Genomic DNA, 288,358 nt, shown 5'->3' on the forward strand with positions numbered 1-288,358 from the left:
CACATTTTTTTCCAATTGTTTACTCAGTATTATCAGTTTAGTGTTGTTTCTGTGCATGCTTAGGTAGAGTACCTTCAATACAAGAATCCCTTCTGTTATATGCTGTGAACAAAACATTGATTAATATTACTGAAAGGGAAGCCAGTCAAGTCCTGTATGTGATTGTAATAATAAACATTTCAATATGTTATATATATATATATATATATATATATATATATATATGTTTATATATATGTAATATATATGATAATAAACAAGTAGTCTTCTGAGTAATGACTGCCTGGCCTATGCTCTCTGTAATGCATTTGAAATGCTACATTCACATGTATCTCTGATGAAGTTCTGAGCTTGCGTAGAGCAAAGGAACATTTTCCTGAAGGTGTTTCGTAGCTCAGCGCTACGGTAGGCATAAATGGCTGGATCGACCACAGCATGACTCATCAGCAGCACCACGTGCAGCTGGAAGAGCGAGCGGTAGCACTCACAATATGGGTTTTCTGGACATATCATGATGATCAAAAGGTGGAGGGACAATGGAGCCCAGCAGACCACAAACACACCGAGCAGGATGGTGAGCGTGAGCGCCCCTTTCAGACCACTCTTCTTGTTGTGTCCAGCAGAGCCAGGCATGGCCGCGATCCTGCTGGCATGATATCGCGCCAGCAGGAACATATGCACATAGAGCAAGAGGATGAAGAGCAGTGCTGTGAAGAAGACCACGACAAAGAATATCTTGACTGCTGCGGCTTCAAAGAACCCAATCATGAGAGCCCCGCTGACACCGCATAGGGCCCAGATGGTGGCCAAGATGGCTGCCGTGCGCCGCATAGTCATGAGTGAATGGTAGCGCAGGGCATGGAAAATGGTGATGTAGCGATCTGCGGCAATTGCTAAGAAGCTGAAAATGGAGCCTACAAATGACATGCAGAGCAGAGTGTCCATTACATTGTCTATCCGGAGCTCAGATGTTCCCCTGGAGTTGAGATGTCCAGCGTCTCTAAAAACTAGCATGATGTTCTCCCAGGTCTTAGAGAGGCTGGAGATGGTGTTAAAAGCTGCCAGGCTGCAGATGAAACAATACATGGGCGAATGCAGGTTCTTGTTGTGAATTACCGCCACAACAACCAGAAGATTCTCACTCAGGCTCACAAAGCCAATGACCAGGAAGATCTGAATAGGAATCACAACTTCAGGACAGTCTGTGGCCTGACTTACATTGTTGCTCATTATAGGCAGGTCAGAGCTGAGTGAAGGAGACTCCATGGAGGCTGAGCTGGGTTGTGATGAGTATGGTTCACAGGATCAGGTCCCCAGCACCCTGAAAAAATAAGGATCTGTTGTCACAGTTTTGTAGACTAGAATGTTTTACAGAATCAAAACGTAACCCCTTAATATTCACAGGTCCAGAGTTCCCTTCATCACTCATGTAACTTAATAATAACTCATAAATTATGGATGTGAACATCCATGATGTGTAAGGGTTGATCTTCTTTTGATGATGAGAACTGAGATCCCAATTTGAGTCTTCTGATGTGCACAGCAATAAAACTGCAGCAATTCCAAAATACATTAGGGAAGTCTTTGAGGTAGGTCCACTCCGAAAGGTTCTACTTGGCACACCTACATGGACAAGCTGAAAAGATGAAAATTTTTCTCGTAAGAGCTTTTTGGAGAGCAATGACCTTAGTCTGGCCATCAATATTGTTTCTTTGGGTGAGGCACTTAACCACAAATAGTTCCCCTCCATCAACCACAACACGGTAGCCTTGAGCAAGAACAGGGACTGACACAGCACAAGCAAATGAAGGTAAGTAATTATATTAATTAGCAAGCATGACATTTGAAGACGAAGCAGATGTTCTCACTGATTTTAGCTTTTAGCTAATTTTAAAGCTCATACAGGTGGAATAAGGTTTGTGGATGCATTGAAAAACATTCTTTACCGGAACATAATTAAATTATGGAAATGATTTCCACACAATTAAGTGGCTGTCTTTCAAAAGAATTTGGTTACAACACACTCTTACAGCCAACAATGACGAGGCTAGGCAATTAAAGAAGAAACAGAACTGAAGCCCACGTCCAAAGGAAGCTAGCCTAGAAGGAACAAAAACACTAAATCTATCTAAAGTAAAATGAGATTTCCTATTTTAAGCTCAACAGACTTTGTTTGGGTATGAAATTCCTTGAGACACAATTCATTCTCTTTTATTGAACCTGATTAATTTGGCTTAATACTTGGAATAATTATGTTCTTTCAAAGCTAATACTTTCAGTATATTTTAAAGATGGGTCAATTCAATTATCAACTTGTTTTCCTATCTAATTTGTTTTTTTAACACATACAAGAACCAGTCCTGTGTGTAATGAGATAAACAAAACTAAACATAAAATAAATCTACAGGAAGTGACATGAGTTTTGATGAGTGTATGTTAATGAGGACTTTGGGTATAAATAAGCCACAGATTTGCCATCGAATAGGTGCTCTAGAAATAGTGTGGATGTAGGAGGAATATTCGTTATCATTCACAATCATTCAAAGGCAAGCAAAGACACATAGAACATCATAGAGTACAGCCTACAAATGGAATTTCTGCCAGCATGATGAACCAGAGATCTGTAATTTATTATCTAGTGTTGGCAGGAGCCAATGCTCGCCCAAGGAACTGCCAAGGCTAGAGCGTTACGAGTAGAGGACCTCTTGTGGCTAGAAAAGAAAGGATCAAAGGAGGCGTAAGATGAAAGAAGGACCGTTTGTCAGAGAGCATGTCATTAGTTACAGTGCTGTAATGCTGTGTTTGCAGAGCCACTCGTGCTGGCTGTGGGCTGCTGGGTGCAAGTGGATGTCTAATGGGCCTTGTGGAGAACTCCATGGGTATTTGAGAGAAATGCCTTTATGAACTTAACACATCTTTGCCATGCACTGAGCATGGCAGTGTTTTCAATTCACAAAGCAACAAGAGCCTCAGCATCAAAAAGAAATGGTAACAAGATCAAACGAACACACAACTACAAATAAACAGCATTATTACCATTTCAAATCAAGTGATCAAGAAAATCATGAGGAGAAAAACAAAAAAAAAAACTTTCAGGTTGATTATAAGTGGGATGGTTGAGGTTTGGCACTGCTTTCACTCTCTGCTGTATATCTCAGGCATACCACACATGAGTATAGCTCAACTAGCAGTAAATAAAAGCTGAATCAATTAGCTAAAAAACAGACGCTTTCAACGTCAGGAAATGTTTCCAGGAATTGATGCATTCATGACTAAATTCATGCGCACTTGTGTTAACATGGGGTTGGTTGGCTGATGTTAATAAGCTGTGGTTTTAAAGAATAAACCAATAAATAAAAATAATCTGAACTTTCATTTAAACCGACCCACAAATAAAATGTTTTTTCTTTTTTTAGCCTATATTGAAACCTATTTAGTGAATTAAATATTGTTTCGATAAAATGAAATATAATAAAAAACAAAAGTCAGATCTTTTAAAAAAATATATATATTTCATACATAAATTGTTTGGGTTCAACATTATCTTACTTATCATCAGATAGCCTACAGATGAAAAGTAAGAACAGCTTGATATCAGTGTGAGGTAAAAATAAGATAAACAGATGTATAATATAGTACTGCATTTTTAATTGTGTTAATATGCTCTTTAGCATGTGAGCAGTGTATAATACAAAATAATATATGTTTGATCAACAGCCCTACATTTGGGCAGGCTGACTAACTCCACACACATCAGGACACGACTCTGTATTTATTTCTACCACTGCTTATCAATGGCTTTCAAATATAAAGCCATATATATCAAATTATAGCTGATTATTATTTTTACTTAGTACATTTAGTATATTTTCAATATTTCACTTTAAAACATTTCTACAATGTATTTACACAGGGAGAGAATCTTTTTCTCCCCACCTTGACTGACTGTAACAATCAGAGGTCTCGATGGTTGGTGAAATGGGCAATTATTTTTACTTTTGCAAAAGATTTTCATTTGTTTTATGTTATTAATTAAATTAATGGGAAAAAAAACTCACTCAATACTTTAAGCTCATAAATACTGGACCTAATATTCATTTACTGATCTTAAGATTCTTAGTCCAGTAACCATTACAAAATTAGCATAGCATATAGTAAAGAGTACATACAAACTAGTAAAGTACATAGTACATACAGTATGAGAGGGAGAATAATAGAAACAGAAGTCTGAATCCACTCTGTTTAAGAGTTTTAGGGGTTAATGTCTTTTTTCGTGTGTCAGTTTATCTTAGTCCAGCTGTGTCGTGCATTTGATTACGCCAATGGTACATAAATTGATTGGTTCAGACTAGGAGACGGAATAATTAAAGACTGTCATGCAGCGAGGGATACCGAAGGAACCTTTACTGACATTTAAGCTTCCCTTTCTGCTCCAGTCCTCTAGTCTATATGAGATAGTTAATTATCGTTTTCCTGCTCAATATAACCTTTGTTAGTCCAGAATACCTAGAAGCTGTGAATATGGTTGCCAGAGTTTCACCGTTATGGCAAAAAATGATGCATGATCATTTCAGATAATTAAAGGTTACAGTATAAATCTTCTTACACATTCGAATGTGATGAAATCATCTCAGAGTACCTACTCAAACTTTCACACTGCAAAAGGTAGACTAAATATCACGAAACACTTACCCTTTTCGTCTCTGCAAATAAATTCTGTTAGCTGCAGTTCTTGTCTTTTGTGAGCAATGTCATCTGCAGTAGTGATGCTGTCTATTTACTTTTATCCTGAGGAGGGAGAATGGGAAGGACACAGTCTGTGTTTGTGTGCCCTTGAGTTAGCAAAGCTCTGTACATTCTTTATGCTTATGTTTCTTTACCCTTGGATGAGGTATAAATTAAGCCTTTTTACCCAGCCGACAGCAGTTAACAAGGCAAAGAAAGCTTTGAAATTCTTGGACTTGTTGGTTCTTGCCGTCATTGTTAAAGTAAGCGCTCAACAATCTGTATCTAGTTCAGTCTGTGACCATGTTCTTGCTCCTGTCTCATTTCTTGTGACTCTCAGGGAAAAATATCCACTGTAGTTTGTTCCAAGTCCTGAGGTCAGTGTACTAACACCCAACACAAAACTGTAGGCTTCTCTCTGCTCCTCTCTAAAGATAATAGACATGATTAGTTCCATGAACTTTGTAAACTTTATCACATCACACAGCTATAATCACAGGCGCTGAAATGCAATGATTAAACACCTATTAAGAGCTGCACTGTAGTGAAGTATGTGTCTAATAATTACAGCTCCAATAGACTAACTTGCAAAATGGTCATCAGAATCTAAAGTAATAAAAAATGATGCACATAAACTCTGACATCTATGACCACATTTTCAAATATGTCCCTGCATGTAACCTGGGCTTCCTCTCTCTATATGCTCAAATTACAGAACACACAAGCGAAAGTTGCAGTGCTTTTGAATATAACTATAATGCTTCTAGAGCAGTAGAGCAGAACCTGGGATAGCTTAATGATACTGAATATAAACTTTCACAATAGACAATGAATGGAGCACATAAGAAGGGTTCATCTTGTCAGTCAGTGTAGGGGAAAAGGACTGAGACAGATGTTTTACAGCTGTTGAACAGATTTGTAATAACATGAATTACAGCAGACGACTGCTTTGTAGTTTGTTACATGACACATGAATGAACACACATGCATACATATGTGTGTGCATATTCTTTGTTAGCCCTTTTTCACCCAGAACTTCAATGGTCAGGACCCCCACAGGACCACCTCAGAGCAGGTATTTTGGGTGGTGGATCATTCTCAGCACTGTTGGCTGGATATTTTTGTTGGTGAACTATTCTCAGTCCAGCAGTGACACTGATGTGAACTCCGTATATATATATATATATATATATATATATATATATATATATATATATATATATATATATATATATACAGACAGAGATCTATCTATCTATCGATTTAAAATCACTGTAATTATACACTTTACCATTATTACATCACTCTATCAATAAATAATGTCCCATAGTGCATTTAAACCCATGAACTACCCTGTGTGACTCAAACATCATATGATGAAAAGGGCCAGTGTGAGTTACAGCACTTCTGCAGTGTAAGCTTTTCTAAAAATTGTATGCTTTGCACAGGGTTCTGGCATACATTTCTAGCTCAAAGCAATGCTTTTGTTTGCTTTGTTCGTGCTTTTGCAGGGTGAGTTTATCTTCGTTTAGACTGCATTTGGCTGCCGTTTGAAGCTGCTGTGATATTCACATGTAGACTCTCTCCATCAGATTGTACTGAAAAGGACATAATTGTGAAACTGTGGCTGTGAGGATGCAGACACAACCAATGAGAACATGAAGTAGGTTCGTTTTGAGGGTTTGACCAAACGGTCATATTTACAACAATACTACATTTATATTGTTTTTTCAGAGGATTATGTACATCTACCTTGTACCTAATAAGACAATTTGTAGGTTTAAAGTTACTGACTGTAGCCCCCAACCCCCTTTCAAAAACAGAAAGAGACCACCATAAGACCATTGTTGACCAGATATTATTAGGCTGGTGGTTCATTCTCATCACAGCAGTGGCACCAACATGGTAGTGACATGTTAAAGTATAAGTGTATCAGGCACAACAGCAAATGTAATATGAATGATATAACATTCAATTTTTAAACATCTCTCATACTGAACAACCTGTAACACGGACTGTAGCACCACTGACAAACGGGCACTAAATCTGAGCTTTTCTAGAATATAGTCTACTGTCACTTTAGCTTCAAAATCACATTGTATGTTGAAAATTACAAACAGTGTTCATGTTGTTATTTTATTTCAATTTTTAAATCACTCAGTGTTTCATGACTAACACCACTAACACAACCTTTTTGTTAGACATGAAGCTGTTAGTATTTTAGCCAAAATATTCAGAGTTAATTTATCTTTTTTTCTTTATCACTATCAAAAAATCTTAGGACCAGTGAAAAAAATTATTAGCAAAATAAAGTTATGTTTATATATTGAAAATCATTTTAACATGGGACAATAATTGTAATGCATTTGTACAATTTAACCTAAAAAATAAGCATCAAAATGTTTGTTTCACATAACAATAATATTCTGCATCTGTGAAAATTGTATGCAGAATATGTTTACAAATCATTACAATACAAAAAAGTTGGTCAAAACTAAGTTGGTCAGTGAGGCAGGTGTACCTGATACAATGGGCATTGAGTGTATCCTGCACTGTGTAGGAACCAAGAAGGTGTACATAATAATTTTTATTTTACTTTGTTTTGATGATAGAATTCATTCCAGTGCTATTTAGTCCCATTACATAAGCCCCACTCAGAAGTAGCCTCATTTGCAACAGATGGCAAAAAGCCACAAGACTGCAGACATAACTGTGAAAGAGACGTGCCTGGACTCTTTAACTGAACGAGTTTAATTGGACTTTAAAAACTGTGTGGACTGCATGAAGCAAAACTTTGTGACCACACTGCCCCCTGCTGGCCGATCATAGACATGAGCGCGTCATAGACACGACTTAATGCGATAAGCAACTGCAGGAAGAATATGTGACGGTTTTATATGACACACTTAGCAAGCTATTCAAAACATTATTGTTTAGCACCTTTTAAAGAAAACCAACAGAAAGAATTTAACATATTTATCAAGCAGTTTGTGACCTGAAGAGTTTAAATCTTTCTTTAAGAGCTGTATGAGAATTTGGCTGCAGTTTTCATAATCATACACCCCCCTTCACCTCCCTCCTCCTCTACTCTCTACGCTCCTCTCTCTCTGCCTGTTATTCATTTACTGAAGTAGTCCTTGACAGAACACGTGAATTTTTAGAGATTAAAATACGCCCTGTTACTCACTCGTGACTCATGCGTGTTGTTTGTACAGTCGCTTTCCTGCCCATTGTTCACAGGTGAATTGGAGGCACTTCACACACACATATGATCACTGTTCATCAGTCACTGCTAACTCTGTACTCTTAATTTTGCTCCACTAATGTGGAATGTATTGTAGTGCAGTGCAGGATCGGAAAGCTCGTGTTTAATGATGTTATTTTGAGAGGCGGGTTTCATAACCTGTCACTGTAAATGAAACATTGTATTTTTATCTGCGTTTGGCTCGTGTTCGCCGTCATTATTATAAACTTTATTTTCTAGGGAACAGGTGGTAGGATGTTTAAACAGAGCTGCTCTGTTGTTCCCAGGTGTTCACCAGACAACCCAACACGACAGGTTTGACAAAGTGGCTTTGGATGGCAGGAAGGAGTAGCCACAGGTGCTGGAGCACAGCTTTCATTGTTTATCTCCTGCTGATATGAATTATACTAACAAAGCAGTGACTGGAGACTGGAGAGTTTTACACATTTTACATTCAGCGGTTCTCACATTTTAAATTCACTGAGCTTGCAGGCTTCTGCCTCTTAGATAGATAGTCACTGTTGTCATGGGTTATGGGTTTTTCTGCATTGCTGAATATTAGCTCATTAGTCTTTACTAAACAGAAGGCCAGGTAACGTTAGTCACCATGGTGGAGTGATACTGCAGTAAAATATTTAAATAAATAAATAAACAAACAAATAAATAAAAATAAAAAATAAACTAACAAAAAGTATATTTTGGTGTAGTGATACTACAGTAAAATATGTAAATAAATAAATAAATAAACTAACAAAAGGTATATTTTGGTGTAGTGATACTGCAGTAAAATATATAAATAAATAAATGAAAATAAAAAAGGGAACAAAAATAGTTTTGGGTGTAGTGATACTACAGCAAAATATGTAAACAAATAAAAATAATAAATAAACTAACAAAAAGTATATTTTGGGTGTAGTGATACTACAGTAAAATATGTAAATAAGTAAAAATAAATAAACTAACAAAAAATATGTGTTGGTGAAGTGATACTACAGTAAAATGTGTACATAAGTAAATAATAAACTAATGGTATGTATTGGGTTTACATACAAAATACTTAATTTATTTTAAGATGTCAGTTTTGTAAGCTCGCTGTATCACTTAAATAAAAAAAAATGCATTACTGGACCTTTAAGAATGATGTATGTAAATGAGCACGGTTCTGATTGTTGAGCACCGTTGTGGCTGTATTTTTACTTCATTAAAAAAAACAGTCCTGGCTGAAAATCTCTTCACACCTTCAGTATGAATGGGCGGAGCTAAACTGCTGTAAGCTGAATAGGTAAATACTTGTCACTGCACTAGAGATGGGTGAGATGATAATTTTTTTCGATGAGATACCAAGTACTACAAAATGCTAATCTCCTAATATGAATACTGATAGTGACTCTTTTAAAAGGTGGAATTCTTTGTGATTTTACCAGTAAAAAAAAATGTAGACATAAAAAATGTCTTTGCATTAGTATTAAATAAACTCTTGATAGTATGAGGGAAGATTGATTGAGGGAGGGGAGAGAACTCTGAGAACTTGGGCTGGAGCTCCCCTTGAAACTGTAGTAGGACTATCACAGGAGTGAGGAACAGGGAGGGCATGGGGTGGTTAATGGTGGGAACTGCAAGAACCTTGTCAGGGGAAACAGAAGGTAAGGATGTGAATTATAGGGTGTTAGACTGGACGGAGGAAGGGTTTCAGGCTTGCTCCTCCTCCTCCTCCCAAACTTCAGTTATTCCATAACTCCGTTAAGATACCAATCTCTTTGAGTTATTTTCATAGTGAAAAAACAATGAGTTTGAGATTACATCATTACTTTGAGCTACGACATCCTAACATAATTAGGTTATGGAAACATATTCCAATGCTCTGCATCTGTAAGAGAGGATGATTAGCTCTCCATGTATTTGCTGTGTATGGTGTTCAGCCGGCCCAGCTCAGCACGCCAGCTCTTATAATTACCGCTAGGCGGAGCCCCCGAGTCTGCTGGCAGTCAGACAGGCAGTGGAGGGAGGCGTAAGGCATGCAGCAGTTTGGCTACTGCCACAGTGCTCCACGTTTAGAGACGCGAAACTCGTGAGTCACTTTGTTTTCTTTTATGAAGCTTTAGTGTTTCGTCCATCATTTATCTGTAGGCCTTCTCGGCTTTCCCCTGTGTCTGAGTGTAAAGGTTTTAAACCCTCCATTTTCGGTTCATGACTCAGCCGTTTGCTGTTGCCACAAGAATGTAATCTTGGCCTCTCAGTCACTTCCAGAGAAATCAGGCAGCGAAGCGAAACCCCCACATACATAATAAATTAGCTCCAGTCTGTCGTAGCACGGTTTTTCTCACCTGAGTCATTTTTCTAATCATATCTGAGGTGTTCGTGTTTAAGTCTGGGGTTATGTGCTGTATGTGATGCTCTGCTTCACGTGCTATAAGTGCTGGACTGTGAGGTCTTGTTGACTTATAAGGTAAGTAGATGGATTTAAAATGTAGTGGCAGTTTATTTTAATAGCCTTCATCTGTCCTTGTAATTCTTCACTGTAGAAGGAAAAAAAAAACAATATGGCTGATATTGCTTAACCAGAGAGCTGCTGCTGAGCACCTTTCAGACTGGCAGCTTTTACTGTCAGCACTTGTGTTATTACTTTGAAGTTGAGCACTATCTAACATCTAGATAACAGCTGGCAAACCTATTAATGTGATTTAGGAAAATGCCACTGCCCAGTCTTCTCACACATTCCTGGGAGAGCGCAGTGGTCAGGGAAGAGTTTCCACAAGGGAATCAGCTTTATTTTAGAGAAGAATGTGGTGGGTGCAGGGAGCCTGGAGGAAGAGCCACCCTGTGACTGCTGGAGAACAGAGACATTTGTGTGTGCTGCTGGTTGGCATGACTCTCAGAGGGACTGTATGTGATAATGCTTTTCCACTGAGTCAACCACGCTAGGAAGGAACTCCTCTTAGCCTTAGAGGGCCGGCTGGAGCCTACTGCCAACCCTGGGTCTCGGACTGTCACTGTCAATTGTGTTAGTAATCGAATAGTCTACCGATTATTTTGGCATTTCGTTGAGCTTTTAAAAGACCAGGCAATAAAAATGGACTCAAAAGTGGAACAACAGACCATGCACAGCCTTTCAGAGATTCCAGAATATATTTTTAGAAAAAAGACAAACAAAGAAGCCCTTGAAAAGAACATTTGGAGAATTTAATACGCATTGTCATCAAATAAACTGACAAATATGCATTGCCAGTTCATTGAAATGGTCTGTTTGAATGGATTATTTTTTAGATGGAGTTTAATGAAGTAATGAGAGGCCTATTTTTATTAAACATTGTGGAAGATCTGCTGTAGTTGAACCTTACACCAGCTTCCTCATTACAGACAGAGAACTCCTTCTTGATTAACTCGTTTGCTGGCATTTCCTAATACTCTATTTCATACGCAGTGATCTTCCAGTGCTCTGAGTAGTTGAGTGTTGCTCCTTGCTGCTAACACCCATCAAGTGTTTATAAAGGCTTGCACGCAAAAGGTGGAGGAGTGTAGAGGAGGAGAAGACTTTAGTTAAGAGCATGCTAGAGTTAAAAATATTGGTACACAACCCAAGTGCCCTCCCAGCCACCTGTCAGTCGCCTTCTTTCCACACACCTGATTGGACAGTTCATTTTTAGGAAGCCACCCCTCCGCAATAAATATTAGACCAGATTTATCTTGATCGCAAAAGTGGCCTGGCTGGACGTTTTTTCTTTGGACATGGTCTCTGTAGCTTCATGCATTTTAATGGATGTATGAGATGTTTTTAGACGTCCTTGGATTTCTGAATGTTTTATTTTCCTCGGTGGATGTGGATGGTAAGAGAGAAAATGGGACAAGGAGGCTTGTCTGAGAGGAATTGGAGATTATTTGTGCTGGCATAGAGCGAGTCTGAGCGGGCTTTTTTGCCCCCTGATTTCTGAATGTTCTGTTTTAATTCTGTGCTGATTGTGCACTGTCACCACGATTCCAGCTTGTGCTGTAAAAAACAAAATAAATAAACAACAAAAAAAACAACAGTACAACAGAATGAGAAATATCCTAGTCTCCCAAAGGACCAAAAAGAGAAAGAAAGAGAGGAAGAAGGAGAAGGAAAATGACAGAGAAAGAGAAGACAGCAAAGGCTCTGCTCTGCTCTGCTCTCTTCTGTGTGGCTCCGCCTTCTCATTCCCAGCCCCTCCCACTTTGCCTGTCTTACTTTTCCTGTTAGGGAAGGGTCGAAAGGCAGCGCGCCAGGACCAGAGACGGAGTGAGCAAGGCACACCAGACGCTCTGAAAGTGCACAGCTACAGAGAGAAGCAGCAGCTGCAACCACAGCAAGCTTTCCTGTGAACATACTCTGATCTGCGTAGGAGCTTTGCTCTGCAAGACGTCCCTCTACCAGGTAAAGTTATCTACACTGGCTTTATTACTACTAGTTGTTTTATTTTCCCAGTGAACTCTTGTTGAGGTAGAAGTTATGTTGAAACAGAGGGTACATGCTGCATTAATGGACTCTGCCCTTTCAGTTTTGCTTTCCTCGGCATTGCAGAGAGTAAAGTTAAGTTTTGCCAAGTGGTGGGGGTAGGAGGAGGGGTGTGTCCTAAGGACACCTCATTGTCAGGAATTGTCTTTTCAGCATGGTGTGAAGGAAAATGGGAAAACTGAAATATATGGCTATGTCTATGGCTGTTTATCTCTGTACAGCAGAATTTTGGATTCATAATAGTGTTTTGCTTTATAATAAAGTTGCATGTCTGAGTGTAATGCGTTTAAACTATGTCACAACATGACATCTGAATCAAATGAGATTTGAGTCAAATGAGGATGAACAAATGTGCTTTACACTGAAGGCCTCAAGTTTTACAAGTTGTTGGCGAGAAAATAAATATTTTGTCCTCTTGAAGAGAAAATATTTAAGGACTAGAGTTGTTTAATTATATTTGTTTTAACTGCAAACTTTTGCAGCTTACCCATCCTGTTTTTTTTTGTGTGTGTAGCAATACACCCCACCACAATTATGTAAATGATTTACGTGGGGTTGCAAGGGTGTGGCACTGAAAATAGGGATGGTGGGTGGATGGACAGATGGAGGAGGAGGGAGGCGGAGGAGAAGTTGGAGTATATGAAAGATTTAAAGTTTTGCCTTGAATTAATATAAAACACTATTTTTTGGCTTTCACATGATTGTGTATGTCAACATGGGATTTCTCCAAATCTGCACATCAGTTCAGAACTGTAAATCTTCTCTTCTCTTCTCTTCTCTTCTCGTCTCTTCTCCATTCGTCTTTTTCATCCCTTTCGATCCTTATTCTCTTTTCCATTCTTCTCCGTTCTTCTTCTCTTCTTTATTCCTCTCCGTTCTTCTTCTCTCCTCTATTCCTCTCCGTTCTTCTTCTCTCCTCTATTCCTCTTCGTTCTTTTTCTCTATTATGCTTCTCTTCTTCATTTCTTTTTTCTTCATTTCTCTCCATTTCTCTTCTCTTCTCTTCTCTTCTCTTCTCTTCTCTTCTCTTCTCATTCCTTTCTGTTGTTTCTCCTTCTCTTCATTCCACTCCTCTCCTCTTCATGCAGCTTCATAGCAACAGCCCTTATAACCCTGAAGACCAGTGATGGAGACTCCGGCTCAGAAGCGCAGCAGCCGTGGTGGGGCGACCGCCGTGCTCTCGCCCGCCCGCATCACCCGGCTGCAGGAGAAAGAGGACCTGAGCAATCTGAATGACCGCTTGGCTGTCTACATTGACAAGGTGCGATCTCTGGAGGCAGAAAACGCCGGGCTGAGACTGCGCATCACCGAGTCGGAGACGGAAATCAGCCGAGAGCTGGGCGGAATGAAGGCAGCTTACGAGACCGAGCTGGCCGATGCCCGCAAGACCCTGGACTCCGTGGCCAAAGAGAGAGCCCGGCTGCAGCTGGAGCTCAGCAAAGTGCGTGAGGACTACAAGGAGCTCAAGGCCAGGTATGAAGAGATAATACACTAACAGTCATAGAAAAATAAAGAATTGTGTTATTTGCCAAATTCACTTGCATGTACTTTGAATTAACTTTAGTAAGGCTTAGTAAAAAAATAATGCATAACAACAGTATATAAGCTAAATCCACAGGTTAGTAAGTTTATTGAACATTGAGTTGACTGTAGTTGTCTGTTTCACATTTTCTGTATTTCAGAGGATCCGGTTGTCTACAGGAATTAATATTCCACTGTTCTTATGAAGTTTGTGTGTGTTAGTGTGTTTCCTTCACATCTATTTTTTGTGTGTTAGTCACTGCATTACACCTTAAAGTGTAAGCAAATAACGCCGCTTCACATCTTCTGTTTCCTTAACATAAAACACTTTAAAATGAACTGCCAAAACACATGTAACTCTCCTGTATCCCGCAAGCAACAGTGAACAGGAATTCCTGAAGCAGGAATTCGCCACTCACACGCTGTGCCTCTGGTGCTCTAAATCTTATCCTTAAGCTACTTTTTCACTATGGCGTCAGTTACGGATTTCCCAACTCTTTACTCTTTATAACACCTTCAGAATAGATTGCTGTTTTTTATTGTGTGATTTGATAGGAATGCTGCCTGCTAGCTAGTGCTACACATGCAGCTAGAGCACCATGCACAATGGAGCCCATCCCTAAGGCATATTCCAGCTCATTACAACAGAAGTCTTGTAACCTCAGGGGTGCAAGGTATGCCATCTTACTACCTGCGGGGGCGTGTGATTCAGGAATGTAAGCAGAACTGTCTTACCACACCCCGTCATGGCTACATGAGCCTGTTTACTTTTCCTTCTTAAGTAAAGATGTGTTAAACAGTTACGCAAACTCAAACTTTCACCCGAGCAGAGGGTTTTATTAGGAGCTGTAGGAGTATATGATTATAGCAAAAATATAACAACTGGTACTTCAGGAGTCTTTTACAATACACGATTTGCACAGTGCCATGTCTAAAGAGTACTATAAGATAGGGGTAGGTGATAAATCACATCGCAGAACACTTTTCTGAGCATATCATGAAAGTCATCAGTTCTAAAAGAACACTGAACAACAGCATGTTTGATCACAAAGAAAACATAATTAGTCCTGTTTAATAGGATTTATGCAGTGCAGTATTTGAAACAATGAATAAAATTATAAATAATTGTATTTATAGGTTTTGATAGAATTTTTTTAACGTGGCTCTACTGGTTCTCTTCCAGCTTTTCAAATCTCAGCTAAATATCATGATGTATATTATGTATTATAAAAATCTTCAATATTATGTTTTAACTATACTGTCGTATGCAGAGGTTTGAACACTCCCGAACGGATTGCGTGTTTTTTTCATTCTAAGTGAAAATGTTCATATTTTGCATCTATTTGCTAAGTTTAACCGATTGGAAAAAAACATAAAATATGATAATCTATCAAAAACTATGAATACAGTGATTTATTAAACGTTTCACATGCTGCACTGCACTAAATCCAATGACAGCCCTAATTATGCTCTCTTTGTAATGTAACATGCTGTTGTTCGGTGTTCATTAAGCACTTTTGACATCCACCATATGCTCAGATAAGCATACTGCGATGTGATGTAATCTACCAAAATAATGTTAAATATTATTATGTTGGCCACCCCAGCAAGAAAGCACATTCTTTGCAAGAAAGCAACTGAAACATTATCCACTTTGACACAGAGAGACTTTATCCAAACCAAACCTCAAAATATTCGTTCTGTTTTGCCCAGAGGGAACATTTCAGGTGAATCGAGACCAAGTACTGGAACTGGAACATGTGGATTGTGTTTTACTTACGCTTTCCTCAGTTCTTGTGCCAGTCTGCGTAGGAATATGTAAGCTTGGGTACACTAGTTATGTAAATATGAAAAACGGTGACTGCTTACAAAACTGCCACTGAATGTCAACATAGTACATTCACAGCCATGCCAACACCTCCGGAAGATTAGAACATGCAGACAGACGGTTTTCAATGTACTCATTCACTGAGCGCGAAAATTATCAGTCACATTATTAGAGTTTGTCTCACTGTCATTGAAGTAGACTTTCGCTGTGTCAACGTTGGTGTGTAAACTGGGCGTGGGCCAGTCCTGTAAGGGTGTGGGCCGCGCGCAGCCTTTGAAGCTAAGCTCTCACGGGGCATGTATATCCATAAAGAATCATGGTTATCTGAACAACAAAGATAGCGCTGTGCTGAATTTCACTAAGCCGGAGAAGATTGTTGAGATTTGGGGGCAGAGGCTGCGCCCTCTGCTCCGGTGCTTATGCAGCGCTGTATTTTCCTCTGATAAAGTTAGTCTGTGTGCTGTGACGTGGACGCTGGAGGACACTGTCTCCATTTGTTGCCCGGAGTAACCGAGGCCTGTGTTCCGGAAAACGTCTCTCACTCATTTAGTCTGTGGTGCAGCTCGCGCTCCGTCCCCGTCACGTTCTCTCGCGCAGCCGCCGCTGTTTGGGTGTGTTTGGTTGCCGTGGTAACGGCGCAGCCTCGCCATGGGCGTGTGAGCAGTCGCTGACTGTAATGAGCTATGAGTCATGAGCTTTTAGTGGCTTTGAGGGAAGCAGACGCTCTCAGAACGAGCTCTCAGTACCCTAAACCCCCTCTGCCCTGCTCCGCCGGTGAAAAATGTCTCCTAAATCTGTACAGCGTCTTATTCTCTCTCTCTCTCTCTCTCTCTCTCTCTCTCTCTCTCTCTCTCTCAGTAGAGTGATATCTGATAGGAGTTTAAAGAGCTGCTTAAGAAGCACAGCGTTACCAGTTAGGCTGAAGATTTTAGAGTTTAAGAGAGAATAGGCCTGTCCACGCTCCGCCCACAAATGGTTTTTTTTTTCATAGCAACTGTTGCTAGGTTGGGCAAGCTTTACAGAAGGTTGACAAATATCCCATTCAGCTGTTCCAGCCATAAGCATATGAATTAGAGACGACTACTACTACTACTATTACTACTATTGCTACTACTACTAATATCAATAATAATATAAATAGTAGTAATAATAATCATTATTATTATTATTATTATTATTATTATTATTATTATTATTATAGTAGTAGTAGCAGTAGTAATAATAATCATTATTATTCTTATTATTATTGTTACTGTTACTGTCACATTGTACTTATTTATAATTGTCTATATATATTATAATTATTATTATAATGGCAATAATCATCATGATGATAATACTAATATGGGTATTGCCCTCATATATTGAACTATACATATAAAGTATATAAAATAAGGATTAATAATTATAATAGAAATAATCATAGCAATAATTATAATCACAAGAACAATCAAAATTCTAAATAGTAACATTGACTGTAATAATAATTACATATATTGTTATATATCTCTGGTTCTAGTGTTACTAGTTAATTAAGTTTTTTATCATAGCCTTCATTGCTAACTACTGTAGAATAATTACACTTAAGTGATCTGCCGACATTTTCACATCATACTTGCCATATAATCCTGAGATGTGTGGACATTGCCTCAAGTCGTAATCTGCCTTTAAGTCTACTTAGTGACACTGAGGGAGTCTAACCAATAGAAGTGGAAATATTTAGATCCAAATGGAAAAAGAGCCACACACTCCCTACAAAGTTAGATGTCTCAGTTGTGAATGCTTGCTGTAGCTGTAAAGACCGGCTGAGACAGTTAATATTGTTTTGCTCTTCAATGGGGATTGTGCTTGTGTGGTTACTATCCTAACAGTGTGATTTTTCACATGCATAAAAATATATTTTTAAATGAATAACACATTTTATTTTCACAAAACCTGAGTGTGCTACACTTTATCATTATGTTGAATCTGATTTTTGCCAGCTTGTTCAAACTCATACCAGTCTGTGAAAGAACGCATGTGTGTGTGGAGCAGGGATAGATCAGTTCCAGTGGGGAATACCCATTAGTCACCAGTGGTCCTCTTTAGTTCCCTGGTTTAAAATTACACTTGCTGTAACTGCAACTCTGGCCTGCACAGTCCTGGTGATGCAGCACTAATTGGCCAACATGCAGACATATGCCCTCAAAGGAGAAGAGCTGTGTTTGCCTGTGCGTGTGTGTGGTCACTGTTCTCGCCTTTGGGGGAAAAGCATTTGCCTGCTGTGATCATCAGCAGACAGAGCACCCTATGTAATGGTCGGGTGTGTGTGAGTGTGGCAGCTGCTGTTGGGGTATGTTGGACTACCAAATGCTGCTAGTACTGATGCTGTACAGGTCCTGCACAAACCACTGCAAACTAGTGTAATCCTCAGCCTAGACAAGTGAGGAGTGGACAGCGAATCTGATTTTATGAATTACCCCAACATTAGTGCTAACTGACCATTAATGAGGGTACTGTCCTGTTTACCACTAGAGAAATGGTTCTGTCTGAAAGTTGTCTGAGATAATTCTGTAAAATTCATTAACAGCAAAAAATTCAGTGAGTCATACAGTTCATGTTTTTGAATGAATTATAGTATAGATTTGAGAGAGCAGTCCTTATCGGTCTTATGAAACATGAACTAGAATGAGCTACCTGTCATTCAGATGTCCTTTTGACAGGTCCAGCTATAAGGTCTCTCTGTTATCTTATTGCTGAGGTAAGTATTTTTGACGTTTGCTTTTGCATTTTGCATTGCATCGTGATCATGCATTGCTGTGCAGGAGCCATTACCTTCTATGGGCCATATTCTTTCATATTCTATTGACGCTGTCAAATTTATTTATTTATTTTTTGGTGTGTTTACATCGTTTGAGCACAGAAGCTGCCCTTTACATTATGTGGAAATTATGATGAATGGACCAATAAAAATAAAATAAAAAAAAAAGGGCGTGGGGGAATCCTTTTGCATTAATTTGCATAAAAAAATAAGAATGTATTTGCCTTCTTCTGTAAGAGGTTTATTTTAGAAATGGACATGGTTTTTGTACTGCAATGCTTTATTTTTCCCTGAAGTCCGCTGATAGTATTTGTGTGTTTTTTAAGTACCAAAACAGTAATAAGTCATTGTTGTATAGCAGTTTACCAACCTCTCTTTATCCTTTGGAATTAAACAGGCTATGTTGCTATGCTTTAAAGGCTGCCATGTAAATGAGTTCTGTTCTGATTTCCCTATATTGAGCCTTAAATACCAGAAATCTCCATATAACTTCATCTTGAATGGGTGGGGCAAACTGCTGTAGGCTGAATAGGTGGATATATGTAAATGAATTCTGCAGTCAAGTTTTCATGTATGGACTGGAGAGTGAGTGCTCAAACTCTCTCTAGAGTTTATTTGTTATGCTTATCCTAGTGATAAGCAAAGAGTAAAAAGAGTAGAAAGAGTAGATGGTATATCCTGCTTAATGATCATAGTATTTAATGAATGTCCTGCAAGTTCTCAAATAAACCAAGCCTTGCGGCAGGGACAGTTCAAATGGCCACACCCTCTCCTTAGATGCACCCATTTCCTTGGGTGGGGGTGCATTTATTCACTGAGCCTTTTTGGCACTGAGGAAATATTGGCACACCGAATCCAGTGTAGTAGCTCAGGGTTAAACTGGTTCCATCCAGCTGCAGCCACTGCCACATGCTCTGTTTGCTGCTTGCGGAGCTGTTGTTTAGTGTCTACAATTCCTCAGGCTGTTAGACTCATGATTCCTTACTCTTTTCATGATCTAAGCCAAGACGTTAGTTTCTTTGGTTTAAGGCAGCGCTTTCCAGCCCTTCAGGTTTTAGCGTTCTAGTGTTTGTGTTTTTTTTCTGCTTACACATCTGCTTCACCTCAGGGCTTGTTAATTAGCTGATTAGTTGAATTAGGCATGTTAGGGTAGGGAAAACAGCAGAGTCCAGGAACAGGAGCACTGGTTGATAGGGAAGATCTTATAGTAAGCCAGTTTTGCAATGTTTTATTGTACCGTGGTCATTAGGGGTGGGCAATAGGGTGATATTTGTGATTATCATGATAAATTATGTCAGTGTTTTTCTGCGCATATTGTAGACGGTCTTTAATGACCCTAACCGATTGCACGTTTTGTTACAAAGACAGCATAATTATTCCTGTTTACTGGATATAGAGCAGCACATTGTGTAAAAACTGGATCATGATATTTTTGATTTTTCATATCACTCGCCTGTAATGGTTAGTGTATCAGTGTGTCAGACTGACCCCTCGAGCTTATGGGAGTAATACTCTTGGTCTGTAAGTCTTATGAGGCAGTGCTCTGGCAGTTCTAATATTGAGATGTATTTTTGGACATTGAAATGAAATAGAAGCTGCCTCAGAAGCTGTCCACAGCAGCAGGCATATCAGTGTGCACATACACCAAGAAGAATGCTTATCAAATGACGCTTTCCTGTTCCTGAACATTCATATTTGTTAAAGGCACTTGTTCTTCTGTTGATAGCCTACTGAAAATATATTGTAACAGTCAAATGAATCTTCATTTATTACGTTAAACAAAACATTTCCCAGTTTTAGTTTCAGTTCATATAATGCTTTATTCATAGGCACTTATGATAAAAGAAGAGGAAAGAATTCCTGAGGGTTTAGCTTTGATCATGACTGCAGTGGTAGTTCAGAACTCTCTGGCCAAAAATGGAATGAAAGAAAGCTATATCTTCACATCATAATAACTCCTACAACACTGAAACCAGTTAATCATCTGAATATTGTCGTCAATAAAAGCTGGGAGCTAGGTGGATATGATAATAGTGACTTATAGGAATGAATTTCAATAGAGCTGTCTCTATTTTCAGTGACTATTTCTTCCTTTGTTTCCTTCTTTCTTCGTTTCTTCCCTTCTTTTTTTCTCACTTGGTATGTGGTTGCACCCTTGGGCCAGTTCTCATTTCTCTGGTGCATCTTCATCATGACCTCACCTGAGCTCAACTGTCAGGACCCTCTTAGGTTATGCAGGATGAGACAGGCCTGGAGTAGCCAATCTGGTTTGCAAAAGCTGATTTTGTGGTTATGTTTGAAGTGATCTACTGAAATAATGTTGAAAACTCCATGTTGAGCTGGAGCTGTGTAGGTTCTGTAATGACTTTCCTAGTGTAACTGCAGTGCATTGTCTTGTCTATCGTCTGTCTGGATTTCAAGATCCATGACAGTTATTTTATATTACATGACTTTTATGGTACTGTGGGCAATGGACCAATGTACCACTTTCAATGTACCACTTTATTTGATTCACAAAAAGGCAACTTATTTTTCATTTTGGAATTGAAAATGCCAGTTTGGTTCATTTAAAGACCAAATATTGTTATTTAAATCACAACTTTGTCTAAAGACCTGCAAATGTGCTAATGTGTTCCATGTGTTCATTTAACCCACACAGTGTGAGCTACATGTTTAAAAATCTGTTAACAGCCAAGTGAACACGCATGAATCTGGAATCAACTATAAAAAGTGATGATCAGTGTGTCCCTATTATTCTTAGGGCTACACTGTATGTCCAAAAGTATCCAGACACTCCTTCAAAAAGCGAATTCAGCTAATTTAAATAGATAATAGATAATTCTATGGGAGGAAAAAAAAAGAATTAATGAAACTTTCTTGTACAGCCTTCTCAGCTGATCATGATTTACAACAGTGGCGTTAGTGTTTTGCAAAGACAGTAACAGTAAATAATGTTTGTAATGTCTTTAGTTTGATGGACTTCAGGCTTTGATGGTTCTTCAGGCTTCATCAGTGGTTCGGCTCGAGCTGGTGCCTCTTTGTTGAAGTTATTCTCATGCATAGTACTTCAATGGAAACCAGATGGGGGAAGGTTGTACAGCAAATGTTTTAGAGGCATACAAAGACATTTTTGTTGGTAGGAGTGGAGCTTGTAGCTGGATAATGAGAGATTTTTTACTGTCCATAGAGTTGCTCCGTTTTCCAGTGCTGTACTGGAAAGTTTGTGCTGGTGCGTGCGTGTGTGTGTGTGTGTGTGTGTGTGTGTGTGTGTGTGTGCATGTGCATGGGGAGTGGAATGGATCAGAGTTTCCTTGGCATTCATGGCTTTTTCAAACCTAAGCTGGCCAAGGAGCTATGAGTCAGTCAGTCAGTCACTCTGTGTAAATCAGAAAAAGATTTTGGGTAAGAGTATACACATGCGTGCGATGCGCGCGCACACACACACACACACACACACACACACACACACACACACACACACACACACTAGTTCATATTACACACATACACTAAAAGAGGTTCCCATTTGGTTGTGGTCGGTGGTTGAAATTAGAGGAAGCACAGAATGACTCATTTGGTCAGTTATATAACTTCCATTCACTTTCTTACTCTAAAGATAAAAGCTCTCAGTCTGTTTCCACTTTTTGAACGGCTCCTTGAAGGCTCCAGGTAATATTAAAAAAAATCTCTTTAGCTTTGTTGTGCACGAGATGCAGCATGTCTAGTTCACTTTGAGAGCAGCCTCCCTTTCGTAATCCTCACCATCAGACTGGTACCAACTTTTGAGACTGAGCTGATACCCTGTGGGAATGTCTGTTTTTCATTTTTTTATATTTAACACTGTGGAAAGTCTGTTCAGAGGTGTAGATTTCTGTAAGTACTTCTTGGAGCAGCGTTTGGAAACTTAAAGGGCACATATTATGGAAAACAAAATTTTACTCACATTTTTAAATGAGTAGTATGTACATATTTTCAACCAGTTTCAAAATGTACCATCAGTGGTACAACAGTGGAAAAAAAATTGCAAGAAAAATGTAGTATGTGGGCCCTTTTAAATCTCTGGCACATCTGTAGTGTACAGACAATTACCACAGGCAATAATCTTCATGTGTTACCAAGATTTCTGTACAAAACAGAAATCTTGATACCTCAAAGCACACTAATGAAAGAAGCAAATGGGCTGGTGCTAAAACATTTTCCTATTGGCTTCTATTGTAAGTGAGTATTGTAAGTTTGCCGTTCTTTTCTAAGCACATGGAAATACATCAGTTATCGTCTGTGTTAATCGATAGATAGAGATTAGGTTGTATAATTATATAGAAGTCCTGAAGCAAGATTTCAGTGTACGCTAGATATGCGCATTATTTGATTGAGCACAAGTTTGAGCTAGTGTTTGAACACAAGTGCGTATTTTGTGTGTCTGTACTCTCTCACGTGGCTGTGCCATGTGGCCCGTAGCGTGAGAGGAGGTTTGCGCTTCTCCAGTTTTTAGCCACACACAGTTTGGTGCTGCTCCAGCCTTTTAATGGAACAGGCACAAATACACACACACACACACACACACACAGCGTGCACACATACACACACAGCCGCCAGCCCTTTCTAAACTAGAGGCAGCTGTGTGGAGGCAAGAGCCCTGTGCAAAGATGAGAGGAGCTAGCTGCAGTGGAATCTGCTTGTGTTTATTCCTTGGAAAATCCAGTTGGAGAATGTTTATGGTGTGCGTAGAAAGCCCACGATCCATTATGAAAGGAAAGGTTGAGCTGCGTATATAGAAGACTAGCTGTAATTGGTGGAATGAAGGAGAGAGTGAGTCACCACGTCCTGAAGTGGGTTAGCATTTTCTACGGCAGTGCCACGCTGTCCAGCTTGTTCTGCTGTTAGATATATTTTTTGATATTAAAATACATTCTTGCCTTTTGTGTTAGTTTGTGTTGACTTGTAATATTGTTGCTTTTAACTGCGTTTTATTTTGAATAGTAGTATTTTGTCTTGGATAAGTGATCAGTTTACATGCTTTATAGCTCTTTGTCAAAGCAGTGGTGTTAAACTAAACTAGACTAGACAATCCAATCACATGAATTATGCAAAATTATGTTTGTGGTCAGTTTTGCTTAAGGGGGAATTTGGCTGGCATTTTTTATGTGATGAATCAGACCAAGAGGGAAGAAGATCTGCTGTGTTTCGTGCAATTTTGCATACAGTAGATACCCTTATCGTTGGACCACACCCTTAGACTGCATACATATCATGAGCCAACCACAGGAATCTGATGGATTATTATGGGATGGTTTAAAGCCATAATAACTGCTTTTGTTATAGTTGTATCCTTCAAGGGATGAAATCTTCATGCAGTAATGCATTGATGTGTTGCAACAAAACCATTTTTATACCATTTTTAAAAAAGGCAGTGTACATCGTGTGAATGTTTTGTGACGATAGAAATGGGCCAGTTTTTATCTTTTATATTTCACATCAGACCACTCGGTTTACATCTTAATGATTGAATTATGCAGAAATGAAAAGATTCTAGTGTTCAGAAGTTTCCAAAAGCATGTTCCTCCATGTCTTATTTTCCCAGTTGTGAACAAGACACAGAAATGCTGATGTTGGTCTGTGGCTAAATGTGTTTGTGTGCCTCAAAGCCTCTATGACTTATGGATTTAGGAAACGGTGAGCAATGCATTGGCCAATTACAGCCATTGTTTGTTTTTTGTTTTTTTTTTACTCTCTTGAGATAAGGTGTGTGCATGTTTGTGCCAGCCTGTGTTCCTCAGCATTGTTCCAAATCATTTGCTCTGAAAATTGCGCAGTTTAGAGGAAGAGCACCATGTCTCCTCTGCCCTCACTGTCAAACATTAAAGACTTCCTGAGAAACATCCCACCTACGTACTGATGCTTGTCTAAGTTCGGGCCGTTGATTATTGCTATTTCGTGGGCAGTTAGCCGAATAAGATAAAAAATCAGGCCTGTCCAAATGCAGTTAAGGGACATTCCTTTTAAATTTAATTGTCCAGCTTTCCTGGGAACTCCTGCATTGTGGTAGTCTTTGATTATGAAGACATGGTGCAAATGGCACATGTCCTAGCTGTTGGGCGCTGCATGACTCATCTTACTTGATACATTGTCTGTCTTTTCCACAATTTGGAAACCACTGCAGCATATTGTAAAGGTCACGTTTTTGGCAGCTCCTGAGTGCTATTTCCAGACTAGTGTTTAGATTGAAATCTCACTTATACAATACAGTCACTTTTCTTCAGCAAGTTCCCATACACCATATTCCATTCCAGTTCCATAGAGATTTCCCTCAGTAAGGATGATTGAGATGCACAGTGGATAAAAGGGAAATGTTTATGCCTTGTGCACTGAGAAAGAGTGCCCCCCCCCTTAATTGAGACTTTACTGTTTGTAGAGTGACTCACATGTGGACTCCACCTATCCGCTGGTTGAAGAGATGGTTAGTCCAAAAAATGCTGAAGTGGCTAACAGGGAAAAGTAGTGGATTGTGCTGTATATGGTGAAGTATAATCAGTATAAGAGATGAGAGGAAAAATTTTCGATGCAGATTATGTGTAATGTCTTTTTTCCACACAGTGCTATTTCATCACATAATCCTGCTCTCATAGCATGCAAGTCCAAACAAGTAAGGTTAAAATATGGATTTGTAGTGCTGGTTTAGTATTGTAGGCAGCTGTGTAAACATAGACTGTGAAGGTTCCCATGCCAGAAGGGCACCTGCTAGCTTGGCTTGTAAGCATTGTTTGTTAACTTTAACAAAGTTGTCTAGAATGCTATGAAAGTGTTGCTTGTGCAGACTAGCGTCTGTCCATTAATGCCTTTTACTTAGTGCTGACTTTGACAAGTGTAGAAGTGCAGCATTTGCCCTAAATACTAGGTGAGAGAAGTAATGTATGACCTGAATGTTGGGAATGTGGCCATAAACAGGACACAGGTGCTACATGTGTGTGGGTAGCCTGTGTGTGCCTGTAATTCCATTGATTTATGAAGGTGAAAAGGTTGGTCACTACATGACTTGTTTAAAGGTTCTTCCAGTCCACTGCTTGTTTTTCTTGTTCTTATAGATTGATTTGAATAGCTCTAAACCACCCAAAAGCATAATGAGTAGTTGAGTCTGCTGGTAGTGCTTTAGATTTCCAAACTCTTGCATGCACAGTTTCTTCTGTAATCCATAGGAACAGTGGTTGTTGGGGAAACCCCATTCCTCAGTCTTCTTAAAGATGCTGGAGTCAGTATTTCCATTTCCACCGTCGATGCTCAGCCTAGGCCCTGTTGTCATGGCCACCTAACAGAAAACTTTCTGGATTTTTTTTTTCTTTTTTGGGGGGGTTCATTTTCGTCACAGAGACGGACAAAGATAGCAATGAGTCACAGAGCTAGAGACTGAACACATTCCTGTCCACTCCTCTCACTTTTACTGTCCTTCTCATTCTCTGTCTCTCTTTACTTTCATTGTGCCCTGAAATGCCCCCTGATAAACGCACACATGTTGGTGTTTCTATATTTGTGAGTACTCTCATTGACCTTCTGTTACTCAGTAATACTACACCCAACACTAACCCTAAACCTCCCTAGCCAAAAGGCAACCCTTGGGCTCTTTTAGTTATCCATAGTTGCGTTTGTGGTTTAAACAAGATGTTTTTTTCTTGTGAGGACCAGTGAAATGTCCATGCTTCTACAAAACAGGCATATATTCCTATCACAATGAAGAGTTTTAAGTCCTCATAGTGTGTTGAAAACAAATTCACATGTGCGCACACACACACACACACACACACACACACACACACACACACACTCATGTTTTACCAGAAACTTTGAGACTCATAACTCTTTTATTGAACTTTTGTGTGCCAGTAACTAGGTACTCAGGCAGGCGAATTCTCTGCCTCTTGCTGTGTCTTGACTTAATCATACCGTATGTTAAACCAACATTTAGAATTTTCCGTCTTATTTATGGTTCTACTTTTTAGTCTGTCCTTAACTTTTTGTTCTGTAATTCAACTGTAAGAGCGGTTAGTTGTTCCACACACCAGCTCCCGATGGTCTTTCTGTTCGTCACTCTGCTTACATGTAATCCTGTTCCATATAAAGCCTTCTGTTGCTTCATTTCCAATGTTTGATAAACAATCTTCCATTTACATTTTTCAGAGAGGAAAGGTTCAGAGAGATCCAGGGAAGACAGTACATGTAAACTCAAACCACAACTTGGACCTCTTTTATATATATATATATATATATATATATATATATATATATATATATATATATATATAACTTTATTAATCCCAGAGGGAATGTCGTTTGTTATAGCAGCACAAAGTACAGTAAAGAGCAAAACATGAGCAAACGTATTGCTGTACACTATACAGATGCATAAATAGAATAATTAAAAAAATAATAAAATAATGATTTCTCTGTTTGCTGAATTTATTTATGGTCTGTGCAAAAGTTATTTTTATATATATATTTATGTGTGTAAATATGATTTTTTTCCAATATGTTAAACTCAACAAATAAATTGAAACTGCGTACTTCAGTTTGCAGAAAAAAAGGTTAAATATAAGTTTGTTTCTATTAGAGAATGTGTTTATTTTATCACTTAGAAAATTTTATCACTTAGAAAATTTGTAATAAAAAAGTGTTTAAACTTTTTGCATACGAATGTCTGTGTGCGCGCGTGTGTGCGTGTGTTTGTACACACTAACCTGCTGTAGGCTAAATATATGTAAAAGTAATATCACCAAAAACTAATATAAAATGGTCTGTTTTTGCAGCTTAGTTTCCATATCTGGACTGTGTGGATTTGGGAGTGAAAAGTTTTGAAACTTTAACAGTGTTTACATGCTACATTAAACTCCACCTTAAACACAAGAAAAATCAGTGTTCTGTGATTTGGGCCTTTTAAAGAATACTGTGCTTTGTGAACTCTCTGTGCCCACGTTGTGTTTGTGGCTCACAGAAATAAGCCCACATTGTCTCTTCACAGTAACTGCTGGTGTTCTGTGCAAAATGTTTTACTCGTTACTCTTCGGACCGTCACGTAAGTATCAGAGATTTCCAGTAGACGTTTATGCGGGTATTTCATCTTTCATTCAGCTTCTCTTATCTTCCATGCTGAGCCCACTGCATCTATAGTTCATACACTGCGAACATCAGATGCATTCGTGAATTAATTTGAACATTATTCTCTTTCATTCTGATACCAGCATCAACGTTTTTGCTTTCATCTTTGACGATTGATGGAAATATGCTACTGTTTAAATGTTTGGAAGCATCATTCAAACGGTTGGCATCACTGTTATCTTTAATATAAAAAACAGGCCAGCTGCTTGCGTGCCGTATTTTTTAAGTACGGCACGCTGTAACATTTTTAAATAAGCTATTTTTGTTCGGTCATATAGCTATAATAAAATATAGAGTTTTAAATGTAAACAAAAAATCTTAATGGTCATATTTAAGCAAGTAAGACAAATGCAATTAATTACTACAAAATATCCCTGCACAAAACAATGTGATTTAATAAATGAACTAATTTTAATTGTTTGACAGCCCTATTGCAGATGCATCTCTTGTCTAGCTTATAATGTTTAAGTCTATACTGTAAGTTGTTACTATCATATAAAATCACAACAAATATAAATTTGAAAAGTGATTTCAACCTTTTGCATGATGGTATATATGCGAATTGCATACCTCAGATCATTGTTATGGATCAAGAGAAGTAGTAATATCTTGATATTGCAAACAAAGAATTAATAGACCCTGCCTACTCCCAGTTTCAGACATGGGGTTTATTTTTCTTCTGTTCTTCGCCTGAGTGGTCCAATTTTCCATTTGCAGTTATTCAAAACATGTACACCAAATTCCAAGAAAAAGTGGAGGCAGGCAAGCTCTACACATCATTATATTGTGATGTATTTTATCTGTTCTAGTTCTCTACCAGTGATAATCTTTTCCAGCTTTGATGAGACACATCTAGAAACATTCATAGACACATATCTTGCTGAGGACCACTTCAGTGTGGAATGGCTGGACTGAAAATAATGCAGTGTTTCTGCTGTTGTTGGGAAGGTGTCAGGTTGCCATGACTAGAAAAGGAAGCCTCAGCTGTTTTCCAATCCCTCTTCCCTCTGCCACAGTCGGTCTGGAGAGTTATTAACGCAATTGATCTATTGCAAAATTCTGCCCTATCTCCCTTAGTTACTGTTGCTGTTTCCATCCAACTTTCAGCTCAGGCCTCATGGTAGCGTCTGTAGCCCTTGTACAGACTCAAACGCTCAGTTGCACAGGAACATTTAGAAGCACACACAGGAGCACCTCTGAAGACATGTTAGCATTTCAAAATAAATATGTTTACATTAATCAAACCAGGGAATCTTTTTAGGGACTGGTTCCTATATTGTCTAATAAGGAGTAAGTTTGTTCTAAGAAACTGGAGTTACTGGAATTAGTCACTGGAGTTAGTCAGTGCAGTGTTAGGTGCTGAGCTGGACTCGTCATCTTTTTTATTATTTATCTTTTAGACAGACTGTTTTTGATAAAAAATGTGAGCAGTACCCAGTACTGTTAGATTAGATTAGATTCAACTTTGTGATTGTGCAGAGTACAGGTACAGAGCCAATGAAATGCAGTTAGCATCTAACCAAAAGTATAAAATATATAGATATATATTTAGATTTAATATACAAGTTTAAATATACATTTATACAGAGTGAGTTAAGAGAGCAAATGTAGGTTGTATGTACTGTGAGAGCAGCATATGTAAAACGATAAGTACATACATGTAAATACATGTACAGTACAGTGACTGTCTGTGCAAATATGAATAGTGCAATAATAGCAGGACATAAAGTACAATCTGATTAAGCTCATTTATCAAGCTATGAGGAGCAGAGTTAAGAAAAGCTACTAGTTACCTGATTTTAACATAGCGTTGCAGATATTGTATGAAAATTAGTGTTATTGAATAGAGTAACCCAGATAAAGCTTTATCTCAGGGCCAAGATAAGTCTGCATGTTAATAGGTTTGGCACTGAACTGTGTGTGGGCTTCCACATAGCTATTTTGAAATGTTTTTAGCTTCGGAAATAAACATAGCACCACCCTGAGCTTCCTCAGTAACACCTTTTAACATCTCTAATTTGCTGCCACTGCCGTTCTCACTGCAAGTTTTTTGTGAGGAGTTTCATCTTCGCTTCATGGAGGAAGTAGCATTTAGAGATGGTTGTGATTTGAAGTGTGTCAATTGTTATCTTGTAAGCGGTTAATGAGGTCAAGCAAAGAACTAGTAAACTGTGTGAGAACTCTCAGAATTGGATGTGGCTTGTATACCTTGAGCTAATAATTGTAAATCTTGTACTTGACATCTTGGGTGGCAACAGAGTATGAGTTAACTAACCATGGTTTGCTATTGTGACTCTAAGCCTGGCTTATCTTCAGTTGCTGCCACTGGTCCCCACAGATGGTACTGGACTTTCCACTCACTGAATGAACTCGCTGAAAGCTCTGCGAGGCTTCTGTGCAGTGGTGTGTTCTCTGTGAATGTGATAGACCTGTTGCCAAGTTGGATGGAGCCATGATGAAGAAACAGTCTGTGTGTGGCCAAGTGTGTTGGAGGAGGGGTTTCTGGAAGTTATGACACTGGCCATCAATCACTCCACAGTAGTATGTGACTAATTTGCTGCTCTTTGAAATCTGATATTAACTGGATGAAAGAACCTTCAAACGCACAGTGAAATCTGTGCAGAGTTCTGAATGGAGGATGTTTGCATGTTCCTGTTAACACGATTCCTTTAAATTCTCCTGCAAACATTTGTGTTTTATTGTCAGAGGATGAAGAGGGAAAGAGATGAAACCAAGGGTTCTGGAAGCCGTCTCAGCTCAGCTGGTTATCATTAGAGACAGTGAGAACCGATCCTTTGGGGGCTGTGCTGTTTCAGAGCCCAGCATCTCCCTGGCTCTGCTTCTTCCTCTAATTCAATCCCACGCTGGTATTAAAGCACCCTCCTCCAGTCAGCCATTATTTAACTGATTTGTTTACTGAGCTGGGTTTATGTCTGTTCTGTTTTGCATTAGGATTTTGTATGGGTCTTTTTCCAATGTTAAAGGAACAGCCCTTCAATCGAACCCACATGTTCTATTTGAAACTGGGAAGTTTTGGAAAGGAGAATTAATGCCATATTTTATAGTTCTAGGGGGCCCATCTTACGGTAAGAGTTAATGGTCAGTGGCAGCCCATAAGGCCAACATCCGCTAGAGTGGATGTTTTTAAGGGCCCAATTATATAATGTTTATGGAACAGTGGTGCTGCTGTGACACAGTGTTAATTGCAAATATTGCGTTAGAAAATCAGATTTTAGGCTGACAGTGCAGTGTTAGGAAGGTTGCCAGATATTTTTACATGCTTTTTAAATTCTGTGATTTATGGGATTGCGCTAATGCCAAAAATGAGAATGAAAGAGTGAAAATTGAAGCACACTTAAATATACTGGACTGTGTTCTTTCACTTCTTTAACCATAGATTGGATAAATAGTAAAATGCAGAAGTTTTGAAACCCCCTGCCAAATTGCATGTTTTGTTGATTTTGAAGTGCAAATAAGTACACATCCTCTACAGGTCTTCAATATGACGTTTTAGCATATTTTAGTCCACCACTTCTATTTTATTTTATTTTAGCACATTGGAAAAAATAAAGCGTTTGTGTTTTCAGTATATTAAATTCAGCAAATAAAAAATAATTCAATCAGCAGAAGTTTGTTCTCTGGAGAGGAGGGTGCATGCTTATTTATATTTATAAAATCAGCAAAACATAACTTCACCGGGGCACCCAAACTTTTGCATACGGATATACATATATTGTTAGTCTCATCAACTCTTTTTTCAATTATTTTATTTTATTTTATTTATTTATTTATACAATATTTGGAATTGATGTCCTCCCTTTATGTTGTATAAACATTGAATGGACAAATTATCATTAACATTAAATGGTCCAAAATGACTATTTAATAAATTCTCACTATATTGACGTAGATTAAAGTTAATTTCTTTCCTCTATAAAGTTAGTAGTTTGAAAATGTGAGCTGTTGTAATGACCGCAGCAATATAGCAATGCACATGGATCTGCTAGTGCCGTGAATGTCTATTGTACTTGAAATGCTAAGCTCAGAGTCTAACCCTTTGTCTTCTCTTGTTCATGTGTCTCTGTAGGAACAATAAGAAAGAGGCTGATCTGGAGTCAGCTCTGGCCAGGCTGAAAGATTTAGAGGCTCTCCTGAACTCCAAGGATGCTTCTCTTTCCACAGCACTGGGGGAGAAGAGGTCTCTGGAGACTGAAGTTAGGGACCTGAAGGCCCAGTTGGCTAAGGTATGAATACCCACTTATTTGGTCCATGTGCTGTTTTATTTTTAAAGGCCCCAAAATCTGTTATTATTTCTGATCTTTATTGTAGCCTAATTGCTTCAGTTGTTTCTTCTTTTTATAGATGTCTTTTGATCTGTTTAATAGTTACAGTTGCTTTTGAGGGAAATGAGGGGACATTTTTAGTGTATTTTAGCAAATAACAGTTGCCCAAGTCTAGAGTAAAACTAATAAAATACGTTAGAGCCTAGTCTTTAATGTGAACATTTTTACTGTTTTCAGACTTGGCTTAGATTTCAGAGCTCATGTCAGTTTAAAGGTTTGTATTGAGGCTCCTAGTGTCTTTTTGTGTGTGTGTGTGTGTGTGTGTGTGCGCGCGCGCATGCGCAGCTGGAAGGCAGTCTGAGTGACGCTAAGAAGCAGCTTCAGGATGAGATGCTGAGGAGGGTGGATGCAGAGAACCGCATCCAGACTCTGAAGGAGGAGCTGGAGTTCCAGAAGAACATCTACTCTGAGGTCAGACATGCTGTGTTATCATTGCTCTGTGAGCGTTACGGTAACTGGTGCAGTGCGCCCCCCAAAGTATACTGACAGTCACTGCATATTTTTTCCCATTTTCAGTTTCCGTTTTGTCCCATTTTAAGAAATTCCTAAGAGAAAATAATTTATTTTGTTAAGAAAAAACAAGAGCACACAGTGTCACAAATTTCCCTTTGGTCATTTCTTTGACCTACATCTTCACTTTAGCCGAGTGAGTTGGTTCACATCTAAAAACAAAAAAACATGAAAGGTTTAACATCCACTCCTCCCTTCGAATACCTGAATAAATTAACAAATGTTTTAATTAGTCTGGATATACCTATATTGAAAGAATGTCCCTTACCCCACCTATAGTGCTCCCCCAGGTTTGTTTCATACCTGTGGGAAACACTGTGGTGTAAGTCATAATAACTCTTAAAAGACTGTTCCGTTCTAATTTCTAAGGGAGGGTGTATGTAGATAAGATTTCATGTTACTGTTATGCATGAAGCATAGTACAATAGATATATAGCTGTAGTGTAGTATAAAGCTGTGGTCTACAAAAATAATGATCGCATGTGAATTACGTGCGTAAGGCTTGGTTTTAGGTGCTTTTTTTTTGGGGGCTTCAAATGAATGCTTAAGATATTCACTAATTCACTATTCAACTTAATCTCTGTCTACTGCTAGTTGATTGTGTTTCCGTGTCGCCAGAAAAAACATGATCTCCAAACTCACACACACAGCTCTTTAGTGTGATATGAGTAATGAGGATTTTTTGTTCTCTTATCAAGAGAAGGGAAATTATTGTCCATGCTAATTAACTGTTAGGTAGATTAGGTTAATAAACTCTGGTGTACTCCTTTAAATAGACAATACTGGGGCGATATATATAGTTTTTTTAATGTTTTGCTGAACTGTAAAGCCAACTTTTTCTCGTTATCATTCATATAGAAATAAACCCAGGTTATATTAATCATGGGCTATAAAACAAACCATAGAAGGCCTGAAAAAGGCCTTTTAAGTGCACTGTAAAGGGAGAGATGCTATGCGAGTAAAAGTTTTATACAAGCCTGCTAAGAGCTCTGTGCCTTCCGTACAGGAGCTGCGGGAGTCCAAGCGCAGACACGAGTCGCGCATGGTGGAGATCGACAGCGGCCGGCAGCAGGAGTTTGAGAGCAAGCTGGCAGAGGCACTGACTGAGCTCCGTGGGCAGCATGAGGCGCAGCTTCGCATCTACAAGGAGGAGATCGAGAAGACCTACAATGCTAAGGTAACAGGAGTAAACCTACTGAGAATCTCTACTTTCTGAGATTCGGTTGGAGTTTCAATTATAACCCAGGCATACTATACTTGTTCTTCAGGTGATAAAAGGTTGTACTGATTAAATGTAGGTGCAGTCCGCACATTAGGAAGTGTACTTCATCACTCACGTGGTTGGTGTCTCCCTCTAGCTGGAGAACGCACGTCAGTCTGCGGATCGGAACAGTCAACTGGTGGGTGCGGCCCATGAGGAGCTGCAGCAGACACGCGTGAGACTGGAGGGCGTGTCCTCTCAGCTTTCTCAGCTCCAGAAACAGGTTAGTATTTAACTTGTTCTTTAATTGTTGTGGCTAGAGGCTGCATGCTGTCAAATTACAGCTGCATGAAAATTAATTATTAACAACTTTAACACTAGAAGCTGCTTTTTGGATTTACGCCATTATTTGTTCATCAGTAAGTGTTATTGTCACCTCCGGAGGTGATTTAAAGATGTATCCACACCCAAGTCCTGATTTGTACTCACCAAATGACTGTCCACTGTAATCAGTTTTACTGTGTTGTATTTTTATAAGAATAACTGCTGATTAGATGAGGGTTTTTGCCCTGTATCAGTTCTAACAAGTCACCTTTTGAACTCTGTATGAGCACCTTGTAGCTGTTACTTTGTTAAACAGCACTTAGTGGTAATAAAATTCATTAAATTCAGCCATTTCCCATTCCCCTCTTGCGCTTTATGCAGTATGGATGATATCTTGAACACTTACTAAATTACAGTAATGACAGAGAAACAGACTATTATTTGATGTCTGAATGCTTCCAGGAAGTTGCTGTGTGTATGACTGACTCAGTGGGAATGTACCCATACAATCAGTGTTTAGCTCAGTGGTCTTGGTGAAGAAAAGAACTTTCCCTCTCTGCAGGGACTTTTCTTCATTTTTTGTCCTATTTTAGTCAGTGTTTTCCCAGTGTGAGGCTGTTGTAGCTCAACAGCACCACCAACTGGAAAGCAAAAGCCCACACGCAGCTCCATTAATACCAACCAGTCATTCAGTGTTGTCGAACACCACATGCATAGAGTAAAACATAGTTTAGACGATGTTGTCACTGTTTCCTCATATGTTTGTAAACATCCCCAAATACATAAGAGCCATGACCTGTACCACATCAAATACTGGATTCTTGTATTCCCAGGGTCTGGTAGCTTATTTTCTTAGATTTACTATGACATCAAAATCATTATGTATGATCTATGTATTTCTTCAATGACTACATCTTGAAAATATTCACACCTATATTTCCGCTTTACCCAAATTTCTTTTGTGGATCAATTATGTACATCGGCCTATCTTTTTTTTTGTGCATGCTTTAGCTGGCTGCTCGGGAGGCTAAAGTGCGTGAGCTGGAGGAGGCTCTGTCCCGTGAAAGGGATATTATGCGCCGGCGCCTGGAAGAGAAGGACAGAGAGATGGCAGAAATGCGTCAGCGCATGCAAGAGCAGCTGGATGAGTACCAGGAGCTGCTGGACATCAAGCTGGCCCTGGACATGGAAATCAGTGCCTATAGGAAACTGCTGGAGGGAGAGGAAGAGAGGTGAGGTTAGAGGTGCAGATATGAGCTCACAAACTCAGCTTCATTTTATATGAAAAACTATTAATTTGGGCAGTATGTGTTGGAATATATTAGAATAAATACAAATAAGCATGCGTACAGTATTTTTTGGTCTGTGTGTTAGCTTAACCATTCCCAAAACTGGCAGCCCAGTGTGTGTAGTCACCATCCAACACCTGGGTGGACAAATCAATACTTATGTTAAATCCTAGATATTGTGGATAGTTTTACTGTGTTAATGTACATTTGTATTTATTCTAATGTAAAATAGTGATTTTCAAGGAAAAAATACTTTTTCAAAGTACAGTGCTTGTATGTTTAAAGGTCAGGTAATCTTCATGTAATTTCTGTCTCTGTCTCTCTCTCCAGGCTGCGTCTTTCCCCCAGTCCTCCTCCTACCAGGGTCATATCGGTCACTCGCTCCTCAGGCTCGGGCACACACGCTCAGACCCGCCTAGCTCAGAGCAGCAGCAGCCGCAACTCCTCTGGTAGTGCAAAGAAACGGCGCCTCAATGATACGGACAGCGATGCATCGAGTGTGGCAGGAGGGACAGTCACTCGCACCCGCATAACTCAGCAAGCCTCAGCCAGCGGCCGTGTCACTGTGGATGAGGTGGATCTGGAGGGCAAATACATCCGCCTCAGCAACAAAGCTGACCAGGTTAGAGGACAGAGATCAAGAATGATTTTGTCATCATCCCAACCATATAAAAGTATACAATAGAACAAAACAGTGTTGCTTCAGGGCGTCAAGACAGAGCCAGTGTTTACTTGACCATACATTGCAAGTGACCAAGTGAGCAGTTAACCAGTACAGTGCAGTACAATGCTAAATTACAATACAGAATTAAGCCCAACAATGAATACAGTACAGTAAATATACTGTATAAAGGGGTCTACTTGGTAACAAACCTGGCAGTGTACACACAGAATGCAAACTACTGTAAACTGTTTGAATCCTGTTATTTTAGTCTTTTTCTGATTTTTTATTTTTTTTTCACCTCCTCTCAGGACCAGTCTCTGGGTCACTGGCAGGTGAAGAGGCAGGTGGGCACCAGTACCCCCATTGTCTACAAGTTCCCACCCAAATTCACCCTTAAAGCTGGACAGTCAGTCACGGTGAGTGATTAGTAAACAAGTTTCTCTCTGGCTTTCTTTAGACTTTCATGAATATGAGATAACTGTTTAGGAGCAGTAGGAGCAGTTAAATTCTGTTTGATATAGATATAGCATTATATACTGACCATGATGTAGTAAACTATGCATTGGTAGATTCACTGAGGCAAGACATTTTCACCTGGTACATTATTTATTTTTTATCTTCTACATTATTTAGCTAAATGTGATTCCTTTAAAAATGAAGAACATAATATAAACTCAAGAACATAAAAGAAACAAACAAAAGCAAATGAAATGTTACAACAAAAGGCTTTAGACAGGAGGATTATTTTTAATATATGGAAATATTAAAAATATAAACGTTATAGCTGACATAGTTGAAAGCATCATAAATTCTTTTATTTATTTATTTATTTATTTTTTAGTGTTTTTCATTTCGAGTCATTTTCAGAACAAGTATTTGGGTAATTGTACTTGTTCTGAAGCCTGTAGAATTCTGTATTATAATATTATCTGGTACCCAGTCAGTATTTCTTGGCTTGTTTTTTTTTTATCACAACGCTGCACTACACCTTAATCATTTCACTCTCTTGTTCTCTCTGTGTGAAGATCTGGGCTGCTGGAGCTGGTGGGACTCATAACCCTCCTTCTGATCTAGTGTGGAAGACTCAGAACTCCTGGGGAACTGGAGATCTGTTCCAGACCACTCTGATTAGTGCCAATGGAGAGGTGGGTCTTCCTACCAATTCCTGCTGGCATTGCTGTTCAGGAAAATTAACCAGCTGTACCAAACCACAGCTTATTCTTGGACATATTCAGAAACAGCTTTAGCTCATTTATTTCTCTCTCTGCCTGTGTAGGAGATGGCAATGAGGAAAGTCACACGCACGCTATTCCAGGAAGAAGATGATGAAGAAATGGTCTGTAATCCTTCACGCTGACATTAACCCTAAAAACCTTTAAAGAGGAAACGGCTGGCTTTCAGCACATCCCTCCCTCGTTTTCTGCCTTCTCTCTGATCGGTTTCCCTCTGTCTCCCCCTGCAGGCAGCTCACAGTACGTGTGGGGACAGTGAGTATAACCTGCGCAGCCGCACGGTGATCTGTGGCTCATGTGGTCAGCCATCGGACAGGAACGCAGGCAGCTGTGTGTCTGCGAGCTCTGGAGTGTCCAGCGCTTCTCGCTCTTTCAGTAGCGGAGGAGGAGGACTGCCTGAGGGACTGGTCTCCCACTCCCACTTCATCATGGGTAGTGACAAACCCAGACAGGTACTGAATGAAACATATGTTTGAAAATATACACTATACAAAAGTGTCAGTTTTTTTTTACTTTATTTCGGTCTGCATACTTTTCTGTAGTTTCATACACTACCGTTCAGAAGTTCAGAATCATTGTTTAAAAGATAAGAACACCTGTTTTCAATAGTATAAAACATTTGGTTGTAGACATATGAATAATATAATTCTAATATTAAGTCTTGTTAGAGGTCTTAAAACATTAGTAGGTCAATAAGGAAGCTCTAAATTAAAATGAAGAAATTTTAGATGTGTCCAGAATGATGAAGGGAGCTGCCAAAGATTCTAAAACAGAGGTATCAAACACACAGCTCATGAGCCGGGACTTTTTATGGTTCTTATCTGGCTCGCCACATGAATTTAGAATCCACGTTCTCAATTAAGTTCATCTTGTGGACCATATTTGACCGTTTTCAAAATGCTGACTGACACAGTACTTAACCAGTCACTGCTTAGCAGCTGTCTCTAAGTGCTGCTTCTGTGGATGGAAAAACTTGATTTAGCAAAACTTGATTGCTACATATTTTTGTACTTGTATGCTTACATTTTTTGTGTTTTTGAGGTTTACTAAAAGACATATCCACGTCCAGTGTTACACCGACCAGCTTTGGTCTGACTGTCTTATCTGTTTTGTAGGTGAAATTTGATCAGTCAGTTTGTTCTTTCAGAATGTATCAGATAAATGAAAAGAAAATAAACCCAACTCTACTAAACTTCTTTTTTTTTTTCTTTGTCTGGCTCACTTGACATTGGTCATTACAGTTCATTGTGGTCCGTTACCTAAAATAAGTTTGACACCCCTGTTCTACAACATAACATCAGGAATAAATAATAAAATGAATATTGTATATGTGACTGTTATGTATGTATAAAATAACGAAAATGTTAAAAGGGCAAGTGATTGCGAACTTCTGAACATTAGTGAATATTTGAAAGCAAAAAAAAGACTCTTGTACTTGTCCTTGTTCTGTGGGTTCTTAATCGTCCTGTCATCTCTCTTTCTTTATAGGGAGGTCCTAAACCAGAGAACTGCTCCATCATGTAGATCCAGGAGCAGCCATGACGTCTGCCCAGAACAGAAAGCACTATTTGCACTGCGAAAACTGGGAGACACGTATATTTTTTTCTAACATCTAGCCATGGAGATTTTTTTTTATTTTCATACTTTATACTTAAATCAGTCTTATTTTGTATGTAATAATCTGCAGGATAGATTAATAGCTTTTGTATGGCTGAGGGCATGGAGGCGGCTTGGGTGCTATATAGGGTTTGTATATATACAGTAGTCTAGGTTAGTCTTGCATGTGGGCTTGGCAGCTGTTTTTCAATAGCCATGTTCAAGGAGAGGGGTTAGCAGAACACTTGAAACATATCCAAAGATGAGGATCCGCCTTAGGCTTTCCTATCGAATGCTGTCACAACTCAACACGCACATCATGGTTTCCCTGTCAGCAAGTTTACTCGAATAGGATCAGGAGTGTACTTGAACGTACTGTAAAGCCATGTTTTGCCACTTTTACCAAAAGTTTGTCATAATTCACTTTAGAGGACAAATTTCCAACACTAATAATGAACATAGAAATTCTGAAATCATGCAGTGCAGTTAATGCAGTCTTAAAGTAAGACTGTTTTGACTGCATCATTCTGTTTAAAAAGCCTTTGTAGTGCCTTTAAGAATGTACTGTTTTGCAGCTTTAAATGTCCTGTGTACTGTGTAAATGGTACCCCTAAGGTAGTGTTCTTATACTGAAGAAATAATGGGGAATGTTAAAAATGCAGGGGAAGAAAAAAGAGAAATGTATTAAGTAATTGCTTTTGGAAGTTTTCAGACCAGTGGGACGAAGTGTGGATTATGTGGGCTTTGGCCATAAGTCGTTTAAAAGTATTTTGGGTATCAATAGTTAGTAGTTGTTGAAAATATTTTGGAGTGATTAAATTTCTAGCTTACAAAGACCTATATCTATATATATATATATATATATATATATATATATATAAAATGTTGTTGCTATTAGTAACTGAAACTTCATTTTAATGAATGAAGATGTTTCTTTGTGAGAGGTGTTAGTTGGACCCCTATGGTAGATGATGGAGTTTATTGTATGCTCTTGCATGGACAGTTGGAAGTGCTGATATGTTAGTGTTCTCGCACCGCTTTCTTGCTATGACTTCATGGGTGTCCTCCACCTGTACCTGAGATTTATATATATATATATATATATATATATATATATATATATATATTTAATATAAAATAAAAAGGGGTGGACTGGACACTCCTAGCTTGGCTGAAGCTTTTTCCGCCATTTTATTATGCTGCAGTGCTAGTGGTAGATACGGATTTTGGTCAGGCAGAGCAATGCTATCTGTTTTCAGCTTTTACAAATGAATTTGAGAGCAACTGTGATTTTGTCTTTTGGGTAAAGGTGAATCGGCACCACAGATACCACTTTTGAAATGGAAACACATTTGATAGATTGTTGAGAATTGATCATCTAGCAGACATTCATATTGATACTTTTTGTTTTGTAAGATCCAAAGACATTTTTTTTTGTACATCTGGGTGAAGGGGGATTATGCTTGCATCTAGGAATATTTTTTTTTTTATCCCCTCAGGATCTTGAAAGTCTGTTGTTCATGTAATGGTAATAGTTTTTTTTTTTGCTTTTTTGTAGTTCAAGTTTGCATTGCCTTGCTTTATAAAGCACTTTTTTAAAAAAAAGAAAAAGAAATTACTAGTCTGTACTGAATATGGAATTTCATTACTGATGTAAAATGTGTACACATAACAGTGCCTTGAATTCGTTCAGTAAAACTGTTATTTTTGTAGTTCATTTCCTTTGGACTTCCCCTTTCCAAGTGTTTGAAAGCTTAACAGACCCTCAGAAGCAGTGCCATAGTTGCTGCAGTACTGACCTCCCTAAAGGGATAGAGTGTACTTTGTTGTTTGTGAGTCAAATTTTGTAGCTTTGTGATGTGCAAGCCTTCTGCCAAGAAATGGCCTGTTTTATTATTCTGTTAAAACACTGCATCAACAAGATCCACTTTGAGTTAATGTAATGTCTTTTTGCAGTTCTGATCCGTCTTCCATCTGTCAGAGCACACTGACAAAAATGACTACATCAAAATCTCATCCAAGCTTTATTTACAATATTTACAGTTCTTAAAAGATTACATTCGACTGACATTCAAAGCAGAGGTTGTATAATGTAAATGCATTGGAAAATGTAAAACCTGACAAAAAACATCCAAAGCAGATTACATAGCTGTGATGAAAATGTAATATTTACCTCTTGATAGTTCTTTTGTATTTAAAAATTTTAACATCTCCCAAATAATACCACATCATACCTCTGAAAATCAATATGCAAAGCAATTGAAACCTTGTTGTACAGAGACATGCTTTAAAGAACTGAGAAAATGGGTTCAGCTGTTCATAGTGTTTTGTATAGTCACTGTTCAGTTCAGCAGATGGCAGTGTTGTGCTTTTGCGGCTTTGTAAAAGTTCTCTATGGACGCCATTTGGGCTGTTCAAGGTCTAGCTTACTTTACCCAAATCTGGATCTTGGTCATTAGAAATCAGTCTTAGATCAGGAAACGTAACTTCCATCAACATTCAAAAGAGGTCCCCTTGCAAATGCTGTATAGTTAGGTAAGTTTATCTTCTATAACCACTTTACTATCCAAAAAGAGGATAACATTTAGTTCTCTGTTTTGTGAGAAAGCTACAGAGGTGATTATGGACGTGGTTGTGCTTCAGAGAAGTCTGTTCCATCCAGTCTTTACACTTGAGTGGGGTCAGTGGGGAAGTCTCCGTGGCGAAGGAGAGGGCGGCCTGCGTACTGGCGGCAGGTCATAATGTCCTGGGATGTGGCTGTTGACTGGCAGGTCGTAATGGTTCTGGGGCTCCTGTTCCAGAACGTTTCCAAGGGGACACTGTTCTGAAAAATGGAGATGGAACACTTTAGGTCCAAACCAAACAATAATTGGCACATTGCTTGCTCCTGTCTCATAAAACATTCCATAAAAAGCCATTATTCAACTCATTCAAATGTCTGTGAGAAGCAAAATGCATAATCCCTGGGGTGGATTTAAAACTAGGGCTGGGCAATACTAATAAAATCCAATATCACAGTCATTTCCAAATATATGAGGGTATCACTGTATCAGAAGATGTATATGTTTTCGTTAATAAATGTAATGACCTTGTGTGTCCTGTATGCAGCTTCTCTATCTAGAATATCTTACAATATATTTTAGCAGTTTGAGCAATTTCAGAAATTGGCCAACTGCCTTAATTAGGAGTTAAATGAGTGCACCTGTGGCTGTATTTAACAGTCTACTGTTAGACCAGTGCCTTCTTGCCCTTGATACCATGGAAAAATCCAAGCAACTCAGCTAAGACCTCAAAAAAATCAACTTCCAGGGCCAAACAAACGTTAGTCCGAAAGGTTAAACTGAACCCTAAGACAACTACAAAGGAACCAGGATAAACATCTAACCTTTTGGAGGAGTGTTCACTAGTCAGAAGAAACAAAAATTGAACTGTTTGGCCATAGTGATCAGTGTTATGTGTTCATGAAAAAGATTGAGGCTTTTAATTAAAAAAAAAAACACCATCCCAACTGTAAAGCATGGGGATGGCAGAATTATGTTGTGAGGATGTTTTGCTGGAAATGTACGGAGCCCTGCTGGTAAAATCCTGTATAAGTAAGCATAATGCATGGCCACGACTTAGTAAGGCATGGTAACAAGATCCTAATGCGTAGCCACGTCTTAATAAGGTGTGGGAATGAGACAATTAAGCTTTGACCACAGCTTAATGAGGCATGATCTCGTTCCTATGCCTTACTAAGTCATGGCCAAGCATTAGGATCTTGTTCCCATGCCTTCCTAAGTTGTAGCCACGACTTAATTATCTCGTTCCCACTCTTTACTAAGTCGCAGCCACGCATTATTTTTGCTCATATGGGACGTCACCAGCAGGGCTCTGCAGAAATGATCCTGAGCATTCCTCTAAAGCTGTGGTAAAATGGCTCAACTCAATTAATGCTGAAAGTAAGTAAAGTGAAAGATAAAATGATGTAGATGTAATCTTCTTTTTATTCGTTTTGAAATGATGTACAGATTCCTTATTTCCAGTGGTGAAGAAAGTTAAACCGAGCTGCAATGAACTAGTTCACTACAGGTATTGTAGTTACTCAGACAGATGTTGAGACACTCTCACCCCCTCCTTTTAGCTCCCGTCTCTGCTATTATTGCCTTTTTTTCCTCTCCCTCTGCACTCGGGTGACCTCTGTACTTTTCCAGCACTTCAGCCCGCACTACATTTATTCTCCAAGAGAAGACAACCCACTCTTCTATCAGCACTTAAACATGCATCCATCGGCACGGAGCGCTAGGAAGGATTAATGCACACTTACTGGTCTAAGCAGCTTCTGAAAAAATGAGCTGATGTAGCAAATGATAACTTCCTCTAAAAATCCACCCCTCACCTCCCAGGTACAGTTGGACAGTAAGCTAGGAGACTTGCCAGATTTAGTGTAGCTCTCAAGTCCATCACTACTGATAAGAAGCTATTATTCATGACTTTGGATTGTAGTTTTGTATATTTTTTTGGGGTCCACACACAATTATGGGCTCTGGTCTTAGCTCCTCTTACCCTCCTCTTAGGGAGATAAATGTGGTTCAGTATGGGTTACCTCTGGAGGAGATGCTGGTGGAGGGGACGGCTGGAGGGCTGATCTCTGTATAGGATCTCTCATGAGGAACAGCAGATTTCATCTCCATATAACTGCTCTCGGGAGGGCATGGAGGAAGACCAGGCAGATCTTTTATGGTGGCATATGGGTTCTCACTGTTCAGAGAACTGCTGCTCACAGCAACGCATGAGTCCTTTAACTCTGCAAAAAAATGAGAAAAGAAGGCATACTAAGAACTAACACACATTCAAATTAATTTGTAATCACAAGCAAAGAACATATGTACTGTAAATAGCGCTTACGTTTGTTGTAGTATTTCCCAAGACTGGCACTGTAGCTGTAACTACGGTCTATTCCAAACGCTCCTGCAATGCAGCAAGTGAGAAGAATTCAAACTACAAGCCAAAATCGCTAAAGGAAGAATGAGATATTAACATTAATTGCCTAATGAAAAACACAGTAATGAGACATGCCTTGGTCTTTAGGAGGCTCCTGGTGTTTCCAGTCAGCAGGTAAAGTAGCATTAGTCTCCACACCAAACAGGCCTCTTCTCTCTCGCTCCATGTTCTTCAGGCTACAGAATAGCTGCTTATTGGTGTTCTGGGACGATAAAAAATATTAGAACAATTAAATAATAACAAATAAAAAGTTCTACCTTTTAAATGAGGTAAACTTTAAGGTACAAAAGAGTCTTGAGTCCTGACGGTCAGTTTCTGGACATTTTTAAGCAGTGATTTCCACTGCTCAATCTGTACCAGGAAAAACCAGGCCTGGCCAGGAAAAATATTATGTCTAAGTGAAGTCACTATCATAACATCATTTACCTTGATGACCCGGTCCTGGTTGTTGGGGACATGGGGTAAAGGAGGTCTGTTCTGGGAGAGTGTGTGATAGCTAGGGTTTGAGTAGTAATGATGGTAGCTGTGTGGAACATCTAAAGCAAACAAAAACAAGCAAAAAACAAAGGAGAAAAAAACAAGCAGAACAGGAAAAATTAAATGACACTTTGTATCTCCCCAGATTTAGCAACAAACATCAACAAAAAAAATTTGAAAAAAGAATTCTATTATTAACTTTTGGTCAGACACATGAATTGACCTACAACACCACAATAAGAGAGACAAAAGAAAAGCTATTGTGCATCTGTTGCTGAGAATTGGCTGCCATTACACATTATGTTCTTATTACAATGTCACAAAACTCCTGTCACCTTTACAAAAGTCTGTATACATTCCAGTAAACTGTGATTTTGGGAGTGTATCCTTATGTAAAAGGGGTATTACCTTTCTAAATGCTTTTATGTTATCATCATGTTTATAAGGTAGTTACATATTAACATTTAAGCTGAGCTGTGTAAGATTTGGGGATTTGGAGACTCTTTGGTGGAAATGTGTAATTGCACCCAGTGTGTTAAAGAACATTCTGCAATGTGGGTTGTGCTTCAGACCCCTGTGAGTGGATCAGTCTCATGTTAAAGCGAGCGCATTAAGAGAGCATTCAAAGGGAACTCACTTACAAAAATGTAAGTGAGTAATCTAATACTGTCATCATATCTTCATCAGTACAATGTTGATTTTGTATTCGAGACCTAAACATCAAGTTGGATGTAAAGACATATGACGTGGTCTTAACTCCTGCAAAATCTCATCTGACTTATAAATTATTAATTCAAGTTTTAGAGGGTGACTTGATGCAGGACAGAAGTAGCATTACTGAGTCAAGAGAAAAAAAAAAAACAGTATAATATGGTGTGCATACAATATTACTTTGTTTTGACTCAGTAATGCTGCTTATTTCAATTTTAACAAAAAATAAATAATTACATAATGCTGCTTTAAGCTAAATGAAGCTGTAGTGACTCTTACCTGGCACAGCATACTCAGAGTTGACGGTGCGCGTGGAGGAGAAGGACACAGTGGGAGTGTTACTCTGTTTGTCTTTCTGTCTGCGGCGGTACAGTAACAGCAGGGCCAGCAGCAGCACCACCAGCATCACCAGCACCACAATACCCGCAATAGCCCCCCATGAGTCTCTCTCCACTGGTGACACAGGCATCATCACACTGACCACCCGCTCTGAATCAGGAAAAAACACACACCTTTTCAACAAACAGTGTCTTATACACAGTGTTACAATAACTGGGTGAAAACATTCAGTATAATTCATAATTGTGTAATTCAGTATAATTTTAGAAGGTATTTCCCTAAAATAAAAGAATAAATGAATAAGGAAGCAAGAAAATGAATAAATAAAAAGATTTGCTGAAGAAAGAATTGCACATGTGCACAGTGAGCAATTACTGATTTATCCATAGTCTAATTTAATAATGTAGGTCTAAGCTATATGTTAGTGGTGTTACACAATTTTACTAGCAAAAAGAACATCAGAAGCAGGATTTTGTTGCCCTCTAAAGGATGAAGATCACCCATAAGACATTAGTTTGTCCTTATGAACAGTGCTATCATTTAATGTACAACAATGTTAATTAAAACTTTTTAAAAATTATACACAGTAAAAAATGGCTCCTCAGATCAACTTAAAAAAATTACTTCATGTGGTAACAAGCTATTAAACTAATTAAATGTAATACTACTTTAACGTTTTTTTTTAATTCTTATAGCTGTAAGGACTTTGGGTTGTGTGAGCAGTGCTGAATACCTTGTGTACAGTCCACGCCTGGTCCAGGCTCACACGCACAGGCACCAGTGTGGGGGTCACACGAGTGGTTCGGAGGGCATGAACACGTTTGAGCACAGTTAGTTCCAAATGTCCCTGCTTTACACACTGCAAGAGAAGTGAAACAATTGTATCTTGTCAGCACTAGGAGTTCTAGACCAGCAGCTCATCAGCATAATCATTCTCATTATGATATACAGACGTAGTCAATTTGCTGGTACAAAAGTTATATGACACCCATATCTTCAGCAAAACATTTGTCACACTTTTGGATTTACAATCTACAAAACAGTACAATAATTTTTATCAATAATACATTTTTTTTTTTCAAAATCAAAATTAAAGAGAGGTTTTAATGAGCTAGTATTACTAGTGGTATATCTGACAAACATTTCAGAAAATATTCACTTTGGAGTATTATAATGACACAAATCTAAGAGCCAACATCATTTATCTTAAAAATATAAATATATAAAGTATCTTTCTAATCTGGAATCATTTTATTAAAATTACCAAACAATTGCAGATAATAATTGCACCACACCTTTTCAAATTTCAGGGTAAAGGTGCTTAATATCTGAAGGCTTCAACAGAAAAATATGTTCTAATATAATTTTAAAAACTGTCTCACTGCTGTAGAGCACAGTGACTTACACACTGAGCAGTCTGCTCCAGCCCAGCCAGGGAGACAGTGACATGAGCCATCCTGGTGATGGCACGTTGCATTGTTGGTACACCTACAAACACCACTGCACTGCTTTCCATAGTGGCCAACTGGACAGACTACAAATCACAAGAACTGTGGGGTTATTAAATACTCATAAATACGATTAATAAATACTGTTTTGACATGTCATTTGTCCTAAACAAAAATAAAAAATGCAACTGCCTTTATGATATTCTACAGGTTATGTCCTAAAATCATGGTTGTCTTTTCACTGCTTACTGAAGGTAGACAATAATAAAGCTAATACTCATTACTCTACAATTATCATAGATTGTGTGTGCATTGTATTGATATTCATACCTTGCTCGCAGATTGTTCCTGTATAGCCAGGCAGACACTGGCACTGGCCTGTGATATGGTGGCAGGAGGTGGAGTGGACACATGGAGGACACGTCTGGCTGCACTTGTCCCCATACACACCCTGACTACACACTGAGAGAAGAAACAGGAGGTCTTTACAGCATTAGCCTACGAACAGCTCACTCCCATTTACAATTAGAAACAATTCAAACCAGTTATTTTACTGTTAATGTCATATCTATAAAATAAAAGAACTATTAGGCATAATGTTATTATGTTCTGTCCTAGACAATCAGACAAAGCTTACAGTTTCTGTTTCATTCCTTACCTCTATATTTCAATAATACCTAAACCTCTGGCACTGCTTTACAAGTAATTCCTGAATAATACACTTTAGGATGTGGACATACAAATAAGTTTATGGGGCTAAAGTAAGTGGTTATTAGTGGTGAGGAAAGCATTGCTTTTGCATAATTGTATCATATAGTATTTATCTACTATATATACATTTATTTGTCTATTGTGCTTAAAGATCCCACTTCTAAATGGTTTAAGCTTCACTTATTATGTTATGACATGGACATGTATTAGTACACAATTGGCAGGCTAATATGTGCCACTCACTAACAATTGTATAATTAGCTGTATTAATGCCCAGTAAACACTTCGTTAATACTTTGTTATGCAAATTATTTAGCATGAAGTAATTACCTGAATTCACATCTTATTGTATTAGCAGCATTTAATTTCTACTTATATACTGTGCAAAAGTCTTAGGCTTTTTTGAAAAAAGTAGTTGATATCTTGTGAACTAGTTTGGTGAGCAAAGTTTTGTTCCAGATTTCTCCTGAATGCCGCAGCCATTGATTTATTAAACTCCATCAGCAGAACATTTGATTTAACATAGTGAAGTACTCATTAGCCAAACCAGGTGTTGGATGATGATCACAAATAATACTGGGCTTCTTCAAGGAGAGACTTGGAAATGGTTAAATAAAAAAACACACTGACATACATAAAATCACTACTTACTGTATTAATGTTACATGTATGAATATTACATGTGAATGTTACATAATGTTCTGAGGAAATTATAGTATTATATTCATGTTCTGAGGAAATAAATGCTTATTGTCCAGATAATTAACTTTTAAATCTAATTTTCGCAGGTGCCCAAAACTTTTCACAGTACTGTATATACGTATATGTGTATGTTTAGATGGGGCTTTTAGGCACAACCCCACTGTTTATCTGCAAAACTGATCTTGAATAAGTAATAATTTTGGTTTGAAATGCCAGTTTCTTCAGTTTTTCAAACTGTCCATTTCTTCAATTTACAGTGTACTAAAACAGGTCATAATAAATTAAGCTTACTGCACAATAGAACAAAGAAATATATGAACAAATGAGATATATAGGGAATAGACATGCATACATATGGCGCTGGTTTTAACTAGAATTGAAACCCAAGAGTGAACTGAGCCACAGTAAGTGAGTAGCGGTAGCAGCTCTCACCTTGCTGACACCGAGCTCCCCAGTAGCCAGGTTTGCACAGGCAGGTGCCGCTGTCTGGCAGACAGGAGGCGCTGTTGAGGCAGGAGCAGCTCTGGTTACACTGATGACCCCAAGAGCCCTGTGGACACTGCTCTGTACACCGTGGACCTGCACAAGAGAGCGGAACACGAAATATATACAACTTAAAGATGTGTGGCATCTGAGGGTGCAGCACAGTCCCTGCTTTCATATTTTTAACCCTACTGCAACTGTGAATATTAATATGTGTGCTTGCCGCTTAGTTTTATTTTTATATATAGCATTTAGTATGACTACACTTTGTATATCACATATACGCTGCTTAAAACATCAGCACTCCCAACCTAAAATCTCTGTCATCTCTGACACAATTAAAACAAGTATTTTGCTGAGTCTTGAACAGTTTTATTACATTTCATATTTTCATGTTTCATAGTAAGATTTGGTTGCACCCAATACAGCTCATTAAAGAACAAAGTGCAGCTAAACATAATGTTCCTATTACTATTCTCCACTCTCTAAACCTTTCTCCAAATCTGTTGTGCTCCACTCTAATGAAGTCGTACCTGTCCAGCCGGGCAGGCACAGGCACTGTCCCGTCACGCTGTGGCAGCCCTCGTCATGGAGACAGTCGCATTTGTGCTGGCAGCCTGGGCCGTAGGTGCCAACCTGTTTAACAAGAAGCAGCAGGATATGGAAAAACTCAGACTCAATAATACAGAGCAGTGAGCTGTCAGAAGAGAAATTACACAGCCCTCATCTAATAACTACCTTCATTTTAGCTGAATGATTGCCAGGCATAATGTGGACACAGTAGAAATAGAATTCTACTTAATGATAGCCTTCAATGAGGTTGAACTGTCACTTTGTGCTCTCATTCAATAAGTGCTATTTTCCATGAAAGAAGAGCAATTTGGAGGCCCAGTCAAGGACTGCTGAAACAGCACCATCGCATTACCAACAAAAGGAACATTATCAGGTTTTAGTAGATGCAGTTTCCTCGAGGCCTTGTTGTAGCGCCAAAGACCAAAAAATGGACAACTGCAGCACTAATTCATGTTCATTGTGGAGTTCAACTTTGAAGGCAAAAGCAATGCAACCGCACTGACAGAGAAATACTGTTATTTACATAAGAGTTTCATTCCAAAATGCTAGATATCCATTGCGGTATTCATCATAATATAGCACTGATATTTCTTGTATGTGTAAAGTCCATTCCCTACAATGTATATCATGAAAAACGCAAATTCTTGAAAGTGGTCTACAGTGTGTTTTGGAATGAACTCATTCATAATGGTAATACTGTAATTTATATATCTTCCATGTTGTAAGAAAATATCAGTCTGAAACAGGAAACTTATATAAGAAGGAAACACAGGTTTCAACCCATATGGTTTAGATTCAGGTTTGTTTTTCCTTTTTTACTGTACTCATTAAGTGAAGGTAATGTGCTCAGCCTGTGTGTGGTGGCATACTGAGTTACGTGAACTTTTGTTAGCATTTGCATGCTGTACACAGACAAAACAAAACAGATCTTGTCATGTGTGAGACACAAGCCATTACAGCACCACTCGCCAAAATTTAAAAAAGGAAAATGCTGTAATAATGAGATCATTGTTAGAGGGACCAAAGTTTAGTTCCTGTGTGCCTTAAATATGTACCCAAGCACACAGTGCAGCGATCAAGACAGGAAGGTGTATTAGCAAAGATAAATTTGATCTTCCATCTCGCTATGCAGATAACGCTCTGTCAGGTCAGAACACAACCTGACTCTCACTCTCCGTCTCTCAGATCGCTCTGATTGTGTTAGTATGTGTATTTAACTGTGGTTGACAAATTTTACCCATTTCATATAAACGAAAACACAATTTATGATTATGTATGAAGTAAATACTAGAGGAATATATCAAAGTATAGCAAAACTGGTTAAAATGGTGTTTTGTCCGATGATCTTAATCACTGAATTTATGTAGCTGTGAATATAATGTCAAGGCTGACAGCTATGGGGCAAAAACTTTATAAAAAGAGAATTCCACTGATTTTTTTTTATTTTTTTGCATAATTAAATCATTAAGATGTGAACAAAGCCATTCAAAGTGGTTTAATTGAAATGTTCCGTTGTAGAAAAACTTTCTGAGTCAGAAATGTTTGTAGTGGTGTTGATAGGAACCAGACGTCTGAAGCATTTAATGACTCTAAAAGCTCCCTCACAGACATTTATAAGATGAAATGGTAACTAATATGCTGCCTTGAGACACTGTTTGACACAGTTTTGATATATTTTAGGGTGTTGTGAGGCAAAATATCCCCCCAAAACTATTTTTTTTTTCAGATTTGACAATATCATTATTAACATTACATATAAAGACTCAGAGGATGTGTGTAGGTTTACTGGTCATTTTGGAAAGTAAGTGAAATGGCTAGTTTTGTGTGGCATTTCTATGAGCCCACCATCATAGCATGTTAAGGTGTTAAGGGTAGGTAGCGTTTTCTAATAGTTTAAAACAGTGGTTCTCAGTTCTGGACCTTAAGTATCACTGCCCTGCATGTTTATTAGTTCAGGTGAGAAACTAAAATGTACTGCTCCAGAATCAAGACTAGTCTTACGGATGACTATGACATCGATGTTATTTATCAGGTTGACATTAAACTGCAAATACTGCACCTAGCAAAGCCAAACAGAAGACAAAACTGCTGTTTGTTTACGGTAATGACTCCTGCACTGGGGCAGGGAAGTGGAGAAACCCAGTCACATCAGCGAGGCCTGGCTCTGGCTCCTGCAGCTGACACTAGTAGAGTTCTGCTTACTGTAATATGTAATACGACTAACCGGGCAGGGCTGGTCACAAAGTGCGCCTCTCCAGCCCGCTGTGCATGTACATGAGCCGTCCACTGGGTTACACTGCGCCCCATTAGCACACTGGCATGTGGCATTGCAGCCTGGACCCCACGTCCCTTCTGAACATGCAATGGAACAGTCCAGACCCCTCCATCCTGTAAACAGTCACAGACATGCGCAGACAATGAAATGGCTTCATTCAGACTAAATTTAGTCCTAATAAAGATAAAGAATCAGAAGAGAATCAGTGAGAAAATACCATTCACGTTACAATTTAGTCCTAGACTAGGCTTAATCCATGTCCACAAATAGTGTTTGTGTCACAAAATACCATTTTGAGCTAGTAAACGTAAAAATAGGAATATTCTTCACATTTCAGTCATATTTTATTGTTTCTCTGATTAAATAAACCAATAATAAATGCTTTTCAATGTGAATTCTGTTCTGAATGTGTGCACACGCTCACTCAGAAACACAGTGCATCCAACAATAAAAGGAAGTATTGCTTCTTTTACATAGTGATAGAAAACACAGTAGCATGCAAAGCTCTGAATGTGCCACCTATATGTCATGTGAAATGATATGGTAAAAAAGGCTCTAGCCTCCTTTCTTTTATCAGTACTGTTGTAAACGGCTAACTAGACAGATACACAGACAACAGAATTATGACCGTGGGGATTATAAAGAGATATGAAGAGGATGAAGAGAATAAATAAAAACAGGAGTCTTCTCAAGAGTTTTGGAACTGAACCAAAAGCAGAAGCAAAAGAATTCATCCATTCACTCCCTCCCTCCTGCAGGAGATTCACTCTCATGATCAAAGCTTACCCTCCTTACAGAAGCAGGTTCCATCGATAGGTGAGCAGGCCATGGCGTTTTTACAGGTACACACAGAGGAGCAATCCTTCCCATACCACCCCCTTTCACAGTGCTTCTCACAGTGGGTTCCCTGCACAAAGCAGCAGACAGTACAGAGTTATTTCAAAGACATTTAAAGCCAAAGCATTAATCCAGCCAGGTTAATTACACCATATACACAGGTGTTTCTAGCTAGACAACGAGCAAAATCTATATCACCAATCTTACCTTTAGAAGATAACAAAGAGCATATAAAATAACATACATACAAAAGAACGTAAATACTAAAAAACTGTAACACTTTAGCTTATTTTTAAATTACAAGAAATATTTAATTTTCACTGTTACTTTTTAATTAAATAAGAAAAAGAGTCTAAACAGTTTGTTAAAATGAAACTACATAAAGTGCAGTTATTACATATATTTTACAACTTTTTAGATTTATTTGCAAATTATATCATGTTAAATAAATAATTATTATTATATAAGTTACATATGATTATTAAATAGTACCGTTTGAATTATTAACCATTATTAACCAATTTATCTAGTGACATAAATAATCAATAATTATTTGGAATTATAGTATACTAATAATTATTATATTTTGCTAACAGTGAAATAGTTATTTGATACTTGTAACTCAAATGATGTAACTTGAAATATTAAGCATTTATTTAGTTGCATAAAAACAAGTCATACTGACTGTGAATAACTACTTAGTAATTGCCCATGTCTTGTTTTAAAACCATTAAGTATTTATTTACTATATTGCTACTTTGCCATGCAAATCTTTTCCTACTATAAAAATGTGACTTTATAACGATATTTATAAAGATATATGATATTACTTATTACACTTAAATAGAATACTTTTATAAAAGAATTAACTAATATAGTTAGAAAACTATTAGCTAATGATTACATTGCTCTTTTCTAGGGGCCTGTTATTATAAAGCATTTTTCATAACTTCACAAAAAAAGATACTGTAAATAAATCATTACAGTATATTATTTATCATTAAATAACATGCTGTTACGAACATGAAATATTGAATAAAACATCTACAAATACCTTTGGTATCTTTTATGATATTTAAATCCACATTCTGTAAGTTAATATTGCATATAAGATTATTAACATGACAAGTGATTCAACTTTTAAGCGGTAGCGTATATAAAAAAATAATCTTTGTCATCGACAGTAAGTTTTTACTAAATAATGACTGACAGCTGTCTGACAGCTCATACTGAGGTGGCTTAAATAAATGAAAGTTTTCAGTGCTGATGAGCGCTGACCCCACAACAAGGGGATACATTGTACATGCTTTGCCATTATTTCTATAGCAAGAGTTTTGGTAGTTGCTGTTTGAGTTTTATGTTACGTTTACGTCACGTCTTCTTCTGTGAGTTTATTGGATGGCTGCAAAGCAGAAATCTGATTACTGCCTGACTCATGTAAACTCTGAGTTTCCCATTATCTGATTACTCAAGAGCATGTAAACTTGTTGATCGGATTACTGAAAAAATCTGATTTTCTGTAGTTATCGTATTATTATGTGCATGTAAACGCACTCATTGACTGTACTTGAATTATGCTTTCTGAAATGAGGACGCTGTGTTTGAAGTTTGCTAATATATATTTATTGTGTAATATGTGTGTATGTTGTACGTCCACTCACTGTGTATCCTGGCGCGCAGTGACACACACCAGTGACCACGTCACACACCCCACCATTCACGCACAGGCAGGGCTCTAGGCAACCATTACCATAGTAACCATGAGCACAGGTTTCATTGCAGAAGAGCCCAGCCCACCCAGGCTGGCACGTACACTCCCCCTTCAGTGGGTGACAACTGAAACAACACACACACAACATGGATAATACTGAATATGTGTCTGTGTGTGTGTGTATTGAATTTCTGACAACAAAAAATGTTTGCGAAACAACTCTTGGAGAGTCCACCCGAGTCCTATTCCCAGCCAGAGAGGTGTCAGGATCCAGGACCAGAGGCAGTCTGACGTGATGTTTTGAGATATATAAAACTCCCCATGAGCCAAACAAGTTTATGAGTCAAAGAAATTTATAATGTGTTAAATCCAGGACTGCGCAAACTCAAAAAAGGCTATTTAAGAAAATTATGATTCGTAAAGCTATTTATCTGGGCATTTATTTGTTTGGCAAAACACTAAGATTAGGATGAATATAAATGAACAAATAAACAATACATTATGGTCTTATGGGTGTTAATGTCCCAGCTTAAGCATTTCCGAAGCTCTCCTCGAGGAAGCTCAGTATTTACAATTACCATCCAGTACCTGCTTTCATGTTTTCAAGTAGTGATTCTAAATCCATTAATCTATAAACTACAATAGAAGTAAAGTAGGAGTGAACAATAATGAAGCAATGTTTTGGAAACAAAAGGTCCTTTTAGCTTAAAGGAGCTGCAGGCTTATATGTGTATATTCAGAATTATGATTCCATTTTGAGTAAATGTGACACAGAAACACATGTGACCAAAGTATTTGATAGATTTAGGAAGTCATTTCACCACTACTTAAATTAAAACCACGCTTCACTGATTATGAATATATCTTTCATACTGTCATTGGGAGTTTAGCATGATAAGGATACATAAAGCTTTGGGAAATAAACTGGAACAGCAGTTCATTTTGTTTTTATAGCTCAAAGAAAATCTTCTTGAAAAGGGGCGTTTTCCCCGAGTGTATAAGTGTCAAATATTTTCTGGTCTTTGCATTGTTCAAAACCTGTGTTATTAATCATTACTGTGTTATTAATCGTTATTAAAGTACAACACAAAAGTATTAGTTAACAACTGTATGAAGTAATGAAGTAAGCAACATTTTTAAACTAAATAATATTTTTGGAGCAGTACGCCAAATAGGGCTCTCTGCCCCTTGTCTTGGGCTTTTTTTTTATGCCCCAAAGCAGGAGAGAAAAAAGGGGATGGTCTTCTTACCCAGGGGGCTTCTTCACTCAACCTAACACTTGTTAATGTAACAAGGTTTGTTTCAAGTAATTATTGACTATATCTATTGCTCCATTCGTTGTGAAGGATCTTGTTCCCTTTATCTATACATCTCTTCTGCTGGTTTAAGGGGACTAAACAAGGCCAGCAGTTGGAACAAAGTTTTTAAGAGCATTTTTACTTTCTAGACCTAAACTACCCACCTCTGGCACTCTTTCTGATTTGACAGTGACAGTATATTTATAGTATTAAATAAATTCACAGCTATAAAATATTTTATAATGATATTTATATAAATTGATAATTATACCTTCAGTGTTGAATATTAATTGTAATCACAGTTGATACTAAGGGTGCAGGAAAAAATCGTTTCTTAGATGCATCGCGATGCGGACGTACACGATTCTGAATCGATTCATTCAACATCAAAAATCGATTTTCTAAATATTTAATTTATAACGTAATGTTGACGGAACACAAAGGCCGGAACTTGGAAGTGGGAAAGTGCAGCGCCCGGACAGTCTGAGGAGGCACATAAAAAAAACACAACTGGAGGAGTGAGAAATCCGACCGACTCCCTCCGCATTAAAGCCAGGTTAGGTCAGGAGTCACAACACAAATGTTAAGAGGAGACGTTTTGTCCTTTCAACAAAAATCAAACCACCTTGGGAGCCACAACATTTATGGTCAGTATGTGTCAGTATGTGATAATGTCCTAGTATAGACTAAACAATATAAACGAAAATGCAGATTTACTCTACTCTGCTTTAAGCTTTAGCTATAGCCGCTTTTCTTCCGTCTCCGCCAGAAAAGTTTTCCTCAAAAGTTGAATAGTTTCTTGTAAAAAGTCTTTCAGCTTTCGGCTGTTTTACGAGGCTGAAGTCGCTTCTCATTTGCCAGCTTCTTGCTGAACTTTCCGGTTCCATCTTAAATTCTGACTGAGGCACCGAAGTTAAATGCGGCACCATTTAAGGTGGAACGGGAAAATTAGAAAGAGAAGCGACTTCATCTTCGCAACTTTTTAGTGTTTGACAGTCTCTCGTTGCAGATTTAACGTATCAGGAAACCAACTGCGCTGCTTATAAATATGAATAAGTCCATTCGTCTCCAAATGTTCGTCTGTCTTTCTCTTTTCCTTTTTCGTTCGCTACTAGCCAGGCGGAACCTCGTTGCTACGTGACCTGCAGTCTGCACGCCAATTCTCAGTCGTCGAGAAACAGGGCTTTCGCGCTATGTTGCACATGCCCCATCTCGAAGATATTTTACTGACACAGTGACCACCGCCCCCCCCCCCACACTCTCTACCACGAGACCAAAACCGAAGTTATAAAATCACTAATGAAAACGGGTAGGACGGCTACAATGTGCTGCGTGGTCATCCATCACCACTGGATCTTATTTCACCGTAATAGCGCATTTTATCGCAGATGAGTGGCAGCAGCGTCTCCAAACAAGAGCAGCGAATGAGAGCCTTCCAGTTCACTTGCCACATCACTTCCATTTGTTTTATTAATAAAAGATATTGGACATAAATGCATTTTGGGTCATTATAAATACTTAGCTTTAAAAGTACCAAGTCCTCAGACAGTAAGAAAATAGAAATCATGTATAGAAAAAAAGATGAATCGAGATACATCGATGATCGTTTTATAATCGCATCGCAGCCCTCTGAATCATAATCGAATCGAATCGTGAGGTGCCTAAAGATTCCCACCCCTAGTTGATACTGTGTGGTAATCCACACTAACGCCCACCTGTGTGTGTGTTGGGGGCTGCAGAGGCAGCTGTATTCACAGTGCATGCCGAAAGCTCCCTCATCGCACATCCTTCGAGAACACTGTGGACCGCTGAATCCAGGCTCACATAAACAGCCGCCGTGGATGTGATAGCAGCGTGCACCGTTAGTGCAGTCACACACACCCTTACAGTCCTGACCATAACTGCCCACAGCACACTCCTCATTACACCTGCACAGAGAGAACACATGCCATTAATTACACATATACACACATGCATATACAGTTGTACACAAAAGTTTGGGTGCGCTGGTCAAATTTCAGTCGTATGCAAAAGTTTGAGCACTCCAAGTCAAATTACGTTTTGTTGATTTTCAAAGTAAACAGTTTCTATACAAAGGACACAGATTTTATTGCTCATTTTAATCCACAATTACTGTGTAGTTGCTGAATTTAACATACTGGAAAAAATTAAACTTAAAATGTGGCTTGGGCAAAGGTTATGGCACATTTTATATTTATTTTATGTTAAACTCAGCAAATAAATAGAAAACTAAAATTTTGAGTAAAATGCCATATTTAAGTTCCCTGTAGAGGATGTGTTAACTTATCTTCATTTATAAAACCAACAAAACATGTAGATTGTATATCAATTGCCACGTTGTCTTATCTTCTACATTGTACTGCTTTAAAACACTGATAGCTTCACTGGTGTGGCTACAAAAAGACTCTAAACTTAGGGTCAATTCCATAGAGCCAACATTTGTACAGAAAACACATGTGGCTCTTAAACACCCCACAGCAGAGTTCAACAGGGAGGATACACTTGAGCCTGATGTTTCCCATCCCCTTTGGCACTGCACAGAGAGTGAGCAGTGTGTTTCCCTGCTCTAATACTCCTCATTCAACTACGCTGAAAAACGTAATGCACTGAATTCACTTGATTCAAATGTATAAATCTGTTCTACACTAATTAAATACATACATATATTTATTGCCAAAAGTAAGCAATCTGAAAGACAACTATGCACCAGTTGGTCTCCTCATTCTACTATGTTAGAGTGGTACAGCACTGCAGTTAGGATTCATTAGTTTTACATTAGCCAGGAGTATTAAAGCAGGACATCTTTAACCTCGTTAACTTTAACCTGGAGCTGTGCAGCCTGTATAGTTTGCAACAAACATGTGAATAAAATAGTTTAAGCATTTTGCTCATTATAACATAGTGAGCTTTACTGCAAAACCCACCTCTCGCCAGTGAAACCAGCAGTGCACTGACACTGGCCTGTCTCTGGGTCACAGTGACCACCATTATGGCACAGACACTCCTTAGCACAGTTCACGCCAAACCTCCCCTCAGTACAACGCTCCGTACACACTGGCCCCTGAGAGAAAGATACAGACTGCTGAAACATCTTGAGCAACTGCAATACATAAAGTAAAAGCTTATTTTATCAGTACAAGAACAAGTAAAAATTAAGGCCTTGAATCTACTTGATTAAAATATGTGTCCACATGATTAAAATATGTTTTTATATATTATTATTTCAGCACAAATAATGTCAAAATGTGTCTTGGTGAAATATATTAAATTTATGTAGACAGATTTGAATCAAATAGATTTCAAGCTTTCATTTTTCTGTGCACCAATTTTTCTCACCGTCCATCCAGGTGGGCAAAGACACACTCCTTTGCCCTGGCAAATGCCTCCATTCTGGCATGGGCAGCGAGCTGGGCACCGACGGGACTTCACACAGGGCTCATCACACCTGAGAAGCATACAGATATGAAGATGTACAGTTTACTTGCTGAAAAATGTAACATGAATCTTAAAAGTCCAAAAAAGTGCATACTGTCACTGTCCACTTTATTAGAATCACTTACCTTGTAGGCCCACTTTGCTGTTGCACAATTTGTGGTGGCCAGGCTAACACATAATGTGTTAACCTTTGTCAGCGGTCAGTTTCTGACCACAGAGTGGCTCTTGTGGTTGACGAACTATTCTCAATGACAGTGACACTGAATACAACACAGCTGTGCCTGATACACTCCTACTAGCACCATACACACTGTCATGTCAGTGTCACTGATGTGAGGATGACTAACTAAACCACAGATGGGCCACACCCTGGAATTTATCCAAACACAGTGGTCTTATAAGAAAAATGGACCTTGTGAAGTGGACAGTGAGTGGATGCCATAAAGGTAAATGTAGAGAAGTGTTGTTTGTTTGAATAATTATGAAAAATGCGTAACCCAAATGTGAAAAAATCTGACTCAATAAACATGAGTAAGATGACTGTGTATCAGTTCTAACTGACTTTCAATGTGTCTGCTGGACCGTGTGAACTGAAATTGGTTTGTCTCCCAATCTGGAGGAGTGACTTATGAATTTCACACCTGCTGAACTTGTTTTTAGCCAACATTCGCTCATTCATTGCAAAATAAATAATAGACACAGAAAAAATATAACAGCTTACAGTGTTCCAGTAACTCTGTCTCTGCATACACACTCTCCCGTTGTTGAATTGCAGGAGCCGCCTGTTCCACACTGGCACTGCTGCAGACAGCCCTGCCCAAAGAAGCCCTTGGGACATGGGTCCTAATAAATAAATACAACATTATGTTGTTTTTGTGCTGTAAACTACTGAACAAGATACGTAGCACAAAAAGCTGTATAAAATAAACAGCACAGAGCACGAGTTATATCAGATGCTTAAACAAATGGAAAATATGTTCCTTGGTTTACTAGAATTACTCTAACAATATGCCTTGCATAAACATGCCTCCTAACAATATAGGCACCAAATATTCTAGTAAATACAATCAAGGAAAAATGATATCTACAATCAAATTATGCTCATTAAAATCAAACTGAATCTCGAAAAACATTTTGAGGCCTTCTCTGACTTCCTGTTTCAACAAGAGAGACACATAAAAGCCCTCTCCCCCAATCAGTGCTGGGCAGATTACATAAAAATTTTAATCCAGTTCTGATTACAAAAACCTGAATAAAAAAGTAATCAGTAATGTAAACTTTAGATTACTTAAAAAGTGTACCTAATCAAATTACTGACGGACTATATTGGGTTTTATATTTTTCTCTTGCGCCTCTATAAAAGTAGGATTGTTTCTATAGATCAAATGGTCAAATGCTAACCAATCTAACCAGTCTATTAATGCAAACTAGTCTGTTCAGGATCTGACTCATCTGAAGACACAACCCTTATTTCCCCTCTCCTTTCTTCGTTCTTCCAAAACCAAAGCTATTTTACAGTATGTTATAGTCAAACTCTGCTGGAACATTTACATTGTTTGGACCTAAGGCTCTTGACAGTAATGGATGTTTTATTTGTTGCTTTATTTGTTAAATGCCCTTAGAACATACAAAGAAATATGAAACTATCACTGCTTTTCTAGTAATGCATCCTTTCAATAATTTCCTAGTAAGCTGCAGGTATGTCTGTTCTCCTTAAAGCTCTACCTGGCAGTGGGTGCCTGTGTATCCGGCTGGGCAAAGGCAGGAACCAGCCAGGACATCACACTGGCCTCCATTCTGACACTGGCACCGTTTACTGCAGTCAGGACCCCAGTGAAGTGCATCACATGCTGCATGACACATAAAAACACATTTCATTTACTTCATCATACACTGCATCTTCTCAAGTGACGTCCTCAAGGCCATGAGGAAAATGTTACAGATATTAGTTAACAAGCACATATTTCACTTTTTTATTTAGGATTGGGCCTCTGGGAACCTGTTTCTGTTTTGTAGTAGCTCTTGAGTGAGGAGGGACAAAATGGCACTACCGGCTGTGCAGAAGTCAGAGACCACATTTCACTTATTTCCAAACAACCATTAGACCCTTAAACCCACCGGCAGGGCCAAAGTTTTATTTCCCACTTCTACAAGCTAAGGATAAATCAGTCAGTTTGCACTGAAGTCCCTGTAGTTACCGAAAAATAAGCCTTAGTATGGAAAAAGCCTGTGATTCTAAAGGGTTAAGTACAATTTTTTCAGCGTCAGGAAAAAAGCAGAAAATATGTATCTAACAGAAAATTACACAACTAAATATGACAGCAAATTTTCAGTATTTGGTGCGTCCACACTTTTTATTACTTATTACGTTAAGAGATGTTTATCTGATGGTGATAGTTTTGATGGACGCACAGTCTTGCAAAGCTGTTAGGAGCCCATTTTCTCTGTCTCGGTTACTCTTTTTTTAACTCCAGTTTTGTTCACTTACTTTCCTTTGGCCTTCACCTTCCTTATACAACTGGGTTATCTTCTACTTAATCTCTCTAGAAATGTCTCCTGACAAATGAAGAACTTAATGGCCTTTTAAGTTGTAATCAAGCACTTAATGGCCATTTTGACTAGAATTCAAATAAAAGAAGGGTGGTCTAAGACTTTTGTACAATACTGTAGGTGGGTATAATGTAACACTCATAGAGCGAGAACAAGGTCAGAACAACAAACAAATAAAGTAATCAATTAACTGCATTTTATCAACAACAGTGATTATGTTTACACGTACAAAATAATCAGATAATTCTGAAAACCCTGGGTATGTGGTCAAATATCTGATTTCTTTCTAAACACATGATGTTATGTTGACATGGAAAGATATCAGATTATCACTTGCACTGAATAACACACAAACTGAATAATGCATGGATTTCTTGAAATTCAATAACTGTTTTAATCTGTTTATGTCACAATCAGAATCAGATAACAATCATATTACTAGTGTGCATGTAAATGCACTCATTAACTGATTTAAAATATAGTCATATGACGTTTGGGTGCCTCTGGTCAAATGACGTTTTTGAGTGTAAATAAGTTAGCACACCCTCTAAAGAGAACACATTTTTGTACATTTTAATGCACTTAATTTTAATGCACATCAATTACTGTTATATACTGAATTTAACATATTGGGGAAAAATGTGGCATGCGCCAAAGTTATGGCACATATTAGATTTTATGTCGTGATTTTTTCAATATGCTAAACTCAGCAAATAAACTGAAATTGTGCACTAATATTAGCAGAAAATGCCATGTGTAGTAGATGTGTAAACTTATTTTCACCTTCACTGCAAATCAACAAAACACTAAGTATTCAAACATTTGCACATGAATGTAATTGCAATTGAAATGCAATTATGACTAGTGAACAGCACTTCACTATATCAGAAAACCTCATACTCAAACAGACTTTTAGTAGAGGAAACTGATTTGGAGAAAAAGGATTATTCCCTGCTGGTGTGAAAGGGAATTACCTACTTACTGAGGATGGTTTTCTGAACATCTCTGCGCTTCAGCTCTACAGTATCATGTTTCGCCTTTGAGTCCAAATTGATGAAATAATTTGCATGGAGCTAACAAGATGAATGGCCCCCAAATGGAAGATTTTACAGTGGAGTTAAAATGATGCTCAGAGTGCAGTCAAAGCAGCGTTCACACAGAGCTTAGATTTCAACCAGGTGGAAACTGAGACAAAGTCCACTTTAGGACATCAGACATGAGAGACCATGAGAGGAACCAGCACATAAACATTCTCAAACACATTCTCAAACACATACAGACATCATTACTATCATATCAAAACTTTGTAGCCCCATTCTTTTTTGCTGACTGACCTTTCTATTTGTGAGAATTTTACAAAGAACTTACAAAGAACAAAATCATATTTAATCTTTCTCAGATGAAAGGTGTTGTTATAATTATTTCCTAATATATATCCTAAATTAGTCTGTGTAGTCAAGTGCCGTAAACAAGCATGCTGGGAAAAGTGAGTCTGAAAGCAAATTTCTATTAGGATTAGGAATCTGAATCATAATAGACCAAGTGGACTAAATCTCAAAGAGAAAATTAATCAGATGTCTGGGACAAAAGCTAACTGCTTCTCTTGGCAGAAGAGCTTTCAGTGAAACAAAAACTAAACAAACCAATTGTATTTGACTGATTAACATTCTGGCTAAATTAACAAACCAGTGTTTATGAATGAATGAGAAGTCATTCAACTGTTATATGCTTATGACACTGTTTTGTAAATTGTTTCCTTTTTCCTTTGTGTAAGACAAATGCCTTTCTCTAAACAGCACACTTGCCTGAAAGCCAACAGATCTAATAACAGACTCATATTTCTGCTTTTATTCTGACATATTAAACCATTACGACTGTCTGCTTTGATTGGAAGATCTATGTATCACAGTATTTATGCAGAATATATAAAACAGATATGTAACATCAAATGCATGCAACAACAATTATACTTATTAATATATGAATATATAGTGCAATCTGATGACACTTTTTGCTCATCTTTATCAGGGGCACCAATAATTCTGGAGGACTCTGTATGTAGGGGTGGTCAATATAATGATTTTTACCATGATTATATGAGTAAAAACTGTATGCATTATAATAAGAACTGTTTATACCATTATGCTGAGCCTGTGAAGAACAACCTCATTTACATTTACCACATTTGGCAGACACTCTTAACCAGACTGACTAACAAACTGATGACTTTACAGAGGTAGGTGAGCGTAGTGTTAGGAGTCTTGCCCTAATACTTTTGTTGGTATAGTGTAGGGTGCTTGCCCAGGCAGGAGACAGAAACCCAGTCTGCAGTGTAAAGGGCAGAGGTGTTACACATTTGCTAGATTTTTCTTAATGTTCCTGGTTAAATAGTCTAATTTTGCAAATGCTAAATTAAAATAAAAAACCTGCACATACTTACAAAGACATTTTGAATGTTGCGCTACTGTTTGTCCATTCCACGATGTTTGCACACCTCAGAAAAGCACCATAAACACCATAAACATCACAAATATTGTGATACATTGTGTTACTTATACACTTAAGGAAAACTCTGATATAGTTGTTGAGTGATATGCTAATATTTTTACTTCTACTGAAGTATATTTGTGAATTTACTATTTACTGTCACATTTAGTGATTAACATTCAGTTCCTGATGATTTCTTTTTGTGTTTGTGTTTTTCTTTTTGACAGCACTTGGTTAGCACTTAAATCCTAACAAATTTCAATTCATATGCTGACAGGTGCTGGATGTAAGAAGGTCTGTTGCAGCATTAAGCCAGCAGTATACTTCAAATGAAAACAATGTTTAGAAGCAAAATGACATGTTTTTGGCCAAAACTACATCTTTGGTCTGTGTTTGTTTGGTGCAGCGTACACCGCTTCCTGAACAGAACTCTTAATCATCCTGTCGTTCATTCTGAGACCTTTCCTTGACTGATTTGTCCACTGTGCAAAGTGAGATTCTAGTGATGCTGAAACGTACACTGAGTTCTTGTTAAGTATTTTTATGATACTGTGTTTGGCAGTTGTTCTGCATTTACTTCCATCGTCATAGCAAACTTTTAGTGCACATTTCTATACAGAGTAGTTGAGTAGTTAGTACTTTTTGGCCTGGTACTTTTGTACTTCTATTCAAGTTACTTTTGGGAAAGGTAGTTTTATGCTACTCTATCCACCTCTGGCTTTGGTACTCAAAACATCCAGCTTATCTGAGGTATGGAAATGTTTTTCCAGACCAGAGATGTCTGGCTATGATTGCTTGCTCTGATGGTTATGAACAGCTATGACTGAAAGTTCCATATCCACATGTCCAACGACAGAGCTGGAGCTCAGCGTTGGCTCTCTGCGTGAACCCTGGAGTGACCTGGAGAGAGTATGTTCTGAGACAAATGCCAATGAGCAGAAAAACGCAAGTAACTTGAGGTCTGTGGGTTCAAAGACTTCGTGGGATATTCCATTGTCAAATTACTGACAACATGCTTTGTTAACTGCGCCAGTACACTGGGTTTCTTTACTTTGATAGTTCATGTTTATATGGATAGCAGCATATAATAAACTTGACTTGTCAATGATAAACACAGAGACATGTGAAGAGGTGCAGCTTTTTCAAAACAGAAAGAAGCCTGTTTGTCATCTTCAACCTCTCAGGCACAGTCTCTCTCTCTCTCAGTGGTATTTATATTTGATAAACGGAGCTCACTTGAAAAAAGGCATGATCTCTGACCTGCAGTTCTTCACAGAGACACAATAAGCACTTTTTTAGTAAATTGGCAGATTTCCACTGCATGTGGAATGTAATTTTGCGACGTGGGAAAATTCCTCACTTCCCTCAAGAGAAAATTCAGTGTCATGGTGAAGGTCTGAACTGTAAACCCTACCCCTCACCCCCAAAAACCACACTACAAAATGTATGAGGAGCACTGAGTCTAGTTCTGAGGCATTTCCAGTCAGTGGTCAAACTGTCAAAAAATTAATGGGGGATGATGTGTTCAAACAACTGGTGAGGTGGTCTAATCACTGTATACCACACAATATAAGAGACTTCTCATCTTAGTCACAGAACAGCATGAATATAACGTCACTCATGGCACAAAACCTTGTATCGCCATTTTATGACATAATATGAAAATGGCTGGACCAACAAAAAAACTCAACAGTACTTAGAATAGAATCTTTTTAAATCAACTTAGATTAAAATTTAAGAAGGTCTTTCCCTTTTCCTGCAAAAATTTCTTGCCGTTTTTGGAGATACAAGGTACTGTTTTGACAGCAACTCAATCTCTTTGTAATTATAAAGTAATTAGACTTTTTCCAGTGAAAAGCAGGCATTTCCATATGAGCATTCTGTAGGTGCTTTGTCTCAATCATAGCTTGTTGGTTTGACATGTAGAAAGTCCAGTTCAAGACAACTTGGAATGTAACTCTCAAATATGGAAATATATAACACTAAGCCCTCAAAAGCCCAGGCTTATAAGACCCAAACCCTTATAATCCAGTAATTACACAGAAATCAATGCAAATTGGGTTATTCAGAAGTTATAAAAGTGCAGAATGGAAGCCTGAGCCCACTGTCGGGTCCTAGTCTTTTAAGGGGTTAATCCAAATTGGAAGGAAAAGGGGGGATGGCAGTTTTCCAAGAGGGGTGATTTGTGTTTTTTTTTTTATGCACCCCTCCTCAAATCCAGCACTCGCAGAGCTGACCAGCACTTGACTGCAACACAGGAAAATGACTTTAACTTTTTCCTAAACAGTTGACTAATGCATCCTTTGCCTAGTGTGTTTTTTCAAGAATAATACATTTTGTCTGTGAAGTAGATGGTGCTTTGACAGATTTTCACTTCCAGTTTTTCTCCTGAGTGGCATTACAAATTATGCTTCTTTGCATTCCCATCACATTTTTGGATTTGGCTTTATTTGAATAACAGCTGCCAAAGCACTAGGTAATGGTTTGAATCTGGAGCTGTGTTGTATTTGTTAGGGAAGGGAAAGAAAGTTGCGTTTAAAAAACCTCAACTTCTCCTCTTTCCCACCACCACTCTCTCAACATGCAGGCATTCAGGAAGTGTCATATCTCATTCTGCCAATGCAATCTAATGAGAGGGCTCTGCAGTCCAGCCAATCGGCAGATGGGACCTATCTGGCCAGCCAATCACATTCAGAGGCCTTTACCCAGTGCAAGAGGCCAGAGTTTCCATTTCATCTGTGCGTAATCGCTCCACAAGGCAATGCACTCAACCACCAGCCTCGCAGTCCCTCAGTCTGGAGAACACTGCACTGCGGACCAAGATATCTGATCCAAAGCACTGTGGAGTGTTGCATAAGCTCTAAATGATCTAAATAATACTGACTAGCGGTTCCAGTTCGGTTTAAACTCTTTTTACTCAGACATAAGGATTCATTGTTTAAATCAATGTCATGATAAGTAGCTAATATGAACTGACTAGCAGTTAAGTGGTGGGGCACAAAATGGAGGAGAGAAAGTCACCCAATAAAAACATGAGCCATAACACTAACACTAACAGCAGTAGGGAGAAAGGTGTCTGTGCACTGTCTAGTGAAAAGGCTGTTTTTGTGTGTGCATGTGTGTGAATTCAGAACTCACCGCTGGAGCAGTCGTCTCCTCGCCAGCCGCCTTCACACTGACAGCGGTCAGGGGCAATACAACGTCCGTGGACACACTCTTTAGTGCAGCGTGCTGCAACACATATGCATAATGGACACAGAGGTAATACATTAAAATTTCTCACACTGATAAACGTTATGCTTTGAATTCATATTATTAAATGTGTCTGACAGAGGAATACAAGAAAGACAGTAGCTGTGTTAAGTAACATATTTCATTCATTTGCCTCCACTTGATTACAACTTATTAACATACATTTAACAGAAAATTACACAAAACCCTAAACAACTAAACGTAATATTAAATTTTTCAATGTTTACAAAGTTCAGTCTTAGAAGCCGGTTGCATTTTCTGCTTCTTATGATCTGAGTAATCACAATTACAAATACTTTTAGGACTAAACAAATACAAAGGACTAATCAGTCCATAAAACCTTTCTCTAGTACAAATTTTCTTCTTTTTTGTTCATCGTTCAATTGTGAGAAGACAACTCAATACTATGAACAGGATCTGAAAGGATGGACTTTTGGACTGTGGATTTTTCAGATCTGAAGCAAAAGTGGAGATTTACTTGATTTACTCCTCTCTCTCTCAAAGATGAAAGCTTTAAGTACTGTTTATCCGATTGTTATAGTTTTTGGTGGCTTTTGCTGTTCTGGTGTCACAGAAGATGCCACAGAAAAACCACTTTTGGCTTCCTAACGGATGTTTTAATGGATTGCTCTTTAGAGAACCATCTTCCTAAATGTGATGTGTGAGTGTAAAGTAGGTAGGTTATAAATCTATTTTATTGCTATCTTTACAGAAATGGTTCTTTAGGAAACCAAAAATCATTTTTCTACAGCACTGCTTGAAGAACTATTTGTGGCATGATTTTCTGGATCAATCAATATTTTGCATCAAGACAAAATTCCAACATACTTTGTCAAAATAATCAGTAACTACATTTCAAGAAGATAAGTTATGATTTATAATAGGTCAGGGTAATAAGTCACTATCATAAATTCCAGAAATGTCTGCCAGGTCTTGCTCAGTTGTTAGGAATCAAATTTTCTCTAAAACTTTTTTAATCTCCAGTTTTGGAAACTCATGTTTCCACTTAGTTTCCTTTGACTTTTTGCTTCCTTATACAAGTGGATTACTTTATATGTAATCTCCTCAGAAACATCTCCTTTATCCATTTTAGATTCACATGAGAAAGAAATTTGAAGGCAGCTAATATGTGTTTGGATAGTTGCTTGTGTGAATGTTAGTGTCTGTTTGAAGGGGAATCTAAGGCCAGTGAGTCCTTTAGGAACAGCTTTGCTGGAAGGACACATCTGTAACTGGTTGGTTTTAAGATTGAAAGGTAAGAAGAGACAGTAGGTGCACAGTAAAGAGTAGTTTAAATACTGATAAATTTGAGTGTATACAAAAGGGTGGTCTCTGACGTCTGATCCAAATGTGTTAAGTTTTTTTTTCCACATGAACAAAATATATCACAACAACAGAACTTTGTCTTTCAGTGTACTTATGTTTGGCAATAACTGTGTCCATGTAATATATTTTACTCATGTGGAAATGAAGTACACCTTTAAATCATTTAATCTCAATGCATGGCTTTTCTCAGTGGCTGGATAGATAATTATCTATGTGCCTACATAAATGTTCCACAGAAATGTCAATGATTTCAAATTTATCACTGTTTTCTGTTTATAAATTCTAGTCATGCAAACATCAAAGGCTGATTTATTACTTACGAACACATTTGTTTCTGCTCTCATAGAATCCTGGACAGCATTGATACCTCCTGCGATAGTCCATCTTCACTGACTGTCGATAAGCTGTTTTATATGTTATCCTTGATAGAGAGAGAGAGAGTGAGAGAGAGAGAGAGAGAGAAAGAGAACGAGAGAGAGAGAGAGAGGAAAAGGAGAGAAAGAGACAGAGAGGAGGAAAGAAAAAATGAACAAGACAGAATGGGGAGAGAGAAGAAAGAACGAAACAGAGAAAAAAGAAAGAAAGAAAGAAAGAAAGAAAGAAAGAAAGAGACGAGAGAGAGAGAACGAAATGAGAGAGAGAGATAAAGAAAGAAGAATGAAAGAGAGAGAAGGAATGAGAGGAGTGAAAGAATGAGAGATAGAGGGAGACAGAGACAGGAGGAAGAAAAGAAAAAAGGGGGCAGAATATAAAAGAGAATGAGAACAAGAAAGAGAGAAAGGTAAAAGAACAAAAAAGAAAGAAGATAGTATAAGAGACATGAGTGAGAGATGGACAGAAAGAAAGAAAGTGAGAGAGAGAGAGAAAGAGAGAGAGAACAAGAAAGAGGAGTAAGATAGAGTAAACAAAACAGAAAGAAAGAAAGAAAGCAGGAGAGAGAGAGAAAGAAAGAGTGAATGAAAGAATGAGACAGAGCAAAAGAAAGGAAGAAAAGAAGAGAAAGGGACAGAATAAAAGAGAGAACAAGAACAAAAAAGAGAAAAAGAAACAGAGAGAAAGAAAAAGAAAGAAAGAAGATAGAACGAGACATAGCGAGAGAAGGGACCAAGAGGGGCAGAAAGAGAGAATGAAAGAGAAAGAAAGAAAACAGGTGCTCAGAGCTCTATACATGAGACCACATAATGACCGTTCAGAAGAAACCCTTAAAAGTCAGGAGAAAACTCTTTATCTCGAAGTTCCTTCATCACCAGGGAGCCCTTATGAGCATTTACACTGTACTCACATCCAACAAAAACAACATATTCATATACAACTATTTCGTTTGTAGATGTGTTCCAAAAAGAGGCTGACTGTTCAGATGAAGTTAGTTTGGAAGCAACATTAAGGAAGCACCCGAGGGCACCGTTACGAGAACGGCTGAAAAACTGATGTGTTCTAAAAGCGACCATTACTGAAATATAGCATAACAAATCTGCAGTTCCAGTTCAGGTGGTCCAGCAATCTGGACGTATGGTTGGACTGAGTCTAGATTTATCCAGTCTGAATGTGGAGCTCAGGCTTCTCTGTTTTTCACCTGTGTGTGTAATAACATTTAACACTTACCTCACTGTAGTGTTCAGTGTGTGTTAGGACAGTAAAAAATACTGTTTATTAATTGGTAGCACAATACTTGATGTTGCAGAAGATGCCATAAAAGAACCACTTTTGGTTTCCTAACGAACTTTTCAATCAATTGCTCTTCAGAGAACCATTTTGTAAAATGTGATGTGTGAGTGTAAAGAACCTTTAAAAGTAGATTATAATTATTATATTAAAAGTAGGTTATAAATCTATTCTTACAAAATGTATTTCCTTAACATTACACTATATTTTATTGCTAAAATGCTTCAAAAGTACAATTTTTAAAAGGAAAATGAGAATTTAAAAAGTCTTAACAATCTCCTGTACAGAAATGGTTCTTTAGGAAACCAAAAGTCGTTCTTCTACAGCATTGCTTAAAGAAGATTATTTGTGGCATAATTTTTTGGATCTATCAATATTTTGAGTTAAGACAAAATTCCAACATACTTTCTTTCAAAATAATGAGTTATAATATAACAAGAAGATAAATAACGATTTCTAGTAAGTCAGGATAATAACTTATGATCTCAAAATTTCCAGAATTAATTCTGATATTTCTGCTGGCTGCTGGTATTCCTGGGATGTATTGCCACAGAAACTTTAAATTCAGTTGATCATCTTTCACAATACTGCCCCAAAAAAATATTATTCAGTGACATTTTCATCAGAAAGTCACAAAGCTACAGGATGTGGGCTGTTGGCTGGCCCTCTAGAATTAGTGTTCACTTGCTAGTTGCTTTGAATGCTATTGCTTTCTTCAAATTGATACGGCTAGTATTGATGCTACTACTACTACACCTGACTGTCTGAAAGCTGTAAGGTTTGTGTGTCTCACCTGTGTCGAGTGCATTTGTTGGAGCTCCAGCGTTCAGAGCAGGGCTCCTCATACACCTGATCAAACGGCTGTGCATAGGACTCCTTCACTGATGTGGTAAAACTACAAAAAATGCAACAGAGATCCAGATTAAAATCTGTAAGATTAAAAACATGATCCACTTAATATGCAACGTGTAGATCAGAGTAGTAACTAGTTACATGTCCTCAAAGGAATACTTCACATTTTAACACCTAGTCTCCTTCTACTGCATCTATAGCATACATTCTCTCACCACAGACAAGAATTTCCAAGTATTCAGAAAAAGAACAGATAACGTAATAACTCAAATGACACTATAATGAAAGACAATGAGCAGTCATTTCACTGCTGAACACGTCAGTCGGCTATATACTACAAATCAGTAAGTGGAGATTATGCTGAAAAATGCTGGAGTACTCTTTTAAATACAATTCTGACAGATTTCTACTTTTCTGAGTATTTTCAATTGGCAATACTTTACAAAACTTTACTTATTCTATATAGGAAAGAAATCTACTTTTTACTCAGATCCGTTGTAGACATTTAGTTACTAATTCCTTTTTTGGGTTCATTCTGTTCTGTTGGTTCATCACATGGTCCTCTTTTCCATAGCTCACACTCCTCATTTTCAAGCTTTAATGTTTTAGACCATGAATGTTCCAAAAAGAGAAGAATAGTACCATTTTCAGTTCCTGTGCTGATAGATGCTGGATGCACTAAGAAGTTATTATACTTGAGTCAGTATTTCATTGAAGGATCAATATATTTGCTTTTTGGCTCTTCTACCTCTGGTAATGTGTGATTAATGGCTTAATCTGATGATTAAACCATTAATAATGAACTACTAATCGATCTGATGAAATGTAGCCTTACTGAAGTCTTACCTTTCCCATAAACTGCACACATTGGGATCTCTGGGGTCCAAACACAACGTGAGGTCACACACACAACCCAAGAGAAACAGGACCACACAGCTCCACACGGACTTCATGTTGCTGCAGGGAGAAAGCACAATGTTACAGATCTGACAGAAATTGTAGTCAAAAACATACTGTCATGATATGGAAACCCTTTTTTAGCTTTTAATCTACAATTTTTTATGTAAGAAATTCAAATTCAACAAGTGAAATATTATTAGCACTAGTAAAAACATGACATTATTGATATTTTAATATATGAAATGTACTATGACTAAAAACTATTTGACTAGTACGAATTCAAACTTTAACTTTTACTTGTGAAAATTTAAGTACATATTGAAATTTCATCCATGATAGAAATAATTGCTTCTTCCATTAAATTAAATTGGGAGTAAAGCTTACTAGCTTATTACTAATCCTTACTAAGTAGAACTGAAATCTTGCTAGTTAAAATGGCTCAAATACCACAATGAACTACAAAAGACCCTATGGTAAAAAAAAACAAGCATTTTAACCACAGTGAATGAGACTGTGAAAGTGAAAATGTACTGTTACAAATGACTGATTATCAAAACTAGTCACATAAATAACTAAAACTCAGTAGTTTATACATATATATTTAAGCATGTTTAAATAGCTGTACAAAGGTCATATATTCCAGTGATGTCTTGTATTTAGATTCAAGAAAATCAATAAATACATTTTAAAAATCCTTATATTACAAAAAAAAACAGAAGAAGGAAAAAAAAACATTATTAACTTTCAATGTAAGTTAATGTAACAATATTTTATTCTAGACATTTTAAATAATTTCTATTGGTCTGAAATTTTGACACAAAGTAAAGGGGAGCTGGCATTTTCAAATTACCATATAAAAATGTATTATTGTAGTATTGCTCATGCTTGACAACACATCTTTGTTCATACATTCACAAACTAATGCTGCAAGCTCTCAGTTCTGCATTCCACATACTGTAGTCATTACCAACTTTAGCCTTATATTTGCAAGTTATGATTTCAACTCCTTGTTTTGATTCATGCTTTTACTATGACACATGCCAACTGCACATAAAAGGACACTGGTTCAAATTTTCAATACACACTCACAAAGCTTTTTTGACATGCTTTTGCTATTGGAGTCAATCTCACACTTTAATTTGGTCCTTTGTGACAACCTGTTTTCAGGTTAAAGAAACATTAAACAGGCATGTGACATTAAAGATGTATTTATGGAATCATGTCAAGGAAATCTGCCCAGTAAAGTTACTAAATCGAACAGTGCATCTGTAGAATATTATCATTTCTTTTTATAGAGCATTTTGTGAGCTCTTAGCTGTATGATGTTTAATATTTTCTACTCCATGCAGGATTGACAGAAAGTATTCCATAATGTATAATGGTACATATGAAGGCAAAACTGTTCAGTGTTGAGTAATTATAGTATGTAGATTCTATTACAGAGTTCTGCTAAGTTTAGATCCCTGAAGGAAAGTATTAATGTCTACTTTTAAACATATTTATGCACACAAACACACACACACACACACACACACACACACACACACACACACACACATAGTGCTCCCATCTGTTTCATATCATGGAAAACTTAATTTTCCTTGATTTCTTTTTTTAAATAAAAGAGTATGATGTAGCATGTAAACACTCCAAAATATACTATTCACTTCCCAACCCACTTACGAAAATTACGGAGCTTCAAAAACAGCCCTTTTTGAATTCACTATAGTTGTGATGTCAGAATAACCAAATGCATTTCCACACCATATATCCACTTATTCAGCCTACAGCAGTTTAGCCCTGCCTATTCACAGTGAAGTTATAAGGAGTGTTTCAGCAAGGACTACTTTTCAAATGAGATTGAACACAGGAGAGCCAATCAGAACCAAGCTAATTTACATATATCACTCTTAAAGACACAGTAAAAAAATGTTTAATTCTAAGAACTGTTTCTGGCTTATAAAACCAAACAAACAACATAAGAGGATCTCAGGGACAAAAGAAAATACAAGAAAAATGTAGGAAATGAGCCCTTCAAGTTATGAGACGGCTCTGGGGACTGACTGAGGAAGGGGACAGACAAGTCTCCCATGGAGAGTGTTTCTGAGACTGAACCTCTCTTCTGCTCCCATGAACACTGTCAGGACACACACATGCCTTGTAAGGAGCTGCCCTGCTGTGTGGGAATACAACAACATTTCATAAACCACCATCACACAGACATGACATTCAGCACCATTTTAAGCTCTGGTCTCACTTCAAACATCCAAAAATTATTACCCTATTATACTGTGTGTGACTTTGTATGATGAATCTCTGTTTGCAGTATGCTAGTGTCTAAAAGTATCAGCTGGAAACAAACATGTTATATGGGGAACAACAGATCTAATGCACTTTTTTTTTTCTTTCAAGGATTTTCACTATTTATAATAATAGTGATTTCTTTCTGTTACGTGACTACAACTTAAGAGAAATGCTGTGCTCAGAAACACTTCTACATGCAGATGATTTCATATTGATCAATAATTTCTTGTATAGCTACTGATCACATTGTTACAGTTTCTGGTTTAGAATTAATTCAGAATTTTATTTATAGTAGCCCTCTTTATTCTAATCTCTAAGGTCTCTAAGAAAAGGCATACAGGTGGGATGCACAGAAACCAACAAAATCCAGAAACAAAAAGCTACTATTCGTGGGAAAAATAAATTAAAAAACATGTATTACTTTGTAAAGTTCTAAAGAGTTTGTGATTTCCAAACCAAGAGCACTTTAAAAATAAAATTATTTTACCCTTAAATTGTGCAGAGTACTGAACGCAGATTCCAGCATTCTGTGCAGATTTCAGAATGTAGAACTTCACAGTCAGAACAAAACTTTATCTCCATTTTGCTGTTTACATTGTCTCAAAACTTTGTGACAAATTGACCAACAGAAGTGGTCCAAAGTGATTCAGAATATAACCTTGTTACACTGAAGTACACTGAAGGTTAAGAATGTTTTTCCTTCTCCTGAAACATTTTTTGGAGATTTTGGATGTTTTTTGTTTCAAAAGTAAAGACATGCCTGTAGGAATATTAGAAGTCTATTACAAAAGCAATGTCAAATGCAAAAAACTCGAAACTATAGAAAATCTTACATGAAATGACATTATTTCTCTAACTCAATCACAAAGTAATTTCAGCCCTGGCACACAGTTAAAAAGCCTGAAACAATATGGAAAAAAATACCACAAAAACAGGACTTTATAAGAGTAGACAGAAGGTTTTCATTAGGAGCTATAGGGTTTACTAGTCACTTCACTGGAGTGGAGTAAATATTCCAATTATGTGGTGCTTTTTTTTGTTTTTTGCTTCATTAAAAGTGTTCCTAACCACAGCGGGTTCTTGAGTGGTGAGAAACAGAGGGTTCGCTTAATGATTATGAGGCCATGTAACACGCCAGTGTGCCAGTGACTTTTCCCCACTTTCAATCTGCTGAAAACATGTGTCTGGTTATCTTTATTTAGGTCTAGAACAACAGCACTCGTGTGAGAGTAACAGTTCATCACATATGAAATTCCATTAAGACTTGATACATGCTGCTGTTCACTGTGTTAACTGCAACTTGACCTCTCTATACACTGTATTACTACATACGATCCTGCGTTAAAAGTGCATTAATATCAGTCCCAACTTATTTGAACTGTGACAGGAGGTCAAGTCATGCACGGAGAGCAAGGGGCACCAAGCCTGAACGCCTGCAATACATCCTCATGACAGATGTACTGTCGCACTGCACTTGTGGTCAATAGCCAAATGTCTGCATGAACAGCCTTCAGATAATGGCCTGGTGAGAAATCAGTGACAAAAACACTAGGAAATCAAGTCCTTCAAGGTGTCTGGAATATTTCGGCATGCTCAGAGACAGTCATCAACTTTGAGTTGGTTTTAATGCATAAAACAGACTGATTTACCCTTCATTCTACTGCTTTCATGTGGCCCTGTAAAACAGTGAAGGCACATTAAACTATACACAAATGCAAAGCGAGAGAGAGAAAGCAAAAGAGAGAGAGAGAGAGAAAGAGAGAGAGGCGATCAGCTTGAGGCTTTGCCAGTTCTTTCATCAACTTGTTGCTTGCTTCAAAACCTGTCCCACATGTGAAATGAGTCCCATACGTGGGGCCTATTTTTAGGAAAACAGAACACAGTCGGTTAATTCAGCGGAGCTAACAAACGTCAGGCGCTTCTTGAGCAGAGTGAGAGGTCCAGGCAAGTACACTCTGATCATCCAAACCCAAAAGACGTTCAATCACTTAAAGGCCCCTCACTGCTGCTTCCAGAGCCACGTGAGGACCTCAGTAAAGCAAGGGACAACTGAAACCAGATGTGGCACACGCACTCACTGCTTTATTATTCACTTTTCCTCACGTCTAAGGGACACAAAAAGACTCAAAAGTACCAAAATAAGGCAAAAGGTTTAAACAAGTTTACATTCTTTAACTTAAAAGCTTCATCAATGACCATTTGCATAGATAAAGCTGCTCACAGGTATAACAGACTTGCAATACAGGGCCTACTCTAATGATTATGACTACTAGCTCAAGTCTAAGTCAGATTCAGTAGTGTGTTGGAGTTTGGAGATTTTGATCACTATCAATTATATATCAATTATATTAGCAATCGAATAATCTACTGATTATTTTGATGATTCATTGAGTAAGCAGCGATCTTTAGGTTTTTTAAGATCAAACAAACACTTCACTGGACAGTAACTAACTACACAGTCAAAAGTAGAACAGGGGATAAATTGACTTAAAACGTTTGTGAGATTGGATTGATGACAAACATTAATTTTTCTCATTTGAAGTATTATTTTACTTGGCTTTGTTTCAGTCTTTTAACTACTTATTTAACTTGAGTAAGGGCAGTTAACCTACTTCTTACCACATGAAACATTTAAACCAACTAAACATTTATAGCCTTTCAAATATTCCAAAATACTACAAAATTGGAAAAAGATAAACAAGGAAACCTTTAAAAACATAAAAGCAGTGGTTAAACCATCTAAGAGTCAGGCCTATTATCAGCAGATCATGAGTTTTGATGCCATGGTCATTCATGGTCAGGAGTCCAGGAAAGCTCTTACTCTCTCTGAGTGGGTGGGCTCCCCTATCACTCCCATATCACTGGCTTAACAGAATTGGCAGTGTGTGTGATGACCTGCCTAATGATGTTGCATTTGCAGCAATTGCTACATGCAGCACATGCTAGCCTTCACTCCCTTAGTTTGGTAGCATCATGTAATAGAGGAGACCTAGCTAGTGCGTAGAACTGGCAATGACTAAATTGGGAAGAAAATTTAATTACAAAAATAATACTACAGATAACACCAATATGTGACATAAATGCATATAAATTTATACATTTAGCTGTGCTTCTTACTGTATGACAGAACGAAAAAACAAAAATAATTTTGAGAAATCATAATAGTACAACTGAACGCAATACTAAATTGGAACTGAAATGTATTATACGGACAGCGGCCTATTCAACCAGCTCAGGGCAAGCACCCAACAGCAGCTACGTCCAGGGCAAAACCTCCTACATGGCAATACTGCAAGTTACCCTGGCGAAGCTCTCTATGATGGAGAAAAGTCCACATCCCTCCTGGATTTCCCGTAAGTCTATTTCTGTACCAGAGAGGGAGGGTTATGATTGGGGAGTGGCTGGTTTGCTGTGTTAATGTGAGTATATGGTGAAATTCTACACACACAGCACATGGCCCTGATTCTTTCCTTTGCCCCTCTCCCCTTCTGTTTGAGGTTCAGTGTTAATTGAGGAAGAAAATATTAGTCACTTTTTGGAACAGGGAGATGCGGAGCAAAAGGAAAATAAAAGAGAGAGAAAAACGACTGGGCCATGGACCGGTGACAGTGGGTTTGGGGGGGTTGGAGTTACAACGATCCTCAAACACTCCAATCTCACTATATTTATCAAACAACTCCTTAGATTCCATCTACAAATGACAAAGGCGTCCAAAAAGAAGATATCTTTTCAAGTTCAAACTAAACAACGCTTTCATTTTTACCAATAAAACACATCCAAACAGGCCTAACCTGCCCTGATCTATGGTGGAATTAAAATAGAAAGCAAGTCCGATCACTTTAACATTTTTTTGTTAATGGCTTCTATTTAGGACTTTCACATCAACAGCAAATATTAGGTGATCATAAATAAAGCTAATGAAGTGCTGGGATGTAATATGACAGTGTGGCCAACACTGACCTCAGTATTTGGAAGAGAGAACAACACTAATACATTATAGTCATTAGGGAAATGAGGTGTATAGAAATGCATGCTCAGTACCAGTGTCACAGCTTGAGTTTTATTACAGTGTTATGATGGGAATGGGTGTCTATGATTACATCTGTCCAGGGTGTATTCTGCCTTTTGACCAATGACCACTGGGATAGGCTCCAGCAAACCCTGCAACCCAGAAGGATAAGTGGCTTAGAAAATGTTTGTGTGAGTGTCTTTGATTACAGCTTTAACATTGAAACTGCGCTCCATGATACAAGGGCCTGAGGGAGATCCTTGCTAAACCTCTCTATGAAGCCCACAGAAGAGCACAGCTGAAGTGTGAGCTACTGTAGTAAAGCTCATGGATGCTGGAATACTGTTATCGAGCTGGCATTTGAGTGACCACTTTCTAAAGATGCCCCACCACAGCAGTTTAGGCTGCTTGTTTTGAAAATCACTCTCCCTAACCACACTGAGAGATGACCTCTAGGCATGAATAGACAGACAAAGCTTTTGTGCAAACTTCGCTATATAATGAGTCAAAAAACAGAAAGCACTCATTTACTCACGGAATTATAGAATGATGGCTTCACTGAACTCATAAACATTCAACCTCATGACCCTCAATAAAACAGTGCTGTAAAGAAAATCTCAATTGTTTTTCAATCGCAAACACACAAAAACAGATACTCTAAACACAATTCCCCAAACCTTTATCAATAATCAAAACTATTTGGCAAAACGTTAGGCTACAATCAACTGATACACATATTTGTAGCCAAATATCCTGAACTCTTTTTGCATAACTGTAAGCACAGGTTTTACTACAAAGCACAATTAGTTTCACTTAATATGGAAAACTTCAGTGTTTACACATAGATTTAAAGGTATAATCAAACAATAAGACAACCGTAATGCAGTTTTCAAGCACATAAAATTGACACTGGTGTTTTTGGAAAAATGGAAACCAAAAATCAAGCAAAGACCAGAGGAAAAGTGCAGCTGAGAGGAGATGGGCAAGGAAAGAAAGAGGAAAAAGACGAGCATCAAAAACATATTACAGATAAGATATGTGCAACAAATCCTGTTCGTGGCATGAGAAAGAGAAAAGTTGGACAAAGTGTTCAGGAAAACTGAGCGACTTCTCAGTTGCTTTGATACTCAGCACGTTCAGAGAAAAAATATGTCACAAAAATGTCATAACACCATTTATTGGTATTGGTATTGAAACCTTGAGAACTGCATGATACCAACACTGATCTGGCATCTTTCTTTTAAAAACTAATAAGCTTTAAAATGAGCTATTACACAGCTAACAACATCACAGCACACAGTGTAGATTTGTTACAGGACTGCACCAGATTCGTTCTTTTCCTTTGAGCTTCTAAACCAGCACTTTTTTCTGATATTGGCCTGACACAGATACCCAGGATTTACTAATATCTTTGAGAACAGTGTCTTCAACTGAATTGGACTTGTGTCTAGTTGCTAATCAATAGTGTCTATGCGTTTAATACATTTTTAGGTGCAGTGTTTCATTATGAAGTTAACAGGCTTTCAATGTGATGTTTCTTTGGTTGACAGAAAAGCAAAGCACATCACAACCATAATGTGTAGCAATCATAATACAAACAAAAAAGAGACTGAGACACATAGAGTGAGAAAGCTAAAGAGAGAGAGAGAGAGAGAGAGAGAGAGAGAGAGAGAGAGAGAGAGAGAGAGACAGAGAGAGAGAGAGACAGAGAGAAAGAGAGATGATTAAGCAGCCAAAGATCTGTCTTCGAGACATAGTAAACCAGTGGAACCAGTAAAACCCAGTTACAGTAAACTGGAGTAAAAGACCATAATCCCACACATCTGGAACTGGGCCCCTACTCTGGTGCAGAGCAGACACCCGGGTAGTTGGGCTGCCTGTGGCTGGGTTTGGACTAGTGCCATATGTTGGGCTGGGGGTATGCGGTTGTGGGGGTGTTGGGATATGTGCCCCCCAAACACTCATCAACAGACTTCAGGCAGTGACTCACTGGGCCCTATAGCACCACACCCTATTTTCCACACCGCATTCTCTATTAACTCTTAAGACTGTGGCATTGCAAAAACACTTCTACTTTGATTGGCAAAAGATACTTTAAATATGAATATAACATATTCAAGTCTGTATGGCAAAATCATTTATTTCAAAGTTTACTTAACAAAGCTCATTCTTGACACTTTCTTCGCGTTGTTTTGTTTATTTACATAAATGATACCCATTAAAAAAAAATTATGAGCACACAGCACATTTGGGATTGTTTGTGGGATGGTGTTGTATATAAAGAGAGTCTCTAAGCCACAGGATAATCCCCTAAACAGCTACAATCAGAGTGGAAAACCTGGACCTGCCAAACACAGCCATCCTGACTTTTCCCCTGTGAACACTGAGACGAAAGGATGATGAAGAGAGGGGAGCAGAGAGGGTACAGAAAGAGGAGAGATATAAAGAGAGAGAGAGAGAGAGAGAGAGAGATGGAGAGAGAGAGGGGAGAGAGAAAAAGAGAGAGAGAGAGAGACAGAGAGAAAGAGAGACAGAGTGAGAGAGAGATGGAGAGAGAGAGGGGAGAGAGAAAAAGAGGAGAGAAAGAAGGAGAGGAAAGAGAGGGCAGGGCGAAAGGGAGAGACAGAAAAAGAAAGAACACACAGAGAAGAGAGAGAGATAAAAAGAGAAAGAGGGAAAGGAGAGAATGGGGAGAAAGAGAGAAAGAGACAGAGGGCCAGAGGGAGAGGTAAAGGGAGAGAAGGAGGAAGAAAGCGACAGCAAGGGCGGGAAAAAAGGGGAAAAGTGTGAAGAGTGTGTGTATTCTTCGTAAAGTGTGAAAGGGAGAGAGTGAGTGAGTTTTTGGTAAAGCTGCTGTGATGTGCTGAGTGAGTGATGAGCCAGCAGAAGCATCTCCTCTCAGGATTTATGGGAATACCTGCGATTGTGACCTCTGACCTCTGTGGCCTCATTAGACATTGTAATAGTGTGATTCATGGCCGAGACTAATTTAAGCCTGAGCCACACAGCCCGATCTGCTGACAGCTGAAAGAGAAAAACACAAGCGTCTCCACTCTGGACAAAACAGCACAAGCATTCTATAGCCATCAGACATAAATCCATCAGATTATCAGTGCTTCTCATGGCAATGGAAAATACTCATTACTGTAATTACAGTTATAATCTCACTCTCTGTTACAAAGACCTAAAAGGGTTTTTTTCAAGTGTGCATATATGCAGAACCATGATAACTCTAAGAATCATTAAAACACTAGAATGATGCACAATAATGCGGGGCATTGGCAGACTGTACAAATCATACAGGTATTGGCAGATAATTAATGTTTTAAAGTACAGAGCCCAGCTGGTGACATGCTGTATAAATAAATATAATGCATGGCCACGATTTACTTAATCATGCGAACAAGATAATTAAGTCGTGGCCACAACTTAGTAAGGCATGGAAACGAAATCCTAATGCGTGCCCACGACTTAGAAAGGTGTGGGAATGAGATCCTAATGCATGGCGAAGACTTAGTATGGCATGATCTCATTCCCATGCCTTACTAAGTCATGGCCACGTGTTAGGATCTCATTCCCACGTGTTAATAAGGTGAGGCCACGCATTAGTTTTATTTATATGGGATGTCACCAGCAGGGCTTTGTTTTAAAGTTATATTTGATGAAGCATATTTTTTATTTGTTTTACTTCATGTATTTTATTCTTGTTACTGCACTTGTAATCCTATGCAAATCCATAGTTCACTTCTCTATAATGTTAATGCAGATAGATTTAGTCCCAGTGTCCATTTTCTAACTGTGCATATATTAACGTCAACGTCAACATCGACAGTTATGTCCATGAACAATTCTGGACAAAAATTCTACATTTACCACATCAGCGCATCCCTATAAGGTTCTTTACTGAACTTTTTAAACATTGGCAAAGTTTCAAAATGTATCATTCACTGCCCAGTCCAAAGAGTCCATATATTGAAACTAATCTGCCCATAAAGACAGCCCATGTTTAATTATTTTTGATACATTTATATTTATATACTTCTATACTATATCCACTACACAGCCTACAGCAGTTTAGCTCCACCCATTCACACTGATGTTATAAGGAGTGTTCCACTCCAGACTGCTTTTTGAATGGGGCACAATACAGGACAGCCAATCAGAACATTAAAAAAATAAACCCCCAAAAAATTGAAATACAAAAAGACTGTAGGACATGGACTTATTGAACTGGTTCTAGCTAGCCACTGTTACAGTTCATAGAATTCTTAGCAGTGTACTGCAAAGGAAAAACCCGCACAGCTCCACAGTCAGACTGATTACTTATTCAGCTTGTAGAATTCCAGGTAACAGTGTACAGCTCAACTCGAAATCTACCTTTCTGGCAAAAGTGCACTCAGCTTCTGGACTCAGGATTTAAAAGTGTCATATTTGTCACATATGCTAGGACTCTTATTTAAGAATTCTTGGGCTCCTGAGTATAAAGATTTGTTGAGCTTGGCTGTGAAGCAGGGCTTCAAGTTATCCAACACTCTGCTGCTGCTCCACGGCCCTGAACTGTACTATGCAAACAGAATAACAGGATACGTGGCCCCTCCCTCTGCAGCACTCTCTCCTGCTCCTCCGTCTGTGGGAGCAGACACTACCACTCTTCCTCACACGCAGTCACAAGTCACTGCAGCCAGCCTAACCCCTGCCCAAAACATCAAAGAGCTGAAGAGGAATATAAGAGAGACTTGTCGGATGGAAATCCAGCACACAGCCACTCTCATTCCCACTCCACACCAAATAAACTATCGATAAATAAAGCTGGAATAATCCATCAATAATGAAATAAACAAAACAAGCGGATATGGGGATTTGTGCTGGACGGCTGCCAGTGCTGTTGTTATGTGGTTTGCGTCCAGCTGGTGTATATCACACGGACGTGGACTTGCTGCTCTTGAAGATTTACATGTAGGTTTCCTGAGTATAGACCAAAACAACAAGAGTGAACTGCTGTGTTAATCATCATCATGATATTGGCAAAACTGGTCAATATTAATTTCCCATAAGGTTACAGTGTTAATGAACCCTCTAACAAATCACAATTTTTTGTGTGTTCTGTGAGCATCTTACACGCTCCAGAAGAGTTCTCCAAGGCTTTTTGATGAATCCAATATTTTTTTTTTTTTTTGATACCAATTTTGATACCTTGGCTTTAACATCAATTCCTACTTGATGCATTTCTGCTAATGTATTTAAAGGGGAATTCTACTTTTTAAAATTCTTGTGCAGTTCAATTATTGACATGTAAACAAAGTCATTAAAAGTGCTTTTATGCGAAACAACATGTAAAGAAACATAGCAGCTCTAATTTTCTTTACAATGGTGGAAATAGGACCCAGGAGTTGTGATGTCTGCAACACAAATGTTGCCATTTTTTCACTATCCAAAATAACCAGTGAGCATCTGTTAAAACTGTAGCAAATAATAATAAAAAACAAACAAACAAAAAAGCAAAACCAAAAAGAAACTATGTTGTCTTACAATGTTCTGCATGTACCTCTCTGCCATGAATTATGTGGTTTTAGGCCAAAACAAACATTACAAAATAATGAGGACCAAGCTTTAAGCATGTCACATCTGATGTTTACCAATGGATGAGTAGATGTAGTTTAGGCACAAAGCAGGTATACATTTTAAACTGGCAACTGCCTTGTATATTGCAAGGCATACTACAATTGCAAAATTTAGCCATGTAATCATAATGTAGTATTTTACACTCCACAATATGAACTGAGCCATAGTCTTTACCACTGCTGTGTAAGCAACCAGGTTTCCTCCATTTGAAGGCACTTGAGCTTGCTGTAGCAGCAGACTCCAGTAGCACTTGAGTGTTGAGTGTCCACGCGCGGCTTGTTTGCTTCTCTACTGGAGCCAACATAACCACAAACTGCATGACTGTGGCTTCACTGGCTGGGTGACGTGCGCCGGCCACACAAACAAAACACACTTCTGTACAGATGTATGGTTTACACAAACACACACAGCCTCTACCACATACAGTACATACACACATACACCTCTGCACACAAAGCAACAATGACAACCCTACACTGTGCAGCCCTCAAGCCAGAGAGGGCATGCTTTGCTGAGAAGAAGGGTGATGCTGAGGTTTCAGCTCTTTGAGAGAACATGACCATACCCTACCACAATTATATGTGCAGTAATTTGTGTGGGTGAAAACATAGAGAGAGATGTAGGAGGCAAAGTAAGCACCGTAACCAGAAAAAGGACTGTAAATGTCCAGCTTACACCTGGGTCCACTCTTACAGAAAGCACAAGTTTAATTTGTCTAAACTTGTTTAAAATTATCACTTTTCTGAAAGATTTTCCTAGAAAAGGAAGTTGAGCTATTTGAGGGCTAAAGAGTAAGGTAAGCATAGTGAGGCTGTTTAAATATTTTACCATATTTGGAGATGATGGGTGTATAGGTATGAACCTCTGACCTCATAATGAATACATTTGATTATTTTTTTTTTTGGGAAAAGATTCAGTGCATCATGAAATCTAAAATTTTATAGTGATTTGGAAAAATGGAAAGACCTGTGGAGATTAGACAGGAAACTCTGTACCTATCTTTAAGAAGACATTAGAGGCATTTTACAAACTTATCATTAGTTTTATTCTTTCTTGTTCATATTCTTAAAATTTTATATTTTATGTTGTTATATTTTGTTGTATGATTCTATTTTGGTATAATTTCAAGTTTATTATCAACATTATTAATATTATAATATTATTAATATTACTATTTTGGTACAATTATGAGCTTTGTATAAAAAAATACCAAATGTGAGTGGAAGAGCTGTTTACACAATAAAAGTATGTAGAATTATACAATACACTTACAATACACTGACATCCATTATCCATCATTACTGTTATTCTGTTCACTTGTCACTTTCTAGATGAATTTTATAGATGAATGCACTTAATGGTTGTGATTATAGATGTGGCTATAGGTACGCTGTCCCTGCACATGTGCATAATTATTTAAACATTTTTTTATATATCTATAATTATATACTACACTGCTGGTTGTTCTACAACAGATATTATTACTTGTTCCTGCACACATACATATTTATTCATTTTACATAACATAAATAATACTCTCATTTATTAACAAGATGTTTAGTATTTTTTTAGTATAACTTCTTGTTATCTGAGTTTGAGATATGACCTATAGACAGAACGTTGTAGATGCCTATGAGAAAGGGAAGGGATTTGAGAAGTGTTTCCAAATTATTAGAAATCACTGTCCGGAAGTTCATCTACAACTAGAGAAGCTTTAAAACCACTGTCAGCATGTCCAGGCCGGGTCAACCCAGCAAATTTAACCCGAGAGCAGACTGTAAGATGCTAAAAGAAGTCTCTAAGAGCCCAAAAACTTCATCACAGGATCTGCAAGTAGCTCTTGCTACTGTTGCTGTGAAAGTGCATTCATCTACTATTAGAATGAGATTGCACAAATTAGAACTACATAGGAGGTGCACCAGGAGTAAGCCTTTGCTCTCTAAAAAGGACATCTGACCAAGACTAAAGTTTGCCAATGAATAGGACTTCTGGAATATTGTGCAAAGGACAGATGACCACAGTACCAGAAGCCATGTTTGGCAAAAAACAAAGACAGCATTTGATCAAAACAACCTCATACCAACTATAAAGCATGGTGGTGGAAATGTTATGGTTTGGGGCTGCTTTGCCGTGTCAGGGCCTGGCCAACATGCAATCATAGAATCAACTATGAATTTTCTTTTATACCAAAGAGTGCTTGAGGAGAATGTGAGGCTATCTGCCAAAAAGTTGAAGCTGAAGAAGTGGACCTTCCAACAGGACAATGATCGCAAACATACAAGTAAATTCATCAAGGAATGTCTCAAAAGGACGAAATGGAGGGTTTTGGAATGGCCTGGTCAAAGCCCAGATCTGAATCCCTTAGAAATCCTATGGGAGGATTTGAAATGGGCTGTATTTGCAAGAAGCCCCTCAAACATTGAAAATATGAAATAAAACTGCATGAAGGAGTGGGCAACAATTTCTCCCAATAGAAGTCAGAAATTGGTAGACAGATATAGAAAATGCCTACATAAAGATGTTACTGTCAAAAGGGGCAGTGCCAGTTACTGAAGCCAGGGTTGTACTTACTTCTTCAACGGAAAAAATAAATCTCAGCAAATTTATTTTTAAATAAATGATTGCAAAGTCTAATTGCAAAGTTGTTTTTTGCTCTATTATGCAACATTCATCTATACATACTGTTTAGCTGATGATAAAATACTTGATATATATGCCAACATATGTTTAGAAATAGTCAAAAACCCTTGTCAGTGAGCAGAGTTAACTGAACATTAGTTTTGTCATTTCAATACGCTAAAATTGGTGCAGCTGAAAAACCACCTTCAGCTTTTTTTTATAGTTCTATTGTGCTATTTGTGCAGTCAATTACACAAACGATGAGGTATACTAAAAAAAACTATCCATTGCACTTTTTCAACATTATCATTAGCTTGGAATTTGGTTGAGTCACTGAAATTCTACAACACATTTGGCAGACTGAAAACTGGGTTATCTGTATCAGGAAATGAGCATGAATAGCAAAAAAACACCACACAGTAATTATGAAACTATTCAAATAATCTAGTATGAGATTTAATATTTAGCCTATTGCTGTGCTTTTTAATAAAAAACAGGAAAGCTGAATAACTTTTCAGGAATGTCCACTGGAATGCTGATAGGATGACTGGAGTTAATCATCAGATGTTAATCTAGCAGGAAAAGTGTCCACCTCATCTCTTCCTACAACTCTCCTCTTCCGCTTGTGAGCATATCTACCCATAACACCTCAGCCCAAGGAGGAAACATGTAGATCTGAAACAGTTTATATCACAAACAGGATTGATTAGTCATCCACATTGTGACCTTGTGGCTGTGAAGTTATTGTGTATAACCCTCTGATTCACTCTATAGTGATGAGGCATCATACAAACGAACCTCACTGCACATGACCTTAAGGCCATAACTCAACTGCATGAGTCAGAGAGTGACATGATAGACCCTGAGTTAGTATAATCCCCTTCACGTCGCTGAACCTAACCTGAACTTGCATTATAGATTGATGATAGGGAGTTTTAGAAGATAAGTCAATCAATTCCTCATGGAAAGTACTGCAAGTAAATCCTAGCCTACACTAAATGCACCCTGAGAAACACGCTTCTGAACATCTAATCGGTGAGTCTGGCAGCAGCAGAGATAAGAAGACTTTGAAATGTCCTGAAAGAAGTATGTCTAACCTGAGCAGTTAGTGTCGTGAAAAAGTCTAAAAAACTGCTTACCCAGGCCATGAGAAACAGCCGAGTGAGCAGCTCTTTACAACCCTTTTTACAAAGGCCAGTGTTTTAAAGGGAGAATTTGTTCTGCTGGAGATCAGGGACACATCCTCCTCTTATCCTCCACTACAGGGACAGATGAAGTCATCTTCTAAGTTGCATTTTAACGAAAACAGCCAAACATGACATCATAGCCCTGTTTTCATGTTTATTTGTTTCTTATGTTCTTCCAACTCAAGCACTGGAGAGAAAGGAAACGTTCAATGATGGGATTAAACACAAGATCTGGATTCTCTTAATGCAGAGCTATAAATGTTACTTCTCTACTCAAGCTAGAGGTGGAAGATAGGATGATATGATATCATTATCATGATAAATGATAAAAAAAAGCTTTTCTGAGCACATACTTAAAGCTGCACTCTGTAAGTTTTGGGGATGTGCAGATCTGGTGAAAATGTGTAATTACACGCAATGTGTGGAAGAACATTTTGACGTCGGTTGCACTTTGGACCCTTTCCCCGAGTGGGTGAATCTGACGATTGCAAGTGCGTTGAAAGAGTATTCAGAAGGAACTCGGTCAAAACTTGGTGAAGGCTGTGTTTTCTGAGGAAGTTAATTATCTACTATTGCCATCATATCTTCATCAGTACAATGATGATTTTGCAGATCTAAACTTTGAAATCTAAACATTGATTTGAGACCTAAACATGGAGCCAGACCTTCTATCGGAGCTTGTGTATCTAACATTAATATATCCGAAAAACTCCTGAAAAATCTGACTAGACGCATCTGACTTTTAAAATACTATTTCAGGCTTCACAGATGCTAAGATTTTGGAGGACCCATGCCATCCTCTTTACTACTCCTTCAAGTTACTCCCACATTAAGAAAGCCTGTTGTAAAAAACACTTGCACCATGATTCAATTTGATTAAATTCTTGATACTGGGTTCGTGATTCAATTTTCTCACAATGTTTGGAACAAAATTCAAATGAAAATATATATATATATATATATATATATATATATATATATATATATATATATATATATATATATGTAATTGCATACCTTACAATAAATATACTGGAGTGAGTTCTTGATTACATTTGCATTCAATGCCATAAATAATGGAATGCCCATTTGCCACAATGCACATTTTACACCTTTGCATTACAATATTAGAATGTCACAATTTATTGTTAAACCCTTATAAGATTTCTTTTGTACCAACAACAATTTATTTTAGCAAGTTATTTTAATAAGGTTACTTGAAGCACCGTTACCAAGAAAATGTAACATAATGCTTTGCAGTATAAGGCAAGTATTAAGCACACTACACTTATGGATTGTACTGTATTCTTGCTTTATATCTTGAATTTGTGTTTTGTTTGGAGCTGTGTCTGCTGTGACCGGTGTGGCTGACCTGTTCGGGGGCAAAAGGTAAATTTCTATCTTTTTGCTGGACAAGAAAGTGAACTGTGAATATTAATATGCATCATGTGTCATGAAAATATCTTCAAATATCACATGTGATGTTTTTACCATACTAACCAGCCCTAACTAAAGCCCATTTTAGTCTGTGTCTCTCGATAATCACTGTCAAAACACAACTGACAAACAGAACTCAATTTAGGTCCACAAGTATGGTAATCCTGTGCATGTCATTGTATTTGTTAACAATCTGTCAGTCATATGCATTCGTGTGACTCTTTGGCCATTGCAATACACCACATTTCCTCCAGCAGTCAAACAGAACAAGCGCACTATCTTCTATAAAGAGGAAATGCTAAACTAATGTGCGTGTGCATGTGTGTGTGTGAGGGTGTGTGTGTGTGTGTGTGTGTGTGTGTGTGTGTGTGTGTGAGGGTGTGTGTGTGTGTGTGTGTGTGTGTGTGTGTGTGTGCACATATGTCTGTCAAGAAACTCCACAGCCAGTCATCATAACACTCTCCCCCTTTGTGCACATGCTTGAGCGCGTGCCTGCACGCACACACACACTGATAAATGGGGGGTCTCTAGTGTGTGTCCCCTCTCTCTCCGAGGCTAAATTCGTTACAGATTTCCATGTGTGCAGGGGCTGGCTGCAGTGTGAGCATGAGGCTCTGTGGACTCTGGGCTTGCAGTCAGAGAGAGGGGGTCCCAACAGGACCCAAAGGAACAGAGCTCCAGGCTACAGACCCAGCAGCACAGCTGTTCACAAAGCAAAGCCCAGTAACCTCTCACAGAAAGTGTTCCAGAGCATGCACATGACCCTTCTCCTGACGTCTCCGCATGCAGATATCATAGTGGCACGATGCTTAAACACTCTCAAAGGAACAGTCTGGAGAAAAATCGCATTTACACAATTCTCCCCTAACCCCAAACGCAGTTGATCAGCCATTAAATCGCAGGGAGTTTGTTCTTTAGTTTAGTTCTTAGCACTGGAGCTACAAAGCTAATGTAGCTAACTAGTAATGGAAGCTTACAGCCACCAGTTTAGCATCATGCAATCCGTGTAGAGTTGTTACTGTCTTATGTGGTTTAAGTGTCTTGCTTAATCTGGTTTTTATATAGTTATCTATAAATGCCCACTTCACTGTCACAGTCATCTTGAAGTCTGAATTTTGTCTAATTTTATAGAAAACTGGGTCCAATTGGACCAGCTGTACATTTAAATGTAAGATGATTATATTGCATGTTAAGGTTTAAGCTAAATTCTGGTTGCACCACAGAAATTAGCTTTTTTGTTACTAAGTATTTACATCTACCCTAAAAAAGGTGTTAGTGAAACCAACAGGAACCACATATAACTGTATGCAAAAGTTTAGGCACCCCTGGTCCTAAACTAAAGAGTACACCTCTGTACCTTTTAATGCACAATTACTGTACTTTTGCTAAATGTAACATATTGGGAAAATAAAATATAAATGTGGTTTAAAATTTATGAAACATTTTATTTTACGTTTGAATTTTTTTTTCAATGTGTTAAACTGTGCACTAAAATTTGCAAAAAGGCTGCACATTTGAATGTTCTGAGAAAACAATAACCTAACAAATAAACAATCTGACATCATTTATTCAATTTCACCCTGCTGAATTGTAAAAACAAACCTGTACATATCATTCTCTTCTATCCTGGATCATTTTTCCATGCAATGCAAAAAGCCAGTGCAAGGTGCTGTTGTGTTTCCATGGCAGCATGTTTATGACAGGTTCTTAGTGTATATTGCTATGTCAGCACTAGTTAGTTGTTACTAGTTAAGACATGACTTACAGATTGGTGGCACAACTGAATTTAGTAAAAGGATAGTTTGAAACTAAATTCTGTTAACTGGAGACCTGAGATTACCTAACAACTCAACAAGGTAAATTTGTGAAGGTTTAGTTTGCACAATATTAATTGCTGATTATAAGCTTCCATTACATGTTAGCTACATCTGTCTTGTAGCTTTACAGAAACAGTAAAGAAGCTAACTTTTGACACCAAACATGTCTTGATTGACCAAGTTCATTTGGGATGTAAACTATTCATTTATTATTCTGCAATGAAAGAGGAGCATCTCCTGCTGCTGCATCCAGACTAGTAATACATTACTGCATAGTGCTTTATGCACTGTCGAGAGTGAACTTAATCAAAAATAACAGGCAACAAACTCTCTGCATCTGGAGTGAATCACTACACTGCTGGCTGGCAAGTTTATTTGGAGATGCTAATACAGACTCCAGCTCATTCTGGCCTATCAGGGGGCTTTCACTAAGTGTGCCTTTTCCCCTTTTCATTTTATTGCATGGTTTTGGGCAATCCTACCTGTCATGGGCATAGTAAAGATGTCCTACGTGGAAAAGCCCCTTTAACTTATAAGAACAGCTTATTTTTGGATCCGCATAGGTAATTGGGCAGGATCAGGCTGATGAGCTAACCACAGTGCACGTTATTGATTAGAAACCTGCTTGTATGCATGAGGAACGGTTAGGTATTGATAGTTTTTCCAGAGATATGGCCAGAGAGAGCTTCCACGTGATTGGGGATAGAGTCTCTCCTGGACCCCAGTCTGAGCTTTTACCCAGCACTACAGAGGAGCAAGCCAGGCTGAAAGCAAACATTTATGCCAAAAAAATAATATTACTTTATTTTATATGAGTTATACAAACTAAATACCATTTGCCTTATTAGGAAGTCAAACAACACTGACATTATTATGAGCTCAAGATAGCAAACTACAAATAACATTAAAAAGGTTCTGAATTTAAAGGTTTTGAATTTAGCTGAGAGTTCAGTTCCACTGAGTGTTTGTCCCCTCTCACTTGTCTTCCCAGAGGAAGTCCAGTCTCTGCCAGGGCATTCCTCCCTCCGCTTAAACTCTGATTTACTGATCTATTCAGTGGTGCAAAGCTCGCCTAGTGAAGACTGAGGAAATCTGGTCCTTGTTAATGCGATCATTTTATCACATTTTTAAAGTAAAAGTAAAAAAAAAAATAATAAAAACTAACCAGATGTGCCTCAATCACAGCATCTGGACGCAAGAGATTTTATTTTGACCAAAAAAAGCCCATCTGTGTCTACCCTGAAGGTGACTCCTGGCAAGCACTCATGCTTTTCCTCCTCTCCCTCTCCCTGCGCAGAGCGGATAATAAAAATTTAACCCTTAGCATGTTTCCTCTACAGTGCAGAACTCAGATAAATGAACTAAAGACAACAGCTAATAAACCAAGTTACAGGATGACAGTGAAGTATGATCAATTTAAAAAGCACTGTTTTGATTGGGTGTATCTTGTAAAGCCATTTAATTTGTGTCACTCTTAATAATAAAAAAGGTATGTATGGTTACGTATGGCTCTAGAAAACACAATCTAAATATATAACCTAAATACAACCTTAATATAAAACCTTAACATTATGCGGAGAACCATCCACTGAAACCTTTTTAGGGAACCAAAAGTGGTTCTTTTATGGCATCGCTTCAAAGAAAATTTGCCACTTTATTATAAGTATAAAGTTTAAAGTATAGTGATATTTAAATGGCTCTGTGAATATGTTAAAGCACACTTATCATGGAAAACTGAACTTTTACTCACTTTCTTTAAATAAAAGAGTATGTAAGTAAGTAAGTAAGTCTCCATTCACTCTCTTTAGGAAACTAGGTTACAAAACAGCCCATTTTGAATTAACTTTTTCTGTGCAGTCACAAAAACAAACTTATTTACATAGCAGTTTAGCTCGGCCCATTCATGCTTAAGTTTCAGCCAGGACTGCTTTTTAAATGAGGCACAATACAGGGCAGTCAGTCCAAACAGAGGTCATTTATGCATATTAGTCTTAATGGCACAGTAACAAAACCAGCCGGATTGATTCCAAACAATAAAGGGAGCTTGGAAAATGATCATGTGAATATGAATTAGACTGGTTTAGGTTATAATAAGGCTTCTAATAAACAGAGTAACTAAAAACAGAAACACAGTGCTAAATCTGAGCTTGTATGCCATGACAGTGATTATTTTGTGCAAGTTCTCCATAGTCAGTTTCTTCTGTCTCGCCCACTTGTACCCACAACTGAGCAGAAAAAAACAGGAAGGCAGAGAGGGTGGCTGGACAGAAGCTTCCAGATGCTGAGCACAGAGGATGTCCTGGGCAAACATAAGAGAGGACGAGAGAGGCTACAGAGGCTAGAGAGAGGAAGGAGAGGGCCAGAAACCTGCACTGTTTTGAAATCATCAAGCTCACAAAAGGAAGAACAACCCCATTTATAAATGAAGAGCCTTTCCACACTTGCTCACTATTCCTCTGCTTCAACTTCCAGCAATATCTCAGTCTATTCCATGTGATTCATTAGAATTTTTTCTACTGATCTGTCTTAGATGTGAGGATCTACATTGACATAATCTTTGTTTACTACTGTTCCGCTGACTGGGAAAGAACAATATCCGAGTGCTCATGTCCCCCTCTCTGTCCGCCACTGCGATGGAACTGCAGGGAGTTAACCAGAACAAACCAAAGGAAACATCTTGAGCAAAACTCCAGGTCTGTGTCCCAGCATCCTTTTCCTAGTAAACACACAGGCCCAGACAGAGTGAGACACACATACACACACACACACACACACACACACACACACACACACACACCACACACACACACACTGTCCCAGCTTCAAACATTCCATCTCTATTCCATGGAGTGTACTTCAGTTAACTCACATTTATGCACTTTCCATGATGTAATAGCAGAAGAGAAGGATTGTTTTGGAAAAGCAGAGCTGAATATTCTCTCCAACAGTTTCTTAGGTATTCTCTCCAATTCTCTAAATAACTGCTCTTAACACAACGTGAAAAAATTTCAATAACAATAAGTAGAAGTAAAACTGGACAAAAGATGATCCACTTGCAGAAGGAAAGAAAAATAAGTTAATAACAGAATTTTTTAAGCACTTAAGAACTTTTTAAGACTTATTGATTATGATTAAAAGATACAGAGAAATGGGACTCCTAAGAACCATACAATACCTGGTAGGCAAATAAAAATCAGATAAACAGTACTTAGAGCTTTTATCTTTGAGACAGAGGAGAAAATTAAGCTCCACTCTTGCTTCAGATCTGAAAAACATCCACAGGTGTTTCTGTCCATCCTTCCACTGTGAGAAGAAAACCAATCACTATGGGTTTGAAAGCATGTGTTCTCAAAACATTGGACTGACCACCCCAGAGTCCAAGCCTTAACCTTCCTGAATGTGTTTGGGATCACTTGAATCATACGAAGAAAAAAGTGCAACTAACTTCTAAGCCTGAACTTCGGAGGTGTGGAAAAATATCTCTTTCAAAAACTGAAAGCAAGTCTTCATTGAGGCATCTGTGTAAATATCTGTTAAATGTATGTTTTCTGTTTTTTTTCCTGCAGCTGAAGAATGAATAACTTGTACATAATGGCCATTTTGACAGGACATTAGATGAATGAGGAGTGGTCTCTGACCTTTGCTACAGCACTGTATATTTGTACACTGTAAAATTGTTCAAGGATTAATACATCTCTGAGTATTTTCACTTATAGTTGTATGTCTATTTGTAAGAAAAAATGACTTAGTTCTACTTTAGTGATGCACACTGATCTACTAATTTCTTTTTTGGGTCATTTCATTACGTTATACCAGTGGTACTATCTGTTCTGCTTTGCAACCAGTCACACCACTGACTTTCGAGGTTTTTCATTTTATTTCACAAACATCATTTCTTATATTGACAGATGTTGAGTTTATTAAAAGCTTCTACAGGGATCTCAGTACTCCAGTAGTTTTTAGCATGACACTTCTTGACTCCTACTCAAGTTGGTTTTTGGCACTTTAACTTCTACTTGAGTTATTTCAGTTTAATGACACTATTTTATATTTTTACTTCAAAGGAGGTTTAGACTACTCTACCCACCTCTGATTACTCAACAAGCAAGTGCAGGTGAGTGTATCCCTTTATTGAAATTCTTAGAAGAGCAATTCTTATGCAATGAGGACATTTTCTCTTTAGAAAAATAAGATTACACAAGCATCATTTTTCATGCGCATATTTGTCATGCATATGCCAAAAGACACATAACTCAAAATAACCACAGCAAATTATCTTTGGCCTGATTGGCCGAGTTTTTGTTAAGTGCTTTATGCTTAAAGCACAACTCTTCACTGCCAAAAAGCACAATCTCTTTTTTCGCAGAGTCCTCTCTTTACATAAAGCCTGGTGTGGAGCCTACAATACTTCACCAGCAGAGTATCAGATTTCTTTTTGTTCCACTCTGCAGACGTGAGGCTCCCTCCTCCCCTCTCCTTTAATTAGCCCTGTCTCCTACGCTGTGCTGCTCTCAGGGGCCGAGCCACTCGCAGGATGGACCCTCACCACAGCACACACACCGCAGCCACAAGTGCGGTGCCAATTCCATGCATCTGAACTCAACTAACTTTATTCATATTCCAGAGGCAGCATATGCACATCAGTCGCACAAACAGAGAAGTGGCATTAGGGCTACACAGCGTAACACAGTATTTGTTAATTCTTAACAAAATATTGGCTTTTGCCGTACTGATATCACAAAAGGCAAAAATATGCAAACAAGCCTGTAATAGTAATAAATCACAAAAATTCTGATTGTGTGCTGTGAACATCCTGAACATTTCCAGATGAAATTCTGTGGGTGTTTTGATCAACCAAATGTAAATACTGCAGGCATATCTTTAACCATCATCAAAGAGTTTTTAAAGGGCCTCTATTGTGGAAAACTATTTTTTTTAATAAAATGTTTGATGTAAACAGTGTTATAACTTCAAATACTGCTTTCCTACAGTCCTTATATGGAAAATAAGATGCAAAAAAAACCCATCTTGAAATCTTGACATCACAAAAACACTGGGCATTTATATGTATCAGTGTATTTAGCTTACAGCAGGTTAGCCCCACCCATTCACGTTGAAGGTATGAGGAGTGCTCAGACTGCTTTTTGCACAACACAAAGAAGCCAAAAGAGCATTTATGACTCTCAAAAGCACAATAACAAAAACAACGTGTAGTGTAGTAAGTAAAATACAAGAAAATGTACGATATGGTCCCTTTAATGCATAGCAAGGCATATTACAGTCATCAGTGGCATCAGATCAGTACTCATATCAGCTGAAACTCTGAGTTCAAGCATCAGAATCGGTTTTGTTCATATTACTCATCTCACTGAAAGATCATAGACCGAACAGGTAGTGGATCATGCTCACTTAGAGTGCACAAGAACTATAAAGACGAGCAGCCTCTACTATAAAGATGAGCAGCCTCTGGCTACAGCAGGAAGATAAGGGGGGGGGGCGGGCGAAAGATGTGCAGTGCATGTGACGAGATGGTTAGATGAGAGAGCTGGACAGAGAAAAAGAGAGGGAGAGAGTGAAAAGGAAAACAGAATTGAGAGGAAAAAGGAGCAGAAGTCAAGGTCCTGAGCGGCTGCCAGGCTGCAGGCAGTTCTGCTCTGAATTATCTGCATGGCTGCAGTGCACATGTGTGAGAGAGACTTACATAAACGTTTGGTAGGAATACTAAACGCCAGCCTCATCGTTTAAACACGCCACCACCGCCATGACTTTCTGTTTGTTTTCTCTAAAATGGGCTCAAATGGCAGAGACAGAGGAACCATCTCTACCAAACCTAAAACACACTCTATTAACACAACGACATGCACAGAAACAAGACCTTGACTAGAGCAGCTTCATACTTAATGCAATTTTAAGGCAAAAGGCAAGATTTGGGCTGAGCTGAACACTACATGCTGTAGGGGCTATATATGGCATTTTCGGATGTCTGCGTTCTTTGGTAGACTATTTGATTACACTTTAAACATCACAATGTTTAAACGTTTTCTCCAACATCTTCGGCTCCAATTTCACTGTAATAAACTGTGGGCAGTAAAAATACTTCCTTATCACAGCTAAACTGCTGTAGGTTTAATGGACAGTCACACACTACCTAGCCAAAAGTCTCAACAAACTAGTGGGTTTGGCTGTTTCACCTCTTCAGTAAGTGATTTTGTCAAATTTCTGCCCTGCTAGAGCTGCCCTGGTCAACTGTAGGTGCTGTTATTGCAAAGTAGAAAGGAGGTCTAGGAACAACAAGAGCTCAGCTGTGAAGCACTGTGGCACACATGCTCACAGAACAGGACTGCCAAGTGATGAAACTCAAAGCAGGTAAAAAAAAACATCTTCCATGATTGTAACATTTGAATACCTTGTTGAATGTGCTGTGTAAGAAATGACCAGCCTGCAGAGAGCTCTTCTGGGAGGAAGTTACTGCAGGACCAACTCCATATGAATGCCTATGGTTTTGAACATAATGTTAGGGTTTATACATACCTTTGATCATGTAGTGTATGTCAATGTGTTAATGGTTGTGACATAGCAACTATGATGACTTTTGCAGCTTAGTTTCCATGTGGAATGGGGAGTGCATCATCATTTTTTATGTTCAGATAGTACACCAAACTCTTTATTCAGGGAATCAGTTTTCCATGATATAGCTCCTTTAAAAATGTTTGCATCTGCCAATGGTGTCCATAAAATTTAGGCAAGTAGACAGTAAATCCAAAAAGTTGATTTGCACAAACAAACAAAAACAGATATGACAGATATGGAAAAATTGAGGTGAACTCTTGAACCTGGAGAAAAATATCTAGCATGGCCTCACAGAGTCATCGCAGTCCTGGAAAGGCTGGTGTCTGTTTTCGATAAGAGGCTCAGCTGGGTGCTGTCAAGGTGAAGACCATCTGCTGTGGAAATCAATTATTATACCTCTGCTCCCCAGGTGCTGTTTTATATGCTACTATTGGCAGACAGCTAGAGCTCCCCAAAGGCTCCTGTTCACAAGTCTGCCCTGCTTCAGAGATCAGCTTGACGTGTTGGAGTACACACATGCGGAAAAACCCCTTCAGGGTTAAGCAGTGGAGGCCAATGTCCATTTCGGTCTATTTTACACATCATAACTTAACTGATCACTACATTTTTTATTATCCTTATGCCACAAAGTTAAAAAAGTTAACTCTTCACTGTGCCAAAAGTGAAGCTTCACATAAACTTGAAGTTGAAAACAATACAGCATGGAAAAAAACAAGGACATGTGAGCACAAGAGTGCCATGGATAGTGCATGTGAAATACTAAATAGGTGACACAGTCTGGTACAGCTGCCATATTTAATCACTGTCAAGTCAAAACCTCATAATGTAACATACACTGTGTGAATATTTCATGTTGGATGTACAAACAGAAAAACTGGCCTGGAATCAACTCTAGTTATCTTTCATTAAAAGTCAAAAAGGTTTTTTTTCTCCTGGAAGGTTGTGATGTGATGATAAATACAGCAAACTTCTCAAAATAAACTTATTTATCTTACATCAGAGTTCTACTTACATATGGAAACAGGCCTTAGCTGGACCCACCAAAGAGTCTTTCATGATGGACCCACCAAAGAGTCTTAAGTGACACACAAACATTTAGGCAGAAACCAACTTTACTCCCTCCAATTACTCTGCCATTGTCATGCACATTTTCCTTTTGTGACTCAGATGTTTCATTAACCCTCCAACAGGCTCCAATTCTGATGTACACAGTACATCCCCATCCACACACATACAGCAAAAGAATGTAAAGAAGTCTACTTGAGTATTTTCCCCTGTATTCTATTTATTAGAATTAAATCATAGTTCTTCACTATTACTTGAGTTCATTACTAATGAAGTACTCAACTTATTCTATATATTCACAACAGTTATTACTGCATTGGCTTTAGGAAACAACAACAAAGAAACTCCCACTGACTTCCTCTACATTATATAATGGAGCGTGCTATAGCCAGTACATGCGTCCGCCTAGAAATAAATAATAGAGAGGAAACATTACATGAAAGAAATGCCTTATTTGGACTCTAATTCTCATTCCTCAGCCCAACTGATTGGGTCATTGTCAGGGCAATAAGATCAGGTTAAAAAAGCATTCATGACCTAAATATACTGTATTTCAGAGTAATATAAAACAATATCATGATTACACCAGCCTATATTTATAGTATGCATATTTTTACAGTATGTGAGTTTCAGGATATGTATATGTGTAGAAAAGACCTCATAAACAAGCAAATCATGATATTTTTTAAGTAAATCAAAGGTTACAGCTGGGTAATAACCACTGAAAGAGAATAGGCTGCGTTTGCCCCCTCCATATAAAAAGATGTACTAATAATATATAACTATAACTGTTGTTTTTCATTCAGGTGGGTTAGCTCTTTTTAAAATAACGTAATAGCACAAAAAGAGATTTAAGTAGTGAAACCTGCACTGACAGCTTCACAAATCGATTCCTAGAAGTAGGTCAACAGGGCTGAAACTGAAGAGGATGCTAAGCAGACTTCACCAAACAAGGAGGAGAGCTCTACAAAATCACTAAAACCACACTATTGACCGGGTTATGATCAGGTTCGGCGGTGCAACGCGGTTTAATCTGAACTACAGCCGGTCTGTTTACTGAAGAAACAACAGTCAGCTCTTACCTTACTTGAGAAGAAGTGGCATTTGTGTTTCAACCGCAGAGGTATGGATGCTGGAGACTAAAGGGCTCAAAGGACACGCAGTTTTTCCAAAAAGACGCTCGAACCTCCCCAGAGGCAAACAAAGTGCTCATCCAAAGAGTGATAGAGGAGCTCCAGACCATCTAGAGCTGCGTGTAGCCGTCTGCTTTTCTCACTAGTCTACAGAAGGAGAGCGAAGCGGTGACAGGCAGCACTGAAGGACAGGGAGGGGGGTCTGGAGCACTGTGGACTAAATGGACCCGTACAGCCCCTTTTATCCTGCTTTGTCTAACAACTGTCGCGCTACAAGTTTACAGCTAGACTTCAGAATTACAGTATTTACGACACAAAGAACGAAGCCTACTTAAGTATTTTCCCCCTGTAGTTTATTTATTAGAATTCAATCATGGAACTTCACTATTACTTGAGTTTATTACTAATGAAGTATTCAGCCTGGGCTTTCTTATTTGTTAACAACAGTTATAGTAAAATTCATTAAACAGCTTAAAGTAAGGAAAGGAAAAGCTTACTTCTGTCATTTTTACTGATATTTTAATGCTTATTGTTACAGTAGCATTACTCTTATTTTAAGTGCTTAAAGAGTAAAGAGTTTTTTGTAAAAAGTTAAAACCTAAAGAGTCAATTTTACAGTACTTTGGAGCACATGTGGTCCCACTCTCTGGAGAGTATATTCTAGTATATAACCTTTCAGTGTTAATATGACATTGAATGGTGTTAAAAACAACACTTGCAGTTTACAATATCAGACACATTGATGTTGTTCACAATCGACACTTTTAGCATTTAACACTGATTGTCAATCCAAGTCTATTGGATTGAATAACATTTAAAGGGTCCATACCCTATGTGTACGTTTATATTATAACATTTGCGTGGTTTAAAATGAAACAAACTGTCAAAAAAGACTGATTAATATATGTAAATGATATCTATTCTGATTGTGTATCCTGAACTGCGTATCATTCAAAAAATAGTCTGGACTGAATCACCCCTTATAACTTCACTGTGAATGGGTTAAATAGGCTGATATAGGGTGATATATGTAAGCATGTTGGTTTTTGTGACATCACAGAAACTATGAATTCAAAACAGCTGTTTTTGCAGCTTAGTTTCCATAAACGGACTGTATGGCCTGAGAGGTCAACAGTACATTTTGAAGCTTTAACAGTGTTTACATGATACATCAAACTCTTTTATTTCAAGACAGTGAGGAAAATTTAATTTTCAATGATATTGCCCCATTAATACTGCAGTTTTACACTGATGACCAGGTTTGGACAAAGCAGTTTTTAAAAATAATTGAACAAAGTTTTACACTAAAAGTTCAGATATATCCACGTTCATATGTGTAATATGTTTAGGTTATACTACATCTCTGTCTTGTATTTGCTACAGTCAGATGTAATCAGTTCTGCTTGCCTGTTTCTTGTTATGGAGTTAGAAATAAGTCATTCATGATTAGTCGAACAGAGTCTTGATGTCTGTAATGTAAAAAGCACCAAAACATGAGGAGCTAAAAGTAGCCACTGACAGAATGATTGCTTGAGATAGAGTGGGCACAATGCTGATAAGTGCAGTTTCGGGATATGTGCTTTTCCTACTCATTATCTGTTTATTAGAGATAAACATGTCAAACACAGGACGCTATTACTGCTTATGCAGAACATCCTTACACAGAGAAAAGGAAGAGACAACGGAAATGATGCTTTCTCTTTTAAGAAAAGATAAACCCCTGGTTTGTACTCTGGCAAGCCTCTCGTTGTTTTTTTTGTCATTGTTGAGGAAGTTGGAAAAGTTGTTTGAAACAGTTTTGTGTATGTCTTAGTCATAACATTGGAAACCATAATTAGATAAAATGATGTAAGACATTATTTTAAGAGTAATATCTTATGGGAGGTGAAATAATGAATACCAGTTCACCTACTGAAGATGAAAATTCATAGACCCTGAATTCTACGTAACAAGCAGTCAGGAACAAGACTATACATTGTTTATGCATGTTTGTGTAGTTTACAACGGCATGCTTGATCACAGATGGTATTTGGGTTTTAATTGCATCTCAAAGCTATCCTGGAGAGCTGGAGGGAATGCATGATAATGGTGCAAACGAAAGCAGAAACCTATGACCACAGCTTCAACTGACCCAATCGCCAAGTATTGCTCCATGAGCCACTGACCAGAATGTGAAATAGGTTTAGCCAATCTTTCTTGCATACCTGAAAGTTATCTCATTGAAACTGGTACGAGTAAAACATCTGGTGCTTTTTTCCTCACAAAGTACACTATATACCCAAAAGGTTGCTCATCCAATGTTTCTTCCAAAATCAATAATTGTTTGCTGCAGCAACAGCCACGGCTCTTCTGGAAAGACTTTACACTAGATGTTGGAAAATTGCTTTGAGAATTTGATTGTATTCAGCCACAAGAGCATTAGTGAGGTCAGGTTGGATGTTGGATGATTAGATCCCAAACGCCTCTCTAACTCATCACAATGGTATTGGATGCAGCTCCATCACTCCACAGAGCACAGTTCCACTGCTCTGCTGCCCATTGTCAGGGGGCTTTATACCCCTTTAGCCAATGCCTGCTGTTGGGCATGGTGCATGTCATTCTGCTGACCATACTTTTCTGTGTGTGCACAGTTGAATGCCTGTGTCAGCAATGTGTTCACCTTAAAGTAGCTGGATTTACTAATTAGAAGGGCCAGCGACATAGTATACCTCAAACTATTGTTCCAGGTCTGTATTGCTATAGAGTGACCAATTTCTAAGTGCACAGCGAGGGCGCCCTCTAGAGGGTAAGATCAAAAGTTTATATCAGCGGAGTTCAGCTCTGGTGCTTGGAGGCCAGAGCCCAGCAGTTTGGTGATGTCCTTGCTTTAACACACCTGATTTAACTCAGCAAGTAATTGTTAAATATGTGCGTTTGACCAGGGAAATCCCCAAACTGTGCTGGACATTGGCCCTCAGTACTGGAACAGAGCAGCCCTGGTAGACGGTTCTTTGTAACTCGTCACACCCAGTCCTGGAGAGCCATATCTGGGTGTGGGGAATAACAATGAACTATATACCAGGAGTATTCTATTGTTGGAGAGCCATATCTCTGCATGCCTTAGTCCATCTCTGACTCAACACATACTGGGTGTGTTAGAGTAAACTTTACAACAGTGTTTCTCAGCTCCAGCTCTGTAGACCAGTGGTTCTCAAACCGCTAATCCACTGGACAGTTTGTATTTCTGTTTTGATACACATAATTCAGCTCCTGAAGAACTTGATCATTAGCTAATACTGTTCGCGTGAAATTGGGCAGCTCTGCTTTAAACTGTGAAATGTTCCCTCCACGCCTAACAGCCAGGGACCCGATCAGTCTTTTAGATACTGGCATTGGCAGGCAAATTCAAAATACAAGACATTTATAAGCATGTATAAATGTTACATTTGATTTTGAAGCCAACCAGCACCCTCTGACACTGGTGCAGCTTGAAACTGCTGAGTGATACATGTAGCTCCCCAAAAAGGGCTGCAGGGGGCAGCAGTGGGTCACAGCCTCGCCGTGCCGTTTCTGATTGGCTCCTACGTTTTCAAGTGACGTCAATGAAAAGCCCGTATGTACACTTCTGGCATAATGTCTCCACGTGTAGTGCGTGGTGCGTGTCCGTAGAGAATAGACATTATTTTTTTTCATTTATAGAATAGTGTTTTCATTTATGACCGACAGACGAACCTGAGGCAAGTGTCCGTGTTTTATTCGTACAAAGTGTGTTACCACAAACTGAGTGAAATGAGCAGAACTCCATAAGTGCCGGTAGTTAGCTTAGCTAGCTACCACCGCTAACGACAGTAGTAGTAATTGACTTGGTCGAAACTAAAGTTTCAGCCTTTTCTTTTTCTTTTTTTAGTAATTCTTAACATGGCAGTGGCAACGCAGGAGAAGGGCAGAGGGCTGAGATTTGCCGAGCAGCAGCTACTCCGCCACGGTTGGGAGCAAGGTGAGTATAGGCATTACGTAATGTTTGGATTTGCTGGTGCGTTTGACTCACAGAGCAGTGAGTGGTTAACACGCTTAATCTCATGCTCCTTAGGAAAGGGCCTAGGAAAGGGCGAGAACGGCATCTCCGAGGCAATCAAAGTCAAAGTGAAATGTGACAAGGGAGGGGTAAGGGAGGATGACTTCTGTGACTTGCTCCCGTCTACACTATATGTCCAAAAGTTTGTAAACGCCTCTTCTAATTAGTGAATTCAGCTACTTTAAGGTGTACCCGTTGCTGACAAAGGCACACGCAGCTTGTATAATCTTAGTAGAAAAGCATGGGGTGCTCTGGAGCAGCCTCACATGAGCCAGTGGTCACTATGCCCACTGCCAGTTGTTGACTAGAGGGGTATGAAGCCCCCCTAGCATTGGCCTGTGGAGCCACCTGTGCTTCTGGAGTGATGGAGCTCCACCTCATACCTTAGGGATTGAGTAGAGTTGAAGTGGTGTTTGTGATCCAAAAAATAATCATCCAGCAGCAGTACCTGTCCTCACTAATGCTTTTTTGGCTGAAAGCAATCACATGCCCGCAGCAATGTTTCAACACCTAAAGAATGGAGGCTGTAACTGCAGCGAAGGGGGGATAATCTTCCACCCTTTATTTCAGAAGAAATGTTGTAAGAGCAGGTGTTGATAGACTTGTGGACATATATTGTAGTAAAGCTGATATCTCACATTCTTTGAAAGATTGTAAATCAACACAAATACAGCTGTGTAAAATCATGAAGCGTGCGTTTATGTTTTTTTTTTCACAGGTTGGCCATAAAGAAGGTGAGCAGTTTACGTTTCACTGGTGGGATCATGTCTTTAATAAAGCCTCTTCCAATTTGGCTGTGGAGTCAGGCCAGGTCAGTGTCTTCCAAAAGAAGAAAAACATGCCACATGATTAAGATTTAGCACACTTTAGACTTTATAAACTCCTGTGTTCACTACCAGGACCAGAACCTGTAACAATTCACTACAGTATTCATCCTTCAGGTTTACATATTTTAAATGTTTGCTCTAAACTGAGCTGCTGTGCAGTGCATTAAGTTTGAGCATCTTTCACTGTGGGGTAGGATGGTGTGGTGCTGAAGAAAGTAGAAGGAGAAGAGGAGGAGGGAATGATCTCAAATAAGAAGCCACGCAAAGCCAGCTTAAACAAGTCTTCTCTCTATGGCTGTTTTGTTAAGGTACGGAACCTACAGAACAAAAGAATGGAAAACGTGTAATGGTTGGATGAACATCTCATCTGTTTTTGATTGTGCTGAATTCCTTGACACTACAAGTGTGGTTACATGGTCTAAAGAGAAAAATAGGGAATAAGCAAAACTAAAGTTGTGAGGCAGTAACTATAACTAACTACACTGTTAAAAATGATGATTCTTTAAGGGTGTTTTAGTAAAGATAGTTCTCTATAGAACCATGCACATTCAAAGAACCATCTGCATGATCAAATGGTTCTTTGTAAGGTGAAATCATTCTCCACATTGATGGAGAATTGGTTGTATATAGTTCTGTATAGAAGCTTTTTGAAAAGGGTTCTAGATAGCACCAAAAAGGTTCTGCTATTGTCACAATGTCAAGCTTGTAACAGTAGGAGAACCCTTTTGGTGCTATAACATAGATTTTTCAAAAAGCTTCTGTATAGAGCCGTATAAAACACATTCTCCATAAATCTGAATAACTTTCGCCTTGCAGAGAATCATTTATCATGTAAACCATAAAGAACCATCTTTTTAAGAGTGTAATTAAAGTTAATTTAAGGAGAAAATCAGTGAGTATTTAGGCATTTTTGTCATAGAGAGATTAAGGAGGTGAGAAGTGTTCTTCAGATGACCTCTCAGTCCTAAGTGTAGGTGTAAGTGTCACATATTGTGAGCTGTGTGATTAAGCTAATCTCACCTTTTATAATACTCTCTGCCTTTTCTAGTCAGCCACTCTCCTCTCGGGGGAAGAACATCCTGAACGTAGATCATCCAGCTCAGATGACAGCAGCAGTTCAGACGATGAGGAGAAGTTAGACCTTTCCAGCACCACCAAGTAAGCCCCAGACTAACAACGTAGTTGTCACTTTACTTCCAATATACACATTTTACAAAATAGAGCTAGGCTGTCTTCTGTGGATTGGTGTTCTACTGATATTGAATAGGTTCTAATGGGGAAATTGGTCCACTTTTCAAAAACATTTTGATGAAAGAGACAGAAGTTGTTGGCCTTATTTAGTTGTTTTATAAAGCAACACCCATTCATATGTGGGGAGACAAAAACTCATGTCCAGGTTTCCTTCATCTGGTTTGAAATGTATACATTTGTTATACTTTATTGATCTGCTTACAAGAGGAACCTTATACAATGTGCATGTTATGTAAGGTTAGATATAGCACCAAAAAACTGCCAGCACACTTACCCCTCTCTGTCATCTGTGCGCAGGTTATCTGATGAAGCGTTGATGAAAGCCTGTGGAGGACGCACTGCACATAAGTAAGCACAAGACACTCATTTCCTCAGACTTACAGTAATGGCAGATATGCAGTGTTTATGATAAGAAAGTGTTAAGTGAAATGTAAGTGTTCTAAGTGAATGTCTCATTGTGTATAGTTTTTAGGTGTATCTAGGTGATATGCATGGCTCCTTGACTAAATGAATGTATAAGAACCTTCAAGTTTAGATGAATGCATACATAATGTATTCAAGTTATTTAGTTATTTATTTTTCTCCCCCAGAGGTGCCAGGCACGGCCTTACAATGAGTGCCAAACTAGCCAGACTGGAGCAACAAGAGCAGGAATTTATGGCAAAGTATGGCAAGAAGATACAGACAGCCAAACCTACATCTCAGAATGAAGATCCTCCTTGCTCGACTGAGTCAAGTTTCAATGGTGGCTAAGACAAAACACAAGAAATCAAAGAAGAATAAACAGGACTCAGATGAACTCTCAGACAATTGTGCCCAGGAGGGTGACACCAATAGAGAAGTCGCTCAGATCCAGCATAGTGACCCGACATCAAAAAAGCAAAAGAAACGGTCAAAAGAGAAACCTTCAGAAATGCCAGATGCTTTAGTGGACAATGATGAGACAGTCAGCACCGAGAAAAAGAAAAAGAGAGACTATTTCAAAAATGTGATGGCTCCTGCAAAGGAAGTGAATGGATCCATCCTCTTGGATGAGGATTCTGCACAGAGCTTTCAGCAATGTGAGGAGACTGTGGCACCAGAGACAGACGAGACTGCACATCCACTGACAGGTGACAGGGTTTCCAAGAAGGAAAAAAAGAAAAAGAAGAAACACTCTAAACAAAAGGGTACTTTAGAGGAAGAACTGAGTGAGAACAATGTGGTGGCCAGTGAGGACTCAGTAGATACTACAAAGAGTCATGGACAGGAGCAGCAGGAAGGGGGCAGTGTTGTGCTTCAAACTGCATGCAACAGTGTCCCCAAGAAGAAGAAAAAGAAGTCCTCCAAATCCAATAGAGAGGAATCCTCAGCTACAGAACTCGAAACCCCATCTGTTTTAGAATCCAGCACTGTAGACATGAGCACTACAGTAGAGAATATGGAAGCAGCTGCTGGAGAGAGAGAGAAATCAAAATCTAAGAAAAGAAAACAGTGCAGAGAGGAGGATCAGAATGAGGTGCTTGTAAACGGGTTATTAGATGAACTCACAGAAAAGAAAAAGAAGAAAAAAAAGAAGCATGAAAAGTAGTTTAACTTATTGGATTATATAAATTGAATACTTTGAACTCAAGAGGCATAATAAGCATGACTGGAAACAATTTCTGCTGAAGTGCCTTAAGAATCCTGTTGTATTTATGGTCTGATGGTGATCTCTGAGGGTTCAGTGTCACATTCACCCCAAAGATCACAGATTTTACATTGCCTTAATGCTTTTAATGTACTGTGACTTATGATTTGTTATGCACTGGGAAAATGTATCATTCTTAAATTGGTATTGTAACTTGTTCCTCCTTATATACAGCAATAGGACAATACAATATATACAGCAGTAGGGCAAGAGTCATTAAATGAAACAAATCTACTTAGATCCATGAACATGCTCAATGCTCTTTTGTCACAAACTTTGACTCTTTAGTTATGAAATGAATTGAATTTTGAAATTAGCCACCATTTAAAAATAAGCTATTTTGTTTACAAATCCCTTATGATGCATGATCCTCATTTCTTTAAGATGCATGCAGATATCCAAAAAGGGCATCACATCATCATGAGACATTTTACATTTTAACAATGATAGTGTAAACAAAACAAATGGCCATGACAGAAGAGATCAGGGGCCTATGTCACGAAGAAAGTTCTGCATAGACAGGGTTCTTGACTAAGTTTCAGCTCACAAAACCTAACAACTTCCTCTGTTGAGCCAGGTTTAGATACTCAATTAACTTGATTAATCTTAATGGGTGTACACATGAAAGCATGACATTTATGATAAACATTAAATCTTGGGAAACATGAGTCGTTAGCTGCTTTTTTTATTTTTTTTTATATAAAACTGCTAACATGCAAGTATTTATAATGGTACAAAAGCAATGCTGTATCCACTGCCACCACATGACTCCAGTTATTACTCCAATGAGTGCTTATTGGAGTAATAACTGCTTTAGATTTTTAACATCTATGTAGAGATTTACTTCCTCTGCTAAAGAGCGAATTTTCTTCACATGATTGATGCCACAAATGTCATAAAGGAAAAAAAAAAAGTCACAGAGGAGTCCGCCTTCATCGTCTCTGTTTGGTCCAAGGGTTGTTCATGATATGAACTCCTGAACATAACCTGCTTTGAAGCAGGTTAAGCATGCAACCTGAGTTGTTATGGTGATGTAGCCTAGTAAAAAGTAAGCCACAGTTGGAACCAAGCTTAAAGTTAGCTGGATAAGCATGAACTCCTGCCTCATGTATCATGTCCCGGATGTGGATGTAATTCTGCTGAGCTGTGAAACTTACACACAATCTTCAGCAAGACAAAAATGTTGCCTAATTCTAGTGAACATCCACTATGGTTTGCATGTAAACTCCAGTGAACAACTTTGAATGATGAAAATTTAAATAAATAATATTTTTGGGGCTCTGTGCTAGATGGGCCCTTTTACTCCATATCAGGGGTCCTCTTGCCTCAAATGTTTTTCACATTCTTACTTCAAAAGAAAAAAGTATCCTGTAAAAAGTACTTTCCCAAGTTACCCCATATGCTTGACATCCTTAAATAGTAAACTTTTGTTTTATGTTTGTTGAATCGGTTAGTAATAGTCAGTGGGCTATTACTGATTTTTCTATCTGCATTTTTATGGAAGTGGGCAGTTAAGAAGGTCAGTTATTTGCAGTATAGGTTTTTCTTGGCCATTCCAAAGCTCTCATCTCACAGATCCATTTATTGTACATGTTACAGTAATTTGGCTCCCAGCTTTTCTGAGCATTGCTGCTAGGTTTTGTGAGTACACAACTATCATCCGATTGTTTTGGGGGGTCAATCCAGAACCTGTGAAAGAGAGTGCTGTGGTTTAGAACAATAAAAAACACTGATGCAGGGCTGTGGCTAAACAATGTGATCTTGATCACATTCAATGATGTGATCTTAACCTTGAGTTGATTCTTACCCATTCTTAAGCGCAGTACCAGAGGTCCAGGCCCAGATTCCATTCTTTTTATTAAGTCCAATCCAGTACCCATGATATTTATCATAATAAGAAGGAGTGTTCTGCCTGATGAATTCCTAAGTGCGCATGAAAGATGAGCACATAAAGGTAGTTGTGGGTGAAATGACACTAGAGGGAGTCATACTACAAGCAAATGACTCAAGAAAAAGTGCAAAATCTAACAGAACTGAACTAGATATTTAGTTCACTAGTATCCACTACAACTAAAAGTACTACAACTAAAAGTACTTGATGCCTGTGTTTAGATTAATAATCCAGATGAATTTGCTCTTCTTTGAAGCTCACCTGTTCCTCTATGTTGTCTACGGTTACTAGGTCTCCTCCTTGTTCAGTGCAGTACTGCTGGCTCTCTGCCCAGGTTCTCCAGTTTAAGCCTGTGTGGAATAAGTAACAGCTGGACCCGTTCTGAATCCAGTTCTTCCTACAGGGCCCACAGTACATTTCTGCAAGAGAAAACATTTAGATTTGATTCAGAATAGATAGATATGGTGCTATGCATGTGTTCCACACCAAGATTATACCAAAAAAGGAACTTTTGAGGTGATGATGGAGAAAGAGAACTTCTCCTACCTCCATTATTTGATTGACAGAACGCACGGACTGGAAAACTGGAAAACTGTGTGATGAACCTCAGGGCCGTGTTTAACTGATCTCTCTGTGCAACCAGCTCTGCATTCTCTTTCTCCAGTGCTGCTTTTTCAGCCCGCACCTTCCAATGGGCTGTGGTCTCATTGGTGTGAAGTGCCTGCAGAAGACGATTGTAACTGGTTAGGTTGTTTTAGTGCTGATTGACACTTGCCATATTGAACTGCCATGTGGTATGGGTGACATTTAACTGCTGAAGTTCTCACCAAGACGGCACTGTACTGGGAAACCTGGGTGATGTCTGTGAAGATAAAGAAAAGGTGGTCATGTATCATGTAATGTCAGATCCAGTTTAGGTCTAGTCCTGGGCAATAATCTTCAATAGAAACCACTACTGACTGCTTCATCTGTGACTGGAACACTAGGCAGAATGTGGTACAATTTCAAATGGGAAGAGGCAGGACTTACTCATTACACTCATTGCCACGACACCTGCCAGTAAGAGAACACACAGCAGCCCCAAACAAGCTGTGGCCCATCTGTATGATGCAGCGCGGGATGCGGCCGCATCAGCTACGAGAGAACACAACTATTATGTGATTGCAAAATTTTGTTCATAGAGCTGACTGTAGAGCACAATCAGGCTGAAGCCTGTTATCAAACTCAACATAGGCACATCTCAAGTGGAGTTTTCAAAAAAAAACAAACAAATTGCATAATAAAATTATTTACACGTAAGCAAAGTCATTCAGAGTGGTTTGGTGTGAAATGCTCAGTTCTAGAGAAACTTGCAGAGATAGAATCGTTCACAGTGGTGGTGATAAGAACCAGACATCCAAAGCATTTAATGCCTCTGAAAGCTCCTTCACAGAGCATTATTACATGAAATTATTATAAATATGCTGCCTGATGTCTAAGACATTGATTTACGATAGTTTTGACTTAAGCTTTTGGGCTTTTTTTAAATACATGCGGGGCGTTGTAAGACAAAATATTACCCAAAGAAAATTATTTTTGGGAGATTTTCACCATTTCATCATTACCAACATTACACATAAAAAGGCAGGTGTAGGTTTACTGGTCATTTTGGATAGTAAATAAAACTCTTTTCTATCACCAACACTGTAAAGAAATCAGACTCAGTAGGTTTTTCTGTAATGAACCACTTCATATCAAAATGAATTACTCTATATACAACTCAGTGATTATTTTGAAAAAAAAAAAAAAAACTTTTACAAGAATGGAATGCCTTCAGAGACAGAAAACACCTCTGATGACAGGTAGGAGTCTGATTTAACTGAATAATAAAAACAAGATAGTAGCTATAATGGTGCTAATACTGCTATGTTAGATGATCATCTTTTTTTGTAACGTTTTCAATATATGTACTCAGTGTTTTGACCGTGAATTGAATAAATACGAGTATTTTATATCATTACTCTATACAATCAAATATACACTATATGTCTAAAAGTATCCTGACACTCCTTCTAATTAAAGAATTTAAAGCACATCCATTGCTGGCACAGGCAAAAAGCTGCATGCACATCTCTACAGAAAAACTGTTACTGTAGATTAGGTAACACTAGAGCAGTCTCACATGAACCTAAGATCACCATGCCCAATGCCAAACATCTGCCAGAGGGGCATGAAGCCCCCCAGCACTGGGCCATTGAGCAGTGAAACTGTGTTCTCTGGAGTGATGAAGCTCAAATCAATACCTTTGGGATGAGTTGGAGTGGAGTTCCAGAACTAAATCATCCAACATCAGGACCTGAGCTCACTAATGCTCTTGTGACTGAATGCAATCAAATCCTCACAGCAATGTGCCAACATCTAGTGTAAAGCCTTCACAGAAGAGTACAGGCTGCCACTGCAGTAAAGGGGGAGATGAAATCTCCTAATTGTCAAAGTCAATTCTCCACAGCCATGGAAGAAGTATTGGACAGATGTTGGGATACTTTGGAGTATTTATATTCATAAAGTATGTAAAGCATATGAGAAAAAATACCCTGAAGTCAAAGAGTCCAGATAAAGTACAGTCTTGCAATTAGAAATGTGAAATCTACCAACTAAAGCAGCAGATCTTTCACCTGCAGGCTCAGGAATGCTCTGTGATGGAGCGTCTCTGTTCATCTTGATGTCTGAGTACACCACCTCCTCAGCCGGCCCCGCTGCTACTTAGAGACAGAAACAGAATTGAGGCAGAGGCTTCACTAAGCAAAACAAGACTGAATGAGGCAGAAGAATGCGCATGCTACACTTTCCCTTGTGCCACTTAATTTAGGACAGATTTTAAAAATCTTTAAACTGCTGGTAAGTTTGCATTTGGTCTTAACACCCTGAAGCTATTGATACTATTAAATTCTCTCCCACAAGGCAGGTACCCTTTAAAACCATGAGAATGGTTTTAACATACAGAAAACTGGTTTTATATCTATTGATTAATTTTCATAAGCTTGAAATCCTCTTCTTACCTATTTAGCTTTTGAATTATATGATGGTCAGTTTCACACATAAAATGATATATGAATGTTATCATTATTGCTATTATTATTATGATATGGTCTTATGATGTTTTCTTTTATTGTCTTTGTAGTTATTTCTAGTAATCATCAGTTACTGTTGCGGTTTGAGCCACCAAACTGGAAAAAAATACCTACCCCGCTGAAAAAGTGTCATAGAAACTGTTAAAAGTTCCTGTTGGTTCCTGGTGGTGTCCAAAAGCCACTAATGATATTTTGTGTTTTCCTGATGGGTTGATATCACCATGTAAAGGACGCTAATGGTTTAACAGGTTTTCTGAGACTGATTACAGATGCATCTGATGGTTTTCTAATGGGATCTAAAGATATCATACAGGAAACTATTGTTCTTCAATGGTCACCATTAAGCCAGTTCCCATTAGAAAGTAAAACCATCAAGTTTAAATCCTAACGGTTCTAATGGTCTTTTTTCAGCAGGGTACTCTGTAAACTCTGTGACATCTCATAGACATTCATCAGGCCAGCGACAACATCAAATTGGAAAAAAGTGGAAAGAAAAAGTAAAACTCACCTTTAGGCTTCGCATCATCATATCTATTAAACACTACTGTAGAATAGAACACCTCACCCTCCATCTTCACACTACAGACTGAGGACACAAGCAACTGAAGAGTGATATACTCACACAGGAAAAGCCTCTGTGGTGTTAGACTGAACTAATGGCTTCTGCTTGTGTAAGAGTGGTGGAAAGGGTCAGTATTTGGTCATGCTTTGGAAAGTACTACTTTTGGAAATTCACGCAGTGCCTAGTCGCATCCTGTTTGTCATGTAGGTATGCAGTAGAGTATGACCAGTTTCAGGCTACATCTTGTCCAAACAGAACATTTTTTTAAATATGTACCCACCACACGGAATGTGCCCTGCTGACCATTACATGACCTCACCCAGCAGCAACCTGGACTTTGACAAAGTCATCCTGTCCATAGAGGGGACAGGCCTAAAGTTCAGCTTCAGCAGAATGCCAGTGGTGGACCAGAAGAATTTATACCTTGCCCCAGTATACACACTTTATTTGGGCAATATCTGAATAAATAAAAGGCTGTTGTATTCTTCCATAGTGGTTTTCATATTATATTGATGATATAATCAAAAAGCCAGATTTAATCATAATCCTCATAATCATCTCAGGTTTACCTGGACATTCAATAACCCCCCCTAAAAAATAAAAATAAATAAATAAATAAATAAATAAATAAATAAACAAACAGGAAGAGAGGAAGGATATCACTTTGTGTGATGTTTTCATCTAGGAAGAGTGTATTTCCACACTAGGTACTTCAACATCTAAACAGGACTGTCACATATGTTGAAAGTGTGACTGTCATGGCAGCTGAAGCATTGCTAATACACTATATACTGTATGTTATGGACGTTGTGCAAGTGCCTGTTTACACACTGCTGATTGTTCAACATCACAAAACTACATGAACCATGTCTGGGAACCATTTTCTTTAAAATGATATTCTGTCAATTCTGTGAGGACCTGGTGTAGGGTCAGCCCAGAACACAAAATAAAAGTGGGCTCTCTGCAGGGCAACCCCAGGGTTCTCTCACAATCCAAAAAATGGCAACCAAAAATGAAGCATCCCTGCAATATATATAGCTCTGCCACATATTCTTAAGCTGACGACTGCTCCTACACCCATCCATTTTTATTGATAAACTGGGCAGACCTGATAATTCTTCTCAACTGACCTGTCCTAGGTCCACCCACAAATGTCCCTTCATAGCAGCTGGGAGCTTTACAGAACATTAGTAAAAATCCCATTCGACCCAATGAGAAACTGCACAACAAAAAAAAGCTACATTTTGTGAGTTATTACTTTCAAAAGACTCATTCTGTACACCTGTGAACGCTCACGCTGTTGGATCAGGTGTAGCATGATGGCAAATTCAACATAATTACAATATGTCAGCTGAGTAGAAATTTAAACCTGAAACTCAACGTTACGTAATACCAAGATTGTGATCCAAGTAATGTATGTCTGCGTTATGCACATTTGTTTTCTATGCTTTGTTGAAAATATAGGGGATGTAGAGCTGGGCTGCCCCTTCTGTTTAACCTGTTTGATGTTGTTTATAGTTAGAGTAGTGAAGGTAGTGTTTTTGTTATGTTCTTTTCATTTTTGCTGGTAGATTTGTTAGTTAGATGTTTTTTCTAGGTTTTTGGTTCCTCCTTAAAGTTATATTCCCTCTCTTTTTTTATGTTTATATTATAAGTGATGGCTGGCTACAAAGTGTCTAAAAATGCAGAGCACTAAATAACTTCATAAATCTGCAATTAATGTTTTTTCTATTACCTATTAATTGTAAATTCCTCTTTGTTGTGGTCAGGCGACTGAAAGGGCACGCTCGCTTCCTCATTGTTGCGTCTAACCCCTAGGAGACGGAACATAGCACAGACGTGTAACGGATAAGAGTGTGGTCGCATTTTGACCACAGGGTGGCGCAGTAAAGAGTGCAGTGGACTATTTCTTATATGTGTATTATACACACACACACACCCACACCCACATATATATATATATATATATATATATATATATATAACAATATGACACAATATTTTGCTTTTGGCTCCCAAAACGTTTCAGGAACAGCAATACAATATAAAGTTTCCAGAATGTTATGGAATGGTTTCGATGAAATAACCTAAGGGGAACCATGTTATAATGTTGCGTTCTGTGTTTGCTGGATAAGCAATTGCTATTTAGGGGAAATTTTTGGATCTTATCGCTTCAAACAGGAACACCCAGAAATAAATGACTATATAAAGACAAAGCTTCAGTAAAAATAGCCTCGTAACATTTATCATTCTCAGCACTGACTCAAGATCTTGAACACATCTGTTGAGGAATACCATGTGCTTGACTGCTTTCTATGAGGGACAGACACTCCCAGCAGTACTAGAGTTAAATGGACAAATTACATCACTCCTCTCTTTCCCTGTCTCCACCCCTCCTCTGACTCCCCTCTGCCCTCCCCCTCTCCTCCCCTACTATGAAAGTGTCTCTCTTTGCCGGCCATTCAAGCAAGTGCCACTGAGGCTTCTGGAGGCAACTGACCCTGGAGCCAGCCTTTCGAAACAGACACTAGAGCACAGCCATACAGGCTACAGCATAGTGCTGTTATTGTGGACCTGAACCAGGCCGCCTCTCACTGCAATGGAGATCCCAAGTGTCCGGCAGCTGCTCCCTCACGTCGGAGAGGAGAAGTACCAAATGCTGGAGCTGAACAAGAGGCTGGAGTCATACTTGGGCCGTGTGAAGCTGCTGGAGGAAGAGAATCAGCTTCTACGGGGGGAGATCCAGGCACTTCAGAGGAACAGAGATACCAAAGGTCAAAGGCAAGCCCACGAAGAAGCCCTCAACCTGGCCAGGAGAGAGGCACAGGCTGCCTGGATGAAGAAGGATCGCGTGGAGCTGGAGGTGAGCAACCTCGTAGAGGAGATGGAAGTGCTGAATGCACAGAGACAAAAAGAGAGGGCAGCGCAGGCCAAAGCTAAGAGAAAACTAGCAGAATACAAGAAGATGATGGAGGACGAGTGGAGGACGCAGATTTGGCTAAGAGAGCAGGCTGCTCACCTTGAGAATGAGGTTTCGCTGCAGGTGCAGGTCCACCAGGAGGAGATGGCAAGCCTGAAGTCCACAAGTGCCCTCTCAAAGCCTATACTACTGGCTCCTCAGCACGGCCAAACCATCAGCCTCCAGGGCCTGGGGGAAGAGTACTCCCAAAGAGCGGCCCTGGCATGGCAGGTGGCAGCAGGTGTGTATCAAAGACAGGTAGAGCAGCTGGAGGACAGCCTGAACCAGGCCAGAGCTCACATGGCACAGATCAACCAGGAGAAGAAGGAGAATCAGCTATATGTGCAAGATTTAGCCAAAGAGCTGGAGAGCACAAAAGTCAAGAGGGAGCTGCTGGAGAAGAACATAACCCAGCAGAGAGAGAGGCAGAATCAAGAGCTTCAACAACTTCAGGTAAAAATGAAGACTCTGCAACAGCTACTAATTCTTATTCATGTGAGAATCGAATAAATACAACTAAGTTCTACTTGTTATTACATTCAGATTGTTGCTGTTAGAACAAAACCCTGCATCTCCATTTTTGTTGTTTTACATTTTTGACATCATTTGAAGTTGTCCTTTACATTGTGTGAAAATTTAATGAAGAATGGACTAATAGAAATAGAAGTGGTCCATAATTACTTGAAAAATCTCTTTACATTAACTTACATTGAAAGTCAAGATGTTTTTTTCCTTCTCCTGTAACGTTACTATTTTGGAGATACAAGGTTTTGGTCAGACGGTGCCTATTGTCAAACATCTGGTCCCATTACCAAGCCTAAAAGCATTAGGATAATGGAATTAGTGCTGTACTGCCAGATGTAATCAGCTTGAACGGTGAGAAATTATTTTTTAAATCAATATGTGATGCAAAAAACAATGACTGGATTTCATGTCATTGTTTCTTGTTAAAGCTCAGCTGAAAGGAAGCAAATATGAAGCAAGTCAACTAAAAAAAAGGCCACAACCAACCACAACCAACATTCCTTAAACATAAAAATGTCATTTCATGCGAATAGACTGCACTGAGCAGTACGCTACAGAGAAGATGAAGCTACAGAAAAAGGAAAAAACCTTAAGATTTCTCACTCATCGTTTTAGTCACTGGTTGACAACACGGAAAATGACAGTGTGCTCATTATTGAAGGGGTTATGAGTCTACGCTGACGGAGCCCATTACAATTAAACTTCTTATCTGGTGGTCTCCAGTACTAAGAAGCCTTTTATTTGCCATAGAACCACTCACCAAAGAAGTGCTGTGTAATGCATTTTTGTGCCCCCCCAAATTCCTCAAACAAAGATATAGTGTGTAAATAGCTGGAGAGAAATTTAATATGTTTTGGAGGTTTTTCCAAACTTTTCATGTCTATCTGTCTACAGGTTGAGGTGGAGGCTCTGGAGTCAGAGAAAGTGGATCTTGGGGAGCAGATAGGTGATCTGCTGGTTGATACACGTGACCTGCTGCAGACGAAGATGCGTCTGGGGCTGGAAGTGGCCACTTACAGGTATTTTTATCCTTAAAATTATCTTCCTCCCTCTCTTCCACCGTGCCATTCCCTTAGGAAAACAAATCATAGAAGATAATAACATGTAGTCTGTTTGTGCCAGTCACTCCCCTAGTTTTTCAACACTCTATTATACATCTCCTCCAATTCAAGGAAGAGCATAGCACTGCTGCTGCAAACTATAAGAGTTGTCACTGATATAAAGAGCTATTTCAGTTGCCCTGGAAAGGGGTAACCTTAGACTTTAGATAAGTGACTCCAAATGGGCTTCACCGTATCTGCCATTCAGCACTGCCCCACACCCATGCGTTAAGATACAAACTGAAGAGACAAGCCCAGGAAGTCTAGAGTGACTAGGGTGAGCCATTTGCATAACTTGCAAAAGCATTCAGATCCTTGAAATAATCCATATTTTTATGCACTCCTAAAAATAAAGGTGTAAACAAGGCTATTTAGAGTAACGCTATGAATTAAGCACTTTTGATTTGCTTAGAAAAACCTTTCAATGGACGGTTCTTTGAAGAAATATTTTTTGTAAATGAGATGTGCAAATGTGAAGAACTGTTTTACAAAATGTCCACATAACATTGTGGCTCTTTAATGTTATTTTTCCTAGAAACATGCATCATGCACCAAGCCAAGAACCATTTAGGAACTTTTATTTTTAAGTATGTACGACATGCCCTAGTGATGGACCACTTTTGTTTCTGCTCATCTTTGTGGTTCTTTGTTAGGTTCTCAATTTAAAATTTAACTGTGTGCTTATGTTGTGAGTGCAGTGTAAATCTTGGCTAGAAACGTAGTACATTGTTTTAGTAGTTAGAGTACGCCCCATTGGGCAAATACTGTGTCATCAATGACATCAAAACCATATAACTGCATTTTGTTAGATTTTTAGTTTTCTTTTTATCGTTTACGCTGTGTAAAACATTCATGATAATTTGATCAATAAAAATAGTTCAAAATGACATTTTTCATTCTCCTGTAAAGTTACCATTTTGGGGATACATATATTATTATTATTGGGACAGCAACAATGTGCACATTGTCTAAGAACTCAAAGAGAACTAATTTGAAAGTTATATTATGATATGCCCATTATTAGTAGTTGTATAAAAGATTTTTTTTTTCCTGAGGGTCACATTCTTCCCAAGTAAGTATTCCCATAAAAGGGAACACTCATGGTTGTGTATGCTGGAATGGGAATAATCCACACGTGTGAAATAAAAATAAGAATTACGGCTGCTCTGTCTGCTCATATAACCCGGATCCAACAGCCACGTTCTTGCTCTCACGCTGGTGGATCTGACTGTGTGTGAAGCCTATCATTAGTCACGATGATGTGTGATGGATAAAGGCACCAACAGTGGCCTGTGTGCTGCAGATGGTCTGACAATAACAAATCTGAAACTTCATTTCCATAACAACAGACTCCGGCTCTGGCCTGCTGCTCAAGGGCAACAAAAGCCTTCCCGCCCCCTTCCTTTCTTCACCCTCTGTGTTTTAGAAAGTTCATTCCTCCACACACAGCAGACCTTAATCCTTTACTAGTGTAAGCTAGCTGCAGTTAACATCTCTCGTCACAACTGACTAGGAGATGTTGACCAAAATCAAGGCCTAAAGTTCCAAACCTCAATCCTAAAAAAGGTGGGACAGTATATGAAATGGAAATAAAAACAGAAAGCAGTGAATTTTAAATCCATGTTGACCCGTATTTAAAGGTACAAAGGAAATATATTAATTCAGAAATTAATGATGAGAATGTCGTGAAATGGTCAAAAATATCTTGACAGATGATGCAATCATGCTTGGGTATATAAAAGGAGTATCCAGGAAAGGCCTAGTCCTTTATAAGCAAGTATGGGTTGAGGCTTGTGTCAGTCGACTTTTTAGACTGTTTAGATTGTTTATGGAAAGATTAGTGTTCACCATCCCAGCTGTTACCAGTGTAAAGTTCAAAAGCCAGGATCTGTCATGGTGTTGAGAGGGAGTTGCACTTGCACATCTGTGAAGGCACCATTAAAAGATAAGTACATATTTTGTAGCAACATATGCTGCTTTCTAGGGAATGCCTTTTTCAAGGATGTCTATGTTTATTTCAACATGACAACACCAAGCAAATTCTGCATGTGTTACAACTGCATGGCTGTGTAATCAGAGAGTGCGAGTGCTAGACTGGCCTGTGTGCAGTATAACGAAAGAATGACACAAAATTATGCGTTCAAGACTGGATCAATTGGTGGGGTCAGTCCCCAAACCATTAAGAAGAGCTGTCAGAATGAAAGGTGATGTAATACAGTCGTACTCCCAAAAAAGCTCCCAAGATTTTTGGTATTTAGATTTGTATTATGTATAAACTGTAGTATAATGCCTAAACTGAGTCTAGGACTTTTTCAAATAGGTAGTTGGTTGTGAGCTCATGTAATTAAATGTAGTGATATGCATTTTATTTTTAATTTAAAAACACACCAGTGTTTTTAGAAAGGCTTTCCATTTTCATGTACATTGTGGGGTATGTTCTAGAAGGTTCAAGTCAGCACTCAAAAAAGTGTGTGATTGGAATTCTATGACTGCCTTTATAGTAATAACTTTAACACTTCTTTTCCATGTTCTTCAGAGCTTTGTTGGACAGCGAGAGCCTGAGAGTTAACGGCCAATCAACAAGGAAGACCAGCATCCGGACAGAATCTCTTTTAGGTGATTTTTTTTTTTTTTTCATTTTCAATATACCATCACACATCTGAGCTTTACAGAATGGTTTTGTCGACTTCAAAAAATAAAAACATGGCTTAATTCAACTTATTTTTAAAGTCAAATAAAATAGAGTGTTACTAATAGGAGTATAAACACTTATAATAAAGGTTCTCTACGGGACGAGGTACCAAAGCATATACAAGAAATGAAGCTTCACAGCACTCTACTTAAGAGTCAGTGATTCATCTCCGATCCTGAATGACACTGATAAGAATGGTCCCAGTGCTCAACCATATCACTGCCTGTAGTGCGCAAGTGTGTGGGGGTGGTGTATTCACTCTACTAAATGGAGTTGGTCCTGGTAATGGCAGACTCCCCATCGGTCACTAGACCAGATGGCTGTACTTCCAGTAATGGGGCCTGAGAGAGACAAAGAGAAGATCAATATCTATCACCATTACTGTGTACTACTGTGTATCCTGATAATTCCTCTGTGAGAGGGACAAGGGCTCTATAACCATGATTGTTCAGTAAAACTTTGCCAAATCTAATAGACTACGTTCCCTTAGTCAGATGTCTGCCCATTCAGTATTATACTTGCATCCCAATCATTATTAAAATGAAACAATGCAAAAGAAAACAAAACCACAAATTACAGGGATACAGAATGTGTAATACTTCCTGTGTATTACAACAATTTCTCTGCTTTTTCCTAATTTTGTCCAACCTATGTTACATCTGAAACACCAATCCTTTCATTTCATTCACAGAAGCGCTTTCCAAGCCCCATGGGATTCATCCAGGCACTCAGACCATCTCAGCTTCCTCTCTCCTCAGCAGTCCACTGACTACCTCTAGATCAATCACACATTCTAAAGCCAATCTCATGACTCCCACTCCTTCATGGAGCCTGACACGAAGCACACAGGAGACACCCAAGAGGCTGCAGAATGGTGAAAAGGAAGAAGGCATAAGTAAAGGGACAGCAACATTTCAAATGACATCCATAGTTACATCGACAAGGTCTCTCACTGGAACAGGCTTGGTTCCTTTCACACCTGAGAAAGCTCATGAAGAAGTGAGCTGTACTACTGCTGTTTCTGATCGTGTGGTTCCTCCAGCTGTAGATGAGCCAGATTCCATACCAAGTGCACATATTAAAGAAGACTTAGAGGAGCCCACACTCAGTGCACATGTTCCAGAAGACTTGCAGGAGCCCACACTCAATGCACATGTTCCAGAAGACTTGGAGGAGCCCACACTCAGTGCACATGTTAAAGAAGACTTGGAGGAGCCCACACTCAATGCACATGTTCCAGAAGACTTGCAGGAGCCCACACTCAATGCACATGTTAAAGAAGACTTGCAGGAGCCCACACTCAGTGCACATGTTAAAGACTTGCAGGAGCCCACACTCAGTGCACATGTTAAAGACTTGCAGGAGCCCACACTCAGTGCACATGTTAAAGACTTGCAGGAGCCCACACTCAGTGCACATGTTAAAGAAGACTTGGAGGAGCCCACACTCAGTGCACATGTTAAAGAAGACTTGGAGGAGCCCACACTCAGTGCACATGTTAAAGAAGACTTGGAGGAGCCCACACTCAGTGCACATGTTAAAGAAGACTTGCAGGAGCCCACACTCAGTGCACATGTTAAAGAAGACTTGCAGGAGCCCACACTCAGTGCACATGTTAAAGAAGACTTGGAGGAGCCCACACTCAGTGCACATGTTAAAGAAGACTTGGAGGAGCCCACACTCAGTGCACATGTTAAAGACGACTTGGAGGAGCCCACACTCAGTGCACATGTTAAAGACGACTTGGAGGAGCCCACACTCAGTGCACATGTTATAGAAGACTTGGAGGAGCCCACACTCAGTGCACATGTTAAAGAAGACTTGCAGGAGCCCACACTCAGTGCACATGTTAAAGAAGACTTGCAGGAGCCCACACTCAGTGCACATGTTACAGAAGACTTGCAGGAGCCCACACTCAGTGCACATGTTAAAGAAGACTTGCAGGAGCCCACACTCAGTGCACATGTTAAAGAAGACTTGGAGGAGCCCACACTCAGTGCACATGTTAAAGAAGACTTGCAGGAGCCCACACTCAGTGCACATGTTAAAGAAGACTTGCAGGAGCCCACACTCAGTGCACATGTTAAAGAAGACTTGCAGGAGCCCACACTCAGTGCACATGTTAAAGAAGACTTGCAGGAGCCCACACTCAGTGCACATGTTAAAGAAGACTTGCAGGAGCCCACACTCAGTGCACATGTTAAAGAAGACTTGGAGGAGCCCACACTCAGTGCACATGTTCCAGAAGACTTGCAGGAGCCCACACTCAGTGCACATGTTAAAGAAGACTTGGAGGAGCCCACACTCAGTGCACATGTTAAAGAAGACTTGGAGGAGCCCACACTCAGTGCACATGTTCCAGAAGACTTGCAGGAGCCCACACTCAGTGCACATGTTAAAGAAGACTTGCAGGAGCCCACACTCGGTGCACATGTTAAAGAAGACTTGGAGGAGCCCACACTCAGTGCACATGTTCCAGAAGACTTGCAGGAGCCCACACTCAGTGCACATGTTACAGAAGACTTGGAGGAGCCCACACTCAGTGCACATGTTAAAGAAGACTTGGAGGACCCCACACTCAGTGCACATGTTAAAGAAGACTTGGAGGAGCCCACACTCAGTGCACATGTTAAAGAAGACTTGCAGGAGCCCACACTCAGTGCACATGTTACAGAAGACTTGGAGGAGCCCACACTCAGTGCACATGTTAAAGAAGACTTGGAGGACCCCACACTCAGTGCACATGTTAAAGAAGACTTGGAGGAGCCCACACTCAGTGCACATGTTAAAGAAGACTTGGAGGAGCCCACACTCAGTGCACATGTTAAAGAAGACTTGCAGGAGCCCACACTCAGTGCACATGTTAAAGACGACTTGGAGGAGCCCACACTCAGTGCACATGTTAAAGAAGACTTGCAGGAGCCCACACTCAGTGAACATGGTAAAGAAGATTTGGAGGAGATCCTTACTGTGAATCAATCAAAGGCTAGACAGGATACTTTTGGCCCTGAGGAAGCAGCATTGATTAGTTTGCCAGCTGGACATCTGAGTAGCCTTCCCCAGACTCCAGAGGGAGAGGCGCCCTTTAATCTACACACAGAGGATACAAAGGGTTCAGAGGATGGAGAAGAAGAGGAGACTGAGGTGTCTACTGAGATGGCTCAAATATCACATGCGCCGATGTTTGCCTGGGAGGAAAATGATACAGCGATACCAGAGGAGAAAGATGTAGTCTCTGAGCTTGAGTCAGAAAACACCAGTGAAAACTACATGCAAGAATGTAGAAGAGACAATACACTAACAGATTTAAAACAGCTTGGTGAAGACAGTGAGAACCCAGCTTTGCCATTATTTGAACAGACATCTTTGCATTCCACAGATGCATTTAGCCATGATGAGAAAAAGAGTGAAAATAAAACATGGGCAGATGATGCAAAGGAGAGTGTTGCCAACATCCCTGGAGTGGAGTCACTCGAAAGTGCACCTGAAGTAGAAAGAGAGTCAATAGAAAGGTGGGAGGAAATAGATACGACTGCAGAAATAGAAGATGAAGCAGAAGTCGAATGTTGTGGCACCGACGAGCAGGAAGGTCATCATTCTGATGTTGAATTGCAAGAAGAGGAGACAAAAAGTGATTCCGAAACTGAAGAGAGTAAAGTGGAGGTGAGAAAAAAAGAGAAAGTGTCTGATGGAGAAGAAGAGAAAGAGGAGGAAGAGAGGAAGATGGATGAAGATATTGCAGTTATAGACGAAAACTTGGCTAGTGCCGGAAAAGAAGCTATAGTACAGGACTCTTCTGCCTTAGAGCTTGAGGTTGATCCACACAGAAATTCAGAACATACAGAGCAAATGACTGACTTAGTGGTGGACACATATCAGGAAGACCAACTTTTAGTTGAGGATCACGCAGAAGAGGAGCAGATGCAGAGTGATGAAGATGAATCATTAAACATCTCTGCTTCGTGGAGAACTGACCTTGGTGAGGCAGACAGCTACGCCCAGGAGAACACGCTAGCGGACACTCGTCCCCTCATTCATTACAAAAGTGATGAAGAGACAGATGCCAACACTCAGGTTTCTCATATGGGAGTGAGTGACAGTGAGGAAGAAAGGGAGAAACATGAAGAGGTCCTCATGTGGAGCCAGAACATTGCCAAACGCTTTGATACCATGGAGGACCTGTCTGATCAGCCTGAGATCGCCTACTCAGACAACGTAGTAATGGAGGAATCGGCTCAAACTGTGGTAGAAGAGAACATTGATGAGATAACCAATGAGGATTCTGTAGAGCCTGTGAGTGAGGACATTCTTCAAGGTGAAAGTACTGATGTGGACATTAATGTTGACTTACTGAAGGATGATACTTTGGTGGATCTTGTAGAAAATGACTTCAGGAATCGTGAGGAGAGTAGTCAAGGTGCAGAAGATACAGAAAAGAAAAATCAGGTTCTCCTGGTTCAGGAACAAGAAGAGAACTCAGGTTTACAAGACTGGAGTTTCGTCAGTGAAACCGAGCGACAGGCTCTTCCATTTGAGCAGCCTGCCACTGGTGAGGATGACATTGCCATTACTAATGACAACACAGAGATGTGCTATATGGAGTCCTTCATGCAAATCAAGTCAGAGGGAGAAGGTGAAAGTGGAGTAAAGACACACTCTGACTATTTCCCCCTTGTCACAGACAAACCACTGCTTGAACCATCCAAAGAACAAGGCCTGGAAGAAGAGCTCCATGAAATACCATCAACAGAGACCCCACATTCAGATGTATTTCCAACTGAATCAAATTTGACTGAAGAACAGGCCTTTACAAAAGAGGAAGATGAGCAGTCAAATCTGTCAATGCTCACTCATGCAGATTTCACGGACAACCTTTCTCAACACAGTGGGCTGAACAGTCGGCCAGAGAGCCAGACCAACATAGCCAACTCAGACTTGGAAGAGTCCAACAGCTCAGAAGATGAATCTCCTAATGCTAGCCAGTGCTCTCAGCTCCTTAGCCATGCAGCAGTGTCAACCAAGCTTTTAGACTTCAGCAATGCTGCTACATCTGGTGAAGCCTCAAAGAATGATTCAGTGTCCTTCACAGGCCTTCTGGAGGAGGTGATGAAAGAGAGGTTTGAGGAGGAGAGCATTGAAAATTACAGCACTTCTCAGGCAGCAGAATGGGAGAGGATAAGTCAAAACAAGGAGGAAGAGCAAATTTTAGTGGACAACAGCAGCAGTGGAATGCACGGAAATACTAGCAGTCTTCCTCAAATGCAAGAATGGGAGGATTTGGACCATCCAGACATCACAGGAGCATCCAATAACATCCTCATTGGTACGACTATGGAGGACAACAAAGCATCAGGAAAGGAGGATATTTTCCAAGGCAGTGTCCTAAATGAAGAACCTCAAACCAAGGAAAAAGAAAATGACCTTCACAGCTTCTTTACATCAAGCATAAAGGAAGACATCTGGAGTGCAACAAAATTTGAGATGGCTGCTACATTTGACTCAAATGAGCCAATAGACACAACAAACACTATTCATCCAAACCAGAGCATGACCTTTGAGGAGGACTGGGGAGAGCTGGGGAGCCTGAAAGCAGCTAATGGGAAACCTGAGAAAGAGATGAGCATCTCTACAGCTCAATCAGAAGAGGAGGAGGAAAGGGAAGAGCAAGAGATGCCACAGGCAAAACAGCTCCAGTGTCAAGATGTGAAAGGTGGACAAGTGGAGGCTGTCCAGTCAGATGACTCTGTTGATGATGGAGACTCCTGGTCCTCTGGTGAGGCGTAATGCTACTCTAAAAGCATTACCGTCCCCACACACTCACAGACTTTCAATTTAGTTATATTTATTTATCTTTTTTGCTGCAGCATATATAACACTAATTGATAACCAAAGGCTGAATCTAGGAAAGGAAAATTAAAGTATAAACACTGCATATTTGTGCCTTGCTAATAAAAATGTATCTGCTTAGTAGCTTTATGTCTTCACAAGGAAAATTTGCATTGCATGAGTTCTCTTCACAGTGAATTTCCATGAAACACCTCAAATTTTAAGAAATAAACTGAATCAGATGGTACTGCTAGGAGTTTCTAAACAATGTGTCATAGACACCTTTTGTATCTGTATCCGCTTTTGCTACACAAAAGATAATACACTTGTTTAAGAAGTTTGGGATACAAATTGGAACATTCTGAAAATAAAACCGTGAGCAAACAACGCTTTGAGTTGTTTGGTTTGTGTTCAAGAGTATTTAATCAAATAATTAAACAATAGCACACAGGTTCATCCCAGTCCTGGTGATCCCATGCTCTGGACATTTTTTGTGTTTTCCCCACTCTACACACATGACCCACCCCACAAGGAGCGTGTTAATTAGTTATTAGTTAACTCAGGTGTGCTAGATCAGACAAGGTACAAAATGTGACTGGGAGCCCTTGTAATAGTATCAACCTATGAAACCAGCATATTCACCTTTATATTCACCGTGCAAGACCTGGTAGGCCACCAAAACTGTCACCATCAGATAAACAGTACTTTTAGAAAGTTCCAGTCTTGCTTCAGATCTGAAAAAATCCACGGATATTTCTGTATATCCTTCCACTGTGAGAAGACAACTCAACCCTATGAGTTTTAAAAAAAGATGTGTAGCTGACAAGAAGCTGTTACTGAGAAAAGGAAATAATAAATCCAAAGCAAATTTGCAAATCAGACAAAGAAGCTACTGGTGTTCTGAGAACAATCGTCTGGCCACGCTCGAGTCCAGACCTCAACATCACTGAATGTTTTTGGAATTACTTGGATCAAGAAAAGCAAAAAAAAAAAGTGCAGCCAACTTCTAAGACTGAACTTTGCAGGTGTGGAAAAAAATCTGAAAGCAAGTCTCCTGAAAAGAATGTATGTATCGTAAAGGTAAACACAGAAAAGTTAAGGCTGTGTAATTTTTATTAAATATGTTTTCTCTTTATTTTTCCTGACACTCAAAAATGAATAAAGTGAACTCTTACTTCTGCACAGCACTGTACCTTGTGCACAAGCATACAAACCCACAAACTATTTCTACAAAAAGATTCAGTGAATAAAATCATTAATTAAGCTTCTGCTTTGCAGCAGTTCTAGAAGTCTCAGCTACTGTGCAAAAGAGTGTCTTGATGAGCGGGCCGGGGTGCTGTGGGAGGGCCGAGGGTTTTGGCATTGTTGGAATTGTCCCAGTGTCAGGGACCTCACCACCTCCAGCTCACAATGCAGCCTAGGGCTACACCAACACAGCAAACAGGCTGCAAGATTAGGCAAAGAAACCCCGCTACAAGTAACAAAAGATGACTTCACCTTTCTCGCCATCTGCATCTCTGTGTGTGTGTTTGTGGGTGAGAGAGAGAGGGAGGGGGAGAGAGAGCCTTGGTCTGTGTGGACACAGTAATTGCATTACCTCAGCAGTCTGCAATGCTCTTTCTCTCTAAATAGGTTTCTCCATCCTTCTGCTCTGAGTCGTCATTATCCAAGTAACCAGAAATGGGCATTTGTTGCGCACACACATGCCCTCCCTCACACAAGGGCATGAGGATTTACAGGCTCCTCTGTGAGCTGTAACAAAAGGGGCTGTGGGGAGCGGCATGCCGCTACTCTGCTCTGTCCCCTCAGCACCTGTTCTCCCTCGAGACCACAGTCACATCCACCAGCTTCCTGTAGCATATGACACAGCACAATCTCCCCTGATGCAAGAGCCTGCAACTCGCTTCTAAAAGCAACTGATTTGATGAATGCTATTTTAAACTCCTGCAGTGGTCAAGACTGGAGTATGGGTAGGGCAAGCTGGTTCTAGATCAGCACTCATAGGCTGGTTCTAAGAAGACCAAAACCACATGATCACTCAATATCCAGCAGAGATTAAAGAGGCATATTTCAGTCAAGTGACCACCAAATGGTGAGAGCATGGCTTGAAATAAATGTCCTGTAGGTCAAACAGTGAGGGAAAAGGAGCACAAAATCACAGAAAGCCCTAAAAGTGTCTTCTAGGTTCAGTCGGCATGGGTGTGCTCAGTGCCCCTGAGCCATATGCCTCCATTATAGAACTTCCATTGATTTCTTCAGCCTAACAGCTGCTGGCTGATTGAAAGTGTGTAAAATTGGACAGGGCATGACTTGGCATGTCCTTCATTAGTCAATTTAATCGCCCCCGAGTGCTCGACCCTGCATTCAGATGCAAACGTGGCTCATCCGAATGATGGCACTTAAGTTGCGTGTTCTAGTGTTTAGTTGATTACTTCTTTCTTTCTTCAATTTATGTTATTAAATTACATAGTAAAAGTTGTCAGAATGGTGAGAATGTCCACTCCTCTATGTCACTCACATTAGGCAGCAGCTGAGAGGGGCAGAAGGCCAGCTTAGGGAGATCAAACAGCAAATCTGGACATGTGATAGAAGGAAGGAATTCTTGATCGCCCACAACAACTGTTACGACAAATGGAAAATTTCAATGACATTGCTTCATGAACACTAACACACTATCATGTGATATTAGAGCATTGCTGATGATACAGCATTAAAACCAGAAGTGGGCAAAGCAGCCCTAACTTCACATAAGAGTATTGCAACTTATGTGAAATGACTAAAGTAAAAGTAAAACATGCCTTTCTATAAATAAACTTGAGCAGAAGGTTCCCTACAGAACTGCACTTCTTAGCACATCCATCTATCAGCACAGGAACTGAAGTAGGTTAGCCTCTGTTCTTCTCTTTTCAGCAACCCTTTGGTCTACAATAAAATGATAAACCTCAAAAGTCAGAGGTGTGACCAATCACAAAGCAGTACAGATGCGGTCACTGATGTAACACAATCAGATTAAACATGAAAAAGGAATGAGCAGTTAAATGTTAAAGTCTAAAATGCAACCTCCAGACACCATTGCTCACAAATTGAAAGAAATGTGCTCAGAGAAGTACAAAACCAGCACAATTTTACTTTAAATACTGAATAAATATCACTGGTTATTATGTACCAGTGTTTACTTGCTACAGAACCACTGTTTTTAATACTATAAAACAAATATGCTGAAGATGTTACTAAGACGCTTATACTGTACAACAGTATAGGTTTCAACTAATTGGCAGAAAGGTCCTATAAAAGAAGAAAAAAAAAAGTTAGATGTGTCCAGAATGATGAGCAGAGCTGCCTACAGATATTCTATAATGACTGAGAAGGCAGTTTTCATACACAATGCCTTATATTTGAAGTTATCAAATCTCGAGGTAGTTAGCTTATCAATAAATTATTGTAAAAAGATGATCACAAAATATTGTGTAGAACATTTCCCAAAAAAAGCTTGAACTATTGAATAAAACATCTAAATAACTTTGGTTATTGCATTTCAGTCTACACTGTATGAGTCATTCAACAAAATACCAGCAATTATTATGAAAGTCATTCCTAACTTTTGAACAGTAGCATCTAGAGATTTCATAGTACTTGACCCACAGTGAACAAGGCATGCTTTTTCAGACATACAGAGAGAGTTCCAGACACAGACTTGGTCAGATAAAGAACATTGCCAGTGGTGGTTGTTAAGGCCAAGACTGGGATTAATCGGCCTTTGAGAAACCAGCCTTCATTGTTATGCGATACTGTATTTTAAGGAGACATATAAAAATGTCTATTGGCACTGAAGAAGCAGGCAAAGCTCCTTTGGAGGAAGTTTACTGTAAGAGTGCATTATAAGGTTGAGACTGAATGAGTTCAGATTGCTGGAGAGTTGTTATTTTTAGGTCAGCAGGTGAGCAGTGAGTGGGCAGTCTGGGACTGACATGGCCTTAAAAGTTGCACTTGACATTGCAACTGACAAACTCAGCTGACACTGTGGTCACCATATGCCTGCTGAGGACAGTGTGGAATTCCCAACAATACTCACACCCTTGTTCTGGAATCACCATTATCAGTTCTTTAGCAATGCATTGCCGGTAACCTGACCAGACCAACAATATCTCCTCTGAAAAAGAGGAAAAAATGCCTGCAAATATAGGGCTAAATTTATCACTCATGAGCATGACAAAACTGGACTGTTGTGCAATTCTGAGTTTGATCAGTGGTGGTCACACAAGTCCATACTGCCATCTAGTGGACATATGTAAAAAGCTAATTTTCCATTCTGTCTTTTTTCACATACGCTTTCTTCAAAGATTCTCAAAGACTGAAATCCAAATTAAAAGCCTCATTAAGACTGGATGGACATGGTCAGGCTTGCCCCTTTGTTCCTTAGGGAGGAAGGATGAGGGAATATTTTCCTGAAGTCCTGTAGGCCCCTGCACTGCTCAGTTTTGTGTTTTTCCTGCTCTGATTCAGCCGATTCAGCTCCCGAAGGACTGATGACGTGACTCAGGTGCAGGAAAACATGAAACCGTGCAGTGCAGGTGGACTATAGGAATGGAGTTGGGGGAAAAACTGGGTTAACAGCTTGAGCATCCAGTCCCTATGGCTGAATCAGCATAAAACCATCAAAGCACATTTGGACAGAAGAAAGAACACTCAAAATCAGACCCGCACTTCTTTGTAGGTCAACTTGTCTATTTAATATATAAAATACGGTAAAACATACGCAAAAGGGGAGGGTCATAAAGGACAAATGGATACTTTGGTACAATAACAAACACTTTTTTGTAAAAGCAGTATATAATTTGTAATAACATATCAGTGCATACTTTGTTTATGAAAATATACACAAATTGTATATCATTCTCCGAAAACAACAAAATATTTTTTTTGTTTACAACAAAACTCAAAGCAGACTAGCCGAACACAATATATTAGCTATCATTTTTCTTTTTAAACTTTTTTCTTCAATTTCTATTCTAGTTGTGTGTGGTGTATATTCTTAATGAAATTACATTTCAGTTTATTTATAATATGACTCATTCTTTGCTTGTTTTTACGCCCATGCATTGACATCTGTGTCTGATCTGAATAAATTAATCAAGTGGATATCTCTACTCCTCTATGTGTAGAGACAGTTTTGTACAATTGACTAAAAATTGCAGCATTGAACTGGTCATTCTATCAACTTGTTGAGCACTTCCCTCAGTTACCAGTAAGTATTTATATCACTACTGTCATTTTGTTTTACTTAACGAATCGTGCAATATTAGTAACACCCCTTTGAAGAAAAAAGAAACAAAAAAAAAACAAAAAAAACTGAAAAGACATTTATATAGTATTTCATATATAATAAAATCAAATTCAAATAAAATAAGATGCCTAACCTACACGAAAAAAAAAAAATAGCAGAAAATAAAAATCTCTAAATTATCATTATCATCAAAGATGATAACTATAATGGTAATGATAATCATTATAACAATTATAATAAAAACAGACAATAGAACTGTCACCAGCACAAATTAACACTAGAAAAAATTGAGATTCTCTAAACATCATCATACATGGGGGATATGAGGGGGCGAAAGTTAACTATTCACGTGACGATTGTCTTTCCTTTTGATTATGATGACTCCTACCATTACCAAGAGATCCTTTCCAGAGCTGATGAACATCACACCAAAGACACTCTTCAGAAATCAGTGAATTTGTTCAAAGCTCAGTCTTGAAGTCTACAGGTGTTCCAACATGCTGACCTGAAGGGGCTAGGATGTGTTGCACTGTTCTGTAGGAATAGTCTTTCTAAATCCTGGTCCTAGAGGAGCTCCGTATTGCACGTTTTCTTGTTTTCCTGCTCTAACTCAACTGCATCAACTCATCAGCTAAAGAGAGAGCCTGAATGCATATAAAATGACTTGAGTGTGCAAGATTGGGAGAAACTACACTGTGCAATGCAGGGGTCCTCCTTGACTCGGACTGGAAAACATTATAGATGCCTATAGTGACCGTGCCACTCTCTCCTCATGGCTCTGGCCTCCAGACTAAGCTCTCCTGCAGTCCTAAAAGCCTTCAAGGTTAAGAGTTCTAGAATGATAGAGTTCTATAGATCTGACTGCGCTGAGCAGATTTCAGGCTTGAAGCTTGCAGACAGCCACCAAAAGTGCATGCTCTCACTGACTGCCCTCAAAGCAGGTACACCCCAAATCATACAGTACTGCATCTGTATTTGTGTATGAGTAAGTTTAATCTTGGCTGGCAGAGATGGGTTACTGGTCGTGGTGGTTTTAGGCGAGACGGCTGCTTGCACTTAAAGCGTTAATCTTCCACAAGTGTAAGACAGAAGGACAGTGAGAGAAAGTGAGTGAGAGATGCTGGAGAATGGAGAAGGGGCAAGTGAGATAAAGAAAAAAAATAGACTGCCAGTGCAGGTCTCACCTGAGTGGATATGAGTGAACTATTTCAATATGTATGCTGAGAGAACAACCAAATTAAGCAAGCTCTAAGCTCAGGTTTACTCTAGTTTTGGGGAACACCTTTATAAGGAGCAAGTAAAGCATCTCATTAGATCTGACACAGCTAATCTCTTTTCCAATCATTTCATAGATAGAGCTTTGAGGGAAAATGCCATAATAGAGGCTAAAGATTTGGGATACAAATACACATACAGCACAATCAAAGTCATTTTAAAAACTTGCCATATTCTGTCCCTAGACTTTGAACAGTGACTGCTGGATCTCTAAACCCACTCTATTCTTCATTATCATTATCAAAGAGACTTCCTTCATTCTATTCACTTATGCACTACACTAATGCACCATAAAACAATTTGTGTACATCATTGTTTAAATAATAGACATTTCTCTTTTTTTGCGCTTTGAGAATTGCACATTTGCAACACGTGTCAAGTCTAATCTATTATGTTTAAAGTACAACGTTCTTTCTTTTCTTTTCTTTTACAAAAGGTGACATTTTTAGGTCTTCAATAATTGTTCACCGTCAAAACTGAGACATGAAAGATGGGGCCATAATCACACAGGAACATGAGCTCTTCTTCCCTGAATGGCACGCAATGGTCTCTGAGAGGAGGGATGGAGTGAGTCTTTAATGCAGAGCCCCATCAGACCACTTCTTTAGGCAGTCCATCGTGGACAGTCCTGCAGTTCTGCGTGAGACTGAAAGCCCTGTGGTCAAGCCAGCGTGAAGCAGAAGGAAATGGAAGCAATGGCGGGCGGCAATCCATTGATCAAAGTGATCAAGTGAGAGAGGAAATGAGGAGGGCAATGAGGCGTGGATTCTGGAGAAGTCCTCTCTGGCAAGCGCACGTATGCATGGAGGGAGGCTGGAGACTGTGATGTAGGATGAGCAGAAGAGAACCCCCCTTTTTATGAAAGACCTGACTAGTAAAGAGGGTAAAGGGTTGGTACGCTGGGACGCTGGGGGTTGATTTAAAGTGCACTCCATCAGAATAATCAGAAAAAAAAGATTCACTCCTGAACAGTCATATCCATGTCTGCGTCACTTGCTGCATCTCTACCCGGCTCGCCTGCAACATAGTAGTTTATTTACACATAGAAATAGAAAGATAGCTCCACTGAGAGTTATATCTCTGCTTCAGGCAGATCCAGCACGATGTGTATAATCATACACATATCTCTATGTACAGTCCACTTTGCCTGGCTTCTCCTCAACGCAGCATATAAAGCCAGGCTCCACTCCATATCTGGAATACCCCAGACTATTCTAGAATCCTCGCGCCACTGTGTTCAGAGTTCTAAAACTCAAGCAGAGCTCTACTCCACTGCATTTTGAGGCCAAAGCCACATCATGGTTTCATTGCACGCTCTCCAATCCTCTCCTCTCAGTACACAAGAGCCTTTACAGGAACATGTAGGGGAAACCCGGGTATTTACACACTTTGAAAGCCTACAAACCCACGGCCCTGAGCCCTTACTGGCTCAGATTGTTTCTAAACTCTTGTGGCTCCTTAAAACAACAATTTAAGAATACTTGCTTCATAAGATTAACTAACAAAAAAAACAAACAAAAACTTTGCAGCCAGACAAACAAGTAATAAATACAGAATGTGTTAGGCTGCTTCTCACGTAAACCAGCGGTAGTGACACTAATACAGCTGCCCACTCTAAAAACGTAGAGTGTTCCAGCTGAGCAATGTGTGTATACACTTGTATTTAATATCAGGACTGGATTTCAAATTGTACAAATAGGGCTACATTTCCACCTGACTACACCATACGTACAAACATACGTAATTGCGTGTACAAAAGTGACGGAATTGGAAACAACAACCAAAAAACAAAAAAAACAAAAAAAACAGAGTCACCTCTCCTACTCATGAGGAGCTACCATTAGCTCTCCACGTGAAGGTGCACTGGTGAGGGATTTGGTGCAAGTTGGTGATGAAAAGGAAAAACAAGAAAAAAACAAAACATTGAAACTGGAACTGAGCACTTGGCTGTTTACCTGTATCTCTGTCTCACTGTTTACACACATACGCACACACATATATATTATTCTCAGTCTGTCCCCAAGATCTATGTAGGCCAATGAGTTCACCTCATGGACTTAATTGCATCAAGTCACTATAGTCCTTCCCTGAAATACGCACACTGCTTATTTTGTTTTTCAAATCTTGATTAGGCTAGCTGTACATGAGAGCTTCAGACTTAACCTTTTGCATTATTTATGAGACGCAGGTCCTGATCAAATGCGATAAAACGATGCATATGGCATTATCAAACATACTGAAAGTCAATACTATAGGCAGCTGTTTGAGCAATGGTAGCAAAAAGAAGAAGAGTGTAGAGAGTCAAAAAGATAAACAGCAAACACAAGTCATCTCACACACACACACACACACACACACACACACACACAGGAAAAAGAAAACGAAAGAGAGAAAAAACCGCAAACAACAATAACATGACCTGGAAAACAGCTTCTGTGAGCGGCTATTCTACACAACACAACGAGCGGCTTCAGTTTGGTTGTCATAAACGGTTTCACCAGAACAGTACAGCTGGACTCAAAAAGGTAAAGCGTGTCAGTGCAGAGAGGACCAAGGGTGAGGACAAGGACTGAGCAGAGGTCAGTGAGGCCAGCATCCCCTTGAAGAGACCCAAACGTCCAACCCTACGTCTTGACAGAACCGTCCGGCTCCCTGTGGGTTAACTCATGTGCACATGGATTGGCGACTTTGTCCGTCTTTTTGTGTGCGTGTACATATACGCAGACCAGTATCGTGAGAGAGAGAAACAGAGGCTGAGAAAGGTTGAAAACAAGTGTGCATAAGTGTACTCATGCATGTGTGCCAGGTGCAGCTGAAAGAAGCGTGTGTCACAGGGGAGGTGGGGTGTGTGTGTGTGTGTGTGTGTGGTGTGTGTGCGCGTGTGTGTGTGTAAATGTATGTGAGTGTGAAAGAGGGTAGCTCTCTCTCATTTGCTTGTGTTTATGTGACCCAGGTATCCAGTCTCATGCGCTTGATGTTGGCTCCCTCCTGCGGTTCTGAAGAGGCCGCCTGCTCTCCAGAGGCTCGGAGAGGCCCCAGAGCAGTGGTGCTGAAATCGGGAGCTCGTGCATGGCCTCCGTCATCCCGGTCGCTGCCCTCGCATGAGCTGCCATTGCTGCTGATGCTGTCAACTGGAGAGCGGCCGGTGGGCTCCAGACGCAGCGCCCCCGGGTATTGGGTGACTGTCAACCCGGTCACTGGACCCGTTGCCACTGACGCGCCTGTAGAGCTGGGGGTGCTTCGGTCACGGTTAGGAGAAACAGGCTCAGACTTGATGCTCACGCTGGGGTTAGTGTTCACCGTCAGAGTGGCACCATGAGGGATAGGACCCACTGGCCTGAAAGAGAAAGAGGGAGGGAGGGAGAGAGAGAGAGAGAGAGAGAGAGAGAGAGAGAGAGAGAGAGAGAGAGAGAGTTTAATAATCTGTTTAAATATTACTTGTCTAACCATCATTTAGCCAACAGGAAAACAGCCTGGTGAGATTACAAACATGTAGTGCTGGCTGACACAAAGTACAACCACTGAGACGAAACCGGAGCCCATGACAACAGGTCTTGACAAAACTGCCACTTAAACAAAATACAAACTGTCCTGAATCAACAGCAGAGCCGTCCCAATGGACAAAAGCCAAGCATAATGCTGTGTGTGTGTGTGTGTGTTGTGTGCGTGTGTATGTGAGATCCTGCATACGTAGTACTCAGACATAAAGATGTTATGGAGGCAACCGGACAGCAGTTTGCACCACCCTAAGCCATGCAGTCTCTCTCTCTGTTCTCTTTCTCTCTCTCACACCAAGCCTCAACATCACTCCCTTAACCACAGAACAGGCCATCCTAAGTGTGCGGGGTGCTACAAAGGACACCTGCGAGTTTTACTCAAGAGGAAGAGAGAGGTAGAGACAGAGGAATGCAAGAAATACTTCAGCTTTATAGATTTGTACAGCTTAACTGATTACAATGCTAAGTACACCTCACTGCGCTGTTTCAACACAAAAAGCCCAATTCAGCCAAACGTGGAAACATGACAAAAACACAGGTTAGCCATCTGCAGCAGCAGGAAGAAACAGCAATAGAACAAGAAAAAAAGACAGAAAGCGAGAGAGAGAGAGAGAGAGAGAGAGAGAGAGAGAGAGAGAGAGGGAGAGAGAGAGAGAGAGAGAGAAAGCGAGAAAGAGAAAGCGAGAGAGAAAGCGAGAGAGAGGAAGAGAGAAAGAGAAAGTGAGAGCAACAGAGTGCATGAGAGAAAGAAGAGAGAGAGAGAGAGAGAGAGAGAGAGAGAGAGAGAGAGAAAAACACACTGACAGCAGTAGTAGGGAACAGGCAGACAGAGGAAATAAAATAAACAGTCGGTCAGTCATTGAGACAGACAGAGAGAGGAGGAGGAAGAGGAGTGTACAGTACCAGCTGAGCCCTTCCTCTCTGCCCAAGAGTAAGCTGGCCTGTGAGGTCACACTGCAGAGAAAAAGACAGGCGAAACACATGCTAGCACCTACTGATCAATACTCACCCCCCAGACCCCCCCGGGACAGACAGACACACACACACACACACACACACACACACAGTCTCCTACAACAACAGCTACATGGAGCTGTTCTACAACAGATGACTGTGGATGATCAGATGCTCATGCAGTAGTTATACACACACATTCCACTGAACTTTCTGCAGAAGAACATTGCACACTCAGTAACATTCACATCACCAACAAACTGACTCAAACAATACAATAACCTAAAATACAATAAAGTAACTTACAACATACTAACGTATTATCAAAAACAATATTGTAACTTGAAATCTATAACACAGTAACTTACACTCTATAGTACAACACAGTAACCTACAGCATACAACATAGTAACTTATAATCTATAATTCAATAAAATAACCTATGACCTACAATACAGTATAGGAACTTATGATCAACAATACAATACAGCAAGCCATTATCTGTAATACAATGCAGTAACCTATAACCTGTAATACAATACAGTAACCTATAATCTATAATAGCGTAGTAACTTATAACTTACCGTGACCTATAACTTGAAATATAATGCAGTAAATTATAATCTATAGTACAGCACAGTAACCTATAACCTGTAATATAATGTAATAACCTATAACCTATAATACATACAGGTTACTGCACCCTATAATACAATATGAGTTACAAAAACAATATCTCTTACATTAATTTTGTTCTGCCAATTACCACAGACAATAATTTTGATGTTTCTCTGTACTTACAACAGAACTGAAAACCCACTGATTCAAACTACATAACATAAACTCTAAACAATAACAACTGCACTCAATTAGCAACAACTATACAGGTCTTAGGATGAGGTAGTTATGAGGGAATGTATTAACATTCTGTTCTGATAAAGTTTTAGCCAGCCTTGGATCAGTACATTAAAAAGCAGTTCTGGTTACTTTCTTTAATGTTTTCTGGTATCCACACACAATCTGGCAAGAACCTATGAAAACTCTGCCCACACCACAACACTGGTAATATACTACTATACATGCTTCCCTCTGGAAAACTAATACCATCTCTAAAAGAACAAATTAACAGATTTACATCTTAATTCACAATTACTTTGGAAATTAAGAAAATGTTTTGCTTCCGGATTCCAGACGCTTCCTATCAGCTTCTATGTAAGTGCGTTTCGAGTCACTGGGTTTTCTATTGTTTCCTAAGTACCTGCAAACTTGGCAGAATTAATGTCCATGGTAATCAATCATTACAGATGCAGCAGTTCAGGTTTAAAAATGTTTAAGTATTCCTTTAAACATGTACAGACATGTAACTGAGATTTAACAGATTAAAGGAGATGATAAGGCAGATGAAGCAAAAGTTCTGCAATATCTATTAAGAGGAGCAAGAAGCCAAACAATGAAGCAATTTCTCCATCCAAAAACCACAGCAAAAAAGAACATTTGCTTTCACATACACAAACTCCAACCCTGTTGCTAGAAAGGTAAACTCTAATAGAAATGGTTTAAAAAACAAAAACCCTCTGAACCTTGCCCACAGATCACTGTAACCTGGCAAAAGGAAAATATGATTTCATAACTAGGAAAACAGCAGTGAAAAGCAGAGAGCAGCAGGAGGTTTGTGACACTTCATTAACATTTAGATTGCAGGGAGCAGGCCAAGCAGGGACACAGACCAACAAACGCTCAGAGACAGATAAAAAAACTCAAGAATTCAATTTTGTGTACATAATAGCACAGCACAACTAATGCCAAGCAAAACACTCCGTATTATAGCTGTATTATTAAAATATAATAAAAAGCACTACATAAAAAAAATACTATATGAAAGTATTATACTGATAGACTTTTTAGTGGACCTCATTTCTTTATGGCAACAAAAAAGCATCTACAACTTAAAAAACAACTTAAATAATCATGAGATTGTCACCAGATTTTCAACAGCATCATGTGTTTTGGGAGATTGTTGCAGAAAAAGTGTTATAAAGAGATTCACTAATACTCACTGATCAACAGGGGGCGCTGGACTCTCAAAGGGAGTCTTAATAGTATCTACGTCTTAATAGTATCCATGATAATTACTGACATTTTCCATAAATGACATCAAAGCTCCCTAGCATGACTTAACATCCACCTAGACAATAGCAACACACACTGATAAACAACGAGGTAACACGACAAATAGAAATCACAAAGGATCACAAAGCAATGCTCAACTCAGGCATGACTGAAGTGAGGAGTGCCGCTAACAGAATGGCCTGCTGGTCAGCAGAAGCACATTGACTTTTTTGAGGCTCAGTCTGAAGCAGTAGCTATGACGACCGGGCCCTTACTGACTGCAGACAGGACAACAGCGCATGACTGGCCAACATAGTGCGGGATTGGTTAAGACACAGTTCCCTTAGTGGCCTATTCACCTGAGGTTAGCAGCCAGACCGGAGATGCAGTTAGCCATCTCCCCGTTCTGTTTGTCTGCACCCCACATGCTGTGAACAGACGAGAGAGAGCACACACAAACATACACATACACACAGAGGGCTGGTTAGAGAAGAGATACACCCCCCCAACACACACCAAACCTATTAACAGGAGAACTCGTATGGCTAACAGTGCAGTGAGCAACAGAGTAGTGATTATCACGCACACTCTTTACCCTGCAAGAAGAAGTCAGGAACACATGGCTGAAACACCTTGAGCCTCTGCCAACCACAAAAATCTGCGTGTGCATGCGCCTACATCGCTGTTATTTAGGTCAACCACTCATGCAGAATACACAGGCAGCAGACTGTGTGCTACTGTGCCTATGTCCTTTAGCTTTATTCTGAATGACTTGTGGGTTAGCATGGTGCTACATGGCTCATTTGGGGGCAAAGCTGTCTAAAACAAAGCTGTGGTCCCTGCAACTGTAGTGTCCATTTGTGCTAAACTTCTGCAGGTAAACACTAGCATCTAGAAATAGATCTTGTGTTAAAGCTATAAACAATTATACAGCTGAGCTAGTCCTGATCTATGCCTGAAGCTATATACTCATACAATGTGTACACTGGTTGTGTTTATGGCATTAATATACTGAACACGACATGGAAAGCTATAAATGCAGGCTCGTATCCCCAAATGAAATACTGTAGCTCACAATAGCCCAGCTGCTCTGTACAGATTTAATCGTTATAGAGCAGCAATTAAGAGCATAGAAGCATTAATAAATGAGACACTAAGTCTGTCACGATCATGTAATTTTAGCTGATGATTAATTGCCACATAAATAATTGTGATTAATAAAAGGGCTGCAACAAATGCTAAAAAAATATTTGATACATTTGAAAAACCGAATACTTTTATGAACCCCCGCCATGAGCAAACAAATGCTTGTTTATGAAGCTAAATGTTAGCACGTTACCCACAGCACACAGCTGCAAGCTCTGCATACCAGATTTTTAGCTAGCTAAGATGTTAGCCAGCTGTTCAGAGCTGTAGAAAAATTATTCAGACTGCACCAGATGTTACAGCATCACAAAGCAGTTTTGAACAGCTCAAAAACTGTAATTACTCCGCAGTTTACTGACAAAAGAAGTTTTCATTTTTAAGATGGTGGTTGAGAAGATGCTGTTTTCTCTGTTCTCCTGCGCCACTTATTGCTCTTCAAACCTGTAACGGTTCAACCAGTAAGGTTGAAGACTAGCTAGGATCCCTGACTTGGCTATGAAAATAATTATTGATTATTTTTTATTACCTTGTAGCATCAAATACTATTTTTTTAATACTTTTTTTTATAGAATATTTAACTATTTGTAATCAAAATCAAAATATTCAATAGTTGCAGCCCTAATTGGCAGATCAATTTTTTTTGTTCATTGTATAAACACAATTGGCTGATTAGCTATCTTCCTTCCTAGCTGCTGATACTTAGTAGCTGCCAAAAGTCGACAGACACAGCTCAAGCTCAAATAAACAAACACTACTTTTCGTCTCCCTCTAAAGGTATTATAGCACCAATCTGTTGCAAATTTTCTAAGACCCATGATGTTTCTCAATAAATGCATTTGCTGCTTTTTTTCATTGACATGTATTTGATGCAACCCAACAAATGGTAAATAACTGCAGTCAGACTAAATGACTAAGATCTGTTTAAATAATGGTGATTGGATGATTATGTAATAATTGTGACAGGCCTACAGGACACTAAGACAAGCGTGAAGTAAACCCTATATAACCTTTGATATAAATGTGTAACTCCAGGCCAGAGTTCTAGATCCTATAATTCTGCAAGAAAGTTGCTGAAGTGAGCAGGAAGAGAAAGTAGTGACTGTGGGAACCCACTGCTGACATGCGGTTAGAGGTTAGACCTGTGCAGGTGGGATAATACAAGTATGTGTGAAAGAGAGTACTTATAAGTATGTGCACCTATACAAATGTGTGTGTTGCATGTTTATGTGGGTGTCTGTCCATGTAGAACTTACACAAGGTTACTGAGTGAAGCCAGGCTGAGCTGCTGTGGTTGCTGCTGTGGTTGCTGCTGATGCTGCTGTTGTTGTTGCTGAGGCTGTTGCTGAGATACTGATGGCTGCTGCTGTGGTTGCTGAGATACTGATGGCTGCTGCTGTTGCCAAGTAGTCACGTTGCTTGGCAACAGCGCACCCTGCGGCGTGAAGGCCTGAAGGGCTGTGAGATCTGCACTCGTCAGCTGATACTCTACAGAGGGAGAGAGCAAGGCAGAGAGAAAGAAAGAAAAATAAAGAGAGAAAGAAAGAGACAGAAAGAAAGAAAGAGAGAGAGATGCAGATTTATGCAGATGTGTTCTCTTTTTTAATTCAAAAACAGCCTTGTGCGTAGTCCTTTCTATATCTTCAGGCTAATTTAGAAGGTATTTGTAAACAAAATAAATGCAATCAAGATTCTGTCTCAAGTAGAAAGATGTTTATAAAATGGAACAATAAAACACAGATGGATGGAGAGAGATGAGAGAGACAGTTGATCGAGAGAGAGAGAGAGAGGGAAAAAAAAGGATTATAGCTGCTGAACAGAACACCATTGACACAGGGCAGTTTTTCTACTGCTAAACGTATCAGGTAAAATCTTACATGCCTTTAGCAACTTCCTGACCTGAACAGAAAAAGCAGTGGTCCAGCAGTGATCTGACTAGAGCTTTCTTGAGCTTGTATTTCCTTAACGCTCATGGTGCCCCATGCTGTGTGTATCAATGATGTCACTCCCTTACCTGTGTTATAGGCAGTTGGCATAGAGAATGGGGTCAGGAGGCTGGGCGTTGCCACGGAAACCACTGGAGTGGTGAGAGGCTGGGTCACCTGGGAGGCACCCAACCGCTGAGCATTCTGGAGAAAGGAGAGTGAGACAGACATGGAGGGCTTAACGTCAGTGCACAGGATAAAGCGCTTCACCCTTTGTGCACAGAACAGACATACAGTCTATAAGTTTACCGCCACATCAACCAAACTGCACCTACAGCTTTTCACTGATAAATGCTCACAAGTCAGCTGACTTAAGAGCTCCTGACAGTACGAATCATGCATTGTGTCAAAGGCATGCTGAAAATGCTCAATTCTCCTGAGGGTGTCGAAAGGCTGTGTTTAAAAAAAACCCCAAAAAAAACAAAAAAAAAAACACAACTTCTGAAGTGCCTTTTTTCCACTCCAGGTGTCACAAGTCCTGCATCAACCATCAAAGTGCTCCTCAGTCAAAGCAGTGTGGAGAAAGCATCTCTCTTTTTCCCTTTGTCTGTACCACATTCAGAAAGGATAAACTAAAAAGCCACTGTGAATCATGCAGACTGAAACGCATGCATTGCGCCATGATGGGTCACCTCGACAGAGACTACAGTGGAAACAAGGCAGTGTAAGCCACATTTTCACTTCTGTGGTTAACCAAGACAGACCAAAATGTAGACAAAATTCTGACTGATATCATATCAATATTCACAAGATATAAAATATCAATACCCCTAAAACCCACTCATCCTGACCCACCTTAACATGCCACATTTGCAAAATTTTAGGAAAATCATTGATACTTTTTGAAAAAGACAAGATAAATCACATAGTACTGTGCAAAAGTCAGTGACCAACCTTCATTTATTTAATTTCCAGTCAAAAGAATTATTAAGTACATGTCAGTTATATTTAGGAAATATTTCTGAGGAGATTAGATATATGATAATTCACTTGCATAAGGAAAGGAAGAGTCAAAGTAAAATAAGTAATAAAAAAACAGAAGCTTCCAAAACTAGGACAAAAAAATAATAATACTAAAAAAATAATAATACTTATGTTTGAGAGACAGAGGTCAATCAAGGCTCAACATCATTGAATCTGTTTGGGTTTACTTTGAACACGAGAAGCAGAAAATGCAACCAACTTCTAAGCCTGAACTTTGGAGGTGTGGAAAAATATCCCTGCAGATTTTTGTGAAAACTGAAAGCAAGTCTCCTTAAAAGAATGCAAGCTGCATTAAAAGCAAAGGGTGGACACAGTGAATACTGGAAAATAAATATTATATTTGGTTGTTGGTGGCTGTGCAACTTTCTCTTGAATATACATTTTCTGCTTTTTTCCGCTGATACTGAAAAATTAATAACTTGTACTTAATGCCCGTTTTGCATGGAAATTAATTAAATGAAGGGTGGACTACCAGTACTGCGGGTTAACTCTGCATCCCTGTGCACACACTCTCATCTGTGTGAAAGCATGCAAGATAGAGCTCCCTGAAGTGACTGTTTATGCTTGGTTGTTCTCTGTCTTTGATCCAGTGTGTCCGACTCGTGTATAAGCATGTGTGGGTGCACTCAACACTTATGTATGTGTACTCCATGTGCTAAACCAGTAGTGTATGGAGTATTTATCATACACTGTTATTTGGAAGTGAGACACCATTTGCAACAAATTAACACTCTTGCTGATCAATCATAGATTACACACACCATTAATCTGTTACCGATTCTGGTCAACTGTTCACCTATACCTACTTTTGTATTTCAACACCACGCTCAACTACATATTACTAACCAACATAGGCTAATCATTTGCTATTCTGTGTACCATTTCATCAACAATCTCGACAAACATCTATGTACTACATTAATATGTAAGGAACACTGATAACCATTATTTCAGCATACAACCTACAAGTTTCAGCACAAAGTGCCACAATCATCTGAAAAGCCTCTATGGTTTGTGCCAAAAAAGTCAAGCATTACAGTGAGTACACACAACAAGACAGGCATTCACAGTACAACACAACAGACATCAATTACTGACCAAACCTTCACAGCACAACAGTCTAGAAAAGGGAGTTGTATTCACCTCACTCACCAACTCCAGCTCCTCATCTGTCTGCAGGAAGCGAGGGGAGGGCGGACAGAAAACATGGATTATAACTCTCCACATACAGACACTCACACCCTTCATAAACACCAAGCACCAAAGTGCTCCAAGGGGAAACGATGTATAAATGGAGCCCCACAAAAATGTTCTAATGCATTATGCAATGCCATTAAGCCTTTGTAATAACCAACAGGGGTGTTACGGCACGTATATGAATATTCATTTCTTTCTTGATATTGTTCTGAAACTATGTGCTGTGAATCAAATATAGTATTAGTCACAGAAATACTGACTTTATGGGTTTCCACTGTTCTTTTAAAAACGGTCCTTGATATTACCAGAAGAGATAACCGCCAAGTAATAAACAAAGAGAAAAAAAACCCATGTTGCACCGAAAACCATCTGAACTTTGTGAGTATGTAAATGTATATGTCTTCTAAGAAAATTACATGCCATCAGGTGCTGGTTTCACAATTGGAGTTTGTTTAAAGACAAAACTAATAAAAAAGCTGCCATTTCTTTTTATATCACACTTCCAAATTTGTGTATTGTTACACCCTTTAAAGAGCCTACATTTTTCTTTTATTTCTTTTTCCTTGATGGTACACATACAATTTTTGTGTGGATTTATGTATGAGAAACAGTCATAATTATTTTCGCATGACCATTTTCTAACCTCTTGTTATCCCTAAGAGTTAAACAGAGTGTTTCTGTCTTTAAGACTAATATGCGTAAATTAGCTCTGTTCTGAGTCCTGTACTGCAAACCATCCAAAAGGTGTCTAAGCTGAAAAACTCCTTATAACTTCAGCGTGAACAGGATGATATTAGTAAATTAGTTTGTTTTCTGTGACATTACAAAAACTCTTTTATTTTAGAATGCAAAGTCTAACACTTCAAAATTCATAAACTTATACACTGATTATTGAAATGCTGTGATTTCATACTATTTTAAACTTTCTCAATTTCAACTGTTTTATGATAACTTATTAATTATCATCTGTGATATTTTGACACTCTCTTGTCTGGTCAGTGTGTGTGGCTTGGCTCAGTCAGGCTGTGTGTATGCTGCAGTAATTCTCACCAGCTGCATGAGGCCCTTGCTGCTTTGTGAGGTGATGACCCGGAGGTCCGGCTTACGACTGTTCACCATCTGAGGGCTGGGCGGAGGGGGAGACTTGGCCGGAACTACTTTCCCCATGCTGTTGCCGTTGGAGACAGAGAGGAGGCCTGGGGAGGCCCTGGCACTGATGTAGCCATTAGCTGCAGAGAGAGGGGGAGGAATGTGTCAATACAGGCTTGTATGGACAAAACGCACATGTCCTTAAAAAGTTTGCTTAAATAGACACAGACACACACACACCCACCTATGTACATTTGTTGCATTTTGCATCCTACCAGGAAAAACAAAGTAGCTGAATATTTGCACAGCAGCAAAACATTTTGACTGAGCCTAATACAGTTCATCCCACCATGTCGTTTGCATTTTGTAACAACACTTGCTCAGTGTTGCAAATGTAATCCCCTGTTTTCCAGGCTTATAAACCTATTATGACATAATTGGGGGATTAATGGCAAGTGCTTTTTAATCTGTGTCCGTGTGGCACAGGGCTGTGAGAGGAAACCAAAAGCAACAGACCAAACTGGCAGAGACACTAAACCTCTCACCTCCACCAAGAGACTAGAATGGATAAAACTATCAAATTGATTTCTCTGAAGTTTTGTATGAGTATCAATCATCTCTGCTGGGATCAGCAAGCTGAAAGAAGTTTTCTTTCAGCTTGCTAGAGGGCAGTGTTTCCAGTGGACAAGGAAAAGAGGGACAGACTAACCAACAGATACATGGGGGCTTTCCCATGGCTCTCAAAGCACTGAAAGTAAACAGTGCTCTCTATTCTCTCACCATGATTAAGGGACATCCAGAAACATCGGCGAGTTTAGCAGCTCTCCCTAGTCTAGCTTTATGAAACACTTGATGTATACTCTCTTTAAGGATATGACATAATTACTGGTACAAAGTCTATATCTCTATTACCATTAATGAATGTAACAATGCAGAAAATTTCGGAGACATTTTAACAAGTCAAACGAGGAAAACAATATTGGGACTTTATAGAGGACAATCACTTAAAAATTTAATAAAAATAACCCCATTAATATTTTAACAAAGCTGCCAGTACTGGCTGACAGCACTTAGGGCAAATTAATGAACTGCCCAGGGATCAACACTAGATGGTGTTTTTATTGTGTGGCAAGTCCCACTAGAGAGCCCAATCTCAACGCAACAGCAACAAAAGTGGAGCTTATGACATCATGAATGCCATGTGTTGACTGGCTGTGTCACACTTCAAATGGAAACATACTGCACACTGAGCTGCAACTCTGTGGTTGGAAGCGAGGGCTAGCGAGCTGCCCTCAGCACCAGGAAATCCAGGGCACAATGTTTCCCCAGACTTGTGGGAAAGAAGTGACATGTGCATGCAGGCATACCTGTTTATGAGTGCACAGCTCAGATATATGTATAGTATGTGTCTGTAATTTTACGCGAATGATTAGAAGTCTATCAAGGCATGTATTGGTTTTGCATGAGTTTATATGTATGAGCCCCTCTCTTGTGTCCCTCACAGTCTTCCTGCTCTCTCAGTCCCCCAACCCAGGGTCCGATTACTCCAGGCCGGGAGCGGGAATGGCAGGAATGTGGACTGACGTCAATGCTGACATTCCCTGAGCTCCTTCTCAACAGCAACAGCTGAGAATGGAGGCAGAGAAGGACCGAGGGGCAGAGAACAAGAAAGAAAGGAAAGGAAAGGAAAGGAAAGGAGGAGGGAGAGGAAGAAGAAGAAAAGAAAGAAAGAAATAAACATGAAAAAAGAAATGAACGAAAAAAAGGGGAAAAGAAAGAAAGAAAGAAAGAAAGAAAGAGAGAAAAATATAAAAGTGAAAGAAAAAAAAAGGGGAGAGAAAGAAAACGATTTTAAGAAAAAGGAAAGAAAGAAAAAAAAGGGAAAAGAAAGAAAGAAGGAAAACAAGTGGGAGTGGGAGAGTGGGAGAGAGAGATACACTGACAGCAGTAAGAAGTACATAAAGGAGAGAGGAAGCAAACCAAATCCTGTCATGTATTTTGTGTTCTAATTGGTTTCTTGGTATAACTGCAAGTTCTACTCAACCATGTAACCACCATGATCCCTTGTGCTGTTGCGACAGTCGCTACACAACAAACTGACCAGTGACCTGTGATCTCTAAAGCGTCCACTGGCCACATTTGCTCTTTGATGAGCAGAAGCGAAGGGCTTGAATCCACAGCTGTTAGAGTGTGTCAAGGCTGCCTGTGAGGAGAAGCTTTTGGCCAGGTCTGCACTGCCCCCTGGGCTGGGCTTACAGAGCAGCATAGACAAGTGAGATATGAGGAACAGCTGAGAGTGAACAGGACAGCAGAGCACGGGAGTGTGTGTGTATATATGTGGTTGGAAGTGGGGTGTAGTCCACACCATTCATGTCATTCAGATTCGTCAAATGTCATTTTGTTCACCCTGCCCCTTCCCATGATCCCCCGGGGTTGGCTGTTTACAAGCTTGGAGAGCACTGTGTGACCCTCAGCTGTTGATGACTAACAGGTGTGTGTGTGAGTGCGTGCGCGTGTGTGTGTTTGTATCTGTGAGATTGGGGTGCCCGTCCACAGCTTTCTCTGATAACAGCTCTATCATAGTGTACATGCATACAGCTGCCCCTTCTGACTTCCAATGCCTATATCTATGAAGGTCACTCACCCACTGGACTTGGACATGCTCCGTTTGAATTGTTTAGGTCACCTCCTAGAAGAGCACCTGCAAAAGAGAGAGAGAGAAAGAGAGAGAGGGAGAAATATAAGGGATTGGTAGGATTTTAAAGGAATGGTTTGGTGAAAAATCATATGATTTTCCATAAATGCACCTTAGATGTAGCCGATCAGCCAAGACATGCTTGGTGTCTAAATTCTGCTTTTGTAGTTTAGAACAGGAGCTACAAGGCTAACATTGCTAAAGAACACGAAATCAATAGTAAGCCAAATCTTTTCTGTTCATTTCCAAAATTTCTCCCCAGCTGCACAAACCACATCCAGGTCTTTATTAAAGTTGCACAGATTTGACAACGTGCAGACTACTAACTGTGAACTATAAAAATCAATAAAACTTCAAAGTGAAGCCGATGCGGTGTTGTGCCTAAAGTCATGTGTTTGCATGTCACCGAGGCACAAAAATGCTAGTATCTGTTAATCTTTGATTTACTAATTAAAATTATATTTTGGGGAGGAGTTCATTTTAAAAAATTGAGTGACTACTATCTTCTTTTGATTCATAGCTTATAGCTCTGCACTAAGCTAAAGAAGCAAAATGTGGACACCAAACAACCAGATGTAGTTAATCAGCCAAGACAAGTGAAAAATTGTGTAAGGAGCTTAAAAGAAACCATCCTTTGGCCCATTAGGCCCATTTATATTGAAGTTATAAGGACTGTTACAGCCTGGACCGCATTTCAGAGAGGCAGAGAAAAAGGTCATTTACATACTAGTCTTAGAGGCACAGTAACAAAAAAAACAGTTTAAGGGTCTTAACATGTCTTAATTCTTGGTTCTCAAGTGATAAGCAAACCCACCCACCCTTCACTCCCTCTCCTTCTCTCTCACCTGCACTCGCCGGTCTCTGCGGCAGGCCAGGAGACACTGTGTTCCTCTGCAGCTGTGGTTGCTGTGGTGACAGCAGGCGCGGATCTGTGAGCGTGGAGGTGACGAAGGAGGTGGTGACGAGGCTGCTGGGATTGCTGAAGGGGAGAGGACTCTGATTGGACACCGGCACTGTGACTGGCATGGAGAAAGTTGGTGGTGGCACTGCAGACTGAGAGAGCACAGGTAGAGAGGAGAATCAGTGATGTCACTGTCTCTGTCTCACAGACAGCTATATATGCACACAATGACACACAAAGATATACAATATGCACTACAACACACGTTTTAATTGCATGCCAGTGACTTGTGCAAACTCCCAAAAGCAGAGCATGTGCAGCCACAGAAGTGCAAGTTAATTTCATTTTATGTCACTAACATTAAAGGAGCTAGTCCTCTGTGTTGCTGCTCTCGTATAAGCTATAATTAGATATTAAATGTTTAGACTGCTTCACAACAGGACATGTCAAAATCAAGATATGCTCAAAGTTCGTTTCAGGCTCAGATTGCACAGCCAGTCTTTACACTGTTCATTTGGATTCTTACAAGCTGACGTAAAGTGTGGTTATACATTGTTTTCTGGCATGAACAGTTGTGCTGATTGGCATTCTAGCACTCTGTGATGTGTTACTGGCCACTTTCAGTACTTCTTGCGCTCAAACTGTCCAGCAGCTCTGACGAAGACCCATTTTCCCATGATCCTCTACAAAAAACAGGGCCGCTAAAATTAGAATGTGGGCCGCAATGGGCCTCTTGTGTCCTGAGAGGGACCCAGTTTAACAGAGTTTGTCTGAGTGTTCTGTTCCTCTGTCCTCTTCCTGCTTTGCTGTCCTGTCTTTCCAATAGCTTTGTTTTAATCATGTAAATAAGTGCCTGATTGTCTCTAAGTATAAACAGAAGGAAAAAGAAAAGAACTTTCTTTGATGCTTCTCAATTCATGAAAAACAGAGTACTTGTCAACAAGCTGCACAAGACTGTAACAACGTGAATTTCTGGTCACGTTTATTAAAGGCAAACTACTATGTGTAGAGTTTATTATACCATAAAAGGTTCCAGTCAAAGTTTGGACATGCTATAAACATTTGATACAAGAACAAGAGGTATCAAATATCCTATTTTCAGAGGAGCTGACAGAAAAACCTGACTGCGCTAGCTCATTGTGGCATGCTGGTGGCCTGGGGTGGGGGGCAGATAGTAGCCGTGTATTACAGCACTGCACACGAGTCAGGCGGGGGGCGTGGGGGGGATTAGTTGGGAAGGAGGTAAAGCGGGATGAAAACGGAAAGCATACAACACTGGAGAGCACCTTGGACCCAACAGGAGACTTGATACTGACAGCCAGGCAGAAGAAAATAAAATTTGATGCAACTACAGTTCCAGAACTCCCATCCAACACGAGAGTCCTAGAACATTCCGTTTCTGCATAGCTGGTTAAGCCTTTCAGAACTTTGGGTGAGATGATTCCAGAATACTCCAGTATGACTACGTGACCACAGATTTACTATAAGAGGCGAGGCAGAGCCTCTGATGAACGGGGTTGCGAGAACTTTGTGGACAATGAGACAATAGTTCCTCATCTCAACTTCCCATCAGTCATATTTCCAACAAACAAAAAATCGTATCTGACTGTAAATGACACTGGAAATGTAGCAATTTAAACAAAAATATTGAAGACGCTTTTCTGAACTGTCCTTGTGCAGGACTGTTTTCACAATTCATGTTTTCATTTGGGGTTTGATTAAAATCATCTATTTACTCCTGTTAGTTAATGTAATACATCTGACCATGAATAAAAAAAAGCAATTTATTGACATGTAATGGCTAGATGTTCTAAACACTTGCCAATACATTTCCCAGCTAATCTTTTAGTGTTTCTGCTGTTTTGAAAGATTAACAAATGTTGTGTGAAGTACTGAACCTTTAACATGATTCAGAGACCTAGAGTGACAAAGAAAACGAGAATATAGCACCTCAAAAATGGTCCGAAGGTTACAAGAGAAGTCACCTGATAGGGCTCGAACAGCCTAAGACTAGCATGTTGTGCCCAAAGCATGCAGGCTATCATTTAAGCTTCGAATTCCAAGAGATAAAAAAAATAAACCGAATGCATACATAATACCAACAGTGTTTTTTAAGTGTATCAGAGCAGGATTGAAACAGCAGATATTCAAACAAGAACTAATTAGTTCCCCAGTGAACAAGGTTGTAACACAGTTACAGTGAGGGCTATATCTGTTATGTTAACTTTTACCAAAATCCACAGAGTGCCCCAATAATAATTTCATAAGACAGTCTATGGGACCCTTTTAGTCACTGGAGGATGTCTGATGACAAGGTCTAGGTCTCCTTAAGATTTCTGTACTCTGGACAGGGGAAAAGTGATGTGTCCAAATCTATCAGGTTGTGTACCTCAGGTTTAAATCAATAAATTTCTCTTCTCCAGCATGTAATCTACCTCTAGGAACAGGACAGGAAAATTTTACCTATGCATCCCATATCAGTGAATTAAATGCCTTCAAACACCAATTAAGCAGATTTATGCAGTACTGTACTGGAAATTCCAGGCCAATTAGACAAGTCTTTATTTGTAGGGAATACACTACAAAATTATAAGTAAAAGTTATCCAGCTAAAAAAAATTCATTAAAAAGTATCCAACACACTATCCATCTTAAACACTGTGCTATTTTATGCTAGCGTGTTCTACTTTTGGCTTTCACTGTCCTTTAACAAAGCAAAGTCACTTAGTCAAGATAGCTAAAGACAGTAAGTAAAAGCATCAACAAGCAACTGCCGTGCATTTATGCTATATACAAACAAAAAAATACCTAGATAAATGTTTGTTTCTAAATAACTGTATTGCTAGTTTTACACATTGCATGTTGCTGTATGTCCCTAGTAAATGCATTCCTAAAAGAGGGATTAAGGTTTGGGTACTGTTACTTTGGGCTCATGTGCAGATTAGAATGATGAAAGAGAGAAGTGGAGAAGAGAAGAGACTAGACTGGTGCTGTATGCTTTCCTTTGCCATCTCCTGTGAATGGTGTGCTGGGTAGCCTGGTCGTCATTCTGTACAACGGATCTGAAAAATATTAATCCTTTAATCCTTTCACATATACTATGGTGGGGGACTGAGGTCCATGTCTTTAGAATGCGTCTCCTGCTCAACGGATTCTTCCTCAGCTGGTCAGACAGTGAGGCTCCTCAGACAGAGCCAAAATGCTCATTGCTCATTGCTTCATCAACATATAAAAGGGAAGTCCCAGGAGTCAGACGCTTATTCCTGGCAAACATACAGGCACTGGTCACTATGGACAAATTTCATAAAATACAGAGCCAACACAGAAACAAGGCCACAAATCATATACGGCTATGGTAGCTTTCAGGGGAGTAAAAGGGAGGAAACAAATGGTCCAAATATTGCACTTTGCTTTTAGACGACCCTCCCTGTGCCCAAGCACACACATTCAGAGGGGATTGTGGGGAATTGGAGGGGGAAGGGGGTGAAACATGGTTGGCAGGTGCTCTGTGAGTTGGTTGCCAGGCTGACAGCAGGCTCTGTGAGTTGGTTGTTGGGCCGAAAACGGTCCCCTTCACACTGGTACTCACTGACAGTCTATAGCTCTGCATCATTTTATCAAACTCCTCGTCTATCTTTTTGTACTTCTCCTCAGTACGAGGCGTGAGTGAGAAGGGCTCCTCAGGGTCCGGGCTTTCCGAATCCCGGTGCTCTTTCTTGTTCAGAGCCTTAGTTCCGAAAGAGGAACAGGAGAGAGGGAGAGAGAGAGAGAGAGAGAGAGAGAGAGAGAGAGAGAGAGGGAAGGACATTAGAACGGCAGAGGAAACAGTGATACTCACGCCATATCGTTTAAAGAGGATATCCAGTTCATCGCTCTTGCGATACTTGTCGTCCTGCAGGGGGCTCTGGTCAATCGAGTCGTCCCCGTCTGGTTCTGGGCTGTTGCAACCGTTAAAGCCTTTCTTTCTCAACGTCTTACATAGTTCAAAACAAGACAGAGAGGAAAACAAGAAGACATTTCACTTTCAATAATGAGCTCAATACATTTGACACCTCTATTTGATACTTAAGAGCCCAGCAGACTTCCTAAGTTAGCACACGAAGGTTCCATTTCATCCTACGGGCGCAAAAAGCGTATATTAAATTTAACACCATGAATTGAAATGTTCTGATGTGGAAAATATCACTGACAAAGCTGATGGGAGAAAGACAGAAGTGAAAAGAGTGCACATTGTTGGAGTTTGAGTCAGCCTGGTGTAGCTTTAGACTGGTCTTATTTTGAGAGGATTTCCTAAACAAGCTTTGCTGTAAGTAGCTTTGCTAGGGGGAGTGCAACTCAACATAAAAAAAACTCTCCCAAGGACCACCACACGCTCGTTTCTCACCATCATGAGAGTGCGAAGTCCAACAGAAACTTCTCATGAAATTCTATTAAACAATTATGCTTGATACTCAAGCATAATACTACAGTAATAGTATTCTATAGTATGGTATAGTATCATAATCCTTATACTACACATTATACAATATCATAATATAGTATAATAATTATTGCAATCCTATTGTACAAACTTATGGTGTAACACATTAGCAAAATTGTTAGGATCCCTAGATAGTCACTGGTTGTCAAAGAACAATAAATTACAGTGAATCCAAAACTATACATCATTATTCCTAAAAACAGATGCATTAGAACACGCAAGACTACTTTCTTGCATGATACCCGAGTAAAATAAGCTGAGGTGTGCAGAAATTAGTGTGCTTCAAAGGGAGGGAAAAATCTCCATCAGGCAGTGACAGGGGGGACCATCGCATTCTTGTTAATTCACACCTCCCTCTCTCTCTCTCTCTCTCACTTACGCACACACATACATTGCAGCGGTATTACTATCTTTGCAAGGACTTTGCAGTGTAACTGAACAATGCTCTGACTATACCTAAACATAACCTTAACTTCAGTAATGACAAGGAGATCTTTTGACTCTTCAGACACTTTTCAACTACAAAATGTTGGTGTTTTCATTTTTTATATCTTCATGAGGACATCTAGTCCTCACAGAGTGTTAAATACAATGCAAAACACACACACACACACACACACACACACACACACACAAAGAGGAGTGTGTCAGCTGATCAGCTTGTCTCTGGGCCCACTCCATCTGTTCACCTGTCCCTGTGCTCCTCTCCCTGCTGGCTCTCTCTTTCATGTGCCCAGCTTCTATTGTGTTGCCAGGGTAAGATTCCCCTGCAGAGCTGCACGCTCTCTGACTGGCTGAGGCTCCGCCCCTCCCCCTCTCCTGCTCCCTCCCCCTCCTTCGCTCTCCGCTCTCCCTTCCTCTATCCCTCCCACCATAAGCCCACTCTCTAGCTTCCTCTCCTACCTTCTTCTTCCATCAGCTTCTTTCTTTCTTCCTTCTTCTCCTTCATTCTTCTGCCCTTTTCAGCAGAACCCCTTTCTCTCTCTGTTTTCACATAGACCTCGCTCTCTCTTTCTGTCTGTACAGCTTTTTCCTTTCCTTTTTTCCATCTCCAAATCTAATGTTCTCTCCTCTCCCACGACTCTCTGGACTGACTCACTGCTGTCCTCTTTTGCCCTCTATTTATCCATCCCTCCATCCATCCTTCTCAAATTCCCAGTGCTTATTTTCCTTTCAGAGCCTCTCTCCCTCTTTCTCTCATGTCTATGAGGGCGGCTTGAGGGGCGGTTAGTGTGGGCTGCTGTCCGTGGAGGCAGAATGTAATGTCACGTCCCATTTGCGCTGCGTGGAGCGTGTTCAGGGCCCTGGGGCCATCCCTGGAGAACACACTCCCAGCCACGGCTTCACCGCTGCCTGCCAAACGAATAGAGACGCTAACGTGGAGATGCGCAGATTCTTCCTCCTCTCCGCCTCCTCTCTCTGCTGCCCCGCGGCTCCTTCTGAAAGGCACTTTCTACCATTACCGTGCCGATCTGTCCATGATTTATACATGGGCCTAATGGAGCCTCTCCATTGGCTGTTCTGAGTACTGTGTGTAGGGGTTATGGAGTTTAAATGAATACCATCATGGTTGAGAATAGCGTAAGTGAAGTTGGCTTTGAGCATGTAACACTTTCAATTGTACGTCTGACTCCATAAAGTTTTGGACAGAATTATTTCACCCCGCTGCCCATTTACCACGTCCATAGAAAGGCCACTACACTGGGAAGAACCAATACAATTCTATATCTCAATATTTTCCAAATGTACCACCAAATCAGATGACATTCAAGTAATAATGCTTCCTGAGTACTGCTATGTTAGGTTTTTTAAGATATGCTAGAAGAATGTCTTAAAAACATGACACATTTTGTTTTAATCTTACTGTTCTGTCCTGCTTTTTGTAATTATACCAAAGGGAAACTCTGTCCAAAATAAAAAAAATTACCCATTGCAGCACTGCAAACATGCTGCAGTTGTACAGTGGTCTACAGAGTGAGACTTTCTGGTTTGAAGTCTGTGAATACCCACTTCTGATGATGTAGCTTCAAGGTGGGAGGAACTGGTTTTCATTAGTTGGTGAACGTAGAAGGAAGGATTGAGCATTGAGTACAAAACTTTTTTACTGACATATAACACTCTAAATGGCCTCACCCCTCAGTACCTGAGTCTCTTACTATGAACCATCATGCTTACTTATATCACAAGGTGCCGACTTACTATTCAGACCTAGAATTAATTAAGTTACATCAGGGAATAGAGTCTTTTCATTCAAAACCCCCCAGCTTTGGAATAACCTTCCAGTCAGTGTTTGGGACTCAAGACACAGCCCAAGTCTTTAGATCTAGGCTAAATACCTACTTGTTTAGTCAGGCTTTTGGTAATTAATTTTCCCGTTAGATAAAAAGGTACAAATATGGGGGTTCATGGCCATTGAGTATTATGGTAAACTGGGAGTGTTGCTGCTGTCGTCTCACAGCTCTCACGTGTTCACTCAAGTTTGTTGACAGCGGAGCAGAGGGGCACTGACATCTCAGGAAGCCCTTATGTCTTTGTGACGTTCTGACTCTTCCCTTTTGGTTAGGCTGTAATAACGACCTGCCGGAGTCTCTGCTGCACTCTGTTCACACTGTATACTGTCATCAGTCTCTCTTAACACAACTAACTGCCTGTGTTTTTCTTTGCTCAACTGAACAAATGCCCATCCTGTGCAGTCTGATGCTGTTGCTTCATCTGCCTTGATTGGGTGCCCACTGCCCGGCCACCTTTTGGACCAGTCTGACCATGATGGAGCTTCCTGATGTACTACACTGTGCAAACCTCACTTGCATGAACTAGCCTTCCTGATGATACCTGCTGCTGCACAGACTCGAACTATTTAATCATAGCCATTGCTTCAACTGCTTTTCCTCTTTTCTGTATTTTAATATTTTATACTAATTGTAAGACCTTATTCTCTGCTCATCTACTGCTTGTGTGTTATTGTTTTGTTATCCGGTGTTGACCAGGGGAGGATGGGTTCCCCTTTTGAGTCTTGGTTCCTCTCAAGGTTTCTTCCTCTTGTTCTTCCTTTTCCTTGCCACTGTCGCCATTGGCTTGCTCAAGGGGACTTGGACTTGGATTTTTCTGTAAAGCTGCTTTGTCTCCAAATCATCATTGCAATGGAGAGACTGGATTACTCAAACAACAGAAATAACGTGTTAGATGAGGTGGATAACAAGCTAAAAGTTAAAGTTAACAATGCAAACTACCTGTTATCTACATACCTTATCTTAGTTTGGCCAAAAGGCTAAAAAAAAAAACAAACTTGTGTCTGGTGTCCATTTTGTGCTGAACAAAGACAGAATCACTGTTTACTTTAGGATTTTGTTGCACCAATGCTAGCTTGGTTGTATTTATTAGCCTATAGTTCAGTAGCTAAGCTAGCAGTTAAGAATGGGTGACAACAGGGATTCCCAAGGGCTATGTGATGTATTTGTGCAGTGCATGCTGGATACTGTAGTGAGAGAACGTTGACTGAAAATATGCAAACTATACAACAACCAAGAATTCTGTGAGGCTGAGGGATATAATGGTCACAAAATACTGTGTAAAATGACAAATAACATATTCAATTCCAGTTTTCGGCCTGCATTACATTTTAAAGACAGAAACTAGATTTCCAGAAAGGAAGTTTACTATTTCTTTCAGTGATCATGTATTTTAATTGTTTTTCAAAGCAGTCTGAAGCATCTGGCAAATCACATTCACTGCAAGTACGTTATATATAAATATAGTACTGGGAAAGCTAAAAATTAACATTATTATGTGACACTGGTACTGGTATAGATACCGGCATTAAATAAAATGTTCCCATATGTAGAAATTGATGGAAGGTAGAGCTACGTCCAGTTGTATCTGATCAGAAAACAAATTTGATTGGAAAGCCATCGTGCTGTTTGTCCGTTGGCCAAGGAGGGTCATGGGAGCTTGCCCTTTCAAGCCCTATGCAGATTATGCAGGGATGTGACAAATCTTAAATGGGGAGGGGGAGATCTGGTTGACATGGTAAAGTTGGATTAGCCTTTAGGGAGCATGGCAGGGACAACGACGGGGGGCTTTTACTCTAAACCCCCCCTCCTCACCCATGATCATGCAAAATCAATGGAAAACTGTGTTGAGCCCCAGACCAGAGCCAGTGGCTAGCTACTGGCAGAGAGTGACAAATGATTAAAAGGCACTAAATGGGAGTCAGTGACTCCAGGGAATGAACTGCTGTACTACTTTAACCCCAACCCTCGCAGCGCACTGCAGGACTTCCCCTAACTAGGAGTGGGAATCCAGGCAACAAGAAAATCTTTAAGTCCCCTCAGCCCTCTCCACTGAGCCGCTTAGGAAAAGGGCATCCCTCAGTCTACCCCCACCTCTCTTCCTCTCTCGTTTCCTTGCTCTATTCCTTTTCTTCTTCCCTCCGCTCACTCCATCACTCCATCTTTATATATATCTTGATCTCCCTCACTCTCGTGTCCCCTCTCTCTCTCATTGGAGGCTGCAGTGAAGCAGATTAACATGCTCTGGCAGGAGATGCGGGCAGGCCACACACACAGCACATGCAGCTCAGACAGAGACAGAGAGAGAGAGAGAGAGAAAGAGAGAGAGAGAGAGAGAGCACATACATATGCATGGCTGCTCAGTCATGCAGCAGTGTGAAGGCATGCCTGCCCGCATGTGCGTGAATGTTTTGTGTGTGCAGAGCACAATATATGGAGGGGGAAGGGGTATGTCTCTCTCTTCAGGCGAACAACATGTGCACATCAGTGCTCCATAATTTATACAGAAAGCATTTCTTACAGAGATAATCCTACTCAGGCAAAGCTGCAAACTAGCAACTCTCACAGCATAGTGTCAATATATACCATCTATACTGATCATGGATGTAAATGATTAACCAATTAACCAGTAACCTACACCTAAATAAATGTTTGACCAATGCTATCGGTTAATAATAAACAACAGAATAGTCAGGTTTATCAAGTTGAGGAACGTTTCTGAACAGTACACAAAAAAATTAAGTGCGCAGCTACAAAATAGCAGTGTTCGGGACCACTTTTCAAGAAAATAGTATAAATAAATCATCTGTAACTGACAGTCAGATAATTATTTCACGCATATTCTTGAAGCGGAAGTGCGAAGCAACGACATAGTGGAAGTAATGAGGTACACTGAGCCTAAGTTAGCCCTTCTCATGGCTTTTCTGTTTGTTTAACTTGGGTTAGTAATGGGTGATTAAAAACAACTTCAGAACTGTAGTATTTAACTTTCAGTAGCCCATTATTTTGTTTAGCATGTTTAATGTGGTTAATGGTTAAATGACTATGGATGACGATCAGTTAGCAATCAAAAGAATTCAGCAAAATACTAATCAAATTTGCACTAATACTCAAGGACAGCAAATACTTAGTTAACTGCAATGCACAGAATTTGCAATTTAAAATACATAAAAAGAACAAGATTCCTTTCTGGAAATCTACAATGTCGCGTGATGTTGTGTAATGTTTGCTTTGGTGTCATTTTACAAGAAGCAGAACAGAACAAAACAAGCGACGTCAGGTTTGCAAGACTCAGAAAGCATGAGCACTCAGAAAGCATGAACTCCTGAACATCTTTCATTTTATTCATGCAAGCTTAATCATAACCTAATACAGTGATACTGCAACATATTTGGAAAATGTTGTGACACTGAATTTTAATCAATATCCGCCAGCACCATCTGAGTGCATGGATCTCTACATGCTGATCAGCACCTTTACTGTGCCATCCAAGTCTAGCATTTCTGTGTGTGGATGAGAAAGAGAAAACAGTGTCTTGTGTTTTAAGGGTGCATGCAGAGTGGCACTGTCCTGCACAGGAAACATCCTCATCAGGCTCTGATGCTGGAAGTCAGGCCCAAGTGGGGCTCCTACAATTGCATACTGCATCTCAATATTACATGAGGCGGCCTTCCGGCCCACTGAACACTGAAGCACGCACTCATGCACTCACGCACGCACGCACGCACGCACACACACACACACACACACACACACACACACACAGAGCAGCCCAGCCAGCCTTGAGCTGATGTGGCCTGCAGCAGCCCAACGCCCCTACCACAACACACACACACTCACTCACTCTCTTTTCCTCTCTCTCTCTCTATCACACACACAAATACAAACAAGCACTCACAGACACACACTTGGGCCATCTGCAGCTGCAGCCAATAGAAAGCATGCACTTCTACTAATGTGGCCTTCTGTGACAACGAGAACGATACACACAAACACACACACACAGCTGGTTTCTCACCATCACACACTTTTCTGACACAAACTACAAGTGCTCTGTTCCTCATATCTGTGAAGATTCTTTAGCACCTTATGCTTCCCTTTCAGTCTTATTTCATAATTTAAGAGGTATGCATTTGTTCTTAAAAATAAAGGTTCCTAAACAGTTCTATTTTTGTTCTAGGAAAAATAATTCTAAGAAAAATCTAACTGGTATAGAAGCTTCATGTTATGTGAGGGTTCTTGAAATTTTTATATACATAAGCATATTGTGATGTAAATTTTATGTGCGACACAATACTGTCATATTACCCTTAATTGAAAGGCTTTTCAGGGAACTAAAAGAAGTTCTTCTACTACTGTGACATACCACATTGATACTGACAAGACAAATGATTTTATCCTTGTCCTCTGAGAGAAGGTGTGAAAACTGGTGGTGTGGAAATCATACATGGGTGTGCAAAATTACAGACAAGGAAGCAGTGGATGGCGATGCCTTTTGAGAGCTACAGAGGTACATTAAGCCAAAGCACCGATCATGATGTTTATATTCGTTATAACTTGGGCCAGTTATGGTGGTAAATATAGTTTTAGAACATTTAAATTTAGACCTTTCAATAGCCATCATTATATACTCCAGTCATTTCATCAACAGTTTTGGTTTTAGTCATATAACAAGGAACTTATTATAGCGCACCATCGTTTTTTTTTTTTAACAAAACTCGGTTCTTACATAGGGTCTCATATACACACTTATGCCTGACCCCACCTATCAGTATTGCGTTCCACAGTCCATGAAAGGAACACTTTTAAATATATTATTAATATTTCACAGAATTCAGCTGTTGTGTGCGCTCCAAAGCATGCATGCAATATTTTACTACAGCTTCAAGCGAAGGTAAGCCAGTCAGCTTATTGATCTGCAAGTTTCTGTTTTGTAAGTGATATTTTGATGCATTGCATCCTTAATTTTAGGGCTTTCGGTTATCAATTAATCACCAACTAATGGTGGTTGGTCATTGGTAAAAAGAATTTACAATCTTATTTGGCACCTCTATTTTTAAGAGTGTACCTCTGAACCACTATGTTAGTTGCATTAGATACAGGATGGGCTGTTTTTGTATATACACGTGTAAGTGTGTGTGTGTGTGTGTGCGTGTGTGTGTGTGGAGCTCTCTGTCTCAGGCCAAGGCCAGGGGGAGCCAGAAGGTCCAGCTGTCCCTACCTCTGCTGTCCCACCATCTTCCAGGCAGGCAGCCAGTGGCATATAGAGATCCATAAGCCTCTAAACCTCCCCTACACCAGCAGCAAGCTGCTTTCTGGCCCTAGCCCACAGGAGGCCATGCCCCCCCACCTTTAACTCTCACTCTTTCTCTCCTGTCCTCAGCAGCAATCATCACAGCAGAATTGAGCTGTATTTGAAGTGTATAAGCTAACTCACAGTGCAGAACTAAAAACAATACACCATCCAACTTATATCAACAATATAACAAAAGACTGAGCAGATCTACAATAGAAATAAATAAATACATTTCTGTTGTTGATCTAGAAATTTCTATTGTGAACAATAAACTAAAGTCTGTACTTCCTGTTCCTTTCTAAACCAAGGAGGATTTAACTTTTATGGTCATCATTAGAATGCAAAGACCAGAAAAAGCTACCACTAAGGTGGACATTTAAAGAATTTCATTATTTCGTAAAATTGTTAGAGTCCAGGGCTGTAGATGTCTGTATTACCTCTATAATGTCTGCATTGGTCCTGCTTTCATGCGGCTCATTGTACTCGGTGTACTTGAGCAGCACTTTGTCCATGTCGGTGCTGGCATACTGGAAGAGCTTGTTGGAGTGGTTGAAGATGATGAGGGCGATCTCGCAGTCACACAACACACTCAGCTCATAAGCCTTTTTCATCAGACCAAACTTCCTTTTGGTGAACGTGACCTGCCGGAGACACGCAAGAGAGTACGGGTGAGAAAGAACAAATTAAAGGACACAAAATGAAGTCAAATATTTAAACAAATGCCTTTTTTTTTTTATTTCAGCAGGCCTAGTCCACAAACAATCACTAAAAATAAAAGCAGTGTCAAAGTATCTGAACCAAAAGAAGCATTAGAAGAATCCTTCCGAAGTAAATAAGCCTGTCACAATCATAATATTTTAGCTGATTATTTTTCAAATAATTGTGATGAGAGATTTAAATAATCTTTTTTTGATTTTTATGCAGCCGATTAGTTAACTTGCTTCCCAGCTATCTTTGCAGTGAACATTAAGTATTAGGTTGTTCTGACATGAAATAATAAACTGCCCTGTTGTGTGTCAAGTGTCCAGGTACAAAGAATAATGTGTAAAGTCAAACAAACCTTACATTTTTCTCTCGAGACTGTCAAAGTATGAGCAGACATGTTTTCTGCAAGCATATGTGCTAAAATTAATGTTAGCTAATCGGTTAATTGGTTATGGCACTAATTAAAGGTTAGAACTTTTTTGTTGACCCATAACTTGTCCCAGGGAACATGTACCCTGCTTTCTTTTATTTACATTTATTTATTTCAAGCCAGATGATGGGATTCATTTCCCAATCTTACTGTTGTGATACAATATGGTTTGAAACGACTATTAAATAAAATAATTTCAGTCAGCTTAAATAACTGCGATCATGTCAAATAACTGTGATTAGGCGATTTGTAACAATTGTGACAGGCCTAAAAATAAACAAATATTTGTTTATCTACATTTTACATAAGCCTTTAAATGAGAATTTTAACTCTAAGAGAGTTCTTCTGAAAAAAGCTTGCCAATTTGATTAATCTCTGTAGCAAGTCTAAACCCCTACCATGTTATACTGATGCATCTCTGTGGAAAACAACAAGCCTGTGCCTTCTGTTTCTCTTTTATAACTTGTGTTCCCCGCTGGCACAAATCAAATTATTTCAGAGTTGTTTCCATAGGCACTAAAACGGCCCTCTTCCAATCACACTTTCTCTATTAGGACCTCCACATAAACACAGACACAGACACACACACAGAGACAGACATGCAGACACAGACAGACAGACACAAACACCTGTGTTGACCACAATATATCTGCTGACATACAGCACCCTTCTGAGAGGACTGAACACAAAGCAATACTCATAACAATATTCTTCCAAAACAATAACGCATGAGCCCAGAAATAATCAGAAATAAAAAGGTAACCTACAATATGCCTCATATGGGATATTCTATTGTATCTTCAATCCAAACTTTCTGAAGCAACAATATTGCAGGGTTAGATATAAAATTTGCAGTGGTCATACAGACCCCTAGGCCAATTAAATTTGTGGCCAACATTAAGAATTTATGGCAAGAATTACAGAAACATGTTTATCGGACATACATTGTACATAAAATTAACAAATATGCTTCAGCATCAAAAAATAATCAGGTGCTTTTTTGTCTTTTGCTACAGTCCCAGTCCATTTTTCATTCCCAGTCAAACCAGGGCCATGTTTTTGAAATCTTTACGAATGCTGTGGCTATACTTTTAAATTTAGTGTCTCCAGCCAAGCAAATTCTTTCTTCCACTGAACTCTCAAGTTAGGTTTTTTTTTGGCAGTCATCATTGTTATCCAATATATTTTTTACTGTCTGCACTGCCATATTTTAATAACCCAGCCATTGCTGGAGGCTATGAAGAAATGCTACAAAGAAGTTGTCCCTTCCTGTCACGTTAGCTATCTCTATGGTAATGCTAATGTTATAGTTGGCAAATTCTGACAAAATCTGATTCTGATGCAGTTATTTTCACATCTGCTCTGGATCTAGCACAGGAACGTGAAATGTAGTTGTTTTGTTATTAATGGTGGGTATTTATCAATGTGGGAAATTTCAGTTGGTCTGGTGGTTTGTTAAAGTAGAAAAAAAAGTGTCACTTGGGCTACAGTTTGCAGTGGGCTTTTGGGTGGTTCTTGGCAAATGCAGAAAACAAATCTCTTTCTAATAAAACAAGATGGCTATATGCGCATTTTGATGATGTGAGAATTACATTCATTTTCCAGAACAAAAGAAGACATAGTTCATTATCAAATAAGATTATTTCTTCTTTAACCAACATGAAATTCAGCACAAACAAGCACAATGTAATTGGCATCAAAAATAGACTTGCAGGTAACCAATGGCAACATGAGAAGTTCTGCGAGAAGATACATGTGCACTTGTAGCAGGAGGTAGAAACACCAACCTGGTCCTTCTTGCTTCTTCCAATCCAATTAACCTTGGGGCCGTGTGCTTGTCTACTGACCTTTACACAACTCACACTATGAGCACACACACTCACCTGCTGCTAGCTGTGGCAGAGAGGTGTTAGATTTTAGTGTTCCTCGCTAAAATCTCTCCACAGATGCCTCTACATACGCCTCTGTGAGTTTGTTAATGCCTTTACTCAGAGTCTAATACTAATTAAAGCAAAAAAGAAGAGACAGTACATGTACTCTGTCACACAGTGAACAACTGAAGAGGCAAGAATGTTGTTTTACACAAAAAAGAAAGGGGTAATTATTATTCGTGATTTTTGATTATTTAGAAGAACACAAAGTATCCTTTCATGTATTTTCGTGTGGGTTGATACACTATAAGAAAATGTTTTAATTAACTCATGGACTCCTGGATAAATAAAATAAGCAGAACATCTTGATTCATTCAAAGAGCCTGTTATGTACACTGGAGAGCGAATAGTTGCAGAGGTCCACCTGAGGCAGAGAGGAGCTGACTAAGAGCTAAAAGCAGGCCAGGTTTGTGTGGATGGGTATGGACACCTAGGCAAGGCAGAATGTCACTGTGTGATTCACTATGACCTGAAAAGTCTGCTGGGACCCCGAAAACACAGATTCTATATTCCACACTGCAATTTTTTAGGGAGCTTACAAGAAAAAATTAAATAAAGATTTCAGTTTTCTAAAGCACAGTCTGGTGGCAAAACAGGTGAAACTGCAACAATGACAAAAGATACTCCTATGAATTAAATAGATGGCTGGGAATCTTAAGTGAGATTTTGCTTTTAATCTGTTAAAGCACAATTAATCACTGTAAAAACAAAGCAAAGAGAGAGGAATGAGAGAAAAAAAAGAAAGAAAGAAAGAAAGAAATAGGAAGGAAGAATAAAACACAGATAAAAAAAGAGAAAGAAAATGAGAAGAAGAAAGAAAAAAATGAGAGGAGGAAAGCAAAAAGAAGAAAGAAGTCAAGAGATACTCAAAAAAAGAGAGAGGAACAAGGAAAAAGAGGCAGAACCAAAACAAAAAGATAGCAACAGAACAAAACAAGGACAGAAAGAGAGAAAGAAAGAGAAAGAAAGAAAGAAACAAAGACAGAAAGAAAGGAAGCGATAGAAAGGAAGAATAAAACATATAAAGAAAGAAACAAACATAAGAAAGGAAGAGAGAAAGAAAAAAGAAGGAAAGAGAGAGAGAGAGGTAGACACACACACACACACACCCACAACTGTGCTCAGTTTCTCACCTGTCTGTTCCGTTCGTCTGTGATTCGCTGGATCTGGATCTTTTTCCTCCCCATGTCTGCTCTGATTGGCTGGGCAGGAGTGGGGGCAGGGTGGGGCTCGTGATGAGATCAGAGGTCAGAGGTCGTGCCTGTCCTGAGGAGGGTACAGGACCTCAAACAGCAGCGAGGCACGTGTCCTTCTCTCTCTCTCTCTCTCTCTCTCTCTCTCTCTCTCTCTCTCACACCCACACACACACACTGTCCTTCGCTCTCCCTGCTCCACCTGAAGCAGCTGGACTTTCGGCTCTCCCCCCACAGAGAAAAACAGAAGGAAGGAAGGAGCAAGGCCTCCAGGCAGGGCCTTCAGATCATGATACGTTCAGGCTGCAAGTCATCCACTCAGAGTTCTTAATGTGATCCAGCCCCACCCCAAAAAATTTCTGACGATGATGGTGATGATGATGATGATGATGATGAGTTATATACCTACAAAACAGAAGAGCAAACAAGTTAGCCCAATAAACAAACTCTGTTAATGCCATGTAACATAAAACATCATTTATTCTTATTAAAATCATTTATTTCAACCCATTATAGTCCATATCTGAAATTTCCTTTTCTTTGTTTCACAAAGCAGAGCTTGCCTGAGCACAGATCTAAATACATTTTACAAACTGATCAAACCACATGACAAGAAAGTGAGTTTATCACTTTTCATGTTAAATTTAGACTTTGTCACATGACACTACAGATTTTTCACAAAATACAACACACTCAACTCATTCGCTTTTATTCCAAATTTGACAGAGAATAAAAATACACATGAAATAAGTTAAGTAAGTAAGTAAGTAAGCAAGCATCTGTACAGATGTTCGTCCAAGGTGTCCAAAATCATCCAAATTCTATGGCATTTCCCATTTTTGTAAAAAATTGAGCTTTCGGACCTAAATGTATTAACATTTTATTTTTTAATTAAAATATGGGTCAAGAATTATGTTGTCTACATTGGGCTTGTAACATTTCACAAATAAATAAGTAGCTAAATAAATACCTAAATAAGTGGTTTGGGGAAAAAATCTAAATGAAAGAGCAAAGAAAAAGTATCAGAGCATCCTGAATGCGAAGCATATTTAATTGACTATTAAGCAAATAGAGACTGAGAGACTGTTCTCCAGACACAGGCCTTTCTAGCAGAAACTGCTCTGGAGTGCAGAACAAGCAGCGGTAACAGATTAGTGGGGAACACCCCTCTGGAGGTCTGTGTTCCCCCTGAGACCAGAGAGCGGCTCGTGCGCTATAAGGCCTTCAGGGCAGTCGGAGCTGAGCTGTGCTGTGTCAGCTTCATTGGAGACATCACAGCCACTGATCCTTGCTGGCCTGCGGCAAGCTGCTGCAACCCCAACTTAACACGCTGCATGTGATTACAAATCGAACCAACAGGCAAGCACGGCAAACACCCATCTGCAGCCCAGCTCAGTCTGAAGACTGCCTCTGCTGAAAACAGCAGGAGTGCAAACCCATTCCACAGCATTTCTATTACAATTTAGGAATCATCCCCTTGAGGCAAATGCTTACGAGACTAAAATGTAAAATCTAATAATCATGCTTTTCAGTTTTATCCTACATGCACTAAGTACGGGGGGTAGGAGGTGGAGGGTGATTAGCTGTTTAAATGATATACCGCAGTATAAAAAACCTCTGATAATCACATGGTTTCAAATTTCAATAAATTTGATCATTGTGTTTAATCACCATGTTTTAAAAGTCATGGCGGAAGTAAACAGCCTACTGCTACAGTGTCTTTCCAAAACATTAATACCAGTATAACAGCAGAGTAGAAGTCCTGGTGATAACATTTATGATGGATTTAACATTTATGTCAATGGATGATTTTCCTATTATTACAAAGTGATACAAGAGGCGTTTACAGTTTGTATCAGTGATTTTTAAAGATTTTTTTAGTGTGCTTGAACAAAAGTATATTCATTTTGGTCACTGTTGTTATGACAGGAAGTTTCCACACTTCTAATAATAATCATCCTGTCATCTCCCACTGGCTGGTGAGCATAGACACGGTGCACACATTTGTGTACCCAGGGTCAGCGTAAAAGAAAGCAAAGTCAAAACAGCAGCGAGCATGGATGGCTGTGTGAGGGAGCCAGACGTCAGCAACATACCCAAGTCTGAATGAATGGAAGCATGAATGAGCTTAATGCAACCTCAGAATAGCCATGTGGGCTACGATAATTTTAAAACCTGCTATAACTATCTCCGCCACAAAAAAGCCTTAAAATAGAGTTCTATATTTACACACAAATCCAGACTGCATACACACCCGCATGACTGGAGCTGAAAGCAGACTCACTACTGCAGACGGATGGCATCAAGGAAGCAGTAGCCTACTTCCTCACCATCAATTCAAAGGCTGTTATCTAAAGCCAGACAGGGGAAGCCCAGATAAAACTTTTGATCAGTTCTACAATTTGCAGCCCTCAGACCTGTGCAGCAGTTTTGAATTTTTTTTCAATAATAATGATAATAATAATAATAATAATAATAATAATAATAATAATTTTATTTGTAAAGCACTTTTCATACTGGTGGCAGCTCAAAGTGCTTTACAGACAGGTGATAATGTTCTACAGCAAAAGACAAGATGATGACAGATCAAGTTAAAAAAATATATTTAAAAGACGTAGAATTTTAATTGATCACTACTTTACAGATACGTTTTCAAATGTTTCTTTAACGTGTAAACTGAGCCTGACTGTCTAATAAAAGGTGGAATTCAGTTACACAGTTTAGAAGCATAATAACTAAATGATGCCTCTCCACATTGTCTGTATTTTACGGAAGGTGTTTGCAGAAGGCCAGTATCTGCAGATCTAGGATCACGTGTTGAAACATAATCAGACAGATATTCTATGAGATACACAAGTGCTAGGTCATTTAGAGCCTTCACAACTAGGAGCAGAATTTTAAAATCTATCGTAAATGGTAAAGGTAGCAAGTGCAGTTCTTTCAAAACGAGAGTGATATGATCTCTCTTTTTTTTAGGATGCGCGCTGCTGCATTTTGTATGAGTTGTAAGGGATGTATTGTTTTCTTAGGGAGCCCAGTAAGAAGAGCATTACAGTAATCAATTCTGCTCGTAACAAATGCATTAACAACGTTCTCTGCATCACTCTGAAACACACAGTCCAAATTTTAGCAAGATTTCTCAAATGATTAAAAAAAAAAGCTACTTTCGTAAGCGTGTTTTTTCAGTTTTTCCGTTATTAAGTTATTACAGATTTTGAGACATCCACTGAGAAATATCTGACACACAGCTGGCAACCTGTCTACAGAATCTTGATCAAAAGGAACTGAAATATATAACTGCGTGTCATTAGCACAGCTATTAGGAAAATTAATATTATGTTTCCCAATGACATCACCTAGAGCTAACATGTACAAAGAGAAGAGCAAGTGTCCTAAAACTGAACGCTGTGGGACTCCACAGAAACAAATAATGAAACCAGAGGAATCACAAATTGTCCATGCATGAAATATGATTTAAACCTTTCTAAAACTGTGCCTGAGAGGCCTACCCACTAGTCAAGGCGGTGTATTAGAGTCTTGTGATCGACAGCATCAAAAGCTACACTAAAATTCAATAAGACCAAAATACAAGAATTTTTTGCATCAGCGCTAAGCCTGAGGTCATTCAAAACACGAACCAATGCTGTCTCAGTACTATGGTTAGAATGAAAACCTAACTGAAGCTTCTCTTACAACTTGTTTGATATTAGATATGCACATTTACTTAAAATAAAGATTAGAAACTGGTCTAAAATTATTTACTACAGAAGGATCCATGCTGCTCTTTTTTTAGTAGGGGCGTCACCAATTTTACAGTTTACAATAGTTAGGACATAATTTTGGACACAAAAATCATCTTAAGGAATGAAGTAGGAACAGGGTCAAAAAAAGACTTTGGTATTATCTTTGTGTAAGAGAGGTACGACTCTGGATATTTTCATCACATTATTGTAGGAGGAGATCCACTATTTGAAAATATCGTAAGGTACGTGCAGTTTAGTCTTCCTCCGTAAGCGCTCTGATTTACATCAATTTCTTATGAGCTGATGCATTTCCTCATTCATCCACAGATTTTATGAGCTTGTCTTTCTTCCATTTGACTGGAGCGAGAACGTCAAGTTTCCTTTAATCTAACATTTAAATCAGAGACCAGATCATTACAGGAGTTAAAGCCGTGTTTGTTGCACTTATCTAAATATTTTTAAACTTCTCAATGGTTTGAGTTAATGTAACGCTTTATAAGCACAAATGCTAATTTATATAAATATGACAGTACAATGTGTACTGGGGTGACAACTATGCGAGAGGTGATGGCAGTATAGCAGAAGCAAGAAGTGATCTAGAAAATGAGGGAACAAGGAGCTTTGCTTAGCTGACTAATATGTTAAAATATATATATTTACATATATATATATATACACATATATTTTTATGGCATATATAATATAAACAATTGTGATTAACAATTTGATTGCCCTTTTTTGTTCACTGTATGTGACTACTACGCACAAACTAAAACAAATTGATTATATATCTTGCTTCCTAGGTGTTGATACTAGGTCTCAAGTGAGGAGAGACATAGGTTGAGCTCAAATAAACAAATATTCTCCACTGCCCTCTAAAATGTGTTATTAACAAACATCAAATAAAAAAAAATACTCACTGTTCCCTTCTAAACATGTAATCAGAACATTTTCTGTTTTTCTTGCTTTAAGATTTGCTTGTCTCAACCTAACGGATGAAAATCGACCTGATGAACATTCTTTTTAAACGACTTTGATTCCAAAAAAATGGGATACTGTGTAAAATTTAAATCATAACAGAACGCAATGATGTGTAAATTATTTAAACCTTATATTTATTTAAAATAGTACAAAGACAGCATATCAAATATTGAAACTGAGAAATTTTATTGGTTTTTGAAAAACATATGCCCATTTTGAATCTCATGTCTGCAACATGTTTCAAAAAAGTTGGGACAGGGGCATGTTTACCTCTGTGTTTCATCACTTCTTTTAACAACACTCTGTAAGCGTTTGGGACCTGAGGAGACCGACTGCTGTAGTTTTGAAAGTGAAATGTTTTCCCATTCTTGCTGGATACAGGATTTCAGCTGCTCAACAGTTCGGGGTCTCCTTTGTCATATTTTTCACTCCATAATGCAGCAAATGTTTTCACCTGTTGGGTGACATGTCTGAACAGCAGGCAGGCTGGACTCTTTCACTGCAGAGTCGTGCTGTTGTAACACGTGCAGAATGTGGTTTGCTGAAATAAGCAAGGCTTTCCCTGAAAAAGACGTCGACTGGATGGCAGCACATGTTGCTCCAAAACCGGTATATATCATTCAGCATTAGTGGTGCTTTTAGAGATGTGCAAGTCACCCCTGCCATGCGCACTAATGCATCCTCACACCAACACGGATGCTGGCTTTTGAACTGTGCTTTGATAAACTGGATGGCACCTCTCCTCTCTAGCCTGGGGGATGCGGCATCCATGATTTCCAAAAAGAATTTCAAATTCTGAGTCGCCGGACCACAGGACACTTTTCCACTTTACCTCAGTCCATCTTAAATAAACTCGGGCCCAGAGTAGTAGTGTATCTGGATCCTGTTTATATATTGCCGCTTGAAGGGCCCGAATATCATGGCCTTCCAATATTGGTTTTTGGTCTTGTCTCTTGCATAAAGAGATTTCTTCAGATTCCCTTAATTTTTTGATGATATTATGTACTGTAGGTGATGAAAACCCAAGTTCTTTGATATTTTATTTTGAGAAACATTATTCTAGAATTGTTGCACTTTTTCCCTGCACAATCTTTCACACAGTGGTCTCCTTACTTCTGAAAGACAGACTCTCTGGGATGCTTTTTAAATACCCAATCATGTTACTGGCCTGTTGCCAACAACCCAATTAGTTGTAGTTGTTTTTTTTTTAGCATTACAAAACTTTACCAGTCTGTTGTTGCCCCTAATCAGATTTCCAAAATCTCTCAGCTTTCAAGTAGGGCTTTTTGTATCTTTGACAAATTTGACAAGAGACCGCCTGGGGAGGGGTTTCAAACAACAACAAGTTATGGGACCATCGTTTCCTTCTTTACTCCTTTCAAAAAAGACAAGCATAGGCCAGGATGTCACAACAGTCTAAAATGGCTACATAGTACAGAAAAAGAAAAGTGAAGTTTCTTTATTTAAAAATGAAAGCTCACAGTCATTAATGAGCTGGGAAATAGCTTGCACACAGATATAATGGCAAACAGTGCAATGTAGGAGTCAGCCAATAATATGCAAAAAACTGTAGTAGCATCCATTCAGTTGTTGGTTCTTCTCTGTTCAACCAGTTACACCACTGAATGCGGTAGTTAGGCTTCCAGTTGCGTTTTGATTTTAGACAAACTGTTGAGGAAAATCAAAACAAACAAACACACCCACACTTATCTTGAGCTGTAGTATGCAATGGAACAGGCCCCGTCACACACATTCCTTTTATTCTGTGGTGAGGAGTGGTTTGTAGGTGTGTGAGAGACACATACATCCATTCTCCAGAGTGCTGTGTGAGGTGCCCGTTCTTTCTCCATGGCTACAGAGGATGTGTTGATGGGAAGAGAGCCATTGCAGCCTGGCAATCTGGAGTGCAGGCTGTGTTTCAAAGGCAGCGCTGCATCAGAATCTGTTTTGGGCTTCAGGGCAGGCTCACATGAAAAGCCTGCTTTATCTGCAAGGGGAGTCCGACTATAACCTTTAGTCCTGCAAGCACAGCGGAGGCTGCTTACCAGCTCTGATCTGAGCCACTTAGCCTCTTTCACACAGGCTACACAAGACCTGGAGAGCATCCACAAAACTGCTCCTCTGAGCAACTGTCTCAGAGCAAAAATGAAAGCGGCATTCTCAATCAGGCCAACCGTTTTGCCCTTTTGAAATAGTGGACAACTTCTTCCTGCTCTGTCAGACAAAACATGGCATGACATATTATCCTGGAGTTTATAGGCCAAGGCTATCTCTACATTCACAGATTCAGCCATGAGTTTAGACCAAACAGTGTAAACTTAAAAAGTACAAGATACTGCAGCCCAGAGCAAATACAGTTGACATCTTGAAAGGTGATGATTCAGATCTTCTAAAGGCAGTTTTAAAGGAAAATGATACACAGTAAGTTTTTTTTTTAAACTCTACAGTGGACAAATCTGTTCTCTTAGGCAACTGGTCTCAAGTCAAATCTCTAGCTATTAGTAGACCACTGCTGCAGGCATTTGAAACACATGTACTCCCCAAACATTCTACACAATATGAATAACTCAATCAAGGTCCTTATGACAACAGAGGCAAGATATATGTTCTTAACTATTCTAAATTAGAATCTACTATACAGTCGCATGAAAGAGGTTTGAATACTTTTGGTCCAATTACATGTTTAATGGGTTAATGTTAATAAGTCACACACATCTTCTACAGAGAATAAACTTGAAACTGGCGTTTTCCTGCTAATTGTCCTGCACAGTTTCTATGTGCAGAGTTTAACATATAGGAAAAAATAAAATATATAATTAACCATATCTTTTTGCTCAATTTATATTTTGTGGATTATTTTTCTCTAATACGTTAAATTCAGCAATTAAATAAAATTGTTCATTAAAATATGCAGAAGTGTGGGAAATTGATGTGTTAACTTCTGTTTAATCAACAAAACACAGAATTTCACAGGGGTTCCTCAAACTTTTGCATACAACTGTTATATTAAAATTGTTGTGTGCTGGAACTTTGTATACAATTTCTAAACAGATTCAAAATATTTTCCTCATCCCCATCATTACTTGAACACATATATTGTAGTGTAGTGTAACGGTAGTAGCGTCCTCTCCTATAATTTTCATGTTAATAATAGAAATAAGCTGCTAAGTGAAAAGCCTAAAGCACTTCAATAAGAGTGAGCAACTTTCTTCATAACACTGTATAGTACAAGAGAGAGAAGCTATACAGCAGTCACATTTATGCAGGTCAAAGGTGTTAACAGTTCAGAGTCGTGGTTTTGCAGAACACCACTGAGGAAGTCCCCGGAACTAACACCTTCAGGTTGACTTGCATTCGCAAGAACACAGTCTAGTTTCACAGTAACAATATAATGGCTGCTCAGAAAAAAGCACAACTATAGACAAATCCCTTTATTAATATTTATTTCCTTGTATTAAGATCTTTTAAGAACTGCAGTGATTAGATGACATTGAAATTATCAAAAGCAAAATAACTTGAGGTTTCATAAGCAATGCATTGTGCAAACAGCTTTCCTGACTACTGATAGCTGATTAGCATTCAAAAAGGGCCTGGTCTATGTGAACATTTTTTGACCACAATAGATTTTAGATAACTGATAATATTGGTCAATATTATGTAGTATGGTCACCAATTACTCAGACTCCAACAGTTTTGGTTTACTGAGTAATTTACCTGTCAGTCAACTGTACATTGTCAAATATGTTTGTCACTTCTCAACTGTCACATTTCTAAACTGAAATAAACAGCAAAATCTCATAAAAAGTCAGAAAATGCTGGATCGGACATTGGAAGTAAAAAAAAAATTATGAATTTGATCAAGACTACACAAATCTGAAAGCATTAAATAGCTCACAATCTAATTGCATGATATGATATTGTTAGCTGTGTATTTTTTGCTGATGTAGTACAGTGCTGCATAGTAGCTTTTAAAGAAATACTGGATCAGCATCAGTGATATTCAGGCTCTGAATATAAGCATCAGAAAAAAGAAATTTCATGCTTCATAATTTTGTTATTGTAACCATGACAAGGTCTTGTGTTCAAATTTCCCAGCTAAGTCAGTATTTCTCTGATTAAGTGAGTAAATGGTCACTCTCAGAGCCTGTTTACACCTTGTATTAACATGTGTTTTGTGTCAGGATCATATCTGGATAAACTTTGCCTAGATTCCAGCTACACTTTTTACGAAAATGTTTCTTCAGTGTGACCAGATAGGATATGATTTTACTTTTTCTGTACAAAAGGTTGGTCAACACATACGTTACTTCACTTTTACTTTTGCTAGTTTTTCCCCCGTTACGAGGCAACAAGCGTGGCTTGGAGATGTTCATCAGCCCAGAGTGCAAGAAGACTGTTAGTCTGGGGATAAAGCCAGCCTCAGATCCTCCATCTTTCGTTTCATTGGCTATGTTTATATGCAAAGATCCAAATTAATTCATTTTGGTCATAGATGAAGACTAAGTTGTTTTTATGCACACTCTACTTAAGAATCTTCGTTTACATGTATGCTACGAGTAAGCAGATCCAAAATCACATACGTGCGTAGAGTACCACTTAGTGTAGACGTTACCATGACAATCAGCATCACATGAGTCCAGTCAGAATGAGAGGAGCAGTAGTACGTCACCTGAGTTTTCAGTTGGCACAGTTGTTTCATGTGTAATTCATGTGTACTTATTAAAGAAGTCATGTCTGAGACTCTATTGTTTGTCTGTATATTTGTCTGAACAGCTTGTTATTGCAAGCTTTATGGGCAACCATCCTGCTGACTATTTTTAAGTCTTTCAAAGTTTGAAGCATAAACTTCATCTCCTTTGCAGACCAGTTTCTGGCTCCTGCCATGCTGAATGTTATAAACTTCCATGTATGACTGTAGTCAGATACAGTTACTTACATGGCTATTATTCTTCTATTTAATGAATTATTTACAGGATTACCGACCTTGTTCAATTTGTTAAAAACTGTATTCAGAATGGCCTCAATCGGACTACTTTAGTCTGACTGAGGTGTATACATTGATGTATTTTATTCCGATTGAGCTATTAGTCGGCTTATTAACAGATTAACAGGCTGCATGTTAATGTGGCTACTGTTTATCCTCCCACCTGCGAGTCAGTGCTCGGTAGATGCATTTCCGCTCATATAATTATATACGGATCATGAAAACACTTACACTTTACACTTGCTGTCAAGATCAGCCTCTAACCACCTCCAAATGTGGTTTGAGTGATCCGATTGTAATCCGCTGACAATGCATCGTGGGTGTGTTTACACCTGGCTTTTCACACAGCGAGCAAAATCCAAACGTGATCCAAACGTGATCAACAAAAACGCATGCTGATGCAAGGTGTAAACCAGGCCCCCAGTTTAGACTGTCTGCTTAATTGGTGGGATTCTCACCGATACTGATAAATGTGTGGGGCCTAGATATCAGCCATTATTATCAGCTAATGAATACATGGATTAGGGCCTAATCAAATACAGTTCAATATACTGTCTCAAACTTAAACTTGTATATTTTTCCGTTTTGATCAAAAATCCTTTTTATTGCTTCAAGAATGAGTGCGAAACTGAATAAACTGGGCGTGACTGCACTGTTTTCTTTACTAACAAAGTCTGGTAAGATGCTCTCATAACAAAAGTCCCAGTTTCAGTACACTGTTTAATGAGCACAATATGGTCAACAACTTTTCTGCCTCACAGGACTCCTATAAAATACAGTGCTGCTGCAATCCATCTTATGCTGAAGTGGTCTGAAGCACCTAAGTTCCACTTGGATAAGCACATAGGGCCTACGTCCATGTGTGGGCATACGGCATTCTGTGCGAGTGCGTGTGTGTGAGCACATGTAAGCATATCTCCTCTGCAGGGTGTGAGAGAGGGAGTCCAGTTTTGTCATCTCTGCCTGTAACTAGAGGCAGAGAAGCCGGGTGCTCAGAGATAAGAGCCAATGACTGGACAGAGACTGGACTCAGGCCAAAGTAGCACAGAGAAATCTATCACCTTTCCAGGTCAGCACAGGACCCCGGTGTCCTACACAGCACAGCTGTCAATTGTTTAATTCAACTGTTTACAAAACTGACGCTTTACACAGAGCATCGAGACCACAGCTCCGGTCATGGTCACTACCAGTGATCCACGGCCATATGGTGCCAGAACCCTGCGGCCAATAAAACAGTCAAAACACTGAGGGAAACAGTAGTGCATGAAGGGTAAATGCATACCTAAATATTCTTTATAGGAAAGATTGGAAATCTTGTGTTGTCACCCTGGATATGGCTGTGTGATAATGAGATTACATTTTTTTTATTACTGGCGTAACTACAAATAAATAAATAAATAAATAAATGAAAATGAGAGCAAAATTGGCAAAATGACTTTCTGAAAAAACGAAGATACCACAACAAAGGCATCAGAATGTTCTTATCTGAACTGATAATGGGCTTAGCTACAGAAAGTTCTGCTAACACTGGGCCAGATTCATCATGTGTTTCCGGAAAACAGTGCTGATCCCGAGTCTGTGATCATATCTACATGGACGAGAAAGAAAATATGAAAGCAAAAATAAATATATAAATACAATAAACATCTTAACAACAGTGCTAGGGCAACACTGGATGCAAGATTTCATGGCCAATCCAAACTTATATTGAAAACTGGCAACATTAGACTTGCAAAATATAGTGTGCAAATGAGCTCTTTGTGTGCTGTAAACACCCAGACCAAGCTCACTCATCTCCAGATGAGCAGCCTCGCTTTACCATGTCACATGGTTACACAACCACAAAATGTAGCAATACTTAACATTTAATATGGTATTTTGTAGGGATGCACTAATATGGAATTGGTGCGCCAATACTGATCAGATATTTTTCATGTCTATCTCTGCCAATGCCATACCGATGGCAATGCACACGTTTATAAAATGTAGAAATTGGAACTACATCTACCTGGTTCAGCATTTCAAAGAACGATGCCGTTTATTTACATAAAGTTACAAATGCAGTAAAATGAATAAAGTGCGGACGTTAGCACCATAGCACAGCACTGTCTAAACATTCTGCTCTTCCAGAGTAAAATAAATACATCATTAAACACTGGTTTGAATCATTTGTCAAATCTAAACATCTGTCCGATGGCGATTATTTTTTAAACAAATATCTACCAGTCAGACTTAATCAGACTGTACCTGATGTTAAGATTGATACTACCAAGTTTGGTGTTTGATCTGCTAGAAAGTACTGAGATTTACACATATATATTTTTTTTTCTAAGGCAAAGTTTAAAAAGATGCTATTTCCTCTGCTCTCCGGCATTGTGAAGGCATTTAAAGAGAACCAGGCTAGGCGGAATCCCTTGGATTAGACATTTCACTCTAGTGATACAGGAATTTGGGGCCAACACCGATATCTGAGATTTTTCATGTACACATCTGCCAGTGGAAATGCTCAACACAAACATTTATAAAAAGTAGAAAGTGGGACTCTATCTTCATCTACCTGGATTACATTTGCAGAAAAATATAACATTTATGTATGTAAAATAAATAAAATGCAACACTAAAAACTTTCTATTCTTTGGGGGTTCAAGTAATACATCATTAAATATTTCAAAGTTTGAAATATATCATTCAAATCTAAACATCTGTCCAATGATTATGATAATAATAATAATAATAATAATAATAATAATTTCTTTAAATTCCTATTATTATTATCTGCTAATAACAATACAATTCAAATTATTGCGCAGTCCTATAATTCTAATTTATATACAAAGTAATGAAAACACAATAGAATTAATGCAAGTTATCCAATGGTACAAAAAGCTAATTGACAGTAATAATAAACACATTTTAAAATGTTTGTTCTTTCAGGCATTAAAATGAAGCGCATCTTGAACGTTTCTTAACCTAATGGTATATTCAAATGTTTACGATATCACTCGATCACATATACAAAAATGAAACCATTTGATCATTTCAGCCCTAAAAAGAACAATCCCGATGAGAGAACACCCACACACTCTTGGGCTTGTCTGAACTGGCCGCTCTACAAACCCTCACTCTAGCCTAACTGGGGCAGTGATGGCGCTTGCAATGACCGACGGGACTATCTCCAGTGATTTACTCCAACCTTGGGTTGTACTGCCAGCACCAACTGCAGGATATTTCCAGCCTGTTGCCTCATGCTCTCTGACCGGCAGGCACTTGCTTGCTCCAACATGGCCACTCAGCTGCTGACCCTAGTGTATGGTGATTGTGGTTTTCCAACATATACGTACTTGCTCTGTTTTGTGTATGGAGATTCTATAACATATTGGTGCGGAACGGTCAGGACAATGGGTTTATCCTCCAGGACATAGACCAGGGGAGCTAACAAATCAAATCATATCAGAAACCTGATGCCAAAAGCAGGGTGGGGGGAGGGGGGTTGCAATTCAAGGGCAGTATTTCTCCTGGCAGGGCAGACAGAGTCAGGAGGGTGGGGGTTTGCGGTGTTGGAGGGGATCTGTGATTCTCACCTGCTACTGTTCAACCTTTCAGAAGAGTTGACAAGCAAACTGCAATGTTCAGGCAGCCACCATTAACTTGACTTCACTAAATAAATTTACAGGAGATCACCAGGTACAGTTCGTCTTGTTTTGGACAAGAACTTCAATAAATGTGGAAGTGGACAACGTGTAGATGGTCTACGATGTGAATACCATATCAGTCGTATAGCAGTTTAAAATTTCCATTTTGATAGTTCCAAGTTCATATAGATATACACTACTGTCCACAAGTTTAAAATCAAATGGCATATTAACAATTTATATATGACTTTTAAAATGTGGATTTAAATATTACAAACTATCCACCAAAACGTATTTTTTGATTTAATGCAATATTTTGAAAAAAAAAAGTTATTCAAAGATAAATAATACACAAATTATTTATTTAATTTTATTTTCACATTATCTGCCTTGAGATTTGATCTCCATTTTTAAAATATAATCACTTCTGGATTTTAATTTCATTTTACTTCATTCTCTATACTATAAAGATTTCTCAATCATTTTATAATCCTCTGCGGCTCTGTTCATCATTCTGGACACATCTAAAATTCTTCGTTTTTATTTACAGCTTCCTAGTGTCCTACTAATGATGTAATACCTGTAAAACTCCACAGGACTAACATATGACAATCATTCTACACATGTCTGTAGCCAAACTGTTTTTTCTATTACTTTTGAACTGTAGTGTTAATATACATATTATATTTGAAGAACATTTAAGGTTGATTTGCAATGATATTGGTTATGTTTATTAATGCCAGTAACTGCTCGTAGGGACCCAGAAATGCTGGTTACTGGCATGGGCCGATAACTTTCTCACTGGCATGGGCCGATAACTTTCTTACTGGCACATCGTTTCACAAACCAAACACAATGACAAACAAGTACTGTTGTGTGACTGCAGTATGCAGTTGACACTGGACTATCTATCTCACCATCAGTGTGGGTAATGTGGTCTGACCGGTCAGTTGACAACATTGAGGCAAGGCTAATCATCATACAAGTATCACTATAAAGACACAACCATGAAGGGATAAGCCAAAAGTTAACAGTTAAATTATCTATCACCTCTCTCCACCCCAAGACGATCAGAAGGGGTCAGGCAAAAAAGGGGAATACACATTTTGGACACACAGCGATGACATCAGCGTGACTTTTGGAAACACAGGTGTATTAAAAACTCTTCACCATGTCAACTGGACTGACGCACAAAAGAGGTTCAACAACCAGCTTAGACACAGATACGCTTGAAATTTCTATCATTTATCAATAAACTTCTACAGTGTTTACAATCTAGGCTAACAGGAAGAATGAAATGAAGTGCCATTTTCCAATAACATCTCATACATCAGAGAAAATCTAACAAGCAAGTGGAGCTTTGAAACAGACAACAATGTCAAGAGCCTAATAAATGCAGACTCCCTCTTAGTAGCAACCTTGAATTATCTTTCTGAAGCACCTTATTTTCCCTTAAGAGCACTAAAGAAATATAGAAAAACCTCCGCTGAAGCAACTAGCACTGCTTCCGTGGCCTTTATGAGCAACTGTATGCAAGGCTCTATTAAGCAAAAGTGCTGGATAGCAGGCAACACAGTCTACAGCCCATTCCACCTGGGATGTCAATCAAAAGCCCTCCCTTTGCAATTATCCATTGATTTGCAAGCCAACAGCTGCGAAACAGATCTCCAATAGGCCACACACAGCAAAGCAGCCACTGTAATCTGCATAAAGCCTACACAAGCCACATTCTGTGATATTTTCCTGATCTTACCAAAAAAAAATCCTCATTTAAATTACTGTTCAGTTTGAGTTTTAATTTGTATACAAAGACAGGGAAGATCTAGTGTAACTAACATTTATACAGCCATAATTAGTTGATAGGGAGAAAGAAATACTAGAGAAAGGATAAAATCTTCAATCTGACAAGTCTAACAGACCAGGGCCTAGAATTATTGCAGGAAAGAAAACTTTGCAGAGGTGCAGCAGGCACACATTTCAACAAACTCACCAAAGCTTCTTAAACTGACATTATATCACAGAAATGCATGGTGTTCAAATACAGCTAAACTCCAACTACACTAAAGTTGACATATAAAAATCCCTTATTAGTACCATTTTTTCAAATGGTTCAAGAAAATCCACCAAAAAAAAAATCTCAAATGAGATCACCTAGTAGTTCTTTGACTGACAAAGACCAACCACAAAAAATGACAGGCCTAAACTTTAGGCAACATCATTAAGACCTTAAGCTGCCGGTTCCGGTGGTCTTTTTTTCTTACCTTTTCTTCTTGAACCTCTCTGATGGTCACAGTCGCATGTATCCCGAGTCTAGCCAATGGTACGGAATCATGAGCAAATGAATGAATCAACAATATCCTCATGGACATAGAATGAGATGTGTCCTATGTCCTGTTCTGTGTGCTATGGCTGTGTGACAGAAGTGACTAGTCCAGCGATGACCCTGTAATGCAAGGACCTCGATCAGTTTTCCTCTCTCTCAACCCAGCCCCCACCTCCCCACCCTTTGCCCTTATATGCCTTCAGCAACTGGCTCCAATTCATCAGTGTCCTTGCTGGTAACTGAGAGGGTGGTTGGGTGTTAGTGCTGGGTTCACAGTAAAGCAGTGTGTCAGATCCCCCAGCCTATACGTCTCTGTGTGTGTAGATGTGAAAGCAGCAGCAGCTGCCTACACACCTTTTGTCCTAACTCCCCCATGCTCTTTATTTCCCCTCACATATGTTAGGAGCTTTAACTCCGCATCTAGTAGTGTTACATGTCATTAACAGTCTCTCCAAATGTGCCCAACCATAACCTTTGTATTCCTATACTTTTAATACTTATGAAGATGGTGTAAACAGTTTGGAGGTACAATACAACAAGGCTCTGTGTACGTCCTATATTCCTGTATTCAGTATAAGACTGTATTCTTTCCTGTCCTGAACTCTGAAATACTGTTTGATAATAGTAAGCTACACATGGTACAAAATTATTTAGAAAAACATAGTTCATGAATAACACTGAAGTGCATTTAAAGAGCACCAATGCTTTCCAAAGAGAGATTCGCAAGCTCTGACCTTTTCTGACCTTGAAACCTCTAAGGGCTTTGAGGGGTATGGGAATTCGAAGGCCCTGAGTTTGTTTAACACTTGTGTCACTGCAGAAGGACAGACAGTTTCTTCCTGTGCACGAAACATGTGATTTGGCATTGTGAATGCTAAGAGTTAAATGAACAGTACACAGTCTGAGGAGCAATTTTCTCGCAAAGCATAACTTATATGGAGAAGTTCTAGAAAAGGGGGGTGTCCTCTCTCCCAGTATCGAGTCGGAAATCTGCCAGCGGTGGGAACAAATATACAAGAGGTCTAAAACACAACAACAGCAAGCCAAAAATCTGAGGTCACAATTACTAGCAAAACAAACATCGTTTGGTAATAGTTAAGAAGCGCTCTCTCATTCTCTCTCTCTCTCTCTCAAAGCTGAAGCTCTCCATGTTTTCCACACTGTGCTGGCTCAGAGCCTAATAAGGGGATCTGTGTGTGATTGTGTGTGCTTCTCTTCCGGGCGACATGTTGGCCGTACCGGAGCTGGTAGGGTACAGACGGCCTATAGAGAAGCAAGGCTTTGAGAGGAAGGTGGGCACTATGCTCTCTTGCTTCTTTGTGTATACCATTTAGACATTAGTATAAAAATATTAGGGACGCATCGATACAATAGACCAAGTAGGAGTATGAGAACATGTTTTTTAGTAGTCGCCGATACAAAGTCTGATACCATAATGAATTACCTAATTAGAATTAAGTAGTTGTTAGTGTAAACGGGTACAATTTACCTTAACAAATAAATTATTAAAATCTAGTAGACTTTAAATGAAATGCACTGCTATGTTACATTAGCTAAAATGGATCGAGTAGTACTACAGTGGAGAACAGCGGGTTTTGTTCCACGTCAGAAAAAAGCTTCTGTACAGCTGTACAGAGTAAAGTTGGCGTATACAGACTTTGGTAGCAAATGACTTTTTTTGCCTCTGTTTTGCTATCCTACGTGTCTCCACCCATATTGGGAAAGTGGTTGTGATTGTGTTTTTGTATGCTTAAAAACAGGGTAAAATCACACAGTGTATTCCCGGCAGCAACTTGCCAAGGCAGAATGTCTAAAGTGACCACCGATTTTGTGTTCGACCTCCACTGAGTCAGCAACACTTCTCTGCGTGCAGACACCCCTCGCTGCTAGCTTGAGTGGTTTGTTCTCTGCAGCGTACACTAACTAGGCTTATGTCTCATGGTATCAGCTTAGGGCTGGGCGATATGGCCCAAAAACATTATCATGATAAAAAAATTTCGTAACAGTAAGCAATAATTACCACAATAAATGTCAAATCATTATTTCTTTAAAATTTAAAGGCTGACTTTTGCTGGAGAAACCAGATGGATAATTGTGGTCTTAAATTACTCCTTATGGTCAGACAAGGAGTATGTATTATGGTATTATGGTATGACAAAATACTGGCCTAATAGTGGAACATTCCACATATCTGTCAGTGGATGATGGGAGAAAGACGGTTTCTCTGGTTAGCTGTTTTTAACCAGCTGGCTAAAGCAGCACTCTCACACACACAGAACGGCCACGATTTTTGTAATATTCATAATTTTTGTAGCTGTCTGGTGACGAGTGCTAATCTATCTGGTTACCGGTGCTAAACTGTTGAGTTTCTCAACAACATCAGCTTAGTATGAACAACAAACATTTGCTAGCTTGGTATGTCAATGATGGATCACATTGCCTATCACAGTATTTAAACACAAGCTAGGAGACATTTGGATTTCTCTATTTTGTCATAGCAGTTTGAGAGGTGGAAGAACCACAATATATCTGACACTCGCTGTGTAAAAGATGGACCTCGGTGCGTTAGCTGCAGTGTGATTCTCCCGCCCCACACAAACAACGTCCTTCTTTTAGGTGTGTTTAAATTGAAATCAGTGTTTTTTGTCTTATTTGATCACTGTAGTTCAGTACAATAACATCAATTTGGCTGTGCTGTGAAAGTGACAGAGCGCTGCATCGTGTAAACCAGCTGCTAAAAAACAGCTAGCCTGGGAAGCTAGCTTTTTTCCACTCTCCCATGCCACACATACAGCATCCTTTCGTTTAAATCAGAGCTGTAGTATGAACCCACTTCTTTCTTTCACTTTTGTTGCTTGGGAATGCACTTGCACTAAAATATGACTGTTGAGCGCTGTAACTCACAGACCATTTCGGCTGTAGTTATGTAGAGCAGATGTGATTTAACACTACTAAAGCTTGTTAGGATGTTAGGATAGAATGGAGTTCACTCTGGGCCAGTACAGGGACATGCCACTTACCTTGTCACTCACACTTGGTCACAGAACAGATCACCATTCGCTCTACTCAAACAGGGAAGGTATAACCCCACGTTTCAGACATTTACATCCCATGTTTTTGTGTACCCTGTCTGTCTCTGCGACATGCTGACTACCCACGTAAGTACTGCCTCTTAAAAGTGTAAAACACTGGCCAGCGTTTTCCACACATAGATGTTGTATGTTTATTTCAAAGCCCGCCAAAGTATATTTTGCGACCCATTTTAGTCCCCACACCCTCCCTCGCGAAATCATGTCGAAAAACTCGGAAGTGCGCCCTCTCATGAAGACAACAGAGTAGTTGCTTTTTTTTTTCTTACAGTGGAAATGCTAACGAGACTGTCTCTAGAACATGAAAATGTGAGAATAGTCTACCATACCAAACATTTATCAAACATTTCTTATATTTCTAAATTGTGATAAGTACTGTTATCGTTTTATCGCTCAGCCCTATATCAGCTGGTATCAAATGCTAGCATTGCTGCATTTTTATGAGGTTGAGTACAAGTAAATGAGAATGGCATCGGGCTGATATCGAATACCAGTATCTATACTGGTGCATGAATAGAAAATATAAAGGTAATGACCCAGAAACCTAGAAGTCCACGTGTTTGTAGATGATATTTCAATTACTAGTAGGCATGCACTGACATTTTCAGAGGGTAAAAAAAGAAAAACAAAATCAAACATTAAATAGGCCTACATTCTCTCTTCTTTCTAGAGAATGACCCCTACAGTCACTGAGATTGAGCTGCATGGTTTTGTAGGCGTGAGCTGATCTCTTGGCCATCAGCTGTTGCTGTGTCTATTACAGACAAAGGTTTTTGGAGTTAAATAAATAGATCTCAAAAGGTATTTTGTTGTTGAGAAGTGGCCCACACACAAGTAAATGTGCCTCCCTCACCACTACCTTACCACCATTTCACTCTGCTACTTTACAGGCACACACAAACGTTCTCAGAAACAGCTGACGTTTTAACAGCCCCCCAGCAGCTGACAGGCTACAGGTGTGCGAGAGCATAGCCTCTTTAACCCTTTATGGTACACCCCCTAACACTAAGCCCCCAGCCTGCAAATCACACTTCCCAGCCGTTTCCCTAAAGTGACATACCTGCGGAGGCACGCGTGCGTGCACACTCACGACCCCACACCTGTTGGTACCTCACAACCACTCTGTGATCAAAGCTCGGCCAAAGGACGTTTTGCTCCTGCCAGGTTCTTGGTCTCGCTTAACCACAACTTTGTGAGATGCCTCCACTGAGCTCTGAGCATATGCTTCTGTTGACATGTGGCACACTGAATTGGGTAAAAGTGTCACACGCATACAAACACACCTTTATTATATAGCTTCATATTCTCCTATATGTCTCTGCCCTCTGTTTGTGCAGTTTACAATGGCATGGTCAGTTGATTAGAAGACTTGACAAAAGTTCTGTGAAGATACATCATAAGGATGCGATTGGACACAATATCACTGACAAGAACTAATTAGCACAAAGTCTAAGCAGTAAGACAATGTTTATCACTACTGTAATATGAAATAGCCAGCAGTCGTTTTTAGCAAATATCACTATCATACAATTTACTACAACTAGTAACCAAGTACTAAATTAACTTTAGTAAACATCAGTGTTCAGTTGCAAATATAACCTGAATATAATTACTGAGTGAACTCATAAAATCCAAATACATTTCAAGTTCTCATAGAAAATGCTTCAAAAGTCTGGAACATGACAATTTTGCCCAAATGTCAGCCTTCGCTTTTAGGTAAAGGACAGAAACACAAATTTATCTTTCTTTCTTTATGTAAGTGCTCAAGAAAGCCATTCTCTAGTACAAGAACTGCATTACTACTGTAATATAAACATAGCCAGCACACACTTACAGCTTAAATGATATTGCTAGCGTATTGCTAGAAATACCAACCAAGAACTAAACTAATTTTATTTACGAAGTGTGTTAATTACTTTTGGTCTGAAATCCTGGGGGGCAAGATTATCTAAAACAATACTCATGACTTGCCCATAGTTCACCCTCGAACTAAAACTGATATTCTGCACTTTAACTTCATAGTCGTCATTAAAGCCACTATATTGGAGCACAGAGCAAACTTTCAAACATGGTCTCACTGTCCACATATTTTAATTAGCTAAAAAATACTACCTTGAGGTTTCATGGTGATTAGAACAAAACATTTCATCCAGTCAGAGATATTTACTTGAGTGGAGTACAAAAACAAAGCCAAAACAAGCAACAGTGATAACACAGAGACAGGTAAATAACATCACACTTTAAATTTGGACATTTGTTATTCATATAGTGTTCTGCATCTAGTTCCAGAACCACAAGGTGAACTGCTTACAATAAGGTCTACAGCAGTATTATGATCACCATCTAGATAATATATGTGAATGTAAATACATTTTATTCCAATAGAAACAAATGTGTGATTAAGACTCAAACACACCATGAATGATCTAGATGTTACTGCAAGTGTTAAAGCTGCTTGGCGCACGCACCATCACACAATCTGCATACTCCTTGTGCCATAACCATATATTTTCTTCATTTTTGCCACTTATTACTGTGTATCTAACTTGTGCAAGTCAGCTTCAGACAGCAATCTAAGATTGTTCTAAGATTTACTATTTTATCTGACCTGGGTGCATTTGAAGACCACAGGCTGGGCGAGAGAAACATCAGCCAAGTGGTCTGTGTGGTAGCTAGAACAAAAACGATTGGTAAATTCACAGTTTAACCACAATAGTGTCTGTAACAAATAGTGCCAAGTCTAACATCTTAAGGCAATGTTTGGCACAGACTTACATTTCTACTTTAATCCCCTAGAGGCTGTTACCAGAGAAATGAAAGAAACTCAATTTATGCTGCTTTCTGCTGACAAAATACCTTCTAAAGTAAAAGTAACATCAAATGATTTTTAGCTCTCCAGCCAAGTACCAAGCAATATCAAAGCTCTATTTTAGGTAACAAAGGTCAACTACACCAACACCTAGACCTACACCTAAACTTAACCTCAGTATCCGAAAGGCAATTCTTCTGCTCTTTTAGTTTTCCCAAAAAAACAAGCTGACTTTGGGGTGAAAAGAGCATGTGTTCAAGTGTGGACCAGCAAAATGGTCCTCACTTATACAAAATCTCATGTTGGTCTATCATTGTGAGGAAATCTGCTTCTAACAGGGATAGCAAGAGAAGTATACAGACACACATACAGACACACACACACACAGACAAACATACACACAGACACACAGGCACATCCCTAGCAGCTCAAGAAATGACTGGACTATGTAGTGTATTGTCCTTTCTTTCATTATCTACATTAGCCTCTGTAGTAGTAACAGCATTTTTTAATTTATTTTTAATATATAACCATATTATCACTGCAAAATTGCAAATGTAATCCAGGTAATATCATTAAGCCCAACTTTGTTTTATTTATAAACAAAGTTTCAGCCTTGTCTTTCAGGCAAAGGACAGAATCACAAATTTATTGACTTGATTTCATTCTGGTGGTACAAAAACAATAAAATGTTACAAAAGATGACTCACAAGGGCACACACATTTTGGGATCTGGAAACAAAAAAGACAATGTTTTGATGACAAAATATGGATCTGCTGGCCTAACTACACACAAAACTATCATTTATTATATTTATTTATGGGCCATAGTGTGACCATTTCCAAACCTCTCCTTAAGTAAGCCCAGTACAGTTACCACCACACCTAGTTTGGCTAATCAGGTCTTCTTTAAATTAAATCAGGTGGACTGTTGACTGGATTTAAGAAATCTATGGAACAAAAGTTAGGAAGCAAACATGTTCCAATAACTATCAATAACTTCTGAACTACACTTCTATGTAATGGCAATACGCACATATGAAACAAATTACTTTAGAACGTAAAACATTCAGTGCCGCTTTTACAAAGCTGAAGCTGGCTTCCTATTCGCCAGCTTCTTTTTCAAATTTTCCCGTTCCACCTAAAATTGCACAGCAGTTACATTCTGTCACCTGAATGTAACTGCTGCACCATTTAAGGTGGAATGGGAAAATCTGAACAAGAAGTTGGCTAATAAGGAGCTGACCTCAGCTTCAGTTTCGTAACGTTTTTCAGAGAAGCTGCAGTGGACTTTACATACACTCACCTGTATCATGTTAGGGTTAAAAAGCAATGCTGACATCTGTCTATATATTGTTAATTTCTGATTTTACTATTTTGTCCAATAAAAATATTTTATATTTACTTCAGCTGTTAAATATGGTTCTTATTAAAAGTGAAGGGACATGCAGAATAATACACCATTTTTAATCTACAAAAAAGGTTTACTTAAGCTTCCAAAATGGTTTTATCTGGAAAAAAAACGGAAAAACAAAGATACTATACCGTGACATATACCGAAGCAGTCAGTAATCTTAATTAAAATGCGACCTGAATTTTTGTTCATACCACCCACTAAGTTAAGGACATTTTTTTACTTCTCGTGGAAAGTTTTGGACAGTGACAGCAAATAAATACTCCTATAAGTACATATAAACTATAATACATTACTACACTCTCATATTGGAATGAGACCGGCTGTCGTCTAGTCACTGTTCATGTTCAAACAGCTTTAGGGCCACCTTCTCAAACAAGCATGCACGCTCACATGAGAAAGCACATGCACATGCACACAGCCTAACCGCATATAAAAAAAAGACCTAAGTGTGTCACTCCAGAAGGAAAAAAAGGGGGATTTTTCTTCATTCCCTCCTTTGTGCCTGGCATATTTCCCAGCTCTCTATATTGCCTGCATCACAAGCAATGAGAAGAGGCCAGCCAGCAAGTCCACTACATTGTGCTGGAGATAGCATGTGCAGATGGCCATCTCCTGCAGCTGCGCAGCTATAAAACTGTAAAGTCGGAGAGAGAGGAGAATGAAATGGTGCAATATGTGTTTCATACTCCATGATGAGAGTGTGGGGAGCAGGTGGGGAGACGCAGGAAAGACAGAAAATTAGCAAGGTTTTAGATCAAAGGGATAGAGGGAGAGGATAGAGAGAGAGAGAGAGAGAGAGAGAGAAAGAAGGGTGGGGTGTAGGGTTTCAGCGCTTGGCCAAAGCACTTGCTGTTTCAGCTGTGCAGGAGACATCGCCAACCCCTGCTCTCACGCCACTGTAACCCCGTTATTCCCTCTCTTCTCCGTCATAAGTGACATGTCTTACCCTGCCAGTAGTCAAATGCCAGCCTGCCATCCTGCCTAAACCCGTGAGCGACAGCGATAGCAGGACTGCCTGTCTGAACTTCTCATGTGCTGTCATTCACTTGGAGTAAAGTCCCAATTTTTACAGCAAGGAACGATCAGTAACACACAGAAAAGCAGTAGTTACACATATTTAAGCATCAAACGTATATTTTCACACAGACGCAGACACAGACACACACACACACACACAGAGTTCTTATAAGGCCTTATAATGAAAAATTCTAGAAGTAAAAGTCTGTATTTCACAATCTGTATTTTAGCTTAACACACACACAAAAAAAAAGAAATACATTTTCTTCACTGTGCCAATACTCATGCATCTTGCTTTATATACATTTAGGAGATATTGTACATGCATACATGGAATATTCGATTCTACGGTGTACCCTAAAACTGTTGGCCCTTAATGATAAACAATATCTTTAACTAATGATTAGGGGTGTAAATCACAAGTTTGATCATGATATGATCCTACATCGATTCTTTTAGCCATCAATCTGACAATTTTGGATACCTCAAAATTTGCTGTGATGCAATGTGATTTGGTTCGATACCGAGGTCTGCAGTCAATGTGAAATGATACTGGGGCATCAGCACACGTCTGAGTTAGTTCAGTTTAGTTATTCTGTTCAGTAGCAGTTATTTAGCCTTTTGTTGAGAGGACGCTTATTTTGATGGGGAGAGCTGCATGCTGAGGTAAGCAGTGCGAGCCTAACAGCAAACAAAGTAGCCTAGCCAGCTAGCGGTGAGAGCCGAGTGCTAGCCTGAGCCTGAGTGCCACTTTCCCTTTGCTTTTGTATGCTGTTTCTGAGTTATTCAGTAAACCAGGGCCCAGACTCACGAAAGTGCCTTAAGAGAAAAAATCTTCTTAAAATGTGCATTTTTTTCTTAACTACATACCTCAGAAAGAGGTTCAGTTATTATTCTTCATTTTTTCCTTCTTATTTCTGTATTGTAAGAACATGTTGCATTCTTAAAAAAAAATATATTTTTAAATATTTTCTTACCTTTATGACAGTCTTATACTTGTCTTAGACTGTACAAATTGACATTTACATTCATGCAGTTTATGAATAATTTGCCTTACGATTTGGTCATGTAAATTCAGATGGAAAAAACAAAAAATACCCTGGAGAATAAGAGATTACATGGTAATGAAAATTCTAATGATGGTCACAAAATATAGTTGAAGGAAGGAAAAAAAAAAATCAGTAACCTGAAAAATGTAACATGATACTGATAATCTACATGACTACCTAAGCTATACGGCAACCTACATTACAATTTTCTTAAGAAAACAAAACCATAAGAGATTATTCAAGAACTTCCTGAATTTTTTTTTACAAAAACTGTATGTAAGAACATTCTTACAAACTTGTTTGTCTTAAGATCCTTTGTACGTTTTTTTTTCTTAGGAAAGCCTTCATGACATCTACGATGTCAGAGTTCTTTGGTGAAACCCCCTAATTCCTCACTCACTGTGTTGCCTTTTCAGGTGAGCTGACAAGTTTGTGGTACTACCTAAGTTTCTTAATACATACTCACTCAAATGGCAAAGGTCTCGCATGTCTGTCTGTTATTTTTTTTCTAAAACCAAAATACTTTCACATGCATGATTTGCTACCAACACTTGTTACCAAAACTTCATTTTCTTTGTGGTTACTACTCAGACGAATGGTAGAATGCTGCTGCATAGTCAGGCGCTTTAATGTGAAATCAGCACGCGAGCAAGGCTTTATTTGGCAGACAAGCTTATATCGCATGCAGCCATGTACAGTGAGGTGCATACAGAAAGAATTCATGTGGATATCATTGAAATGGTGTGAAAAAAAAACACTCATGCATCAATGCTTATGCATCACATCGATGACACTGGATTGTTTGCTATTTGTTTGATGCATCAATATAGAGCAATGGTCACATCCCTATTATTGAATTTATAAAATACACTAAACTCTTTTCCATGAGCTTTATCAGACTAGGAGGAATCATGGCACATTCAGCAACATAGAAACCTAGATAATTGAAGCTAGTAGTTCTGTATCCATAGACAGCCCTGCTCAGTTCAGCTCAATCCACAAGTTTATTCACAAAAAAGTTCAAGTGAAGGGACTGAGATGGTATCTTATCAGCTCATCCTAAGCTAAAACAGCCTCCATGAAGAAGGAATTACATTGTTGGACCACATTTGCTGGTCCTTTTTTCATAAAGGCACCAGGTCCTGTGACAGCAAAGCAGGCCTAGAGCATCAAATACCTCTCACCACACTTTTTGTTAGTGGCCATGATGTTCTTTTTGATACATTTATCCCACTTTTTACATCAAACATACCTGAGACTGTAACCAAAAAATAAAGTTTCATCTGACCACAGCACCCACGCTGAGTTAAAGAGTCAAAAGCACAGCAAACTCAAAATGCTTCAGTTTATTTCTCTGCAAAAGCAGCGGCTTTCATCTCACAATTCTTCCAAAAAGCTTGCAGGGGTGTCAGCAAACAGTGTCTTTTAAGATGCTATGATCACAACAAATGCTTTAATTTCTTTAACTCTAAATTTAGGACTTTCTTTTGCCATCCTCATCATCCTTCACCATCTATCATTATTATGAGAGATGGCATATCAGTACTAATAACGCAGAATCGGTTATCAGAGGGGAAAAAAAGAGAATGAAGCCGATCCAATCTTGCAACAAATCTATCCTGAAATAGCACATGATCACACTGTGTGACGTGATGTTGTTAGCTGTGTATATCTTCCTGTGGAGTAGAGTGCTTGAGTGGTTTAGCTTAATATTAGATGGTCATCTTAAGTACTTTAATTAAAAATAGCTCACTTTTAAGTTGAGTAGTTTTTAAAGTAAAGAATACTATAGGCTGTTATTCAAGGTTTCAATATCAATATCAAAGAAAAAAAACAGCTGCATTGTGCCATTGCTAATTATTATTAACATGGCTTATTTTATAACGACATCTGTTACATATTTATCAAGAGTCTCTACAGATCATCTTTTTTCTTGTTTTTCCCCTTTTTCCCCTAAAGTATCATTGTGATCTCTAACTGTATAAGTGGAGTTCCTCTTCCTTTCTCAACATGCACCTTTGAGACAGAGTATATAGCCATTGTAGGTCGTGGCTCCACTCTCTCATGATATATTAGCTCATTTGCTCAAAGTGGAGCGTACTTTAAATATTTTTTCTTCTTTTTAAAAATCCAGATGTGTAATATTTTTGTTTCTTTTCTCCCCACTTTCCTATCAGAACTGAAACAGGGTCAACATGTGCAAAAATACAACTATTTTAGGTATCAAGGTTTTTGAAGAATTGCTTATATTACTAATTTACTCTACAACTCTGAAAATTACAGTAAAATGATCACCAATCTTAACAGATGTTTGCACTCCATATTGTTTTTGTTACATTCAGTAATGAAGTACTCAATCAAGTGCTTAACTCGCAGCAAGTCAATTTAATTATGTATTTGGTCTTTTAGCATTTTCATAATATAGCACATTCATCTAACACAGATTATTAATCTATTCATAGATCTTTCATTTAAAGCTTTATTTATCTTGCCAATGAACTCCATGACTCCAAGCACAAACGTTCAATCCAAAGAACTGAGCGAGTGAGTGTGTGAGTCTTTCCCTTTTAAAAGAAAGCAGTTGCTTCCACATTCCAATAATCAAGTAATCCCTAGACATGCACCAATACCACTGCAGATACCAACTGCAATTTCGAATACCAATTCTCAGGTATCTGTGGTTATAGATTACTCATTGTTTACTCATTTTTTTTGGTCTGTCTTCATTTTAACAAAGAAGGCACAAGACTAATCAGGTATGCAACAGTCTAATTAAATATTCCAGAAATTTGTTTCCTTTTTTTTCCCCATATACATCATTACCACTCTAAAAAACCCAAAATGAAAGTCAGAAAATATCAAAAAGTAAGGTCATTTACTGAACTTAAAATGTGAAATAAAATAATTTTGCACCGAATCATAGAAAAAATATCGAAGCCAACCAAACTGAGACCATATCAAACAATCAGGTACCTCCTGATTCCTACCCTCATTGTACAATGGTGTCAGAAAAAAATCCACTCCAATGAAGTTCAAGACAAATATGCCAAATTCTAACTTCATTCACATACAGACACTCACTGTAATAACAATTTTATTGGCGAGTTCTAAACCAACAAAAAATCTGTTGCGCATCATTCAGCGTGTATCCTTACCTCCACTACCATCCTCCTCACTGACAGAGCAGCATGTTCTAGTCCTACACACTGCACTCTGCTCATTATCTTAATTGATGTTTAACCCCTGGATCAGCTGATGATGGCTCAATTAAGAGCTTGCTAGAGGAGAGATTAGTGATGGTAAGGAGGATTCTGCTCTCGCTGAGGAGCAGCAGCCCTAATCCACCAGCAGCACAACCAATACTGACACAGAGGCCATTTTGAAGTAGAAAGGGCAAAATAAGGCAGCATTAAACAGCTACACAGATACAGATTTTTTTTTTCACTAGGTGGCGCTACAACTCTCAGCCAGTGAATCTCAGGCAAGTATCAAAAGCTCTGCTGAAGGTGAACTAGTACATACACCAGGGATGCACTTTCTGACTCATTTTGATATTCATGAATGTACTAAAAATAATGAATTAATATTCAGTTAACCGCAGGGAACAAAAACATAAGCAACAACAAAAAGGACTTTGGCCAACATTAACATAAGACTGTAGGCTCTTTTAGGTGAGCGCAGTGAGGTTAGCAGGTTAAAAATTCAGTTGCACAAAAATTTGGCAGCACACAAAAAAAGTACATTGGAAGACAATTTTAAATTCAAATACGTCCAAATGAAATCTTTTTTTTAAGGTTAAGACACAGTAGTGTAAGTAAGTGTAATACAATATCATGTACTCAGAGCTCTATGATTTCTGTGATGCAGAGAACACAAACGGACTCACAGAACTGAAACATATAATGGATTTCGGATATTACCACTAAAATGTGTGGAATTTGGAGATTTGTCCATATATTACATAGATAATTTAGTCACATTTGTAGTTGTTTTAGTAAACAGAGTTGGGACTTTTGTCCACAAAGGTAATGTTACAGGCATAGCAATAAAATAACTAAGTGTAACAAAGACAACAATTTATAAAATGAAATAATAATAGCAACACTTTTTCATCTGGTAATTTTGAGATTGCACCTTGCACTGAAGCAGATGCAGGAGCGATCACAGTGAGTTTGCTCTGCGTGCGAGTTGAAGCTTAGACTTTGTGAAATAAAAGAACATAATAAAAGGCAAAGTTATGATTGTAATTTATTTTGAGCTTTTATTTGGCCATGAAATTATACTTAATCTAGTAAGAAAGAATGGAATTGTGAATATCACATGAACTTTGCCATTCGAAGCCGCTTAGCTTATCCTGATGCCTTCTCCTCTGAAGCCACTCCGTCTGAGGCTGTTTGAAACAGCATGTTTCACCTGATGTACGAGAGCTGAGACACAGTTTTATTAAAGTGATTTTCCCAAGACCTGGAGCTGCTTTCTGATGTCTGAAACACTGTTCTGAGGATGTCCTAAAATGTTCACTATGACATACAGGCAGCTTTTTGTACAGCCATTACAATGTCTTGTACTGTGATGCTATATATTTGTCATCTCAAAAACATTACTACACAAATAGCAGAGGCTTAAAACTACATTTGTGTCACATCATATATAACCAAAAACTTTTTTTGTCTAATTGGAACAAAACAGTATGGCAAAAACTTATCCACATTAGAAGAAACGATTTCACTTCCTGCTTTTAAAGAGAGCAGAGGTCCTCTTACACAGACAAATAAACAAGCGTCAGAGGCGATTCAGAGATGACTATCGAACATTTCTCTGTGTGGACTAGCCATTGTAGCCTTAATCTGGCCTTGCAAATGCAATACTTGTCACAAAAAGCTAGGTTTGGGAAAAGCATGTTCTACACTAACAACAGTGTACGTGTAAGGACTAAAAGTGGAGCCAGAATGCCTTCAGCCAGTATGTCGTGACAAAGCATAGACAGGATAAGAAGGAATGTAATTTAGGAAAGGCTAATAACTGAAACAGCATTAACACCAGCTGTTTGCCAGGTTTTGTCAGCAATGAATCACTGATGTTTTGGTAAATCAAGCACTCTTGCGTGATGTCTTCCTGCCTAGGCTACATGCCAACATTCATAGCTTTTAAGGTCTGCGTACTGTAGACCAACACTGGCAAAAACACAGAGCAAAGTACTGAGACATTTCAATGTGTTCTCCTGGTGATGCTATGATCAATCTTAACAGCATCAAACTCCCAGACATACCATTAACAAGCACTGCTTATCCTCAAAAGGGTCAGGCACTGTTACTGCTGACCTTTATGGACACCAAAAAAACAGCCAAAAACATCAAAGACAATCTTGTAGGCAGCTGAGAGCACTGGATCGGAGTCTGATCTATATCTCTCTTCAGCACCCCAGGTGGGTGCCAGTAACTGGATTGCGGCTCTAGGGACAAAGCTTCCGCCATGTGACACCCTGCTGCGAATCACGACACACATTACCTGACTGCATGACTGAGGAGCTTGTCTCATAATGAGCATGCCTTGGATGGGAGAGCCGGAAAATTGAGGCCATTCCAAGAATGGATCTTCATAAATAAATGAATTAACAGATAAAAAGACATCTGGGTCAAAGTTGTGTTAACTTACCACCTTAGACAAGACAAACCATGGAGAGGGGGGGTGAAATGGGTCAAGCAAGTTAATAATAACAGAAAAGCAGATATGAGGCAGTGAGAGCAACCATAGAGGGCCCTCAGCATTTCACAACTCACAAGTGAAAACAGTAAGACTCGGTGTATTAGTCTGCATTAGACTTTATAACGGGAAGAGGTTCACCCAAGGTGATCCTTAAGTTTTTTTAAAGTAAGCTCTTCAGAACTTGAAGCCATGAAGAAAAAAACACATTGTGTTGCATAACACTGATAGAGTGCTGGTGTGACAGCACTGCGTAGGCACCACCAACTTTTGGCATAGATTTGTTAAAAGGTGTCCTGCCAGTTGCCTCAACCAAGCTTAACATCTCCGTTGCCTTCGCTTGGATAGCTGGTGTGAATTTGACAGCAGCTCTTTAAAAAATGCTATCGGCTGAAATAAGAGTGATCTGTCACTCGTTTCTGTAACAAAGAAAAGCATAATCGGCGAACATAAAAGTACAGTTCGCTTCAGAAGTGAGTGAACAGTGGGATGATGAACAAATTTAGGGGGGGTGGGGACTGCAGCCAAATCGTGTTGACAGGTCTGTACAGCGACGACCAAATCTGACATTCGACTGTCCGCCTGCCGCAACACAGCCTGCGTCTTGGCTTCAAACCTTCAAACGACGGAGACTATCTATCTCGCACAGTTTACAATTATCCGTCGACAAATTATCAACGGTTTGTTGTGAACTAGCTGCCGCTGCTGTCTTTGAACACTCGGCCAAGTACCCTTGACAGCAGCAGGCAACATGAAAGAAAACCGATGCGATGCCGACACAGAGCGAGATACGTTAGCCAGCCAGCTAGCTAGCTAGTCCTCCATTTTGGGGTGATATCCATTCCAGCAGAACACAGGAGAAATCATTTGCAGTGATAGGACACATCCGGGTGGCTTCGTTAAATATATAAAACGAAAAGTAGCCGGCGGCAAGCAAACGTTATCCTCAGAAATATAAGCGGAGCTAGCAAAGGAAGCTAATCTATCTGTATAGCAGGCTAGCGCCTACTGCCTGGTTAGCTGGAGACACTCACCCAGAGTAGCTACTGTATCCACATCTGTAAGGCAGCGATGAGGTTTCCCACGACCTGGATACACTCGTAAGACAAAAAAAACACAACCAAAACGTCGACAAAACGAGTACAGCCGAAGTTAGCACCAATTACTAAACTCCTTCCCCTTGGTGCTCCAGATAATTGTTTAGCTAGCTTTGCTCAGCCAAATGATACAGTGTACAAGGTGTCCTATCTACCATGATTGGCGTTGCTATATGATTGACATACGAATAGCCAATAGGAGGCGGACTTTAATCGCCCTCAACCAATCACGTCCAAATAATCGGTCCGCTTACTTGCAAAGGCGAAGTCGGTAGGCGAGGGCTTAAGGTGAAATAGGAAGGACTTGAGAGATCATGCTGGAGCTTTAGCTACCTGTATTCATCCGCCTGTGTGTTTGTAAAAGAAGACAAGCTCAAACTTCACGCAGTTTCAACAATTATTGTCCACACGGTTATGTATACTGTAATGCCCGTTTGCGTCGATTATGTGACATGTGGTTTCTGTTTGGTGAACATCGTAAATATACCCGACAACGGAACAACCCGTAACGGCATAAAACGCAGCAAACCCTCCCCCCAAAAATAATATGCTCAGAGACGCTGGTGGAGTCGATTTACGAAGTTAGCTGATTTAAAGGAAAGAGAGCGAGAGAGACAGAATAAACTGTGGACTGTAAAGTATTCTTTGTCCTGATGTGAATCCGATACTTAAATATGAAATTCGCTTGTTTGATATTTTAATGATATTTTCTCCTTAATATTTCAAAGTTACTAGCGCGAGCCATAAAGAAAACAAACGTGGGCATGCTGAAGGAAAATGACGTAAGGCACTATCTCGTTGCTGTGGAGGGATACGGTGTTTACAGAGCGAAAGGAAGTGATGCGGTCGAAAAATTAAAACACACGAGTTACCAGCGTTGAGGCGAGCGATGAATTTACGCAGATATTTACGCGATTGTCCTAATCAGAAAGACTAATTTCGTGTACCTTTCCACATTAACACGCGTATAAATGGGACAGAAGTTACAGTACAGGCTGCCGGACAAATTATGTGATTTCTTTTGCGCCATATTTTCCCCCCCACACAACTGTAGCTGGCTACGTCACAGTCTGAGCCAAGTGGTCGTTGAAGTGGCATTTAAAGCTGCAGTACCATATTCCAAATACCACGTTCAGCAGAAAGCTTTCAAAGAAAATGTCCCATGATTTTATACATTCCATGTACCTTTCAAAGTACAGCTTAGGCTCAAACCACACACTGACATCACATCTCAGACAATGCTGTGCTATAGAACACAGTCAGTTACAGGCCATGACTTTTGAAAAGAAGAAAATGAATTAGGGTAATCAAGGAGGTGGAGGACAGAGTGGACAGGAGAGAGGGAGAGAAAGAGATTACTCTCTGTTTTATTCTTTATGTAAGGAGCTTATGTACTGGGGGTTTTGTGGAAGAGATTTAATGCAAGCAGATGGGCTCCCTGTTGCCCTCTCTCAAATCACTCACTTCCTAAAAGCAGGCAGTGTGCTGGACAGCATCCGGCCACAATAACTCCTCTGCAGATGAAAATAAACATGAAATGTAAAGCGGGGGCAAGGTATATGAGATAATAATGACTAACCCCCAGCTTCAGAAGGGCTAACCTATACATTTGGGTCATTTGCTTTTTGTGTTTAAGAGATGTGGTAAGACAAAAGTGGCGCATGTGTTTTAAGTACATTATGTATAGTTTTTCAAGAGAAGGAACATCCTCAAAACATCCTCAAAAATAAGTAAATAATAAAAACACTATTACAATAGAGTTGGACAATATCGAAAAAATTCACTAGCATGATATTTTGCAAATATAGCAAAGTATCATCGTACCAGGTGTTATTGAAGTTTGCATTCATAATAATACCATGCCCTCTGAGTACTGCTACTCTAAGCTAAACGAATGCCTTACAAGCCTGGCATGCCATTGGCTTTATATCATGGTTATAGTGCTCATTAATTTGACTGAACTTTTGCTTTAACTAAAAAGCAATATCACGGTACACTGTTACAGTAGATGTATTACCTATCCTTATTTTACAGTCTCACACAATATTGGGAATAAAGATAAAACACATTTAAATGCAGACCCTTCCACTTTCAAAACATGTGAGCACAGATAAGTAAAGTACCAACTGTTTACACTGAGCCAGAACATAGATTCACACTGTGTTTTAGTTTTCCTTACATTTACATTTAAGGCATTTGGAAGATGCTCTTATCCAGAGCAACTTACAATTTGATCATTTTATGCAGGTAGGCAAAGGTAGTGTTGGGAGTTTTGCCCAAGGACTCTTTTTGGTGTAGTGTAGGGTGCTTACCCAGCCTGGGATTGAACCCCAGCCTACAGCGTAGAAGGCAGAGGTGTTAACCACTACACTACACCAACGGTTTTCTTTACTGTTCTGCTCAGTGCAGAGAAGTGTCACAGGCACTGGTTTGATTTTGGTTCGACCCAGATTTGAGGTTATGTGACTGCAGTGTGATGGGCTACCATGAGCCTCCAGCCTGACACTCTGTGTGTGCTAGAACATCTGCTCCAGATCTGCTCCTCAGAGAATGAAAATGGGTCAGACTCTGCAGTACCTCCGTGATTGCTCTTCTTTTAGCCGTATTATAACAATTCCATCTCTCTCTCTCTCTCTCTCTCTCTCTCTCTCGATCTCCATCTCTGTCTTTCTCTCTCTCTGTCAAGCTTGCATTTTCTCATTATCAATTATCATTATTTTCTGTTGTGCATGTTGAGGAACCTGGAACAAGCTGTTATTTTAATCACCGGTATTACTTTATAGTAATATATTTTGACATTATTATTAATACATATATAACGTGTTTTGAAAATGTACATATTATAATTAGAATATCTCTTTTTTCTCGTTCTCTGTTCCCGCCTCCCCAAGCTTACATATTCTCATTATTAATTATTGTAATTATTGTGTTTTTTTTCTGTCAAGTATTATTTTCACTTGTATTACTTTATAGTTGTTAATACATCATAGTCACATGAATTACTGCAGTGAAAAAAATATAAAATAATTTTAGATTACAACAATAATAGCACTCTTTTCTCTGTCTCTCTCTTTCATTCTCTCTTCTTTTTCTTAACCTATTTTTTCTCTCATTATGAATTGTAATTCATACTGAGGCACGTTTTTAATTTAATCAGTTGTATTATAACATTATTACATATAATTACCAACATCATACATTATAGATATAGTTCTCTCTCTCTCTCTCTCTCTCTCTCTCTCTCTCTCTCTCTCTCTCTCTGTCTAACTTGTTTTGTTCCCTCATTAATAATTGTCATTATTTCTTGTCATACTTATTGAGTCGCATGCTTTTGTTTTAGTCAGCTGTATAATAACAACTCTCTCTCTCTCTCTCTCTCTCTCTCTCTCTCTCTCTCTCTCTCTCTCTGTCTAGCTTGTTTTGTTCCCTCATTAATAATTGTCATTATTTTCTGCCATACATATTCGAACATATACGGTGCTTCATTCAGTCTACCTGTCTCTCACTCTGCATCTCTCTTCTCTCTTTCTCCTGAGTGTTTTAGTCCAGATGAAAGGTGTGTGGGTGCAGATTCTCTTCTCTGCAGTGACCCGCTGCTCTGCTTCACTTGGCTTCCATAGCATCCCGTCTGCTGCCTAGCAACATCCCATATCTATGGAAACAAAGCCAACAAACCTTCCCGCCTCCATCAGCTGTACCCCCACAATCAGCGTCTGTAAGTACAGCAATCAAGACCATAGATGGAATTCAATGAGAGACAGCGCTGAACAAAGGAGTCACATGTTAATGAAATTACTTTCAACTGCTCCTACTTAATGTTAGCCTGAACTACCACTTTAAAGAAAAATGATAGGTTCAGGTTTACGCACGTTACAAATCCTTTACATTTACTTTGGCGTCTTATCAGTGAGATGTTTTGGTAAACAAACGAGCTACTTTGTGTCCTGTTAATGAGAATATTACAAGTTTTGGATGTGGTGCCTCCTGTCTTTTTCTTGTTGAAAGACATGGATGATTGCTAGATGATGGATAGAAACAGATAAATTTGAGGCCAGAGCAAACAAAATAAATTTCAGATACACTATATGTCCAAAGATTTATAAACACTTGCTCATATAACCTTCCTGGAATCAAAGGTATTAATAGGGAGTTTGTTTCCCTTCTGCTGCAGTAACAGCCTCTACTCTTCTGTGAGGGCTTTACGGTAGATACTGGAACATTGATGTGAGGACTTGATTGCATTTAGCAATAAGAACATTAGTGAGGTCAGGTGCTGATGTTAGATGATTAGTTCTGGATCACAAACTCCACTCTAACTCACCCCAACAGTATTCACTGATGCTCCATCACTCCAGAGAACACAGTTCCACTGCTCCACCATCCAGGGCTGGGGAGCTTTTTATCTCTGTGGCAAACCCTTGGTATTGGACATGGTGACCCATCCCATTCTATTGGCACTGCTTTTCTTGTATCAGCAACGGGTGCACATGAAAGTAGCTGAATTCACAAATTATAAAGGATGTTAATGGATATTTTCGGATTACAGTATAGATGATGACTTGAACAATGTGGCCAGAACATGCAAAATAAAGCTCAGATATCAGTTCTGCTATGGGATATTTATGGAGCACGGCCTGCATTTAAAATATAAGCTAATTATTCTCTTTTAATGAATCAAATAATAATTTGTAACATCTCAGCAACAGATTTACTGCCTTTGTCCTTCACATATGATACACAGTCAGACTTTCTTTGATTTCACAGTAAAAGTGTGGGGATTATATTTCTCATGATGCTTCATCAGAATCAATAGATTTCCAAATACAAGCAAATGACATAGCATTCATTTCTCATTAGGGTGAGTAAATTGGCTGCTGACTGTCCTAATGGTGCTGCCATCTCTCTTGATAAAGATTAAACAAGTTGTTAAAATTTAATGTGTTTCACATACAAACAAACATTTGTAAGCAAAGCATGGAGAACTGGATGCAATGTGATGTTTGCGCTAAAGCTAGATAATAACAGTGTCATGATCTGACCCCAGTCACACAAGTTTACCATTAGAAACCGCTGGCTTTTGAAAGGTTTCCTTTTCAGTGCTCTATGTAATCTACTTTATAACTGTTCATAGTAAACTACTCAGTGCATACAGCTCTATCAAACTATGGCATTCCTACTTATCACTCACTACCCCTCTTGATTCCCCTACAACTTGAGGCCTGTAACAATGCACTACAGATATCTGCACAGCGTTTCACACTGCAGGGGCGTAGATAGAACTTTAAGAATGGGGTGGTCAGGTAAGACCCAGGAATTTTATTTGGTTGGCAGACTGCTAAGAAAAATAAATAATAATAAATAAAATATTAATAATAATAACATAATAATAATAATAATAATAATAACAATAATAAATAAATAATGTAAATACAGTATTAAAATGACATACCATTTTTTTTCTATGTATAAGTACAACACCTTTTTGAAAAAGTTTGGACGCCAATATTGGCTAGCTCTGATCATGCAGCTCTGCGTCAAAAATAGACATGATTCTGCAGTAAAAACCATTGTCTTTGAACACACTTCATCACTGCATCCACAAACGCAAGTTGAAATTCTACCATGCAATAAAGAAACCATAAATAAACAGGATCCAGAAACGTTGCTGCCTTCTCTGGGCAAAGTGGAAAAGTTTCCTGTGGTCTGACAAATCAAAATTTGAAATGATTTTTGGAAATCATGGATGCTGCGTCCTCCGGGCTAAAGAAGAGAGGCATCATCTGGCTTGTTATCAGCACACAGTTCAAAAGCCAGCATCCATAATGGTATGGGGGTGCATTAGTGCACATGGCATGGGTGACTTTAACATCTGTGAAGGCATCATTAATGCTGAATGATATATACAGGTTTTTGAGCAACTTATGCTGCCGTCCAGGTGATGTCTTTTTCAGGGAAGGCCTTGCTTATGTGAGAAATACAATGCCAAACTACATACTGCATGAAAATAGTGTTGTAAATGTGTTCATCATTTCCATGTTAACAAAATATTACATCAGTACAACCATTACTGAAAGTAAACTAAAAGACAAAACTGTCATGATGTAACACATTTTAGTCATTCATGAGGAAATGACACATTTGAACCAAGTAAATTGAATGAATCACTGTTTTATTGCACAATGTTAAAATTAAGAACAATTTCATGTAGGCAGGCCATAAAAGTTGGTAATTTAAGGTGCATTCACTACAGGTTATGCATAATTGCTAAATTTCCTCCGGGATAAATAAAGTATCTATCTATCTATCTATCTATCTATCTATCTATCTATCTATCTGTCTGTCTGTCTGTCTGTCTGTCTGTCTGTCTATCTATCTATCTATCTAATGATTAGAAAGCTAGGCAGACAGCACTGTATAAGGTAACCTACAACACAAGCTTTATTCAACAGTACAAAGAAATTAGTTAGCATGATAAATGGCAACAAATTTTTGGTAGTTAACGCATCTTTTCATCAAATAGCCTGCTTCATAAAGTAGCTCACAGAGCAGCATGGCTAAAGGGATCCAGTGCACATTTACTCAACTGTTTGCTGAGTAAATTAGCCAGTCACAGCAAGACACACTAATTATTAAATGCAGCATCATCAGACTCTCATAACTGATTGATAACTACCCTGATGACATAATTTCACCAAAAAGCATAATTTATGCTTTATTAATGATGACTAAGTGTTTCACTTTCCATAACTGCGGTGTCCAGAAGGGTGTGCTTCATTCCACCTCTGGCCACCCCTTGGCTACACCTCTGCCAGACTGCGCACTGCACTTCTATGTACAAATATATATGTAGATATATATGTAATGTACATAAAAATACATAAAGCATCTACTGCCAATTGAAAAAATAAAGCAGATAGTAAGCTAGTAACCTACCAATGTTGAATTAAATCAATAAACTTATTAACACTATTCAATTAAGTTCTGTTGAATGCTACATAATTTAACTATGCTGAAATGAGCACTAATACCCCAGATGAAATGAATAAAAGGCTACTACTACTACTACTTCTACTACTACTACTAATAATAAATCAGAGTAAAGAGTAAAACACTCGTAAAGCTGAGAAATAAACTAATCCACCACTGGTACTGTAAGCACTGTAAACTGGTTTATGTGTTTCTGTCCTGGTTCATTATATAGCTCTGTCTCTAATTACAGTCTAGCATGGAAGTCAGGATCTAATGTGCCAAGACGCTGCAGTGTGGTGGCAAATCCAGAGCCGTGACTCTGACAGCGCCCTGCTATCTGTAGTGGGAACAGGTAGCTTATGTTGCCCTCTGGTGGCATTTTGAGTCATAACCGTTATCTTAATATTATAATTATCAGACGGAAAATACATACGTACATACATACACACATACATACATACAAACATACAAACATACATACATATATAAATGAATGAATGAATGAATGAATGAATAAATATATATATAAGTAAATTAATTAATTAATTAAAAAAAAACCTTTGCGTTTAAAATATTTGGTTGTAACAGCTCTGTGCTAGGACATGGCTGCCCTCACTTTATTTTAATACATTTTGGATCAACATATATTTTGGATCAACATAGTAAAAATTGAAGTATGAAGTATTAAATGATGTTAAAAAAAATAACCACAGTCAACCCCCCCCCACCCCTGCTCAGTTCATATGACGAATAAAAATATGACTTCCTGCACTGAGCTGTTACTGTCTGACTATGTTCTGCACACAAATGCTCTTCAAGGCGAAATGATCATACAGACCACAGGTTCCCTTTCAGCTCTAAGACATTTTAGTCATTTCTCTGCTATACTGGACTTATCTACTGTTTTATCATTGTACATCATCTGCACTGGACTTTATTACTGCTTATTCTGCATTGATTATGCTCTTTTGCACAATGCTGTATTTTACAGCAGTACTGCATTGGGTACTTTATTTGTTACTCTGGAAACATTACTGCAACTGTATTCTACCTCATCTGTGGATTACTGTTATATAACACTGTAACACTAACTGTAAGAGTAATTGTGGCCTTAACCGTAACCTTAACTGTGACTTTAACTGTAGCAGTACTCCAATACTATATATATATTTTTGAGGATTAGTGAAGTGACAATGGTCAGACAGTGCATGGAGAGTCCAGCAGGGGGCTCTATTTCACAAGGCAGGAATTCTTCGATTTGCTATAATAATAATAATAATAATAATAATAATAATACAATAATAATAATCACGGTCTTTATTTATACAGCACTTTTCACATTAGTGGCAAAATCTCAAAGTGCATTACACTGGATAACGAGTGCAATATTGGAAAGATAAAATACCGTAAATTATGTAACTGCATAATGGCAGTTATCCCCAATATACTTGTTATATGCTATCCTAAACAATTCTGTTTTAATCTGTACATAAAAGCACTTATCGAGTTTGCATTCGTAGTAGTTGTTGGAATGCAAAATCTCTTTGGGTGACATAGACTTCCATTATTCCAGCCATTTAGCTCCAGTATCAAACTAAAGAACTAAAGAAAGAACTTAAAACATTAAACGTGCCTTGGCTGATCGACTGCATTTGGGGCAAATTCGGGGCAAATGTGTAGCCTATAAATGATGTTTCACTAAAACTATTCCTTTCAGCTCAAAGTGAGGATTGTCCATTATTCACCTCCTATTAGAGAAAGTAGACTTTGGGCTCACGCCATCTGGCTAACTGAGAGATCCTGCTTTGAGAAAAGAACTGTAAAGACTGATTTACATCACTCACTTACTGAGGTGCAGGTCTACTGAGTAGCCACTTGGTGGCGCCAAAAGTTCAGTAATTGGCTTGGGAGTAGCGAGCGCGCTCTCGTGTGGGCAGACACGTATGAAGTACATTCTAGAAGGGGGTTTGCTCACCGTTTGGCATTAAGCTGGTTTAATAAAACCACTGAGGAATCATCCAGCTTTACTCGGTTAACTGAGTATGCGCGATCCAAGCCAACGTGGTGTTTTAATTGGATGATGAAAACAATTATAGCAGTCGATGGTTCAGACACGAGATTTGATATACTATGGCAGTGTGTGTGTGTGTGTGTGTGTGTGTGTGTGGTGGGGGGGGATTGATTTCCTGTAGACATTCAGTGTCTAAAAGACAGTTTATAGTAACAGACCAGAAAAGTCCCCAGTCTCTTTCCTCTGTTAATGAGAGAAAGATTCTCACACTCAGCCTGAGTACACCACTGAAAGAAATGGTGCTTTGAATGTATATGATAAAAATGCATCAGTCAGTTGTACATGAGAAAACGCGTTACATCAACACACTTTCTGCCAAACTGAAAGACAGGAATTGTGTTGATATAACACGTTGCATTTGTGTGTTTTACGCGACTGGAACGTCGTCACGGTTTTTCCCATGCATGCGTTGTAGGTAGTGATGGGTTTTTCACTGTTTGATTTACTCTGTTCTCCAGCACTGATATGGCTCGCTGTATTGTGCATTAGCAGCATGTGAAGGGCATTTTGCCCCCAGCCCCCTCCAAATTTAGCGTGTGAACAGTCAGCTTGTTACCGCTCCAACAGAGAGCCCCTTTTTTCTCCTCAGAAGCGCCGCCTGTGCTCGGAATCCACAAAACTCTCCCGGTCTTAATTTATGCGCATATTAATTATGCAGCATTGTAATTTGCACCGTGGGATAGATGATGAAAATACGCGGTTGTATGTTTATATAGGCTCCTTTAGGAAGATGTCGTCATCTTTACATTTAGCTTAGACAGCTTGAGCTCCATGAAGCTTGATCCGGAGCGCCGGAGCAAATGAACTGCAGACTCTCTGCTGGAGGCCCAGTGTGTAATTACTGAACTCAGTTTCGTCTGTTTAGCAGGGCTACATTACATCTATTTAATTATTCTACCAAAGAGACAAAATTTAAATGTATTTTATTTTTTATTATTGTTACAGTGTTAGAAAATAAATTATGGACACACGAATCTGAAATTTTAGGAAAAATCGACGTTTAAAAGCACAAATAATTAAAAAATTAAAAAATAAATAAATGAATGAATAAATAAATGTAGTGCCCATCAAATTTGCATGTGATAGGTATTGAATCTAAAGCTCTCTGTAGAGGTTATACGGTGTTCTCCTAACTCTGTGCGCTGTCCCTGTCTGCGGTCATTAATTCACTCTCTCTACTGAAAGCCTGGTGTTAGTGGTGGAGCTGGCACACACTCAGCTAATTGCATATGGATAATTTGTTTAAATCAGTGACCGTAATGATAGCCCACACAAATCTCCATAAAACAAGCACAGATCAAATAAGTTTGTATGTGTCTGTAGCCTTTGTTTCTACTCATTTCCCCTGGCCATCTGTTTGTGGAGAAGACCAGAGCGATGTGAGGATCTACTGTATTATCTTCATAAAACGAACTTTTAAAAACTCCGTTTTGTTGCGTTTTGAAAGACCGGCGGTGAAATTTAACCTTTCTGGAGCTTTTAGGTCTGAAAAAAGGGACAATATGCTGTAATGGCTACAACAAAGTCTTTCTTATTTATGTATTTATTTATTTATCTATTTATTTATTTACACTCCTATAAATACATAACAATCATCAGAAGTATGAAGAAGTTACTAAAGTTACTAAATTGTGCAACAACATAAAACACAATACAAAATAGTGACTAATTCTGAAATTTTTATATACTTTATTTTTCTGTTTTACATGCTGTTTTGGACAAGAAAGAAATAAAAAAAGTAACCCAAATATTAAAAAAAAGGTAAACGTTTTAGGTTTCTGATATGTAGTAAAGATTCCTACTTAGTCGTGAAACTTTTAAATGAATAAATAAATAAATAAATAAATAAATCTACTTAACACGGAAGTGTCGAACAAAAAATCCCTAATTTATCAGAAATAAAAAATAAAAGTACCATATCACACAATTTAATATACTTATATATATATATAAAATATATATATTTTTTTGTTTTGTTTTGTTTTGTTTTTTTTTTCCCTTGGCGAAAGGTTCAGCACTGTTGCTTGGACAGCTCCAGAGCAGACAGCAGAACTCGCCTGCACCTCCACAGCCCCACAGCTCAGTTCACACCGATATCTCTGACTTTTATTTCTCTGTGTGAAATTGTGAATGGAAAGTAACAGCAGCATCAAAATGCCGAGTGCAGTGAATAAAGTGTAGCGAAAAAAGGGAAACTCCACTACTGTCGAGTTTTACTGTGGTTTTAATTATTTTACACTTGTATAACTTTCTGATACTCTGATGTAACTCGATGTTTAAGACAGAGCAGCTGAAACCGGAGAGCTACTCTGCACCTGTTCTCTGTGGAAACTGGACATCAGAACTAAAATTGATAAATAGTTAAATAAATAGTTCAGCAATATTGGCTCTTTTATATCTCTATCTATCTATCTATCTATCTATCTATCTATCTATCTATCTATATATATATATATATAAATATATATATATATATATATATATACAGAGAGAGAGAGAGAGAGAGAGAGAGACAGACAGACAGACAGATAGATAGATAGATAGATAGATAGATAGATATACATACTAAGTCTCTTTAACTCTTTAAAGTCTCTTTTTGATTTGGAAATGCCACCTCTACACAGTTTGACTATAGATTACGTCAAAAATCCCATAATTTGGGTTTATCCACGAGGACTAAACCCTCAAACAAAAGCATCGCCTGTAATTTGCCACCCATGATTTACAGATTGAAATCCTAATCCCATCAAACAACATCTGCGTTTGTCCCTCTTTGTTTCTCCCCGCTGGAGAAGACAAACAGAGGCGTCCAGCATCGAGGCAAACCCAACAGGCCACATTTCCAACCTCTAATGTTGGAAGCTGCATTTACGGAGCGGAAAGCTCGTCAGCTCGGACAGTCAGAGTGAGCGACACCTGAGAGATTCTCACTGTTTCATTCACTTCCCTCAGTCGAGCCACTGAGATAAGACCGTGTTTCCAGCGTTTGTGCATCAATCCAGTGATCCCGAACACAATAAACCTCAGGTTATAGTGACCCACGGCCCCATGTGCCCCTCCGACAGGGAGACCACAAAGACCCCATGCTGGCAGCGCAATGCTCCAGGTTAGCTGAGCTCTAATGAATCATTATTGGCCCTGTTGCCCCCCTGTGTCTATTCCATAACATTTCCCTCGCGCAGGTTTTGTCTTGCCTGAGAATGGAGAGGCTGTGCAGTCAGCTTACAGCACATCCGCTTCTCTGATCCGTTTGGGGTTTTTGTCTCTAAGATAAGAAAGAAGTTCATAGAGGGAGCGCCGAAGTGCTCAAAGCTGCTTTATCACAGCCTGCATCACACTCTGATAAGCCTGTAATTAGGAATCCTTTATGGCAAAGTTTCAGGAAAGCGTAGGAAATAACGCTGATAACCAGAAATAGCCTGAAGAGTGTAAAAGATTTTACTTCTGAACCTTAAAAAGCACCGACACTTGTTACTGTACCTCCAAAAATGTAGGTCCATTATCTGTGTTACCTTAAAAAAGGCATATTTTTATGACCTGAAGTAAGTAAACTAAGTGAATTAAATCCGTCCTTCCTGTCCAGTTTAAAGCAGAGACGGACGAGATGTTGATTATCGCTGTATCCATGACATTGCTTTACAGTTTTAGCGACATATGTGAAAATAAGCATAATACCAAAAATAGAATACCCATAAAATACCAGTAAAGGTTTTGTTTTGTTTTGTTGTGTGCATGTAGGTGTGTGAACTTCATTCAGGTAACTGCAGTGGATATCATTTAAATGATGCTTCAGATTATTTTGAAAGAACAATTTAAAAGGCATAGAAATAAAATAAACAACAGGCTTACATTTGTTGTTTGTCTGATTAATATTTATAATGCTGTGGAAGGTTCCCTTTGGTGTAATTTTAACAGCAGAAAACAGCAGAAAACAGTCCAATCAAAACAAACTATTTCAGGTTTGCAAAACATTCTTTATCAAAGAGTAACAGCACTCAGGAAGAACTGACTCATGAGCTTTATTAAACCTGCCCTTTTAACTTTATTTATGCTAACTTAAATCACACCTGATACCGTGATACTGTGATGTGTTTTCATCAATATCGCTCAGTCCTTGTTTAAAGCGCTAAATTTACTATTACAGCGAAATGCAGAGGCTCTGCAAACGGTTACTGACACTGTATAGAAATATGTGTAGAACTCTCTCTCTCTCTCTCTCTCTCTCTCTCTCTCTCACTCTCACACACACACACATACACAGACACGGAGGAGCAGCAGTGAGCGCTCTGGGACTTGGCACACGTTCAGCTCTATGACGCTCCCGTTTTGAACATGCCCTGATTTTCGTTAAGACCAAAATGAATTTCGTTTAAGGCTGATCTAAACAAACGAATTTTACAATGATATTTCCTCCTCTGTGTTATAAGATGATGACGTGATGGGTCGATGCTTAGACTACCTGCAGAAGGTCAAGAATGCAGTTAAGAAATTAACAAAATATTGCAGTGCAAAGACGGCTTATTATTATTATTTTTTTGTTTACACTATTCTTATTTTAATCTAAAAATAATAACAAAAATACAGAAGCAGTGATCAAAACAATGCCGTAATAATCTCGGGTTTTCAGTGAAAAAAAAAGATCCCAACAAAAAAAACCCAGCGGTGAAACACTGAAGTACTACTGGCATGCGATGTCAGGAATGAACTGAATGACATTAATCTGTCCTAAAATTAGAATAGGTGCTCATACGTTCTACTCACATCAGTTCAGCACATTGTCATGGGTGGTCTAAATACAACATGCACTATCAAATCTGTCCACATATAATAACCATTAGCGTTTCATTAAAGGCTATTTATAAGTCAGTATCATATCAAGATCACTTCAGTCCCTTGTTCTATGAATCAGCCTACTAGGTGATCAAATTGTGCCTAAATTTTGGGAATTTTTTGAAGAAATTAAATTACATTTTTGTCGTATTGAAACGTAACGATCATTTCATCAGACCAATATTTTACACTATTACTTCAATGTTCCTGAAGATTCTTCAGTGCACTAGGTCTCAGTAGAGAGAGAGCTGAGCTGCACCTGTATGAAGTCACAGTAAGCTGTGGGCCATCAGATTTTTCTGAGGACCTCCAGCTCCTGCCTAACATCTACAAAATGTGGTCACACTGGAATGTGTACTGAATAAAGACAGCAGACTCTGTGTTCGCGGGATGAACTTCGGGTTAAATCATATCGATCATTAATGAATGAAGTCTATTAAATCTTCCATGTTTAAGTCAGACCGATCTCTCCACCTCTGTGGATCTCGGTATGTAGTTTGTGCATTTAAACCTCTGAATAGGCTTCTGCTTCCCTCATCCCCATTTGGTAGTCTGAACCAATGTACAGCTCGTTTGCATATGCAAATGAGGGTTAATTGCAAACCTTGTCAGGCGCTTCATAGGATACGTCAGGCCGCCATTTTTTCTGGTTTGGACCAGAAGATTTTGCAAATCTGGCAGCGAGAATGCAGCCCTAACATAATTCAGAAAAACGTGTTGTTCTCAGATGAAGTCATTTTGACAGCAGTGTAACAGTTTCACAAGATAGCAGTGAGAAGGACTGGTTTAAACAAGGAGAATATCTAGCAGTGACTGTGACAAAGACCACGCAGCCCACGCCATGTGGACAAAATAAAATAAAATACAGCCTTTTGTCTGTTCAACATTTAGACCTGTTTCTGCCAACGCAGCTCACTGACTCTGCCAAACTGCCACACTATTCACAGACAGTCTTTCATGCTGCTAAGTGAATGTTACTAAATGTTGTTAACTGTTTTTTGATCATTTTTTGTATATAATATAATATATAATATAGATATTTATGTATATTTAGTTTCCATGTCCGTTTTAGTAGTGTGTGTTCTCAGTAGAGTGTAAAGTAACAATTTATTGGGAATACAAGATATCCTTTCCTAAGCTATTAAAAAAAAGTATATATATATATATATATATATATATATATATATATATATATATATATATATATTATATATGTGTGTGTGTGTGTGTGTGTGTGTGTGTGTGTGTGTGTGTGTATACTGTATATATGTGTGTCTTTTATACTGTATACACAGTACTCAATGGATAGGAAATATAGACAGTACTGAATAGATATGAAGTATAGACAGTACTGAATGAACATGGAGTATAGACAGTACTGAATGGATATAGAGTATAGACAATACTGAATGGATATGAAGTAAAGACAGTACTGAATTGAAATGAAGTACAGACAGTACTGAACCGATATGAAGTACAGACAGTACTAAAGGAAACGGAGTATAGACAGAACTGAAGGAAATGTCCTCGCCACTTGTTCCAGGTTGCTATGTGGTGCGATTGAGGAGGTTTGCACTTAGCTCGCTCCCACAGAGTCCCGACAATATGGTCAGATTTCGGAGGACAAAAGCTGAAGTTTGAGCTGCTGATCACGTCTCCAAAGCTGGTGGACAAAACAAGGGTCCCACTTTATTAAGGACAGGGAGAACACCATGACACGAAGCGAGAGAGCGCTACACACATATATACACGTATGTACACAATATACAGTTCAGAATTAAAGTCTATTTTTTTCTACACAAATAAAAGAGTACATTCACACGCTGCTGCATCGTTCTCTTAGTTTCTCTTCTCTCTATCCAAAAACATCCCCGCTGCTGAATTAACACCTGCAGCGTGGAATTATCACCTACATCGTTCGTTTAAGTCCAGTTGAACACAAATGAAGCGCGATATAAGTTTATTTAGCACTGCAGATTCACTGTACTGTAATGCACTGGAGTGGAGAAAAACGCACAGATGACACTGCGCTGCAATCTGATTACTGGCCCTTAAAAATTGATATTATTGCTGGACTTCAACTCGCTGGACGTCATCACTTCACCACTGTGCAGTGACACTTTTTCTCGGTCTAAGAAATCACACAAAGTCTGATTAACTTAGTGCTAAATATTTTAAGAGTAGTGCGATACGCACGCCAGAGAAAGAAAGAAAGAAAGAAAGAAAGAAAGAAAGAAGGAGAGAAAGAAAATGGTTAAAAATACTTTGCTTTCTAATAGGAATTGGTTTCATTGTTTCCAATAGAGACCACTAGTTTCCTTTAGATCCCATTAGAAAATCATCAAATGCATTTTGAATCAGTCATTGGTCACCTGTTAAACAATTAGGATCCTTTACATTGTGATATCAAGCAACTGAAAAAGCCAAAACGCATTACAAAACCATCAGGAACCAACAGAAACACTTAATGGTTTCTATGTTTTTTTTTTTTTCAGCAGGGAGGAAATGTGCCTCTGACTTCGTGCAGTCTGACCTGCTTGCTAACAGTAAGGAATGACAGCTCTTCCACTGCTGTGCTGCACGCCGCCCTCACGTTGGCCATAAGAGGCTAAAATGTGAATAGATCAGGCCAAGCCAATCCCTGTCATGAGTTCCCCTGCATGTAATCGCATTGAGAGCCTCAGCCACATTAGCACACTTTACTGGTGGAAACGGCTGCTTTAAAGGATTTGCGCACTTCAAACGTGTGACGTGGTCGCATATGAATAAAACCTATGTGTAAGTGTTACATCAACAATCTCTGCCAAAAAGAAGTGCACTTAGTGCACATCTCTACCTGTGGAAGGCGTTTTTATCCTCAGCCAGGTGTCAGATTTGTAAGACCTTATGTAAGCACAGAATTCTACCTTGTTAACTTTTTGCTTAAATATCACCTGATACCGCGAGACCATGATAAATTCAGAAAATGTAATTAAATTGGATGTTAGCAATATCTTTCAGACATAGTTCGAAGCAGTTCGCTTACTAATTAAGAAACAGCGAAATACAGAGGCTACAGCCTGTAAACCACCCTAACACTGTTCACCTGCCTCACACTGTACTGACCTCTTTACCTGTTCACACTAACGCGTCTCAGGACTTCTAACAGCAGCCATCGGTTATCATTGGTTAATTTAAATACTTCTGTTATCCGTTATCGCTAGTGACCCTAAACACTTCTGTGCAGCGAGAGACTCCTTTCTTGACTTTCACTGTTGTGTATTAATTGTCGATTCTTCATCTTTTATATTGCACGTGTTGTGTTGCTGTTGTGCTGACCGCTGTGGACCAGAGGAGGACGGGTTCCCCTTCTGAGTCTTGGTTCCTCTCGAGGTTTCTTCCTGTGGCTCTTAGGGAGTTTTTCTTGTAACTGTCACTCTTGGCTTACTGACTTGAGGCTTGGAACCGGATTTCTGTAAAGCTGCTTTGTGACAATAAAAAGTGCCATTCAAATGCATTTGACTTGAGTTGAATTGAATTAAACGATCAGTAAAACCGAATCGAAATATGTGTAAAGCATACACGAGCAATGCAGCCTTATCACGGAGAAGGGGGATCTTTTACTGCCTAGGTGTTTAGTAATGCTAGTAATACTAACACTAATTATAATATTACTACTGATAGTGATACTAATACTGATACTTTAGACGAAATTAGACGATAATAATAATAATAATAATAATAATAATAATAAATTAATGATAATTTTATTATTGTATAAATCACAGTAGCTAGTAGGGCTATTTAACTCTCATTAATGGGTCTTTTTTGTTTGTTTTCTGATGACTTCAGTTCATGTTCGATGGTGAGTAAAACCTGTTGAGGAATCTCCAGGGGAAATGTGGGTGATGTAGGCTCATTAAAAGCGCAGAGGCCGCTGTTAGGCTGTTAGTGTATGGTGGGTGGAAGCTGCGGTTGGTCTGCTGAGTGTGCGAGCTGTGCCATCTCTGCACTCGGCGCTTCACTGCCTGTGCTTCACACACACACACACACACACACACACTGGTCCAGCCGAGGGCCGATGATGATTTTTTTGGGTCCTGAGTGCTGGTGTGTGCTGTAGACAGGAGATCAGGCTGCAGGACAGGTCAGACTCCTCTCAGCATAAACACACATGAGCCCCGCATGAGAGAGACAGAGAGACACAACACAACACAACAGCGGCCTCTGACAAAGTTGTCTGCTTGGCAGTCTCGCCTCCTATTGAAGCAGTAATTTATTCAAAAGAGATTTTTATCCCCACGATCTGATTATTATGATAATCGAGCAACCCTGAGCCCCTTTCTGTGCGCTCTTGTCTGGACTCTCCCCTCCGTGCTGACAGTTAAAGCTGATTTGCACGCTCTCAGCCCGACCAGTCCGCCGCTCACATTCCTAGACTCCTCACAGAAAGAGCCAAAGACAAAAGAAGAGACTCCATTTAGGCCTCGGCTTACAGCTACCAAGAAGTCTGAAAGTCAAAGTATTAGCAGTACGTTTACAGCGGAGACCTGCACTGAGGGAAACGCTGCGTTGAAGGTAAATGTGTGCATAATGAAAAATAAGCACATTATATCACATAAAAATGACTGACACGTGAAATTATGTGCAATCACGGCAGCATTTTTTCCCACTGTGCTTCACTGTGAGCTGTCACGGCCATGTTCACACAAGCAGACAGAACAGTCCATACAGTCTGTGCCATCAGGTGGTGAGAGCGCTGCCATTTTCCACAACGTCTGAAACATTTAACAACAACAACAAAAAATCCCAAATGCAGGCTAGCGGATATAGTAATGGAAGTGAATGTGATTTAATTTTATAATTGTTAGTTTCAGCGTCTGGGGTTTCAGTCACCCAGCAAATTCAGTTTTTTGAGGGCTTAAAAGACTGAAGACGGTGCAGTAATCAAGTCCACTTGGGTTTTTGCTCAAGTGTAATTCCTTTTAATTTTTTTAAATCCGTGAAATGAGTCACAAGTTCACAATGGGATTTGGGATTGTTCTACAAATGTAATACGCATACACACACACATACACACACACACATATATACATACACACACACACATATATATATATATATATATATATATATATATATATATATAGTTACATCTACGAGTCAAATTACTGATTGACTGATTTTATTTAACACATCCTCTACAACAAGTATGAATATGGCATTTTTCCAAATTTACTGCTAATTGCTATTTATTTGCTGAGTGTAACATATTGGGAAAGAACATAAAATATAACTTATGTCATAACATTTGCACAGGCAACATTTAATTAACAACTTTTTTCCAATGTGTTTAACTTAGCAAATAAACAGTAATTGAGTATTAAAATATGAACATGTGTGTTCTCTGCAGAGGATGTGTCAACAAAACATGTTATTTGACCACTGGCGAAAAAACTTTTGTCTACGAGAAAGATAGATAGATAGATAGATAGATAGATAGATAGATAGATAGATGGTTTGTATACACAATATATTTATATTTTGAATGAGTCACATGGCCACAATCAACAGTGAACACTAAGAGCCCTGATTAACACTCACATCACCAGATGCTTTTCATAGTGTAAAAAAAAGAAAAGAAAAGAAAAAAAATCAGATCGGATTCGGTGTGCGTGCGGAGCTGAAGAGGGAGGAGACTCAGACGGGACCCGCGCTGTGTCACCAGGGGGCGGGGCTTCCTCGAGCTATATGTTTTTTAAACTGGCGCGTAGGAGTCCAGAACAGCGAAACACGCGCACACTGGAGCAAGAGAGGTTAGAGAGAGAGAGAGAGGTGAGGGTGAGGGGGGCTCTTTGGTCTCACGGACAGGGTTACGGGGCACCTCGGTGGGGAATAAGGTGGGGAGGGGGCGCTGGCGGGGGGGGGAATCACACCGCGACGTCACGCGGAGCCGCAGCCATGAAGGCGCAGCGGCGGCGGCGCGGGAGAGCTGAGCGCGAGACCTGCTGAGAGAGCGGAGCCGCTGCTCGCGCGCTGCACACTAGCCGGTGAGTGTATGCTGTGTGCATGTTTGTGGTGTGTTTCAGCGCGTGCTGTTCGACCGTTTTCTTATTACAGCTGAGAAAACACGACAGCCGGGCTTTTGCTGTGGGTTTATGGAGCCAAATCGCGCCGCCTTACGGGGCTCGGACGTGACGAGGAAGCTGTTACGGGTTCAGGCGGCGCGCGAGCTCCTCAGCTCTGTAGGATGTGCAGCATGTAGCGCTGTTATCTCTGAGGCTGATAGCGAGGGATGCGGCCGTTGTTTCCTTTTTATTATCATACCGGCTACGTGTGTGTGAGTCTGTGTGTGTGTAAGTGTGTTTGTGCGTGTGTGTGTGTGTGTGTGTGTGAGAGAGAGAGAGAGAGAGAGAGAGAGAGACCGTTCCCGAATAACAGATCTGCAGCAGGAGGAAACACTGTGGTTTCCTCGTTAGGTAAGAGTCGTGCTCCTCTTTTAACAGTCTGATAATGTTCTCATTACTGGCTCTGAGCCAAAGTCAATCAGTGCGCTGTGCTGGGATATCCGACGAGGAAAACAAACAGCTTTAACAGCTTTTTTTCCGCTCCCGCACTGACTCGGTCTAGAAGAGAAAAAAGGTCAGAGGGATGTGCATATACAATCAGACCAACATCTGATATTTTAATGAAATGACTGTGTATGAAAATTCAACTTATGACTTTATCGTGTTGTAGTAACATACATATAACATAGTATCGTAGTTGTATTAACGATAGTCTTAATAGACTCAAGTCCTTCTGTTAAATTTGCTTTGAAATGAATTTATCATCAGTGCTTACACTCACATTTTTCCCCTTTTCTTGTCTCAATTCCGTTATGATAGTGGACACATCCAGATTGGAATGGTCTGGATTAGCCTGGTGAACATTTGTGATTTTGCCGTGTGTGTGTGTGTGTGTGTGTGTGTGTGCGTGTGTGCGTGTGTGTGTGTGTGAGGACATAATCCCCATGGTCAGTGTAGAGCACAAGGCCGGATATCCGCTCTCCACGTGCCCGCAGCCTCACTCAAAGCTTCTGTAGCCTACACAGCGTTTCCATCATAGACCTTCACTGTGAATACTGTAGGTTGGTAGAATTACCGACACTTCAGCTAGAAAAGAAACCAGATTTCCACCACGTAGAGGGAAAATTAGGTGGGGATTACTGAAAGACAATAGGCCAAAGAGGCCTATATGTAGTCTTTTTTTTACATACATTTATTTATCATTTGAGTAATATGTTTATCTATCTATCTATCTATCTATCTATCTATGCATATTACACAAATAAATATACATAAAAAAGAAGACTGTGTAGGCCTAATATAGAGCTTTGGCCTGCTGCTATTGTCATTATATGTATATATAATATATATATATATATATATATATATATATATATATATATATATATATATATAATATATACATATACTGTGTGTATATATAATATATATGCAAAGATCAGTTTGCACTCATTTTTAAACCGCAGAGCTTTAAAGGGGGCCCTGTTTGCTTATAACTCTTTATATGTTTAAATCAGATGCTATGAATATTTTCTTCATAATTGATAATACAGGGCATTGTGTTGTACTGTAAGATGACGTCATAATACTCGAAAGACAAAGCCTTTTATATTATTTCCCGCAAAAATGACGTAATTTGTAATCGAATGGAATCGAATACACCACGTTCTTTTGTCTAAGAAAACTCTAGTAAGCATCAGCTGAAAGTGGACTTTATTAAAAATGCCCATTATTACCTGATGGCCCAGCAAAGCTGGATCCAGCCTGCTGAGAAGGACAGTCTTACTGAAACATTACCCCTTACTGACAGAGCTTAGAGTTCAGCTCGTGCTGAGGTGGTGTGAGTCGGATTGGTTGGGATCTAGACAGACTTTGCAGGCCGATTGGATGAGATTAGCTAACGGTTTGGGCCTCATTCTCAGATCATGAGACGCAGTTGATCAGCAGCTCTGAATGGAGCTCAAGCCTCTGTACTTAGTGCTAAATATTCTCCAGAAAATATTCTCTAAATACGGAGGAGTGTGCCTTTATTCCTCTTGTTCTCTCTCTCTTTCCAGAATGTTCGCACATTGACGCCCAGGAGTCCAGCGTCGAGGTAATACATTTACACACACACACACACACACACACACACACACACACACACACACACAGCACTCACTATTTCAGTTTACTGTTTGTATAAATAAAGAGAATGAATAAGAAAACAAAAAAGAAAAAAGGAACAGTAAGATGCCATAATTTTGGCTCCCCATGAGCACGTGCAGGTCTGCTGGCAGAAATGCTCGAGCACACATACCAGACAGTAGACCTATAGCTGATTATTCTAACGAAAGGTTTAGGCCTCTCTTTAAATAAACGCGAAAATAAAGAATTATTTCACAATTCTGCCGAGTCCATCAGGACAGGTTTTAAGTCAAGGTTGCCCAGATGAAATTCACTGCCGGTAAATCTCTCCAATGATGATAATATCTATCGATTAGCGCGGAGCAGCTCTAAATTGCGCGCGACACAACAAAGCAAATAATAACAGCACGGCTTAAAATCATACAGTGTGATGTGCCAAACCCGGCCAGGACACGGTTGACTCCAGAGATAAGACGAGCAAACACTGAACCCCTGTCCACTTTTGTCCACGTATTTCTAAAATGTCACCTCTGACCAGAGCCTACTTTCATTCAGGCCACCTGACCACGGACACGTAACAGCCGATCTGCTCTTAAATTCAATGCTAAATTAAAAAAGACAGAACTGATCACAGGAGCAGTCCAAGAAAACGGTTTAGAATTAAAATTGAATCCCTTTTTCCGTCGTTTTATTCTGTCTTTTTTTGTTATAGTTTCCACTTCACTGAAATTGATTAAAGATCAAAAAATAATACTACAATAATAATAATAATAATAATAATAATAACAACAAAAACAACAATAATAATAATAAGAAACTCGAAGACAAAATTGTAAGAAATGATCAATATCTGCTATATACAGCTAAATAAAAAAAGAAAATAAAAAATCCAAGAATAAATGAATGTCCTTATCCAAAAAAACGGCATTGTTATTGCTCTAAGACGATATACACCTTTACTTAGATTATAATTAATAATTAATAATTTATATTTTATTATTATTAATTTATTAGTATCAATTAATTATTATTAATAATAATTTATTATTATTATTATTGTTATTGCTGTTGTTATTGTTGTTGCTATACTGAGGAAATTTACTGTACTGATAGAACTGTTTGAGCTTATTAATGTATTATCGAGACTGTTTGTTCTGTGTTAAGCGCTTTAACGTGCATATTTGTAAGTGGCTGTTTTGTAAAATGTTTGTTTGCTGCGTTGATCCTTGATTCCTTGTTTAATGTCACGAATGCTAGTCGGTTAATCGCTAACAGATAGAGTGAGGACAGTTTGTACTGTAAACAGCCTGCTGGTGGTATTAGCAAAATAATTAGGTGATGGGAGATGGATAGAGCATAGTGTAAATGAAAATGTTTGAACTTGACCCAGCGTTGCCATTTTGGCTGGCATGAAACGCTGTAATGAGTGATTACTCTCTCTCTCTCTCTTTCTCTCTCTCTCTCTCTGTCTGTGATTACACCACCTCAGAGAAGGAACAAGGAAGGGTTCCTCACACAAAGGCTTTTAATTGGACCAACTCCTCTTTCATTTGCATATGTAGAAGAGAGAGAGAGAGAGAGAGAGAGAGAGAGAGATTGCCCTGTGATAAACAAACACCCCAGTCTTGGTGTTGAATTTGTGGAAAATTAAAACAAACAGCATTTCTCTTTGGCCCTTCTTCAGCCCAGCCAGCGTCTTCCTTTCATTTAGAAATAAATCTCAGGCTTTGCAGGGAGTAACTGCAGCCATCTCTCTCCCAGGGAGAGAAGTCTGTCGTGTGAGATAGAAGAGAGCAGTTAGTGTGGTCTGTACGAATCTAAAGCCATAAAGCCACATTTGACTTTGACAGCCTGTTCTGGTGCCTGTCATGAGCACAGCTTGTCAGTCCTGAGAGGATTTAAGCAAGCCTATATTGAAGAATTATGCCACATTAGTTAAGACAATATGGTGCAGTGTTTCAGCTTTTATAAATATCAGTGAAAACTACCACCACTGCTCTACTACTGTAAGTATATGGCAGTGTAATTCTGTACCTCTGAACCATGTTAGCACAATTTGATTTTTATAACCAATTATACAGTGATTAAATTACACTGAATTAATGCTTTGTTGAAGCTGATCTAAAACACAGTGGACTCAGCGCCAGTCCTAATTGCAGAGTTAATCAAAGGCTCCTCTATTTTTAGGTCTGAATCTGAGCCTGTCACTTCCCCTGTGGTTGGAAAAAAAAGGATGGTTGGCCGGAGGGGTTGGCTGTTATCTTTGGTTATCTAGCTGTATGAGTGATGTACATTCTTCATAAAGCTAGATAACCGAAAGTAACAAGAATCCCATTACACACCTGAAAGGCACTGCCCACTCAGCACTCCACGCCCCGCCCCCTCACTCTCCTCAACTTAAGACAGGAGCCAAGAAACAAAATAGCCTCTAGAAGGAAGACAAACGGTAAGATGCTTTTTTAAACCATGTTGAATGATCTGATAGAGATGATTTTTGCTTTATTGCACTGAAGACACAACATAAGAGAAATTTTATAGCAAGGGAGTCTGCAAGTGTTGTTTACTGGTACAATGTGGAATAAGCATGGAAAGCCTGTCTGTAGCCCTCTGATTTTTCTGAGCTGAGTGCTGTGGCCTGGTTGGTCAAACATGATCATTTTTAATCTGTAATCTCCTGATCCCAGAACATAGTGCAGTGCGGGCAGGGGCTTAATGCAGTGGTCACATGGCCACTCACTGCCTCTACGGGGACCAACACCACTCATCACAGTGCGCCATGCTCTAGGTAGTTTAGGTCACTTCAGCTTTAGCATGTGTTCCATTCTACATTACTAACTCTTTGCAACTCAACCTCATTAACTTAAATCTCATCGCTAGTTTGTAAGATATTTGCCTTTTCATTTAGAACCTGAACCTTTATGGCTATTTAGTTTGCCAGTTTTACTAATTAAGGGACTGTGGCTTTCCCGAGCAAATGTTCCTGCTAATTCTGCACGTTGGGTGAATTTGAACTTTGGGCCAGCACAAGGAGACAGGCAGCAATTGTTTGAGGTTGATCTTGTGTGGCTGTCATACAGAGGTGGCTGATTGGAGTTGACACTCGTTCATGCTGTGAATGGGCTGGAATGAACCCAACACTGGGGATGAATATGAGCGCAGAAGCTTGTTGAGATGGTGGTGAATACGGCTGTGTTCCTCACTGTGAGCCAGTGGGCAGAGCTATTGAACCAGAACTGCAGTGCTGACAGCGGCCATTAGGAGGACAATCCCATGGTTTGAGGCTCCATTTAAGCCTGAGCCAGCTGGAGGCCTTTGGCCAATAAGATCATCACACCTTTACACTTGATCTCATTCAGAGTTGTCCCATTAGCTCTGTGCAGGAAGCATTGCTTACTGGCTAAAGACTTCACCTTTAAGCAGATTATACTACGTCAGCACATTGGAGATCATCTAGCTAAGCTTATGGTAAACGAAAGACAGCTTAATTCTTAAATTTTGGCTTCACTGTATCAATTGTCTCTGAAAATTGATATTCTGTTTATTCATTTTGCAGACATTCTTATTCAAAGTCAAAGATATAAAAAGCATGTATAAAATTTTAAAGTAATTTTTGCCTGAAAGCAAGCCAGCGCAGCAGTTCAAGCTTAATGCAAGTGTAATTTGTAAGGTGCGACTTGTACAAAGAAAATCAGGGCTACAAAGCAAGGGACAGAGTTTAACTACCCTTTGAATGAAGCAGTCATGTGTGACTTTCACATAAACAGTCTTTGCCCTAGGCCACGTAGCGAGGAGCGGCATCAGCTGAATGGCCATGATCAGGGCGGCTGCTGCAATGCAGCTGCTACATCAAACACCAAGGCGGCTTTTACATGGAGTGGATGAATGGAGTACTCCTCTCCTATGTACATTACAAGGGTACAACGGTCCTGCTAGTACACCTTCACTCACTTGTATATTAGCAAACAGACCTGGAGTACTGTCTCTGTGGTCTCAGCAGGGCTTGGCGCTTTCTGCTTCGTCGTTTAACAGAGTGAGAGTGCCAGGGCAATTCTGACATCCATTGAGCAGCATATGCCATCACTGTGCCAGGAACATATGCCATCTACATAGCTTGGCCTGGCTTGTATGAAAAGCTGACTCAGTGAGTACTAGTACAGCCCTTTGGTCAAAGTGGAGGCAATATGATAGTTGCTTGCATCTTTCTGTTTTCTTTACATACCCAGCCATGCTGTATCTATCATGTTTTACTTTTTAAAACATCTCGTATTCCTGATTTTTCGTGGTAGTTAGCACTCTGGTGTGGATAGGCCCAGCTCATGATGTGTAGCGAAGTGATCTGATGGACTAGCTGGTATGGACCTTTCCTTTTTCAACATGGCTACACAGGAGTTTTTTTAAGCTTTCAACAAGCCGATTTAAGCTTCAAGTGTCAACTAGAAACAGCACTGTGGGCCTCCCCTCTTTGCCTCCCTTCCCCTTTCTCTCTCAGCTTCCCTCTCCAGTCGACTGTACTGTCAATAGAGCTAGTTCACTTGTCACACAGAGACAATGGATTCCTTTGCCATCCTTTCACAACTGCTCAGTCACAACTACCAAGCTGTTGTTGGAGCTGAGCTAGCTGATTCTTGCCCCTGTCGCTGCTTTTCTTTCGAGCGACGGAACACACCAACTGAGCCCCAAAATGGCAGCACTGTGGGATAGGAAACCGAGGACTAAATGCTCTTCTCTTTAGTCCCCCGCTAGCCCCCGCCCTACTGTCGCGCCCAAAGAAATGTGAATGTACTTTTAGGCTGTTGGCGAAGTCAATGGGCCCACACACAATAGAGATTAGGTTTTGGGAGCTGCATTAACAGGTGAAGGTCAACATCATACGGACCACACGAGAAGCGATGTGCAATTCTCCTATCTGCACAGAGACCAGATATGGAAAAAAAGAATGTAAAAGTGGGTTTTCTTAGATTTTCTTCTTTAATGCCATTACGAATGGTCAAAAGCACACCGAGGGGCTAAAAGTGCAATGTGTTTGATCATTTGACATGGGAATGTGGTGCCAAACTTGATACTCAATGGAGGACCATTAGCCTTTTAGAATAGCCTTACTGTTGAATGATAATAAATAAAATAGCTGCTGACTTAACATTAACTTTATACCACACATCCATTGTAATTCCAATGTACACTTTGTAGATATGACCTGATAGAACACATGCTTTTGTTTGCATTAAGAATGTCACTTTAATTACTCAGACACTGCACTGCTACCACTGCCTGAAGAGTATCCTCTGCAAATACAAAGATATATAGTAAAGAAATTGTTGGATGTGGGAGAACCTCACTTCAACATGCTTGTGTGCACCTTAAGAGGGCATTTTGTCAAAAGCTCAACTTGCTAAACCAGCGCTCAGTCTGCTGAAATGCTTTTTTTTTTTTTTCTCTGGACGTCACTTGGATGGCTGTTCACATATTGGCCAATTGTCCTGCTCTCTCTTCAACACACCTACAGGTCCTCTGAAAGCACACAGTTCCATTGTTACCTCAGCTGTTAATGTCAGAGACTTTACAATGGTCCCTATTCGCTCTATTTGCATAAGGCACTTTTCTAACAAGGGCCTGGAGAGGGCTTAAGAGTGGGCCCACTTTAGAGGGCTGCTGCAAAAAAATGTCAAGTGCCAATTAGAGAAGGTTTGCTGCCATTCAGCTGGACCCCACCCCTCTAATTCTACTCTTTACTTTCTCCCATCCAACTCTCTCACACTCCATCCTCCTCACACTCAGTCTGCCCCGAGCCTCTGAGCAGTGCCACCTTAAAACAAAGACCACCTCTCAACATGCTGCCTGGAGCTCCATACTGCTGCAGTGTACCACTGTATAGATGCAAGTCAATGAAACAATAAGAACCCAGGCCTGTAAATTGACCAAGAGAGTTTATCCATTGTTCTTGCTTGTTTTTCTGCATATGTAGACATGCCTCAGGTCATATGCGTTGGATTATATGACTGGGTCTGAACACTGGTTCAAAAATGTTCTATAGAAGAATGAACATAAAGCCAGCTTTGTGGTAACCTCTGGTTACAGCCAATGTTGATACGTCATAAACGCCTAGTGTTGCTGGCACTGAGGAATATACTGCATTTTACAGCCAGGCACATGTGCTAGACATGTTCATAATGACAAAGAACAACAAGGTCATTTGGAAGAGAACGTGGCTGCTGCCGTGGTGGCTATTTTAAACTCTATAACTCAGTAAAATCCCACTACATCTGTCAGCAAAGCTTTTCATGTACTGTCATGAATACATGATTGAGTGTTGGTTTAAAAGCCAGTATACTAAAAGAAAGGAAGCAGAGAGAAGACTGAGCAATGTTACAATCTCACATATTCAGTGGAAGCCATTTTTGTTCACCCCGGGCCACCGTTGTTCCGTCGCACAACGTTTACCTCCGTTAACAGTCTCTTGCCATCCGAAAGGATTTATCCCTTGCTCCCTTTCTTTTTCATTCAATCTCTCGGTGTAGATTTTTCCCAGCCTTGATTCTCAGATGGTTGGGTCTGATTTGCATGCATTTGCATAATGAAAGTCATTTGCATGCTCAGGGGCAGACTGTACCATGTGAACAGACATGAAAAGGTGTGTGCGCATGTGTGTGTGTGTGTGTGTGTGTGCGCGCATGCCTGATGCGTACCCCTCTCACATGCTGGCAGCACAGCAAACTCATGTTTATGTTTTCTCACTCTTTCTCTCCATTTTCACTCTTTTTTTCCTCACAGACCACCAATCCCTCTGTCTCTCTGAAAGAAGCTAGAGAAAGGGAAGGAAGACGTGGAGGATGTAAAGGAGGAGGGGTGTGTTGGTGTTGAAGCTGCTCACCCTCCATGCGCCCCAATGATGCGTCTCTTCTCTCTGCTCTCCACCCCTCCTCTCCCTGCCTGCCCCTTCCTCCTATCACGAGCGGCAGCCCATGCTTCGCCACCATCTTAGAGCACGCTGGCATGAAATGGAAGAGGGAGGAGGAACGAGCAGGTATGACCCGCCATCACTCTCCTCCATCTCATACCCTCCCCCTCACACACACACACACACACACACACACACATACACACACACACTGCGAGCCCCCTCTCCCTTTCTGCACTTTTTTTTTAATTACAGCAGATGTGTTTGTTAATTGTGAAAATCACACGTCGCTGGTGCTAAAGTGGGCGGGGAGGCGTTTTGTACTTGCTTGCATTAAATCATTCTCCGTCACAATAGGGGGGAGTCAAGGCGGGCATCTGCGGGCACAAGAACTGAATAGAACGCCATCAGGGATTCTGTTGCCCGCCTCGCCGCCATGCCAGGCACTGAGATGGCGCGCTGCCATTTTGAAGAAAAATAGGAAGGCTTTTTCTCACATCTTCAGGCGCTGCACTGAAGATCCTTGCTGTGCTCAGAGATGCAAAACTGATGAATAGATCACAGCTATTGTGAAGAATTCTAAATTCTCACACTGCTGTTGATGCCACTGCAGAGATTTTAGAAATAAGAAAATTACATGACTACATGTAATTCACACTTTACAACATTTTTCTCAACCTATATTTAGAAGTGGTGCAGAGGAGGCATGAGTAATAGTGAAGGAGAGTGTAATGGAGGAGGTTTACATTAGCAGGTTCAACATTAGCAGGCCCTCTTCACTTCTTAGTTTTTAGGGAGTCGCTGCCCAGACAAGTCAAGTATTGTTCTTTCTGGCGAACTTGTTGTGGCTCTCCGTTATTGAGGCCAGGGAGCTATAAGTTTAAAACCTGCTTAACCAAAACACCAATTAGAGCCGGCTGGGCCCGATTAACTAAAGGAGAGGGGGTAAACAATGCTATCCATTGTCCCACACAGTGGCCTTTGTTTGGGTCTCCTCACTGGAGGTCTAGACAATGCCACAGCCCAGCTGATATAGTGCCGGGTAAGTGGCAATGCTCCCAGTGCAGTGAAGAGGAGACATGCTCAGCTTGAGAGCAAGCAAGAGAGTACAGGACAGCCAACTAAAACTCACTGCTAAAGAAACCTGTACCACCATTAGGTTTGCATAAGATCTGTGAAGAATTTGGAGATCCTGCTGTGGATGGTTGTCTAAAGCATCATTAGAGGATTTTCATAGTGTCTTATAAATAGAGGTTACTAAATGGTTCTTGGCTTCAATGTACAGATGGAGGAAAAAGCCATAGAATATTTACCTAGTGTGGAGGTTCTTTAAACTTTCCTCACACTCGTTCATCTCATTTGCATGAAAGATTCTTTTAAGAACCATACGTTTAATGGTTCTTTCAGGAAACAAAAGTAGTCTTCTATGGCATCACTCCAAAGATGTTTGGTTGTTTATGTTTAAGAGCATATTTATGGAATAAATCGGCAACTGGAATTCATGCCAAATTGTATAAGTTTTTGTGCATAAGGATAATTCCAATGTTAAAATCTTGTCTCATTGGAATCAAGAAATGGAGTTTGGCTGAGGCTAAAATCATCAGTGTTTCTAAAACTTAAAGGCTGGGAGTCTATGGAGCGGAGGCTTTAGTTTGTAATCAGGATGTGTGTCAGTAAACAGGTGGTAATGTGAGGATGAGTCTGGCTTAGTGGGGACTGAGGAAATTATGCACAGCAAAAACAATGCAAACAGCAGCGCCTCAGAGGCTCGCTTTAGTGAGGAGATGATGAGGAGTGAGGGCACAGCGGCAGCTTGCGTCTGGGAGCGTGTGGTAGAGTGTGCATAGCTGGGAGGCGACTGGGGCATGGACAAGGGGGGCAGAAGGTGTCATGTCTGCACACTCACTTGCACACACAGACACACAAACCCCTCCTTTTGGGACAACCAAGCAGCTGGTCTCTTGCTCTCCATGCAGGCACCAGCCTTGGGAACCACCATGGTGAGGGCTCCCCAAAAAAAAAAATGGGCACCAGGGGCCCCCCAAAGTCTGAGGCTGTCTGGGCTACCGCCCCCCCCCACCTCCCCGCCTCGCCTCCCCCCTCGTCCCCCTCCTGCCAATGATGCCGGGGGCCTGGGAAGGACTTGAAGTTCACGGCCAGACCGCCTATTGAGCTGACAGGCCGACTGTTTGCTCAATTCAGCCCTCCTATTCAGACCTGAGGCAGGGAGGGAGGGGAGCAGTTACACAGTAGCACTGCCATGACTATTCATTCAGCGAGGACAAGCGGAGGGAGACAGGGAAATCAAGAGAGAAAGAAAGAAAGAAAGCAAGAAAGAAAGACGGGGCAACTGAAAAGAAGGGGTGCATAAATAAAAGTGAGGATTCTGTGTGCCGCATTTGGCTCAGAGACGGCTGTGCCCACCAACATACCCAGAATCTAAACAGACCCTCTTTCTGTGGAGCACCCCGGTCCCCTTCTTCTGCCCCCTCCACTCTCTCTTCCAGTCCTGCTGCCCAGATTTAACGGGGCGCGTGCTGCGGGTGTAAATTCACCTCATTCAGCTCGGCCTACAATGACAACAGTGTGTCGTCTATTTCCTACGGTCGCCATGGCATACCCTCACTCTCATTCTCAACACTCAGCTGTACTTCCTCTCACCCCATGATTCACACAGACTTTCTTTTTCCCTCCATTTTCCATCACCTGCAGTTGCACTCTCAGAAACCACTTTTAATGCTGATCTAGGAACAGTTTCCCCTTCAGCTATTCTAAGAAAGCACAAACCTAATCACAGATAAGTGTAAAAGGGCAACTTGTTCTAACGACTCCTAACCCTTAACATGGAGATGCCGCAATAAATGTGATAGTATTAGTGTAGAATTTCTAGGTGCCCCAATGACCTGCATTTGCTAAATCTCAGAGTCCTAGTGTGAGGTAGCCTCCCTGTTGGAGCAGAACAACTCAGTTCTAACTTAGTTCATTTGTCCTGGGTATCAGAATATAATTGAGACACCAGTGAAAAGACTAAACACATTGTTCCCTGCGGCAGAGCATATCCAACTTTTCTGAGTAAAGAATTACAATAGTTATACTAGTTTATTCAGAAATGCCTGAAGGATAAAGATGTGCTGGTTCTAAGCAGTACCTTAATGCTGTCAGTCCGGTCTTTTGGACACTTTACAGGACCACCAGAGGTTGAGTGAACTAGAAGCAGAGGTGCTTCTAACTTTAGCAACAACGACACTGGTCATTTGGACCAGGCTTGGCTGCTTGCCTGTGTCCCCCTTGACCTTAATATTTTAAGTTGCTTGCCTGTGCAGAAGAGACTGGGCTTTCTCTGTGTAGTTTGCCTCAGCACCTCAAGCTTAGAAGCAGTCACATGCTTCCTCTTTGCTTTAGCCTCGGGACGTACCAAGCGCCGAGATGCCTTCAACTTCGCCCTCAATCCTCCACCTGGCATACCCTACTGTGCATGAGCTACAAGTACATAAGGCTGTGCATTCAAGACATACTGAACTAAAAGTATTTAAACAATTCAGTCAACTACAAATGCTATGCAAAAGAGCTAGGCTAGGCTAAGTAAAGCAAGTTTATTTATGTAGCGTATTTCACAAGGACAATTCAAATTCAAAGAGCTTTAGTGCTAGGATTAAAGAAGCAGTGACATTTAAGTGTTTCAGGACAGGAGACTTTAGCTGATCAATGAGTGAAGCCATACTGGTATCTTCAGCATTCTTTTGCATCAAGGCAGTATTTCTGTTCTACTTCTAATGTTTTCCTCCCTCTCTTTTGTTTCAGGTGTTGGTGGAATAACATAGAAGATGTGAATGAATGATATGCAAACATGGATGACAAATCAGTATCTGCTGATGAAGCACTTCGACTGGACTTCGACTGCACCCTTTTACTGTGTGCCCCAACATTTTGACATTACAGCACTTTAAAAGGATACTTTTTGTTATTCTTGTGCCCAATCAATATTTTAGCATTAATTTTCTTTTTTTTCATTTTTGTAAAAGTCTTTATGATCCAACATTCTAACGTTAGCTATGCATACTCCATCTGCAGTACAGGACAAATATTGATCAGTAAAATACAGGAAAAAAAGGAATGACTAGTTCACTCCGGTGAACCAGTGTAAACAGTTAATCTACCAGCATTTGCACTTCCAATCATAGCATTTTGTTTTTTAGATGCACTGGAAATTTATGGACCTGGGTTGGAATGAAAATCAAATATAATACTACATGTAGTTGGATCTTAGTACCAGTAGATCCTCTGGGGATTAAATGAGAAAGTCACCATAATGTATAACTGTCTAGGATTCTAATGTGAATTCATCTCACATTATTTTTAGAGAGAACTTTATAGGTCAAACACTCAAGTGTGTTTCAGATAAAAAGAAAGATCTTTTAAAATGTATTTAACCCAGGTCAAGACAATCAGCCAGTCTAATCTTCCTATACAGACTCTTATGAGCAAATTCAATCTTTAGCATAGAGCACTTTACACATTCATATAAGCGTTTTCTCTCTTTTCCTTTCTCTTTTGTTTTGTTTGATGTTACATGCAAAGCACTATGATAGAAATGACACCACTATGCTCTGGGCATAACATCATTGTATCCCTCTGTTATAGCTGATCATGAAGTCATATTTAAAGTGGATGGCTAAACAATAATTTCCACACACCATAGTCTGCTCTACGGATGATTTAGAGCTCGCGAATTGAGTGTATGAATGTGAGACCCACGGCCGGCAGCAGTGAAGGGTACTGCACTGTGATTGAACAGCTCTGTGTGTTGACAGTTACACATTTGGTGTAGAGAGAGCTGTTGTCTTTATTCTCTATGCAATTGCGTCAGACTTGCAATCAACAAGCAGCAGTGTAGGATCGGTGCTAAACAGCTAGAATCTCCACTATTCAAATGACACAACCATATTGTAGGCAAATATAATGATACAGCATTAATATTAGACAGAGGAAATATCTTTACATGGATAAAATGGAGTTACAGAGTGGATTTCATTATTATTATTATTTTTATTTTTATTATTATTTTATTATTTTTTTATTTAATTAACTAAGTTGAACAATCATCAGAATGAAAATCACTTGCACTATGAGAGATACATCTTTATTATTAGAATTTAACATGCTTAGCAAATGACTAATCAGTGAACACTAACTTTGTTTTCTTTTTTAGTTTTGCTTTTTGGTTGAGACTAACACTTTATTTCTTTGTATCCATTCATTTCTTCTCTTTTTTATCATTTAAACACTGTTTAGTAGTTTTTGAGAGCTTTGTTTCATTAACAAGCTTGGGCAGAGGCAAATATATATATATTAATTGTCTGCAAATTTTTTAGCATTTTATTAGGAATTGTGAGAGTTGTGCAATCTGTTTTTGAGACCCACTTTTGTTGTCATGGACATTGATGTCCTTAAAATTGTTTTGAAGGCAATCAGCATTTCAGTTAAGCTTGTATAACTAATGCAGGTGACTAATAATTTTAATATAAATGTAGAAATAGAACTATCAGTACAATGAATGAAGAGTATTTACTATGCAATTTATGTAAATCTGGATAATGTATGCAGTTTTTAAGAGTTTATTTTTGACTGTTTGCACTATGTTGAAAAATATGTGTGAAAAAATTATCTATGCAAATATGTTTCTGTCCTCTTGCTGGTGTGAAAAGTAGGCTATATTTCTGTTCATTAAGACTGATGTGATTAACTTGCTCCCACAGGCTACCGTTTGTGCCTTAAACTATTTTGTCCTGTTATGGATACTAATAAAAGGTTTACATTGAAAACAAAGAAAAACTGTGATTTTTTTAAAAACAAATAATGTGAGACATTAGTTTCAAACAAAGAAATATTCATTATACACTGTATGGTGTTATTTACCCAATCTTAAAGAATGACATTTACAACATATATAATAAGATTATTTCACAAATATGAAAATGATTTATTATCATTTTGATGCACTTTACATTTTTCACATTTGCTGAATATGCTAAACATCAGCATCTACAAGCCTGCAAGATGTACACAACGTAAATACCTATAGACTGATTCCTCTTATATCAGTGAGTGGTTTTACAAGCGTTGTCATGGGTGTTTACAGCCAAGACACCCTCAATAAAACAACTAGCTGGCTAAATTAATATGCACAGCAAATGTTACACTGCCCTCGGCAGCCAACGGCAAGTCGTCGTCTCTGCTGAATTATGCTTGTGCCCCTCACTTTCAACACATCCTTTCTCTAATGGAGCTCCAGAAGCTCAACACTGCAATACACAGACTCTATAACCCTTTGTTTACAATGAGCCGTGCAATGTAAAGTTGTATTTAATCCAATTATTCTATGTACAATTGGCCCAGAAGAACTCCAGCTGGGTTGAGTCCATAAAGTGGCATGGATGGTGACATCTCCCCTCCGCCTGTGTTTCTTGGCTGCTCTGAGAAACCCATAATCTAATAGCTAAGCTGTCAGGGTGCCAGGAGAGAGGGTGCATGCATGTACTGTACAGTGTAATGAAGCTGATATTAAACACATTTGGGTGAGGCAGTATCACGAGGCAACCTAAGGCACAGAGCAGAATTAAACCCGGCTGCCCTGCTGCATGCTTCACTCAGAGCTGGGTCATCTATAGGGCAAGAGCCAATAAGTTCTTTTACAATCAGTTCTTTTGTGATTTTTTTCTTCTTCAAGTATACAGTACACACTCCTCCAAACGAATGTGCTTAACTTGTACTTTTGGACATACAACTGGTGTAGAATGTTACAAAGGGTGGTCCACAGGCCAAAGTTGGGCATTTGATTTGGCCTACCAGAATGTTACCCTAAACCTACCCCTCCCACCTGACGAGAACAGTTTTTTATACTACACTGTTAGAAATAAAGGTACTGTGCAGGTACATTTTTCGTTCATCAAGGTACAAACAATGTATCCTCAAAGGTACAACAGTGTTTTTTGACCTTAAATAAGTTTTTCCCAGTGGAAAAGTACGTATTTTCATAACCTAATGTTTTAAAACAGAACAATAAAATAAAAAGCCTGCAGATGAGACGGGGTGTGTGGAGTCAATACAACTTGGAAATATATAATTTCATTAGACTATAATACAATTATGTTCCCTGACTAAAGGTACTGAGATGGACTCTTGAGGGTACCACCCCGGTGACAAGAGGGGTACTGCCGCAATGACAGTTTCATACCTTTTTTTTCTGAAAGTGCATAACTTATTAAATTCTTCACTTTCTTTGATAAATTTTATTTTTTAAGATAAAATAAAGGTATATTTTAAAGTACAGTATCAAAAGCTGATTTAAAATATTCCTTCATGATTTGGTTTGCATTGTGATCCATGTAATTACTGAAAAATAAGCCTTAGGGTGTAATTTGTGTGAGAACTTAAGGGGTTAAACTTTAAAAGGGTTCTTCATACTTGCAAATCTCATTTACGTAAATGATTCTTTAAAGAACTGTCCACTGAAATTGGTTCTTTGGGGAACCAAATGTGGTACTATTTGTATTTAAAACAACAAATGTTGCATGCTAAAGAAGCATGTCATGGATCAGTACTGTGTACCATAATCCATGAATAAGATATGGTAAGATGGTATAAGTTATAATACACGTTACAGTACAGTAATACACTGCATTTGAGATTCAGCGAATCTCATTCGTCGGCAATGGGACAGTATTTCTATCCTGTTTCTAATAGTGTTTTCCTTCTTTTACAAATCAGTGTCAGCTGATGAAGCACTTTGACTTGATGCAGATGTCCACACCCTTTTACTGTATGCCCCAACATTTTAAGATTGTTCTGTGGCATCACTCCACAGAACCCTTTTTTAGCTATTTGCTGAGGATGCTATATTTTTTGTAAAATAAAAATACAAATAGAAATCAGAGTATATCTTATAAGCTGCATTATTTAGAAAGTGATATAGTGTGTCATTCAAACTGTAATCTGCCTTTTAGTACTTCTCAATCTGCAGTTCTGTACTTCAGTTTAATGATGTGCTTCTTAAAATTCACTCAAACCTAAGTCAAATGCATATTATTCTGCGTATCGTGAGTATTTTGTTTTTTCAGAGGAATGTTTGTGTGCTGGCCAAGTTCACATATGTAAAATGTAAATGTGTTGATAGATGTTGGTTATCTCTTGATAACAGAATCTTAGTCCTGCTGGAGTGTGTTTGTTGAGGTGGTTGCTCGTCTGAGCGCTGCACTCGCCTCCCTTGCAGCATGATTAGCATGCTAAAGCGCCAGCGTTCAGGAGTCCATTATGTGAACTGTGGAGGGAAGCTCTCTCTCTATCCTCTTGTTTACCAGTTGCCAGGACACCGAAAGAGCATCCATGGGCTGAGCGGTGGCCTGTGCCAAGAGTGAACAGTTGATTTGCTCTTTTAATTACTGAATAAGTCCCTTGATTGTTAATGCAGTGGTTATCACCTGCTGTTGGTGGGAGAAAGGCATTGTCGGTGCCCGTCAAAATGGCGAACCGAAGGAGCAGTGAGGGAAATGGCTGATGAAACTAGTCAGGTTTAGGCCAGGATAAAACATTTCACACACTTGTAATACCGCATTAACAGAAAGCCAGGCTGGAGTGGATTCATGTCCCTAAATGGCCATTATCCAGAATTCTGAGTACATTGTTGTATAAGCTAATGGCTGAATGGAAAACACACATGGCCGTCTTAGTGGAGAGGTATGAATTGTTGTCACAGCAAGGAGTTCTCACCCCCCATTTCACCCACTATTGCTCATTAGCAGCTCAACACAGTCTGACACACAGAGAGCCAACAATGTTCTAGTTAATCTGATAACAGACTTACGAGGCAAAAATATTTTATTTGATTATATTAATTTAAAATATCCAAGTCGATTTCCATATCTATTCCAGAATAGCCCCTAGGGGGCCTTAAGAAAGAGGTTACATTATTTTAATTTTTAAAGGGGGAAAAACTGTGTTTTACTGTGGAGATACATCAAACAGCTTCTTTCAATGTAGAAACATTAATATCCTGCTAAAAAAACAATGGACAACAGCGTGAGTTATGAACATAAATTCAACATGTGCAACCCATGGGTCTCAAGCACCCTAATGACAATTTTTTTTTTGTTTGCAAAAGAAGCAAATGAATGACTTGATGAATGAACAAGTGCGTGTAAATGAGAGCAAGAGCAGGCGAGAGAGAGAGAGGTTAGTGTACGGATGCGTGTGCTTGTATTTGTTAGTCGAGTGGTTGATTCCATTACATGAAGTGCCATTACGTTTGCCCGGCCGGCCGTCAGCAGCCAGGGGACCTGAGAAACATTTCCAGACAGAAGCCCCTTCTAAAGACAGCCATCATCCATCACTCTGCTGGCCTAGCCCTCTCCCACCACACTTTCTTTCACTTCATTGTGTACACTTCTCTCCACTAAGTGCCTAATTCAATCAATCAATCAACTCCACCACATTTCATTCCTACAGCATCAATTGACTGAGTACATCTACAGTGACTGTTTAGTGCAATAATTTGCTTACTTTGGGGCCAGGTTCAATAGCAAGCTTTGTTTGAAGACTTAGCCGAACACAAGTGAACTGGAGGCAAACATGAGCGCAATCTGCAGCATCCAAGAGGAAAAAACATTTATTGGTGTAAGATCTTCTTAAGAAATCCTTCAAACTTCGAAAAGGTTCTTTAAGCACATATATCATTTACAAAAATGATTCTTTAAAGAATCATCCATTGAAAGGTTCTTTATGGAACCAAAAGTGGTTCTTCTATGGTAACTCCAAAACAAAACAAAAAAACATTACACTGAAAATATCAAATAGTAGTTCAGTGAAGTCAAATACTTAACATGCAACCTGATCCTGGTTACATTGGAGCACATGACACTGCTGGCTATTCTGAATATCAGACTGTGAAACAGATTCACATTCAAGACAATGACGAGATGTTTATTTTTTTTTTCTCAGTATGAAAGACGGCACAGCAGTACGGCTTAGCAGTGAGTTAATAAATTTACCTCCTCCGATGATATTCATTTCTAATACTCAGTGAAACTGAAATTCTTGCTGTTTTCTATGAACAACTATGGTTAACAAATTTGTAAAAAGACACACATACCACAATAGATACACAGCCATTTGATAAAAATTATGATTAAGAATAAAGGTAATGTTTTTGATATTTATCATTCCATTCATCATTCATCCCTATTATAGTCTTATGAATCACATAATGATTGCTTTTCTGACAGTTGCTCTCCAGCCATGAGAAGTGTCTGAGTCACTGTCTGCATGGCTTGCAAATTCCTCCATCAGTGTACAGCGACTAAAGTCAATCTGGTAAAACAAAAGAGCAGGAAACCTACGATGGAGGGTGTGGGAAAGGAATTCACTCTGTGCATTTGGATTATGGGAAAACAAACCATCCCATGGGGCATTCGCACGTAGACGGGGTCGCCCAGGCCCACCAAGCCAGCATGAATGACGAAGGCCCCGCTGCTAAGAGAGAAGACCATGCAGAGGGTGTGAAGAGTTAATGCCGACAGCCGAACAATGGAAGTTTCGGGGCGACAGGGAGGAGCATGAGGGATAGGCCTGAGGTCAAGGGGACCTGAGGGGGTTCAAGTTCAAGGCCATTGTCGCTGTCTGGCATTTTAAATAAGAGCCAATACACATACACACCCCTTATTCAGACACTTCCCAACATTAAACTCAGACCATATACACCCTCACTTTTGTTTCTCATGGAGCAGAAGAGGAGAGCAGAGTGAGAGTACTGCATTGTCAGCTCATTAATGAGACTCTATGCTAATGCATAGCTTCAGCCAGTGTGAGAAAGTTGAGGCTGCTCAGAGGAAGTACTCCTGATTAAGTGATTGACTCTTCTTAATACAGTAATCAATGATAGTTGGCCATGTAGACCTTAATACTTCACAAGACAACCAGATTTAGAGCTGGGATACCAAATGAGGTCTGGCTACATTTTATACCAGCAAATTTTACTGTGTGAAAATCCACCATCATTCCATCTGGGGTGGTCATTCCAACTTCAATTATTTGTGTATAAATTTAACAAAGAATACAATGGTTGTGATGAAAGACAATATGATATACAGTAAACAGGCCAAAAATATATTTTTTTCTTATATTGATGTATTTGACTTACTTAAAATTACTAGTGGTTTTAATTTTTTTAAGCACCGAGCTGCTCTTGTGTAAGAAAAGTACTATATGAGTATAAAATTTGTTATTGTTTATTACTATTAATATTATTTATAACTGAATCCTAAGAAAGGGAAAATGCATAAAATTAATATGGAAACTTTAATCAAAACTAATTAATTAGCTTAATCCTAATAAAATATATTGTAATCGGGAATTCAAAATTTCTACATAATTCAATTGCCAACTGAGTCATTCAGAGTGGTTTGATCTAAAATGGTTCAGTTCAGACAAACGTACTGAATCAGATGTCCTTACAGTGGTGGTGATAGGAACCAGGGGTTGTGATGTCTATAACGCAAATATAGCCATTTTATTTATTATCCAAAATGAATAGTGAACCTTCATGTGTCTTCTGAGATATTTTTGTACTGTTTATGGTGGTAAAAAATTGGTAAATGGGGAAAAATACTATTTCACCTTACAATGCCCTGCAGGTATCTCTTCACCATGATTATTTTTTAGGCCATATAATTCTCTCAAAACTATCATAAAACAACATCTCAGGCATCGGGCATGCGTATTCATTACAATCTAATCATGTCAAAACCTTCAGTGCAGGACCTTTTAGAGGCATTAAATGCTTCAGCACTTTTGTAAAAGCATATTGTCTGATTCCCATCACTTCCACTGTGACTGGGCAAAAAGTCCCCTGGAATGCATTCCACATCAAACCACTCTGAATGACTTTGTTTACATCTTACATTTGATTTAATTATGCAGAAATTTGGCAAAATCATTGGGTGGAAGACATCTAAATGAACAAATTGTCCAACACTAGGTGTGCCCTTATTATCAGAATGGGTCTTATCTTTTGAAAGTAGATGGTTCAAATATTTATGGATGGATTACTATTTCTAAGCATATTGGTTTCATTCAGTAACATGTTCAAATATGCTTTTACAAAAGTGCTGAATACGGTTATTATTTTCACTGTGATGTGCACACACAGCCACCGGCACACCTGAAAACACACACATACACATACCGACTCAGAAAATGGAGGAAAGCTCAGTGGTGTTGTAGCACTGCTGGCAGTGGGCCCTGTGCCATGCAGCACCTCTCCATCACTCCCTCTCTTTCTAGCTTTCATGCTGCCTCCTGGTTGCCTTGGCAACTGTGATGGCACTGACTCAGACAGGAGAGAGGTCTGCAGCACTGAGCAACACTTCCACACACACTCTCACACACACACATGCACACACACAATAATTTGTTTAAAAACATTATAGGGATAGAGCTGATAATTAGTGCTCAAACTCTGGGGGCTGATTTGTGACCTAGAAAGGATGCTTTACTGTGATCTACAAATAATCTGAGAATTGGTATTTAAACTACATGGATCTGATATCACCACATTTACTGCCAAATGCAGGCTGATAAATGCCCACCCATAAATGCCCCACTGATCATAGTAAGCATATCTGATGGTTCATGGTCCAAGAAGACCATTGTAAAGCTGAGGCCTAAGCAGGAGTGATTTACAACAGTTATTCACAAAAGCTTTGGAAGACAGAAAACATCAGGATGCAAGTGCTTCATACACAACAAAAACAGTTGTTTATAATACTCTGCCGATGTCAGAGACCACCTTTTATTTATTTAATTACCAGTCAAAACAGCTATTTAAGTGCAAGTTGAAAAAGAAAACATATTTAAACAAAAAATGACACAGAAGCCTTAAACAGTTAAATATAATTTCTATTTTTAGTATTTGGTGTGTCCCTTTGCTTTTATCACATTTTATTATTTATTTTATGATTCTATTCTTTTTGACAGACTTGTTTTCAGTTTCTCAAAGAAATCTGCAGGAACACTAAACTGTCACTGGGGCTGTACCCCTCTTGTCACTGGGGTGGTACCCTCAAGGGTACATCTCAGTACCTTTAGGCAGAGAACATAATTGTACCATAATCCAAAAAAATATATAAACTCCACACACCCCGTCTCCTCTCCAGGCTTTTTATTTTATTGTTCTGTTTTAAAACATTAGGCTTTGAAAAGGTGCATATACACACTTTCACCTGGTAAAAACCTGCACAGAACCTTTATTAACATTTTTTGCTTCTCACAATCCAAGTAATCCCAAACACATTCACTAATGTTGAGGTCAATGTTCTTTGTTTGATTTGCACTTTCTTCTTTTTTGTCTATGTTATTTTCTCAGTAAAGCCGCCCTTTCAAACTCATAGCATTGAATTCGTCTCACAGTGGAAGGATGGACAAAATCACCTTTGGTTTTTTTTTAGATCTGAAGTAAGAGTGGAGCTTGATTTTCTCCTCTTTCTCAAAGATGAAAGCTTTCAGTGCTGTTTATCTGATGGTGACAGTTTAGTGGTCTACAGAGCTTGCTCAATTGTTAAGAGTTCCATTTCTTTTTAAATAATTTTTGGACTGTTTTTTCACTTATTTTCCAGTGACTTTCCATTTCAGATTTTTATGTCTAATATCCTCCTGCTATCCTTCTGGCAAATTAAGAACTTTTTTGTTTTCCGTTTTAACTGGAAATGAAATAAATGAACAGTGATCTCTGACTTTTGCACAGTACTGTACAAGTACTGTTCAGTAATTTTACTGGAAAAATATCTCTGCAGATTTGAGAAAGTGAAAGCAAGTCTACTGAAAAGAATGGAAGCTGTAATAAAAGTAAAGGGTAGACGAACTAAACACTGAAAAAGACAATAGAAATTAAAATAAATGTTTAATTAATTTATAAACGTTTAAATATATGGTTTAAGGCACAAAACACTCAGTACAGCATATCCAGTAATAATATATGGAATAGAGCACAGTGGCAGGAATTGATCAGGTGATCAGAGTTCAGGTGATTTAGAGGTAGATGAGACGGAAGCAGGTGCAGCAGTCTCAGAGGGCAAGACAAGGACAGGTCAATGTCAAAATAAGTGCCACTTAATCTCCATCTTGTGAGTGGGTGTGAGTGTGCTCCTATGGGTGCACCCTGGAAAAACCCTTAAATTTAGAGCCGTTTGGCAGGGCGGCTGGTCACTTGACCTCTTGGTGTGTTCTCGTCCTCTTGGGGCAGAACAAAGAGCAGGGCCTGAATTGGCCCTTCAGCTGTCAGTCAAACTTAGAACAAAACCCAATCAGAGGAAGAGCCAGTCATTGACAAGACACTCAACACACGTAAAGCCTGACACGGTGTAGCACCTGACCTATAACTGCTGGGAACCAGAGTGTTTGCTGCCTTCCAAGCGACCACAGACCCTCAGAACTCTCCCGCATTCACACTCTCACCAGGGGGGAACACTGAGCATTTGGGGGTTTCAAACAGAAGTTTCGGGGTTTGAATTTGGATAACTTGCTCTAAATCCATTGTGGAACATAACATTGACCAAATTGACGCAAAAACTATTTAGTACAATATGTTTTAGATATTTTAGAAAACATTTACATTCAGTAAGATTTTTTCATATTTACAAATGGCAAATAATATTTGAATTGCACTGGTATTAAAAGTATGTTCATAAAACACTATGATAAGTGTATGTCTGTTTTAAATTAGTTGTACCCAATCCCATTTAATATACATTACACATATATTGATGAATCAATAAATAAAAACTTCCAAAAAATTGACTGTTGTGAATTTATTTTGGGAGATATGTACTTCTCATCGTTTTCATTGGAGGCTTTTAACTCTCTGTTAAAACTAACCCTGCCACTGGGACGCTCAATTTTAACGTGGCTATGTCATGTTACATGCTTCAAAACTAATATTATAGCCACCAACATAGTGATTAAAATAATATAGGTATAAATTCTGTGACATACACACAATATACATACACACAACTCCACTCTCCAAGTCTCCATGGTGAATCTTGAGAAATATCCCTCTGACTGTTTTCATGTTTTACTTGAACTTGAATAAAAAAAAAACTATGTTACATTTTACCCCATGTTCGTTTGTGTCCTGCTTTCCCCTACATGACCAATGAAATGCATTCATTAGTACAGTATGTGTAGTATAGTACCATAGGGCACTGAATGCAGCCTCGGACTGGGTTCTTCCATCCTAAATGACAGTAAAATCGGTTTAGTCAGCAGTTCTCATAATAATAATAATAATAATAATAAAAAACTAAGCAAGCTTGTATAATATTCATATATTACTCGATTATGGATCAGTGGATCATGGCGCAACCCCAACTTTAAAATGTGATGCAAGATAATTCAGCTTCACAGCATGCTAATTAGTGTCTGGTGTGAAACTTAAAAGACCATATAAATCTATTTAAACACAAATTCTCCCCTGGTATAGTCTTCATTTCTTAGTGCTGGAATCTGAATAGATGACATTCAATTAGCATATGGTGACATCTGACAAAAAACGTTTTCTCTCCGTGCAGTGCCCATGAAAATCCTGGATGCCATTCAAGTCTGAAACTGTCTGAAACTGATGTCTAATAGCAACTCTAATGTATGACATATGGCTTCAGGATTAACCGTATGAACCTCAAACTCAGACAGGAATGAGACCTGTGGTCCTGGGCACAGGGAAGCCCTCCACAGTGACACTTTTGGAGATTTGAAGCTCTTAATTAAAGTGCAGACATAAAAAGGGGTGCAGACAGAGCGGAGAGCTAAAGAAAGGCAAATGAGACGGGGTCCTCCAGACTGTCTGGGCCAAAGTGTGGGAGTGTGCCGCTCCGTGTGTGTGTGTGTGTGCTTTCAGAGAGGGGGTGTCTGGGAATTGACTTGGGCATTAAACGACCCGATTGAGATTTCTCGCCACCCCTCCTCTGGCTAAACACATGTATGCGTGCATGCATACACACACAGTCTGGGGTAGACCAAAGACTGGTTGAGGATGTGAAATCTGCCATCGCCTCCACAGCAATTTTCTTTAGCAGAGTCACAAAGAACATGGGTCAAAGGTCAAATAAGTGTGCTGCGATGGGTGGCTTTCTCATGCTAATGCTCATACTCATGCACCCTGAGTTTGATGGCAGGGAGGTTTTGGGGGTCTCTAACTATCCTGTGGTATGCTGCTCTAAGATCTGAGGTATGTGACACCAAGCTTCATGGCCACAGCAGTCCAGCAGCCTTGGACTGGATTCATTACTCATTTTTATGACATATTTCTAAGAAGATTAGATATGTGATGATTCACTTGTGTAAGGAAGGGAAAAGTCAAAGCAAAATAAATGAAAAAACAAAAGGTTCCAAAACTGAAGTTTAAGAGCTTTTATCTCTGGACAAAATCAAGCTCCATTTTTCTTCAGATCTGAACAATCCATGAGTGTTTCTGTCCAAAAGTAAAAGAAAGAAGGAATGTTTGCAAATCAAAAAAGACGCTTATAATAGTGGACTGTTCACTCAAAGGCCAAGACCTTAACATCACTGAATTAGTTTGGCCTAAAAACTACTAATAACTACTAAAAGTGAAGAAATACAAAATTCATAAATCATTTATAAAACAGATTTGTGTATAAGCATCAGCTAGAGTGGTATAAAGCCCCCCTGTACATGTCAAGCCTTCACTGAAGTGTACAGGCTGTTACTGCAGCACTGCTGTCTGATTATTTATTATTTTCAAGCATTTGTAAGTTTTATGTAAGTATTATAAGTATTTATAGCATGAAAGAGTTATATGAGCAAAACAAGCAGCTTGTCTGTAAACAGTAAATCAAATCACGGACACCCTTCCAGCCTGCTGTACTTCAGACTGAGAACTGCAGACACACAAGCATCACCCAGGCTGACACCAGAGTATGCTCAGTACTCTCAGCATGATGCCTTGCCAAAGAACAGGAAAATATGGCTGACTGGAGGCGCTGGGGAAGTGCTGAATATGTACAAAGCAAATAAATCTTTACATTGGGGGAAAGGAAGCAGCAAAAAAACAACAATGTTGAAATTATGATCTTGACAAAATCACACAAAACATTTCTGCATACAGAATGCACAGGGGGCATGTAGAAACCCAGATTTTGATATACTTTTGATGATCAGAAGAAAAGTCATTCTGATCCATTTTGAGAATTGTACTAATTTCCTCTCCTCAGTTGCAGGTATATATCTTGAAATATTTTTAATTAACCACTGTTAAGTGCAAAATATGTTTCTTTGGGAAAAAAAAATAATAAACCTCTTCTATTTCTCCCTAAAGCTGTAACATCTTCATAGAGATTCAGAGTGGACAACAAAATTTATATGTCATCAAAGACATCATGTAAACAGCAAGTCATCTCCAACAACTAACACCAACAGCAGTGAGCTCCCCTTTGAAACTCACTTCAGTTTTCACACAAAGAAAACTTCAGGGAGAGGCACAAAGTAGAAATTTAGCTTTCAGCCTCAGCCAACTGACCTGTACAATCATTAGCAGTAAGTTATGCATGAGTGTCACATTAAGTTCATTGTGATCAGGGTGAAGGAGACTGGGGGAAAAACAGCAACTAACAAACCTAAGGTTGCCCAGAGAGTGGCTATGGGGAAGAGTTAGCTATTTCTCAGAATAAGGGCAACAAGGTCGTTTTCACAGTTTAATGAATCTTAAATGCTATTCTTGATTACAGATCATATTAATTGCAGTGGTACACTTTATTATATATTATTAATTACAGTATTGGGAATGAATGAATAATGATTACAGCAAAGTGCAGTAATCCAGATATTTCTGGCCACCCAAAATTATAACCACCTTTGCCCTTGTACAGAGCCCCTGATAACAATACTGTAATTGTGTTGAAGTGAGTCAGCAAAATTTTTTTTTTTTTTGATTTCCTTACACATGAGTCCACTGAACTGGATTTAATAATGACAGAGAAAACAAAACACATTTGAAGGTGAAAGCAACAACTTTGGAGGCGTCTTTTTTCATGTTGCAGTTCCATTCTAGGAGAGACATGACAAATGCATGTCTACTGACTGACTGCATGATGGACCAAAAAAACTCCAGTCACATTAAGAAGGTTGCAGAGAAACTATACAACATTTATGAAAATGAAAGGCAAGTAAATAAACACAGCTCAAAACTAATTTTGAGAGAAGGAGGCTCTTGGATCGTTTTGCTGTTTTTTTCCTGTTAAATATTTTGCAATTCACATCGACGTGTATCCTATAAAAATTATATTATTTAGGTATTATTCACTAAAACACACACCCAGCGTTATAAGTAAGTCAAGCTAATTGAATAATAATTGAATAATAATGGCCAGACAGCCATTCCACTGGCTATTGGAGGTCTCTGTTATAGGCCGCCTTCATCATTAGGTTTGAATGTGAATTAATGTGTTCTGTGGTTTCACCATCATGGTGTTTCAGCGCTCCCTTCATTAAAAGGCCTCCTCATTAGGCTGCGGCTGAGGCTGAATTATGTGACGTCATCCGCCGCGAACAACAAGCATCCACAGAAGAAAAAAATATGGCAAGCCTACAAGCTCTCATAGTTTTTCACTCATCAAAGAGAGTGTATTTCTTTATCTCCTGCATGGGAACTCCATTCTCACAAGACCCAATTAAAAGGCGAAGAAAATAAAAGAACACAGTGAGATCACAGGCTGCCGCGCGCGCCAACCAATCACGTGTCATCCTACCTTCACAACAACAAACAGTCCACATCAGCACTCTCATTAATAACAGACAGAGAATTGGAGAATTTTATTACTAGAATATAATAATAATAATAATAATAATAATAATAATAACAACAACACCACATTTATCAGTCTATTTGCATGGTATTATTTTGGGACTACGAAATTATTTATACTGTAATTAAAAATGCCGTCACGAGCTCTTCTGGGTAGAGTGGGGTTGGGGGTGGGGGGCGCATCTAACGGTGTCAAAGAATTCATTTGTATTTCCTTCAGTATGTCCGACTATTGTGAATAATATTTTCTATTAGATACAAATAATAAAAGCTTAAGCATTCTTTTAGGATAAATATTAAATAAAAGGCATATAAATATAATTAAACGAATAAACTGCCCATAAACCCTGAGAGGGGGACTTTTCTGCCCCCTTTGCACACATGAATTCTAGGGAGTGTGACACTCATCACAGGCACCGCAGCTAATCTAGTTTCAGTCTATTTCGCTGCCACACAATGCAGAGATATGAACAGACGATAGAGTCATTTTGGTGGTGAGGCCTCTCACCAATATTAGTTCAGACCAATAAGGCCAAAGCAAACCGCTAAAATTACCAAGAAAATGAGTAAAGGTTTGGTTGCAGGCCTATTACAGTTATCAGTCCTGATTTTTCTTTTTCGATTTTTTTTATCTACTGGTATAAGTTTGTGTAATATGGCCAACAGTACTGTGCAAAAGTCTTAGACACTGAGAAAACTCTTTACCTCAGGAGTAAGTGAGTGAAAGATAAACACTACAACATTAGACATTGACACAAATGAACGTAAATACATTAAAATACGATTTTTTTTCAGTAAAGTGATTCATATGATGATTAGAAGAGTACAGTTAGAAGAACATGTCGTGGCCTGCATTCATTAAAAATGCACCTGATTCAATTAATGAGGGACTGATTAGTTGAAGCAAGTACCGCATGATAACTGTAAGTACTGGACTTCCTCGAGGAGAAGTAAGCTAACACAGAAAAATCACAATATATTGTTTATTTGTTTGTTTTTAAATTATTATTATTATTATCATTATTATTATTATTATCATTAATGTAAACAAACCCCTCACTGCCAAGGTAGATAGCTTTATATAGAGTTTTCTCTTTTTTTGTACAGTATTGCAGGTGTGGATAGTCTGAGGGCAGCAACTTTAAATGGCTCGTCTAAAAATCTGTAGAAACATGGGCATGGAGTTACTTTCACTGTTTAACCTACAGAAGGTGTATCATGGCTAAACTGCATAAAACAGACTGGAATTGTTAAAGAAATGAAATTAATCATCCAGACAAAGCCTCTTTTATGCGTTTGAAGCAGGCTGTCTTGTCTAGCTTGAACGCCGTGGTAAACACACTGAAGCCTCACCAGCACAACACAGCAAAACGTGCAGAAAACTGGATTGTGTGAAAGACTAGCACTGAAAATTAGTTAATAGAAGTAAACGTTACCGATGTCAGTAAAGTATATGGCCGGTTTAAGGGGGGTCGTTAACTTGCCAAGTGTTTGAGCGGAGCCGCTTTGGCTCGGCGCGCAGAAGAGGAGGTTGGCGGATATTGGAGGTTTTTTCCGCTTCCGGGCGTGGGCTCGCCGTGTAGGCCGTCTTACTGAGGCTCTTGTCTGGTGAAGGGTAGCTAATGAGAGACGACAAGCCACTGGCGGAGTGACGATAGGTAATTGGCATGGAGTCGTGGGAAACTATAAACAAACAGCTGCTACTGGCATTTTGTTGCTTCTCAACTCCTTCTCATGAATAAAATCCAAAGCGGAGCAGCGAATTGGCACCTGGGCCGTTCGACAGGCCTGAATAGCAGGCTTAGGGATTAGCAGGCCTGCTGCCTTTGGGTTATCCTTCAAATTTCGCTAACATTCCCGCCTATGTAACTTTCTACAGGTTATTCTCTTAAAGAAACATGCATTTTTTGCCGAGTATCTCATCCTTATGCTTTCTTCACGTTGAGGCAGACAAAGATGTAGGCTAGTCTGATTTTTGTCCAACACAAAATGTGGCAATTCGTTGTCTACATGATAGACAGGACAAATGATAAGGGATGTCGATTTACTGACCATTAATGCTGATAATAAAGTATTGTAAGGGAGAGAAGAAAAGAGAATTTTGTTTTTGGAGATGGAGGACTTTTTAGGTCTAATTCAGCTCCCTTAAAATGTCTTATGATTTAGTTGCAGTTTGCATAGTGAAGCCTAATAATCTTCTTAAAGGGGAATTTCCTATTTTTGTTCAATTCAATCACTGAGAGATAAACAGAGTCATTAAGAGTTCTGTGCTGTAAAATGGCTCATTGTAGAGAAACTTGCTGACTCTTTATTTTTGGTTTCTTTACAGTGGTAGTGACAGGACCAATGCGTCTATGATGTCTACAACACAAATAAAGCCATTTATTTACTATTCAAATTGATTAAAAAAGTTTTAGGCTAAAACCTTATCTGAAAGCTACTGAAACCAACAGACATCAGGCAGCATATTCTTAACTATTTTTGTAAGAACATTTTGTGCACATTGCTCTAGAACAGAACATTTCACACTTAAACACTCAAAAATTTCTTTCTGTAGATTGTTTAATTGATGAAATTTATGCAACCTTATTGTAAACCATGTAGATTTATAAATGCAGCTAGGCAGCTTAAGAAAGGCTATTAAAGAATGTATGAGTGATAATTTTAACCTCGTTGGGGATGGACATGGCCATAATTGGTCATAACGTGGGCATTAAACATTAGGAGGGTCCCCTGGGGTAGACCCTTAGGGCAGACCCCTCCCTCTGCACACCCCAATATCCTTGTGGCCTGCTTGTCATTGCCTAACAAGGTCAAGCCTTCAATTAGTCCTGGTTCAGGGGCCATAGAGCTCAGCACTAACATATGGCTGAATAGGCTGGGCAACAGGTTTATAGCAATCATATGATTTTAACTGGTCCCTGAACGAATACTACCTTAATAATGAGGTCCATGTTTGGTCATATTCTGTTTCTGTCCAAGCTCTGATGTCATTCTGTTATTTCTTAGTCTTTCTTCTGAGATGATTGGATTGTGTGGGATTTTATTTATTTCATGAATTGCAGTGGCATTGCATCATGGGAGCAATGTTCATCTCTTAGACCAGTTTTACAGATTTGTTGTAAAAACTCTTTATTTTCAGAGTTCAACAATGAAATTAAACCATTGCAGCTCTGCAGTATTTAATATAACCAAAAACATGACTTTCCTGAATATGGCTTGATTTTTCCTCTCATGTCTTTATCTACACCTCCCTGCTCCCACAATCTATATGGATATATTAACAACCCTTTGTTCTCTGGTGTCCCAAAATTACATCATTTGTGCTTCATTTTAGCAATTTGTGGGTTTTGAGCTCGAATTGGTAAGGGACACAATTGAGCCAATGAAGCATATTCTCTGCATTCACTTCTCATTGAACGTCGACTGCCTGGACTTTCTTCCTTTGATTTCTTTCACTCCCTGCAGTATTTCTCCTATGGTAATAATAGACTTGTCCATCAACTGTCCCCACCCCTGGAGTTAATTGGTGCTGCGTTTTTTCGGGCCACGCTCTGAAGTTTGGGGCGTCATTAGATCAGTGGTAGTTACTTCCCCACCTGCCCTCTCTCTGTCCCCCCCTGCCAGGTCAGCCCTGCCCCTCAATACCCTGCTCACCCCCTATGGACTCTTTGAGAAGGCCGACCTATACCTTTTCTCACCAGGGCTTTACCAGGGCACTCTGAATTGGACTAGTCTGTGTAATCTTTGAGGGATGCTTTTCAGTTGCTACATCATACAGGAATAGTTGAAAGCAAAACCTTAGCTTTTACAGAAGTAGACTGATCATAAGGCCTTTTTTTTTTTAGTTAGGTCATCATACATCTGCGTTAAATCCGGAAGTACAGCAAATAAATGCGTTCAATCGGAATATTATTGTTCCCTATTTTTAGTAGCTTATTAAAAAAAAACAATGTTAATGTAATTTAAGGTAAGTAGGGCTGGGCGATATGAAGATATGTTATCATTATCATGATCATTTCTGTTATCACATTTTGTTATGCATTTTTGAGCATATTGTAAATATCAGTATTTAAAGTACACTGACCAACTGCATGCTTCATTACAAAGAGAGCATGATTAGTCCTGTTTAATTGGATTTAACACAGCACATAATGTGAAATGTTGAATAAAAATAATTGCATTCTTAATTTTTGATAGTGTTTTTTTTAAATGTGACATTACTAGCATATTTTGTCTGTATAGAATACTATGATATGTATCGTGTATTGTGAAATACTATTTTTTCTATATTGCCCACCCTTAACTGTATAACTCTTATTTTAACAGCATCTGTTTGTTAGATTTAGCTAAAAAATAATCAAACTATCTGACCTGTACAGGAGAAGCACACAAATCTCTACTTTAATGTATATTAATGTAAATTTATTCCAAGTAAGCTTGTACCTTCTTCCTTGATCAATTCTTCATGAAATGTCCTTACAATGTAAAAGATACCTGGTGTTTTTTAAAGTAGTGTAAAGAAAAAAAGATTTTACAAGTTAATTACATCCGAATGTGGCAAAATATGTATTTAGTTTATTATACGCTACCTTACATAATAGAAGTACATCATGATAGCTTACATTATAAAAAATAATAATTGCATTAGGTTTGCTGTGTGCTAGTTGTCGAAAGAAAGGCCACTTTCAGAGTTCACTGTGATTAAAATTCATTATGTATGAAGTGTAGATGTTTAATCCAATCCCTGAACCTTGTTTTATGCTTTTTATCTACGTGAAGAAAAGCAATGAACTGTGACATTGCCACCCATACGAGGACGATTTCCCCTTTTGAGTCTTGGCTTCTCTCACGGTTTTGTCCTACACCCTCTCAGGGAGGTTTTGCCACAGTTGCCCTTGTCTTGATCATTAGAGGTTTGGATCAGGCTTTCTGTAAAGGTGCTTTGTGACAACATTGCATGCACCATCTTAATAAAATCAAATTGAATGGTTTAAATGAAGAAACAATTGTGACGTGAACATGACTCTGTTAACACAGGGCCTGATGCTCCTTTTATGGCTGTTAAGGTGGAGGCCGCCACACATGAGAACGAGCAGAAAGGCACAAAGGCCCAGGCTAATGAGGCTTCAGTGGAACTGGCACAAACAAAATGCTTGGCATCTTTGGGCAAACCTTTCTCTCTCCCTCTCTCTCTCTCTCTCTCTCTCTCCCTCTCTCTCTGTCTTTCTCTCTCTCTCTCTCTCTCTCTCTCTCTCTCATCTTTCTGCCCTCCTCTCTGCTGGCCCCTTCCTCCGGGCCCATGGCTTCCTGGCAGCGATGCTGGTCTCTGTGTGCCATCTCGGGAAGCGTCACATCCCCCTGCTGCTGATGGAGCCTTTGAGTCTGGAGAATGGGGGCATTGTGAGGAATTGTGGGTCGTCGCTGGAGTGGGCGTCCGTTTGCTCATATGCAGGCCCCTCACACACACGCAGAGAGAGCTCAGAACTGAGTGCCAACGACGGTTATCAAACTTCACAGCTTTAAAACGCCTCAGAGGAAGTGGCAGTGCATGTATGTGTGTAAGTTAGAGGCAGAAAGAGAGAAGAGCAGAACTGCATGGCATCACTGGAGATGGCAAGTTTATTCATTTTTCAGGAGACATTTTTGAGGAGATTAGATTTAAGATAGTCCACTTGCATAAGTAGGTGGGTGTCAAAGGAAAATAAGTTTCCCAAGAGTTCCCAAAACTGGAGTTATGAAATTATTAAAAGATACAAAGAAAATATAACTCCTGACAACCGTGCAAGACCTGGTAGACACCAAAACTGTCACCATCAGATAAACAGCACTGAAAGCTTTCATCTTTGAGAGAGAGGAGAAAATCACCCTTTTTTTACTTCAGATCTGAAAAAATCCACGTGTTTCTATCCATCCTTCCACTGTGAGAGGACAAATCAACACTGTGAGTCTGAAAGGATGTGAGAATACGGAATAGACATAAATTAATACAATTTCCAAATAAATAATCTGGTGTACTTTAGCTTATTTCTTTCAGATTTACAGGGACAATACACACACACACACACACACATATATATATATATATATTTCTGTGCCAGTTTAGACAGTCTGGCATATTTTCAACTGGTGTTCTCAGAGTCCAGACCTCAGCATCACTGAATGTGTTTGGGATAACTTGGACCTCGCAACCAACTTCTAAGACTTCTATATCCCTGCAGATTTCTTTGAAAAACTAAAGCAAATCTCCCAAAAAGAATGGAACCTGCAATAAAGACAAAGCATAGACACACAAAACACTAAAAAACTTCGTTAAATTTAAGTTTTCTGCTTTTTTCTCTTGACACTGAAAAATGAATAACTTGTACTTATGGCTGGTCTGACTGGAAATTAATGAAGAGAGGTGTCTGACTTTCGCACAGTACTGTGTATACATGAAGAAAAGAGCACCATTTCAATTACATGGTTGAACTCTGAGGGTCTGTGTAAGAGCACTGGTTCCATAGCACCACTAGAGATTGTGATGTGAGCATGATTGAAGAGGTATGAATGAAAGAGATTATCATTGTTGAAGGTTTGACGTGCATTTGAGTGACATTATTTTGAGTAGATTAAAATCTCAGATATAGAGAAATGGTCCTGACTTGAAATGTTCCCTGAAAAAGATTTGAATAATATTATAATATAATAGCACTAAAGATAACTGAAAAATAAAATCTGGCCAAATGGACAAGTCCATGGAGTGTAAACTTTCTATTCATTGATTGATAGAGGTTACGTCCAAAAATGATCAGAGATTTTCACCTTGAGAGTGTTCTAGGCACAGCAATCCATAGTCGTTTGTGGATGTTATTGAATGTAATTAGGGAGAGAGATGTCAATGGTAAGCTAATGAAAGAGTACTGCAGGAGGATAAAGGACTGACTCAGCCTTTGGGCTCTTTTAGCTCTGTGATCCCACCTAGTGGCTGCGGCTGGCTTTACATACTCCCACACATTGACAAAGCAGCAAATGTCACATTTAAAATGCATGCTTCCCTCCGCTCATTTTGCCTATTTATTCTCAGAGGTGCCTGCTGCTAATTTTTTAACTGATGACAGCCCAGTGCAGCCGGAAGCCTCTTTGAATGTAACGTGGTATCCTTCCGCCAGTGTGGGAGAGGAGAGAGAAAGTAGGGCCCATGCTTTTCTGGCTATGTCATCTGTTCATGCACCCGCTTCACGGACTCACTGGCTCATCAACATGCAGCGGCCCCACTCTGTTCTCTTACTGTGCTGCCCTAAGACAAAAGAGTATTGTGCAGGCTCCTCCTGTTTTAATTACGATGAGAAGATGTGGGGTGTGTGAACTGCTGCTTGTGTGTGAGCAAGAGAGTGAAGGTGTGTGATTGTGTGTGCATCATTGTGTTGGTGTGAACCATAGTATATGTTCTCACTGCATGAGTGCAAGTGATTATATTATGATATTCTCATCTGAGATTGTGATATAATGTATAACCTGCAAACTGTATGTATGCCAGCATGTATGTGTTACTGTGAACTGTCTCACTCTTGTGGGAGGGGAGGCGATCTGTGTGTGTATGTGTGTGTGTGTGCGCGTGTTGGAAAGGGCTGCAGCTGCGAATGCGTTATTTCTTGTTGCCTTCATGGAAATTGGCATCCGATAAAGCAAATGCCACAAAGGCTGTTTGTGTTCTAGGAGAGAAGAGGAGTGGTGGAGAGAATAGGAGAGGTTGGGAGGGGTTATGGGGACTGGACAGGAGCAGAATTCCCATCGGAGTGCTGGTGCCATCATAGCATTCCTGTCTCTCTCCCTCCCTTTCGCCCATTTCCCACCCACTACCTCCTTCACACCCCTGGATGAAACTCCCCCAGATTAGTACTACTCATATTATCCAGCAATCTAGTAATGTTTAACTAGTTGTCACTGGCGTGTAGTTTGTGTAATTAGGTGGGGGTTTTATGTCTAGATAAAAGTCTGTTTGAAGGTTTTTTTTTTTCCAAAATGCATTATAGGCCACTTTCAATTTTTTTTCTTTTTTTCACGATATACATTCTTGGGAGTGGGCTCTACACATACAAGAAATATCAATGCTATATGATTAATACTGCCTTTATTAGAAGAATCTTCCTACTAGACGCATTGCTGTTTATTAATATCACAGGACACAAGGTGAACAAGTATGTTGAATGAAATGAAAATGAAAGTAGTCTTTTGCTTATATTAATTTTGCCAAAGGTTTAACATTCATCATTCATCTGGTGTTATGAACAGATAACCTGCAGATAATTATTATTATTATCATTACTAATTTATTACCAAACAAACACATGCAGTGTAAAATGGGAGTATCATTTCACACTCTTGTATTTCAACATCTCATTTTAACATTTTAATCATCTTACATTTTAACAAATATCTTTACTAATATCTTGATATCTTATATGGTATACTGCCAGATCATGCTCTGGGTTTTAAGTCCATAACCATTGCAAAATCCAGTATATCTCTAAAATATTGTGTATCATATTGTCACTGTCATATCAAAATAATCAAACTATTTTAATTTTCTATATTTGAGTGCAGTAGCTGTTCAGTGTGAACATTTCATTATGAATGATGCTCTAAAATTACTTGGAATAAAATCTGATTTGAATAACATACATTAAAGTTAAGAACGTTTTTTTCTTCTGTAGAGTTTTTGAAGGTAGAACCCAAAAAGTGTTCAGACATTTGTGCCATACTTTAAAAATGCATTTTGTTCATTGTGTTATAAAACAAATTGTCACACCAAGTAGCATTTATTTTACGCAGACCATTTCACAACAGTTCATTTTTTTTTTGGCAAAGTGTTCTTTTGAAAAGAGGCCAGTGTGTTTCACATTGTGATTGTTTGAGCAGATTGCAGATTTTTGCAGCTTTACATCCAAAAACTTTGTATACTTCTGAGTTCCTGAACCCATCAGTGAACACAAGCTCACCAGCACCACTGTAGGAAAACACGGCCCCAAACTGTGGTTTACAGCACCCTTACTGCAGTCTGCCTGGAAGTGTTCTCCAAGCTTTCTAAACAAAAAGTCAACCATTAGTGTGATGTTGTGCTGAAACTGTTTTTCTCTGAAACAGATATTTGGTTAAATATTATGAAGTAACCTAAAGAATCTCTTTTAACTTTAGTAATGGCTAAAAGATTAAATTTGGGGGGCACTGTTTATGGTTTTGTTAGTACAGAGAAGACATATAGCATATGTTGTATCTTCTGGAAAGATCTAAAAATGTTTAATGTAGGGTCAGTGTATATGTGTGTGTGTGTCAGATTTTTCCACTTATTATTTACTCTTCCTTACACCTCTCTCATGCTGGGGAGTGTGTCTCCAACCTGACAAAAAAACAGCACACACACTCTCCTGTGTGCAGCTGTACATGGGCTGTATGTGTCACACACTCCTTCAACGGCACACTCAATTAAGACTGCATGAAGACTAACCCCACTTGACCCACCCTGACCCTTAACCTCAGGGTTGTGCTCCCCACAATGCCAGGCGTGCGTATGGATGTGACTGGGTCAAGGGGGTCAGTCAATGCCTTTGTCCTCCTCATGTCCAGCTTGTCTATGCTATAATGCTTTTGGTTGTTTTTCCCGTTTAATAATAGCTCCAGTGAGACGTCCTATTAGAGGTTGGTTTATTCAGAGGGACAGAATAAACTGCCCAATATCATAGGCATGGAATCCGAGGCCGGGACTGTGAGAAATAATATTTAGTTAACCTTTGACAATTACATGAATTCATGAATGAGTGCTTCCTTTAGACTTTAGAATGAGCCATATGTCATTTAGTGGTTACAAATGCTTATAAAAGGCCAACACTGTATTATCTGTGACTTTACTTTCATCTCCATCCTGCTATTTTCTGAATGAAGCACTTGAAATTCATTCCTCTTAGTGGAAGCAGGTGTCAACTGGACCACCATCTTGCACAAAAGCATTCTATGCATTATGACAGATTGCATTCAAGGCCATAGAACAGCACGGAAAATGCCAAGTACATGCTCTCCTCTGCTCTTCTTTTACAAGACTTGCACGTCTGGTGACAAAAGTGCTGTGTTCATTGCCACAAAGCCATTCACCCTCCAGTATTTCCTGAATGGCTAGAATATTTCCTGCATGTACGTGTCCGTATTTACCACAGCCACATGCACTCGGCCCTCCCAGTTGCTGTGTCTCTCAGCAGGCTGGTATGGAGCATGTGAACATTGCCTGGAGGAAAAAGAGGAACTGAAAGGGCTGGCGGCCCCTGAGCACAGCCTGCCTGTAATCCTGTTAAAATGAGCTAAAGTGAGGCACTCTCCTCACGCAGAGAGGCTTTCAGAGGCCACAGAGGGCAGCAGCAGACGCCTTTACCCACTCTATACACTCCTACTGACCCATTCACATGGCGCTTTACACCCTGCAGCAGGCCGGCCTGCCTACCTGGGCTTGACTTTTTACAAAACACACACACACACACACACACACACACACACACACACACATTCCTATTTTGCCCATTTCCAGCTGACAGGATTTGTTTGAAGCAAAACAGGTGTAAGATTTGGTTAAAATAAACTAGATGCATGGAAAACATCCAAGGCATATATATTATTACATCATCAATATATATTCATGTTTAATTCTAAAAACTGGACAAGTTTCAAACTACATGCAAACCGACCAAGCAACCAATTATGTAAAATCGTTTCCATTCAGTGTTCTTTCTAATCATTGTAATTGTGATGAGATGATTAAGCACTTCAGCCTTCACCCATTCTTCAGCGCCCAGCTGCTCACCTGGGTAAAGCCTGGGAAAAAATCAGGCGCCATCTCAGCCCCAGACGGAAGTGAAGGAGGGGTGGAGCTTTTCCAACATGGCCCCCACTGAGCTCCAGGCGCTGCTAACAACGCGCTAGCAAAAACAAGGCCGGGCCTTTCTCTCCGCCGTTTGATCCCAGAAAGTGAAACTGTGCTAATTACTGCGACGGAGACCATCTGGACTCAGCCTTAACCCTTTCCACAGCCATTGTAGGCGCCATTAAGTATTCAGACGGATTAAAAAACCCTCACTTTCAACCGGAACTCTCTGCGGCTTAAGATCACAGTTCAACCTGGCACCTATAGTGACGTTACACGAAAATATGATTTCTAGAAAATGTGATTTTTATGCTGTTTAATACTTCTAAATTTACATCCTTAAAAAGGTGTGTGTGTGTGTTGGGGGAGTGGGGTTCTTTAGTAAATGCAATGTACAGATATGGAACCGTGACAACTCAAAGAACCCTCTGAAGTTGTTCTTTGCAAGGTTAGTTGTTCTCTATGATGAAAAATCTGTTGTATATGGTTCCTGGAATAACATTTTAAAATTATGTAAAATAGCTATTGTCACAAACCATTTAAGTATTTTTGCAAAGAGGGTACTTTAGTATCATCAGAGTACATTGTATTAATTCTTGTAATATTACTTTAGATATTTTTCATATGCTACCATAGAGGGGGAGCAGAATGAATGAGGTTTTAAAAAAGCTGCCAATAGTGCAACTACATCATAATATTTTGCAAAACACAGTGACATAGCACACAATTCTCTCTCTCTCTCTCTCTCTCTCTCTCTCTCTCTCTCTCTCTCTCTCTCTCTCATAAACACATTTCAATATTTAAAGAAATGTTTTGACAAATATAAATGCCAGTAGACTTTATTGGACTCAAAGAACTATATAAAGATTCACTTGCGTGTCGCTGCTAATAATGCTTTAGAAAAAGAACTGGCTCCTGGAGGAAATATTATATCAAGGCTACAGAGCAATTTTAACGGTATGGGAACATGATCGAAAACAAACTTTACAAAATGTAATGATATAAGGTGAAAAAGTGAAAGCATTTAACTATCAGCCTATTTTGTTTAAGCCATGAACATGTATATATTTTATATTTATATGCAATTGGTGCGTTGGATTTTCTTAAGGAAATTAATAGGCTGTTTCTTGTATAGGCGTACATCCTGCAGAGTAGGAGAAAAAACAACACGAATTTGTCTTATAGCTCTTAAAATATTCTCAGTGCCCTTAAAAATGCAACGACGAGAAGGCAGTGTGAGATGAGCACGAAACTCCCAAACTCCTTTTAGAACTGCCTGCCAAACCAGTGATCTGGTCCAATATCATTCACCGCGTATTGCAGTAGAATTCAGCAGTACTGTAGCACCATCTGGTGGTTGGAGAGAGGATGCACTCATTTCATTAAGGCATTATGTTAACCCATTTCTGTCAAGCAGCTAAATGTTTATGATAAAGAATATGATAAAGAAAAATACCACATAACTCGCACTGATTGGCCCAAAGTAAAATTGTCCTATATTAATACCTTGAATAAACATCTAACAGGATCCATCAGACTTTTTTCATTGCACGTACCTTCCCTGTGAGTTTGGGTTTTCTATAGTGTTGTTACAAATTTGTAGTCAAAAATGTATAATCTTCTTCAGATTTTTTGTGCTCAGGTAAGTCTAGAGCACATATCGGTATACGTTCACATATGGACTTTAATGGGTTGATCACAGTGACAGTATTTCTTTGAAGAAATCAGCACTAGATCATTACTGCTATGTACTGATGAGCACAGTGTTTTAGTGTTTTGTCAAAGGTATGTTGTTACAGTGGAAGTGCATGGAACACTGTATTGGGATCACTTTTTTTTTTATACATTTTTATGTGTAAAACACTCCAATAAGCATAAACAAATTTATACAAACTTCCAAATCAGAGGAGTTACTCAAGATAACCAAACAAATGAAACCACATACATTTACACATCACTCTGCATATTAAAGTCTGTGTAAAAGTCACACCTCTGCAGTAGCCACAGTTGATGCGGCACTCATACTCAGTTTTGAGCATATATCCTGTGTGGTGAGGCAGGTAAATCAGTACACACGTACACACATGCACTCTTTTTCTCACACACATAAAAACACACAAAATGCACACAAAAGGTAGACATGTAATTTAACCGTTGAGTTTCTCCGACTCGTCTGGTGTTTTCACTGAAGCCAGCTCTTCACTGCCTGACTCTTCTCCTGGCAGCTGAAATGACAATAACCATATTATGGAACAATACATGAGTGGACTATTCCTTTGTCTTCCATGCCATGTCTATGTATAATCTATGTGCCTTGCTCAAAGATCTGCATAGATTTAAGTTTTCTTACAGTGCATCCTGCAATCACATTATGTCTGCCTTGTAACTGACGTGTAACTTTGCATGTAGTAGTTGTTCCAAATTAAGCACGCTTACCTCCCAGTAGATTGCATCCTCATAGCACAGGGTGTCTGGTGGGGCTCCATAAATAGGCAGCTTCAGAATGAAGCCTGAGAATGTACACAGTCTACTATGAGCCCAACACATACTTTACAGTAAAGCTTCAGTATACCGTTTAACAACAACGGCTACAACCATGTTATCACATCACACCTGGAAAGACTGAAACTTTACGCAAATTTTACATCTCTTTTGTGTACATACCAACGAGGAGTCCACCTAACAGGGCTATGCCCAGCGTCACACCCAGAGAGGCGGCTTGCATTCCAGCCTGAGCGGAGAAATCTCTTTCTGGTGAGACTTTATCAAACACATCTCCCAACCTTCAGAATAAACCAGAGAAAGAGTGAAGGAAAACCATATACATATTCCCAACTTCTGTGCCTAATTCTAAAGGCATTAGGAGATGCACATCAAGCCCTTAAGGATCTGATGGCTAATTTTACTCAACAGTTAATTAGGCACAAAAGTTGTGAATGATTATCGGTTAACCAGTTAACTACTGTGCAGTGTAGCAATATTAAAATGCTCTGTCAGTAAATAAAGTGCTACCTCACTCATGCTATTGCCCACTGTAAATACTGAACACTGTCAGTGTTCACTGTTAGTGAGAAAATTCTCTATTACGTGGCACTATATGAATACATCAAAAATCAAAAAATTAAATATTTTCATACTCTTTGTGATCAAATATGACTGATAAAAAACACAATGAGGCCTATTCTCTCTAGCTCCAATCGGATGGAAGAAAAGAGGAGCGACACTGACTTTTCCGAAGATAAGTTGTCATGGTAAGTTACAATTGAAAGTAAAGGATACAGTTCAGTACTTTGGAACTTCAGAATATTTAAATTCTAGTTCAGCAGAGGTCATTGTAACAAGCTTAAAGAGTTCTCACCCTTTGCCATAAACCTCATGGCTTGCTGCCACAGATGTGATGATCCCAACAATAGCACCCAGTACCCCAGGCATCCCATGCAGGTTATGGACACCACATGTGTCTTGGATCTTCAGCTTTGACTCTAAAACAGGCTGTCAAATACAGAGATATGGAGAGCTGCAGCAACAGAAAGTCTTAAAAATGAAGGTGCCAAAACGTTTTTTTGGAGCAATGCCTAGAAAACCACTTTTGGTTCTCAAAGAACATTTCCATGGATGGTTCTTTTCAAGAACTATTTTGGTAAATGCGATATGCAAGTGTCAAGATTTCTTTTTCAATTAAAGATTATTGTTAACAATTATGGCTTTTTCCTATAACCATACTTCCAAACCAAGAGTCATTTAGAAAGCTTCATTTCAAGAGTCAAAAGTGTGTAAAAGGTGCACGAGTGTGTAAGTGAGCAATATATATTACTCGCACTAACAACTATTCAAAAGCAGAGTTATAATACAGTTTGCGAGTGCACTACTCACTGAGAGGTACTTATAGCCCAGCACCGAGATTGTTCCAGCCAAGAATCCAACAATCATGGAGCCAAATGGAGTCAGCATCATCTCACCAGCAGTTCCCACAGCAACACCACCGGCCAACGCCGCGTTCTGAATGTGCACCTAAAAGATCCAAAAGATAAGACAAGAAAATTATATATTCAAGAGCAATCCCCCACCTAAACAGATCATCTGCCGGAATGCTGGTATATGGTTTGACATCAGTCATCCTTTTGCTGCATTTTACAATCATGCTATATAAAAAAAAAATTCTCCAGATATCAATCAAGGAATTTGGTACTCAGGCTGGCAATGCATTCTGTAGATGGTACCTGCCAATCATTTAAGTGACCAGAAGTGCATCAAGTGAAGAGTGATTTCATGTTGTAGTAATATATCTTGTAAATATCAGTCAAAAGTAACAGCAGTGGAAACCTTCAGGGCTTTCTTGGCCTTGAGAGAAGACCTAATAATATCTGGAAACATCAATAAATAATGCATCACATATAAAAATAAACTGTAATACAGTACCCCACTACTGGGGGAGATCAATGATTAAAGTGTTCTTAGTGGACAATGAGACAGCATGTGTGTGATCTTGCTTCTGTCTCAATGTAGTGCTCCTGCAGTTGTGCCTGCTTCTTATTTCACTCCTGTGATTAATGAGTATTCATTCTGTGACTCTGGGTTTAAAGTTATGCATTCCACCAACATAACATTTCTTGGGGAAATTAAGCATGGCAAAAGAAAATATTTGGTTGGAATATTTTAATATTTTTATTCTTTAACCTTTGCCTCATCTGTCTATACAGTACTAAAGAAAAAGAAAATTAGTTGCTGAACCAAGACCAAAACTTGAAGAATGCTGAAGTATTTGAAAGCAGTATAGGAGAAACAGTACAGCTGCAGTAACAACACACAATTTCACTTTGAAATATGCATGTGAAGATCCAGCCAATACAAGGCAAAAAGCCTATGAAGTGCTGTGACTCATGTTGCCCACACAGGGGCACTCACCATGTCCAGTTTTCCCTCGTGGTTGACTAGAGCAGAGAAGGCATATGTGGCAAGAGTGCAGGCAGCCAGAGAGTAGTATGTGTTGAGGGCAGTGCGGTGCTGATCATCTCCATGAGCAGTGATGGCCGAGTTGAAGCTGGGCCAGAACATCCACAGGTAGATGGTACCTGAATAGAATCCATCAAAAAATTATAGCAATCAGAACTTTTTAAGTGTGACAGTTATTCTTGCACATGAAGGAGAGACAGGTCCCAGCATGTAAAGATGTTCTCTTGCTTCTGTGCAGATCATTTGACTAACCAATCATAGCAAAGAGGTCAGAGTGGTAGACAGAGGTGCTCCGGCTCTTGCTCTTGTCCAGGTTTTCCCTGTATAGCACTCGTGTCACCATCAGACCAAAGTAGGCTCCGAATGTATGGATGGTCATGGAACCTCCAGCATCTTTTGCCTGTTGATATCATCACATTTATAGATATTAAAACTGTGTCATAGTTTACCTCTTTTTTCTGATCACCAACCAGGTTTCCATTAACAACAAGTGTCTGTGTGATCTATTTTTGTGCTTTGATCAAAGCTTATACAACAGAAAGCTGTCTAACATGATTTATATGCCAACTTGAACAGCTCATAAATGTCTTTTTATACAAACATGCTGGACATCTCAAATCTAACCTGACAAAGATGTAATAGAAAATAAACTTTCAATTGTTTATTCCTTACTTGGCATAAACTCATCTATCAAACTGAAAATGTAACTGCACTTTTCTGATGACACTTCTGAGCTGGTGGTATATATTGGCACTGTCAGAAACAAAACCTTCTATCTCCAAAATGATACCTTAACAGGAGAAGGAAAGAACATTTTGAACTTGTAATAGAAGTTAATGTAACATTTTTTTTTTCCAAATTTGATTCAATGGAAAGGGTAAGTGGAGATTTCAATCTATGCAAAAAAGTTAAAAATGTAAAATATTGAGATAACAGCATCGCTATGTTCCAATAACTAATAAATCAAATTGGAAATTAATAACACAAATGTGAAAATGACCCATATTCATGACTTTTGGCTCTTTTTAACCTCTTAAACCATAAAGCTCTGTCTATGGACTCACACTTAAGCTCCTTAGTAGCTCAGTAATTAGAATTCATTGTTTTTACTGAATAATACATCTTAAGATGAGTAACTGAGTAATAAAGTTAGGGTTCAAGGGGTTAAATCATTAATTGCTTGTCATATTGCAGAGCCAAGAAATGATCTCCCCAGGTGAAGTGAAGCTGCGTTGAGGTTACATGCACCAGGCCTCAGTTTGCTTTGGACAAAGATTATTTCAGAGTCATCAGCAATTACGACTGTTAAACGCAATATTGACCCCAGAAGATCGGTCTCAGACACTTCACATGAGTTTCTGTGGACGTTAAGACGAACCAAGGCATTGATCCAACAAATGCATGTAATGTTGGTCAAAATTATGTAGATCATGTAACCATGTAACATCAAGCACTCACTCATCATTGTGTTTTGATATATTCCAAGGCATATTGCCAATGTAGTATGTAGCAATATAATCACAGTATGGTATTTTATCTATACTGTGCATCATTATTGTGTATACTATATGGTTAAGAGAATTAAGATTGACTCACATAAAAAACAGAGAGGAGGATGAATTCATTGATTGCAAACAGTGCAACTTCAAATATTGCCATTACAAGCAGCTGGACTGGGCTAGTTTTCCCTAGTACCGCCCCGAATGAGATCAGCACCGAGCCAGTGCAGAAATCTGCATTTATCATGCTGTAGAGAAAGCAAAAAATTAGTTATATACATGTATATTTACAAATGTTTTAGGCATCAATATTCATTATTTAGTTAATACAAACAACATTAAACTAATAAGTAGTGGTTTTACATATGGGAATATGTTTGCTTGACCATTTTCACTGGCTATTTAATTCTACTTCATTATGTTAAATCAAGTGTCCTGGTGACAGAATTTAAAAAATACATGTTATGACTTGGGCACGCTGGAGAAATATAGAACCAAATTCATTCTTCCAAGCTCACAAAGTATGAACGACTATTTAAAAAAACAAAATTCCTGTTACTTTTTACTGTACCTAAATTATTTGCATTTTTCAGTGATATTTGATGTTAACACTTATTCCTCAGGTAAATATGCTGTATACTATACTGTATACTCCACTTACATTTCTACATTTCTAAATTTAAATTTAATACTTTGTATATTTTTCTTGTAATCTTTGTACATATACATATATATCTTTATACTTTTATTGTTTATTCTATTTTATATATTGTTTGTATATTTCCTGCTGCTCTGTCTTCTGTGCTGCTGTAACACCGCAAATTTCCCCGTTGTGGGATTAATAAAGGATTATCTTATCTTATCTTATCTTATCTTACCATGTAGGTGAACTTTATAGTTCTACCAATAACAGAATGTAGTCCATCTATTTCTCTGCCCACTTAGTTAGCATCCTCTTACTCTGTTCTTCAATGGTCAGGACCCACAAAGGACCACCACTGAGGAGATATTATTTGGGTGGTGGATCATTCTCAGCACTGCAGTGACGCTGATGGGGTGGTGGCATTTCAGTGTCTGTTGCGCTGGTACAAGTGGATCAGACACAGCAGTACTGCTGGAGTTTTTAAACACCACTTACTGTCCAGTCTATTAGACACACCTGCCTTGTTGGTCCACCTTGTTGATGTAAAGTCAGAGACAGTAGCTCATCTGTTGCTGCACTGTTTGTGTTAATCATCTTCTGGTCCTTTATCAGTGGTCACAGGATGCTGCCCACAGGACAGTGTTGGATGGACATTTTTGGTTGGTGGACTATTCTCAGTCCAGCAGTGACACTTAGGTGTTTGAAAACTGCTGTGCCTGTACTACAAAGAATTACAAAGTGCACCTATATGGTAAGTTTATCTGATGAAGTGGACAATGATTGTGGAAACTACAAACTACAAACACACACACACACACACATATATATATATATATATATATATATATATATACATATATGTGTGTATTTCCAACAGAGAGATAAACAGAGACCAATCTTAGCCTCTCACCTCTCCACTCCGACCTCGATCTTATTGCCATGCATGCCATGAAGAAAACCCTGCATGAGTGTTGCCCATTGCAGTGAGAATGCAGCGACGAGGAAGTTAAATCCAACACTGCTAAAGCCATAACGCTGCAGAAATGTCATAAGAAATCCAAAACCAATGAAGATCATCACATGTACATCCTGGAAGCCTAAAACACACAAATAAAACACACAAAAATGTAAGAAAAAAAATAAAAAAACTAAAAAAATAAATAAAAATGATATTCTTTATCATGCTTTCTTCAAACTTCTTATCACTTAAGTGCCATTTGATGATGTCCACACTGTTGGGGCTCTTGACAACTTTTAAAAAACAACTTTTCTCTGACCCATTCTTTGTATGGGTCAGTCAGTAACCATCGGTCTGCACACTACAGTACCCTTATACACACAGCTGCCAGCTTTTCATGATTGGATGATTTGACCTGAGCATGTAAGGGCATCCAGAGTGGACTGAACTTGGCATTTACTTCATGTGGGTGTTCACGCTGGTGCCCCTCATTAGAGTCATTCTCTGTGCCCATCTGCCCCACACTACCAACACAATCACGCTCTGTGCTGTTGCTAGGCAACCAACTGCTGACACTGGCATCAATGAAGATGGCAGAGTCCCTGAGGGCAAACTGTCCCACATACCTCAAGCCTTCACTCAATCCTCCTCTGCCACCAAATTACTGTATTCAAATTCACACAAATCAGTAATGGCTTGATAAAGGACTGACAAAAATAAATGTTTCTGAACGGTTCTAGGAAAAACTACAACTTGAATTATGCTCTTATAAAAGGAAACTCTCTTCAACCTTAAAAAAGCACATTTACACTTCACACACATTCATTTAATGGTCCTTCAGCAAATCCAAAGTGGTTCTACTATGGCATTTCTCCAAAAAAAGCCTTTTTGACACCTTTATTTTTTAAGAATGATGTCTTTTTTCATTTATTCATAAAGACAATAATGTCTTCATAAAGGTTTTATGCTGAGCGTACACTACCATCAGCTCCGTAACAGCCCATTCCTTTCATCTTTTTCGACCGAACACTTTGCCTGCATCTACGATATGGCATCTCTATATGTTTATCCGTGGGAATGTTTTTCTTTCTGGTTTGAAGGGTGAACATTATAGAGGATGATTAATGATGGGATAGATCACAGATTACCACAAAAAAAACAACAATATGTGAGATGAAAACTGCACCATCTCAGTGAGCCATCTCAGAGGTTTCGTCTTTCAGCTTTCAACCTCCCTCTTTCCCTCAGCTGTGGTGTTATGCAGGTGTACGTGTGTGCATAAACAGGGACCTGCGTCCTTCAAGTGTGAAGTGACAGGTGAAGACCAGCACAGGTGAACTTTCTAACACCTATAGCAGCATCCGCCCACAGTCCTCAACCCCGTTCTGTTCCAGAGAGGGCTTTAATTAAGGCCAAGAACGGCTAGAACAGGACAGGAAAGCTGGTAAAACAACAGTGAAACAGAGCTCAAGGGCAACACAACATTCAAATCAGATCTGAATAGGTTTGTAGTTTTAGAGAACTGTAACCATAATTTATGGCCAGTATATGAATGAGGCCCAGAGAACTATGAAGCTCTGTATTTCCATAATTTCTCAGACAACTAGCTTTGATTTGCCTCAGTGGATTATAACTCATTTTTGATCTTCTAGTTAAAGGTTAAACTTAATTGAGAATTCCCTAAAACCACTTAAGCATGTTTGAGTTAACTCACTTTTCACAGTGGACAAAAATCCAACACAGAAAAAAATTCAGAAAGTATAATTTTTCTATTACTATTTCTATTACTGTAGAGTATATGTGTGCTGGGTTTGTTACAGTTTGTGCTTGACCGTTTTCCTCAGGAGGATTCACCATGGGATGTCTAACAGCTGTGAGAGAACTAGTTGCACAAGAACTTCACTGAAAAGAGCAAATAACGGCACAGACAGAATGACAACTGAGTTTCTATTTACTTAAAGGTTTAAGTAAATAGAAACTCAGTTGTCATTCTGTCTGACCCCTTAAAAGGCCAGGGCCCACTAGCAGGCCCAAAATTAAAAATTATTATACACTTCTATAACATAAGAATAGCTCAGACAGTTTGGTCTGAAGTCCCTGTAGTTACTGAATAAGATTTAATAAAATTTATAAAATTTGAGATTTTAAGGGGTTAAACAATAATACCAGCCAAGGTTTAAGTACACGATTGATGAAAAGGAAGTGGAATGAAGAATGTTCTGCACGAAAGGTAGCCTCACCAACAAATAACTGTCTATGGTGTAACTCACATCAATTCAGCAGTGTAGCAGTTACATACAAAAGTGCAGCCATGTTGCTTCACTGCAACAACAGAAACCATGGCTTATTATTTTAAATTGTGTTCAACCACTTTAATTTCAATCCAAAAATAAATAACAATCATGAGCAACCAGAGTGCTTGAAACATCCTTTGGAGATCCTTGAACATTCAAATTTAGAACAAACATTCAGCGAGAATTAGAAAAGAGACAACTGATATGGAACAACCCAGCATTACTCATCATTTCCCACCACCAGTCTAGAACACATTTCAGTGTTTTGCCTGCCTTAACTCACACTGGACTCAGTTCATTAAGGTCTTGCATGAGGTGAGCAGCAGCAGGGACAATATAAAACTGTGCAGTGTCAGGGGTCCACAAGACAGAGATTACTACTTGACTCAACTCGACAGCTAATTAAGAAGTTCTTCGTTAGTCAACAAGTCTGTTAAAGAAGGAAAAGCACTGACATATGAAGTGCAGGCATGCTCTAGGATATGAATAATAGTACTCTAGGATATGAATAATAGTACTCTAGGACTATGAATATTAGTACACTAGGACTATGAATATTAGTACCCTAGGACTAATATGGATATTACTCTAGGATATGAATATAAGTACTCTAGGATATGAACATTAGTACTCTAGGACTATAAATAAAAGTACTTCAGGATATACACCGTTTTGGCCAGCTGGTACCATATGATACACATGTGTGCTAGTGCAGTGAAACCACAACATAAAAAAATGTGTATAACTTTGAGCACCACTGGTCTAGGTACTTGCATAGACTATTAACCAAATTGTCAGCACATCCATTCCACACATTGTTATACAGTGCCTGGACCATATATTTAAATAATTGCTTTACTTAACCTTGTTAACTGAGGAGACAAAATGCTTCTAACTACAAACATCTAACTTCAGCAGTCTGTTTGTAAAAGTAAAGCTTCTCTCTCTCTCTCTCTCTCTCTCTCTCTCTCTCTCTCTCTCTCTCTATCTGTCTGTCTCTCTCTCGCACTTACTGGGATAACGGTAGTAGAATTCGTTCTCGTAGTCGGGTTTTTTTGTCTTGTTCAAGTCGGAGCGATGCCAGTCGCGGGCATGAGCATCGGACTGGTACTCCACAAGTGTTCCAAAGAGGATGATGAGAATGACCTCCAACACGATGCACACGATTGGCAGTTTCAGCCGCATGTTGGTGGCATGTTCAGCCATGGTGTTGCTGAGTTATCTCTCTCTGGAGAGCAGTTTTTTGGCTCAGAGTGACGCTGAAGTCTGCATAACGCATCTCTTTTGATTGTTGGGTGAACCCTCTTGGTGCACTTGTTAACGCCCACATGTCACCTAGACTCTGCTGATTGGTGGAGCCCCGCGCTTTGAGCCCCACCCACTCTCACCTTTGCTGGTTTGCGGGAAGGTTCGGAATGAGACAGAACTGAGCGGCCTCCACCAATTTCTTGGTTCGGAAAGGTTTTGAAAATCCTTTACTGCACCTAATGCATCAATAATATTTCAAAACACCAAATAGTGGCTTATTGTTAGCGCAGTAAAACCTGACAAGTTCAGTGCAGTTCATAGTATATTTACATAAAACTTCAAAGAAACAGCAGGTGTTTAACGTGACATTTAAGGGTCTTATAACGTAGTTATAAGACCCTTAAATGTGTTGCCTGGCTGCAGCCAAGCATATGAGTTATTTTTTAGTCTATTTATAATTCATAGACAATGCATAGAATTTGTTTTTGTTATGCATTGAGAGCGCTCTAAAGTGAACCAAGGGGATTGTTTGACTTACAATCTGAAAATATGTTAACCTTAATTGCAAGTCAGCTTATGCTGACTCTGCTGTATTTGACTGAATGGAAATGTGTGGCATAATTCATTTCTTCCATTTGTGTATTTATTTACATATTTATTTATTTTCATATTCTTCTAACCAAGTTTTCCACACATTTTACTTTTCAGATGCATTAAGTTGGATAAAAAGTCATTGGCCTCTGTTTGGCTACTGCAGAACGCTTTCTACACTGAAAGCTCACTTTGGCACAGTGAACATGAAGCACATGAAGGATCTGTACTGGTTAGACGACATTGTTTTCAACATTGTCACGTCTCATCATTGTACCCCGGTGGTGCTAACTTATTAATTCATCCCTATTGTCCAAAATGCTCTCTGCAATGGACTGGTGACCTGTCCAGGGTGTATCCTGTCTTCCACCCAATGACGGCTGGGATAGGCTCCAGCAACGCCCGTGACCAAGAAGGATAAGCGGTTTAGAAGATGTGTGCGCGTGTGTGTGTGTGTGTGTGTCCGTGTCCAAAATGCAATACACTGTTTTGATGATATGATTCACCTCATGTAAGTATGCAAATATAAATCAGTCAATGATTAATATTTGTGAATTTGTGAACTTGTGTTTGCTCAAGTTTGGAACAAAGAAAATTCTCCAACCAAAGGGTCATGAGTCTTAGGGTCTTCATGCTAAGCTGGACTTTTTGGGTTACTTCACGATGGCTTTGTTTTCGTGAGTGCTTTTCAGTCCTGGTATGCAAAGCTAATATAAAGTTGACACACTTTACCATGTATGCAATGTTTTCCAAACATGTTGGATGAATGTATCACTTGTAAAACGGCTTGACGTGCCTCTGTTAAGAGTTTTGTTGACTGTACACAGAACTTACACTGCAAAACACAATTTTAACTCTACTTTTATCTTGAACTGTTAGTAGGCCTTGATCCACTGCATATGCAGAAAACAATCTGCAAGACAAACATGTTACTTGACACTAGCATGACCTGTTGCATTGCTGTAGTTTCTACATTTTAATAGTTTAATGAACATGCTCTTTTAATGACAACTGGCTTTCTGTTTACACTGTCTAAATTTAGAATTAGTGAATGGGGGAAACTCTTTGCTCATGCAAAACTGTATTTACAAAGTCTGCATTCATGAACCTCTTTAGAATACAGGGGACATATCCTGGTAATATTAATGTGCCTTCTAGTGTTTTCAAGTGACACTGCAGGAAAATTGCAGTACACCCAAATAACTGCACGCAATGTGCTGACAAAAAGAGCATCATTACTATCTACTCACAGTTGTTTGCTAAACAATGAGCAATTTAAAAGTGTACAGGTCTGTATTTATCAGGAAAGTTTCAAATTTTGCTACTATTATGAAAAAAGGAGATTTACAGATGTGCAAACAACATTTTTGAGGAATTTGAAAGGGGTATTTATGAATTATGAAAGTTACTACAAGAAATATATTTTAAGACAAATTACATTACATGTCCAAAGGTTTGTAAACACCTGCTCATTTAACATTTCTTCTGAAATCAGTATTAATCAGGGATTTGTTCTCCTTTTACTCTTCTGGGAGTGCTTTACACTAAACATTGGAACACTGCTGTGAGGATTAGATTGCATTCAGTCACAAGAGCATTAGTGAGGACAGGTACTGATATTGAACTCCACTGCAAATCATCCCAAAGCTATTGGATGGAGCTTCATCACACCAGAGAATGTTATTCCACTGCTCAACTGCCCAATGTTTGCGCTAACATGAAATTGCTGCAGTATTTAAATGGAAATTCCACTTACATCAAGGGGTGAAAAAGCTAGTTAAGCAGGATGAGGATATATTTGAGCAGGTTGGAAGTGAAAAACAATGACAGGACTTTAATTGAAGTTACTTAGCTAACGTTAGCATCATCTGTAGCATATTGACTGTCATGGTTATGTAAGACAAAAAACTTTTGTCGGTTCTCATTTTATCACTATCTAGCCTACTTGTTTATCTCAGTATAGCATATAAATAATAAATAAGAGATGAGGAAAAAAATACAAAAATTATGTTGCATTAAGGAAGTGCTGTGTGTTTTGTATAGAAGTAGAAATACAATTAGAGTTTAAGAAGGGTTGGTCTGCTTCATATAACTCCTGAAACCAAGTTCCACTTTAGCCCTGCTCCAGAGCATCCCTTTCTATTGCCAATGGCTTTCTATTGAGATTACACAAGGTAATACAAGGTGTAAGTATGTATATATAAGTGTATATAAATATATATGTGGGACAAGTTTACAGGTTTCAACATGTTAAGTCCTATCAATCAGAACCTTCTCTCTCACTTTCTATCTCTGTCTCCATCTCTCCTGGCCCCCCTGCACCTTTAGAACTGGCTTTGCTTAAATGCTGTTATGGTTTTGAGGAATTTCAAGATTTGTTACCTGTCTGGTTTTTCTGAGGGTGAAAACTGAAGATAGTCAAAAGTGCTGAGAGACAGTGGATTGTCTATATGAAGGAGACATCCTTGTATGGACCACAAACACAACATTTAGGTTTGACCGGTCTATTCCTGTACTAACCAAGACACTCCAAATGCAGGTTTTCTCACTGCCCTGTTCACTGTGTCATATATGTCCACATAGTGAGTCAGCTTTCTAAGAATGGACTCTCCAATGACAAGCCTTTAACCCTTAGAAGTCACCAGAATTGCTGGCCATAACAAAAAAAGTATGGCATGATTTGATAATTATATCTCACTCATATAGTTCCTTAAAACAAGCAGAGAAATTCTGTCTAATATGAAGATTCTAAATTATTTAATTTATTCTTTGAGCAGGAGAGGCTATATGTAATTATGATTGAATGTTATGAAAAAGTATTGTTGAACATGCAGTCTTGTTTGTGGAAAGAAAAAAAAAACATCTTTACTTTTAACTGTGCTACATTTTGTTATTTGTATCAAATCAAAGAAAAGTTTAAATGCAGACTCAAACCTGCCAAAATAATATGTACATTTAATGTTAATGTAAAAGTAGTTCTTTATATTAATATGTAATTAAATTATGTAATTACATTTAAATATCATAACACAGCAACAGTAATTATTCTTAACATATAAGGGTTAAATTTAGCTAATTGATGGCAATGCTTTGGACATAATGAGACATGACAAGCATAGGGCTTGAGAAAAACAAGAAAGCCCAGAAAAAGTCTGACACAAGGAAGCATTCTCTTGTGAAAAATGAACACATTTTTTTAAAGCGAAACAGAGCCTGATGAAAGATCAGCAACCCCTAAATGGCTGTGCAACAAGTGCTGTCCCATCCATTCATTCATCAATCTTTACAGAAGTACAGTAGTTAAAAAAACCCTAAAGATCCATTAAAACAGATCACATTACTTACTACATGAGTCCTCTCACAGGGCTGGATAGTGCTCATGTCTCTCACACTCAAACATACCTCATTCAGTTCATCAGTGGGTTGATCATTCATAGATAAGTAGTAAACTATGGAATGTTGAAAACCTCCACACTGCCAGAAAAAAGGTATGTGCAAGTACATTTAGTATAAACAATGTAAATCTGCCCTTAAAGGTACAACAATGGCCTTAAGACCCAACTGTTTCCAAGAAGAACCAGGGAAAGGTACATACTTGTACCCTTTCATAACCTAAAGTTTTAAAATAGAACATTAAATAAAAAGCCTGGATTCCAGCCAAGGCATATGGAGTCAATGCAATTTAAAAAAAATAATTGCAATGGCGTAGGGTAGAAATATGTTCCCTAACTAAAGATAATGAAAATTACCACCTCAGTGACAAGACAGCAACACTTTAGTCCTTTCTTTTCTGATAGTGCACAACTAGAATTCCTCATTCCTCAATTGCTACATACCATTTAATACAAATATTAATATTATGGTCTCAGCAAAGAAGAAGACACATTAAATGTGATGTTTTAAAGGCAAAAGCTCTTTTACCGAATATTGACAACAGCCACTCAGCTCTGCTGAAACGGCAGAGACAGCAGGCAGGTCACTGTTTTCCATACATTTTCATCTGAGGGTAGACAGTAAACCCACACCAACTTCCCCACAGCCCATCACAAAATAGAACATGCAACGCATATACACATCCTAGAATGAGGAACATCTTATTTACACTTTAAAGTCTCTCCTACAGTGAGAGTGATACTCACGAGAGCCTCCACGTGTTGCCACTCTGCATATCCACGCCTCTCAGGTTCCTATGGCCGCAAGAGTCAGTAGTGCTAGAGGGATACTATAACATGATATGATGGTAAATCCTTTATGTCTACATATAAGTAACTTTGGCAGCTTCACAATATCCAAACCTAATTTGTTGTCCTTTGCTGCTGCAAAAAAGGTCAATTGATTTAACATAGATGGTCATACACCTGCACACTTTTCACTGATATTTAATTCTCTCAAACAAAATATATTAAATTGTAAAGTTGGCCATCCTTCTTTCAACAGCCCATTTGAAAAATACACATTGCTGTATTGGTCTATGTTTATTAATGTAAACAGTAAGGGAAGATGGTCCTTTGGAAAGTTTACAGTAGCCTCATATTAAAGCACTGACTGTGCAACATCTTCACAGATGATTATTTTCTGAATGCATGCTTGCAATCTTATGATGTGCAGATGACTCACAAAAAATGTTATTTGAATGCAGAGCTTATCGAGAAACCACAAGACACAAGCAGCACTTTTTTTTTCAGAATACTGGAGGGTAAAAGGTCCTAATTAGGTTCTTCTACTTTTACATTGGTGTTGATAATGGACATATCTCCACTTTTATAGTTTTTTTAAATGTATTTTTCTATTATTTGAAGATACCAGTTACCCTCTGCATTATGTCAAAAGTCCATGAAGAATGGTCCAATAGAAATGGCCCAAAATTACTTGGAAAGTAAATCTTGTAACATTTACTTATATGAATAGTTACAAATGTTTTTTCTTCTCCTGTAAAGTTACCATTTTGGAGATGTAAGGTTTTGTTGCAAAAGTAATGATATGTTGCTGTAGATCTCGATATTGATGCTTATTTTTTCAGATTCTTGTGCAGTGATAAAGAAAAAAATGGTGCTTTACATTTGCACAGTCCAGATGTGTCAGTTGGTTGTCCATAAATAAAATGTTACACAATTGCTGTCCTTCAGTTGACTTGGAAGGAACTTTATACATAATGCATTTTATTCATATAAAATGACAAACATTTTTGAATCTTCTGAATTCAAATTATCTTTTTTTTTTTTTCAGTGATGATCACCACAAAGGAATACTTTTACCAGATACTTTACTTCTACTGTTGTCCCTAAAAATTAATGGATCGTGTGTGATAAGTAAAGGCCTACAGGTTTTATACAGTTGAGTAAACTTTCATTCAGTGGTAAAAACATTACCAAGATCACTGCTACAAATGAGCCTTTCTTTTTGACCAATTGTACTCCAAACGCAGGAGAATATACACTATATAGACAAAAGTATTGTGACACTCCTCCCAATTATTGAGTTGGGATGTTTCAGCCATACCCATAGTCCACCCAGGTGGATAAAATTAAACACATAGCCTTGTAGTCTTGATGGACAAACACTGGCCATAGAATGGGTTGCACTGATGAGCTTAGTGACTTTAAACATGGCACTGTCATAGGATGCCACCACTGCTACAAGTGTGTGAAATTTCTGTCCTGCTAGATCTGCTCCTGTCAACTGTAAGTGCTATTGCTGTGAAATGGAAGCATCTAGAAGCAACAACAGCTTAGCCACATAGTGGTAAACCACTCACAGAACAGAGCTTCCGAGTGCTGAAGCACACATTATGTATCATCTGTTGAATCACTTACTAAAGAGTTCCAAACTACACTTGGACAATTGTACACTTCTAGCTTTGTTGGAACAGTTTGGGGAAGGCCCTTTTCTGTTCCCGTGTGACTGTGTCCCAGTGCACAAAGCAAGGTCCATAAAGGCATGGCTGGGTGAGTTTGGTGCAGAAGAACTTGACTGGCCCTGAGCCCTGACCTCAACCCCATCAAACACCTTTGGGATGTACTAGAATGGAGATTGTGAGCCAGGCCCTCTCGTCCAACAATCAGTGTCTGACCTTACAAATGCTCTTCTGGATGAATGGGCAAAAATTCCGACAGACGCTCTCCAAACTCTTGTAGAAAATTGTAGCTGCAAAGTGGGACCAACTCCATATTAATGCCTTTGGACTAAGAATGTGATGTCATAAAAGCTCCTGTATGCGTAATGTGTAGGTGTCCTAATAAGTTTGTGCATATAATGTGGACTTCAAAACACATTAACAAATTGGTGAGTGTGAATGTAGGTATAAAATGTGCTGGAAAAAAAAAAACATTTTTGTACTTTCAACATTATCACCTCTCAATTATCTGTCCATTGCAGAGGTGACGCTCTGAAGACTGCATGGATGGGTGAGATGCCAGCGTGATGATGCACTGAGGTGTGTCACTCAGACACATGACAATCACAGGCTTACAAATCATGTGCACAGATAGAAATCTCATGATCATCTTCACCCAATCTGACTTCCATCACTTTCTCCATACATTTGTCTTGTGAGCAGAATCTTATCCACAGTATCTACTGTACTGTAAGAAGAGAGCAGCTCCTGAGTCAAACTATAAAACTCTTCTGGATGTCAGCTCATACACCTTCTCTACACAAAGAGGGTTCTTCAAGTGTTCTTTAGTAAATACAGAACCATGATGACTTTATTAATGCAAAACAATGCTCTTTTCAGGGTCAAAACCATGGACATATTAGGAATAGTCATATTATTTCATAACAGATAACGTTATCAGAACACTTCAATATGTTTTTGATAGATTTGTTCATTTTCAATATAACTAATTTCAATTTTGAGTCACAAGGTCAGTGGAGCAGTGCTTTTTCAGAGCTTTGAATAGAAAGTTGAGACATGTTGTTGTACATTTCACATTGCAGCAACCTCTGTCTGTCTCTGGTGCTACGTTTTACTAAGCCCCCATTATGTGCTATTTCTTCAAAATAATTTCATAAATAAAACTGATGACTAATTTAACATTTTTAAGCAAGGCCACTTTCCTCCACGACTCAGCCATTTTGAGATAATCCTCTGTTTTGTGTCACTGGTCTCACACTTTCTGTCTGTAACACCAGTGACATGGTGTTACACCAGGGACAGAAGTTCACATTTCCAATAAAGACTGTATTTTTATTAAGTAAACAAATAATGAAAATTAATGAATTGTAATTAATTAATTAATCTTTTCACTCAGTGTATTTTTGTTTTTTTTTTAAAAACAGACACTTCACATTTTTGAAAAAATAACAACTTTTAGTGTGATAACACCAGTGACATACATGTTGTCACAACAGTGACATTAATGTTTTTTTCAATACACACACACACACACACAGACACACATTATCTAAGCTGCTTATCCTTCTGGGTCACAGGGGGGTGCTGGTGCCTATCCCAGTGTTCAGTGTTTATTGGGCAGAGGGCAGGAAACACCCTGCACCCTGGATGTCATTGTAAAACACTGCAAAATATATAGTTTTAAGAATTTATGAATTTCATTTTGTAGGTTTATTTACCATTCCAAACACCTCTCTGTTCAGAGAGTGAACGATTATTATTATTATTATTATTATTATTATTATTATTATTATTAGTAGTAGTAGTAGTAGTAGTAGCAGTAGTAGTAGTAGTAGTATGTATGTATGTATGTGTGTGTGTATGTATAAACTCCATGATGAAGAACCTGTTGCATATAGTTATTTAACAAAACTTTAAAAGGTTCTATTTACCAAAAAGGGTTGCACTATTGTTCAGGTTGCAGAACCTTTTTTGGCACTATACAAAGACCTTTGCTAAGAGTGTAGCTGGCATCCTGTTCTAGTCATGCACAAAAACCTGCAATTCAAAAAGGGCATGTTGAAGTTTGCTGTGAAGTGTGTTTGACACATTATCACTTCAGGGGATCTAGACAATCAGGCCATCAGCTAGTTTGTAGGGACATGTGAGTTTTTGTTTGTCAGGTGTGAGCTCAGGGACACGCTTGCAAAAGAACCAGATACCAGAGACGCCAACCAAGGTAAGATAGAGAGATATCTTGGTTGAGATAAGCACAAGATGAGGCATGTCTGTTATGTAATCTTCCACTGCTGTCCACATGCGTGACTGTGACATGTTTAACTCTCCTGGGCCCACTGTGTCATATACATGTTAAAACATCTCCTTTCTCCCACCCTCTTAAATTGTCTTTAACCGTTTCTCACTGCTCTCATTGAAATAGGGGAGAATTTCCATTGAAAGTGCAGATTCTACACTAGACTTTGATTTGAATTTGAAAATGATGATTAGATGAAGTTTTTGTTGTGCAGTCTTCTGCACAAAGAACAGACATCCTTTGCATTTGGATTTACATTTTTTTTCCCAAAATAGACAAATAAATAAATATATATATAAATAAATAAATAAATAAATAAATAAATAAAACAGGGAAATCCAGAGTTGAACCTGTCATTACAGAGTGTAACTGGAATGTAATTAAGTATAATTAATTATAAAATATAAATTGGATTCAAAACTGCAATAGTATCATTTAGACTTTCATGGGTTAATTAAAAAACAGGCCTATATTGACCCCTTAAACTTTAAGGACCTGTATATGGGCCCACATATAAGTTCCTCACTCTCATAACTACATAACTTACATATTAGTTTCATAGTACTTAGCAAATAATTTTAGTAGTTTCTGAATAATAAGTATTAAGATAACCGATACACTTCAGATTCACTAATATACCAAGAATTCAAGAGGTTAAGATTTTATTTTCATTTTGTTGTAGCCATTGGCGAACCATGGCAATTAGAGCTAGGCCTTCAGTTCAGGCCATAGATGTCAAAATGATTAAAAACAAGAAAAAAAAAAAATCCACAATGTAAAAGACAGCAGGTATTTTCATATTATGTGAAAAAATACAACATGAGAAAAATGGAGAAGGGTTTGTTCCAACAGCAACAATATATTTTACCTTGTAGCAGATTTACAGTAAGTCATTTGGTAAAGAGCCCAGGCATAAAGCTACTGCTGATTTCCATTTCTAACATCTGACTGAAATGCACTGGTTAGGCTACCACTCCTGTTTGCAGTCAGTGACTTATCTAGGACTTCCACAAGGCCTTGAGTTTTTCTCAGCATGCTCTAGATCTCAGCATGGAATGAGATCTAGAGCAACAATGCCATAAAGCAGTCACTGCTAACCATTCTCTTTTTTCCTTTCTTCTCTGTTGCTCTGCTCAAAAACACCACGTGGCCCTCTTACATAAGTGCGGCTAAAAGGTGAGAGGAGCAGAGTGTACATTCCTACATGCAAGATTTCAATCTACCTGCAGGTGTGTAAGGTGGGAGAGAGCAAGAGAAAGAGGAAGAAACAGAGAGAGCGAGATCTCTATCTGTAGCACAACTAAAAAATTAACCTTAGTGAATGACTGTTATGTGTAAAAACGTCAATCATGTGACCAAAGAAAGAAAGAGCACTACTATCGCTGCATGTAGGCTAGTTTGCCAAGTTAAACTCTGTTCTACTTTAATATGTGTCCTTATTGGCTACTTGACTTTTTTCATTTTCACTGCATTGTAAACAATTGCTATAATGCAACAGTAACATGCTGTTTTCTTAAATTAGCGTATGTTCATGCTTGCTTTGCTATGAATTCTGGGAGATGTCCATTCTTAAGAGTTCAGTTGTGTCAGTTGTGTAAAAAAATGATTATCCCAAAATTCCTATAACTTTTCTGCAACATCAAATCTCTACAACATTAGCACATAGTATACATAACTGAATAGATCATTTAGTATATATGTATATGTTTAAATGAATTATACATAATCATGGCTGTAACTAACTATGAGGACACTGAGATCCGGACCTCAGCAGTTTTTCACTTTCTTTCATTCATGAGATTAAATGTTGAAACAGTCCCATTACTACTCACGGTGCAGCCACAGTATCACAGGCTTACCCAATCAAATGGGGACAGAACATTTATTATGCTGCATTTCTGGGATGATGAAATTGGATCGGTTGTCTGTGAGTGCTGTCACTGTATTATGACCAATCAAAATCTGCCAAACTCCACATTATTTTCTTAACCCTCCAATCACCGCTTAGCAACCATTGCTATGCACAATTGCTTTATTACATTATCAGTGCCCATCATGTTCATGACTAGCGTTAGGACACCAAGGTCTTTGAAAGTTTTGGAAGAGTTTTATGAGATTTAGTGTGGAAAAAGCGATGAAACTACATAGTGAGCAGTGACAGGTACTCAGCTGACCTCAGAACAGCTGTGGGCATCACAGCTCAGCCATAGACTTAGCTGCCCACTCTGTTCATCTCTGTACAAGACGCTACACAGCACTGAGTACCAGAGTAACTTTGATTTCTTGAGATGCTCAGGTATGAACCAAACTTGTGCAAGTTTGTGCAGACGGTTTCAGTAGTCATATACACACAGCACGCTTGCAAAAGAACCAGCTACCAGAGACGCCAACCAAGTTAAGACAGAGAGATATCTTAGTTGAGATAAGCACAAGACGAAATATGTCTGTAATACAACATACTACTGCTGTCTATATGCATGACGGTAACCTGTGTAACTCTCCTGGGCCCTCCATGTCATATACATCTACACATATCTGGTCACATGAAAATCACAGATCTGTATTTGTTTTAAAATCATTAGGCCTTCTCTGTCTCTCTGCTCAAAAGCCCTCTGTGGCCCTCTTACATTAGTGCAGCTAAAGGATGAGAAGAGCACAGTGTACATTTCTATATGCAAGATTTTTATCTGTTTGCAGGTGTGTGGAGTGAGACAGTGCAAGAGAAAGAGAGAGAAAGAGGAAGAAACAGAGAGAGCAAGATCTCTATATGCAGCACAACTACAAAATTAAACTTAGAGAATGACTGTTATGTGTAAAAACATCAATCATGTGACCAAAGAGAGGAAGAGCACTATTATTGCTACATGTAGGCTAGTGTGCCAAGTGAAACTCTGTTCTACTTAAATATGCGTCTTTATTGGGTGCTTGACTATTTTCATTTTCACTGCATTGGAAACAATTGCTGCAATGCAACAGTAACATGCTGTTTTCTGTCCATTCTTAACAGTTCACTGTATAAATCACAGTGTGAAAAATAATCATCCTAACAGCAACAGCAAACTGGAAAACTGAGGACATTGTCTCAACTTCTACAACATTTCCACAAAGTATACAACATGGAATAGATCATTTAATGTATATGTTTAAATGCATTACACATAATAGAAAAGTGAAATAATACCTACGGAGTACACCATAAAGAACGGATGTTAATTGACAGCAGAAACATTCCTTAAATATAGCAGTTTATTGCATTCTAGGAAAAAAAAAAAACAGAAAAACAGTTACAACATGCTATTTTCACTGTGTCAGTGATGTGCAGTTGCACCTCCAAAGGTACAAACAATGGCTTTAAGGTCCAATAATATACCTTAAATGAATTGCAGCAGAACAGTATAATTATGAACCCTAAGTAAAGCTACTGAAGATGTACTCTTCAGGGTACCACCCCAATGACAGTGTTTGTACCAAAATAGTGTTGTACAAAAAGTATTATATTTATAATACTGTATTTTTACATTTTATATATATACATTACATATTATAACTGCTTAGAGTATAAACAGTTCATTACTGGACAAACTGCTGCCAGTAAATTACTGTAACTTTACACTATTTTTTACTGTTTGTTTGACTTACAGTGGGCTTAATCCAGGAAGTTAATCTGTTCTCTGGGAAGCAGGTCCTGCTGTAAGTGCACATTTTCCACCCTGTCAGATCTGCCTGTGAGTTTCAGTTTTTGTAGCACTGAATTTGTGGTAATTTAATTTATATGATTATGTTACTATATTTTCTGTATTTATTTCAATTTTAGCTGTAAAAATTAAGCTGCCAGTAAATGTAACATTTTTATGCAATACTATCAATTTTACACCTAAAAGAAATTTTTTGAGGGTGACAGAGTTGTACAGTGTGACTGTATGAAACCTTGACTTTATGTGAATGACACCGGACAAGTGATGCCTTGAATTTCTTTATTTCAAATGTTTCAAATATATAAATATTTTTCTGTTATGTACACAGTTCACAGGTCAAGAAAATTCAATGCATCACTTTTATCAATGCGTGTGGTCATTAAACAACAAAAATGGTGTAGGCGAATTAAAACAAATACAAAACAACAGATGGGAAATTCAGATGCATAAGTTAGAAATGCATGCAAGTTGTTTACACAGATGTAAACAGAAACACAAGATAAATGGAAACTCTAATGTGTACCAAACTTGTGCAGGTTGTGCAGACAGTTTCAGTAGCCGTATACGCAGAGCAGTGTTGTATAATGGCTATAAGGTGATACACCCCTGTTGTGGGAGAATAGGGCACTTGCAGGATCTTGAACAATCACTAACAGACCATGAAGATACAGCCAGACAGAGAAATTTAGCAAAACAACATTTTCCCAAGGAATGTTTGGATATACTGTATTTTATCAGTCAACTTTCGATCAGTGTTCTCTGCAGGTAATTCAAGACCAGCATGAAAGCAAAGGCTGAGGACAAGGGCTGCATTCTTGAGGTGATGTGGGTGTAATGATACCCCGAGACTGGACTTTTACGGGTCGTCTTGTACAGTTATTAAAACAATCATGGTGACAGGCATAGATCATGCAAGGAGTCAACCACTCATACATACACACATACACTTTTATATATGATATGTCATGCATTATATATAGGACATTTATAGAGTAAAGAGCAGAGATTATGCTAAAAAGGTGGATCGGTTTCAGGAATGCACTACATCAGATAGCATGAATCAGATATCATGTATACATGGAGCCATTCTCCCTTTTAACTGATAGGAACTGACTTCTTAGAAGCTAGATGTTTCTTCAGAAAGATGACTGTACAAGGTTACTTGAGTGTAGAATTTTAAAATAGAGTTCTGTGGAATGTGATGCCAATCAAGAACTGTCTCAGACTGGCTTGTAAAAACTTGTCAAATGTTATTTGAGAAAGGACCAATTACAAAAGTGACCGTGTCCTGAACTCTCTATCACTTCAACAAGGCCACAGCTGAGTGGTAGCTGCTGCAGGTAGAGCCTGAGCCACCTGTTAACAGCCTGTCAAAATGGCCTTTTTCACACAGAAGCAGCTCAGGATAATGTGGGACAGTGACAGACGAAAGATCATTGAACAGTTCTCCTCATAATGACTGCTTGTTGGTTTGTAGGTGCAGAGAGAGCAAAATTATGCAATGTGCAATCATATACAGCATGCATAAATGTAGTCCTCTTAGTCAAGTGCTCTTATATATGAAACTGAGAAGACAAATTGAGCATTAAACATTCACTCTGAAATTGTTACTTTAGAAAAACATTACCAAAAATCACAAGAGTGGCACTGTATTAGATGGGCAGTGCTGCACAGATCCATAAGCGTAGCTGGATTATTATGATCAACAAAAACAGTAACACAACAGAGTACGGCTACATAACATGGCAATGGGCCTCATTCCTGGGTAGCACGGTGGCGCAGTGGGTAGTGAATGGCCTGGGTTCGATTCCCAGCTGGGCGACCAGGGTCATTTCTGTGTGGAGTTTGCATGTTCTCCCCGTGTCTGCGTGGGTTTCCTCCCATAGTCCAAAAACATGCAGTTAAGCTAATTGGACGTGCTAAACTGCCCCTAGGTGTGAGTGTGTGTGAATGTGTATGTCCGTCTGTCTGCCCTGCGATGGACTGGCGACCTGTCCAGGGTGTATCCTGCCTTCCGCCCAATGACAGCTGGGATAGTCTCCAGCACCCCACCGCGAACCACAAGGATAAGTGGTTTAGATGATGTGTGTATGTATGGGCCTCATTCACCAATATCTTCTGTTTTTGCTTAAATTTGTTCTTGAGAAAGATCCTCAGAAAAAGTCTTCAGGAAGAAATTGCCAATGTTGAAAATCATTAAACTATATTCAGCAGTTATACTAAAGTAAACATATGCACTTACTGCATTATTTCCTCTATTTGATTTTGTGACACTGGAGACCTTAAATTCAAACAGTCTTATTTTACAGTTGTTTTCTAATAACAAGCTCTTATTTTTTTACAGTTGAATTTACATGATTTTAGTTGTTTATAATAATATCTTCATTGATAAAATAAGGTTTCAATGAATGCACACTTACTGTATTAACCATGATGGTGTTCTATGTTGCTACTGATTGCCTTGATTATGTTGAGTTCTGTTTACCTTTGCAGGATAACAGTGAAATAGCCAACTCAATGTAAACCCAATAGGTCAAAGCTAATTTTATTAATTTGTACTATAAATTGTTTGATCGTTTTAGCAATCAATTTAAGCAGTCTATTTTTTCACCTAAAAATTGTATTTAATAGGTTTTCATAGCTTTTTTTAAATGTGGCTGTACATTTTTGCAGTCAAACTTGTTTTTTTTTTTTGTCATATTGCCACACTTGCAGCAGACACTGGCATTTGTTAGGTAGGGAATTAATAAAGAGAGTTAACTGCATCCCTGGGAAAAAGGGCAAAAAGCCAAAAAGTCAAAAAAGTGCCAGAAAGTTGAAACATTAGTGGGACATCATGACCAAGAAGGTTATTCTGCTTTCTTATTAGCCAATGCCACAAGTGAATGCAGTTTGGTCTGACTTAGGAATCTGGCAAACTAGCACTGTATTATATGTGTTTTTGCCTTGTTACCTTTTACCTTGTTACCCAGATGAAGTTAATGGACACACTGCTCCAATCTGTGCATTATTCAGAAACCAGCTATCTTTGCAACTCAACTTACTAATTAAGCTAATTAATTAGGGCCATTACAAGGCATTACAAAGTAGACATTTAATTTAAAACAGAAGGAACGACAGGCATCAACATGAACCTAGAGTTATGCATGACAGTTACCCTTTAGGCCTCTCTCATTTTCCTACAAATGGTTCTGTCGGCAGGAGAACTGAACAGCCTCATTATGAACCCTGGAGCAGGGGCTAACCTCAGGCAATTCTAGGTAAGGGGAAAGGGGCTGGAGGCAGCAGTGGCTCTGGGGTACTACATCTATCATGAGTGCCAAGGTTCAGTACAACAAAGTGATCAATAACCTCATTTTAAACAACCAGACAAGACTAAGTGGCCCATCTTACTAACTGATGAGAGGTACTAAATAGGCTGTGCACCTTGTAAAAGACTTATTAAGTACCGGATCTGAAAGAAATCACAAAAATGGACAGCGGCAGCAACATTTGCTAAATTTTCTTCTACTTTTTTGTCGTCTTTTTTGTTTGCTATTTAGGAAAATTGGAGGTACTCTGGGTTTTGGAGATGTTTCTGCAGAAACATTGCTCTTCAACCTGAGCTCATATGTCCACCAGGGGGAGATATTTCATAGATTAGGGGAATAAGTGTGACATTTATAACTAATGCATTTTCATTTTCAGGGAAAATATCACATTTACTCCCACTACGTGCAAACATATCCATATTTCAAGAAGTCATGTACCTTTGAAGTGGTTTAGTCAAGTGCTGGCAGGCATTTCATGTGAGACACCAGCAACATATACAGGCAGCACCCACATGAGTGTAAGCTTCAGTGAAAAATACAGATCACGTCTACTTTGTCAAGCCACCAGACAGGTTCTGCAAACAAACTGATATCAAATTCAAAGCACTGACTTGAGGCATAGAAGACGGGTCTGAACAGAGTTTTCAGTTAAACTACAGAAGGACTCTTTCTGAGAAACCCCTTCAAGTCACATTGCATAACATTATGAAAAATGTCAACTTTTGTCGATACCTTCTGTCTATCCCCACTGCCGTCCACCTTTCGCTAATAATTCTACTCGCTGACAGTGAGAATGAGTTGGCTTGTTGCTCTCCCACTGCTGCTCCAGCTAATAAGGAACCTGCACAACTTCAATCCAGCTTTATTCTTTGAAAATAAAATCTGGAGATTATTTATTTCAATTGCCCCATATGTCCTCTGAGCTTGCCTGAGCACAAATCTGAACAAACCATATGATCAAACCGAAAAGTGACTCTTTATCACTTAAAATTAATGCTATTAAATTCAGTCTTTCGGTCATGTGGCACCTGACTACTAATTTTAGAATAACAAGAGTTAATCCAAATTTAACTGTGAACAAAGTAATAAAACAACAAAACGTGAAAAAATGTAATGGGTGCTCTTAGATGTTCATCCAAAGACCCGAGAGAGAGAGAGAGAGAGAGAGAGAGAGAGAGAGAGAGAGAGAGAGAGAAGGGCTAGCTGTTACCTAAGCATGCCTTTACGAATACTAATTGCTGCGGCGCAGAAAGAGTCCCATTGATGAATCAGCACAATAAAGAAGGGACCAGAGGAAGCACTGGAATCCTATTATCTCACTTTTTTCTCCCAGCCTATTTTTCCTGCTTGCTTCTGTGTGTTTGCTGTTGTCTTTGGGCTGCGAGGGGAAGGTTGGCGACAAAGTGATTATTGTGTTCTGGGTCACACAGAGAAAAACAGAGAGCACACTCTGCTTCCTGTGTCTCAACCAAACAGCTTGTCCAATCACTGTGAAGATGTCGAAGTTTACATGGCCTAAAAAAACACAGTTTCCCTTATTGAGATTAATAAGGCAGTACTAGTAAGAAACAGTCAGATGAACTCTATCTGGTGTTTAGTTGTTGGGTAATGTTAGAGATTCTATAGTGATCTGTATGGACCTAATAATAATGAAAAATCTTCTAATCTTATGAAATTTACTTGATGACATGCTGTGCTGCCAAGAAACATTCAGGTGTACTAATTGCAGTGAGTTGGTTTGCAGTGGTTGAACTGACAGATGCATTTAAAAAGCTTTGAAAAGGATGATGGTACATTGCACATTGAAATGTAATAGCACTGAATAGCAATGATTTCCAGCTATTGCTTAATGCTAAGATCATTAATTAGAGAGTGTTCAGCACAAAAATCCACCATCCTCCACTGATCTCTGGACCACAGTGGCACAACCAAATCATCAAGACTGCATTCCACATCTGGAGCTGCTTTCATTGCCGAACAATGACTCTTGTAGTCTGCAATGTACGTTTCTATTAATTGCCTAATGAGAATCTGCTCCAAGAGAATGAGAACTTAAACCAGTTGGCTTCATGTTCATCTTTTAAGGAGCGCAGTGGCTGAACAACACACAAACAAAAACAGCATATAGTTCCAGATTTAACCTTTAACTAATATAAAACCAATACATTATGTGGAGGTTCTTTAAACTTTAAAAAGGGTCTTGGCACTCTCATTCTCATTTACAAAATGGGTCTTTTCAAAACATTCACAGTTATTTTGTTCAGGAAAACAAAAGTGTTTATCTCTGTGTCATCTCTCCAAAGAACCCTTTGTGACCTTTAATTTTAAGAGTGTAGTTGTGAAAGTGGACACTGCACTACAGTTATAAATAAGTGTTTTTAACAATAGATGCAACAAGACTAATAAACCTTTTTCTCTGCCAATAACTGGCTGGCGTCCATTAACCTGCATTGTGGTGCACATATTGAGTTGAAACTGAGAAGAGAGGAACAATGAGAGTCTGTGAGAATCTCATTAACAGCTGGAACAGAGGGGAGGAAAAAACTGTTTACTCTGTCCAGAACCACAGACATAGGGCGGCTAGACCAGCCTACTGAGAGAGAGAGAGAGAAAGAGAGAGAACCAACCTAAATGATGGCTGTGATGGGTAGAGACTGACTTGAAGTTGGAGTGTATCAACAGACTTCTGCCATGTTTTATGAGATCTTCTTATCTTCTTAATTTACCATTCTGAAGGAAAAAGGACCTACGAAGGAGTGCTTAACAGGTTTGACACCAGTTTCTGGATAGCTGCAATTCTTACTATACTGTTTTTGTTTGCTTTACTGAGTGTAACATCAAAAGGACTATCTCAGGACAAGGATTTTCCAGGTCTAGTCCATAACCCGACATAATTCCTTAGTGTTCTCCCTGCTTGATACAGCTAACTTGAATAACCAAGTCCTTTTTTAAGGTAACTCAGATGTACTGGAGCAGGGAAAACACTAAAGTGTACCTGTACTCCACAGCTGAAAACACTAAAGTGTACCTGTACTCCACAGCTGGATCTGGACATCCTTGTTTTATGTAACGAATTAAAACTAGTGCTGGGTGATATGCTGTGTATTAAATTCTATGTGGTGCAATTACACAGGGTGACCTGACAGTTAACTGAATTGCATGCCATTAGCTAGGTGCTTTAGAACGTATTGAAAGAACAGCTGTAAGTTATAAACTATATTTAAAAACCCAGAAAAGTTAGAAAAACAGAAAAAACACAGTAAGTTTCCTTTCTGAAACTTTGGTTTGTGTGAAATTGAATTTGATCAATATTGCCCAGCACTAGGTAAAATTTGAAAATCTAGTTTTCACCTTTGAGTTGAAGAGTTTTAAAAATCTCTTTCAGCCAGGGAGGGCTGCGCTCAAATATGAACTGTGCTACTTTGATAGTGGTGACTGCCAGTTTACTTTCTTGGACTGCCGCCATTTTTCACCACAGCAATAAAGGTAATCACCAGAACCCGCATGAGATGATGTATTCAATTGTGGATTAATTTAACCAAATCCTATACATTTTGTGTTTTTTAGACGTGCACTATCATGATGTACACTATGTCTAAAAGTATCCAGACACCCTGTCCAATTACTTAGTTAATTAATTTGATTAGTGATTTCAGCTACATTAAGATGCATGCATTGCTGGCACAGGTGTTTAATTGCACATGTACACACACACACACACACACACACAACTTGTATTATCTTCATGTGTAGATCACGACCCTAATGTCACCATGTCCAATGCCAAGTGTCGGCTAGATGGGTTTCAAAGGACTGGACTGTGGAGGGTGAAACAGTGTTAACTGGAGAGATGGTGCTCCATCCAACCTTTGGGATGAGTTGGTGGATTTTAGTTTGTGACCCAGAACTAACTAATCATCCAACATCAGTGCCAGACTTCACTAATGCTCTTGTGAATGGACACTGCAATGTTCCTACATCTAAGGGTAAAGCACAAGAGTAGAGACTGTTACTGCAGCAAAACTGCATATTAATACTCCTGAATTCACAAGAAATGTTGTATAAGCAGGTGTCTGTAAACTTTTGGACTTATGGTATACTTTCAGGCATATCAGGACAGTCTTTATAGTCATGTCAAATGCTTACATGATCACTCTTCAAAAACATTTTTCAGGCAAAGAGAAGGACCTCCAGTATCTCGTGGAGCCACCGGTGTATGCAGAGGTCACAGCTCGGAGAGGAGAGAACATCACCCTGCCGTGTGTACTGCGGATCAAACCTTCTCACTACAGAGTGAAATGGACAAAGGTTGACCCTCTTCATCGAGGAGTGGAAAACGTTGTTCTCATCACAAACGGCCATGCAGATAAACATTATGGCCCCCTGGGACCCAGAGCAAGGCTTCGCCGTGCGCATGTGCTGGATATCTCTCTCCTTCTCTCCGGCCTACAGCTGGAGGACGATGGCCAGTATCGCTGCGAGGTCATAAACGGAATCGAAGATGAAAGCGTGGACATTTCTCTCAGGATTGAAGGTATAACATTGTATATTGCTCTGTATAGTTTTCCTGCACCAGAGTCACATGTAAGAGTGTTGGGTAGATTACTAACAAATGCAATTCTAAATGCAATCAGTCATTGTTTAGGGCCAGATTTCCCAAAAGCATCTTAGCACAAAGATAATTCTTAAATGCTGGAGCACACTGAACACTCTTTCTAGGAGTTTGAAAACACTGAGAACTACATCAATTGCATCTAATAATTGATACTTCTTCTCTAGATATGGTACCAGAATAACTCTTTAGAACAATTAGTGTGTCCAAAACCATAGTATTCATTAAACAGCAGATGAAAGAACCCAAATATCATTCTACATGTCATAAAATCCAAGGTGT

The 288,358-nt window shown here is 39.1% G+C and overlaps 9 protein-coding genes and 2 long non-coding RNA genes across 23 annotated transcripts in view; 6 read left to right on the plus strand and 5 right to left on the minus strand.

Annotated features, from left to right (window-relative positions):
• Positions 1–288: 288 nt before the first annotated feature.
• Positions 289–4,629, minus strand: mc2r (melanocortin 2 receptor). The gene is made up of 2 exons (XM_036578221.1): positions 4,607–4,629; positions 289–1,225 (listed from the first exon to the last, which is right to left on the minus strand). The coding sequence occupies exons 1-2, from the start codon at positions 4,627–4,629 to the stop codon at positions 289–291; spliced, it is 960 nt and encodes a 319-aa protein (XP_036434114.1).
• A 5,336-nt stretch (positions 4,630–9,965) lies between these two features.
• On the plus strand, positions 9,966–39,658 carry lmna (lamin A). Of its 3 annotated transcripts, none has more exons than XM_036583969.1 (14): positions 9,966–10,037; positions 12,186–12,359; positions 13,529–13,913; positions 31,821–31,977; positions 32,362–32,487; positions 33,593–33,763; positions 33,945–34,070; positions 35,123–35,343; positions 35,731–36,022; positions 36,373–36,480; positions 37,090–37,209; positions 37,341–37,400; positions 37,527–37,748; positions 38,785–39,658. In XM_036583969.1, exons 3-14 carry the CDS (start codon positions 13,567–13,569, stop codon positions 38,818–38,820), a joined length of 1,986 nt encoding a protein of 661 aa, XP_036439862.1. In that variant the 5' UTR covers positions 9,966–10,037; positions 12,186–12,359; positions 13,529–13,566; the 3' UTR covers positions 38,821–39,658. The 3 variants fall into 3 exon arrangements, with proteins under 3 accessions (XP_036439862.1, XP_036439872.1, XP_036439882.1); XM_036583979.1 differs by lacking the exon at positions 9,966–10,037 and adding an exon at positions 10,322–10,415; XM_036583989.1 differs by lacking the exons at positions 9,966–10,037; positions 12,186–12,359 and adding an exon at positions 13,082–13,192.
• Positions 39,659–40,903: 1,245 nt separating this feature from the next.
• Positions 40,904–99,914, minus strand: pear1 (platelet endothelial aggregation receptor 1). 3 transcript variants are annotated; one of them, XM_036584011.1, is made up of 25 exons: positions 99,638–99,914; positions 97,327–97,414; positions 71,872–71,982; positions 70,967–71,068; positions 68,832–68,932; positions 67,072–67,164; positions 60,622–60,746; positions 59,618–59,739; positions 58,798–58,906; positions 58,386–58,522; positions 57,156–57,368; positions 54,093–54,267; positions 52,381–52,501; positions 51,544–51,707; positions 49,280–49,382; positions 48,696–48,842; positions 47,181–47,312; positions 46,808–46,936; positions 46,136–46,261; positions 45,343–45,552; positions 44,302–44,411; positions 43,951–44,077; positions 43,780–43,842; positions 43,478–43,678; positions 40,904–41,716 (listed from the first exon to the last, which is right to left on the minus strand). In XM_036584011.1, exons 3-25 carry the CDS (start codon positions 71,976–71,978, stop codon positions 41,574–41,576), a joined length of 3,060 nt encoding a protein of 1,019 aa, XP_036439904.1. In that variant the 5' UTR covers positions 71,979–71,982; positions 97,327–97,414; positions 99,638–99,914; the 3' UTR covers positions 40,904–41,573. The 3 variants fall into 3 exon arrangements, with proteins under 3 accessions (XP_036439904.1, XP_036439896.1, XP_036439911.1); XM_036584003.1 differs by lacking the exon at positions 97,327–97,414 and having other exon boundaries at positions 99,638–99,913; XM_036584018.1 differs by lacking the exons at positions 46,808–46,936; positions 97,327–97,414 and having other exon boundaries at positions 99,638–99,913.
• Positions 99,915–103,283: 3,369 nt separating this feature from the next.
• On the plus strand, positions 103,284–107,922 carry gpatch4 (G patch domain containing 4). Its single transcript, XM_036578233.1, has 9 exons — positions 103,284–103,404; positions 103,575–103,664; positions 103,758–103,831; positions 104,461–104,553; positions 104,764–104,877; positions 105,618–105,727; positions 106,118–106,168; positions 106,411–106,570; positions 106,602–107,922. Exons 2-9 carry the CDS (start codon positions 103,586–103,588, stop codon positions 107,388–107,390), a joined length of 1,470 nt encoding a protein of 489 aa, XP_036434126.1. The 5' UTR covers positions 103,284–103,404; positions 103,575–103,585; the 3' UTR covers positions 107,391–107,922.
• Positions 107,923–109,009: 1,087 nt separating this feature from the next.
• LOC118813091 (asialoglycoprotein receptor 2) lies at positions 109,010–113,097 on the minus strand. The gene is made up of 8 exons (XM_036578244.1): positions 112,999–113,097; positions 112,035–112,118; positions 110,410–110,514; positions 110,208–110,242; positions 109,927–110,101; positions 109,642–109,799; positions 109,297–109,412; positions 109,010–109,178 (listed from the first exon to the last, which is right to left on the minus strand). Exons 1-8 carry the CDS (start codon positions 113,060–113,062, stop codon positions 109,010–109,012), a joined length of 906 nt encoding a protein of 301 aa, XP_036434137.1. The 5' UTR covers positions 113,063–113,097.
• Positions 113,098–115,522: 2,425 nt separating this feature from the next.
• Positions 115,523–126,401, plus strand: nes (nestin). Its single transcript, XM_036584029.1, has 4 exons — positions 115,523–116,464; positions 117,431–117,555; positions 120,173–120,252; positions 121,020–126,401. The coding sequence occupies exons 1-4, from the start codon at positions 115,652–115,654 to the stop codon at positions 126,110–126,112; spliced, it is 6,111 nt and encodes a 2,036-aa protein (XP_036439922.1). The 5' UTR covers positions 115,523–115,651; the 3' UTR covers positions 126,113–126,401.
• A 4,457-nt stretch (positions 126,402–130,858) lies between these two features.
• mef2d (myocyte enhancer factor 2d) lies at positions 130,859–198,459 on the minus strand. 9 transcript variants are annotated; one of them, XM_036584052.1, is made up of 14 exons: positions 197,371–198,459; positions 181,191–181,372; positions 165,530–165,994; positions 161,768–161,971; positions 152,856–152,993; positions 149,212–149,419; positions 148,316–148,372; positions 145,633–145,811; positions 144,529–144,558; positions 142,431–142,545; positions 141,673–141,904; positions 139,633–139,701; positions 137,114–137,164; positions 130,859–136,050 (listed from the first exon to the last, which is right to left on the minus strand). In XM_036584052.1, the coding sequence occupies exons 3-14, from the start codon at positions 165,581–165,583 to the stop codon at positions 135,654–135,656; spliced, it is 1,734 nt and encodes a 577-aa protein (XP_036439945.1). In that variant the 5' UTR covers positions 165,584–165,994; positions 181,191–181,372; positions 197,371–198,459; the 3' UTR covers positions 130,859–135,653. The 9 variants fall into 9 exon arrangements, with proteins under 9 accessions (XP_036439945.1, XP_036439936.1, XP_036439953.1 ...); XM_036584043.1 differs by lacking the exon at positions 181,191–181,372; XM_036584060.1 differs by lacking the exons at positions 152,856–152,993; positions 181,191–181,372 and adding an exon at positions 153,105–153,239 and having other exon boundaries at positions 197,371–198,458.
• An 18,765-nt stretch (positions 198,460–217,224) lies between these two features.
• Positions 217,225–221,738, plus strand: LOC118817437. Its single transcript, XR_005008015.1, has 3 exons — positions 217,225–217,332; positions 219,408–219,445; positions 221,665–221,738. It is a non-coding gene; the product is annotated as an uncharacterized LOC118817437 (long non-coding RNA).
• A 60-nt stretch (positions 221,739–221,798) lies between these two features.
• Positions 221,799–232,194, plus strand: LOC118817430. The gene is made up of 3 exons (XR_005008014.1): positions 221,799–221,923; positions 226,246–226,498; positions 230,174–232,194. It is a non-coding gene; the product is annotated as an uncharacterized LOC118817430 (long non-coding RNA).
• Positions 232,195–257,946: 25,752 nt separating this feature from the next.
• On the minus strand, positions 257,947–267,755 carry rhbg (Rh family B glycoprotein). The gene is made up of 10 exons (XM_036584144.1): positions 267,486–267,755; positions 264,131–264,317; positions 262,675–262,825; positions 261,331–261,478; positions 261,031–261,197; positions 259,999–260,136; positions 259,484–259,617; positions 258,790–258,908; positions 258,562–258,635; positions 257,947–258,350 (listed from the first exon to the last, which is right to left on the minus strand). Exons 1-10 carry the CDS (start codon positions 267,676–267,678, stop codon positions 258,273–258,275), a joined length of 1,389 nt encoding a protein of 462 aa, XP_036440037.1. The 5' UTR covers positions 267,679–267,755; the 3' UTR covers positions 257,947–258,272.
• An 18,330-nt stretch (positions 267,756–286,085) lies between these two features.
• Positions 286,086–288,358, plus strand: part of hapln2 (hyaluronan and proteoglycan link protein 2) — a 4,874-nt gene continuing 2,601 nt past the window's right edge. Inside the window, exons 1-3 of the mRNA XM_036578889.1 lie at positions 286,086–286,231; positions 286,850–286,950; positions 287,639–287,998. Of these exons, the coding sequence (XP_036434782.1) occupies positions 286,872–286,950; positions 287,639–287,998 (439 nt within the window). The 5' untranslated portion in view covers positions 286,086–286,231; positions 286,850–286,871. The remainder of the gene's footprint in view (positions 286,232–286,849; positions 286,951–287,638; positions 287,999–288,358) is intronic.

Source organism: Colossoma macropomum, unplaced genomic scaffold, assembly GCF_904425465.1.
Source record: "Colossoma macropomum unplaced genomic scaffold, Colossoma_macropomum, whole genome shotgun sequence".
NCBI lineage: Eukaryota > Metazoa > Chordata > Actinopteri > Characiformes > Serrasalmidae > Colossoma > Colossoma macropomum.

Excerpts from the sequence above, each read along its gene's own strand:
- mc2r (XM_036578221.1), bottom strand. The coding sequence starts at position 4,629 with ATGATTTCATCACATTCGAATGT. Across the intron at positions 1,226-4,606 it reads ATTTCATCACATTCGAATGT|CAACAATGTAAGTCAGGCCA; the intron begins GTAAGAAGATTT and ends GCCTATAATGAG.
- lmna (XM_036583969.1), top strand. The coding sequence starts at position 13,567 with ATGGAGACTCCGGCTCAGAAGCGCAGCAGCCGTGGTGGGGCGACCGCC. Across the intron at positions 36,481-37,089 it reads AAGCTGGACAGTCAGTCACG|ATCTGGGCTGCTGGAGCTGG; the intron begins GTGAGTGATTAG and ends CTCTGTGTGAAG. Across the intron at positions 37,210-37,340 it reads TGATTAGTGCCAATGGAGAG|GAGATGGCAATGAGGAAAGT; the intron begins GTGGGTCTTCCT and ends CTGCCTGTGTAG.
- pear1 (XM_036584011.1), bottom strand. The coding sequence starts at position 71,978 with ATGAAGTCCGTGTGGAGCTGTGTGGTCCTGTTTCTCTTGGGTTGTGTG. Across the intron at positions 54,268-57,155 it reads AGCCCCCAACACACACACAG|TTGTCACCCACTGAAGGGGG; the intron begins GTGGGCGTTAGT and ends GTGTTGTTTCAG. Across the intron at positions 41,717-43,477 it reads CACCAGCATCTCCTCCAGAG|AACAGTGTCCCCTTGGAAAC; the intron begins GTAACCCATACT and ends TCCATTTTTCAG.
- gpatch4 (XM_036578233.1), top strand. The coding sequence starts at position 103,586 with ATGGCAGTGGCAACGCAGGAGAAGGGCAGAGGGCTGAGATTTGCCGAG. Across the intron at positions 104,554-104,763 it reads TGGCTGTGGAGTCAGGCCAG|GATGGTGTGGTGCTGAAGAA; the intron begins GTCAGTGTCTTC and ends ACTGTGGGGTAG. Across the intron at positions 105,728-106,117 it reads GACCTTTCCAGCACCACCAA|GTTATCTGATGAAGCGTTGA; the intron begins GTAAGCCCCAGA and ends ATCTGTGCGCAG.
- LOC118813091 (XM_036578244.1), bottom strand. The coding sequence starts at position 113,062 with ATGGAGGGTGAGGTGTTCTATTCTACAGTAGTGTTTAATAGATATGAT. Across the intron at positions 110,243-110,409 it reads CGTGGCAATGAGTGTAATGA|ACATCACCCAGGTTTCCCAG; the intron begins GTAAGTCCTGCC and ends TTATCTTCACAG. Across the intron at positions 110,102-110,207 it reads CCCAGTACAGTGCCGTCTTG|GCACTTCACACCAATGAGAC; the intron begins GTGAGAACTTCA and ends CGTCTTCTGCAG.
- nes (XM_036584029.1), top strand. The coding sequence starts at position 115,652 with ATGGAGATCCCAAGTGTCCGGCAGCTGCTCCCTCACGTCGGAGAGGAG. Across the intron at positions 116,465-117,430 it reads AAGAGCTTCAACAACTTCAG|GTTGAGGTGGAGGCTCTGGA; the intron begins GTAAAAATGAAG and ends ATCTGTCTACAG. Across the intron at positions 117,556-120,172 it reads CTGGAAGTGGCCACTTACAG|AGCTTTGTTGGACAGCGAGA; the intron begins GTATTTTTATCC and ends CATGTTCTTCAG.
- mef2d (XM_036584043.1), bottom strand. The coding sequence starts at position 165,583 with ATGGGGAGGAAAAAGATCCAGATCCAGCGAATCACAGACGAACGGAAC. Across the intron at positions 148,373-149,211 it reads GCAGAGACCGGCGAGTGCAG|GTGCTCTTCTAGGAGGTGAC; the intron begins GTGAGAGAGAAG and ends TCTCTTTTGCAG. Across the intron at positions 136,051-137,113 it reads AGAGAGGAAGGGCTCAGCTG|GCCAGTGGGTCCTATCCCTC; the intron begins GTACTGTACACT and ends TTTCTCTTTCAG.
- rhbg (XM_036584144.1), bottom strand. The coding sequence starts at position 267,678 with ATGGCTGAACATGCCACCAACATGCGGCTGAAACTGCCAATCGTGTGC. Across the intron at positions 264,318-267,485 it reads ATTCTACTACCGTTATCCCA|GCTTCCAGGATGTACATGTG; the intron begins GTAAGTGCGAGA and ends TGTGTGTTTTAG. Across the intron at positions 261,479-262,674 it reads TCCTCCTCTCTGTTTTTTAT|GCAAAAGATGCTGGAGGTTC; the intron begins GTGAGTCAATCT and ends TGATATCAACAG.